At 36.8% G+C, this 288,358-nt stretch overlaps 7 protein-coding genes and 1 long non-coding RNA gene across 9 annotated transcripts; 5 read left to right on the forward strand and 3 right to left on the reverse strand.

Moving 5' to 3' along the window:
- Positions 1-60,388: 60,388 nt before the first annotated feature.
- LOC135075133 (tRNA N(3)-methylcytidine methyltransferase Mettl2) lies at positions 60,389-62,009 on the forward strand. The gene is made up of 4 exons (XM_063969480.1): positions 60,389-60,555; positions 60,791-60,943; positions 61,070-61,483; positions 61,622-62,009. The coding sequence occupies exons 1-4, from the start codon at positions 60,467-60,469 to the stop codon at positions 61,932-61,934; spliced, it is 969 nt and encodes a 322-aa protein (XP_063825550.1). The 5' UTR covers positions 60,389-60,466; the 3' UTR covers positions 61,935-62,009.
- On the reverse strand, positions 61,929-66,184 carry LOC135075134 (cytochrome P450 CYP12A2-like). Its single transcript, XM_063969481.1, has 9 exons — positions 65,998-66,184; positions 65,227-65,339; positions 64,907-65,043; positions 64,653-64,765; positions 64,156-64,272; positions 63,817-64,080; positions 63,534-63,693; positions 62,602-62,811; positions 61,929-62,437 (listed from the first exon to the last, which is right to left on the reverse strand). Exons 1-9 carry the CDS (start codon positions 66,048-66,050, stop codon positions 62,111-62,113), a joined length of 1,494 nt encoding a protein of 497 aa, XP_063825551.1. The 5' UTR covers positions 66,051-66,184; the 3' UTR covers positions 61,929-62,110.
- A 1,236-nt stretch (positions 66,185-67,420) lies between these two features.
- On the forward strand, positions 67,421-83,031 carry LOC135075148 (tripartite motif-containing protein 3-like). Its single transcript, XM_063969500.1, has 11 exons — positions 67,421-67,951; positions 69,676-69,785; positions 70,102-70,739; positions 71,506-71,746; positions 72,332-72,494; positions 73,080-73,256; positions 73,767-73,870; positions 74,065-74,150; positions 74,867-75,025; positions 81,909-82,041; positions 82,781-83,031. The coding sequence occupies exons 1-11, from the start codon at positions 67,932-67,934 to the stop codon at positions 83,029-83,031; spliced, it is 2,082 nt and encodes a 693-aa protein (XP_063825570.1). The 5' UTR covers positions 67,421-67,931.
- Positions 83,032-83,391: 360 nt separating this feature from the next.
- LOC135075153 (uncharacterized) lies at positions 83,392-118,780 on the forward strand. Its single transcript, XR_010257976.1, has 3 exons — positions 83,392-83,481; positions 83,978-86,823; positions 118,033-118,780. It is a non-coding gene; the product is annotated as an uncharacterized LOC135075153 (long non-coding RNA).
- On the reverse strand, positions 91,095-168,105 carry LOC135075141 (transducin beta-like protein 2). 2 transcript variants are annotated; one of them, XM_063969492.1, is made up of 6 exons: positions 167,824-168,105; positions 163,905-164,105; positions 122,494-122,717; positions 108,481-108,853; positions 104,506-104,691; positions 91,095-92,050 (listed from the first exon to the last, which is right to left on the reverse strand). In XM_063969492.1, the coding sequence occupies exons 1-6, from the start codon at positions 167,972-167,974 to the stop codon at positions 91,836-91,838; spliced, it is 1,350 nt and encodes a 449-aa protein (XP_063825562.1). In that variant the 5' UTR covers positions 167,975-168,105; the 3' UTR covers positions 91,095-91,835. The 2 variants fall into 2 exon arrangements, with proteins under 2 accessions (XP_063825562.1, XP_063825561.1); XM_063969491.1 differs by lacking the exons at positions 91,095-92,050; positions 104,506-104,691; positions 108,481-108,853; positions 122,494-122,717 and adding an exon at positions 131,877-133,243.
- A 3,090-nt stretch (positions 168,106-171,195) lies between these two features.
- On the forward strand, positions 171,196-175,178 carry LOC135075136 (coiled-coil-helix-coiled-coil-helix domain-containing protein 10, mitochondrial-like). The gene is made up of 4 exons (XM_063969483.1): positions 171,196-171,335; positions 173,626-173,776; positions 174,557-174,773; positions 175,069-175,178. Exons 1-4 carry the CDS (start codon positions 171,316-171,318, stop codon positions 175,077-175,079), a joined length of 399 nt encoding a protein of 132 aa, XP_063825553.1. The 5' UTR covers positions 171,196-171,315; the 3' UTR covers positions 175,080-175,178.
- LOC135075135 (coiled-coil-helix-coiled-coil-helix domain-containing protein 10, mitochondrial) lies at positions 171,715-173,192 on the forward strand. The gene is made up of 3 exons (XM_063969482.1): positions 171,715-171,848; positions 171,925-172,072; positions 172,586-173,192. The coding sequence occupies exons 1-3, from the start codon at positions 171,799-171,801 to the stop codon at positions 172,826-172,828; spliced, it is 441 nt and encodes a 146-aa protein (XP_063825552.1). The 5' UTR covers positions 171,715-171,798; the 3' UTR covers positions 172,829-173,192.
- A 1,749-nt stretch (positions 175,179-176,927) lies between the features above and the next one.
- Positions 176,928-227,984, reverse strand: LOC135075431 (uncharacterized). Its single transcript, XM_063969872.1, has 13 exons — positions 227,679-227,984; positions 226,169-226,271; positions 210,937-211,147; positions 208,537-208,713; positions 196,034-196,193; positions 194,548-194,777; positions 192,422-192,544; positions 186,762-186,911; positions 185,074-185,272; positions 183,736-183,956; positions 182,988-183,252; positions 181,141-182,450; positions 176,928-180,571 (listed from the first exon to the last, which is right to left on the reverse strand). Exons 1-13 carry the CDS (start codon positions 227,788-227,790, stop codon positions 178,940-178,942), a joined length of 4,893 nt encoding a protein of 1,630 aa, XP_063825942.1. The 5' UTR covers positions 227,791-227,984; the 3' UTR covers positions 176,928-178,939.
- Between the last annotated feature and the right edge of the window lie 60,374 nt (positions 227,985-288,358).

Consider the following 288,358-nt stretch of genomic DNA (forward strand, 5'->3'; position numbering starts at 1 on the left):
ACCAAATCTTTACGAGATAAAAATTACAGCCAACTTTTAAAATTAAGTCGGTGTGCGGACGCGTAACGGTAATTAGAGAACAGGGTTTCATGAAATTAATTTAGACACAAATACTTAAAATAAAGGCCTATGATTTAATGCACAACTGGATAGGGTTGTTAAGTAACATATAAAAATACTTGCATGTCTCTAATTTGTCATTTTTAACGATTTAACAGCCCGGACACGCAAAAACTAGCTCATCTGAGAATGGCCGAAAAGGATAAAGAAGGACAAGCTGTAGATCCTGGCTACACAGGAGTTACAGCGGTGAGAACGAGAGGTGAGAATAGTCCCGTACCTAAAAGGATGTATAACTGTATAACCCTACAATGTAGGTACGTAAATAGTATGTAATTGAAGGCTGCACTGCGCGCCAGACTCTATCTGCGCGTGTCACAACGTCCTTTGATTGTAGAGCCACAGCGTAATTTTGTCACAAAACAAACAACGGCGCACGCACAGCAGGACAAAATTTTCCGTTTAAATCAATTCGTTACTTCATCCATGGACTGCGTAACGCTGGTGACTGACCATCAGCAGAATGGTTGAACGAATGCTGTAATGAGCCACACACTCAATTAAATGTTTGGCGCTAATTAAATTTTAGTTACTGGTTTATACAAAGAAGTTGTGAAATTTTTGGTAACTATAAACTGATGACGTAAGTATTGCAATCATAGTCGTTTATGATCGATGAGTTTAGCTGTTACGAATTACGTCAACTGATAGTACCCACTCCGGCTATCCGGAACTTATTCACTAGGTATCCCTGACAATTAAATAAATTGCGAATGAAGATTCTAATTTCCATATAATTTTCAAGTCATCGCTAGCTATATGGTAACGCAAGCCAAATGCGTCAATGTAAGTAATAATACCCAATTTAATCCCATTACGCAGATTATTTATTTCCACCAAAACAGCACTGTGTAATCTCCTTTCTTTATTAATAGGTTTCCCTTTTTAGCCTCGTATCATGAAATTCTATTATTACAACAATGTACGCTCTCAGATGAGGAAAATGCGGGTAAATGTATGTTATTGTTGGGCAATTACACCTGACTGGATAAAATTTTATAGATTATCTCTATCGTTTGTGTACGTTATTTGTACCAAAATAAATGTAATAAAAAATACTAATAAATTGTACTTTGGAATAACAAATTTAATTTAGAGCACTTGAGTATTACCTAAAAATCACCTTATTTGGCATAGACTGCAGTGAACTACGTATACTCGTTACACTTAATTTTTGTGTTTTATTTTTGTCTCCAAATTGTATTACTCTGTATAAAATCTATATTTTTACCCTATTTTAATCTGTAGCGATGTTTGCAACCGATGAATATTGAATTCCGCATTTAACCCAGCTGTCACTATATTTGCGAACATTTACGCTATTTTACCGTAGTGCCGCTTTTATGAGTGCAAATATAAAAGGGAGCTCACACAAACATACTAATGTTTGAACTCTCCTTACCCGAATGGAAACGAAAATCATGTTTGCGTTATAGCTTCGCAATCAAACCCTTTGACGTTTGGCCTCGGATACTTTTAATCGCTTTAAAAGTCGTTTCATAAAATGCTGATGTGCAATTGTTTGTGTTTAGGCTGAGGGCAAGATCAGCTGAATCAGTTATAGAGAAATGAGGACCCTCCAGCTTATAGTCATGTCTCTAGTTACTGATTTAAATATGATAATTTTCAAATCTTTTTTAAATGATTAAAGGTTTTCGGAACAATTTACTCATACACCACTCTAGATTTGTTGTTCTTAAAATAAATGAAAAAGAAATCAACAACTTAATGAACAAGGTGGAATAGCTTTTCAGTGTTGAGCATATGAAATTATAAACTAGCAAGCAAGTGGAAATAGCAAACTCAAAACACTACCCTACTCAAGCGCCTGACAATGCATCATCACTCCGTTACGAAACTTCGCAACACTGCTAAGTCAGGCGCCTACACTTTACCCCATATGATTCGCGCAGGATGAAAATTCTCGCAGGCGAAATAACGGGCAAAATCAAATCGTCCTTACACAGTATTTCATAGTGGACATCAATACAGTTTTTTTTTTTCAAAATAGCCTGTATTTCAACGAGATTAGACAGCACTGTATTTAGCTTGATATGCTGTCATCATCTCTACAATAAAAGGTCAATCAAATTCGCACATTATTGTTCACCTGTTTTTTACTCGCATACGAATAAGAGGTTAAGTATGACCGATAAGTACAGTTACTACGGCTATGCTGTGGGCGCGTCGATTCGCACGTGGAAAGGTACAAAGACCCCGAGTAGGTTGACGTCTTAACTCACCGGTACAGTCCGATATATATAAACAAAAAGATAACTAATTGATTTTTGTCTGCATGTAACGGTATAGGTTTGAGTGAAAGCTGAATAAGGCAGAATTGAAGTGCACTATAATGTCTGTGTGATCAGTTGTTGACAGCTTAAACAAAAAAAACGTACATATAAGTACAAGAAATACGCGAGGAATTTTGAATGAACATTATTTTACTTGATGATAAATGTAGAGTTTTGATTGAGTAAATACTTAGTGCCTACTCAGTATCATTCACGCTTTAAAAAGAGTCATGTCATGGAAATGAGGACAGATCGACAGCAAAAAAAGAAGCAAGAGAGCTCCAATCTCAAAATAAAAGAAAAAAACATTATCAACACATAGGTAGTACCTAATATCTTTTTATAACGTAGGGTTCTTCTTTTTTTAGAGGTAGTCACTTAGTATGTAACCCTTATTGAAAAGTATATAAATAAATTATCAGGACAGCACATCAAACTAAACAGTGGCATCTTTTGTAGCTGTAATAGAGGCGATTTTGACAAAAAAAATAGCCTGTGATAGTCTGTATACTTAAACTTCGTTGTCAGACGTCACTGCTCCTCTCTGGGTGTCTTTACGTAACCCACTTTCAAGGAACTTCGTATCGGCGTTGCAGCGAACCAAGATTGATTAAAGGCTGCGCTATCACTAGTTTACATCTTAACGTCAATATACTATAAGCTGTATTGTAAGATTAGTAATAAGTTTCATGTTTGCTGACTTAGGCCCGAATCGACCAAACTTTTATCCGAGAATAATTCCTGGTGTTTATACTGTGGCACATGGCACATTGACAGTTTAAATATGTAAAAATGACAAGTTTATTCTTTTAATTAGATTAATATTTACTCTTTTTTGGTCGAATCCACCCTTATTTATTTTAACTGGTATTTTGCTATCAGAATCAATGTTTTTTTTTTAATTGGATATTAAGTTATTATTAAGTTACTTTTATTGAGTTTTGAGAGAGTAGAATAGTTTCTCGCAATTTTCTACGAGCAAACTGAAAAAGTCATTGATGCGAGACAATATTTACAAATGAGATTATGGTTATATTTGCAAATGATGATGATGGTTATATTTACAAGATGCCCCTTTTTTGTAAAGTAAACTATGCAGAACGGAAGCCCATCTTTGTAATTAATTAATTACAAAAATGGGCTTCTTGATAGTAACGTGTAAAAAAGTCAATATTTTTTTTTATCCACTGTACTGCGTACATTCATCATCCACACACATTTATAAGTAACAATTTTTTGAAATAAAGGTGGCTATGTCGTTCTCTGCACTATCTTTCTACCAAAATTCATCAAAATGGAACAGACAAATAATATATAGGTATAAGTTTATCATCTACTTATTAATACATTTACAACCCCAGAATAATTACTATAAATAGTAAAATATTTACGTAGGTTACAAAACCAAAACATCAAAAGAAAATAATAAAATTAGTTCATAAAGACGAAAAACAAACCGCATTAGCATGTTAATTAAAATCTTTAGAAAGTGCAATTTACGATAAGGGCAGCAGCTGAAGGTCAGGCTGTTGGCAAATGTCGTAGGTCTTAGAAGGGCTTACAGCATTTTAGAACTTAATATTTATTGACGATTTTGGCACTTGGCATATTGCCTGAATGTCTTAAGGTACAGCCAAACCAACGCGATCAGCCTGGCCATAAATGGCGATCAATGCGTTTAAGTCCAATCGCCATCGCCATCGCCATTGTGTACACCGGCTGTACATGTTTCTTCTTCGTATTCGTTACGCTCTTGGCAGAGCGGTCGTGGTCACGTTAAGGCGTTGTTCACAGCGGTTGTAGAGGCGGATACAACTCTCCGCACGATCTCCCGCCATCTCTCTCTGTTGGCAGACTGTCTGCTCCAGTCACATACGCGTCTCCCACTGCTGATTTCACTTGGCCAGTCCAGCGCATTGGTGACCTGCCACGCGATCGGGTTCCTTCGACTTTGCTGTACGCGTTGGTTTGGTAGAGATTTTATATACAGGGTGGAAACGTTAAGTGATCTCACTCGATTATTTCTAAGCTATACAAGACATTGAAAAACTGGTTACTGATCGTGAAAGTGCTTCAAGAGCTCTTTCAAACGGTACCAATAATAGGTTACAGAATAAACTGGATCTATCTAAAAATTCAATGTTTCCAGCTTCCATACTAAATGTATGCCAGACACACAATTTAGAAGTGTAATTTTTTTATTTAATAAAAAACTCTTAAAATAATCTCGTAAATTGTATTCTTATTTTAAATTATTCATGGAAAACATTAGTTTTAGGCTTTACTTGCTGTAATATTGTCAAGAGATGAGTGTCATGAATGTGGTAGTACAAAATGTATGGAAGAAGGAAACATTGATTTTTCGGATAGATCTCGTTTATTCTGTAACCCATTATTAATACCGTTTAATAGAGCTCATAAAGCACTTTCAGGATCAGTAACTAGTTTATTGGTATTTTGTATAGTTTAGAAATAATCGAGTGAGATCACTTATCGTTTCCACCCTGTAGACTGTACGTTTTATTATTGAAACATAGGTAATAGTTTCATTTCAATCAACATTTTAATTCCTTAATTTTAGCCAATTGCAGGCTACTGGTGTACTACTTCTGTAAGGAGAGCCAAAGAGAACTCTCCCCTACTTTTCTTAACTAGTAGGCCACACACTCCTTAGTCGTAGGTAGGGACGATAGCGCATCCTACTATGCATTTTCGTTGCAATCTCGCATCTATTACAACTGCTTAAGATCCCAGTTCTTAGCTTGACGTGCCGCATTCTGTACATTGAGATAGAGACCATCCAATACTATATTTAAAAAATTAACATAGCATTAATAAAATACTACATGCACCTAAAGCATGTTCAGCGCACAAATCACGAGTAAGCGCCTTTATGTAGAAAAAAACTTTTGCCGTCAAAAACAATGTAACACCCTCTTACACATGACGGGCACATTGTACGGTTGTATAGAACCGTCTTGAAACAACGAAGTTTACAGCCTCAAAGCGTCGCAAACCGTTTCGACAACACTCGAGTCATGTTTTTAGTCTTAATTGAGGCGGGACAGGTCGAAGTTGGCTGGCTGTGCTCATTAAGAACAACAAACAAGAGGCTAAGTACTGTCGAGAGGCTCCGAGGAACTAATCGGCTTCCGTTGCGGCCCAGACGAAACTCAGCTCTTAAAATGCAGGTTTCCATTGATTTACATACAGGCATAAATTTTCTGTTTGCAACCTTTTGAAAGTCTGTAAACCGCTCAGTCGAAGCCAATTGGCGTCTTCCAATTTACTAACGAAGTAGGCATCGCATTTTAGCTGCGGTATTATGTTATTTATTTCGCCTCGGATCTCTTTTTGCGTAAAAGCCTGTCCACAACTATAATTTGTCACCAGCAAGCATTAATTTATCATAGGCATGTGATGAGTGTGAGCGTTTTCACCAGCAGTCATGGACATCAACAAGTTAACATAGTACAAACTCGGCCTAATTTGGGGCTACTTCGTGAGTGTAACAGACTGATAAATAAATAAATCATGGCGCCGTCTCTTTTCAGGTCTTTCCCCTAATCGGCTTGCACCTGTAGTATACGTTTCGATATGAATAATGTAACGTAGAATCCTAAATCCCTTCTAGACTGTGTAGATCTAGACTTAGAAGTTTTTGTTTACCCAACACAATTCGTAGCGCACGAAAGTACCGTCTAGGTCCGCTCTACCGTAAAGTTCAACGGCTCACAATATTTTAGTACGGGCAAGGGCATACTTGTAATAAAATATAGATTTGGATTTGGATCTAGCATTCTATTGAAGTAATGCCTTTATAAAATGAATTTAGCGCAAGTTTTAGATGCTGTAGAATCTTATTTAAAACGTTAAAATGAGTCTTTTATTAGACTTGTTTTTTGCTTTTAAGGTGGCTTTCCTTCCCTAATAAATACTAAAATGAGACTATGACGAATTTACCGTCCCATTAACAAGGATATCTCAAACCATTGACAGGGCTAAACAAAAACCGGCTGGTATTCAAAAGTTATGGAAGTTGCGTGGGTATGCGAACGAATGTTATGAAAAGAAATCTTTTTCATCCTCAGTAACATTCGCAAGGAAAAGGTACGTTTGATTTATGTGTGTAGCTTTCTTTTGTTAGGGCATGCGATTGAAAAAATGCTTTACAATTTATGTCTATGGGCTTCCTCAATCTATCGCAACCTCTTTGCGGTAAGTGATGACGGCTGTCCATTAAATAATTAACGCCTGTATTCACAAACGATGCTTGCTTAAGTGAAGCAGCAAATCGAACGCACAGCGTTGAATAGAGCTCTGTGATTGGTTCGTGTGTCACCCTGTGGACGCGCACTGTGAGACCTCATAGAATATTTGTGAATAGGGGCGTAATAAGTATCTTACAGGACGTTATTATAAGTGATTATAATGTTATCCCATTTAATGCATTATTTTACGATGCACACGTCATGCGTTCCACATCAACTTATGAGTTATATAGTCATGGCAATCAGAATCCTATAAATTCTCCAAAAATACAATACACCTCTATACCTACGAAAGATCTAATAAAGTGAACGTTATTCTTAGCCTTTAAGCCAAAGGTATTTTTAAACCAAAAACACACCTATTCTTAAACCATAAGTATATACCTAAATAGGTAAAAATCCGTTGCAAATAGTAGAAACAACTCGAAAGGACCAAGACAATAAATAATGTATTTCCCCAAACATGTATTCCAGATTAGTAAGTGGCACATACTCTCAAACATGAGGACAGCCGTCGCTAATACAAGCACTGTTAGAGACCCTTCCATTTGGATTCACATGGATACCTTTACTGGGGAACCTTCAGATAAGCAATAAAACGTAATGCGTTTAAACCTGCGGCGTTCTTGTAACGAACAATATCCTATTAGAAAAGATTACGCTGTGCTCATAAGCTGAGTCAGTGACGTCAGAAAATAAAATATTATAATAATATAGTTTTTTGTTGTAAAGAACAAAGTAGGTATTGTTCTGTGTCAACAATTCGCAGTACCGATTTAATGCAAAGAAGAAGATCGATTATACCTAAGTACTGTCAACGTCGTGTCACGCGTTGTGTCTGTAGAGATGTGAGTCATCGACTGTCACTTAATGAAATGAAGCGCTAGAATCTTATTGTATTTAGGTATGTCGGACACCTAAAAATTGGTAGGAATTGCTTGACTAAATTGCTCCTTAAATTATGCTGTCAGATTATTTTATCTAAAAATGTCGAACGCTACAGTGACACTTTAAAAATTGAAAGTACTGAAATACATATTTCATGCGAACAAAAAATATTTTGCGCACACGCATGTTGTCAAACCGAAATGCCCGTAACGTGTTAGAGAGGGACGGGAGACGGGTTGTATCGCTCCTGCGCGTTTCAACGGACATGCTACGAGCATGCTACGTGCATGCTACGGGCATACTACGGCACGCTACGGCCAAATCAGGATTATGATTATGTATTTTTTACAAGTACCTATGCAAACCTACCCCTATAATATGAAACAGTATTATTTTATTCATTTAGTTTTTCTCCCCATTAAAGTAAATAAAAAATTGTATCTAGGTTTTTAATTCTTAAATGTCAAATTAGAGTATTTTAAATAGCTCACCGACTGACCTTTCGAATTTGTGTAGGAGACGAGTGAATGGGTGCACTCCGTTCCTCGCCAAAATTGAGATTTCAGTTATAAAAATATTTTTTGTATCTCAGTTATTTAATTTCAGTTTGCGATGAATAGAATTCATTTAAGTAATTTGTAAGACAAGTAACTAGTATAAAGTTCAATAATTAGATACGACAATTAATTAAAAAAATGTAATCTGAAAATTGCTCAAAAACAGGCTGAAAACTTTATGAAACAGCGTACTAAAATATCCGTAACATCAAACGAAATAGTCAAACCCTATCCCGATAAAAAGTTATTTTCGTTTTTAAAACGAAAAAGTTTGCTCAAACTTTCCGTAATCCGAAACAACGCCGGTAATTTCGCTTCAGTTTATAAACACGGGGTTATGTGTAGCTATGTACACGCGATACTTGAACGAACGTTACGAGTTATACAACCTCAGCGTAGCGTATCCTCTACAAGTGTTTATTTACCTGTTACGCGAACTTACAAACAATGCGTTAAACTTTCTTTTCTTAGTTGGTTTGTTATCAACATATCCCCAAGCGCCGTAGACGTGGTCGTAGAGTTCGCTGCGCTCGGCTCATAGGTTATATCGTGCTACACTCTCGTAGCGAAACCATATGTTCAGACCACGCGGGATGCGATCGATATAGTAGGCGGGCGGCATGCACTTACTCACCGTGGTCATCTTGAAGTTGAACTTCCGCTGCAACGCCGTCTCGAGGTGGAGCGCCATCGTAAACACGATTTATACCACGAATCTAAGTCCGGAGAAGCACCAAAAAATTACTCGGCGTGTTAACGTTAAGTAATAACTTTGCGTGACGTACGTACAGAGTTCAGCGTGCTAGATCGCGTGTTCACGCGGCCATTTTAGCGGCTGTCAAAGGCTTCCAATTTCCACCGCGCGGCGCCACCGTCGCAATCGTTACGTCTGCGCAAAAATACCCGACTGAGGGGAAGGGTGCTTTACCGTCGGTTTCCACGAGATTTTCCGCCACCAATTGATTTATAGTTTAACTTGTAATTGAGTTAAAAGTTACACTTTGGTGACATATTGGTGTTTTATTTCGAGACGATTTTGGGTAGACACTTTTTGTGGAACTATAAATTAACTTTGCCAGTAGCAACAAGTTATATCATAACTTTTACTTAATAAATTATACCTATGTTGCGAATGAAACTGCGGAAAAATGATAAGCGTAATCAAGTAATTTTAGTTGCCATAAAACACTTTTTCATAATAGATATTTAAGTAGAAATAATTTCGCAAAGCAGCTAACATAAGACAAAAAGTTAATATTCCATCAGCGCTTAATTTTACCACATCAAAACTTCAGTTCATTACAGTAATGAAAGTCGAGCATGAGTTAGCGAGTCCATCTCTGCAATTCAACACAAATGGTTGCTAATTATTCAAATTACATCTCATGTGAAGCAACTCTGAAAAGTTTGGTTTTTATGTCACATCGTCACCGACGTCCCGTCACTCGTCCTTCGTCCAAACTTCGCGGATGGAAAGCCAAAACGCGTGACATTAAATTCGTCGTTTCGGCAGAGACATTCGGCGGTGACGAATACGTCACTGTGGCACAATGGGTCTCGCAGTATAAAGGACGCAGCAATATATTTTGATTAGCGCGCCATATATTACGCGACAGACATCAAAAACGAATTACTCAGCCATTATTCGTGTGTGTCGAGTCGACTAACTCTTCACAATAAAGGACTTTTGCGGGAAGCACTCGAATTAATGACTCCATTTTTATTTCTGCAACGAGATGTCATAGTGCTTGGCGTTCGGAAAAACTCAATACGTGGTTTTAACGCGGTTTGACAATTCAATTTTCCGAACGTGTTCCGGTTTGTACGGGCGACAGTACAACGAGCTAAACTTTGACATCTTATGTGGTTGCCCTAAGTGCGCTTTTGGAACCATTATATTGCGATTTCAACTGCAACAGCCCTATTTCAGATGCTGTAGTGCGGTGCAATTTGTATACGTTCATTTTGAAACGCATCTCGATGGTGTCAGGCCCCATGCCTTTTTCAAGTGACAAAATACCATCGGAAGGCTGCATTGTTATATGTATAGGGTGATTTTGTTATCAGTATTAATTTTTTTAATAAGCTCTATAAAACAATTTAAAAATACAACTTTATCTTAATTATGATTAATCGCGGTATTTTTCGCGAAAAAAAATATTAAAAAAAAAGTTTTCTTTACGTAAATCGAATAAGTTACTACTAATTCTGAGTCGCTCCTAAAAATTTGGACAAAATCAGGGTATATATGTCGCAGTAAGATAGATAAAGCCGTAATATAGTTACATCCCTAGGGATATAATTATATAGGGGAGACTGGGGCTGGTTTTAACAGGGGTAAATACTAACAGCGTAATTACATAGAACCTATTCGACTTACCACGCTAATTCCAACGCACTTTGTGCCTCCAATTTCACAGGAAAATGAACTTTTTTACGTGTTTAATTTTTTGCATTACTCTTTAAATATGTATCGTAGAAAATTGGCTTTGGTATTGCATAAATCCGAATTTATTGTATTTTTCATTAATTTCAAAGTTTTAATCGAAAATATAACCGGTAAAAGAAAAACAATAATTTTGTGCAAAATGAGGTCGTGGGGTTGGTTTTAACAAAATGCACGGGGTAGGTTCTAACGCGTTAATATTTGCCCCGAACATTGAGTAAGACTGACTTTTATAACCAAAGTTGTATGCTGATTTATTAGAGGAGTATTTTTTTTGTTATTTTATTTGATAAAGATAGATTTAGTAAGTTTTAAGTTTATTACACATGTTTAAACGGCAAGGAGCCGAATTTCAATGATCATTTGATGATCAAAAATTATTTTTTGTTCCTTGATTTGAGTAATGCTGATTGAGTGAGTCAGTTTATTTAACTAATAAAATTTAAGTTTTCTGTTTATTTTATGAACGGTAAGGAACCGCATTTAATTTTATTAGTGTTTCTAATAAACATTGATTATTATTTTGTTGTTTATCTTAGCCAAAATCCCATTCCCAACTATAAATCATTTCTTACCCCCGCTGTTAAAACTTTCCCCAGCGATGTTAAAACCAACCCCAAACCGGGGGTAAGATCTAACAAGTGACTTGTTTGGCAAAACTCGATTTTTCTCAGATATGGTAATTATTATATACATTTTGTTGTACTTTACGTAAAGCTCATTAAATTTGACATCACGTACCAAAAAACCATGTTTCTTGCTAAAGCAGTTTAGAAAATATTACGCTCAAATCAAAATTTGTTAGGACCAGCCCCAGTCTCCCCTACCGTAACATAGTTATACGAAAGCGATTCATTACTATCTCACTAGGAATATAGTTATAAAACGGTCCAAGTTTAGTGATATACTTATATTACTAGATTAAGTTTAGTGAAATAGCTAATGAAGTCATAAAATTGTAATATCAGTTGGTATTCTGAAAGATTGATTACCCAGAAATGCAATACAGCTTTCAAACATTACTTTGAATGATCCTATACCAAATGAAAACTTGTCACTGACTAAGAGAAATATGCCAAAAATTGTCGCGCTTTGGTGGCTAAGGTTATTTAAAATGTTCATATTATGGGACTGAGACTAGATGTAACAACGATAATGATAACACATTAAAATGTTCAAAAGCCATTATGGAATACCATTTCCATATTTTAATAATTACCTTAACCAAAATCGTCTAGTCTAGAGTAAATATTATTATGATGATTGAAATCATTTGAATTGTCGAATCAAGTTACTGAATAAGCTTTCTATAAATAAAAGCAATTCTTCCAGCACACGCGAATTTGGATTAAGAGACACCAAGTGACAACCCTTGTCTATCTCACGCTGCGGGGCGGTCAAATCACTGTCATTTTCACAGCCATATATCATACCTACGAGAGAAAGTAAATCATTTACGAATATATGAATGTCATACGCGCTATGACGCACAATATGTCATTTACATTTACGTCCTTGTGTAGCAACAGCATAAAGCGTAATAGGGGCGTATTGTTGCTGAAATCAAAATTGAAATAAAATGAAAAGAGGGTCACCAATTAATAGCACAAAAGCTGAATAAAAATAAGTATTTACCAACAATAAACGAATAATAATCTCGAAAAAAAAAACAAGTAGACAAGTAATAAGTTAACGTACCGGAAACATGATCAGTTTAACAATAGATACTTATTAGGGAAAATACCATTTTTATGATATGATCAGCATTTATCAAATGTATTACAATGGCTGTATTTTCTTTCTAAAGACTCGAGTTTCGTATCCGCAATAAATGTACGGACGACGTCATATCACTTCAAGTTAAGAACTACGCACTCTATTCAGTTGTAATATGTGCTAGTTTGCAACCAAAATGTAGTGTAACTGTCAATATGTGATTCATAGAAAAGCTTATCATAGTAATCTCGTAATAATAAAACTTAAATCACGTATGATCAAATTGGATCTTATTTAGTCCATACTACAAACTAAAACTGATAATTATCACTTATTTTTAGACAACCCTTTTAACATATTAAACTCTTTCATGCTTTCTATCGTCCTAGTTATGAGAACCACGCAACTCGGAAGAAAACATCAATAATTAAATCAAAAATGTATACCCAGATTTCTTCCCAGAAACCAACAACAGCACGGCGCTGCAATAACTCTGCTAGTTTTAATTAAAACTACTGAAAGAGAAACTTGAAACGCAACGTGCAACATTAATGAACGTGTACGAGCGCACGTAAACAATTCAATCCGAACATCGAGTGTGTCATACGGATACACGTCCGACTGTGGTTTGCTCGTTAGCGTGTTTTTAAAAACACACCCATGACAACAAAATGAGAAGAGAATATACACCGCATCTATAGTACATGTCAGTAGAATCTGAAAAGTTTGCTAGCAAATAAAGCCCAATAATGTTAAAACCTCCTAACCCATCTAGCCAGCGCGAGAATACGCAAAATTCTTCATCGCTCCTGGTAAATTGGAGATGGTCTTCCAAGTGGACCTGATGAAGATTACGTTAATTAACAGCGAGCATCCCTATGACTCTATTGATGACTAAGGTGGCACTAACCAAATTAATTAATATGTGTTAAGGTACTCGTATTAGGCAGCGTCAAGCGGATTGCTCCCAAGCGCGACAGTGAGTGACTCTAGCAAGCTTCATATTTTTTGTACATTCCAAATACAAAAAATTTGCAAAATAAGCCTTTATTTTGGTTTGCACAGATATCCGTCACGTGCTAAGATTTCTACGAGGTCACTGTTTAGCAGTTAAGAAATAGAACGCTGATTACTGTCTAGACAGTGCGTCCTATTTACAGAACATTTGTTACCCTTATTCTTCCGTTTGCCTTTTATAAACTGAAGAATTGTTACTTTTCCAAATACATTAAATCTTGTTATAGCCTACTTAGTGAACATTAAGCGTTTTTGCAATTTTCAGCACAATTATGAAGATTATTGAGATCAAAGTCCTGTAATGACACTGAAGTGAAGTTGGCCAGCTGCCTGGAGCACGGAGCCTGCCAACTGACCCTCAGCCACGTGTAACAAACGGCAAATCACAACCTGAAAATTACAAACAATCGATACTAAGGACAATAAAAAGTACCTACCTACTTGCGTTACTTTTTTTTAATAATGTACCACAGATAAAAACCTCATATGGATGGATCTCCTTGATGCATAAAAGTGGTGGATTTTAATGAAAAAATATTTCATTAATTTATTCGAGTGTGAAGCTGTGGGTCGAAGCTTGATTGAATAAGGTTTGCCAACGTCGTTCTATCTAGAACTGTGTCTACAATTAAATAATTATGATTATATGAACCTGAAACAATGAAAATAATCTGAAATTAGATACGTTTCCATTCCAATATCAAAATCTAACTACTTCCTTCCATTATTTCAATCCTTATGTTTATCGCCGTACCCATGTGTCTGAGATGTAAGCACTACGTCAAGCAGTACCTAAACAAGTATAATAGACGGATTATCCAGATTTTCAGTGAAGCATCCCCCGCTGCAATACAAACCGCATGTCGATATAAACTTCGCCGCCTAGATGCGACGACAATTTCCTCCTATGTGTGTCATGTACTACATCATGTGTACAAGTTACTTCTTATCATAAAGAGGCAAGGTCGAAAATTGAATGAACACAGCCGTAAATGTGTGTTGTAGCACACTCTTGCACATGCACATGGTTTGAGGTAATGATAGGGACTCAAGTTTGCGCACTAACTAAATACGGGCAGATGTTATGTTCTACAATATTACTATGTCGACGCTAAACCTTAGGTTGGCAGCTACTTTGGGGCTTAAAACTGGTAGCGTATTCCTTGCGTTGAGCTACGTATAGTTAGGGAACTCTGAATACTCACATGAATGAAAATAATTATTATCATGAAATGAAATAATATCTTGTTGCCTGGTCTGGTGATGAATGATGAATAAGTCTCAGTTACAGATTCTTACGTTACGATCTTAAGTCTTATTACATACAACTACCCCTGGGTACTCTTCTTCTATTGAGTATACTGGTTCTATGTATGTTTCGGTTTTAAGTGTCTAAGTAATCAAATGTTCTTCTATCGAATGGGTTCAATTGAGATCGACGGCATACACCAGCTCTATGCATGTTAAATGTAGCATTTTTTTTAAACTGTATTGCACAGAAACTACAGAACAAATGGCTACTTAAATACCATCCAACATTCTCACTAAATAGGTAAAGTGGGTTTTAAGAATACTTATTGAGAAAGATCTCTAATTAAGAAGCAAATAATAACTAATTGAAAGTAAACCACGATACGTTTCTTTAAGATACCTACTCCTACGATATGTTTCTTTAAGTAATAGGTCAAGTCAATTCTGCGTAATAGGTGTTGTAAGTGTGCCAAAGAAAGTAGAGCCCACTTTAGACAGTTTTCTTGTTTTTATAAGCATTCCTTAGTTCTAATATTGTAAGGCTAATCCTATTATATGACGCTTCTAAGGGACGAGAAGGAAAATAATGTCGTCTTTAAATAAACGTGAATCTGGTGGAGGAAAATATGAAAATAAAACCTTTTACTATTTCGTTTTGGTATTTTTAAAGGGGGGTTTATTTTGCGTAACATAGAATATTGAAAATATTGTCACTTATCTAATAAAACTTCACGCACTACTCCTCCTGAAAGAGCGCGTTTCTCCTAATTTACCTTTAATTTCTCCATATTTAAGAATAAATGTAATCTACACTACACTAGTGTAAGACTACAACATGTAGGAAATAGAGCAAAACCACGGGCAAAACGTCCAATTCTCGCCATTTCACTCATAGTTAATTCGTAAATGACCGCTAAACGATGACACTAATGAGGATAGAAGAGGAAAACCTTATTCGATCCATTGCGTCATCTTGATAAGAACAATTGAAGTGCTTACCAAACGGCCTGCGAGGTAGAGACGCGGCACATCAAGCTTACCACTGCTGTATCTTATCTGGTTGGAATAAGCGCTAAATTGCAACAAAAATGTTAATTCCGATGTGGTGTTGTCTGAACAATGCACACACTCCACATCCCTTCATTCCTAAACAACAAATCTTCCCCGACTGTAGTTTGTTCATTTGGAAGAAATGAATGGGGACGCGACTTACTTGCGACTGTTCTTTTTATCACGTGACTGGAGCTGTGAATAAATTGTACTCGTGTTACAAGAATCTTAAACTTACAGGTGAATATTTTAATGCAGAGAAGTGAATACTAACCTAATTTTATTTTTATTCTTGGCTCTATAAAATCTTTTCTTATACAACTCTGTAATACCTCCTAACTTTTATATAGCTTGAAGTTGAACTTTAAATTAGACGTAGGTCCATAGATACAACATTATATCTTATCTTTCTCAAATAAGTAAGATTTAAGTAACAGTAAATAATACAAAATAATAAGTGGGATGTAAAAATACTTGCATTAATTTCATAATCTGACTGACAGTCTTCCGCACCGTATTCTCTTAAATCACGTTACAAATATCAGTTAAAAATATCATATGACGCGCGACATTTAACATCCCTACGAATGAAAGAGCCTCCGTCTCGAAGCCTCTTTTGTTGGCAATGCGTTTGTTCCCAGTGGCCATTCCACTAATTGCGACCACCTTCTATTGTGGTATAAATTTGACGCAAATCTTCAATATTCCAGATTTCATTATCTAATAGGTTCCAGGAGACTCTTTGATAATATTCCTCCCTTTAATTTTGTAAGGGGTATTGATTGCAAACTGTAATGTTTACTGCGAATGTAATGTATCATGATGACTTCGAATTTTATGGTCGTTGTTATTGGGTGGTTCAATTTAGGTCACAGGCGCAGCCCTATAAATACATAGATTATTTTGAATTTAAATGGGCCACGTAGCGAAACGATTAAAAACTATTTTATCCAAATCGATTACCTACTAGTAAAAGCGTGAAAAGCTCGCAAACAAGTAAGGCGAATAAATCTACTCGTACCTGGTTTGAGCATCTTTTTTTGAAATTTTACGTTCAAACCTTAAAAAGAAACCCTGAATACTGTTTTTTTTGCTAGCTAATTACTCAATGGCCCATCCGAACCTTCGCTCCGGAAGCCATGTTTTTATTTTACACCTAGAACATCTATTAAGTCCGCGCTATCGTGGGCAGATGATTCCTCGGGGAAGATTAAATTTAACCAACGTTCAGCGAGAAACAACTAAAAGTAATGAAAAGCCGCAAGGCTTACCCGATCTTTTAAAGCAAATATTGGCTAGGAGATTTAACCAGCCGTGCCTTTAAATAAACAAGAAATTATTAACCGTAATCTTTACGAGGTTAAAAGATTTTCCAGATAGATTTTAAATGAAAATCTGTAAATAAGAAAAGACTGTAAGTACAACATTGACAAGACATATAGTCCAGTCAATGAATGCTTTAACGACGGTGTAGAGAGAAATCCGTGGAACACAATTTCTGACCTCGGGACTTTATTTAGACTAGTCAGGAGGTGAACATAGCAAAAGTCCCCGCCCTTAGCCCTTGAGCCGGCGGGGAGAGGGGAGTTTAAAGGTACCACTTTTCGGTTTTTCGCTTAATCCTCGGAAACTATGCGTCCTAGTCTCATGACTACTATGAACCAAAAAAAGCTTATTCAATTTGCTACAGGTGAGATTGTCAAGTTTTTCTATATCTTGTATAGTTTTCGCGGCATCTGCTCTAGAAGGTCTGTAATATTGGAAATTTTATCTTTGTCTTACATGTTCCCATCAGGAGAATATCGACTAAATCAACATTGAGCTAATATTCTAGACATGCGGGAGCATGTTAAGCCCAGTTCTAGGGAGGGTACTGCAAGAAAGGATTTTTTCCTGGCGGCTTGGTGACTGGAATTGAACCGCCACCGGTGCAGACTGAGAAGATGGTGAATTGTCTGCACGTGAGAAGGGGTTGTCCGGCTTGCAGAAATTTATATAAGTTACCGTTCCTTGTGTGAAATTAGAAAATGTAAATAAAACAGCTCCCTCTCAATTGACACAATTTATTTTTATCTCGTATGCTCGTATATAGTTAACAATTACGATATTATAATAACTACTGTAATAGTGCCAATCTCAAGGGATTCAGGGTCGTTAATTAGGTTCGGTTTGGTGAATATTATTGCCACTACAAATTTCTTAAAACTCAGCCTAAATATTAAAAGACTCTAATAGTTAAGATAACTGCGCGATGTCAGGTCGGAAAGACTCCTACTTGAAGGATGGAAAAGTGGGTACCTTGGAAGCCATGCGGTTATAAGCCGTTACCCTGAACGTTCCTCTCTTCTTCCGGGGTCCAACGGGTCTCGCACACTTTTAGGTTACAAGCAGCGTCCTCCACGGCCTCAAGCGCGCAGTGCCAGATGAAGCTCTTGCATCTCTTTGACAGGTAAGCGTTCAAACTCTTGCAGAGACAGAGGTTTGATGACAAGGAGGAAATGCGAAGAGATCAGCAGTTCAGAAAGGAGTAATAATTATAGAAATCAATATGAAATATTGAAATATCTAAAATATGAAATGTAAAATCGTAGAATATGAAATATAAAATATAAAATTTGAAATTATGAAATTGTTTAAACTACAAAATATTGTAAAATTATGAAATTTGAAATCCCGCATGAAGGCTGTTCACTAATTTGAGCTTCGCTCGCAGCCCTCAGCAACCCAATACCCTCATCCGAATAGAATTTAGGGAATTTCTCATGTGTGATTATTTTAAATTATATTATGAAATTATCGTGGATGCATTCTGCAACACACGATTTAAAACACAGGGGATTACATCCCCGAAAATAATAAAATTGCGGTTGCGCAAGATCGACCAAAATTCCAAAGTGATTTGACAGCTCAACTGACAGCCTGCGAGTCATCGACATCGCAAGACGTTTCGTTTCGCCGCTTAGGTAAAAAGCAAATACTAATAAAAACCATGAATCTCCTGAACACTGAAAATATTCTATTAAAAAATAGAATAATCAAAACAAAAACATTAGGAAATGTTTCAATAAAATATATTTGAATTGACCGAGCAAAAAGCGCCATCTATTGCAAATTAATTCAAAATCACGCCAATAGATGTCGCCAGTGGTATCCTAAATCCAAATATCGAGAAGAAATATCAATTTGTGAAAACAGCCAAAACTGCAACGCTACAATACCCTCCCCCCTAGACATTCGCACGGAGAAAGAATCTGAGCTGCCCTCAGCGAACTACAAACTGAAAAAGAAAAAAAATGTGTCTAAACGCAGAAAGACCTCAAAAAGAAAACATTCCAGCAGAAACTTCAACTGAAAAAAAAATCGAGAAAACAAACAACGAGTTGTAGGGTATGCTGACATAACAGGAACAAAACAAACTGACTTTTCACTAAGCATTACAAACCAGATGAAAACCAACTACCAGGACTGATGTTCTTCAAACCTAAAACAATCTCTGCTGTCCGAGCATAAATAAAACCCAACACTAACATACAATCATCTTTCAAACCTCTCTTTCATACCTGTAAGCATCAGTTTCAAATTACACTGCTTGCCACCTGCATTCAAAATTCCCCATAGTGTCCCAACTGTGAACCAGTGGTACTCGAATCCCCAGTGACGTTGTAAGGCTATTTCGGCCATTACGAACATATTTTCTGGAATAGCCATCCAGTGGGCCCTAGGGAAAGTGTATATTTCAACACATGTCATCCCTAGAAAAAATGTCTGGGTTAAAAACCACAGAACAAAAATGTCGCTGGCCACAATATAAATTGGACGTCATCGCAACAAAACACAAAACACAGGGAATAGTGCATAAAAGCACATGATGTCATCCCTGGAAAAAACAAAACAAATGAGGCATGTATATAGGAGATACATAGCACTCACACAAAACAAAACAAAAACACAGAGATAAAATCTCTGGAAAAAAAAAATCTGAACTTTAAGTTACAGATAAAGCACCGAGGCAAAACTGTAGCAGATACCCGACAACTCGATTGTGTCCAAAAAAAAATTTTGCTAAAAGAATCTACCGTTAATATATTCCTAACAGAAAAACATTACACAATACGATTGTGTCAAAAAAAAAATTCTAAAAACTAAACTCAAGTTAGTTACCAAAGAAAAGTACCTACCTACCCAGAAAAAAAAATCCTAAGTCCTACGACTGAGAACCTTGGCATAACTATAATTTAAAAAAAACTTCCTTAAAGAAGGTAGCCTAATAAAATTATTTTTGAAAAAAAACTATGTGGCGAAAATATTTTCCAAAAGTTAGTTGAAAAAATTATTAATATTATTTATACAAATTTAAGAGAATGGCACTTTACTCGAATTAATAACTTTTAATTGTTATCGTAACCAAAATAATAATCAATTAAGTTATTCCCGTATAAAAATTAACAAGTTAGTAAGTGTACCCACAAACAACTCACTAGCCAGTAATAACATTATGTACCAAACCTTATAATACACTGCAGTATAATGCCTAAATAACTAATAGGAATATCTGCCTTAAGTTATCAAAATTTAGCCAAATTAAATTAATTAAAGGTTATAATATTATGCTAACATTATGTAATACAAAGTAATGTGTACTAAGTAACATGAAATAAAAGTTATATGTCCATGGTGACACAAAAGCAATTTGTTACCTTAGTACATAAACAACGTTAAAGTTATCAGTTAGCATTAGTAACAAAATATCCAGGTAGGTACTTTAAAATACATTATGTACTTACTTAATATTAGTACAAATGAATAAACACTAAAATTAATACTAAAACTGTGTTTGTCTTGTATGAAAAAACAAAATAATTAAAGTAAGTAACTAAAAGTTATAAGCTATAAAGCCCAAAAGCAGTGTAGGTATAAAATAAATATAACCTAACAAAAAAAAATGTTACTTACTTGTCCCAACATAATACACAAAATAAGAGTTGCAACACAAAAAATATGTAACCTAACATCATGTAAACTAACCTCATATAGAGTAGTACGCTCTGTTATAATGGTTAACATAATAGTATGTAAGTTGACAACCTAAACAAATTTATGTGGGCATCACAAATAAAATAAATTACAAATAAAACAAGACAAACAACAGCACACACATGAGAGATTCCCTAATAAAAAATTATTAAACAATAAAATAGAAGTGTATGAGCGGATAGTCAGCACACAATGTTGCTTCTATTATTGGCTTTCCACCCATAAACTTCATAAAAATAATGTGGCAATAATAAACATCAAAAGATGGGCGCCACTGCAAGAAAGGATTTTTTCCTGGCGGCTTGGTGACTGGAATTGAACCGCCACCGGTGCAGACTGAGAAGATGGTGAATTGTCTGCACGTGAGAAGGGGTTGTCCGGCTTGCAGAAATTTATATAAGTTACCGTTCCTTGTGTGAAATTAGAAAATGTAAATAAAACAGCTCCCTCTCAATTGACACAATTTATTTTTATCTCGTATGCTCGTATATAGTTAACAATTACGATATTATAATAACTACTGTAATAGTGCCAATCTCAAGGGATTCAGGGTCGTTAATTAGGTTCGGTTTGGTGAATATTATTGCCACTACAAATTTCTTAAAACTCAGCCTAAATATTAAAAGACTCTAATAGTTAAGATAACTGCGCGATGTCAGGTCGGAAAGACTCCTACTTGAAGGATGGAAAAGTGGGTACCTTGGAAGCCATGCGGTTATAAGCCGTTACCCTGAACGTTCCTCTCTTCTTCCGGGGTCCAACGGGTCTCGCACACTTTTAGGTTACAAGCAGCGTCCTCCACGGCCTCAAGCGCGCAGTGCCAGATGAAGCTCTTGCATCTCTTTGACAGGTAAGCGTTCAAACTCTTGCAGAGACAGAGGTTTGATGACAAGGAGGAAATGCGAAGAGATCAGCAGTTCAGAAAGGAGTAATAATTATAGAAATCAATATGAAATATTGAAATATCTAAAATATGAAATGTAAAATCGTAGAATATGAAATATAAAATATAAAATTTGAAATTATGAAATTGTTTAAACTACAAAATATTGTAAAATTATGAAATTTGAAATCCCGCATGAAGGCTGTTCACTAATTTGAGCTTCGCTCGCAGCCCTCAGCAACCCAATACCCTCATCCGAATAGAATTTAGGGAATTTCTCATGTGTGATTATTTTAAATTATATTATGAAATTATCGTGGATGCATTCTGCAACACACGATTTAAAACACAGGGGATTACATCCCCGAAAATAATAAAATTGCGGTTGCGCAAGATCGACCAAAATTCCAAAGTGATTTGACAGCTCAACTGACAGCCTGCGAGTCATCGACATCGCAAGACGTTTCGTTTCGCCGCTTAGGTAAAAAGCAAATACTAATAAAAACCATGAATCTCCTGAACACTGAAAATATTCTATTAAAAAATAGAATAATCAAAACAAAAACATTAGGAAATGTTTCAATAAAATATATTTGAATTGACCGAGCAAAAAGCGCCATCTATTGCAAATTAATTCAAAATCACGCCAATAGATGTCGCCAGTGGTATCCTAAATCCAAATATCGAGAAGAAATATCAATTTGTGAAAACAGCCAAAACTGCAACGCTACAGTACTGCACCGTGCGTATATTTAGACGAACCACTTGGAGCCACTTTTGACTCCTCATCACTCAAAAACTACTGTGCATTAACACTTCAAATTTGGCTCATGTGTTGAGACTTGCAAGATAAACATCAGCTTCAAATTTCATAAATATACCTCAAACGGTTATTTAGGTAATGACGTTCAAAAATCGACATTTATGACACTAAAATCTATCTATCACCTGTGAAATGTTAAAATTTACTGGTTTTTTATTTGTTCCTTTGTATTTACACAACTATCTATCTGGATGCCAAATTTGAACCTTCAAGGTCATCTGGAAGTGGCTAGAATTTGGTCTATAGGTCAGACATGTAGATTTTTGGCCGTCAATATCTAAAGCACCGTTTGAGGAATATTTATGAAATTTGAAGCTGATGTATATCTTGCAAGTCTCAACACATGAGCCAAATTTGAAGTGTTAATGCACAGTAGTTTTTGAGTGATGAGGAGTCAAAAGTGGCTCCAAGTGGTTCGTCTAAATATACGCACGGTGCAGTCCCCTCCCTGGAACTGGGCTTAACATGCTCCCGCATGTCTAGAATATTAGCTCAATGTTGATTTAGTCGATTTTATCCTGATGGGAACATGTAAGACAAAAATAAAATTTCCAATATTACAGACCTTCTAAAGCAGATGCCGTGAAAACTATACAAGATATAGAAAAACTTAATTATCTCACCTGTAGCAAATTGAATAAGCCTTTTTTGGTTCATAGTAGTCATGTCACTAGGACGCATAGTTTCCGAGGATTAAGCGAAAAACCTAAAAGTGGTACCTTTAAACCCCCCTCTCCCCGCCGGCTCAAGGGCTAAAGGCGGGGACTTTTGCTGTGTTCACCTCCTAACTAGCCTAAATAAAGTCCCGAAGTCAAAAATTGTGTTCCACGGTTTTCCATCTATAATGCTTTATTGACTGGACTAATAAGCATACAACCTTAAAACTATGCTGTTCATTTATTTAAAGACTTTTAATTACGTTTAAGTTAGAGTTCTAAGAACTGGTAGGTCTCAAGTAATAATTAAAAGACTAGATACTTAAGTAACCGGTACACAATTCCCAGAAATATTTCACAAAACATTTATTGTTATTATCTAAAATTGACACTTATTAACAGCGGCCCTTATGCTAAAGATATTTATACAACATTTGAATGTGTACCTACAATAGAACGGGGTAACACAACAAGAACAAAATGTTTTAAAGATTGAAGGTCCTAAGAAGACCTAATGGGCATCACATACGTTCAAAGGAAGATAACAACTTACAAGTAAATATTATCTCAAAGAATAAGACTGAAAATTATTTCACTTAATCAATATCTTTTGGGTGTCTTAAATCGTAATGATCTCTTAAACCTTGGAAATACCAGTAAACTTAATTTCGCATGGATGTTTTCACACCCAGTGGAATAAACCAAGTTACGACTGTACACGGGGAAACGTTAAATTTATTTGACAGCTAAATTTTGATTACCAACAATCCGAATTGGTTTCTGTTGTAAAGATTTATACGGCACCCGTTTAGAAATACCCACAGTATGAGTACGTGCGATTTACTTGCAAGATAACTGTTGAAAGCATTATTATTTTATGTTACCTTAAATCTGAGCATTTATCTTTTACTAGCTTCATTCTTATGTATGCTAGATTCTTTCTGCGGCTTCGTCCGCTTTTTATTGAAGCAAAAAACTGATATAATGTCTGCTGTACCGCAAATCTAAAATGTTCATCAAAACCATGATGAAAACATTACAGTGCACAAAAACAGATTTCCTTTTAGTAGGTCACCTAGTTTTCAAACGTGAAAATAAACGCTTTTAAATAATATTTGTCGCTGGACTAGTGACCGAGTGAAAATAAAAACATTGTAAAAACTGAATTCAATCACAAACTGCCGAACAGATGGCATCCCACCCAATTCTCTACAATTCATTTTTAAAATATCGGTTGAATCGAATGTTTACCAACTCTTCATCGATATGGTGGACTGATAAAATCAAGTATAAACCTATTACCTAATGACAGATTCAGAATCTCAACCCAGAGATCCTGGGATCGATTCTCAGAGGAAGCATACTGTATCAATTTGTTTCCAGTTTGATTGAGATAATGCAAGTTTAAAACTTTTCGGATAAAAATGTTCCAAGCACATTTTGATTCCACCGTGACTATACAAAATACAAGGAAAAAATAACCCAAGCACAATAGATCGGAAATCGGAGCACAAGTTACACCTGTACTTGTCAGTCAACTGAAATACGTTGAACTGTTTGCATAATAAAAAATATTTTTTACTATTGCTACATGTACAGACATCAGACTACATGTTTGTTGCAAAATGACACCTAGTACCACTCCATAAGATTCTACATTTTATGTTGATTTGCAGCAGTGTACATCACATCTCTTGTGGCCCATCTCGTTCGTGAAGCAAATGATGTTGTGAGCAATGTACTCGAAAATTCTTTTCCGTAAAACAGCTCCGCGGGAATGCCTCATTGCTATTTGTCTGTTTTCCCGAGCAACAAAAAAGTTTATTTGGATGAAGGGAAATCACACCCGTATTTTGTGGGTGAGGCTTTTAGATAAGCAACGATTTATTCCGCACATTTCTGAGCCGTTCTATGTCTTTGTTGATTGTTGTGCTGTCTGGGCGTAATTAGAAACAATTTTACGGCTGGTCTTCAATTGTTTTGTTTACATATTTCGATAATGAATACATTCAGATCTAAGATAGACGCTAACTAATTAGAAAATTACGCTAAAACCAAATCAATGTAATGTCTTTTGAAAGTTTTAAGTTACTATTCTATTACTATATTGCAAATTGTTACTCAAAATACTAAGATTTTAGTAAGGATGCAATGGTTACAGTACTTAGTGTCCTAGCTAGAGTACTAATAATGATAATAATTCTCAATGTAGAGAAACTAATAACATTTATTATTATTTTGTTTTAATATCGGGAAGAGAGTTTCCGGTCAAAATGCTTAGAAAGCATTTTAAAAATTAATTAATAGCCACTCCAAGCTTACCCACGCCAAAGCGTAAAACGTTGCTAAACATGGAAACAGTAAAAGAAAAGAAAAACGAAAAATGGGATCTGCTAAGGACACTCGAATACTTCCACGATAACAACTTTCTTTTTAGGATAAACGTTGGATTTGTTAATTACTCATCAATAATTACCTCTGCAGCGGGTAAGAGCAATTTAGCGATTTGGTCTCGGCTGAGTGGAGTCTTTGTTAGCTCCGATGAGCTATTACAAGCGATTCGATTATTCTTATGTCTACTGACTGATTATTTCTTAAGGCGCTGACCGACTTTCAGCTGGATTTCGTACAGTGACGTGACGTGGTGTGGCGCTGTGAGATCGTGTTTAGCCCAACACAGTGCAAATGTACGCTTTTGAAATAATTTTGATTTCATTTAAGTATTTTCTAAGACAAAATTTTATTAATATTTCAGTTAAATGGCAACAAACACTTCATTCATAGCTAAATGTAAATAGTCAAGTAAATGCAAAATTCCTTGTAAAATCGTTTTGAAACATCGCACAAAACGTGTCCGTTGATTAATAGAAGTGAATTGGCATATAACATTTACTGTGATTGAAATCAACAATAAATAAGGTACTTAAAACTCTAACTCTTAACGTAAAATTCCTTGCAAGCATTTAACGGTTTATCTCAGAAACCAGAATTAGTAAATCAAACGCAAGAAATCATCTCTTGGACACTCTTGGACATGTTTTTTGGCTACATAGTCTGTAATCTCCTTAACAATTTTATAGCACTCCACCGTTCGCTTTTTTCTCGTAATTGAGGTCACTAATGATATATGAAGCGTGATTACAACGCCGCCGCCATTGTTATACATTCGATGCTAATTTCTGTAAATGGGTGATAAAACAATTCTGAGAAGCTTCGTTTAATGCTTCTACTTGCCAAATGTTGGTCTCGAAGTACTGGTAGGGTAAAAAGAGCATGAGACCTAATCTGTATAAGGCCTATAGTGAGCTGGGAGAAATAGTGGAGGCTGAAGTAGTACGCAGAACCGACGACCGATGGGGCAGCAAGCTTATGGAGTGGAGGCCGCGTACCAAAAAACGCAGCGTGTGACGTCCACCTACAAGGTAGGTAGACCAAAATCATAAAGGTAGCAGGAGGGCGCTAGACGTAGACCGCTAACAACCGGTCAACATGGAAATCATTGAGGGAGGCCTATGTTCAGCAGTGGACGTCCTGTGCCTGAAATGATGATGATGACGATGACTGTAAAGCACTATTTAATAGTTTATACAAATAAATAAATGTTCGACTTTGACTATGGAAAACGCCGTTAAACCTCAATATAGAACTTAACTGAGATTGTAGTGTAGATTTCTTCGTTTAAATATAACAAACATCTTTAAATGTAACGTCGAAAATACAACGATATATACAACGATATGATGAACGAATGTATAAAAAAAAACAAAAGTGGGACAAACAAAAAAGAAAAACAAGTGTGAAAACTTATTATAGTCGCAAGTGTTACCCCGTTCCACTATGTACCTATATTCGCAATTTTCTTGTATGTACCTTGGTTGTGTGGAGAATGGAAATCATCACCTTCAGCGATACAGCCTTTAAAATTGTAAAACTTTGTTTTTTAACTTTGCATCAAGAAACCGGTTACCAAGAAATTAACAACCTTTTATGAGCATGAGACACAGAGAGAAAGCTATAGTTATTTGTTTTAAAATACTTTGTCAGCAAATTGACATAGTTATGTATGAAAAGCCATTATTTAATCGTTTTTATTTTGCAATGTCGACACGTATTAATTGAAATTTGATCTCCTTCCATAATAAAATGATTAGTAAAATGAGGTTACATGACATTAGATCTGCAGCTGCATAATTTCTAGACCTTGACTTCTTAAGCTCATCGCTTCAACGCGCCATCCAGCAAATTCGATAAAACATTTGTGTGTAAACAATATTGTCTAAATCCTTAAGCAATATCCATAAACCCCTGGCTGCAAATGCATGCCTTCAAGATTCAAAGGAATATCCGCACATATTCATAAAACAATGTCATCGGCTCCGAGTGGGAACTCGAGGAAAACGACGAAATGAATATTTTTACAAGCCGCGACCCTGGTATTGGAGGCAAACTTCCAGTGGGTACGCATTTAGTTGACGAGTTTTGGGACATGTGTGAAACTATAAAAATATTAAGTCTGACAAGACATTAATAGATCTTCATTTTTCTTTAACGTCTTATACCTACTACGAGTAGATGCACAAAATGTTAATTATGGAAGTATACAAAACGAAATAAAATTATCGCATTTCCAAAAAGCTAATAGGACTTCACAATCTAAGATTCTCTGAAACTTATAACCATTTCTGAGAGCAGAATTGAACATCACCAATGAAAAGATATTATTTCCGAGTACAATCACCGCTTTCAGTTCCAGGAATAAGCAAAGCTCTTGCGAAAAAAAAAGAAAAGTTTCAGTCTCATGCGTTACGATGTTAAACCTCAATACTTAGTTCTTTGTGTATCAGCTATTTGCTCTGTGCACGATTACAGCGCCAACTAGCGTCCACAACTTTGTGGGCTCTGTCACATTGACATTTAGGTCGTATATTTTTGAAAAAATATCGAAATGAAAAAATAACAAATATTTTCGACTAATAAATTGTTGTGATATCACGATTTGGGTGGAAAAAAGGTTTTATTTATTTATTTATTTATTTGAAATCATTTTGGTCATTCAAATCAAATGAGGTAAGTCCTAAAAGTGTGTTTAATTTTAATTGTGTCAGGGTTTGTTTACTTCATTTATAGTTGTAGTTTTACAGTAAAACAAAAAGAAAAAGCTACTTTAATGGTTTCATTATATAACAGTAAATATAATTAAATGTTCCTGTATCGCTAGTAATAAATTAAATATCGTTTTCAGATCGAAATGAGTATTGTTTTGAAGACCGGGTTTGTGAGTGTTACAATATCAAATTCCAACCACAAACCGTATTTAAAGGAAAGTTGTTGGTATTGGCTGGACAAGTCCGAGATGTAGAAGAATTAGGAACAAAACAAGGGCAGAGTTCAATAATTCACGCTCTCATCATAAGGCAAACATCTGTGCACAACAACTACTGTGACTCATTTTTGTACTACCACGTTGTATAGTCTAGTTATTTCCAAATTGTAAACGGCTATTAAACCAGCCCTATCGAAATACAGTCCACTCTTTTATTTTAGTTCCCAGTAGGACCCTTTTCATGCGATTAATTAATGATATTAAAATGTATTATGTAGAATCGCTTTGCCATTGACAGATACATCTGATGACAGAGCTTACATTATTTCTACTTTTGACCACCATGAGCGCTGCGATAGATTATGTTACCCCCACCTAGTACTTCGCACCCAGCGAATATGCAATAATTATTTTGATAGTTAGTACATAATTTTGCTCGCTTCGCTCATCCATGCAGCGTGGCAAAAACATCTATCGCCAATTTTGCAGATTTTTTTGTCCACATTTATCCGAGGCGTTTGCGCTCTCTAGTTTCAAGCCTCCTTCGCGCTGGCGCCCTCTCGTACCAATATTTGTTGGAGCACCTCACAAACTTTTAAAGAGGACCGAGGACTCCGTGAATTCCTCGCAAATCTATTTAAGTAAGCAAATATATTCACCTACTATGTTTTTGTAAACGTTTTATATTCAATATTTAGGAATGTATTTTTGTATTATTTACGTAGCTGTAACTATAAAATATACCTTAAGTTTTATCGTCTACGCAATACGAAGATGTCGAACTCGCGAATCAAACTGAGTGATTGAAGTTAGTTTTATATTTATTTATCAACCGACTTCAAAAAAGGAGGAGGTTCTCAATTCGACCCGTATGTTTTTTTTTTTTTTTCTATGTTTGTTACGCGATAACTCCGCCAATTATGAACCGATTTGAACAAATCTTTTTTCGGCGTATAGGTAATACCTCAAGGGTGGTCCCATTTAAATTTAATAATAGAAAAAACAACCCCCAAGGGTGGAAAATTGGGGATGAACTTTTTTATACGCAATATCTCCGCCGATTATAAATCAATTTGACTGATTATTTTTTTGTTGAATAGGTATTATCAAAAGGGTGGTTTCATGCGAATTTGAAGAAAATATTTCACCCCCAAGGGTGGAAAATTGGGGATGAACTTTTTTATACGCAATATTTTTAATTTTTAGTTTTTTTTTGTGTTCACGCATTTGAAGTCGGTTTTATTTTTTTTTAAAGTTATAAAAGTAAAACTATATTATGAAATCTCATGCATCAATTTCGAAGTGACGAGCGAAAGTAGTAAATTCATTTTGTTTACATCTCCGCGGTTGACTTGTTAACACGAAAAAAATCGCGAAAATAAAAAATGAAACACAAGTCAACACAGTCACTAATTGTACAGTCGCGGAATGAAAAGGTTCGTCACCTTAGTGTCGGTTTTCGCTTGCACTAGGTACTGTAAGAGTCAAACCTGCCAACATAACAGTGCAAGAAACAGTGCTGCTAACATTTAAATAAACATGACGTTTGCTAACGAATAAGGTTTTGCTTGTTTATTTTTCTATCCCATCATCAGTGCAATGCAATGATGACATTGACCAATTGACAATAGTTTTTTTATACTATTAAAGTTACCTATTTAAGTTAGTTCTTTATTGCATCTGCCATTGAATTGGCTTTACGACCGCCTTTATATTTCTTAGTTCGTAAACCATTCTAATCATTACTATGGTGTACATACATACGTATGTACATGTATATCCATTTACGATTTGAGATATCCCATAAAAGTTGCGATAAAAGTTTCCCTGCATTACTGTAGGCTGTACGCATGATGAAGATGGTATCTTTACGTTCTTTGAAAATGTTTGGAGAACGATTTCGAGCTTACTTTTGAAAGTAAAAACCCTGAGGCGGTATACAGACGGCCCGGTACAGTTCCTGGAGCGTACTAACATTGGTATAAACACGTTTTAAAACTTATTTATTTTTTTGCCCAAGTTTACCCTAAACCTATGTGTTAAATAAGCTAACCGCCTCAAAATTAGGTTCAGTAACTTTTGCATGAACTTTTCATCCATACATCCTTACAAACTTTTGAGTGTATTTAAAATGGTAAATTGTACTTAGGTATTTTTAAAATAGTGACTGATAAATTTTTTCGCCATGGTAATATAGGTACCTATTTTTAGCAGAGTATCACAAAACGTGATACGAGTTTAAATTTAAAAGCCGTTGGAGCAGTTTTGTTTAAAATAAAGTGCACGAAGTTGTAGAACGGATTTACCGGAAGCGAGCGCGTCGACGGCGGGCATCGCTTCACTCGCAGGTTTCATTCATCCCGCACTTACGACCTTTTCTGTCTACGACGGACTTTACACGGAAACTCTACATTAGGAACCGACCGCCAGCCGATATCTCCCTCTTCCTCACACCAGACGGTTCCCCACCAGCTAGAGAAGGACGAGCGAACAAAATCAATACTGTCTGGAACACGCCCACCGGTTCACTCGGCAACTGCGCTTCCTCACTGGAAATTCGATAAAATAAAACTGGGTAAAAATCATTAAATTTGCGTGATGGTGTTAGGAAATATCTGTGACGGGGACATAGTCTAGAGATCTCCTCTAGGATTTAATATTTATTGGGTAGTTTTGTCGGGAGCGAGCACATGTTCCCCACGTGGCGGTCACGTTACAATGTTTACCTGCCGGTCTGACGGTCAGGTGAGGCCGCTACTCCACTCCGATACTATCTATAGCCCCCTCCGTCGCCACCTCCCAATACACCCGCTGAAAGCCAAATTTTAAATGGAACATTTTCTATTCAATTGCCTGTGAACCTAAATAAAAGTAAAACGGCCGCGTTTTCACGCAAGAATCGTTTGTGTTCTATTTTTGACACGTCACTGTGTTACAGCATGTTCCTTATCATCTACGCTGTTAATTTGATTGTGGTTTAGGACCTGAATTACCCGGTATAGCCCGACCAGGAACATAAAAACCCTCGCCATGTTGCGGAAAACTAATGGTAGGTACTAATTTCTTTTAATGGCAACAGTAACTGAAAACTTCATTGACATGTCACCTTCCATGTCATTAATTAAACTGTCTATTGCTGTCAAAATGTAAACAAACTTTATTTTAAATGTGTGCAATTGATTTTGTGAATTAAATTGCTAAAAACTTTTTATAGTCGTGAAAGAAAAGTGGTTCACAATGTGTTAAAGTATTTGTCGAAGAGAAATACTAAGGTTTCGAACAATATTTTCATTGAATAACGTTTCCGACAAAGGTTGTCAAATTGACTGACATGTTTATCGTATAGTACAGTCCACTATGAAAATTAACTGTGGTTTGTTTTAACTACCTATTTTAAAGTTTTTTGTCACTTTGTAAGTATTTAATTTTATGGAATTGGGAAAGAAGTAGGTACCGAGTTTGAAGCGTTCATGAGCAGACATTGCAGTTGAATATTCAAGTTCTGAATTTGATTATTGATGAATAATAAAATAAATCCTACTAGCTCGATTGGTGGTTTCATTTAATTTATTTAAACCAGGTTAAATATAATATAATCCTTTTCATTAATTTATGAATATATCAAATTAGCCCGTAATCCTGAATCCTGATAGGTACATAAAGTTAGCCTATTAATTTAACACAGGTACGATTGTACTCAGTGTTGCACTATCAAATGCAATTGACGCGCCTCTATGCCAAGGTTTTTATGTTCCTGGTCGGGCTATACTAAACTTATTATTAAACTTTTTTGATAATAGTCTTACACTTATTTCTCACTTCACATTCTTACGATGGACTTAGGTAGTTCTCTACACAAATTCCTCTTAGAAATTTAATATAGTCAACATACCTAATAAATTCCAAAGTTAAATAAGACACATTCAATCAATACTTTAACGCCGAAAATCTTCGCGAAAAAATTTCACAAGCCTCCAATCGGTGCATTTACGCTGCTGCGATCAAGTCATTAGCGCATAATACTATTTCCATTCTCGATGCGATCTCTATCTTGAGTCGCGAACATCATTATCAATTCACGGGGTCGCCGATAAGCTTCCTTCGCTAAAAGCGATGCAAATGCGTCTAAGTCTAGGCGATATTGCACTTTAAGTGCATACATTATGTTTTAATCACATTTCGATCCAATGCGTTTAATAGTGCTAGGAGCATCGTAAAAAGACTACGCTACAGACACAATTTAAGCCGTATTTGCCAATGATGGTAGGTAGCTCTAAGATGTAAAATTACTTAGAAGAACGAATATCTTAGAAACTATTTTGGATTGTCTAGATAATGAACGTAGTCTAAGACTAAAATGTAGGTATATCAAGGTTTAACTCAAAATGCCAGGCAGCAGTTTATTCAGGACCTATACAATATTAGGATCATACAACGTTATATTGTCGTTACGCGACCCGACCGATGTTTTCCATAACACCCATACACAGCGCAGTACCTCGGCAATTTCCGATCACGTTACAGACCAGACATCAAAGTTCGAGCTAGCGAGACATTTACATAGATGTTTAGATGCGTCTCCGCTGCTCAAGGCTTCAAAGGCTTGGGTTTTCCTGCAAAATACAGCATTCTTAGGAGCTAATCTTGTCATCCTCTGATACCCATATTCAGTGGGCGTCGCACCCGCGGCCTGCGGCTATGGTTTGCATTTTTATCAAGCCCGACGACAGGCAGCCACATTTTATTTTGCGTGCCATAAATATGGAACTAGTGAAGACGAACACACGGTACAAGATACAACATTTTCATGCAAAGTTATCTGGAACTATGCATAAGTAAGCAGCGACAAAAAGGCTTCCTATTTGCTGTAAAAATAGCTCACCGATGCTTTAAATTCTACATTCTTCAAGCACATATCTGTGTCTCAAAGGCAAATTTTATGTAACTTAGAAAGTTGTCATGTTTTAAATATTCAAGCAATAAATATTAATGTGCAAGGCTAATTTTATGGCACAACTACTTATACGGTATCGGCGAACTTTGTAAAAGTGGGCTTGCATAATTTCAACAGTTTACTTTGCAAGGGTTTCTGCTCAGAATTAGTTTGCGTGTAAGAGATAACTAAAAGTCTTTATTGACCAAGTTATACTAAGATACTTATAACATTAACCATACTTAGTAAGTATGCCACATTAATAAAGGTTCGGTATTTTAATATAGAGTATTATTAGAGAGTTAATATTTTTCATTGTAAGTAAGTATTCATAATAATTCATAAGTGCCTCTCGGTAGAAGGACGTAAGGTGGAGATTTAATCCCATTTTAGGATTCAGAAAAAAATTCCTAAAGCACCTTTGCACTAAATATTAGATGCGAGGACACTACTATAGAAATGGTCTTTCAATTGCAAAGTTAAGTTTGTTTCCGAATTTTTTTAGTTGACAATATGGAACCTTAGACCTCAATAATAACTCGCACTTGTCTGCCTTTTATTCGAGCCGTCGCCATTGGTCCACACTAAGGAAGTAAATATCCATATCTATAAATTCTGGTACTTATATCTCCACTCGTAGTCTCATTTTCACGAAGTGTGGCATATGCGTGCGGAATACAAAATGAGGCGTCCTCTTATCGTATGTATTATGTAGCCCGGACTGTCTCGATTTATTCTGTTAAATTGATCCCGAAAATTATTTTCCATATTCACACTGGTAATAAAGTCCTCATTGACATGAGCGTTATTTACTTTTCAGGGAATTGAGCAGTCTTTGAATTGAATGCCAAAAGACGTGAAGTTAAACACAAATCATGCAAGTAGTAATTTGTCCACTATTACATGCATTATACATTAACGCCCGTATTCACAGTAATTACTTTGTATGTAAGGTTGTTGGTATATACCTCAATAAATAAAATAAAATAAAACATAACTATGAGGTCTCATAGTGCGCGTGGATGCACAGGGTGACATACGAACCAATCACAGAGCTCTATTCAACGCTGTGCGTTCGATTTGCTGCTTCACAAGCATCGTTTGTGAATACGGGCGTAAGGCAGCACTTAGATTAAGTTCAAATACGTTTTAAAGAGATATCTTGTTGGTTTTCCTATTAAATAAATAAAGAATTATCTTGTAGAGTTATTTTATACAATTTAATTTTTCGAGTCGATACTTTAAGTAGGTATAGCAATATTTTCAAGTTTTCTTTTTTTTTTAAGTATACAGAAGCACACTTTCCTACACACTTACATCATGTGCTTGTATAGATAAATAAAGAATAATATGCGCAGTGCACCAAACGCAGTGCATTAAAAGTGATTTGTTTATTTTGGTAGCGCATAATTGCCACATTCGTGGGACTACTTGAGAAACAATAACATAGCGAAAGAGAACAGTAAATCGTACAAGTTCTAAGCACTGGTTTCTCAATTTTTCACGTAAAAAAGACTTTCTGTAAACAGTTACTACGTCAAAAGAATCGTTTTCAAAGTCTTTTTAGTAGAGATTGACTCTAGATCCAGCAGTTATAAAATCCAAGTTGAGACATAAAATCACTGAATAACTATCCTAGAGAGGAAACTTTGAGAATGACACTTGCTAAAATAAAAGAAATAATGACTTTGCACCTCATAGAGTAGGTTAAGTTGTCCTCTCAGTCACCTAATGTAACTTACGACAGAATCAGAAGATGGGGCAGCAGACTGGCCAGTATGAGATGAAGCAATATTTTTTTTGCAATGTTTTGGCGTCAGCTCGTATAAAGATGACATTCTATTCTCTTTCACTATGGATATTAGTGCTGGCCTGACGCCTTCTTATGTCTCTATAATGCGCTAACGCTTTCAACTTTTCGAACGCAACATGCTATTTGATTTTCCATTTTGAGAAAAGGAGAAAATATCTTCAAATTTTCCTTCCTAAAAGTGGCACATAGCTAATAAATATTAACATAGGTCTAACACTATAAATTGTTGTCCTTTTAGTTTTTTAAGTAGAAAATAACATCCCAATGAACGCATCTACATATTGTATTTACTCGTATTGACCATTATTTTGTGAATAAAGTAACTGTTTAAACGAAGATCGACTGGCATTTAAAATTATTAACTACAAGTCAATATGGTCAAATCGTAGTGAACAACGACTTATTATTCCAAGGCACAACATTCTTATTATAAAACATGAATTTTATCACCATGGATTTACTTAAAATTTATGTTTAAACAATGTTTGCAATCAGAAATATAAGCAACAGATATAATAAAATAAATAAAATGATATCCAGGAAATTATACAGTTTAAAAAACCTTGTTTTATACAGTCTAGTTAGCTAGATCCATCGGTCTTGCACGCTGGATGGGAGTTTCCAAGAAATCTCAATCTGAAAGAACGCTAGAAGCAACTTTGGGAAACTTTTGGGAACTTCCACAACTTTTAGATAACGAATCTCCAGACGAATGAATATAATTCCGATTTAATCACATTTCTCGATTTGTATTTTAAATAAGAAGTGCAATATGGTAATGAGTTTGCGATCTATTCGAGTTTGCAGACTCGTTTAAAAATGATGGTGTTTGCTTTAAATATGTATGAAGATACTGCGTAAAGATATGGCCACGATGGTGTGTGTGAGGCTACAAATGCACTAAGTATAGAGACATACTTACTTACAAAAATTAGTGTTATAAGCCGAGAGAAAATCTTACTGCAGTGTACTGTCAACTTCAACTTATGATGTTTATTACGAACTACATTTAAAATCTCGTAAACCGCCAACATTTATTTATTCACGCTGATCATTCCGCAGAATGTTACAAACAATTTTAATCGGCAAGCTCCGGAAATTAGAGGTCAACAGAGCCGCGTGTTTGTACAGTGACAGCACATCAGACATACATTATCCTTGGAAAACAGGACCTATTTCAACTGACATAAGGCTTCAGTGTTTAGTTTAAATACTGTTGACTGTACGTAATCCGGCAGCTAAATATTTTGCGAGTCCGCTCCAAACGCGACACCTGACATAACGCGACAACCCCGACAGATATTCAAATATTAATTTTGTGATAACGGATGGCGCGGCACTAGTAATTGGAATGTTTTTGAGGTTTGTTAGAGCAATAATGTACCTACACTGAAACCTATGAAGTCAAATTTAAATTACTGATCGGATTACGAATATTTTTTTACCAATAGAAAATTACCCCTATCAAAACAGACTCAACTCTCTTCTTAGAAATTCATGCTTAGACCTTGAGGGCTGAGAAAACAATAACAGTAAGTGAAATCAAATCCCTTTTTTTAATAACTGAGTAAACAATTCCTAAATCCCTCTAGAAGTAAATTATAATTTGATGAATCGGCTTAGTAAAAGCCTTGCTTAATGGGGGATAAAATTATTTTTTACTTGCCAATAAAACAAAATTAATAGTGACTACAAAGTTGTGTGTGTAACTTAACACTAAGTACATTTTTGCAAAAACCACGACAAAAAAAACAGCGCGTCAGCAAAAGAATATAAAAACTTACATACATAGTTGGACTTGCCAAATGGCCTTAACACGACAGCTTGTTGCCAACCCTTGAGGGCTGCGATATAACTAGAGCACTCTTGGATTACTTGGATAAGTAATAAATGTAAGCTGTACCATCCAGAGAAAATATGACTTCCTACTTATTGTACTGTCTAGACTTGATCATAATAAAAAATACTGCTTCTGGAGGAACATCTTGTAATAAATAAGGCGGATAAGGACAACAAAATTAATAATTACAAATGCCAACTAGTAAACTAACTATTCAAGTTATAGTCCAGTCAAATTAGACATGAACCCTGCAATAATTCGCATACAGCTGAAAATTGGTACGAATGTTCGGAGCACCATTATGAATTAACTGTGAAAAGTCCCCATCGATCCGACATGTGCTAAAAAAAAAATTCTATGTCAAAGTTAAAAAATACGGGTTTTTGAGATTTTCAGCCAAACGGTAAGTTTTATCACAAAAATATGTATGACAAGGTTTAAGGCCATACAATTATCTATCAAAATTGTCTATACACTTTCTCCTAATAGTCAGCGTTTCTGAGATTCGATGATCCGAAGAGTCAAAAAAGTGTTTTCTTCATAACGGTCTTACACATAAATTTAATGTGATATCGCCTCGTGCCTCGACTCAGCATTGTATCATGATGTGTTGTCGACGTCGAATATAAAATGATCAACGTCAATGTCGTCTGTCATCTTTAATTATCGAAAAATGGGTGCAACTTTGACGAAGGACTGCACCGTGAGTTTCTAAGATACGAAGTTTTCGTGTCTATTAGGTTTAAGAGCTCTTATATGCACACGTCACTACTCTACTTGTAACTCTATGGTCACTCTTTTAGCCCGGTCAAGTCAGAAAATCCAGGTTATAATAATTCGCATAGAGCTGAAAATTTGTGTGAATGTTGAGAACACCATCCTTAATGAAATGTCAAAAGCCCCCAACGATCCGTCATTTGAAAAAAAAATTTACGAAGTCCATGTTTTTTGCATTTTTCCGCCAAACAGTAAACTTATCATAAGAAATGATAAGAAATGATAAGAAATAGTAGTAGATCATAAAATTATCTATTAAAAGTGTCTTTGCCCCTTTTTCCTAAGAGTCACCGTTTATGTGGCAACGATGCAAAAAGTTGGAGAATTCGCATTCTGTTAACTACTCCACGAGTTCACAACTTCAACTCTATTAAAATAGTTTTGAATTGAACAGGATAACAAATACATCTTAAAAAAGGCCTACTGGGGAAACCTGGTAAAAAAAATGCGCCAAATACCCATCATAGGTGTTGTGGAAACATGTGCATATAACGAGAACATCTTAACTAACTTTTTGATTCGTTCTACCTCATAATCGGTGACTCTTAGGAAAAAGGGGCAAAGATAATTTTGATAGATAATTTTATGATCTACTATTATTTTTTATCTATTTTTATGATTAGTTTACTACTTGGCCAAAAAATGCAAAAAACTTGGGACTTCGAAAACTTTTTTTTTAAATGACGGATCGTCGGGGACTTTTGACATTTCATTTAGAATGGTGTTCTCAACATTCACACAAATTTTCAGCTCTATGCGAATTATTATAACCTGGACTGTCTAACTTGGTCGGGCTAAAAGAGTGACCATAGAGTTACAAGTAGAGTAGTGACGTGTGCATATAAGAGCTCTTAAACATAATAAACCCGAAAACTTCGTATCTTAGAAACTCACGGTGCAGTCCTTCGTCAAAGTTGCAACCATTTTTCGATAATTAAAGATGACAGACGACATTAAGGTTGATTATTTTAAATTCGACGTCGACAACACATCATGATACAATGCTGAGTCGAGGCTAGAGATTGCAAATATTCGATAGTTTTCTATTTCGAATATTCGAATATTTTTTCAGTGATATTCGAATATTATTCGAATATTCGAATAATTTCAAAAAAAATAAAAAGTACTTAAATTATCAATGTTTTATTGCTGGTTTTATTGCTTTAGGAACTATGTTGTAACTATTTAACAATATAGTTTTTAAAACAGTTATAAAATTCTCATCATCATCATCATTTCAGCCATAGGAAGTCCACTGCTGAACATAGGCCTCTCCCAATGACTTCCATAATGACTGGTTGGCAGCGGCCTGTATCCAGCGCCTTCCCGCTACCTATATGAGGTCTTCAGTCCACCTTTGTGGGTGGACGTCTCACGCTGCGCTTTTTAGTACGTGGCCTCCACTTCAGAACCTTGCTGCCCCATTGGCCATCATTTCAGCGTACTATGTGATCTGCCTATTGCCACTTCAGCTTGCTAATCCGTCGGGCTATGTCAGCGACTTTAGTTCGTTTACGGATCTCCTCATTTCTGATAGAATCTCGTAAAGAAACACTGAGCATAGCCCTCCCCATAGCACGCTGTGCAATTTTGAGCTTTTTTATAAAGCCTATTGTAAGAGGCCACGTTTCCGAGCCGTGTGCCATCACTGGTAACACACTGATTGAAGAATTTCGTCTTTAGGCACTGAGGTATTTGGACGAAAAGATGTTGTATAGTTTCCCGAACGCTGCCCAGCCGAGTTGGATTCGACGATTTACCTTTTTCTCGAAATTTAATCTACCTAGCCGAATCGTTTGTCAGAGGAAGACATACTTGTCAACACAGCACAACAGTCTCGAGAATCGAGCTCCAACCGAAACATGGACGTTAGACCTAAGCTTCGTTTTGTCCATGTTCATCCGAAGGCCTGCCTGTTGAGAGACTCGATTAAGGTGTTCGAGTATTGTGCCGAGGTCTTCAAGCGATTCTGCCATGACCACAATATCATCAGCAAACCGAAGCTGAGTGATGTATTCGCTATTGAAAGGTAATTATGCCTAATCCTTTCCATTCAAAGAGCTTGAAAGCGTCTTCCAATGCAGCGGTCAATGGTTTCGGAGATATAACATCTCTCTGCCTCACGCCTCGCCGCAGAGGAATCGCCCTCGTGCTCTGCTCTTGTACTCGGCTCGACATGGTAGCGTTTCTGTACAGGCATTTCAGTATCTCGATATACCGATAGTCAATACGGCACCGCTAAAGAGACTGCAGCACTACCTAAGTATCGATCGAATCAAAGGCCTTCTCATAGTCTAAGAAAAGCATCACCACACTTCTATCCCATGCCTCTGGCGTTGTTCCTTAGAGTAAGACGGAACGAATTTCGGTGTTCCACCCGCGTTCAGAAGCTCCCAGGTTATTCTGTCATCACTCGGTGCCTTGCTGTTCTTTAGCTGTTTGAGAGCCTTCCTAATCAATCTCGTATAGGCTGATATACGGGATGTCTTTGGTATAGTGTCGCGTTAACCTAACTCTTGCATCTGTTGCGGAGTTATTAACAGGTTTGGAGGTATGTAGCTGTCCATAAATCTTTTCGATCTCACCCAGAACCTCGGCTTTTGTTGACGTTACCGTCCGCCGTCTTTAGCATCGTTAGCTGACTTTGCTCAATAGTTGTCTTTCAGGTAATTTGGAACCTAGGTTTCGCAAGACGACTTAGTGTTCACCAATGAAGTCGGAAGCATCAATGACTAGTTCTTTTAGTTGGTGATATGTATTCGATGCCTCCGACCACATTTGCAAACACTAAGTTGTCTTCGTTCTATCTTTTCTGTTTATTTTTTTAATATTCGAATATTCGAATACATGTTAATTTACTATTCGAATATTAAATTTGGAATCTAAATTCGAATATTCGAATATTCGAATATTCGATTGCAACCCCTAGTCGAGGCACGAGGTGATATCACATTGGATTTATGTGTAAGACCGTTATGAAGAAAACACTTTTTTGACTCTTCTGATCATCAAATCTCAGAAACGCTGACTCTTAGGAGAAAGTGTATAGACAATTTTGATAGATAATAGTATGATCTTAAACCTTGTCACACATATTTTTGTGATAAAACTTACCGTTTAGCTGAAAATCTCAAAAACCCGTATTTTTTAAGTTTGACCTTGAATTTTTTTTTTAGCACATGTCGGATCGATGGGGACTTTTCACAGTTAATTCATAATGGTGCTCCGAACATTCGTACCAATTTTCAGCTGTATGCGAATTATTGCAGGGTTCATGTCTAATTTGACTGGACTATTACCGTAACATAAAATCGATTTACTAGTGAAGTTTTCCTTTGGTCTTAGAAGTCGTAAATATTTTACCCAAATATCTACCCATTTTACATGAACGTGCTAAAACGTTAAAACTTATAAATCTACAATCAAATACCTAGGACGTTCGTATCATTGAAATTGATTGTGTTAAACGAATAATAAATAGTGCCAAATATAGATATTAAATTTATAGTTTTTGTAGTGTTCTACACTTCAGGTTAAAAATACAGAAAAACATGAGCATTCTCAAAGGAAAAGTTCCCTGTCCGGATCTGTCGCGTTGAAAAATCGACTGCAGCATTAAAATTCTGCTCCTAATGAAAAATCCACCTGAGTTTTTCCTAAACACGGAATCAGTTCATCATCAGTTCGGGCGTAATTAAAATTTGCCTAGAGTGACGTCGACCATTAATTACTTAGCGTAGTTTGAGTCTTTAGCGTAGCAAGCGAGCCGACGTGCAATAAATGGCCCGCAATGCCTTATATTCTGGGGACAGACCGGGCGCGTGCCCTGAATAAGTTACCGATATTGCCCAGGGTTGGAATGGGCTGAAACGCGGGGGGCATGACCCACTGGTGGGCCATCAGAAGGGACAGTAGGCTTCATTATACTGACTCTTAACAGCACTTCAAATACAAGTAATAGAAGAGGCGTTAGAACTTGCTTGGAATGGAATATATTTGGAACTCGGAAAATAGTCGTTATGCCTCTCCAGTGAACAGAGTGGGTTGGTTCAACCACTTCAAAAAAGGAGGAAATTTTCAATTTACTTGTACTTGGTTGATAACTTTTTCTCGTGAACTTAAAAAGTGGACATCCTTCTCCAGTAACCTATTTTTATTGTATTATACAATGTACCACGACCTCGATCTCTAACTCAGGTTCGAACGCACGAAAGGGGATGTTAATTGATGCACTTTAACAAAGTAAAAATAGCTGTATATATTTTAAATACGATCCTGGGCGGCGCAGGAGCGAGCGATGCCGTCTACATAAAGATTTATTCCTATCTGTAACTGAGAGGGCGACGCGACAGTTTTTCCCAATTATAAGGTGTAAGCGTCCATTTATTAACGTCTCGTCAAAGAAATCACGATCCCGGCTCTTGTTCCTTATTCTTTACTTAGTTGGACACAGCTTTTGGGTGGTACTTTTGTTTATTGAGCACCTGTTAGGATTTACCAATCTAGCTGGTGGTTAAATCTACAACCAAAATTTTTATTTCTTTCAAAGTCACATGCGTTTCGTAGAAGGCTAACATAAATCTAACTATCCCACAAAATAATATTCATATTCATATTCATTTATTGCATCCTGTTGTACAATTAGGTGTTTACAAATAATTATGTCTAGACACAAACAAGAGCCCTGTAAGGGCATTGCATGTTATTGGAAAATAACAATAATTGAGTTTAATAAATATTTAGATATCATGCTTATTTCAATAAAATTAGATTCAGTAACAATAATAATTATAAAAGGTCAGTAGTTAATTATGGTCATGGTATTAATAGAATGTCACCAACAATAAATCAACAACAATGTATGTCATAAAGGATGTGCTAATGCTCAAAGCTTACTTATTGCACCTAAGATTTTAACTGATGTAATAAAAATAATACATAAAGCAAGCAGCAAACATATTAAACTGTGTTTTTATCATAAACATTTATTGTCGTTATCAAAAACATAAGTAACTCTCTAATAAAAATAAAAGAAGAAAATATTTTATAACAAAGGTGGCCAACATAAGGACAGAATAATAAACACTCTATATAAAATACACCTGCCCAACGTATTTCATATCTACGTAGGTACAGCGAGAAATAAAGTAGAGGTGAATCAATTTTAAAGAGCTTTCTTGCGTCTAGTGCTTGGTATATTTTTATTTGTATGAGACACCGGCTAAAACCCTCCACAAACATGGTAGACTAAAACGTTTTTAAGTGCAGCATTACCGCGGAACAGCGATGTAATTGCACCCATCTGCTATTGCAACAAATATTGTTCCGTCAGGTTTTTTAAGGAAACAGGCAATTAGAAGTGAAAAATTATCCTACATTTTTTATTTCAGGAACAACGCTTCAGCTGTAGGTAGGTATATTAAAGTTGCAATGTTTTATGAGTGCACGAATAGGGTTCCGCGTCGTGGCTAAGTTTTAATTTTATTCTGAAAGTTGGTTAGACACGAGGAGTCTGCTTTTTACAAAATATGAATAATTTCCGAATCTTCTTTAAGGATACAGTTATACTTATGATGTAATATGCTTAAGACTTGCACAGACAGACAGATTTAATGAATATTGTAGTCAACAATATATACCTACACTCCACTACACTCATACGTTTGATGAGACAAGCCTCCTCTCCTATAGATTTTTAGTTACAACAATAATGTAACACCTAATGTACTATTAAGGAAGCCATAAACTTATTGAGTATGTTAGTTACGTGATGTTGGGTAATTATTTCAGGTAACCGACTTATGCTCGCACATGTCTTAATACATATGTGATTCAATTTATATTTTGAACAGCTTGTCTATTCTTAAAAACTATCATAGTAATTTAGTTTTAACGTTCAAATTAGTCTAATAGGAAAATATTAATCGTTCATAGCTCTTGGATTTTTTGTCGGTGCTCACCTTTCTGATTACGCACAGCCAATACAAACATTGTTCACTCTGCCAAATAAGTTGTAAGCGGATTTTGAAAGTTACCTACCTATTTATGTACAAAAACTTTGTAACAAAGTTGGAGTAAACTTTTCCTGCAGAGAAGTTTAAACATAACATGATAACATTATGTTGCGCCTTTCTTGTTTCGGTACTTTTAACTGTTTTCGTTTGATCATCAGTAAATCCCATTTGAAAATGTCAATTACAGAGTTAATATCGATACAATACGGTTTATGATAATGTTTTACAATTTAATAATGTGCAAATATGTATAATCTAAGTACATAGTGGGAGAGTAATGAATTTTAACTTTTAAAGCATTGGAACACAAAATAAAGACGATATTGGGACTCTACATTGAATCCGATGACGTCAAGTAAAGAAATTATGATTTCAGTTAGTAACGAAGCACAATGATTAGTTATAGCATTTTACAGGTTTTTTTAATATGCCTCTAAAAAGCAAGTTGGTACAAAAAAAACTCAAGTTTATTAAGTCCAAAGTATCGGTCGAAAAAGTGTATTTGTATCAGTTGGAAAAAGCCTTATGTGTCCCAGCTGCGGTAAGAAACTGCGAAGTGTCCGGAGGCGTGGCCTGAAGTTGGAAACTCGTCCACCGCCGACCGACAGCTTCTTGTGCAACTTGGCCAAGACGGGCGAGTTTTTTTAACCATTTTCTTTGCTTTATTGGAAAACCTTATCACTGAAATTATAATTTCAATTGATCTGAAAGACAAAAGAACACTAAATGGCATTAACTAAATTTAAAAAAATCTCATATAAGACATCGCTAAGTAGGCGCCCAACGTGTAGCTGTATTGGCACAAAAAATACTATCATTTTAGTAAAAAGGTGTTTTTGAAAGAATCATCTGTCCCAGCTGAAGCTAGAAACTGCAAAGTGCCCGGAAGCGTGGCCCGAAGCTGGAAACTGGTCCACCGCCGTACCACCGCTGGGACATCAAACTACCAAGTAAATATAATTTCAATTAGAAAAACAGACAATAGGTAAATAATGTTTTATCTGATTTTAAATTTTAATGTTTTATTTAGCTGGCATTAGCATAAAACATCTCAACTTTATTAAGTAAAGAAGTATGTATCGGCTGAAAAAAAAACCTTCCCAGCTGCGGTAAGAAACTGCGAAGTGTCCGGCCGGAGGCGTGGCCCGAAGTTGGAAACTCGTCCACCATCGACCGACAACTTCTTGTGCAACTTGGCCGGGACGGGCGAGTTTCTTTATCCATTTTCTTTGCTTTATCGGAAAACCTTATCACCGACAAATTACTATTTCAATTACTGAAAGATACAAGTAATAATAGAAAATTTGAACACAGCAAAAAAACTCTTAACTAATACATCGCTAAGTTTGCGCCCAACAGTAGCTGTCTTCAGTAAAAAATCTCAACTTTATTAAGTATCGGCTGAAAAAAAAGGAATCTATCCCAGCTGCGGTAAGAAACTGCGAAGTGTCCGGAGGCGTGGCCCGAAGTTGGAAACTCGTCCACCGACCGACAACTTCTTGTGCAACTTGGCCGGGACGGGCGAGTTTTCCTCGTGCAGAATGGTTTATTGGTGTAATAATATGTGCTCGTAACGACACTAATAGAATGAACTTTTTAATGATAACGTTATACCATAACTTTCTAATAAATTGATAATGCTTATCGCACACTTGTTATTTAATTAACTTTCTTATTTTGATTTCTAATAACATGAGAAAATTAATTACAATAGGCACTTTACGCATATCAAATTATTCTACGAAGTAATTAATGTCAACAGTTATGGCTGTTATGATTTCTCATTTAGTTTAGTGTATTTGATGTATGTTATCGTAGTGCTGCAGTGAGTGGAGAAACAACATGAAACTAAACTACTCCATGTTATTAGCAAATAGTAACAGACTAAGCAAAGTCAAGAACTATCAATAAACCAAGAAATACTGGTTTATTACCTTAATATCTTAAGGCTCCTTTTCAGGAATATACAAAGGTAGGTATTTCAGTTTCAGTCGTGAATCCAGCCAGCTTACATGCCTAACATTCACAACAGCACCTATAACCTAAGCATTTGCATACAACCATTATCATTAAGCCTCCGTAATACGAATTAATACAATGCTCCGTAACTCCGTATTCATTTTAAACTCGGCCATTGTAAAAACGGGCGGGAGACTGTAGCCTTAATATCCGCTGTTTCAACTCGTAACCGGCTAACAATATTGCGTTGCGTACGGTGCGCGCTAGTTTTGCACTTATCGCGAAACTTTCCGGGTGGTGGCGCCCCCTGCCTCCCCGTTGCAGTATCGATCGTGTCTGGTGCAGCCTGTCTTCCGCAGATCAGTCCTTATCGTCGCCGGAACAAGCCGTGAGCTAAAAAGCTTTGCGAGATTCGTACGCAGCAGTAAGTATTGAGGCGTGAGCGCACGCTTCGTCGCACTGAGCCTGTTTATTGAACAGCCGTTCGCTGTATCTATCGCTGAGCCTGGAATGTACGGCTCGATATATTGGGAGTATGGATGAGGTAGATTTATAGGAGACAATTGCTCCAACTTCACGATGATGAAATGTGCTGAGAGAATTCGAATCTCTCGAAAAGGAGTTAGGGTAATTAAGGAAAAACAGTTTTATGGTGGTCATTGCAGCCTTTAAAATTTTTCTTATCTAATTTTTTTAAAGATTATTAGCAATTTGTATTGCACAAATTACTAATAGTCCCATTAATAAATAGTACAACAAAAAAGTTGATGATGAAAAAAATAGGCATTCTAAGCCGGTAAGTATTTAATAGAAGCATGGCTTCTTGTAAAGTCTGACATCATGTTTTTCAGCCCCGTAATAGAAAGAGAAACATTTCAAAAACGACCTAAGCCTAAAAGTTTCTAAAGAAACGTTTAAACCTCATCAAGAAATCAAAATGAAGAACACTTTGTATCAGTAAAAGCAATACAACACTCGCCAATTATAATTTAGTTGCAAACTCCGAAAACTTCTTAAAAGTTCCATAACCGCACTCCTTTGACGTCTCCGGCGCTAAATTCATTAGGCAGAGTTGAAGTGGTTTATGTTAGTCACATTTACAGTGTAGCGCGCCCGCTAACTATGAAATTTATAACGAAGGCCCGAGTCGAAAGTTGCAAGCGTTGAAAATATTGTAAGCTGCACTCGTTTCGGGCAAATTAAATGAAAAACGAAGTTTCGCTCGTGGCCGACGAAGTTGTCCACTCAAGTTTCGAGCTCGCAGGAGAGGCGCGCTGTGTGCATGATGCATTGTGCCCGGTACCTACCCGAGTACACGTCTAGACGGCTTGATCCACATAATATTTCGATGTATTTTTTGATTCCAACGTGCAACACTTGAGCTCAAGAAACCGGGCAACTCTATTTCGTATTCTTTACACTTTCAAACAACTTCGGAGGGTAAACTATATCGCCTCATTGTTGTCTGCGTTTATATCCCTTATCCAAATACGACAATAATTTCATTTAAAATAAATAACGAGCGCATCTAACAATGCATGTTATTCCACGTCCCGCGACCCACTCGACCGCGCAATAAAAGCAAGAATCGTGTAAGAACAATTTCACGCTGCAATTGTACAAAGGAAACTGCATCTACTTGTAGTTCGTCGGCTAGTCGTTACCAGAAATTACAGTTTCACTCAGTCAAATCGATACAAGCGACAAACATACAGTGAATAGTTTGGAAGTGCGCCAGAGGCGGTCGACCTCTGAGCTCTGGTAGCCCACCTCGGTGTTTGACAGGAGACTTTTAGCGCCCAGATTCGGACGCTTGCTTGCTTTGTGGACGCCGTGCTTTGATCAAATATCGCTCCACGGTAAATAGCATAGCGAATAACATTCGAAATTCGTTTCTTTTGGAACAAACTTCAACGGGTGAAGTTTGCGTTTGAGAACTGCAAGACACTTTTATGCAAATAAATTACTTTTCTTGGTGGAATGTTTATGCTTCGCTGTTTGGAATTGTAATAACTACATTACGATGCAAGTGTTATTATAGTGAGTTAGTTATTATAGGGTAGCCAGAGCCGAAGTCAAAGCATAGTGGAAACTAGAGTAAATTACCAATTCCCCAGCGATTTATAGGACTGAACGAACACAAATATCACCCAGTTTTTATCCAGGCTTATTAAATAGTAAGTACCTACATAAGTTTAATTGATTGAATTAGTTAATAACAATATTATTTTTAAATAAACAATTAAAATACACGTTTAACGGTAGTGTACCTAGTCGCGATTACAGGCGTTAACTTCACCCAAACCAAACCAAGTAGACAGCAATTTCACATATGAATACGTACATGAAGGCATAAAACGGCTGCAATTGAAGGCTTGGCAATATTTGCTACGACTGGCCACGCTGGAGCGCTGCCAGATTGAATAATATAATCAAATTTACCAACAAATATTAACAACATGATTTAATGTATCCGCAAAACCAGGATTACGGTTACAATCCTGATCAATGGGAAGGAATGGCATATGAAACAAACTGATTTAATTTTGACAAGTAAAGCAATGCAATACGTTGTCGTTAAGAACGATCAAAGTCAATTAGTCTACTACACTAATATTATAAAGAGGAAAGATGTCCTTGTTTGTTTGTATTGAATACGCTCCGAAACTCTAGACCGATTTGAAAAAATATTTCACCATTATAATCCTACATAATTTCTAATGAACATGGCGCTACAAAGTTCGTCGATTCAAATAGAATACGTTGATCTCTAAATTCTATTTAATCTGCTTCAAAAGTTATTTAGAAATCTCATATAATAAGCAAATGAACAGACAACCCTATTACAGATTTAAGCTGAGCCTAATCCAAAATTCCTAAGATTTACAGCTTCAAACTTATAATTAGGTCAAATATCCTTTTTGTCACCCCGCTTGACGCACCATCTCAAAGGCGACGTCACAACGTGCCATTAAATGTCGTTATTAATTCGTATAATTGCTATAATTGTAGAAGAGTTGGTAGCAATTAGTGTCAGTCGGAGGTGGAGGGTGCTCCTTCGAAGCATCTGGCTGGAATCCAAACACGAGGGCCTTGGGAGAGGGGCATAACTGTTCCACAATGACGGCTCTACTTGAAAAATTTGGAAATACATTTGTGGCCGCTTTGAAGTGATTTCAATCCGTTTTCTAGGAGAGCTCTCTTTTCCCACACGTGCTTTAGTGTCACTTGTTACACCTGCCGATATTTTGTGGTTCGAAAAGTGTCTGCTTTATAAAATATCGACGATGTACTTACATCCAAATCAATAGGTGAGTTTATAATTGACGATGTACAGTCGCGGAATGAAAAGGTTCGTCACCTTAGTGTCGGTTTTCGCTTGCACTAGGTAATGTAAGAGTCAAACCTGCCAACATAACAGTGCAAGAAACAGTGCTGCTAACATTTAAATAAATATGACGTTTGCTAACGAATAAGGTTTTGCTTGTTTATTTTTCTATCCCATCAGTGCAATGCAATGATGACATTGACCAATTGACAATAGTTTTTTATTTAAAAGAAATAATAATGGCAGGTTGAACCAACAAGAAGGTTTTAGTTTATCAATCATAATCTTCTTGACAAGATAAATCGTCAAACAACTTTGATCTGAATAATTTTGAACTTTACTGACGAACAGTTAAAGATTATTTTCTCTAACTCGAGATTATTCTGTAACATAGTTTCAAAAGGTAATATGTGCTCGCGATTCGTTGAAGGAATCAATTTGAAAACTGACGAACCTTTTCATTCCGTGACTGTACATCCAAATCGATGTTTGTAATAGTTTATAACATTGAAATCAACATTTTACAGAAGTGACAAATCACTCAAAAGCTAACTTATAACATGCCAACATAATAAATTAATTACTACACAAAAGTAAACTCAAAATACCTACCTAGAGTTTTTACTTACGAGTACTTCAATTAATTTGGTTTGCTACGAGCTACGAATAACGACTGGTTAATGCCACAGTTTAGCATAGAGCCATTATTTTTTACTTTCTTCAGGGACCTATTAGTCAATTTAGTAGTTCTTATCTGGAAAATGGTGTTTGTTGATGTAAATGAGTGATTTATTATGAGTAAAGCTACTGTTTACCTTAAAATAAAGCGGTCAACCATATATTCAGTTTGTCAGCAATCTGAAAATGCCCTTATTTAATTATATGTAGTTTCTGAAAAATACTATATCCCGTCCTTACATATTAATAAAACTAATCACTGATGATGCTAATGATGCAAAGCACTATTAAATTAAATAATGTGTCCAGTGTTGACTGCAAATGTCTGACACTGTGCCTGGCGAGCGGCCAGCCGTCTCGATACAGCGTCCTTGCCGGATGGGGATAATGTTCTTTGAAACCCCCTAAATGGGGCAAACGGGATCTTAGCCCCTGTCTATGAAACTTGTGCGGCCCCCTCTTGATTGTCGCATGACTATTTTAGGCACCACCGTCTATTATAGCTTTGAAAACTGTCTTAAAAGTGATAAGATCAATAACTAACTCCATTGAGCTAGTCGTGGATGACGTATCACTTTTAAGGCATTTTCGGACAGGACTATTGTCTTGAAACTTTTAGTTCACGACAAAATCCTAAGATTTTCTTTCAACTTAAGAGTTAAAACTCTTAAATAAATGTCTAAGAAATAAGGAGCCTAAAGAGCTGATTTTAAAGCTTACTACTTTTTACCTAAGCTAAAATATAGTTTAATAATTATTCACTTCACATTAAAAATACAGAACTTTATCTACGCTAATATCCTTCTGCTTAATAAAATGGAAACCTTATTTTTATAGGCAAGTTTTACATTTTAATCAAGGAACTTATCAAAAGATTTTCTCAATATTCCGCAACTAAGCTTTATACTAGTGCCGCAGTTTCTTGTAGCCTTTAAAAAGATACTTATTTCCTTGCCGGTCTCGCAATTTTTCCTTTAAAATTAAATGATTATGTCCTGCTTTTATGTACCACACTGACTCTACAAAAATATTTATGTTCAGGTAAATGCCATGTAACATGCACAAGTGCCGATATTATGACTATTGTATTGTAACAAAGTAAAATACTTAAATATTTTCACCACCATTACAAAATGGTAGGTACTCATTACTATTTTCGCCTAATAACCCCCAGTACAATTGCTAAATAATTTAGTATAGGTACAATTTTACAATCATGACTTAGTTTTGTGCAATAATTAGTTTAGGTTTGTTGATTAATCATTAAGACTTAAAAACTGATTTTTAATTTATGGTATACGTCCAAAAATTTCTTTTTCCTAGATTCACGTTACACGTAAACACAAAAAGTTTGCGGAACACTGCTCTAGGGTATATCAACCTAATCTCGTCCATGTCCGACAAAATCACAGACCTCTATAAGTCCATACATATCCACAGATTAACGTACCACATAAAGCATTACGCCGGTATACGATACGAAACCCAATACTAGAATGATAACAAAAGAAATAAAAAATGGCGTGCAAGCCGAGGTCAGCCTACGTCGCGATAGGATCAGAGTCCATACAAATATATTCTGGATACAATGGCCCTAACTTGCGAAAAATATGATATTACTCCCACGAACCATTTTGCCGTCGTAATAAATAGAGCATACTTTTCCTGTAATTTTTGGTTCACGTTTTATGTGAGCAAGGAGTGGACGAACTAGGAAATGGTTAACTATGTGTTCTGCTTCGAGCTCAAACATTTGAAAATAATTGTTCAATTTATCCAAATAAACAATCGGTACGTGATTTTCATGAAAATTCTTGTCGTAAGAAGATATTGACGGTGACGATGTACCTAATGCTATCAAAACCGTCTTGATGTAGGTACCACAATAAACTACCTATATGATGGAAATAAAGTTTTATGATTATACAGCACTCTGTAACGCATCAGTTTAATAGAAGCTTTTAGTTAATTAATCAAAATAGAGCATATTCCTCTCAGTTTGAGTAGGTACAGGTAGTCTATATTTGCAAATTCCACCCTTAGTATAAAGCTAAAAGCACACATCAAGTGCTTCTACCCAACAACTTAGTGACAACTCAGAAAAGTTACTTTCAGCGCAGTTTTCCTGCAGTTGCTTATCGATCAATTTCTATCTTAAGAACGAGCGAGCTAGACAAGCTAGTGTGCCTTGATCCTTAGGCATTGTTCGCACTAGTCGAGTAATTTTGTCGAGTGGCGAGTAGTTTATTAGCTAAACGTGTCCGAACACCAAATGCTGGTCGAGTAGGTTACTAAATCGTTTATTAGTCGTGCCAATCCATTTTGTTCTACTTTGGATAGCGAGTAGCACCACCACGCGTCCTGCTCACTCGCTCACCGGTTAAATGAGTCCGAAATGGGAGGTTTAGTCGAGTTCATACAAATACACTAATTACTTGTAAACTGTACTCGACCAAAATGCGAACGTTTGCATAGTTTTTTTTGTCAGTAGCGAGTACTTTAGTTACTAAAGGCTAGCTACTCTACTTAATTACTCGACTAGTGTAAACAAGGCTTAAGAACGAGAGAGCTAATGTGTCTTGATTCTTAGGCTTCAGCCACCTTGCACTATTAGTTCAAACGTGTATAGATAGGTGGCGCGACCACCGATCTGTTGCGGTCTTGACCGCCCGGGGCCACCATCCTTCATGGGCCAAATAAAACGCGACCACTTACCAGCCATTGTAGTCTCGCTGTATTATCTTTTTAAATAATAGACGAAGGAATACCACTCTATTATTGCTGACAAGGGTTCTTATTGACCATTTATGTAATACAATACCGTTGTTAGAACATTTTTATTAATATAACAAAGCATTTATTAGCAAGAAGAATACAAGTCGTCGGGGTTTTTATTTTTGGGTGGAAGAACAGTTTGTCTAAATTAGGATATGAAATTAATATTTCGGTAATATAAATTGGATGCATAACTTAGGGTAGATGTACCTAATTAGGTACTTCAGAAATGAAAAATTATGCAGGAAAAACATACATTTTCTAGTAGGACATAGGATGTATGTAATACACTCAACATCAAATAAACCGCACCTTCCGCGACGCGAACTTTAAAGATTTTCTTCTGACACAATTATGGTACCCCAACAATATTGGTGTTATTTGAAAGCCCAATAAATATCCTTAAAGAAAAATACATTTTATTTATAAACAAATGATTAACATATACCATAAATGTGACTTGAAAATAGACCTCACTTTGGGCTCACCTCTGGGATCAATTAGACCAATTTTTATGGTTATAAAACCAAATAAAGATCTCACGTGTCCTCTTTAACAGATGGATAGCGATTAATCCCAACTTAACAGTTTTATAGTCATAAAAAATGGCTATAGCGTAACTACCTATTTTTTGAAGAAGTGACTCTGGCTCTTTGTAAAGACACGTTTTTGGGGTAAAAACCTTTCCTTTAATGAAATGAAGTTTAGAACTAGGCTTTCAAATGGTACCATTGTTGGTGGGAAGTGGGGATGCATACGTTTGAAAGTGCTTGTCGCGGGAGGTGCGATTTATTTGATGCCGAGTGTATTTCAAATGTTAAAACTTTACTCTACTACTTTATTTTAAACAATTTCCTAGCGGGTTAATGATAAGTTTGAAGTCAGTTAAAAAGTTTATTATTTGTGTATTGCATTACGAATCTAAACTCGGTGCAATAAAAGTCACTTTTGGAACACGTGTGATGAAAAATAACTTTACGGATCTGCCATCCATTAATAAAACACGTAAGCGGCATTTCCCAACCGATTCCAATATTGGAAATAATATGAGAACAAACGAGAATAGAATAAACGCATACGTTTTTCGTATGACTTAACGAACTTATTACTTGTTTAACTTATTTTATGTAGAGTCAAAAGCTTAATTGACTACGAGTAACATTGTGGTTGTAAAATAACACCTAAGTACATATTACAATATTAACATACGATAACCACAGTCAGTACAGCTTAATTTGTACTCTACGTCGTCTTTGTTTAGCACAGTCACCTACTTAATACTCAAATAGTTAGTTACTTACATAGAAAAGTAAAGGCGCTTTTTAAAAGCCTACTTGCAAACATTTTTTTAAAGTTCAATCCCTCTTGGATGCATCTTCGTCAAAAGGGGCCAACTACCCTATTAAACAAAAGTTGCATGGTAGATGGAAACATTTTGGTGTTTCAGTACGTACGATTTCACCTGTAAGTTTTGTTAGGAAAGATGCCTACCGTGCACAGTCAAAGTGTTCCACTAGTGATTTACAACTAGGACAAAGTTTTGCTAACCACAAGGAATGTATGTGGGTACGGTTTAAACTAAGATGTGTACCCTAAATGCCATTATATGTGCTATAATTAGCTCATATAAAACGCCTACATGATTTTAAGCTAAAGGAAGTTTAACGGAGGTTTCAGGTGTGATTTTTCCTAGCTTTTATTACAAGCTTGATCTTGAACTTCATCATCATCATCATCATTTCAGCCATAGGACGTCCACTGCTGAACATAAGGCTCCCCCAATGCTTTCCATGTTGATCGATTGGTAGCGGCCTGCGTCCAGCGCTTCCCTGCTACCTTTACGATGTCGTCGGTCCACCTTGTAGGTGGACGTCTCACGCTGCGATCTTGAACTTAATTGTCCGAAAATAAATAATATTCTGTGTTTTGGGGGGATGTTTCAAGTCTGACGCTGTGTGCTAGGAAAAGACTATTAATACTAAAATTAAACTTTTCGTACTTAATAAATTATGCGAATAATAGTGTGTAACTCTGATTAGTATTAAAACTGATCCAATTTTTTTAACTTTACAAAGATAAACTAGACTTGATCAAAAGTTATAAAATGAAGCTTTTAATATTAGGTACAATTCCCTTAAAGTGCTTATGATACGGGTCCACGATTATCATTTTAGAGATCTCTATGTATCTCTATGCTGGTATACCAGCTTGTCGCAATAAAGTAATTTAACTCTAAGATTATGACTATTAGGCACTAATGTATGCGGAATTCAAATTCTCTATTCGCAGGTAGTACCTACCTTTTCAGGGGACTTATTCACATTACCACCACTTCAGGACTACATAATATGTATATTATGGGCGAATTCTGAAATCTTGTAGTTTCGATTATTGTATTTTAGTTGCTTGCAGTTAAGTTACGAATGATATAAGCACCATAGGCGTCACACGTGACTCTATCAGACAGACGCACGATGTGACTTCTCAACGTGGCCTATGAATAAAGCCTGCTATATCATAAATTGTTGCTTATTAGCTGAAACTTGGCAAAGAGGAACTTGATCACGATTACCGTTAAGGCTGGGTTGCACCATGTTAGTTTAACTTTAACTAACGTCAAAAATCTGTCAAACTTCATACAAAAACACCGGTTAACGTTACAGTTACGGTCAAAATTAGGTGGTGCGACTCGCTTTTGCTTTGCGCGATTGCGCTGGCAACGGCGACGCTATGTTGTTTCATAATCTGAATAGATCTAGATTTGACGTGTTGCAATCTTTCATGATAACCTGATGATTCCGTTCGAACCGGTCTTTTTACCGACTCGAAAACTACAACGGGTTTTCAGTTTCCATATCCATAATTGCTTCGAAATACCCGACCCCGATATCGGTGCATAATCTGAATGCAAACGCGTTCGCAATGAGTGCATTCATATCTTCACACGTTGGTTGCTGCGCGATGAGACGAAACCCGCCGGACGCCGCCGGCGCTGCATTTCCGAACGCATTGCCGTTCAATATCCGCAAGGATTGTTTGCAGAGCCCCCCCTACCCCTCCCGCGGACCCCCTCCACCGTCTAATGGAGCCTGTAGAAGTATAGGGGTGTCTCGTTTAGAAATAGACTTTCCAATAGCGATAAAATGATTTTCCATTAGTTACTCGTGGCAGCGGAACTGCGGTAGCGTGCGTGCTAGTAAATAAATTCCGTTTAACAAAATGCCGGGGCTGTAGATAACTAATGCGGAACTTTTGCGGAAACTTTACTAATTTATTGGGGAGTACGAGTAAGTTATGTTTAAAAGACAGATTTCGTTAACTGAATTTAACATAAATATGTAAGTTGTTGCAGTTTGATAACCAGATAAAGTAGTCGAATACTAATTTCTACAGCAAAAGTTATCTGCTTATGAAAATGGACGGCTTAGTAGATAGTATCGGATACAAATCCAAATATGTACTCTCACATCTCTATCGTGAAAAATAATGAAAATAGGTAGATAAATAGATAAAGATCTACAATCAAGATAGAGGCATCCCTCGGCTGAAATAAAAAGCCTTCTATTGCAGCTTTGTATTGTAATAAAGCAGCCATTCCTACGCACGCAATTTATGGTCTAGTAATATTTTATTTCAGTAATACAAAATATAAAAAGTAAAAGAACGAAATGTAGGTCATAATTAAGTGTGACAAAAAAACTTTACTTATACTCCAAAATTAAAATATTACAGTTAATTCCAATAAATTAATAATTTAATTTAATTAATATTAAAAGTCCCAAATCACGCCAGGGAATAACAAGATGCACCTGAAAATAGCGCTGAAAATTTTATTTTAATATACATATTTGTGTTGGGCTGGGTTTTCAAGACAGAAAAAAGTGTTCTTTTCGAAAAGTTGTAAGTAATTACTGGTTAATGGTGTCAACTAGATAGGTACCCAATTAAGGGGTGAAAAACAACTATAACGACTATGTGGATCAAACATAACTTTATCACTTCGTTTGTTTTTACTTAGACCATGTAGAAATCTATTAGAGATAGTTACTTTCGAGTTGTTTCATTAGTATTCATCACATTAAAGTTTTATTGACAACATGTAAAATGTATGACATGTCTACTAAGTTGTACAGACGTACGTACCAATCTAAACGTTAAATGCAATTCGCAAAAGCACTAAACTCGCGGCGCAAGTTCAACTCTGTCAGTCCGGTGAGCAAGCATTGTAGGTATGTAGTTTTGAGTAGTGTGACCATGTTTAATAATATACCTACTTACTTGAGACATTATTTACTTATCCAATGTTTTAGTATGTTCTTAAATTATTTACTTATCTAATTTAACATGTAATGGCATAAACAAGATAGGATTCTAATTATGCTTACATAATTTATCTAAATGAATATCAATAGGTTTGAGTTCTAACTTTGAGTTGACTTTGGGTTTTAACTTTTCCTTCCTCCCGCTTACCTTACTTATGAAATTGAAGTAGCCAATAAAGCTACCGCCCGGAATAAAGTTGTACAACCAGCTGTTACGGAGTGCGTTGATATTATGATAATATAGGTAATACTAATAGATGTAAGCTAAGTACCGAGTACCTAGGCTACTAAAACTGCTCGGTAGCAGGCTTGCTGCAGGGATTGATAACGGAGCTTTTCTAGGACCCCAGAAATGGAGATCATAGGTCAATGATCTATTTTGACAGACAGTCTTATGAGTTAATATTAACTAAGAAACTCCGTTAGTAGGCCTCAGGCTTTCGTATAACCGTATAAAATATCCCACAACACCTAAATAGTTGGTCTCCCTACCTCCGTGTGCAAACGGCAACTTCCCTCGCGGCGAGCAACTTGCGCAGTCGATCCCAACTGTCGCGTGTACCTGCCTACAGCCTACAGCCTACAGGAACCCGCCGACACACGAGTAACTAACACTACCTGCAACTATTATTTACTCGTGCCTCAATAATAGAGACGAACTTTCAGTAATATAAGCTCAGTACCTAAGTTTGTGGCTGAACCCCGTGGATTTCCTGTCAGCATCATACTCGTAATATTTGTTACTTAGGTATTACGGTGTATGGGAAAACATACCTTAATAACCACGTGTTGGGAGTAGTAGCTTTTTAGCATGGATAAGTAGACCTATAAGCATTAACTGAACAAGATTTGAAGATCCATTTACTTAATCATTGCCTGGTGCTTCTACGCGCTTCAGCGGGATGACTACTTAATTAAATAAAAAGATTCATCCATTCTTTACGCTTTTTGCAATATAGTAAGTTTGTTTGGAAAATGTCTAACGGTTAAAATAATTTTAAGTATGGTAAAGTTTGTCATATAAAAAGCAAGTCCTGGTTCTTCTACTTCTAAATCTACATTAACTTCTTCGTTACGAACAATATGCAATGCAAACATGATGGAAAACTTTAATTTAAAGTTTTCCTGAAAAACTGAGGCTTGAAAGAGCACCTTTAAAATTTTATACGAAACGAAGAGAATATTTTAGATTTCAGTTCCATCTAGTTGCAGAGTTTCATAATGCTATAAAATTTTTGCTGGTCCTACCGTAACTTAAAACTTACCTACTCTAAGTAAGTAGGTACTCACATAATTTAAGTTATAGATTATGATAGATAGATTATATAGGTTCATAATAAATTATTATTGCTAATCAAAGGTTTAGGTACTTCATCTATCTTTAAGATGTTGCTCCCATTACGGATATGGACTCGCGAAATTCGCGAATCCATGTCCATCTGAACTTCCAAAACGCAATATAAAATTCAACATGTAGACTATTTCGTTTGTGGGAGTCGTTAATGACCCATGGAATCGTTTTTATGATGTTTACTTTGATCAGAGTACAGCATCTAACGTCTTTTATGGAGCAATAACTTGAAATTCGATAGCAAATTGGATGTTTCTTCGTGTACAGAGAGAATCTCAAATGCCATCGCACTACTTCTTAGTTACCTAGGTACGCTCTGTGTTCCATATGAAATAAACATGAACATAGTTTTAACCCTTTTACATATTTTTTTTTTAAATAAGTACCCACCCACATATTATTATGCAATTTAAGTTAATTTAATTTACCTATACCTTTAATTTAAGAAAGTGGTATTTTAAATTGGGGAATTATAAAACGAGCGACTAAAAAAAAACTTTGCGACTGATGATGGCATACTGTTTTAATACCTTGAGCGGTATGAATTTGAGTAAGCGAAAAATTTATCAAACTAACGACGAATATTGATCAATAATAAAATCCAGAACGAGCTCACAAAATGTGGGTTTTGATTATTACATTTCAGACATAAAAATACTATCCGGGCGACTAAATTACTGAGTGAGCGACTAGAAATACAGAGAGGGCAACTTTAATATGAAGATACATTAGATTTTTCTAATTGAGGTTTTACTGAACGAACTACAAAAAAGTTAATTCTAAGCAAAGTTTTGTGAGCTGCTTTATTAATGATTATTGGTTACTGATATTATATTTGAGGTCTCATATTTTTTATTTTGATACGCTTTATTAATGAAAACTACAGATTGTTACAGCGCGCGAATTCGAATGGGGGCGGGGCGACTGTCCCGAATTTTTAACAAAATATGTATGCAAACACGTTTTGGGTCTAGCAATTCGGCTCAAACTAACAACACCGCCACTGGAAGCAAAAGTGATACCTATTGGACGAAAAAGAAAACGAGGCCGGCCCGCTCTGTCCAAGCCAGCACTTATCATACAGTGACGATGAGTAGGTAGAGCTCCTCAATCATCATAGGTACCAATTAATGAACCTTATTAATAAGATAACTTTTTTTTTTTGGGTTGACAGAAGCGACTTATTTTATTTTGTTTTTTTTTTGTTGATTCGATTTAAGAAAATACAAATTTATTTCATTTTTCGTAATACATTGTTTCATTTGATTACCTAGTACCTACCCTTAAATCTTAATGATTTATTTTTTTCGCTACTAGAATAGTGTTCCGTCAAATATTTATTTCATAAGATCATTTTTTATTTAAATGTGGGCTCATAATACCCTGCTCATAACAGTATTTTTCAAAGTAGTTTTTGCATTCGAAACACTTCATTAAAGTTAAAAATACCGCTCAGTATAAAAAAAGCATTTGCCAAATATTGAAAAAAATGCAGGTCCTAACGTTGACACTCAATCAAATATTAGGTCGCTCAAATATTATGAAGCTTCTCATTTTGTATTTTAAGGAACTCATTTTTTTTTTGTAAGTTGCTATTCTTTTGATTTTTCGTCACTCGCACTCTGTCGCTCACTTAGTAATTCTTTAGCCCACATTAATTATTTTTGACACTTACAACATAAATTTACAGTCACTCGTTTAAATACTACCCTTTTAAATTGTTTTAAGGATTGACGAAATGGTAAATTCGTGTGCGATGACAAACTGCCGAGCGTGGAAATAAATCTTATAATGTATTTAATATAAGTTTAGTTAATAAAATGATTGGCAAATCGTCGAAATTTATCTGTGCAAAGGCAAATTATAGTTCCAAAATACTGAACTGTCCTATCGATGACATTGACAGTGGGGCGCCACCGTCAATACCGGATCGCTGGTTCCGATTTTTGCCATGTTGGAAACCATATAGTTGAACGATGGTGGCGCCCCCCTGTCATTGAGTTTGGTGGGACAGTTCAGCGTGGGTCATCTATACCTATCTCTTTTGGAAATTATAAAGAAAAGTTGGAAAATGTGTAAAGATACTTTTAGCGACATCTATGAAATAAATCTAAGGTTACTTTTATTTCATATCTATGGTTAACCGGAAATGATTAGTCGAACGTTAAAATAATGGAATCCATTCGAAATTTTGATTTGACTTTGACGGGACGTTTTGTGGTTACTTTTTGACAGTGACAACTGACAGCTGTTTGTTACGAACTTACGATAGAACATAACCTATAAACTTTAAAGTTTTACTTTATTTATTTATGAAAAACTTAATAATATTGAATAATTATATGTAATGGATGACTCAAGTACAAGTGAAAAAAGACCACAGTTTGGGAATCGCATCTTGGAGAATGTTGACGAGGTCTTCAAACATAACGCGTGGTATCGTATCTTCTTTACTAAGACACTGTTCTAGATCTAGTTGTGCCGATAATGCCACAATAAAACCAGATCTAGAAAAGACTAGGCACAGAAAAAAGCCTCCTGGAGGCTCCAGATTCTTAGAAGACAAAAATAATGTGTACCTTTTCAATGCTTGGTACTGGGCTTCTTCTGACATTATTATGTAGGTACTTTCAAAGAATATTTGATAAATAACTAATTTTGTTATTTTCAGGGACAATGTCCAGTGGGATGAGGATCAGGAAAAAGCGGCCAAAGAGAAAGTGGAACTGAACTCTAAAGTGACATTCTCTGAAGATCGCCTAAAAGATTTGGATGTAAATGCTGACAAACATTGGGATGCTTTCTATGATATTCATCAAAACAGGTACAAAAATAATAGGATTTATTTAATAAGAATAATGAAAATAATTTGCTATGGATGGCTAAATAAATACTTTTAACCCCATTTCCTATTAACAATTTTTAACTTAGTTTTTGTATTACATTCTAGATTCTTCAAAGACCGCCACTGGCTATTCACTGAGTTTCCTGAACTAGCCCCAGATTATACTGCAGCACCTCAAAGAGTTTATGCAAATGATAACGATAATAAAATTTCAGAGATTGATAAACCTGCTGTTCCAAATACTGATTCAAAAAGATTAATATTTGAAATTGGCTGTGGTGTAGGAAATACAATATTCCCAATTTTGCAATACAGTACTGATCCGAACTTATTCATTTATGGGTGCGATTTCTCATCAAAAGCAATTGAAATAATGCAGCAAAATGAACTATATGACACCAAGAGATGCAATGTGTTTGTATTGGATGCAACTAGTAAGGAATGGGAGGTGCCGTTTGAAGAAAACACATTGGACATTATTGTCTTGATATTTGTACTATCTGCCATAGATCCTTCAAAGTGAGTACACTATTCTAATAACTAATTATATGAAAGAGATAAAGAAAAGTGTATTAAAATAGGACACACATATTCGCAGTAATACAAATATAAATAAAACTGAATTATAAATAACTTTTAATTTGTCTCTTATTTCAGAATGCAAATTGTCATCAACAACATTTACAAATACTTGAAACCTGGTGGTTTAGTTGTGTTTCGTGACTACGGCCAGTATGACCTTGCACAGCTAAGATTTAAGAAAGGACGCTGTATATCTGACAACTTCTATGCCAGAGGAGACAACACTAAAGTGTACTTTTTTACTCAAGAGGAAGTGGCAAAATTATTTAAAGATGCTGGGTTTCTGGAAGAACAAAACTTGATTGACAGGAGACTCCAAGTGAATAGAGGGAAGATGTTGACCATGTACAGAGTTTGGATACAAGGAAAATATAGAAAACCGTTATAGTTTACACATATTTCATTATATTGGTAAGATGTACATAATTTCATTAAAACGTATACAAATTAAGAATAATTGAAATGCGAATTATTTATTTACTGATTAGCTTTATCTATTAATTCACAGTAAAAACTAAAGATATAACTGTAAAAACGCTAAGCCAGACAGGGACAACTAATTAACTAATCAATATTTTCAAATTTGAAATGATATGGAGTCCTAAATTCATTCATAAGTTTGGTAATTACTTGCAATGGTGGTCCAGTCCAAGTAACTCTGACTGTGTTCAACAACTTCTTTGTAAATATCTCTATTTCCAATTCAGCAATTCGTCGACCAATACAAGATCTCACTCCGAATCCGAATGGTAACGTTACCATAGGATGAGTGTTGCCATGATACAAAGGATCCGATTTTTCAGCCAACCACCTTTCTGGGATGAATTCCTTTGCTCGGACATAGTGTTTCTCCGATTTTGATAAATTCTCATTAGGCGTTACAGCGAATACCTAGAAAATTAAAGTTTTAATAATATCACAAACTAGAATATTTTTCTTCAAAACTGACTATACATTTTCTTGTATTAATGTAGAAGAAAGATAAGGAGCAGATCAACACCAAATTATAAGAAATTACTGAAATTCATATACTTGTTACTTTAATCCTTCCTTACCCCTTTTGGAATCAGATATCCGCCTACTACATGTTCCTTCGATGTTTGGCGTAGATTGCCAGGTAATATTGGCATCAGCCTCATGGACTCTTTCAAACAAGCTTTTAAATATCGCGCGCTTTTCTGCTCGCGTATCTCTCGACGAACTTTCTCTTGCGCTTCTTGGTTTATGGCCAGATGGTATAAAAGACCGGTAACTGTAAACGCCACCTGTATTCAAAAATTATGAGGGTATAAATGTTTAACTAGACAAGGGATCCTTCCGTGATAAGTACAATCAAAACGTGATTGCAGATCACATTTTTAAAGATTGCACCTATAGTTATCAACTAATAATGCCTCGTTTATTTTACACTAGCTGACCCGGCGAACTTTGTTCCGCCTTAATGGCAATAAATAAGCAGACTTTTTTTTTAAATTTCGAACGGGATAAAAAGTATCCTATGTCCTTCTCCTGGCTCTAAACTACCTCCCTGACAATTTTCAGCTAAATCGGTTCAGCCGTTCTTGAGTTATAAGTGGAGTAACTAACACGACTTTCTTTTATATATATACAGGGTGTTAGGTAAATGGGTATATGAGCCGACACTAGCCCATGTTAACATGGTCATATAAATGGTATGGTGAAGTCAGAAAATTGATATCTTCGTTTTAATTATTTTATTTATCATACAAATCGGATTTTATAAAATTAATTTTGTATGAAAATTAAAAAAAATAAAATGATGATATCAAATTTCTGACTTCACCATACCATTTATATGACCATGTTAACATGGGCTAGTGTCGGATCATATACCCATTTACCTAACACCCTGTAGATAAAGGCCCATTCTACTACCCTGAGCCCATGGCTGGCTACGCCCATGTAGGTACCTATCTAGCAGTTAAAGAAGTTTAAATATGCGATTGCTTAGTAGTAATACGCTTACCGTATCAATTCCAGCTAAAAGCATTTCGTTTGCCATCATAACCGCCACCCTCTCATCTATAGCAAGCAATTTCTCCAGAATGCTTTGGTCTTCGTCGGGCACGTCGTGACCTCTCTCACGAATTTGCTTTTTCGCTTGATTGATATACATTTCGCTTACACTAAAAATGTTATTCGTTTATCAATCTAAACCAAAAGTTACCACGAATATACAAGCAAACAAGATTTTTATTTCAATTTTAACTTGTATCTAAAACCTAAAGCATTATTTTGAAGGCACTTACTCCCACTGTAGGTCATACATCTCCATCATTTTCTTGAAATTTGTAGACTTTTCCTTGTTCCAATTTGGTATAAATTCCAGTTTGAACATTAGATCTGCGATGGTCTTCGAGCAATACATTAGTTTCTGGCTAGGGTGGTCTGCTGGTAAATTGTCTTGAAGACAGCCTAGTCTATTTCCTAGTCCAACTAGGGCCACTGATTCTAACGACCATTTGGTTATTTCTGAACTGAATTCTTTAGGCTCATCTTTAAATCTGAGTAACCTGAAAATTAGATCATAATTTTGATGTTGAATCTAGGTAAAACTATTAATTTCGTCCAAGTATATTTTTGTCTACCTTGCAATTGAATCTTCAGCTATCTGTTCAAGCCCTGGAGCGTATAATTTGACAAGTTTTGGTTTCAGTAACGCCGGATTTACTTTCGTACGGAAATCACGCCATTTCTCCCCTTGTCTGGGAAATAAAATAGTGGTGACATTTTTTCGCCCATTGCCAAATCTACTTTGTGTATATCGATGATATCGTTACGTTATATTATTATTTATGAAATTACTATCGGCCACAGTGTGAACTATCCATTTCCGTTTTTGCTCTCGCTTTCATCAAATGGTGATTCTTTGCGATATAATGTCGTCTCGACATGACCGGCAATGGGTAGTTAACACTGTTGCCGATAGTACTTTGTGCATATCGATTCTCCTTGTTGCTAGAGCTCTAGTGTTTGTCCAAACATCTTTCAAGATTATTACCCGATCGGTTATTAAGATTGTTCTAAGGTAAATGAGACTACCCCATTCATGCTCATGCAAGTCTTTTACACACCAATTACTTACGCAGATGTTAGGCCGTAGACTCCATCATATCTCTCTTTCCGTAGAACTTCTCTGTAATAATCCAAGGCTTGTACTCCTGGCCGAAGAGGATTTGTTTCTTCAGCCCTATAAACCTAAAAAATAAACATTTAAAAACATAACCCTCCTTCTGGCGCAGTCGGGTAAATAAATAACAGTCGGCTCAAAAAGGCAACATTGTACGAGATTCTAGGTTCACATAGAATGTTCATGAAAATAATAATTTCATAACGCACCTTCTCATAGTCCTCTGGCTCAAAAAGCACAACCATTGTACCTCTACCGAAAATACCATCAATTTTCACAATGGGCCCAAACTTTTTGTTCAAAATATCAAACATGTTGAAAAAGTTCTTTTGGAACCCAACAGTGCCTGAAATGTATTAAATAAAATAAAAGGTAGTCAAACAGCCAACTTTAGGTAATAAAAATCTCTTTCTTTGAAAATTCTCTTGAAATAAATGCACAGACACATTATACTAAAATAACCCTTATTACAACTGTGCTATAGTGTTTAGTTTGACGTGCTGTCGTCTGTGAACATACTCATACTTACCAAAAATGGGTATAAAATGATGCAGGACCCCTATAATCGGCAAAGCTTTTAAGCCAGGCACATATTCGAAAGGTTTCGGCGACTCCGTGCTCAAGTATCGAGAGAAAACTGTTCTGCGGCAGAAATTAGAAAAGTAAGTTAAATTAATAATAATAAAAGGTAAGCAAGTTAAAAACCTTATTATTGAAAGGACAAAAAGATACCCCAAGACTTGATAATCAACTACATATTTTCAACCCAATAGCGTGTTGGTGCAGTGAAAGGTGAAAGGCCGTCGCCTTTGATCAGTTTGGTCCCGGGTTCGTTTCCCACTTCGTTCAATTTATAAAGTAGAAACTCCACGGATCCGTCGTGATGAACATCCTTAATATAGATTCATTGGTATAATTTTGTTTGAACTTCCGGTTTGCCAGGAGAATATCCGCAGGGCGGCTAACCGGACAGTGCACACGAACCCTTATTTACTTGTCCATTTAAAGTAATATTTCACTGTTTTTCGAAATATCTACCTAGCTATAAGTAGTAAGTATGTACCTAAATACAAACTAGACCTTCACTGGTTGGTTTTATGTTGGCGGTAAAGCTTTAGATCCAAGAGTTGCAGCGGTGGGAATAGTCCTGTTAGTAGGTATGTAGGTACATACCGCATCATTATCTTTCTATATCACTAAACTAGGTAAGTACTTACCAAGTATTAAGTATTATTGTCTTACATAAACAAATTAATCTCCATAAAATAGCAAATAGGTAATAAAGTAGGTACTTACGTACTTGCATTTTGGGTGTGGTCGGATGCACATCCTGGCGATCGTATTCACCCTCATTGCTGATCGCCTAACAATGCTTGTTTTTATAATTGTATCAAAACAAAATGACTAGACAACCGCCGTACACGTGTAGCTAAAACACACTAACATCGTTACGAGTATTTATATCGAGCGAGCGTCCAATTTGTTTGACCCTGAAAATGCGTAATCTCGCCGCAAGAAATGATAGGATATAAACTTAGATTAATAAAACCTAGATAGATAGTCAGTGCACGAAAGGTGAGGCAATTTTTAGGAAGCCGGCACGGCTTACCCGTAAACGTCACATGAACTGTCAAAGTGAAAAATTGGTAAACACGTCCGACGAATTTTAATTAATTAAAACGGTTTGTGCTGTGAAAGGGTGTCTAAAATACATCAGAAAAATGAAAGAAAGTGACCAGTGTTACATTTCATAAGTAAGTACTACAATTCGACGCGTATTTTGCTTGAATTTGGCTTTCAAAAATTAAATACGGGAATGATACCAGTAACAAGAAAATTTATTTCCCAATTGTTCGCCGTACAAATACACTTCCTTTTTTATGAAATCGAGACTTTTAAGTCGATTTATCTTATTGTTATTAGGTCGGTACTTTGAATTCAATAAATAAGTAAGTACATGATGCGTTTTGTTTTTGTTAATTATAAAATAATTAAAAACGTATTAAAAATTTCCCTACTTTCGGGAAAATCGCCTTCACTGTCTACACTCCCCAACAAAATTGACACTAATGACATAAGTTTTTTGCCTCACTCTTGACGAAGCGTTTGTATGAAGACTATCCATCTAGGTTTTATTAATCTAAGGATATAAAATACATACTTGATAGATAAATGATTGAAATACTATGAAAACAGGTACCTACTAGGATTTGTGGTCTAAGTAAGCTATAAATCGAATGAAACTTTATAATCTTAGAACAAATATACGCTTTGATTAAGTAAAGCACTAGTTAATCAAAGGTTACTGCTACTTCGTTTACATAGGTAGGTACTGGTACATTTTAAATAATTAAGGTAGATTTACTTATTGCCGAAATTGGCTGTTGACTGTGAGCGAATCTATTCATCTCAATTGCACGCCTAGTGATGATGGACTGAACTGAAGACAAATAAAACAGCAACATCCATACTGCAAAGTCTCAGTAAAGCGCCACATCTTTACTGAAACTCAAGGAAAAGAGTAGGGAATCGTCTATCCATCATTAAGCTTTTATCTAAGATTAAATGACCAATAAAAATCTAAGAATAATAAAAATATTGAAGACTTGGCTGTATAGCACAGTGCCTGTGTCTTGCCTGGCAAAATAAAAATCGAATTAAAAAAAAATAGGTTGACTTGACAGTTGCTCTTTTCGATTTTGACGTTTTGTTGTTTTGGTGAGTGTTGGTGAGGTTAATGGACGACGAAAATAGTTTTGATAAATATTTAGAAAGTAACCATTCAAATATGTAAAATCTAACACAGAAACAGGAAAACGACCTTCTCTGTTCGATGTTATTTTAATCCTCATCTTATTATGTTACGCTGTTGTAGATATCACTGTAATGAAGTTTCTTTGTCATGGAAATAGTTTTCCTTACTATCGATCGGTTACGAAAGAGCATTTTTCTTACATTGTTTTGTAAATTGCACTAACAGTTTATTTTGGATAAGCAAATTGTTTTCAAGTTGCTTGCGTCAGTCTCTAGTTGAAGTTCCGTATTGAGATAAGACTACGTCTTTTCTAGTGTTTGTTCACAAGCGTGGTATTATGGTGTTTACATTCACTATTAGTTCCACTCACACGGTAGAACTCACTTAAAACCTCACGAAGTGACGAAACGTTTACTCCCATGCATAAGATGAAACAAGTAGACTGAGCTACTCTGCATTCTGTTCCTGATATCACGTCCATGTATTGTTGCTCCTTTCTGTGAGTATTCAGCTGATTTTTATTTTGATTACTATCATACTTTTGCATAATTATTACACTACTTTACTACGCTAATAAGCTTATTGTGACCTCTGCATGTTCACTGTAGATGGTATCAAAGTAGATTATTTTATTACTGGGTTTGTTTAGCTTGCTCTTAGTGCACTGATAACAAGGGCACTAGCACATCTTATTTACAACGAACTTTATCTGTTAATTGATACATTTGTTGTTGTGTCTGCATTCAACTTATTAATTATGCCCCAGAAGGTATCAATCCAAGTATAAATCAATAGAATTTTCAGTATTTTTATGCTACATACTTAACATTGGACAATAGAATAAGTACTTAGTAAATAAATGTATATAGCTAAGAGTGAGAAATCTGGTGTAAAAATCTTAATTTTCAATTACATTGTCTAGAAACCATCAAGTAAAGCAAGTAAGTAAATATTGATGCTAACAAATTGTTCAAAGTGATGTTCTTCTTTTAAGTTTGGTGTAAAGTGTTAGAGGCCTATTATGCTAATGAGGTCATTGAACTGTAAGCATGAAATACTCATAGTTGCATCCTAAATCTCATATCTTATCATTATCATGTTAGATAAGTTGTGTAACCTTAAATGTAGAGCAAACAAGAGTTGCTCATCTATGCAGTTTAAAACTAAGATTTCAACATATGACTTGAAATCTAAGGATTATAGCCTTGACATTTATCTTGAATGTTTTCTTCTCAAGTTAATTAACTATTTTGATTAAATGTTTAATTTGTTGATTCATTGTATTGCATTTTATTTTACTATTTTCATTGAATGACAATAATTAGTAGTTAGTAAGTAAATACATTCAGCAATGTCATGTGCTACAAAATCAACATCTATCAGTTAAATTAACAAACTATAAATCATTGTGAATTATATTCAATTAGCTGACTTCACATTCTAAACTGTAGAGTCATATTACCAGAAGTACATTTATCAGCAAAATGGTTTACAATTAAAATGTCATATTGTAGATACTAAATTAATTACCTACTTATCCAATTGGAGGCAATGGAACAAATCGAGTGCAATCTGCTTTGATTGGTGAATCACAAACGGCAGTGTACTGTGAATATTACCTAATATCAACTCGGTAACAGTTTATTTTAATTGCTGCTAACAAGTGCTGTATGTTCTCAAATTTATCCATATATTAACATTAAAATAAGTGATTTGTGGTTGTTTAATATTGCCACTAGCTAAAACTATTTTTTTATAACTGCTTCTAGTGTTTTAATGTATTGTTTCGACTTTAGATTCTAAAGCTTGTTTTTATACGTTTTTACTAATTAATGTTATTGTAACTCTTTTTCCTTGTTACTATCAACTGCCAACCAGCTAGTTTATTGCAAATTAATCATTTGTAACTAACAATGTACTGTGCTTGACTCCTACACATTCCGAGTGATATTGTTTTAATATTTCAACAGGAAATATAATATTTTGGCGCGTGTACGCTACGCGAAGAAACAAAACACATGGCTGCGAGTCACGCGTTAAATTGTGTCGACTATTACAATCAGTATAGGACAGTATTTCCTCATGAAATGCTGTTTCCAGCTCTGTTTGATAGTGATATGTCATCGAAGCCATAAGTACAAGGCAATCTGGGGCATTGTATTAAGTTGTTAAGGTTTATATTGGCGTGTTTGAGGCGTGTGTTTAATAATTTGTCTGCAACAGTTCCCGGTTGGGCGTTGGGATGGCGAGCATGAGTTCCACGCTCGTCGAGACGGTCTCCATCAACTATGAGGACTTTAACGAGAGCTTCCTCACCTGCGGCACGTGTCTGTGTTAGTACCACTTTCATTACATCCACACACACATTTATATTCACAGTTTTAATACTCACGTCTTTTGTTTTTGATGTTTTTTAAAATGAATTTCACTAGTGAATAGTGATTTATTTCGTTTAGCCGACGTTTACATTAAATTCTCAGTCGGTTGCACAATTTTAACTCACTTAATTTCAATTTGTGTGATAAACTGCATTTTTGTTAGTTAATGGTAAACAAAGTGGTTTGTTTTTGAGTGTTATGAAACAACTCTAATACATTCCAGCTTGTAGTCGAACACTATTGGAATAATTTAAAAAACTTTCTATTTCAGGCACTTACGATGGTGGAGAACACACGCCCAAGCTCCTGCCGTGCTCGCACACAGTTTGCTTACACTGCCTCACGCGTATAGCCGCCTCACAGACCCGAGATTCCGGGACATTCCGATGTCCCATCTGCCGCGAGCTCATCACCATACCGCGCGGAGGCGTACCGGCGCTCCCACCGTCATTCCTTGTCAACCAGCTGCTAGATTTAATGGCACGACAGCGCAGAGAAGTCATCCCCCAATGTAGCTCCCATCCTGGAAGAGAACTGCTCTTCTGCGAGACCTGCGATTGCGTTTTCTGCAGACACTGCGCCGACGGCCCTCACAGCGATACGCCCTGCGACCACACCGTTGTACCTTTCTCCATAGCATTGAAGAGAATGTCTGAGATTCTCTTATACAGAGCTAATGAGTGCTTGAGCAAACTTGGGTCGGCTCGAGAGGCGGTTGCTAACGAGTTGAGAAGATTGGAAGCGGCTGCGACAGCGGCTGACGAAGCTATTGATCGGCATTTCGCGGATTTAAAGGCAGCACTGGACAAACGTCACAGCGAACTGAAATCGGCGGCAGCGGCTGCTGCCACGCACAAACGAAAACTTCTAGAAGAGCAGTTGAAGTTGATTGAAGCTGAAAAAACGAAGGTAAATTAATCCTACTTAATATCATAAATGCGAAAGTTTGGATGTCTGGATGTTTGTTAATCTTTCACGCAAAAACTACTGAACTGATTTTGATGAAACTTTACGGTATTATTGTTTACAACTCAGATTAACATATAGGCTATAATTTATGACGATCTGTGACAAACTAAATTTTACGCGGGTGAAGCCGCGGGCAAAAGCTAGTACTAAATAATTTTCGTAACATCATACCCTGGGACTAGATAAGGAACTGGTCCTTCACTTATTAAAAATCTAACGATAACTTAGCTTTGCAATTGTATGAAAATGACAATACATCAATTAGATTGTTCTGGATAGTAGAAATGTTAAGATTTTATGTAAACACATCGCGTGAAATAAACCCAAAATACGTAACGTCACGCAAAACCTTGACTTTGGATGTTTGTATTTTATCCAATGCCAGACTAGGGCGAGTCCAGCAAAATAGCGCAATTTGGTATTTATCTATCTTATGATTTATGGGCAACTTGTTTGTTACTCATCTATAAATAGTTTTGTACATCTGACTACGCTTTTAATTCTGATGCTTTTCCACGAAGCTGACAAAAAAATAGTTTGCTGGAAAATATTGTCAAGTCTTCTTATAAACTCGAACTGGCGAATGCACACCTACTTTTTGTCATGACGAACTACCCTATTATAAAATAAATATACATCATTCGTCGTCATTTTAAAAAGATACATCATCTTCAAAAGTACTAAGATTCTCAACACTCCCTTATAGGTGGAGGCGGAATGCTCAGGTCTCCAGCAACAAGTTGAAGTCCGAGAAGTGAGCAGTCGCGCCGCAGCCCTAGGCGCGCGCTTAGGCGACGCGGCAGCCCTAGCGGAGCCCCGCGAGAACGCTTTCTTAGCGGTCGACTTCGCCCATAACGACGCGCAGCAGAGATTCCACGAAGCGCTGGCCGAGTTGGGAAGAGTTCGAACTAGTACTACTTTCCCTGGATTATGTACTTTGCAGTTGGGTGAGCAATATTTATTATTATTTGAAACTAATTAGGGAAGACACAGTCAAGTTCCTAGCGGTCGACTTCGCGCATAACGACGCGCAACAGAGATTCCACGAAGCGCTGGCCGAGTTGGGAAGAGTTCGAACTAGTACTACTTTCCCTGGATTATGTACTTTGCAGCTGGGTGAGCAATATTCTTTTAGATATCTTGTAATTAAAGTGGTCACTGTTGAGTCCTTGGAAAGTGCTTGATGAAAATGTAAGGGCATTCATTCAAAGAAACCTCAAAAGGTGGTCACTCACCGGGACCATTGGTGTGTAACGTAACAATGCGTAGAGCTTTAAATCTAACCTCCCATTGTTCCATCTGTTACAATCTTTTTTGTTTATTTTATTGACGGTCAGTGACTATCTTATAACATTACGACTGATCAACAGATTTTAAGTTCATTAAACGTCTTACGCTACATAAGTCAAACTGCTAACTGCCAACACGTATAAAATGTTGAAAAAATTAAAACTAAATACATTAATATGAAAAAGTAGCTTCTTTATTTTTGATTCTATATCTCATGGCCATAAAATTATTCTATCTTCCAGAATCTCAATGCGTATGTGGTTTGGAAGTGGTCGTGGTATTACGCACAGTGGATTATCACGGCGAAGCTCGCAGTACCGGCGGCGACCCCGTGACGGCGGCCGCTACGCTCGACGACGCGCCGCTACCCTGCACCGTTACCGACTTGGATTCGGGACTCTACAGGTTTGTTGACACCTTTAAGTAAAGTTTGTTTCAGCCAAATGACGGCTACTGCTGAACAAAACCCCCCAATGATTTCCACGACAATATAAAGTTTGTGTACCAAATAGAAGAGGTTTGGGTGTGGTGACTGATTTAGAAACGTTTACCACTGGCGAAGACTCGCGATAACGGCTGCGTGGTTCCGGCAGAGTAAAATAGGACCACCCGCACTCTTCCCATAAATGTCGCAAGGGACGACCTAGGAAGAAACTTTCTGGTTGTTGTGTAGGCCAAATCCCCAATTTGCCTGTGGTAAATTAGCCAGGACCGTGTTCAGAAGACCTGACCTGATGATGAAATATTTGTTCCAGAATTTTATGTACAATACTTTATTGACTTATTGTAATTCAAATAATTTATCTGTTCTTTGTTTGTAGTTAGAAAGTTCTGATTTTTTTTTAACTATGCATGGGTCAATAAAAAAAAAAGTAATAATCACACACTAGCTTGCTGGTGAGATAAGCTGAACTGTATTATAAACTATTGTAACATCTACCTTGTTGTATTACCTTGTCTCGGTGAATAAATGATCTTTTATCTTTTTAGAATCACAATGCGTCCCTGGAGCGCGGGTACCATCTGTCTCCGCGTGCTGGTATTCTCGCGAGCGGTGCGCGACTCGCCGCTACGGACTAACGTACTGCCGAGCGCCGCGCCTTTGCTTGTATGGGGAGCACGAGGAACTGGGAAGGAGCAGTTGAACCAACCTGTAGCTGTGGCTAGGTATGTGTTTAAAGATTACAGACATAGTCAGCGTCAAATACTGCGTGACACCCAAAGTTGACAACACAACCTTATTCAAATTGTAACAAAGACGTGTTGCGGACTTTTTAGCTACTTTGTGTGTTACAAACTATCTGACGCTGATTCTACCATCTCTACGCGTGCTGGTATTCTCACGAGCGGTTCTTGATTCTCCGTTAAGCCTTGTTCGCATTAATCGAGTGATTTAGTAGAACAAACTCGCCTTTTGTAACTAAACTAATCATTACTGACCAACCACCTTGTTTAGGATTTAATTCTTAATTGGAAAAAGCCATTTTATTACTTACATTTTGTTTCTTGGCCTAATAAAAAAGTCTTCATCATCAAGAAATCTCACATGTCTATTTTAACTTAAAACAATAAAAAAATGTTTGTGCTTGTGACTTTTGGATTCTCAAAAGAGTTAGTGAAAAAATAACCTCGTTATTGAACTAACAAACTTAAGCTTTCTATGTGAATATTTTACAGGTGTCCTAAACGACGAGAGATTTACGTGTTGGACGCTGGAAACTCTCGAGTGAAGGTGTTGGACGAAGATACGTTCGCTTTCAAGACGCATATTGTGAACGAAGGTATGTACTATCGGCAACAGTGTTTTTTTAACTACCCATTACCGGTCATGTCGTCTCGTTCTATCGCAAAGAATCGCCATTTGATGAGAGCGGGAGCAAAAACGGAAATTGATAGTTAACACTGTGGCTGTGTGTACTTAGTTCAAAGTTATTTTGAGTAATGTATTGTAAATATTTATTAATTAATTTTCCAGGTTTGGCGGGACGGAGTTGCACAGGGATTGCGGTGACGGCTGAGGGAGTGGTCGCTGTCAATTGGAGAACTCGAACTCTTACTGAGGTAAGTTTTTAAAGTCTGACAAAATTACAAGGGTCTAACGCTTATTTACGCCATAGTTATCTAACTCAGCCAGTATCTGGTATTGCACGTGACAGGACATATAGATGACCCACGCTGAACTGTCCCACCAAACTCAATGACAGGGGGGTGCTACCATCGTTCAACTATATGGTTTCCAACATGGCAAAAATCGGAACTAGCGATCCGGTATTGACGGTGGCGCCCCACTGTCAATGTCATGCATAGGACAGTTCAGTATTTTGGAACTATACCAATCTAAGGACTCGCTGACGTTTGACCGTTACAAAATCGCTCTCCCGTGCCGCTCTTAGGCACTGGCTGAGTTAAATAATGTCGCACCTATTAAAACTGCACACGTTACTATTTACCGTGATATGCAGACCAACTGTACATCCACTCTTCGACAGCCTTTATTTTCTGACTCAAAATTGCATTAATCATATGGCATGGAGTTACTCGTTACTCTATGTATGATATGTATGTACATATTTACAAAAAAAAAGTATTTAAGTACATATCTTTATATCCGTTGTCTAGTGACCAACCAGTTGTTTGGGACTAGAAGCGTAGTGTAGTCCAAGGATATTTATTTATTATTTATTTATTTATGTCTCAGTATGTACCTTGAAATATTTTCAAGTTATTTGTGACTATAATAGGCATTGAATTTAAAAAGTTTTTCTAATGATTTCCAGGTGAACAGCGAAGGATCTACAGTGCGCACGATTCGCTCGGACCGCTTGGTCGAGCCAGTATGCGTAGCCGCCGATATCGCGTCGCGGCGCCTGGCCGTGGCCGATAATGGAGCTAGGACCGTCTTCCTGTTCGATAGCCAGGGCAACATCGAAAGAGAGGTGAGTGGAATAGCTTTGCGAATGTTTTACTATCACTAATGTACGGTCTACATATTGACTGTAAAAAGCTGCGCAAACGTAGCTACTTTTTGCTTTCGACACGGCCTTACTATCACAGGAAACCAACTCCATTGGATCAGGTAGTGACTAGTGGCGATCGAACACTTTGTCACCGACTCATCATCACATCACAGTAGTAGTAGTCTATTGAAGACTTCGTTATCTAACACACTTTAGTCGGCGACAAGTACGTCGAGTAGAAGCAACTGAACGCTGGTTAGTCGCACGGTTACTGTTGAAGTTTATACTTAATCTGTGTAACAAAATAATAGTGGTGCCCTCTAGTGTAAGTTCTTGACTAACTGCCTTCTATTTGAATAAATGTCAGTCTATGAGAAAATCACAAGCGCGTTTCAATAGTTTATGGGCCCAGGCCACGATTTAATAGTATTTCGGTGTGAATTTTATAGTATCAGTGTTAAAAATGTCGGGAAACTACGCAGTGAACGTCCCCAAATTGAAGGGAAGAGAAAACTATGACGATTGGGCTTTTGCCGTGGAGAACTTCATGGTACTCGAAGGCGTGGACGTGAACGACGCGGCGGGTTTGTCGGAGTCGGAGAACAAGAAGGCCAGGGCAAAGATTATAATGACGATCGATCCATCATTATATGTCCACATCAAGAGCGAAGCCACAGTTCAAGCTTTGTGGAATAAATTGAAATCGTTATTCGACGATTCTGGGTTCACACGCAAGATTACTCTTCTAAGAAGCCTTATTTCAATACGATTGGAGAGTTGCGATTCGATGACCAGCTACGTGAACCAGCTCGTGGAAACTGCACAAAGATTAAGTGGAACGGGTTTCGAAATCAATGATGAGTGGGTCGGCTCGTTGCTACTGGCGGGACTTCCCGAGAGATTTAGTCCCATGATAATGGCCATCGAGCATTCTGGGCTAAAAATCAGTGCTGATGCTATAAAAACCAAGTTATTAGACATGAGTTCGGACTTTGAGGTTAAGTCGGAAGGCGCGCTTATTGCACAAGCTCCGAAGCGCCCTCTACAGGCGCAAGGGCGACACGGTAGCGGAAATAGCAATAATGGAACACTCCCATCTGTCAGTGGAAATGTCAACCAAAACGAGAAAAAGCAAATTCGTTGCTATCACTGCAAAAAGATTGGCCATTTTAAAAGCCAGTGCCGCCTATTACAGAAAGACAGACAGAAATCAAGTTCGAACGCGAATGTGTTGAGTGCAGTTTTTATTACGCGCGAGTTTAACCAAAACGACTGGTACGTCGACTCAGGCGCGAGCGCTCACATGGTGTCAGACAAAAGTTTGTTGACAAACATATCTAATGAACCGAAAATTAAGGAGATTATCGTCGCTGACCGCACGAAAGTACCAGTGTTGTGCTCAGGAGATCTTCAGTTAACCACGCGAGTCAATGGAACGACGCACAAGGTAGAAGTCAAAAATGTTTTGTGCATCCCCACGCTCACCACAAACTTATTATCAGTGAGCAGAATGATTGCAAATGGTAACAGAATATCCTTTAACAAGAGAGGATGTTACATTTACAATGCTCAGAACATATGTATTGGTGAAGCAAGCCTGGAGAATGATGTGTACAGATTAAACATTGAGAAGTCAGAGCAACTATTAGCAGCGGCAGTGCAGACCACTTGTGATACATGGCATAGAAGATTAGGTCATATAAACATGAGAGACCTTGAGAAGATGAAGAAAGGTGCAGTTGAAGGTGTATCTTACCAAGAAAAGTGTGATAAGAGCAAATCAAATTGTGTAGTATGTTGCGAGGGTAAACAAGCGAGGCTGCCCTTTCCCCTCAGCTCCAGCACAAGTAGCAAAATCCTAGAAGTGGTTCACACTGACTTGTGTGGACCAATGGAAAAGAAATCACTTGGTTCAGCAAGATATTACCTGTTATTCGTCGATGACTTCAGCCGCATGTGTTTTGTTTATTTCCTGAAGGAAAAGAATGAAGCATTCAAGTATTTTAGAGAATTTAAAGAGCAAGTTGAGAATCAACACTCAGAGAGGATAAAAATACTCAGATCAGATAATGGTGGTGAATTCTGTTCAGTAGAAATGGAAAACTACTTGAAAAGAAACGGCATTATTCACCAGAAGACAGTTGCCTACACACCTGAGCAAAATGGGTTGTGTGAAAGGTACAATAGATCAATTGTAGAAAAAGCACGCTGTCTTTTATTTGAGGCTTCATTTGATAAACATTTGTGGGCAGAAGCTGTAAATACAGCGGTGTACCTCAAAAACAGGTCACCAGCAGCTGGACTAGACAACAACAAAACACCTTATGAAGTGTGGAATGGCAGAAAGCCTAATCTCAACCATATCAGAGTCTTTGGAAGTCAAGTGATGACCCACATTCCCAAAGTGAGACGTGAAAAATGGGATAAGAAATCTGAAATGCTAAGACTTGTTGGGTATTCTGAAAATGTGAAAGGGTACAGACTATACAATGAAAAGACTCACAAAATAACTGTCGCAAGAGATGTTGTTGTGATGGAGAAACCAAGGAATGACAGAACAGAGATTATGGTTGAAGAGAGGGAGCCAGCAGGAGAAGCAGTAGAAGAGGAGAGTGAGGTGAGCACTGAGGAGACAACCACCGAACATGACCCTACGTATATCCTGAGTGAAACGTCATCATCAAGTGACCAGGATGAAGATTTCAGTGAATGCTTGACAGCAGATGACTTAATATCCACTTCATCGAGCCATGCTGACATTCAACATGGTAAACGTGTTCGTCGTGCGCCAGATAGGTACGGTTTCGCGAACATTTGTGTTGAGGACCCCTCCAGTGAACAAATATCTCTCCAGGACGCTCTTCAAGGACCTGAAAAGGTTCAGTGGTGTAGTGCTATGCAAAATGAACTAAAGTCGTTCGAGGACAATAAATCTTGGGAATTAGTGGACAGACCCAGTGAAGGCACAGTAGTTCAAAATAAATGGGTTTTCAAAAAGAAGTGTGATGACCAAGGTAATGTGCGCTACAGAGCTCGTCTTGTCGCCAAGGGCTTCACACAAATCAAAGGTACTGATTTTAATGAAACTTTTGCTCCTGTTTTACGTTACTCAACTTTAAGATTACTTTTTGCTTTGAGTGTACAATTTAATCTGAAAATGAATCATTTGGATGTACCAACAGCTTTTCTTAATGGTGATATTGATGAATGTGTATTTATGGAAATACCAGAAAATTCAAATTTTGTAAATTGTCAGAATAAAGTTTTGAAGTTAAAAAAGGCAATCTACGGGCTGAAACAGTCAGCCAGAGCCTGGTACATAAAGGTAGAATCAAGTTTGTTGAAATTGGGTTTCCAAAAGTCCAAATATGAACCCTGTTTATTTATAAAAAGTCATGAAAATGTCAAAGTTTTTGTAGCTTTATTTGTAGACGATTTTTTTGTCTTCTATAATTGTGATAAAACCTACAAAGATTTGAAAAGAGTTTTAGAGTCTGAATATAAAATTAAAGATTTAGGACAGATAAAAAATTGTCTTGGTATGAATGTAAATGTTAAAAATAACTGTGTAACTTTGGATCAAGAACAATTTGTGAACAATATTTTAAAAAGATTTAATATGCTTGATTGTAAAACTATAGATACACCAATAGAAGTGAACTTAAAATTAGAAAAAGCTACTAAAGATTGTACTGAAACTTTTCCTTATCAACAGTTAGTTGGATCACTTATGTATTTGTCAGTACTTACACGCCCTGATATTTCCTATAGTGTCAGTTTTTTGAGCCAATATAATACATGCTTTAACGAAAGTCATTGGAATCACTTAAAAAGGTTATTAAGATATTTGCAAAAGACTAAAAATTTTGGGTTAAAATTTATAAAAATTAATAAAGAATTACAAGGTTTTGTAGATGCAGACTGGGCAACTTGCAATATAGATAGAAGATCTTACACGGGTTATTGTTTTGTGTTATCAGGATGTATTGTAAGTTATGAATCTCGCAAACAGAGAACAGTGGCCCTGTCTAGTACAGAGGCTGAGTACATGGCTTTATCGGAGGCATGCAAAGAAGCGATTTACCTAAAGAATATAATGTTAGAACTACATGCTTCTGATAAAGACAGACCATTGTGCTTATATACTGACAGTCAAAGCTCTCTGAAATTAGCTTATAATCCGTTATTCCATAAACGAACAAAGCACATTGATGTGCGACACCATTTTACTAGAGAATGTGTCGCTAATAATAAAGTTAAAATTAATTATTTGCCAACTTCTTCCATGCCAGCTGACATATTTACTAAAGGTCTTTGTGCTACCAAGCATTACAAGTTTATTGATATGATGGGATTATGTAGTGTAAAATAAATTAAATACTGTTGTTTGTAAAATTTAATTCCTATCAGTAAAAGTCACTTATATGTAAGTACAGTGTTATTTTGTTAAGAGAGGGTGTTGAAGTTTATACTTAATCTGTGTAACAAAATAATAGTGGTGCCCTCTAGTGTAAGTTCTTGACTAACTGCCTTCTATTTGAATAAATGTCAGTCTATGAGAAAATCACAAGCGCGTTTCAATAGTTACCTGCCCCGCGCTCAACTTCGGTGGAAATTAGTCAAGCGAAGATGAGATGACTGTGTCGGGTTTATTTTTCTTTATAATTTGTTTCGCGAGCGAGCCAGCGGCAGCGGCGCGGCAAAGCAGATATGTGTCAAGCGGAGCGGTCGAGAAGCGTCCGCGCTCGATTATCCTGCTCCCCGCAAGATTCTCCCTGCGCACCTTATCTATAACTAGCGGCCGCCCGCGACTTCGTACGCGTGGACCTCGTTTAATTACTAATGATGTTGATAGATGGCGTTTCACGGATTCCCCCGCATGAATAATTTACGAACGTCAAAATTTTTTGTCCAGCGCTGTAGATTTTAACCTCAGATCATAGAAAGAGAATAGATATGAAGTCGCGCGTAACTACAACGAGAACCAGTGTCCCCACATTTCCCCCACCACAGCTCCCACACACACATTCAACTGTGTAAAAACAAAGCGACTGAGAGTCTACGACAACATGTGCAACCGGCTTAAAAGTGCTGTGATTGGCCAGAAGGCGTGCCTTATGGCCAATCAATGGCCGCGTAACGTGACGCACACTTTGAAAACTAGTGAGAGAACAAAGATAAAATGGAGTCGACAAAATATCGATACTTTAAATCGCTAGGGGCAAGGCTCGAAACTGGTTTCACAAAATGCTTATGTATGAAAACCTTTTTTATTATTATACGTTATTATTAACTACTATAACGCATTTACTTTTTTAATTATGGCGATCTGCGTACCGCATATGTTTATCAAAAATAATGGCTTTCAACTAGCTCTTATAGTAATTACATAGTTGACAGTTACTAATTTAAGTTAATGTATTATTATAAAATTTATTCTCTAATAAATAAAGAAAGAGGCTTCTACTGTTATTTTATTTTTTTGTAAAATCTTATAATTGCAAGTAACACATCATTTTTTTATTTAAAATTACAAAATAGAAAATTATAATTTACTTCTATTTATCGATAATAGGAAACCGCATTAGAACACGAGCACGGCACTATGTTACGACCGGCACATGCGGCCGTACTGTGTATTTTCACACGACAGTGGATATCGGAAGAAATTAGATACATTGCGCAATAGTTGAGCATGACATAAAGTGGTTGCTAACTAAATCGTCAATGTACAAGTGTGTTAGAATTTTTATCACCACTGATTTCGATATCGCAGTAACTGCTACGGCACTGAATTCGTTCGTAAAAATGTTTAGTTTTTTTTATTTATAAGCTAAATACCAATGGATTTGCAATACTTACATGTAGTAAATGACTCCATTGTTCCTGTAGTTCTTCGTTTCACTTGTTTTATTGCACGTAACGACGCATTATCCAAAATATCGGAGAACATTTCCTTAGTAGGTACGACTGAATCGCGACTAACCTAGCTACGCGGCCGATGTTCGTTTCTGGGCATATCGCGGAGACACGCGCCACGCCCCCGTTTCACATCTATTCCCTTCTATGATCTGAGATTTTAACCAATGACTATAGATGGCGCTTTTTACCCACGTCTTATTTATTTATTGATATTGATTTGGTCACATATCGTCATAAATTATAGCCTACAGTAGGCGCGCGAGTTCATGTCCATCGGGGCCTGAGGAGGCACGCGGGGTCAGCGTGCCCCGCCCCCACCCTCCACGCCGCATTCGTCCGCAGTTGAGTGTTGTCCTTGACGACGGTGACGTGTGATTGTCGACATTTTGTTTTTGTGTTGTTATATTGGGTATATTTATTTATTGAGTTGAATTGAAGTTTACTTGATCTGTATATTTTTAACGTGTGTAACACACATGTTAAAAATATACAAATCAAGTAAACTTAATATAATTATGACAACCATTCAAAGGCGGTCTTATCGCTTAAAGCAATTTCTTTGAGGCAACCCCAGTAAACCCCACATGTAGGAAAAGTGTTTCAGAAATGTATAGTTTACTTACTTATAAGTTGCAAAAAATATGGAATAGAAAGGTTGACCTACTTAATTGGTAATAATTATCGATATCGACATTAGCATAATTGGTTAGGTAACAGCACTACCGCATTCCTCAGGATGGACATGAACTCGCGCGGCTACTGTATATTATGTTAATCTGGGTTATAGACAATAATACTGTAAAGTTTCAACAAAATCCGTTCAGTAGTTTTTGCGTGAAAGAGTAACAAACATCCAGACATCATGACATCCAGACATCCAAATTTATAATATTAGTAGGATTATGTGCTGTATACGTTGTTTACATTGTTATGTTTCCAGGTGGGCGGCGGCGAGCTCGGCCTAGTCGGCGGTCTAGCGCTATCGGAGCGGCTCCTCGTGGTAGCCGATGTGTGCGTGCGCGTATACGATATATGCGGCGCGCCGCTGCACACGCTCGCGCCCGTGCCTAAAGGTGACCACCATTTTGTTTATAGCTACTTCTAGTAGAAGTCTTCTACGCGTGTTAAGTTTCATACAGAAACCCAACTCAGTTGTCACTTAATGCTCCCGCGTGTTAGGCGACTAGGCCAGGCACAATATCGTTGCCAATTAACTAGTAGTGGAACTAACGTTTGACCTACAAGCTCTTTTTTCCAAAAATCCAAGATAAACTATCTTAAATTAATCCTTGGGTTTCAAACTGTAACTATAACCATCTAAATCGATTCAATAGTTCAAGCGTCATTCTGTAACAAACATCCAACCTCATTTTTTTACATTTGAGAGGTGCCAGAAAATTAAATTATCAGGAGACACGAAAACTGTGCTTTTTATTTTTCAACTAGCTGACCCGGCGAACTTTGTTCCGCCTTAATGGCAATAAATAAGCAGACTTTTTTTTTTAATTTCGAACGGGATAAAAAGTATCCTATGTTCTTCTCCTGGCTCTAAACTACCTCCCTGACAATTTTCAGCTAAATCGGTTCAGCCGTTCTTGAGTTATAAGTGGTGTAACTAACACGTCTTTCTTTTATATATATATAGATTAAAAATATTTTGTCTCTCCTGAGTCCTTCTAATTTTCCGGGTCTTATAACGTTATGGTTTGGCACCTCTCATTTATAATACTAGTTTTTGCCCGCGCTTTGCTCAGTGAAATCCAGTTTGTCACAAAAAGACCGACTTTTTCAAAGGTTTATTTACCATTCCAGGGCGCGGCGGCTACGGCGGCGTAGCCTTAGAGGAATCCGAGAGCGGGCTCCGCATAGTCTGCGCGCGAACGGTCCGCGGCCGACCTGCATTAGTCGTGCTAGAGCCAAGCGGTACAGGCAGAGTGCTAGCAGCATGCGAGCTGGCCGATAAGAAGCCTCGCAGGGTCGCCGGGATCACCCTACTGCCTAACAAGAGGGTGCTGTTGGCCGACTTGGCCGGGGACTGCCTTCGGCTGCACACTTACTGGTGAACGGTGAGTGTTTTAAAGTCGATTTTGAACCATAAATGCAGGAGTGTATAGCCCAAAATCGCGTGGCCCGCTCTAGTCGTGCTGGAACCGAGCGGTACAGGCAGACTGCTAGCAGCTAGAGCGTTTTAAACCTCAATTTATTTTGGACCATAAGTGTAGGAGAGTATAGCTCAAATTCGTGTGACGGAGCCGCTCTAGTGGTGAACGGTGAGTGTTTTATACCTCAATCGATTATGGACCATAAATGCAGTACTTTATAGCTCAAAATCGCGTGGCCCGCCCGCTCTAGTCGTGCTAGAGCCAAGCGGTACAGGCAGAGTGCTAGCAGCCTGCGAGCTGGCCGATAAGAAGCCTCGCAGAGTCGCTGGGATCACCCTACTGCCTAACAAGAGGGTGCTGTTGGCCGACTTGGCCGGGGACTGCCTTCGGCTGCACACTTACTGGTGAACGGTGAGTGTTTTAAACCTCAATCGATTTTGGACTAAAAATGTAGGAGAGTGTAGCTCAAAATCGCGTGGCCGGCCCGCTCTGGTGCTCAAGGCAAGCGGCGCCGGGCTTATACGTTTATGAGGCAGCAGCGTGATTCCAGTGAATCTGCAAGATACTACCTGCTTACTGGAAATTGCCTCGATGAGACCACTATTTAAGACACAATGATGATGAGATGTTGATACAAAGTAGCGGAGGGTCTTTGATAAAGTCCGGTCCTCGAGTAGATAGAATTTCGTACAATGACCCCAAGCTACCTATCCTTATCGCTCGCGCGTAATTATATTGTTGTCAAGACTGTGGGACGGGCAGCTGCAGTGAGTGTGCGAGCGCGACAGCAATATAATTACGCGCGAGCAATAAGGATGGGTAGTTTGGGGTCATTGTACGAATTTCTATTGTTCGGCGACCGGACTTTAGTTGAACTATATTTTAATTCTCATATTTCTATTTTCAGAATAAAACGCGAAGATGAGGAAGAAAGAAGTTTGACGCCGCCAGGCGTATCGAAATCGAATTTGATGCTAGTCCACTTTAGTAACGGAGTATCGAAACACGGCCATAACGGACTGCGCTCGGAGGTACCGCACCAAAGTCTTTAGTCGCCCTCGGGCCGCTATATTATCATTCGATAATCATAGTACTTACAGTATTTATTTCGTATTAAGTTTAGTTTTAAGCTTTTTTTATTTTTTAGGTGCGCCAGTTTACTCGGCGTTTGTATATTTTTGACTTCGTTTGCTGACTGATTTTGTTTTTCTAAAGAACTGTTGTTGGTTTGGAATTGGTTGATCTGTGGAACGTTGTTTATGTCAGAGCAGTTTACATTTCCCAATAGGCGTGTGTCCGTCCATTTCAGACTTGGAACAAACTTTATTCTGCAATTGTCTATGGCAAAACTTAAAATCTATAGCTAGCGTAACACAAAGTTTTACAACTTGATATTCGATTAATAAATCCAGTAAATTGATAAGAAACTAACCATCGTCGAAATCCTTTGACGCCATAGTAGTATGAAAATGTATGACTGACTCAAATGATAAATCTGAGTTTAGAGTACCTACGTGATGTTGATTGCATCTGACATAAATTACATTCAAAATCTTTTTTATTAATAATGTTGATATCCAACATTACTTTTTCCGAATTATTATTGTTTATTTTTACTTGAAATTCGTACTGGTAACTTTAAATATCATTTACATTTAGACACCATAGCGTATTTTGTATTGCTATTTGAGCAAATAATACTGAGTCGGTACGGATTTTACACGGCGTTTTAAGTGATCATGCTTTACTCTTCATTATCATAATAGTCAAACGTTTAAATTACACTAAAATTGGCGGTATGTATCGCTTTACTAGTCTTTCGACAGTGGCATTTATTTATTTTGAAATTTGTTTATTATTGTATCTTTATTAAATTAATCGAGAGAATAAATTATAATCTCAATTATTGATGAATAAGACTTCACGACAATACTAAAAACTGGCCAAGAAAAACGATCTACGCATAGTTTTACCCTGTAAAATATCGCTCATACGATTTGATACGTAATGGTGTGAATCGATACAGTACTTCATATTCAGAGTTGTATTTTTCAGGGCTAAAATTTAAATTGCCTTGAACTTTAAATCCCAGTGATAATTTACTCTCTTCTTTTTATTTTTTAATCAACCCATCAAGTAGGTAGAAACATTTAATAAAATTAGTGAACGTTCTGCTTTTTGCGGTTCGGTTAAGAATCCCTAATATTAAATTTAAATGCGTACGTATCGCATCGCTTGGTCGGTTGAACGCTATTTTTCGCGTTAAGTAGTGAACTAGATATAGTCATTTTGAAGCTCTCCAGTCGGTCTGTAAGTCACCTGAATTAATTTCACAACATTATTGTACTTATACATTTGTTAGCGTTTTTTAAATCGATGCAAGCGCTCGATATTATCATCAATATTGTGCCTGTCGCAAAAGTTTAATTAATAGTCATCATATCTTTTTGTATCATGATTAGTATTTATGAAACGATTTTGTATGTCGAAGTGAAAATGTGTGCACATTCACCTTTGTCGTAATGCATTTTTGTGGCACTGGGATAGTCGTCTTCCTTTTAATATCAGTCATGCAATAAAACTTAAAAGGCCATATTAACTCCTAAAATTGACGAAAAACTACATTCGAATATGTTTTAATACAAGTTAATAAACCAAAATTTATTACTAAATACCCAGGCTCGAATACGTATGTACCTACTTGAGTTTAAACACAGTTTTGAGGGCCATACGGGTGTCAAAATCTTTTTAGATGCTGGCAATCGTGTTGCCTAAGAATTGTCGGCATTTAGTATTGACCTAACCTTACTTCCACCAGTCAAACGTTTCTGATAAGGAAACCTTTTTGCATAACCCAATTATGAAGCTCTGCTAATCGGTCGACGAAACACTTTTTTGTACCACTCGTAACAATCATTAAGTCCTTGTTCACGCTTCAATGCGTTTCAATTTATAGGAAGTTAATGAAGATCATACAATAAATCCATTTCATTATACAAAAAAAAACTTGCTTATTTACTATAACCGAAGCAAATCTCAATCACTCACTATACAGGGTGGTAAACTTTTCATCGGCAGTATTTGAAATTCATCCGCTACTTCGCAGACACAGAAGAGATGATTTGAATAAAATTATAGTATTGAGACTTATAAAGCCTTTTAAAATATCAACTTAATGGGATTTTTTTAAAATATTTTAATATGGTCTTGGATAAAAATAATTTCCACCCTGTATAACCGCGTAATCTCTGTAACGTTACTCTAACCTGTTTAATGAAGAATGGCATAACTAATAATGTTGAATATTTATTCACTGTTATCAACTCAAACGATAGTTTAATGAACAAATTAATAATAAGTCTGTCGTTTATTTTATGATAATAATTATTGTACTTATCCAAGCTAATATTTAATGCGTAAGTAACTCAGTCTGTCTATTATGTTTCTCCGCCTATGATGCTGAAACAATTTAGATACATTTTGGCATAGAAGTATAGATAGACTACCTTGTTGTCATCAGTTTCTCACAGTTTGGAATAGAAAAATATAAGAAGAATAGTTTTGAATTTATGACCGTATTTTTGCCTTATTGTTGTTTTTCAGAATGTGTTGGATGTTTTTTTTTTTCGATATCACACATAATTACTTACAATAACCCCTATTTACATTTCCCAGTGACTCCTAAAATAATTTAAACCCAGTAGCTCTAGTTAGAACTTGTATGTGACACGTTACGTGCAACAAAAAATCTAAGTACCAGAAACATTACTTATTATTATCCTCTTTAAAATATCAGTTTAGATATAATAAATAATAATAAATAAATAAATAAATATTTTATTTCCAAAAAAGATATAGGTACATATTCTTGACTTAAATAACAATGTACTTAAACTATGCACTAGATATTAACATATTTAAATATTTACCAGTGAGACCCAAACTAAGCAGTATAGCTTGTATCTTGGGTTTCAGAGAGTGCAGAATATATTTCATCGTTATTGCTCAATGGGAACTTTAACACCATATCACGTAGATGACGCTTTCACTATGCTATTTGTTATAAAAAATAAGGAAAAATATAAACTATTTCAAAAAATATTATAATAGGATATCCCAATTAAAAGAGTAGAGGTTTTATCTAATTGACAAAATAATATCAAGACTATGATGCAATACTCATATTAATTACATCAGATAGAAGTGATAGAACTATCTACTGATGCAGTTGCACCAATACAAAAGGGATCTGATAATAAAGATAAATAGAAAAGTCAGAAGACTTATTACAATTTGGCCTCTCAAGTTTCATGATAGTCCTTTTTAGATTGATTTACGTCCATAAACACTTTTCCGTCTGTTTCCTTACACCCTGTATAATGGAATAGATTATAAATTTTTATTACTGTGTTTGGGTTATAATAATGACGTGGAATCGAAGCAAAAACCTTCTTATCAATACTCATAATCAATATTATGCAATATTCGATACAAGAGTAATAAATTGGCGTAATAAATTATAGAATCTCATTATATTGTATCTTTACTACCTGTTTTATTTTTCTTTATAATAATTACTCATGATAATAGTCTGAGAGTGATATGGTTAATTTAATTAAAACTCACATCTGTAATTTTACTTATTGCAGTGAAAATAAATTGATATTTTAATTTGCTGATTGCTCAATGCATTGTCAAACATAATTTATTGTTACGTTAACAGCGTCTATACGAAATAACTAAAACGTACTGTCTTGTTTTATTATTATTGTCGTAATATGAAATGAGGCTTTTAATTTAGCTCGTACTTAGAATAAGTATACATTTGAAATAACTGTTAAAATGAACTGTGTTCAAGTAGTTTTAGTTCTAGTCTGAGAAATAATAATATCAGAAATGTTGCACTCATTGTTCTTTCAACTCTAATATTTAATTATAACTACTACTACTAACAGAGAAACAAATATTTTTATTAAACAAGACAAACGTAGTTTTCTCTTGTTGCGTAGTTTTGTTGTTAATAAATGCAGACTTGGTTCTCAAATGTATTAAGAATCTTCAAGTTTTGAGCGTATCTTATGAGATACAATTTATAATTCTCCCACCAAAGTGTATAATGATTCGCTTTAGGCTGGTATTTTGAGACAGTGCTCATGCTCAAGTTAATTCAAAGTCAAGCAAGTTTCAATCTTGTGTGTGTGTTCAAGCAATCGTCGATTCGTCCCAAATTAGATTCGTCACACTGCTGTCAATTCGATTGAAATTAAGTGATCGTGAACACGAAAAAAAGGTATCATTAATGAATTGATAAAATTCCAAAATGATCTACATCCATAAAGTGTGACGACTTTGTGGCAAATGAGTAATGCTTGAGTTAAACTTAAGTTTTGAGCGCAGTCTCAGATTACAAGCCTGAGAACTGTTTGCGAAAATTGGAATAGTGTCATGCTTATCTAGCAACTTCACGTTATAATAAGTGTAATTAACAATTTCTTTTTATGGCTGTTTTAATGGTTACCAGCCACCTACTATTGTATGTTGAATTGTTGAACTTTAATCTTAGAACGAACACAAGGAAAATAGTCTGCAGAGCGCCAAAGGGCGAAGGTTAATTAGTTGGACGAGAGTAGATTTGTAATAAGAAAACGGAAAACCGGTACTGCTATGTTCATTAAATTTGTAAATGTATGTTTAGTACTTATTTTATGAGGTCTATCGTTATTTGTAGATTTGTGATGACGTAAAATATAAGATTGGATATATTGAAGCATTGGCGACAGAAACTCGTAGATTCAAGTGGTTGAATTATAATAGTCGTTGCAAGGAAAAAACAACGTTCTATGAGACCTTTGAGCCCAACTAACTATGTAGCGAGTGGAATGTTCGCGCATGCGCTAACTGCTACTTACAATGCGTTACATTGATGCCACAATCATTTATGTAAATAAAATCTACAAATAACGAAGACTAAAGTCAACAGTCTTGTCAAACTTCCTCTGGATTATCTACACCTATTGTCATGTTTTAGGTCTAATACATTGTTGCGTAGCGTGCGTTGTGTAACTTCTTTAAATTATATTATCACAAAATCGACTGAATCCGAGATTTAACTGTCTTTGCAACAAATTTCATAAGATAGGTTTGCACAAATATTAGATGCCTAGAATTGTCTAGGCATCTAATATTTGTGCAAAAGTGAATTGTCACTTTCAATGTAAGGCCCGATTTCCAACAATGCGAAGATAGAGATGTGTATGAATAACCAATCAATTTCATTGTTCCAATCTGTCCGCTTTAGTGGAAATCGAGCCTTAATCAGCTTTGTTTGTTTGAAAAGTTGACAGTTTCTGACCCGGAATATACGTATAATATTAGCTCGCTACGTAGCATTGTAGTAAATTACACCATTGTCACTTCGAAATATATCACTTGTCGTCACAAACCCACGCGCCACTGCCTTTATCCGTCATGTGCATTTATGTGTTACACAAATCGAAGCATAATGTATCCTGGTACTTACAAACAGTACGCAGTCAAGTGGGAAGTCGGTTGTAATATGTTATAAAATTTAATAACATCATATTTTATCTTCAACCTAAATATTTTTTATAATCGTACCTGTCCATTTTGTTTTAGCTGAAATTATGTTGAATTAGTGTATTCGTTTACTCTAAGCGATACACATAAGTAACCAATTCGGCTTTCTATGTAACGTATTACAACACACTTTTACTCATTATTTCATATACCATTGTTAAAAAAACAGTTAAAACAGCAGATTGGTACAAAAATATTAGTGATTAACAAAACCATATTAGAGATATTGAATATTTTTTGCATTGTATATCTAAAAAAATTCACTATCTACGACAGTTTCTTTTTAATTGTAAATCAAATCTATTTTGGCAACACTATTTTTTGACAAAATTAATGGAATTGATTCACATTACTATGTTAAATGTATGTAATCCTAACGTTGAATTAAAATGTATTTATCAAAAGCTGTGAAACTGTACTTAAATTAACTATCACGGAGTATCTCAGTGTATTGTCGATAATGTCACTTTTGTGCAGAACACAATAAAGTTAAAACTAAAAATTATGTCTTTTCTTTTCATATTATTCCTACATCATCATCAACATTTTAGCCTATGAAAGTCCACTGTTGGGCGTAAGCATCCACCAAGGAGCGTCACTAAGCACAATAGCCTTTTTTCTCATGCTACAATCTTCATGAAGAAGTAGGTCCGTAAACCAAAACAAACCTACACGCACGCAGAAAAGTTCCATCACTGTTATGTTCGACGTAGGGTTCGGGTGTCGCAAAGGAGGTGCACTAAAAATGACACATTTTTTTTTCCACCAATAAACATGCGATAAAAAAAAGACTAAATTTGAAAAAAAAAACAAAGAGTCCGTCAGCCTAATTTTTGAGCGCATATTGTATGGAGCTGGCACTTAAAAAATTTTGCGGTATTTAGTATGGAGTTTTTGAGCTTAGAAAACTTTTCAACTTTGGAAAAATGACTTTTATTTTCTCATTTTTGGGGAAATGGAGGACTAGGAGGGGGTGGTAAATTCGTCAGATTTTTTGTTAGTCGCAACTCCATTCAAAATACCCTGCCGCGCCGAGCGTCAAGTTTAGATTTTTTCTTAAAATCGCACGTATCTCGAAAACGGTGCGTTCAAGCGCAAAAATAACGTCAATTTGCCCCCCCGTAGACCCCCATTTGTCTCAAAATTCTATCGTATGAAAAAATAAAAAATGTCATTTTTTGCATTTTTCCAAAGTTGAAAAATTTTGTGCTTTAGTGTAGGACATCTACATAGGCAGGCTCATGGCGGGCCTTGTCCTCTTCGTAAACCGACATTCTGATGAAGGTCGTGTGAAGCACCTGGATGCGGGCAGCGCAAGAACGGTTGTAAAAACAATAGGAACGATTTCCATTGCACTTAAATAAGAGCTTAACAAGAATATCTTTCAAATTATAAATTATGTAGGAACTTGAAATCAAAATACATAATATCTTTATAAATGTAAAATTTTATTGCTTCATTCAATAGTAATTACAAAGATCACAAAAGAATGCATAACTCCAATTTCATGCAATAAAGTAGATAATTGTCATGTTTTGAATTCAGATAATAAAATTTCATGTAGGAATCACGAGGTCAGAAATCAGATTTCAAGGCTCCGATCAGTAATGTAATATCTAAATTGTAGTGCCCTGGATCATGCGTACTGGAAATAGGTCGCCAATATGGAGCACGTCATAACAGCCGAGCGATAACATCGAATAAACGGTGTATTATCAAACATAAACCAGACACTCAACAAATAGGTATAGGTATCACTGAATTATCAATCACCAAGTCATAATCTCCTTGTGCTATTTCAAAGAAAATAATTGACTTTTAAATTAGTACGGCGAGCGGTAACATGGAAATTTATTTGCGTCTCGATACACATGCATGTGACCTCATCTTAATGCGAACGTCACGGGAGAATTTACATTTCATTATTTCCATACAATATACAAATCAGTGTTCGCGATGCATACCTTCTTAGAAACGACTTATCACTATTTTGTTTATCCTAAAATACAAAATTTGGACAGAGATCGAACCTTCACTGGTAATTTAGTGACCCAAAATACTGAAACATTAATATTAATATATTTTGGTAAACATGTAAAACTTTCTTAAAATATATTCGACTATAGTAAAATAAATGCAGTTGACGAGATTGGTTTTACTGTTAGGTGTTATTTGCCGAACTTCGCGAGGGTTTCTTTGCATTCTTGTATGGTTTTGTTGAGGCGTTCCACAGTGGCCGAGGTTTGCTTGGCGGCTAACAGACGCGTGCAACTGCCTATGGTGGTGAAGTATCCGCACACATTGTGGAACACCCTGACTGCTTTGTCGCCGCACACAAACAGATATTTGCCGCTCGCGTCGAATTTCATGTAGTTGACTAATCCTGGAATGGAAAAAAAGGAAGGTTAAAATCTTCATAATAAAAAATCATTAAAGAAGAAGGTTCAATTAAAGGTTCGAGGGGTGTATTCGAGATATCCAAAACATTATAAATCGGGATACTCAATCTAACTCACAATCAATAAAATTATCAAGGTACTTAGACTTTATAAAAAGCTACAAAGCTTTAATTTTATTTTTCATGTCCATACGACTCATTTTTAATAACGATAAAAAACTCTTATAATATAAAAATTAAATAAGTTTTGACCCTAACTAACTCCCGGTTTATGAATTGAAATTCAAGCTTAAAATATCAATACAGAAACCGGGAGTTAAACAAGTTTTAAGTGCAATCATAAAATACGCGCATCCTCCACCCTTCAGCGCCGTACACGTAACGCAATTACGCAACAGGTAAATCTGATGGAGCTTTCATGCATCAAAATGGCGTCGATGCACCTACCTACATACACAGGAGGCCGCGCGTGATGTAACCCAATATACAGCTTAATTTACTTTATAAAGTCGATCAGATTCTCGCATTCCCGTAGTTCATTGTGCAACACACAAATTACTTATCTATTTACTGCAAAACTATCTTATGTTGCTAAGTAATTAATAAGCTATCGGAAAAGTTTTATACAAAGAAAGATAATTTAATAGAAAATAACGATCCTTCCTTCAACCTACGCAAGAGTTGAAAATAGACTCTCATTATAAGCTCTACGAAAGCAAAAAAATGCTTTTAATGATCTTTCAGTGCCTTGTTGAATATTTGAGGATTAAACCTACACAACAGTCGAAAATAGACTATTAGGAACTCATTTTCCAATTTTCTTGTACCTTGAGGAAAGTTGTATTTGAGCAACAGAGTAAGTTGCCTCTAAAAATAGATAAGATATTGCTAGACGCAATACCAAAGGATTGAAACTGATTTGTTTACGCCCTGACCATCTAAACGTATTCCATGTGTACTCCCGGCTTAATGTGATTCCCGTGTCCATTTGCGTCGGAAATTTCCCTGCACGTGGCCTGGACTCGTGCTACATCTATAGGGCTGCCATTTCAAAGAAAATCACCTCCATTTTTCAAACTAAATCTAAAATAAGATGAAGAATGAGAAAAATCACAGCAATATAGTTTCACAACTACAGCCCTAGCAAACCTACGCGCAGGAAAATCATTGAAGGTTTCCTTCAAGAGAAATGTATTTTCATTTTATTTCGAACATAAACTCTGTAAACAAGTTTGCACGGAAACTAATAAATGTACAACATCGGCGGAAATCCGCACCTATTTTCTCCGGTAGGTAAAAATGGTAGAGAATAGGTAGGTATTTAACCTACTTATATGACCCAAGGCTTTTGTCCATCTGTGCCTAAGTTACATGAGTTAGACTAATTGCTCACGCAATTACTCTCGTTAGTCATTAAGATGAAGCGCCAAACGAAACGGAACTAAAATGCTGATAATTTACACGTGGGCGTCAAAACTTAATATAGGCTTTATTAGGTGCTCCGAAATGCAACCTAATCTGCAAACAGCATATTTATATACTCCATGGTCATCTTTCAAAAATGTAGAAAAACAAAACACGCTAACTTTCTGTAATTTTTCGAGTTTCGAATGCCCTGAGCCCCGATTACGGTAATTTTTAACGTCTCCAATCCAGACACGCTTCTCGATTCTGCGATACGATTGGTCGTTCAACAGCGTACGTCAGCTGTTTTGACCAATCGTATCGCAGAATCGATGAAGCGCGTCTGGATTGGAAACGTTAAAAGTTACCGTAATCGGGGCTCAGGTTCCCAAAAGAAATATTAACTATTCGAGACCTGGCCATAAACAAAGTAAGAAACAGAAGTATTCGAGCTCAGCTCTAATCTGTGTATTATAAAAAATGCAATCTAGAATGGCCAGTACTTATTATCAACCCTATTCCGCTGCGCCTGTTGATCGGGGGCTCCGCGGGCCCGGGCCGCGAACACATGCAGCCTCTAAATAGCGCGATCGATCGTCCTCGCGTCGCTTTGTTTCAATAATTCACAGTGCATCCGATGGCCTTGCTAATTTCATCAAAAATACACCGGGCTCTTTCCAGAACAGAGGTCTGTTGAATTCAAATATCACTGCGAGAGGGCTTACATTCGAAATTTGAATTTTGTTGCTTTGTGATGGATGGAAAAACTGTATCATGTAGGATTGCGAATTCCTTTGATAAAACCTTTGAAGTAGTTGTATCTTTCATGAAGGTCTACATTACTAGAAGTTTTCATCCCTTTTTCTGGTCTCCATTGAAGAGCCTTTTGCTCCATTAGCGGTTATCAGTTAATCGTGCCATTTTGTTACACATGTCTTACACTGTGAATTTGTTTTTAATTTTGTTAAACCATTGTAGGCTTAATTAGTCCTGATCGTTTGAAAATTAAATAATATCCCTCAAAAACTGTTCTCCATTGCACCTAAATAAACTTTACACGGCCCTCAATACAAATTGCATCAACAGCAAAGTTTATAAATAACAATTTAATTAATTGGTAAATATAAATGACACGACACGCGCTTACTCGTGCGTGGGTAAACAAAATCTCAGCGTAGGTACTTAATCACTTAAAATAAATTGCATGATGGCTCATAAATATTAAGTTTCAAGTTCTAAGGGTTCCGTGCTAACTTCAAAAGAAAAAAGTACCTTCAACGCATAAATAATTATTTTGATTATTTCAACCATTGAACTAATATTAAATGATTTCAACTAAGTATTTTACATACATGCTACTATTTAAGATAGAGAAATTGGGAGGACAGATAGATCTAAGGAAAGGGGACATGAATACAGATTTACAGAACCTTCAATGCGTGAATCCGACTCGCACTAAGCCAATTTTTGTGAATTATTCAAGCCTATCACACAATAGTGACTAGGTACTCTTTGATATATTCATAATCAAGATAAACAATTAAAGACTGCTACAAGATTATCAATTGGTGTTAAGACATACCTACTGACATTTGACCTGTATTTTTTTACGATTGACCGAAACGCCAGACTAACATTAAATTGATCACATAATAAAATGTCACCATACCAATACGAGTTAAAAACTAAAGTTAGAACTTCAAAACAAAGGAACTGTCTGTTTCTGTAACTTTGATCGATACCTGAAGAGCTGACGTGGCCTAGGGCAAGATGACCTCACTCGCGCCTGAATAATAGATGGCACCTGCCCTACATGCTTGGCAGTCGGCTAATCACCGCCCTTGTCGTTTTCTGACGTATTTCTGCATTATTATCCATACAGTCTATTACTTCGAAGCCGTATTTTTCAATGCAAGGACACGTGATGGCTTTTCAATCGAAAGTATCCATAATAGTCCAGTATAAAAGCGCGGTTTGTTTTGGTTCGAAGTAGGCAGTTCATACCTAACTATTAGGTAATCTGTGCTTATATGATTCATCATCATCAATAGGCAAGTTTTATATTTTTCGTCGGTGTAGCCAGTATTTACCAGCTCTCAGCAGTTTACACAACCGGTGGAGGGCAGAGATAACGAGCATGCGTCTTTCCGTTCTATACATGGCCAGAACGCACCCATAGGAAACTGCTCGTGTATATTTTAGAGTGTCTCTTTGTAAGTCGGTCACTACAAACTATACACGAATTTTGCGTACTGATCGTGTATAGTTTGTGTCGTGGATGGATTCCGTCTTCGCTCCAAACTATACTACACCACTTACAGTTGACTAGAGTGTGTTTAGTTTATTTGATTTAATAAAATATGGAATTATATTTAAAATTATTACATTTATTAGATATTATGGTCGTGCTTTGTCCTCGAGATTAGAAATAAGAACTACCTATGTAGATCACGTACGGTGATGCCATTTTTAAATTCATTAATTTTTACATAAAATATTATTATTTTACTGAATCTACATATTATTATAATAAATCTAGATTTATAACACTAATGTAAGTGGTTTCTGAAATTAAATTGATTAGGTAGATTTCAAATTAAATAACAATTATTTATTAGTGAGAGTGAATGAAGAAAGTTAAACGTGCATTATTAACTAAAATTGTCGACCGTTCGGTGTAGTGGTTCGAAACGGATAACTGTTCCGGAGGTAGCGGGTTCGATTCCCGCACAGTACAAACATTAATTTGTGTGCATGAACATATTTTGATATTTGTTTGTATTGGACTGGGTGTCTTCTATGTATAATAAGTATGTATTTACAAAAAAAGTATTTAAGTATGTTTATATCCGTTATCTAGTACCCATAGTACAAGCTTTGCTTAGTTTGGGACTAGAAGCGCAGTGTAAAATGTCCAGGGATATTCATTTTTATTTATAAGCTTTTATCTCAAGAACAAAAATCATTTTCACATACATTATTCTTAATTTCAGAGTTATTCAGCCCCAAAACAAATATCTTTTCTATGGCAGAATATGAAACACCAAAAAGCTCTTTATCAAAACAATGGCACGTGTCGAAATTGATTCAATGTTTAAAGTAGACACGCAGTTATGAATTAATATGCAATAGAAAGAGAGGTAAATAAGTCAAAATGACGAGCATGCAACTAAGTACTCGCGTATACATTGTAATCGCGAACTTATTACAATACATACATGATTAGTCCGTATGCGTACTGACGATGTATATTTTGGAGTAAGATAATTGACCTAAGTCACTACAAAGTATACGCGAGCAGTACGCAGCGTATGCGTACTGGTCGTGTATAGTTTGGAGGAGCTTAGTAAAAAAAGTCACATCCAAACTATACTCGATTAGTTTCACACCCTTGCGTTCTGGCTATGTATAGAATGGAAAGACGCAACGAGCATTGGGTTATAGAATGTATAGGTAGTTCAGTTTAGTTAGCATGTCAAGAAGAGGCAAGGAAGAGGTCCATAATGGAATAACAGATGATATTATAAGGATATATATAATTAATATAAGGGTGAAGATTATATTAATTTAAGAGACTCGATAAGGATTGAAAACAATAAATGGAAGAATACCCTTACATACATACATATCGATTCCAGATATCAAGAAAGGTGATAAGACCTTGCTAAAGAATTACAGACCCATCTCGCTTCTGAGTCATGTCTACAAACTGTTTTCGAGAGTCATCACGAACCGTCTCGCGCGTAGGTTCGATGACTTCCAGCCTCCCGAACAAGCCGGATTCCGAAAAGGTTATAGTACCATAGACCACATCCATACGCTGCGGCAGGTTATACAGAAGACTGAGGAGTATAACTTGCCACTATGCTTGGCGTTCGTGGACTATGAGAAGGCCTTCGATTCGATTGAGACTTGGGCAGTGTTACAATCTCTCCAGCGGTGCCGTATTGACTATCGGTATATCGAGGTGCTGAAGTGCTTGTACAAAAACGCCACCATGTCGGTCCGTGTACAGGAGCAGAGCACGAGGGCGATTCCACTGCAGCGAGGCGTTAGGCAGGGAGATGTTATATCTCCGAAACTGTTCACCGCTGCATTGGAAGACGCTTTCAAACTCCTGGAATGGAAAGGATTCGGCATAAACATTAATGGCGAGTACATCACTCACCTTCGGTTTGCCGACGATATTGTGGTCATGGCAGAATCGTTGGAAGATCTTGGCACGATGCTCGAAGACCTTAATCGAGTTTCCCAACAGGTAGGCCTGAGGATGAACATGGACAAAACGAAGCTTATGTCGAATGTCCATGTTACGCCCTACCCAGTTTCAGTTGGGAGCTCAATTCTCGAGATTGTCGACAAGTATGTCTACCTCGGACAAACGATTCAGCTAGGTAGATCCAATTTCGAGAAGGAGGTCAATCGTCGAATCCAACTCGGCTGGGCAGCGTTCGGGAAACTACGCAACATCTTTTCGTCCAAATTACCTCAATGCCTGAAGACTAGAGTGTATAACCAATGTGTGTTACCAGTGATAACTTATGGCTCGGAAACGTGGCCTCTCACTATAGGCCTTATACAGAAGCTCAAAGTTGCACAGCGTGCTATGGAGAGGGCTATGCTTGGTGTTTCTTTGCGAGATCGAATCAGAAATGAGGAGATCCGTAAACGAACCAAAGTCGCTGACATAGCCCGACGGATTAGCAAGCTGAAGTGGCAATGGGCAGGGCACATAGTACGCAGAACTGACGGCCGATGGGGCAGAAAGGTTCTGGAATGGAGGCCGCGTACCGGAAAACGCAGCGTGGGACGTCCACCTACAAGGTGGACCGACGACATCGTAAAGGTAGCAGGGAAGCGCTGGACGCAGGCCGCTACCAATCGATCAACATGGAAAGCATTGGGGGAGGCCTATGTTCAGCAGTGGACGTCCTATGGCTGAAATGATGATGATGATGATGATGATTCCAGATATATTTTTATACCTTGGAAATCAAAAAGTTAACCAAGTTTTAGTATCTAATTATGCCCTCAGAAAGGTCTCATTTGAGAAAATTTTGAAAAGTTGGAACAACATATTTAATTTTAAATCATCATAAAAAAACAATGTCCGAAAAAATTTTATAGGTAACGTTTATTCGCTGCAAATCATAGTAACAAAACAATGAATTTGGAGGCACTTAATATGTTAACAAATTTAGTATATGCGAATTGTAAAATATGTTTTGTAGGAAGGAAGTAGGCAGTTAATATTAGCTAAGATTACCAAGTTAAATCTGACAAGGTGAGAAATAAGAATGGAACCATTAGACTGCCCCGCAGACGGCGTTTGCGTCACTAAAATGACGAATTTAAACAAAAAACGCGGTAGAATACCATTTACGTAACTTACGTACCATAAACATGCCTGATATGTTGTTGTTTTGTATTATATGTAGGTATGAAATACTGGTAAATAAAGTACTGATGTAATTATTATGATTATGTTTACCAAACATCAACTAACACCAATTTACAAGCAAAATATTGAGTTGCAGATGCAGTGGCGAACGTTAGTATACAATAACTTCCTCATTTTTTGAAGTCTGTTAAAAATCAGTGACTTAATAGTATCATATGTATAGAATACAGATGTTTATATTATATAACATTACTATGTATTATGAACACCAATAAGCATTAATTAAGATCAATTTATAGCCACCTCCTATTTCCTTAGAGTGGTCGTGCGTGAGTTTACAAAAATAAATACAAATAGTTTTTCTAAATTTTATAACGAACGATTCTACAATAGCCAAGGTTGCCAGGTTGTAAAATAGCGGTAATCAATTTGTTTATTGTGGGTTTTATAGGCATATGTTTTAAAGTTAAGTGTTTACTAGCTGTTAATTGACAATGCATACAAGTTAAATTCACTATGTCAAGACCTCAGTGTCGTAAGGTAAACATTAACAAACAATAGATTTGACGATTTTATTGCGATTACGTCGCGAGTTCGTTAAATCCTACTTTTATGTGTGTGGTAACATTAAATTGTTTACTACGTCTTCATTGTCAATTCTACATAAGTACTTACTATAGACATGAAAATAAAGGAGCAAATAAGTAGGTACAGTATAATAATGATGTCATTATATTTCATCGAACAATAATGTTTCTATGAATAAATTGATATTGTCATTATTCGCCTAAACGGTAATGTTAATTTATAATTGTATTTTAATCCCATATTATAACATCAGCTGGTAGAGCCCCGAATTATTGTTATCTTTAAAAATCTTTTTCTTATTTAAGCTTTTACCTGTGGCTTTTACTTAGCTTCACCTGTCTGTTGATAAATATGTTCAATTTACCTACTTCATACCCAAGTAACATTTTACTCCATTTAAGAGTTCACATTTAGTTCCAATGTGTACTTAAAGCATTAGTACAGTTCACTCGTGATATATAAGCTGTATTATTGCAATTAATAACACCTATACCTGTCTAAGGGACTTATAGGAGTGTAGACTAGTGTAGAGTTATACTTTTATACGATTGTTGGTGTTATAATACTCTAACAACTATCCTTTAGTCAGCCATCTGACTAAGAGCATTATAGGAGGGTAGAGATACGGCAACCGCTGTTTAACGGCCTACTTGTACGATGTTATAGAGCTAGCATTTTAATAGAACACACGTGGTCATTTATAAAGCCAAAGGCTGTTATGTTTACTTGTTTTAGACTGTTATACAGCTAGTAGCTGTAGTAGGACTTGTTTGTGATAATTAAAATAACCTTTTTTACTATCTGTACAAAAGTGTTTCAATGGTTCGCATGTACACTGTAGGCTGTTAAAAGGACTATATGTGTTGTCCATTAACATCAATAGCAGTTTATTTGTCCACAAGTACTACTCTTATTTGCTTTAAGCTGAACACGAATGTGAATGTGATATTCTATTACACATTTCCCCAAGCCTGTTTTTAGTTGTTCATGGTGGTTCTGTACATGATGCAGAGGAAAATATTATGCCTGAACCTGAAATTTCCCTTCAAAATATACCAGATATCAGAGTGTGATGATTGCAGTTCTTGTGATAGTGAATACCATTTTGATTTGGACAATTATTTAACCTTTCGCAAAAAAAAATAAGAACATGGGCTATTGAAAATCGTATTCCTCATTCCGCTTTGAATAAATTGTCAAGCATAATAAACGAATTTAAACCGGGAACACTACCGTCTGATGCTTTAGGTATTCATACTTGACTATTAGTACCTGGGCTAGGCGATTTAACGGACATTAATAATTTTTATTGCGGATCTCTAAAATTTCAGTATTTGAAAGAATTAAAGATACACAATTGACCTGAACTAGGTACATCTTAAAGCTGTACATCTTAAAGCTGTACATAAGTTCACATTAGAATAAATTTATAGAAATTAGCGCTGTAGTGGTACAAATGTGGAACTTCATATAGATAACAGCATTCTAACAGAACACATGTGAACCTAATATACGCTCACCGCATTAAATTGGAGTTATAACAGTTCACATAGCCGTATTTCATTTCCACCATTTTGTTCTACATAACCTAAAATATTTACCAAATAAATCTCCAAAATTAATGCAGAGTTATCACAAAATTCGCAGATAGAGCGATTGAGTTTTGGTTTCATGTTATAATTAATTACCGTAATATAATTATAATGCCAATCTAATATCAAAAACTGAAAATTGTAGATTTCCTCTCAGCCAGTTTTAAATATTTTAAAATGAATATCGCGTTTTTACAGAGGCGCGTAAATATTTTAGCTGTAAATATGTATACATTTCACGATAAAGTTGCATTCCCAATGGCATTAACATTATTAAGTATTTAAAACCCGTGTTATTATTTGCATAAATGATTATCCGCCCGAGTTGTTTCCCTCTTGGCACTCACGTACAAATACCAAACTAATATTAAAATGTGGAAATAATTTAAGACACACGTGAACTTTAGGTAGCATTGGAGTACTTTTGTCGGACTTTATAACTTTGAAAGCTGTGCATTTAGCCACTTGTTATTCTTTATTGTCCTCACGTACGTTGTATGGTTCACACTGCGTCCCATATAGTGCCGTAAGTCAGCCTTAAGTACGATGTTACTACTTAAACTGCTATTATAATGCTATTATACTGCTAATGTACAGCCATAGTGAACTTAAAGCTGTCTAATTTGTGCCCAAACTGGTTCTATAAAAGCATTATAGCAAGCTATACAGCTCGTATACAGCTGACATACACAGCTTGTGGAGTACATGTGAACGACTATTGAACTCTTAAATGGAGTAAAATGTTACTTGGGTAGGCTTTAATTGAGCTGGAATTTTGTATTTGTTTGCATCCATACATTATGTATTATGTTAAAAATGTTGAGTTAACTTTAACCATTCAAAAGGTAATCATGCCTTAACAACTGAATCAATTTTGTTAATTTTTGGTAAAAATATACCGAGGTTACTATAAGGTATTTACTTGGTAATGAAAGCATTACGTAGAAAATGGAACTGGAGACCCTTAACTGAGGGGATTACTGTAGAAACGTCATACCTAGTAGGAAGGAACGTCATATCATTGTACAAGATTTGACCTAAATTGTAAGATAAGTAATAATATTTATCATTTATAAATAGGTGATGTATAATAACGAAGACTTATCATACACGAGTATCCGAATATGACTCGAGGTCACAGTAAAATAAGATATCAAATCTCAATACATTACCGGTCTTGCAAATTATGTAACGTCACCGTTGGATAGTCGTCTTGGAATATACGCCGATCGCTTTGAGGATAATGCTGTCTACGCGTTTGCTAAAATTCGCAAACGGATCGGTTTCGCGCCATCAAAGGATTTTCCTTTGTAATAATGAATCATGCGCACGAGACTTTCCCGCAGTAGGTCGCGTACTCGCGATGATTCATCATGTCAACTCGATGAGCGATCGAATTACATCATGATCTCATTAAAAATATTTAAAGTTATGTCGGCCGTTCAAAATCCGAGCGTTCAGGCTCCAGCGAAACAAGCGAAATATCTGGACCGAGCCTCGTGTTGCAACTTGATTGTGATACATCGAAAACCGGATCGGAAGCGATGACGAAGGAAAATCGATTGCGTAACTAAACATAGCCCGCTGCATAATTCATAAAGTTCACAGAAAACTTGGTGTTGCTTTAGTTGGCCGTGCGATATCTGGTATTTGTTGTTTTTTTAATCAGTTTAATATTTCGTTATTGGGGAACAGGATCCCACGGAATTCGCAGAATGGTAATGCCCGTACCGGTTTCGCGAACACGTGGCGTCAGAACAAGACAGTATCACGTAACGACACGCAAAATCCCAAGATCATCTCAAGACGAAGAATTCATAACTCAATATCTTTTGCTAAGACTACAAGTAGCAAATAACAAAACGATTGTTTATTACCAGTAGTTTGACATGGTAGTGATACTTTATAATGCCTAACTGAAATAAATATTTCATCATAATTGCTTCAACTGAGACGTTTTAATTATGCACAATACTCTCCAATGTTTTTCCTTGTTACAATTAAAGAGAAAAATCTTAATTGCATTTTTATGTATAACATTATTTGAATTTATCGTAAAAAAATGAAATGTGAAATTACTTCATCATCAGCACTAAGTATTGCTAACGTAACTTTCATTTTTGTGAGAAACTTTCTCATGCAAGAAACTACGATTATTATGTAGCGAAATAAAGGATATCGTATGTAATGAATTAAATTTGAACAAAACAAACTTTAAAGCTTGCGCAACATCTCTGTAAAGTTACCAAGAGTTTACTGAACTTACTTTACAAGTACCCTTGGTAACTTTTCTGAATTGTTGTGCAAGCTCTATTACCTAATTGTTTTTACTTGTGAGTATTCTATAACTTTTAAGTTAAGTTTTGATTCATTTCAGATTAAGTAGTTTTGAAAAATTCGCGGACAATTTCTTAATAATCTACAACTTAAAAAAAAAAAAAACCGACTTCAAATGCGTGAACACAAATAATACCTATTCAACAAAAAAATAATCGTTCAAATTGGTTCATAATCGGCGGAGATATTGCGTATAAAAAGTTCAACCCCAATTTTCCACCCTTGGGGGTGAAATATTTTCTTCAAATTCGCATGAAACCACCCTTTTGATAATACCTATTCAACAAAAAAATAATCGTTCAAATTGGTTTATAATCGGCGGAGATATTGCGTATAAAAAAGTTCATCCCCAATTTTCCACCCTTGGGGGTTGTTTTTTTTTTTATTATAAAATTTAATGGGACCACCCTTGAGGTATTACCTATACGCCGAAAAAAGATTTGTTCAAATCGGTTCATAATTGGCGGAGTTATCGCGTAACAAACATAGAAAAAAAAAACATACGGGTCGAATTGAGAACCTCCTCCTTTCTTTGAAGTCGGTTGAAAATACGTTACAACGATCAGTCCTATGTTGCATCCATAAACATCTTCCAAAATAAATAAATAACCCCTGAGTACGTACGTGTCTTAACATAATGATCAAGAATTTAATGAGTTGACGCCCACTTTCAGCTTTGAGCGACTACGTGATCTTTGCAGGGTTTATAGCAGTAAACGTGTACAGAAAAGTCTAAACAAATTGATCAACTTTGTCTATACTTCTATGGTTTATGAATAGAAATAACAATCACGTTTCGACAGAGACAACCAACACTTCTGCGTTGGAAGATAGCGCGATCCTCCAAAGTTTGATAGTATGTGTGGTGTAACACAGTCTCTACGAACGAATCTACTAATTATCGGAACTAGTAATCGGAATCCCATGTTTTTCTTACCTGAATAAATGTTATCGACAGTATCGTACAGCTTCCCAGTGTACGTGTCGTAAAACTCAATAGAAGAGTCGACAGACACCGCCAACACTTCTGCGTTGGGAGACAGCGCGATTCGGAGGGTTGGCAGTCTCTAGGACCAAATCTACTAATAATACTTGTAAGAACTGCACGTTTTTCTTACCTGAATAAACGTTATCGACAGTATCGTACAGCTTCCCAGTGTATGTGTCGTAGAATTCGATGGATGAGTCGACAGACACCGCCAACACTTCTGCGTTGGGAGACAGCGCGATCTTCGGAGGGTTGGCAGTCTGGGTATAAGTTCCCGTCTCTAGGACGTGGGGCGATTCGCCTTGAGCGTAGTTAACTGTGGAATAAGAAAAAGTAAATTAAGACCTAACCCTTTAATGTTATAGGTACATTAGTAATCTGTAGTTATACATTAACAGCTATAACTGCTCTGAGACACCAAAAGAAAATTGAAATATCAATAAAATTATTGAATAATTAAGAATGTTTAAATAAATGTTGATTTTAATCAACATGACTCATCGTAAGGTATTTGTTAGTTGACACCTTTATCCAATATTTAATTAACCACATTAAACACAATTTCTTCAAAAAAACACTAGGTACCCAGTAAAGTGAAACATTGAAAAATATTTAATGTAGTACCCACTTTAAATTGACTAAATTGGTTCAATTTTCAATCCAATCCACGGGAAAAATACCATATAAATTGTTATAAAATAGTACCTACTTATTAGAACTACATAAGATTCCACAGTGCTAAACTTATAGACCGTATTAATATTATTGTCTGTGAAAATACACCTGCCGTGCACACTACACGTAGTGCTATTGTACTGATGAAATCATGTTATAAAGTAGATTAAAGTAGGTATATTTCTCTTTATTGCCATCAGTATTCAAGACAATAACCTTTTTTCAAACGTACAAGTATTGTTCATTAATATAGGTAAGTCATTTCACGGTTAAGTTGAACAAACGTTTTTTATTTCAAGTAGACAATGAATCCCATTTGTTTCATTCGCATTGTAATTTTAATTTATCCAATTATTTAGAACAGTGGGAAAAGTAAATAGTTGGGTAAAATTAATAATATAAATTTATGTATTTGGAATAGAAAAGATTTAACAACAACTATGTATAGCCTAATCCGTCAGTTCAAATGAAAACCTAGATCATTAGACCGCCTACACAGGATTTTATATGTAGGCTATTTTGTGAAGGCTTTTGCCTTCAAGGTAGAGCTAGCTAGAACCAAAATACTATAACAATTTCATTCAACACACGCTTAGTTATTTATTTTCGTTCTAAATAAGACTAGCTCAGCCCGCGGCATCGCCCTCATGCAATAAATAATCTAAGTCTTCAAAGATCTATCCAATGGTTAAAATATCTTCACATAAATTACATCATAAATCATTCCAAGTTTAAATGTGGAAATGTAACACAGTCACTTGCGCATGCGACTAAATAGCACTACCCTCGAAATGTTTTCTGTCAAGCTTTCCGTACAGTCAACAACAAAAGTTCAATTTTCTCTAAAACATCTGATTTTAATTAATTTTCGACTGCTGAAATTTTAGGCACATATAAATATGTTGCAAAATTGCAATAATACAATGATATAAGTTTTAAGCTTGATGTACTATCGTCCGTTTTCTTATTCATGACTATAATAATATGTAGGATGCGACTCGATCCGCCCGCCCACACTAGACATTTTCTTCAAAGTGCTTTTAAGCTATTTATTTCCTTTGTTAAAATAAAATCTCTTTTCATATCTATTTTCACCACCTTTGTCGTCTACGAACCTGCATAGAACCTTTGTATGACATTTATTCGAGTTTTAAATTACCTTTAAAACGCGTAAGTAAATTAAGTGGGTGTGTAAGGGTGTTTTTAATATCGTATTCCACGGATTACAATAAATACTTGTATGAAAAGAACGCTTGCGGGTGTCACGCGTGGGTGATGAAAAACACCCTGTAATTATCATAGAGTAGGTATGTTTATTGAATAATCGTTCCAAAAATAGATGACAGGAAAACATAATCGCCGCGACACGTAATAATCCGAGTCTATGTTTGATAAGGAAGGAAAAAGCATTGACTCCCACCCAATGATAAAAACAATTATCCTCTAATGATAATACATTTGCAGAGCGTTGTTTTGATCTCTGAACTTGTGTTGCCGGCCGCATGCGCGCGCGCGTGGTTAACAGGAAATCAACGTCTCTTGGACTCGGAATACGGGACTGACCCACCGTAATACGTCACTGTGATGTCATACAGTATTTTCCAGTTGTCTTAAACGATATTAAATTTTGAACAATAACAAACTGTAGTATAATACCATACTGGCGAACGATTTGTCGCAATAATATTATTTGAGACTCTGTTACGCCAAAGACTTAGTGCTTTATACTCATTAATGCAAGCTTTGCATGGAGTATTATATCCAAATCCTACTCATTAAATAATTTTAAGTATTGTTGTAAGTGTATTGTCGATGATACTGAATAAACATTTTTTCTTTCTTTCTTTCAAATATTTTTTAAGATTTGAGTGTACGTGGCGTGGAGTAGGTACTCTAAAAGTCGATAGACGAAATCTTTTTTTGTCAATACCATAATGAATGATTAAAAAAGATGGAAAGAACATTAATTTAAAGTGTATAGCGACCGTCGAGTGCAATTTCTTATTCTAATTTGTATAGGTCGACCTCAGGTCAGAACCCAAGGGAGAGTCGCGCATGGCCTTTATATGAGGTCGGGTTAAGACTTTGTTTTCACATCAAATTGAGAAAACAAGTTCCAGAATATTCCATAAATTCCAGACTAAACCATGGAATCGTGGGTTAATAATTACGCATTTGACGTTTAAATTACGCAATCATTTTCATTTTGCGTGCATTTGTACGGTTTCGAATCGGAGCGAAAAGCGAAATTTCTTATGAAAGCATCGCCGAAACCTTAGAGAAGTCGAAGGAACTTTTGTATTACGTTTAACACAATTCTTGGGAAATACCTAAACAATAACGACGCGTAAGCGTATCGTAACATCTTGGGAAATATTGAAACATAAATAAATATATCACAAGTGAAGTGATTCCCCTTGTACTTTTTAAAATGCGTTTAAGATCCGTATACAAGACAGCGCTTAGAACTCGACTGACTCAATCTGAGTCAAAAATTATATTCTGTCTTACAATATTGAAAAAACTAAATCTACGTTTGAAATTGAATCTAATTTTGTGATATGCGCCTAAGACTTCGTTTGGAGACGCGTGCGCAAGTCTTTCCTCCTTTTTGGACATCAAAACAAAAACACGAGAACACTGCTTTATTGGAGAACATCAACTAACTGTATGTGACATATTAATTGCTTGTTTTTCGTCACATTAATAAATTGCGTATTGGTTTTTATAGAGTTATCGGTAACTAGATTCTTAATTGCCTTGTAGCAGAAAACTTTCCGATTCGATTGGTTTGTATAATATATTTTTCTTACACCATTTGCGTCGTTCAACTTTAATGATAACAAAAGTATAATAATTCTCACTCGTTAATAATACAGGGTGTTAGGTAAATGGGTATATGAGCCGACACTAGCCCATGTTAACATGGTCATATAAATGGTATGGTGGAGTCAGAAAATTTATATCTTAATTTTAATTATTTTAATTTTCATACAAATCGGATTTTATAAATTTTATTTTGTATGAAAATTAAAAAAAATAAAATGATGATATCAAATTTCTGACTTCACCATACCATTTATATGACCATGTTAACATGGGCTAGTGTCGGCTCATATACCCATTTATCTAACACCCTGTATAGTAGGAAACGGATAAAAAACAAGAAAATTATATTACATACCTACATATTTCAATTACTTTAAAAACATTCGATTCAATATTTCCTCATTTCCTATGGATTAGAGAACATTTGCTCAACTTAATTTAATCTTTCAACATGACTGTGAGCGTACCAGCGACATATTTCACTGGGCGATCCAAGCCGCATACAAATGCGTGTGTCGCATCGTTTAACTAATTTACGTCTACATTGAAACGTAACGTAAAGTGATAACATATTTGCGCGTCAAACAGAATAAGTACTCACTCTTTGTGTGATATAGCTTCCACGTGCCGTCCTTCGATATAGTGGCTATATGCGACGTGTCTACATCGAAGGCTGCGTCGTAGATGCCCGAGCTGTGTCCAGTCAGCTCGAAGGCTTTGGTCACTTGTTTGAACTCTCCATTCTTTGAGAACACCACCTCCATCACTTTAATATCAGGCGAAAATCCCGAGGCGACGACGAAGCGCCCGCAAGGGGATATCTTCGCAGAGTGGGTGCTCATCAGATAGGTGTCTAATCGGTCCAGTTGCTGGCCCTTGAGGTCCCAGATGACCATGTCAGTCTTTGAGGAGCAGGACATCATGAACTTGCCGTTGCTGGATATTCCGAAGCCGATAACATCATCTTCGTGCACCTGCGAAAGAATAATGAAATGACAAACGAACTTAAGAGCACGATCACATAATCATATTTACTACCTGAGGGTTTTAGATCTGTCACACAAAAAAATATTGATACAAATGGAGGCCATTTCCTTCATAGTCATCATCATTTCAGCCACAAGACGTCCACTGCTGAAAATAGGCCTCCCCCAATGATTTCCATATCGCGCGGTTGGTAGCGGCCTGCATTCAGCGCCTTCCTGCTACGTTTATGAGGTCGTCGGTCCACCTTGTGGGTGGACCAACATATCTCCTTTAAATGAAACATATTTGACATATTTCCTTCACCATAGTACTAAATATCTCTACCCCAAAAATTGTAAGAAAAGTCTTAGCGGTCTAGGCGTAAAATGTAACAAAACTATAGTTGAAGTTACTTAATCATTTATACTATACGTTCGTTAAAGAAGTACTTATCTACAATAATGTATGTTTGATACGTTACGCCATTCACTTTCCTCTGTCATTGAGAGAATTTGTAGAGCTAGGTTAAGGTTTAGGTCATTGATGATTATAAAAATAGTCATTTTATCAGGTGCGCTGACTAATTTGAAGATATCATTATTATGCGGATGTACGTAAGATAGGTATATACGGATGTATAGGTAACCTTGAGAGATAAAATGTTTCTCTCTTTTATGGCTAAAACATTTTGAAGAAGTCTTTTGAGAATTCGCAGACAAAGATATCGCCTGTGGAGTTAACAAACACAAAGGCTTAATAGAAACAGTAGCTTCGTGTGTGAAAAATTCATAAGCAAGGCCTCCTTCGACTGTTAAAGTGGACAAATTGGTAAATTTTATACTATTTTACAAAGTTAAGACTATTGACCCCAAAAGATAAGTGCGTATGTAGATACGAGCACTAATCATACTGCGTTATCTCCAAAACAAAACAGCGCTAACTACCCGAATCTTTATCTAAGTACGGTTCATATTTATCTGTAGGATAGTTTCCAGCCAGTATTGGACATAGATGTGCATCATATTTATCAAGAGGAAAACGACCGGCGAACCTTCCTGCAGCTAAAAATATTTTCGAGGTTGCGCGTACGACGATCCGAACGTGCACTTAAGTACAGTCGGAAACTGGCCGGTTATACATCAGCGTATTGTCGCCTTTAAAAAACGAGTAAACGAGCGTAGGGAAGTACAACTTGTGTTGACGTTTGTAAAACCTTTGCATAAAGAGCCATTGTTCCGGAGAAGGTCTCCGTAATCGTCTGCCCGTATTTACAAATACGCATGCAGTTTTTATGCATTTTTGTGAATTATCGCACCGGGTGTACTTGAGGCCGATTGAAAAGTCATGACCCGAATGGCGATCTTTTGAAATAAAATGCAGGTGCCCAGTAATATTCGCAAATTATTTTACGCGGAAAGAACGACCTCAACTCGACCACTTTTGGAGTAAACAGTTGTGTAGAGTAGACAGACACGTATTTGTTTACTTGAATATTTGTGTTGTTTCTTATCTATAAATGTGTCATTCAATTGACAAATCAAAAATACCTAAAGTTGAGGCATGTGTATCATCGTAGACGTCAGAACTGGTCTTGATATTGTCATAAAAAGCTGTTATACTTTTTTGCGGATCGATTTATGCCCGATCGGTCTACTTAAAACTGGTATAAGGTTACGCATCTAACATGTGAAGCTTCGACATGTTTTTGCTCATTAAGTAAACGTACAATAGATAATGCTGTTTGTACATAAAACAAGTGCATATCAAGCAATTTTCTATAACGATGGGAATGTTGCGGTACAGAGACAGCCCTGAGAGTGGGTAGATAGATACAATAAGCGAAATCTCGCATCGAAGAACAATACAACCAATGAAGTCGGTTTAAAAACGCACGCTCAGACCAAAAAAAAACGTCTCAGTAACTATACTGATATGCTTAGCGAAAAACAATAGTGTAATATAAAGTCGGCATCATAATAGGAGGTTCATTGCCAAAACTACAAGGTGAAGCTTCAAAAGGAGTTGTGAAATATACTATAATTTTAAAAGCGCTTCGATGACATTGGGTGATGTGTTTGCACAAAAAAAAACTAGAAATTGTTAATTTCAATGCAGAAGATTTATTCTTTAACACTATTTCCACTAGAAACTCAATTATTTAGGGTAAGTCCAGGATAGATGCCCCACTTTTTGAAACAGCTCTGTAACTCAGTCAGTAAGTTTTTAACAACAATTTGATCTTAGTATCTGTAAACTTTGGTCTTTCGTCTATGATGTTACCATAATTATTTTAGTTTAAGTTATACCGATTCTGAGTAAATACCATTTTAATTGACCTCTTAAAAGTGGGATAGACGCCTAATGTGGGGGATAGAAGACACACTGTATGATTTCTTCAAAGGATAGATGCCTGATGCAGGGATAGATGACTCGTTAATACAGTTTTTGAATTCTAAGGATCAAAAATGCATTTTGAAATCAAACAAGCCAAGTATTATTACTTAAGACTGTTAATTAAAAATGAAATTTAATATTTTTTATTGAAATTAATACATACATCCACCCGAAAAACATAACCCTCCTTCTAGCGCAGTCGGGTAAAAAGGTTATTCGATCAGAAGGGCACCCTATTTATTACTTTCCTAAAGTTAGCCGTACTACATTCTTTTTTTTTTCTTCTTACTTGCTACCTGAGACAAAAAGAGCAGATTAGGATAGATGCCCCTAGGTGCATGGGACATGGCCCTAAGGGCATCTATACCCAAAAAAAATTAGGCAACTATCCTTTTAGCATAGGATAGGTGCCTTTTTTAATAAAAAATATAATAACACTAAAAATCGAATTAAACTTAGCTATCCCGTATAATTTATAAGATAGTCTATCAAATTTTATAAAAATCTGCTTCATTTTGCAACTGACAAAAAAATTCTCCATTATAAGATACTTACCAATATTATTTTGACGCTCGATAAGGTCTGGCCGCGGAAGATTTTTGCTCTCACTGGCTAAACGAACCCACTCTTTGATGGTTTGCGAGGCTCAAAGTGGTACGGGGAGGTCCCTTTCTATTATACGCACTATAACTTTAGGCTAAATTGTTTGTAACATAGTGAACTTAAAATCGCGGCACCTATCCCACTGGGGCATGTATCCTGGAATTACCCTAGTTCATTAATGTTTTCTATTAACATAATTGCATATCTAGTTCTTCTCATTATGATACCGATATTATTTTACGTCGTAGTTACCCGACTAGGACATAAAGAAAATGGAAAGTTGAATTCCGATTGTTTATTATAAAGTAATTAATAAAGGCAATCAAAGTAACTAGTTAAAATGTAGCAATCATCGTATAATTATAATAGAGATATGATATCTATCTTGGCGGAAAATAATAAGAATGTTTGTATATGAAAATTAAATTACATTCCTACAATATGTTATATTACAGTGCCTATTTAATACTATGTAGTTCTATTAGTTGGTGCAAAGATGTCTTGAGGTGAGAAGAGGTCACAGCTAGATCTAGGGCGCTTGAATATTAACTCTACTACGTAAGTTCTGACATCCACATTCAGATTAGCTATTGACGTCATCGGCAAACATAATGCATCACCGATATATCACAACAAAGGCAGATCTTCGCGCCCTACGGAAGTAAATGCGATTAATACGTGATGTTCGCATTTAACATCAAAACAATACCGTTGTTTCGTTATATTTTGTAAATTTCCTAAGAAGATCAACGTAGTAAGTAATTATTATCATTGTTGTATAAGTGATATACGTGATTATGCGTTTTGTAATGTATACTTACATTATAAGCGACCAACAATTAGATAATAGAGTTTACTGACTTCAGTAATTAACAGTAAAATTAACCATTGTGCTCTTATCGCGACTAGCATAAGGATCTAGTTAATCATATAGATTGTGGTCCACTTGCAATGTGGAACATAATAGGGCTGATAAAAATAACTATGATATAAACTAATTTGTAGTGTTGAGTTTTTTAAAGGAACTATTAGTATTTATTGCGTCATGGCACTAATTACTAGTTTGCAGATTGTATCTCTGAGTAGTTCGTGTGCTAAGGATGCTAGATAACATTTAATAATCTACGTATAATAATAATTATGAATACTAAAATAACTCGTCTATCTGATAGTTTGTTCGTTACACGCTAAACCAATAGTTAATGTGACTTGATGGCGAAACGACGATGCTTTCCACCCAGGCGAAGCCGTAATTAGAAGCTAGTAGACTAAAAATAAGGACATCAATATATTTCGTAACCCAGTACGCTCGTACTGGCTGCATCATGTCATAACACTTCCTTCTCTGAGACTAGTTTCAGCATAATCGTTCTAAACTTAAGTACAGAATCATGTAAAGTTGTAAAATGGTCAAACATACGCAACGCAGTTGAAATCAAGGCAATCCGCAAGATGGGCAAAGAACATTGTATGTCTGAGGCCTTGGATAAAACCTAGTATTGACACGTGAAGTCGTAACACAATATTTAATTTTGTTAAGGCATACAGGAAAACTAGATAATACTAGTTAATATACATACAGGATGTTATGGACTTAAATATGAATTGAGATCGCCGTCGTTTTCAAAATACGTCTAATACTGGACAAAAGCCTCCCCCAAAGATTTCCACAGTCACGGTCCTGCGCTATACCCGCATCCAGATGCCTCCCGCGACCTTCACCAGATCGTCGGTCCACTAAGTGGGAGGCCTGCCTACACTACGTCTTCCGAAATCAGAACTAGCTGATACTGAATTTAGTTTAATCTTATTTTGATTTTACTGGCAATACTAATTCTGTACTGCCGCGTAGGTTTAGTAGCATAATTATTGTAGCTAATCCAGGAGCAGAAGTGACTACTGATAGTTTTCGCGTGAATTACCAACAAACACAAATCTCTATTCATAAACTCTCGCATGTATAACTTATGTAGAGTTTTGAAAATAGTACCAGTAACAGTAGTTATTGTTCAGTTTCTTTAAAAATTTAAAATCGGCGTGAAATTTTGCATGAAAGACCAACAAACATCCGTCTCACCTCTTTAACTTTCGCATGCATAATACATATTAGTATAGTCTCAAAAATAGTACCTACCCAGTAGCACAGAATAAATGCTAGTATTTTGTTTAGTTAGATCTTGCGCCGGAGCGTGATTCAGAGATGCTCTCGGGGATTGCCTTCGACCGGCCTACACGGAGAGCCGAGGTTACTCATTGCCCGAGTTCCATGTGGGTGAATGCATACGTAAGTGATTTTTTTGGATCACTTCGAACCAAGTCTGACAGAAGAACTCAAGGTCTACTAGTTTGCATAATTGCTGCTAATAGTGGCTGATACACATACAATATGATAATGGCAGTTTATGCTCAATAACAATTATGGCTAGAAATAGAGACATTTTGAGGATTTGATTCGCATACTGCACAGTGCACACTGCACAATTTATTTCGCATACGAATCTAAATTGGTGCAAATCCGAAGTTGTACTACGAAATCACTCCAATATAATCAAATAATTGTAATTTATTTATTTATCAGAGAAAACTCAAAGTTGAATCACATTCCTCATACATTAGTTTCGTTACTTTCTTAAATGTTGATTACTACAATTTGTTGTACGTATATGAATTAAACATACGCGTACGTGAATTCTGTGCGTAAAACCAAACAAAATAAATCGTATACGCCAATTCAATGTAACGTCGATTAATATCATTGATACATTAATTATTCGAGTGCTTGTTATTATTTTAATCACCTCTGCGTGTTTTGAAGACGGTCAAATTGCTAATTTACGTTAGCTTGGCCCGTCCATTAATTTCCTAACGCAGTTTTTTTGTTGATTGACAGAATAACACCCGTTTTTTTTATTTCATACTTAGTTATGGCCACTTAAACGCATAAGTCTGAGGAAATTGTAATACGACTATTGTTATAGTCGTTACAAAACCACACACTAATTACGAATAACTTTGATTGCTTTGATAATGCTATCGTCTTGCGTAACAGATAGGTACCATGCTAATTGAAAGGAAAATCGTGAGATTTGGATCGATCGTGCCGCTGTTTCTTGTAGGTCATGGCGTTTGTTGCTAAACGAGCAAATTAATTTTGCCGGCAATAACTCTGCCGGGTTTGTCATTCGGCCCGCTGTACGCCGATAAATAATGACTAATACGCGTAATGTTACAGTTTCAGGGGCACACTGCAGTAATGGTGTCGCGTTACATGCTTTTGTTTGCTTGCCATTTTACGCATGAGTAATTCCTGCCGATGGCATAGCATGACTTTATGATACGCATATGACACATCGTACAAGGTTTACACTTTACCATACTCTCTTTGTGATTATAACAGGATGTCGTTGATCGCCCAAAATAAAGACATTGGACACCATCCAACGGTCATCAAATTAATAACGTGAAAAATGTAAATACGTTTAACCCTGACTGCCGTTCAAATCTGAACTTTTTATCGAACGGTCGAAGTCATATTTTTCGACGTAATTGCATTAATATCATTTGCGTTTTGGAAACCTGATATTTCTAGTAGAGTTCGATTCAGTTCGGTTTGCTGCACGTGCATGATGCTACAAAATGTAGGATAAGTAATTAAAAACCACTAGGCCAGGCCTCCACTTTTGGCGTCAGTTTAATGACTATTTGACCGCAGTTTAATTGAGTTTCTGCTTTCGGTCCAATATCGGCAGCCATTGACGTCGCAAGGGCTGGATCATGTATTTAAATGAACCGCAGGCCAGTGTATATTAATTTTCGAGAGCTTTTAATTTTGAGGAAAACCACCAATATTACGAGTATAACCTCATTACAACACGCCTTAATGGTCAATTTTAATATCGTGCGGGTTTATCAATTATATTATCTATCGTGGGCTGTATCAAATAAGGTCACAACTCCGGTGTCTGGCTTTTTGAGCCCTCATAGAACTCTCATATGGCTGAAACAAACCGACAGCCCTCCAAAGAATCATTTATATCTTTTGGACTAATCTGGTTGATTCAAGCCAGCAATAGATTCTCATTCTACTTATTTATATTTGGGAAGAACCCAGGACATTCAGATCCAGAGTCCGCGCTCTAGCCTACGAAGGCGATTAAGCGTGACAGAATTAAAAGTTAAATCGTATGCTACTGCCGAATGAATCTTTAAACTAATGTATTACTTACACAGAATTTATACGTTACAACGTGCACTTAATTGAAATACATAATTATTTCAAATCTAATTTTAACATCAACTAATAAAATTAACATTTCAATCAATAAAAATATTATGATTTGAAAATAGTGTCGAGGAAGTCAGATCGCAATTACAAAAACTAGTTTTTGGCCCATATTCTATACATATAATCCATTTTGCAAAATTTATGTTAGTATATTAATCATTAGTACCTACTAAAAGTTGTGTAAATAAATATTGTTACGGTAAGTTATGTAGTACGAGTATGTTTCGTTTATTCGTTTTCAATACAGATTTTGCTTGTTTATCAACTCGAAATCAAAATAATTATAGCCAGTAAGTGTAATTACTACGATTAATGATATAAAAACGAAAATAACCCGTTCTGTTTATCAGTTACGTTTTCAGCCCTAAGCGGCTGAACTAATTTCGATGAATTTGGATTAGATAATGATAGGAACTTGAATTTAGTCGCAGATAGAACAAACTCAAACCCATAATTTCTCATTATTTATTACCGATATGGAATTTTTTTTTAATTCTGTAAATGAGGTTCTGGAATGGAGGCCGCGTACCGGAAAACGCAGCGTGGCACCCACAAGGTGGACCGACGACCTAATAAGGGTAGCAGGAAGGCGCTGGATGCAGGCCGCTACCAACCGTGCGATGTGGAAGTCATTGGGGGAGGCCTATGTTCAGCAGTAGACGTCCTGTGGCTGAAATGATGATGATGATGAAATGAGTTAAGTAATTCTGATGACAATCTATAGGCAAAAGTCTTACAACAGCCTATAACAAACAATTACAATTATTTCGGAATACTAGAGGCATTTATAACGAATTGTAAAGTTCATGGTAGATGGGAAATTCACATACTAGTCATTTTAATTTAAATATTTTCATAATAATTTATTGTAATTTATAGGTAATATAAAAAATAATAAATTAAATTAAATTTTATAGTTATTAAAAATTCAAATACGACGATTCAAAGACGAAACGGGACGGGGACATACGAGTAGGTATTATACTACCACCATAAATGCTGTATTCATGTTGCAGTAACATCCAAAATAAGATATAATTAGCAATGTCTAGTGATCGTCTGAAAGAGGCCGATGCTTACTAAACCGTATCTAATCACAAAATCAAATGTGGCCAGCGTTGTTATCGTGTCGGATATTTCTTTTATCAATGGATGCGTGCTATAATTGTGGCTGGTTAATTGCACACAGATTGTACGGCTTTCATAATCCATCGGCGATAACCGACGATCAAGTTTACAACACTAAACAAAGGCTGCGTGGCCAAGGTTGGCCGCCGTATTATTAGCTAACGTTGGCGACAATTAGGCATCGTTGACAGCCATGAGAAGTCTTTGTGTGTACGTCGTTGTTAGGCCATCTGCCTGCGAATCCCGTATTCAGAATCCCGCGTAAGAAGTCGAACTCTACATTTTCTCGAACGAATCTAAATTTATGTAACTCCTGATAAGTATCAAAAATAAATAAATAGCAATAATTTTAGCTAACGTTGGCGACAATTAGGCATCGTTGACAGCCATGAGAAGTCTTTGTGTGTACGTCGCTAGCGAATTTGTTGTTAGGCCATCTGCCTGCGAATCCCGTATTCAGATTCCCGCGTGAGATAACGAACTCTACATTTTCTCGAACGAATCAATATTTATCCTGATAAATATCAAAATGAAATAATAGAAATGAGTCGTTAAACAGACAAATTATTCATTTTTTTTTTCATATGTTTTAAGTTTTAACAACTGAAGTCACAATCACAACCCTGCGTACCTTTAAACGTCACCACTAACGACTAGCTAGACTCTAGCTCAAACGGAACCTCGGAAGCTTGGAATCATATAGCTTTCTATGCCTGAATCCCTGTCTGTGTCTGAATTCCAGTATCGGAATCCCGTATAAATTTCTTGTTTAGGTAGGTATAGCCTGACCAGGAACATAAAAACCCTCGCCATGTTGCGGAAAACTAATGGTACTAATTTCTTTTAATGGAAACAGTAACTGAAAACTTCATTGACATGTCACCTTGCATGTCAGTCTATTGCTGTCAAAGTGTAAACAAACTTTATTTTAAATGTGCGCAATTGGTTTTATGAATTAAATTGCTAAAATATTTTTATAGTCGTGAAAGAAAAGTGGTTCACAATGTGTTAAAGTATTTGTCGAAGAGAAATACTAAGGGTTCGGACAATATTTTCATTGAATAATGTTTCCGACAAAGGTTGTCAAATTGACTGACATGTTTATCGTATAGTACAGTCCACTATGAAAATTAGCTGGGGTTTGTTTCAACTACCTATTTTAAAAAATTTTGTCACTTTCTAAGTGTTGAATTTTATGGGATTGGGAAAGAAGTACCGAGTTTGAAGCGTTCATCAGCAGACATTGCAGTTGAATATTCAAGTTCTGAATTTGATTATTGATGAATAATAAAATAAATTCTACTAGCTCGATTGATGGTTTCATTTAATTTATTTAAATCAGGTTACCTATAATAATATTTTTTCGTTAATTTATGAAAATATCAAATTAGCCCGTAATCCTGAATCCTGATACATAAAGTTAGTTTATTAATTTAACACAGGTACGACTGTACTCAGTGTTGCACTATCAAATGCAATTGACGCGCCTCTATGCCAGGGTTTTTATGTTCCTGGTCAGGCTATACTTAAAGTACGTACCTACGGTATTCAATCAATAAGCTCAAATTATTCAGTAATTATCAATCAATGCCAAATAACTTCAATCAATTAGATCTCTCTTATAATCACTATTGACGTTGCTATTAAGCTGAGATGAAGCTGGAAATTAAAATTGAATATTTACAAACTTGCAAAGAAAATAAATAAATTTAATAATATGTGTTAAGTGAATTTTGTGAATTAACCGTTACATAATAAGCAAATATTCAATAAGGTAAAACTTGGTAAAATTATACATATTTTAAAAATTACATAAGTAAATACTTTTCATTGTCAGTGGATTGTCCTTGCCCTACGAATATCACCACAATAACAAGGATAACTTTTATATTTACAAACTTTTTTGCTCGAAGAATCACATGACGCAGATATTATTTTCACAAAAAATATGTTTATGTTCGAAATATCAACTTAAAAATATACCTATGCTGCGCAATCAAGATCAACTTATAAACAACATACCTAGACCAGACCGTCCATAGAATCAAAACATTTGGGCAATGACGTCTTATTTGTCCACTTTAATTTACCATAGAAGGTAAATGTTGAATCACCTAATTAGTGGTTTCTGAATGGTCTGTGATGAATTTGAACAAAACAAACAATATTAATTAGGCTCGTAACACTTCCGCGGATGAAATGACCCAATTTTTACTATTAGTTACTATCAAGTATCAACGTAACCCGAATTGGATGTAGAGCGTTTATTTGGGGTTTAAACTTTTAAATTGACGCTTATATGCGGTTAAAAGCCGTTGTTGTAATAAAGCTGTTTGTAGGTGCGGTTGGGCTACTCGTGTTGATCTTCGAATTATCGTCGAAATGAGGCCGTTGCTCTGTATGCGTTTACAATATCACGCCCACCTATTTTCGGCCCCGCTATATATAATTTAATACGTATTTCTCGATATTGCGTCAAGATCCATTGGTCCAGGCACCGGTTCGGATGTTGGAAGTGTAAAAACAAGTCACGGTGTTGTATAAACACAAGATTGGTACGCCAAACAAAATACGAGTGAATGTGACATTGGTGGAGTATCCAAAACAACCGAAAATATACTAAAGGACAAATATCTCAAAAATACTTGATACCGAGCATTGATCGGGATTAACCTTACAATAAAAGAGTTGTTTTGTAATTTTGGTTTTATTTATTATTGAATGAATATTAATCCAATATCTTTATTATATTCAATTATTACAGTGCCAAATTGTATGACCTACATTATTTAACGCCTTTGTTATGTATATTTAGCGCCTGACATACAGACTTTTAAACTCATTTGCAATAAAAACACTTCAATGTAACTTTGACGCTGTTGAAAACTGAATAAATACATAATTTATTCACACATACTTACTGATAGAGTATTTATGTATTCTAGGACCAAGTAACAGTCGAGATGACCTCTGCCCCGCAGTACTAGTTACTAACTTTGCCTATAAAGTTACTGCAAAGGAACATGAAGGAAGGAACTGTTTTTGTGTACGATTCGCAAACCTTGGTCCAAATCAAACAAATTGCTGCACGTTACAATAATTAAAACCTAATGCGATACCTAGTTCAAATATGCGGGCATACCACATCAAGTCCGAATAACGGTTTTAGGTAAACCCTATTAAAAAGTAATATTAAAACCGTTATTCTCTAATATTTTCATAACCGCAAATGTACAATTACAAGTCATGCAACAATCACAACGTCGGTTTCTCCGCGTTTCACCCGTCAATGATTTTATCACATGTGATACAATGCGAGTGCACAATACGTAGTTATTTTATATTTTGCTTCTTAACCTATTGGCATAGTTTCCTGCGTTTCGTGTCATAGTTAACCTGATATACTTTGTTCATTGCGCGCAGGTAATATTATATCAGTATAAGCTGTAGATGAAGCACATGATGTCGTGCCTTGAGTGCCCGAGCAACTGCACACAGGAGGATTTAATGAACGCTGCTGACAACGCCACTCTTGAACTCTGTTTGGGCTGACACTGTGTAGGTTTGTTTTCGACATGATAAGAAGAAGGAGAAGTAGGTATATTCTGTGATGCAGATGCCTAGATGCAGCTTCGGTGGTACTGGTCGTTTATCTTGTTATGCAACGAACACAATCGCGTGTCAATGATAAACGTTCTAGTATTCTATGATTATTACGATATTATTATTATGATTGAGGAAACAGCCAGTAAAAGTGTGCCAAGAAAATATTTCATTATTCTTGTGATAGAGCGATCTGCTATCAAGGTTTTTAGATCTAGTTATTCATCTTCATGTTATAAACGAATAGTTCAAATAACTGTTGTAAACAACCTACATAGGTGCCTAATCTCCGAAATGAAAGTGCAATGGCTAAAAATAACACCATACACTTGTATTTACAAAAAAGAAAATCATTCGCCAAGTTTATAGAGTCATGCGTGTGCAGCGCATTCGCAAACAATGGAATAATACGTTTAGAAAAGGGTATTTGATACCACCAATTGACATACTTATATGAGCTGTCTCTATCTTGTATGTTATCACTAGCTTGCGAATAACTGAATAAGTATTTGAAGAGTTTTCAAGAAAAAAGCAGACTGAAAACTAAGATGTATGTTATGTCACTAGTATGCGAATAACTTTTTTTATTTTTTTTATTTATTGTCTCATAAAAGTTACATCGATTTTACTTAATACTAATCTGCCAAACTGCTTAACAGTTTGTCGGCAGTCGTTCTCGTGCTAACTGAATAACTATTTGAAGATTTTTAAAGAAAAAAGCAGACTGAAAACAGATGATTTTCAGGGCTGGTAGGCAATGAAGCAGGAGGCTCGGATCCAAGTACAGTCAACTTACAACATAAAGGTGAATATTTATGAACCAATGTTTATCATAGATCTGTGATTAAACATTCCTTCTCCAAATTGCAAGTATCATAGTTCCAGCCAGAGTTTATCATTCACAAACAACCATATAACCTCTTTTTAAAAATAGTCCGAATTAAATTTAAGTGTGACGTCATATCCCGGTTGCAGCTTCATGGGCAGATGAATCAATATAAGCTCTCCAGAGCTATTTCAGTCCGTAAACTGTTATTCGAGGTAGCCAATATTAAATAGGGAGATTGATTGATTTCAGATACTGCGTGGGCAATACACAAGGTCCATTCCATATTGTAGGCACAGTCCACAGTACATCAGACTAAATTTACGTTGGAAAATCGCCTCTTTTACTCCTGAATAAGATGTCAGTGTTTTTTTTAGCTTGATATACAGTCTTCTGTAGATACATAGGTACAGTTCAGGAGCAGGACCTAAGTATATTTATACAATATCTCAGCAACAATATTGTACAAGATAATTAGTAAATACGCAAGATGCTTAGTTTGTAAATAATGACCTTTTATCTCTTCAATTAGTACAAGATAAAATTAATTTCACGTTGTTTAGTGCTCGTTAGGTAACCACTCAAAGCAACTACGCCCAACTTAACGGCGTATTACTAAACTCGAGGAAAGCTGATAGCATCAGGCACAAAGACTATTAATAACTCCATAACAAGGGTAATATTGTACAGTCAACAGCACATCAGGTATTTTTGTTGCAAAATAACTTCTATTACAATACAACTGCCAGTAAAAAATGCCAGTGTTTGGTGCTGTTGCCTGTACAATATCTTGGGTTATGTTTGCTTACCTTATCAAACGTAATGACAGGCGCAGCAGAGCCAATAGTGCCGTCCTTTTTCTTCTCTATCTTGTAGACCACTATGTGGTTCTCCCGGACGGTGTGCACGATGAACGCCTTGGAGTCAGGACTCCAAGCCACGTGCGACGCGTGATCGAAGTTGATGTTCACTCGCAGGGTCTTATGCTCCTTCTGGTTCAAGTCCCGGACGTCCCAGAGGATCACTGAACCATCTAAACAACATAACCTCATTAGTTATGCAGAATTTCTCATGCAACTACATTTTGCTGTTTACACCACTCGACCGACACTGCTCTCCGCTTTCACCTTCAAAAAGGCCATTCAAGGATTTCAAAACATAACTTAAGTTTCTAAAATGTTTTACATTTACATCACTATTGTGCTATGAAACAATGCAAAAATATTTCTTTTGGAAATCTTAACTGATGCGTTTTTAACATTCCTACCACCGAATATCTATGAAATCTTAATAAGTAATTAAGACTAGGTTTTTTAGCTTTACCTGTTGATAATCTTTTAAAATTACCACAGCATTATCGCCAGACATCTTTACAGAAAGTCTGCATTCGTGAATACAATATGGCAATTTGTCTATTGTCCACTGATGGAAGGTCCTACCTTTAAAAAGCAATTATATTTTACGAGTTCCTGCTACTTTTAAGTCCCACGTGCTTTTGGGCGACACGTTCTCTCATTGCCAGAGTGTTTTGTTTCCCTGGCAAATATAAGCGGGAACCGATCAATATTTTCATAATAAATTGGCTTCAAAATAAACTTCGGGCAATCTCTTTGGCGCAGGCGCAGGCCTTGCGAAGCCGGAGCTCCTTCGCACTTTGTTGAAACTATTTTTTATAAAAACTATCACTGAGGTGACTTTATTTTAAAATTATATTTCAGAATCGAAGATATAATTGCCTTATTAATTTTAAGTTACCGATTTTTGGACATGGCATTTAATTTAAACATCATGTTATTGAAATTAAGAAAAATGTAGAGTTCTTAAGGATCAAAGAAGGTATTATAGTTTCTCCAAGTCCGTTCGAACATGTAACTTACAGAAGTGGAAGGTAGTTGGGTACGAACGACCTAGCTACGATTCGTCATGACTTACATACATCCAATTTTGTTAGTCACATGTCAATTTTTGTAAAAAAAAATTGAATGGTGAATAATTAACCTCATTATAGGTTTTTTTTTATTTGTAGGTAATCCATCTGAATTAGTAATGTTTAAAAACCATCTGCCTCTAAAAACAAGTTGCGAAGCTGGAAAATTGGTTTTACTTAATACCTCGGCCTTCAACGATCATCACTTTCCATCAGATGAGGTGCCAATTGATGACATTTCCGTTGTGGTTAAAAAACTTGAACATCGATTGTCTTTTATTTTTGTTAAAAGTAATCCTACTATAGTCTATCCAATATAGCTTGATTAGAATGACAGCTGCCATCAAAAGTAACGACATAACTTTGTAGTAGCGATCAATGAGAGCTAAATATTGGCGGACAAGAAATAATTCACGTCTGACCTACAAACAATATTTTCGACGACAGTGCTTCCAATAAAAATGATAATTTCGTGTAAATGCAGCGTTAAATTACACCAATAAGTAGTAATTCGAAATTATAAAAATCAAGCTAGAGTATTAACGACGTCTCTACAAGGTTATCTCGAGTTACAAAAATGTTAGTGTTGGGACATATCGACAAATGTCATATTAAATAAAAACAATTTTTTTAACATATTTAACAAATTTTTTTTACATATTTAAGTCAAGTTATACGTTTTTCTAAAGGTTCACTATTAAAAACCAAAAAACATTTCATTCTTAAATAATCAAACATCGGAAATCAATCACCGGTAATTTTTTGGGTATTCATAGCACCGTTGCTCTAGAAGAGATGCCCACCGCCCTCTAGCGAGAGGAAAAAACCACTGAAGAACACTGATGATAATGACTACGACTTAGGTTGTACACCCTTGACATGAATTTTAAATTTTACTGTCTTTAAATTTAAATCATAATTGTCATTTTTATGAATAGAGATATGAAGAAAAATTAGGTGCACTTTTTTATATCATTTTTTCGAAAACTTATCGATACATCTATGTGAACCGTACGAAACATACCCATCACTAGTCACATTCGTTTGACAGCCGTCATTCTAATCAAGCTATATTGGATAGACTATAATATTATAAATGCGAAAGTTTGGATGTCTTAACGTCACCCAAAAACTGCTGAACGGATTTTGATGAAACTTTACAATATTATTGTTTATAACCTAGAATAAGATATAGGCTATAATTTATGACGATCTGTGACAAACTAAATTTCACGCGTGTGAAGCCGCGGGCAAAAGCTAGTTTGTAAATAATAAACATACCGCACATAACGTTAATGAGTAATTCAAAAGAGAGTCAGACTCAATTCATTCAACAGCAAAAGGTATGGTACGGTAAGATAACTAACTTGTGACTCATATCGAGTAACTAATTACTTTTACTAAGTACTGCGTATTTGTTACAATCTAAGCAAACGTAGTAAATAACAATGCTTACCGGTAAAAGGTCAACGGACCAGTTGGTATCGAAACTGAGTCACTGTATCAAGGCCTGCGATTTCAGGCAGCGCTCCTGCGCCCGCGCCATTTAGCGGTAACCGCCCGATTTCACGGCTCTGAGTTCCGTTTCGACCGGTCATTTTGTGATTTATGACCGCTGAAAACCAGGCTCAAGTATCGTTTTAAGCAGCCTTATACAAATTAGTTAATTTAAGCAATTTTTCACGAAATCTTTATAGTGTTGTTACTACTACGAATCATTGCTTACCCATGTCAATCAAACGTTCTAGTGAAAGTCACACGGTCAGTCACACTATTCATAATTAGGTATATACTTAGTTGACAATACATTTTCAGAAAGGTTGAATTATACTGCCTTCAACAAAGTAGGTAGTAATACAATTTTTCAAGGGAAAGGTCATCATAATATATTGTAAATTGATTTAGTTAGACCCTGAGCTAAACAATGAATCATACTACTCGTCCAATTTATACATGGCGTGGCGTTCATTTATGCAGAACTGTATTATTTTTAATATTTTTATAGTAATTCAACTATTGGTAATTTATTGTATGATCAAATATCTCAGTCTATCTACCAACTAAGTACGTTTACGCTCGATATAATGTTAATATACGAAATAAATTTCGATAACAATAGGTATAGCTCAACAAATCCCCACTTCAAAAGTGGAATGTCGTTCAACTCTCCCCTATGCGACCCCTAACGTGTTGTGAAGGATTCTCAATACAAAGTAACACGCATACCAACAGCGATCCACTTATTAACAAATGGGTCTTCATCTTGATATTTTAATTTGATGCCATTATCAGTGGCTCCATTTCAGAGGTCAAAACGCAAGTAAAAGTAGCACACACATTTTGTTTGATGAACCAAATATACTAAAGGGTGATGATTTGCTTAGCAAAACACACACTTGAGATCAATCATCACATGATTCGGTCCGGTCGTGGTCGTGTGGAGCCGTCAAAAACAAGGTCTCAAGATCCACGGTCAAACCGGAGATCATATTAATAATACGACCCCAAATATGGACGGTAAGAAAGAACGAGACAACAGATATTCTTGGAATAGGTCTTCGTTTTGTGTCTTCGTTCACCTCTGTTGTACGGTACCCTATGATTATTACCTGCGTAAGAAATTTATCTTTTGCCCCCAGATAAATCAACATACGCATGCATAATTTGTATTCCTTGGAAAAATAGACGATTTTTTATAGTTATTCTAGAAATAAATGGAAATGATAAGCTGAAACATTTCCAATACTTTTAATATGTTGCCTTTGTGATATTAAAAGCCCTCGATATTCAAAAGTTTATTGAGTTTGAGAGCTGCCAGCTTACATTAATATATTTTTCAACCGACTTCAAAAAAAGGAGGAGGTTCTCAATTCGACCCGTATGTTTTTTTTTTTTTTTTTCTTCTATGTTTGTTACGCGATAACTCCGCCAATTATGAACCGATTTGAACAAATCTTTTTTCGGCGTATAGGTAATATCTCAAGGGTGGTCCCATTTAAATTTAATAATAAAAAAAACAACCCCCAAGGGTGGAAAATTGGGGATGAACTTTTTTATACGCAATATCTCCGCCGATTATGAACCAATTTGAACGATTATTTTTTTTGTTGAATAGGTATTATCAAAAGGGTGGTTTCATGCGAATTTGAAGAAAATATTTCACCCCCAAGGGTGGAAAATTGGGGATGAACTTTTTTATAATATACATTAAGAATCAATGTACTGCCTACCTTCAGTGGTAACTGGTAACATCAAGGTAATAATTAGTTAACGAAAAAGCAAGAAATAAGTAAAATTTTATAAAAAAAAATAAAACCGACTCCAAAAAACCTACACTAAAAAGTAGAAAAATAATTACTAATTACCTACTTATTTATTAGGACGAATTATTAATATTTATGTAGGTATACCATGATTGATACTTTTGGAGTCGGTGCAGGCAAACTTTACATGTTTCATAATCTTGGCACCGACTCCAGAAGTATCAATCATGGTATACCTACATAAATATTAATAATTCGTCCTAATAAATAAGTAGGTAATTAGTAATTATTTTTCTACTTTTTAGTGTAGGTTTTTTGGAGTCGGTTTTATTTTTTTTTATAAAATTTTACTTATTAATATTCGTAACACAAAATATGTAGAGTTCGCAATTTCAGCAACATGCGGTATTTCCCCGTAATGTATGATGTTCCAAATTATTTTTATTTATTTTATTTTTATTTTATTTATTAGGACAACCAAATTAAGAAAACCATTTTTATTTACTTTTTTTATTATTAAATTTTTATAATTACACGACAGTAACTAGTGTTTCAATTAATACCACTTTTACAAATATTGAATCGGCTAGTAGAAATACAACAGAGCGTAATTAGTTAAAGGAGATAAAAACGCACAATACTCAACAAAACTAACGAATACACACATTATTTTATTTTGTTATTTGCAGCAGATCGATTTTTTTTTGTATATTGCTAATTTGCTACTATCGAAAGTTAACAATTTGTGAAAGAGGATGATTGAAGAAAATACCTATTCAATTTTCCACGCGATGAGAAGAGAAAATCTAGAAAAATCATACTCGGCATCACAAAGTTTAATACTCTGCTTGTAGATTAGTTTCCTGGTCGTTCTTGTTTATATTAAATCGCATCATCATTTCAGTCAAAGGACGTCCACTGCTGAACATAGGCCTCCGGTAATGATTTCAATGTTGATCGATTGGTAGCGGCCTGCGTCCAGCGCCTTCCTGCTACCTTTATGATGTCGTCGGTCCACCTTGTGGCTGTTAATAGTCACACCACCATTAAGTCGCCATACATCTACTGTATTGTATTTAAGTATTCTGATATTGTACTTGGAGACGTGTAGACGTAGAGCTTCGAAATTGAATCTATTACCATTATCTCTCTACAGATCTAATTGTACTCCTACATTGCCGATCAAGATAAGAAGAGACAAGCTAGACTAGTTATAGGTTAAATAAAATGAGAGCATTCTACCCGGAGTCGAGAATCAATGTTAAAGATTTGATTTTAATTATGAATAATTTTACAAGCATCATGAATTTCATAGGTAAGTAACGAAGAAAATTACACAACGTTTTTGTATTCAAAAAACTGTTACGTATCTAATTGTATTTGTCTCTAGAGACCTATTTAACCACACCGGAACGGAGACGGTATACAAGTCTGCGGGGATGATCTGTTACTTCATTCAATGTAATACCATATAAAGAACTTTAATACCAACCATACAACTAGTATATATTTAGTAACTCTTGTATGTACCAGCGCGCAATCAATCACTTAAAACCCTTTTGTTCTCGTTCATGATAGCATACTCTGGCGCGTCCGTGTCGCTACGGGGGAATTGATTACACAACACTAACCTCACCTAACAATGTCTGAACTTCTGACCTAATACGTAGACAAATGGAATTTACGCACTATAATATTACTTTATTGTGATGTATAAGTTTGGTAACCAATATTATTTATCTTTAGAAGTGACGTGTTTTTTGGTAAGATGACCGAGGTGCGCGCGTTCAAGTCTTTTCGTTCAACGGCCTCTTCAAGGGAACTAGGAAGTGGTTGCGCGAGCAGATAAAAAAATATACGAATCCACAATAGCCACAGCCCGGCTTCGGCTCACCTACACCATTTATATTTATTTATAATCACGATTGTCGATTCATACATACTTAATGAGAGGCGATTCTTATCCAACCCGTAATAAGGCAAAAAACTCGTCTCTGCTGGTGATCATACGAAATTCAAGGTCCAACAGCATTGTCGATTAACTTGAGGCCATCATCTGACTTAATCTCTCCGTAGGCAGTTTGTAGGTGTTAGGTAGTTTATTTTGACAGCTGGCACCTACCGCCTGAGGCGCCTGATAAATATGACACGGTGATGTATTGTTTACTATTCCGCAGTCTGTTCTATTAACTGAATCTTTTGAATGAGTCACAGGGACCGAGTTCATTGACTCGTTACATTGCAAATCAAATGGCTGGAATCTTGACAATATGCGTTTGGCTGCATGTGGAATATAAACTACGAGATTTTACAGAAACAAAATGCAGATATCTTCGGTAAAGGTTTGGGCAATGCTAGCTATTTGTATTTGACAAGAATATTTTGACGACACGCATAAACAAATAACGTGTTACGGTGTGGTCTCTAAAGTGGGGGCCGTAGTGGGCGTGTCGAATTTAAGGTTGTCACATAATGCGGGTCAGAATAATTTTGTGGAGGCAGTACAAAAACTGTTACAAGAAAAAGTTTTTACAATGAAATCCTCTAGAAATTGGGATCGTTCTAATAAATCGACTGAATTCGATTTCAATCGAAGCACAGAGCTGATAAATATTTTTTTTGAGCTGTAAATGATCCAAAATTATTCAGTCTGATGGCTCTACATTTGTATAAAATTTTGCATTTACGAAAAAATACATTTTAAAGTTTCGTAAACCCTATTGTAAGTGAGCACCATGACGAAACACTACCACACTTTGTGCAAGTATTATTGTGAAAGACGTATCGACGCGACGGAGGCGCAACTGGCCGAAGCATGGAGGCCAAGATGATTTCAAATACTCGTGATGTTCAGTATTATGAAGGGCCGTCACGTCAAATTAAATAATATTTGTAAACTGCGATTGACCTTACCAATATACGTTTATTTTCCATGTTTGAGTGCAGTAACCTGGGCCTGAACGTCGAACTTTGAACGCACCTTGAGAAGAGGCCTTTGCACGACAGAGGTGTCGAACCCCGACGATGACGAAAGTCATTGTAATACTCTACCCATTTATCATCAAAGGCCTAAGTGAGCAAATTTCCCTGTGAGAAGCGTTTTGGCTCGAATTCAAGAGGAAGTGTCTGTCAGAAACTAATTCATGGTTACATAGTGCACACTAACCAGTAAGACAAGATTTCCAATTACCTAATCCTTTATTTTTGCAATCGAGTGACAACATTAATCTATCAGTTACGACACGCCCATATTTCTTGTTAACTATAAACAAGCGATAAGGTTTCGAGTGACGTCACGATTAACACGTCGTTATCATTCTATCATCATCTGATCATTCAGTTATCAATATTAATCAGCTGTTTCGTGAAAATACTTACGATTGGAGCAACAAAACTAATGTTTCCTGCGGCCACCGGTGACGCTGTCTGTCGCGTCGTGTTTTCCGACTTCGTAAATGATAAACTATTTCGAATAACTTTTTAGTGCGAACAAATCATAATAAATGTAATACAAAATAATTAGGATCATTAGTGATACAATTCCTACGATTATTTACTGTTATCAACTGCTACATCTATGAGGAAGACCGTATTGTAAATGATTATGATGATAACACGTCCCTTTTAGATTATACATTGACCTTAGTGTGTTAATTATTTGTGGATTAGATTTTTAATGAGTACACAGCTTATTTTGCGGCACTAACGTAAACACCGAGTGTTATGACCGGACACGGGGGCAATACTCCTACCCATATGTATCAATAAATGTGTACATGTTTATAGGCCAATTTCGCTATTTTGCACTGACCTGTATTGATTTGGTCATAGAAAAAGCGAGAGAATATAATTAGTGCCCTTGTGCGATGTTATTGGTATAAATTTGATTCATCCTAGGAAAAATCCTTGACCAAAAAATATTTGCAATAAATTCGTCATTCGCATTAGCTGAATTTACGTCAAAAGGTTTAGCAAACGAGTCTATTAGGCCATTTCTCAGAGCCTACCGAAGTGGAAGTGGAAATCATTGAGTTAGCTCATCCACCAGGCATTTCGTCATAGGTTTATGTAATGACATTACATAAACCGGTAGGAGTGCACGGTCGTATGATAACTATCATATTAATTGAAGAAGAGCGGCCTACAAACAATTGAATAAGAGGAAATTGAATATGAAAATGGTGCCGTTCCAATAATATATTAATAACATGATATAGGACGTGTTACGTGGATATGCATGATGTGTTCTCTACCAAGAAAACCAGAAGTATTTTGGCTGAGTCAGTCACGAGAAAAAATAAATAACCGACGGCATGCGCTTAGTCATAGCACGGACGAATCAAAACAATACAGATTAATGATATTCTGTGCTGTGAATATCGAATTCTTGCTTTTCTCTATTTGATATAAGTATTATTTACTTGACAATCAATTTGTTTGTGCTGATTAATCTTATTATCATCGCTAGATTAGCTTATAAGTTATTAATTATAATTCAAGTGTTATGATGTGTTATTTTTCAGTACAGTGTCTGTCGTATTGAGATACTGTTATCTGTGTACTTTACATCTAAAAGTGTCTTTGTAGTCATAATTTTATGAATGTTGCATTGTGGTTTTCAAAGTATACGCTGTTTCGACATTTTCGTCGAATTCAGCTTATGATAAATGTTCTACGTGATAATACTGGCAATCACAGTTACGTAGAAGAGAAACCTATGTAGTGAAAGTGTTTATAAGTTTCATTCAGAGACAAATAGGCACCAGTTTTGAATTAAAGACAATATTAAAGAAAAATAAGTCATCATTTAATTCATTAATATTCATTCGATACGAATAAATCTTTTTTTATTATGGCATCAATCATAGATTCAAATGTGAAATTCATGCAATGAAACAATTCATACAATTATTCATCTAAAATCTAACTTAAAACTATCTTACAAACTAGATTTCACTTACAATTAAACACGGTGGGAAATAGGATAAATAAGTTGACAAGATTGTTTAAAAAAATATCACGTTTATTGCCATGTCGCAATTCAGAGGCACATACTGTTTGTACGCGCACTCCGTCAACGTAATGATATTATGTCATTAGCATAGTCCGTTCACGCGAATTAAACAATCAACATTATGTATGTAATCATAGTTCATGTCCATTGAACAGTCGTCATTACTTATTTATCACTCGTTAGTTAGGCGGCACTGACCAGGGGGTCGTAGGGCTGCAGCACGGGCAGCTGGTGGTGGGCGGCTCGCGGGCGGGAGCGCTCGTTCTGGACCTTTAGCAGGACCAGGTCTAGAGCCGCGCGCGCGTCCTCCAGCGGCGAGTGGCCGCTGCTCCCGCGCTGCACCGAGCGACCCAGAAGCTCCTCGGTAAGCGTGCGCAAGGAGCGACGCAGCGGGAACCCTCTAGCATGAGGATATAACGCACAAGTATCCACCACTGCGCCGTGAAGCAACTTCAACGCTCGCAAGTCATTGTCCAGTGCGTGTCCAATCAAAATCGTGTCAGTGCCCACGAAGCCCAATATGTCATTCTGCACATCTCGTAGCGTCTTAGTCGCGCGCGCCAAGTCGCGCGGCCTGATGCCCGAGAAACGAGTGTTAAGATCCACAACAGGCGAGCTCGGTTTCACTAGAGATCTGTATACAAGTCGGCCATCGGCTGCTATGACCGCGATGCTAGCCAGCTCCAGTCCGGCGGTGGTGTAACACATCTCGGCGTCGATCGCGTACACTCCGCCGCGAGGCGAGCGGGCACGCACATATCCTTCGAGGGGGCCGTTCATGCCCGGCTTGGTGCCGTTCCATACGTGACACCGGCCGACAACACAACCCGTGGAGCCGTAAGGTCCATTGCAGCACACATATCGGCTTTCACTCACGCGACCCCAATGGTAGACGCAGGGGTCCTCGAACACATATTCGCCGTCGGAAGTTATTTTAAAATTTTTATCACAACGCACACACAAATGTTCTGCACATGCAATATGATCCACTTCTTCGTCACTGTCCGAACGCGGAGTTGAACCCCACGAACCCCTACCACTGTCACTTTGAGATCCACCAGGCACAAACACGGGAGCGTTTACATCCCAAGAAGTAAACTGAGGTCTAGGTCGAGGCGGCGGATTGATATACACCACAGCTTTGGTAGAATTCGGCTCGAGTTCAAGCGGATAGCCGAGGGCCCACATGCGCTTCGGCGAGAGGATATGCGGGCGGAGTGCTTCTGCTAGTTCTTCAGGAGAGATCCTCGGCGGCGTCGACGGCGGCGGCGACGAGGCCGAGGGGCGGCGTCGATCGCGCGGCTTGCGCCGCCGTGCTGCGGAGCTGGCAGAGTCCACCGTCGTGACCGTTGAATCTTGGTAAAACCAATCGTGCATTTGAATACAGAAATGCATTTTTCTTGATCAGCTTGTATACACATAGAGTCGAGAGAGCGAGCGCGGAGCTGGAGTCAGCGGATACGTGTAATCGCGCGCGCGGGCGCTGTACTAATGGCGCGCTGGTGGGCCAGCCCACGCTTTATACGTCACGTAGGTAGCGCGCGTTCGTTAACGGGACATGCCAATCGACCGGCCTATTCTCATTTTTCTAAACAATAATAAACCTTCTTTGTTTACTAAATAAAGGGGGTCGACCCTTTTTTACATTCGGTCCCAGAAAGTGAGCAAAGTGCTGAAGTAAATAGAGAATTAGTCGCTATTACCAGGAAAGTAATAGCGACTCGCGTTTTGTTTACACGGATCAGCTGATGTCCGCGCCGCCGCCTGTAGAGCGGCAGTACGTTCAATACTCGACTATAAATAAACAGGACTTCACTGGTTTTATATCCCTACTAATGACATATTTTCACTTAGCTACGATTAAGCGTGGTCATTAGTTTATTGCAGTGATTATTGCTAAAATTGTAATTACCATTGTATAACATCTGACGACGATTTATTTAGCCTGAATAATTTTGAGTGCATGATTAGTTGATGGCCGTTTCGGTAATTCCCGAGATTTTGATAATATTTTTAGATGCGTGGTATTTTCCTCATGGGTGTTGAATTGGGCAAAATTTCAGGCTGCGCAATATGAATGAAACGGGTTTGTGTGACGTAGGTTATTTATATTCGTAGACTGAACGAGGCGGGGTGGCCGGGCCCGGGGCGAGGCGGAAGGACGGCCGTTGCCCCGACTCAAGCTTACTGCCAAAATCGTCTGACATTAACGAATTCTACAAGTTCACGAGAGTTCTTAGAATTCAATCTCAGACATTGAACTTGAGACGAGGATAAATCGATTAGGGAACATCACGAAGGATTTTATTAGGAAGTTTAGACTTTATGAAAACAACACGCAATATTTTATTATAACGCCTAAATCTACTTATATTACACGCTCAAATATTAAATGTAGCATATTAAAGTTACTTTACTCAGAAGTCTTTTCTTTGACATGGTATTTTTCCAGTGTTATTTTCTCTCAAAAAGCAATAATGCTACTTTACTTAAAAGCTAAAACTTTTTCTAAGGATAAAACATTTTACCGTGGTATTTTCCCTTCAGTATCTTTTAAATCTTTCACAGAAATGGGACTGACTACCTCAACTATTTTCGGTAAAAACGAATCTTGTAAAAGATCTTTTTCATTCTTTGACTACAAAAGGCAACTGTATTCGATGTGAAGTAAAATTAACACGTTTTGGTATACGTGAAACGACACGTCATGTGCCGGCTGCGATTGACGTGACCTACAATTTCCACGGATGGCAAAAGCTCCAATATTACCTCTGAATGGTTCCCAGGCAACCGACTACAGCTCTAAGTGCTATAACATACAACCTTTGTTAGCCATCGCAACATTCTGTTACACAAACTACGATTTTGCTCAAATAGTATCAGAGAGAAAATAGGTAATGCATAGAGGCTAGGGTGATAACCTAATCAGGCAAAAGATTGACTATCTCCCTTTGTATTATTAGAGCAAATGCAATCTAGTTTGCATGTAATTTAATGGGCAATTCTGCTATTTTTGCTTTTGAAAATAACCTTCAAAATACGTACCATTTTAAGTTTAGAGCACCAAATCGCATTGGATGGCGTGTCAATTAATAAAACTAACGATAATTTTATTCCGCGTTGGAAAAACGTTGTAGGTCAATGGCCCAAACTCCCTGAAGTATGTAAACAAAACTATCTACGCCGAGCGCGGATATGAATGAGCATTGACAGATATACCTAATAAACGATGTTTATTGTAACTAAACCAAAGACACAAGCAAAGAGCACACCAAAAACAAACCATTATGAAAAATAATTGGATTTGGCGTAGGCGAAGACAACTCCTAACACTTTATCACAAGTGTTTATTTACAACGTTATCAGTATTTATAAAAATCAGACCTAAATATTTTCGTTCGGATCAATAATCTGAAATAAACTTCACTATCGAACGCATGTACGCATGAAGGATACGCTTGTGATCATCACACGTCCATACTCCACGCGTCTGTGCAGCACGCGAGCGATCTTGTTTTGTTTCTTACTGCGCGGTTATAGGTGTCAGATTTGTTCTGATTGCGTGGTGTACGAGAATCGGTCCAAGCGTGAAACGTATCGTGGCAGCCGCGTATGTGTTTGTATACAGAGGCGCGTGTGGGCGCGCCTGGTCGCTGACACCGGCGCCGATAACCTTCGAATCGATGTCAAATGCGCATCGTCTCGTCAAACGGTATCGTAAAACTTAGATGGCCTGACACGAGAAGCTTAAGATCGCGACATAAAAAAGAATTCTACACAAGTAAGTATAAAATATAAGAGACAACAATGATAAAGCCCCACGCAAAATACCACGCATAAAACGTCTGAAAAACTAGCAAAAGTCACCTCGATATTACCCACGCATAAAAAAGTACCAGACAACCTTTGAGAAATCTTGGAAGATACTACAAAAGGAAGATTACAGAGAAAGAAATAAAGTAATTTATGATGAAATAACACAAGCGATGATGCCAGGCAAAATGCCACGCAGGGTTGAAAATAAAAAGTTGTTATGAAGTGTCTGAATTATTTAACATAATAGTGTTTACCATATTCTATAACAGCTAATACATATTAAACTGACTTCGTATTGTAATATTGCGCAAAGAGAAACAGTCAGAGCAAATGTAGCGCGTCTCAAATCAAAAGTCGAGGAGAGAAAGTGTCAAATGATCATAGTAAACTTGAGTACCAATTCTGTTAAGAAACGAAACTAGCTCATAACAATGCTAATTAAATAATCTTATAAATTGTTATTATGCATGTCACGATCGTGAGAAGATACAAATCTTATTGTTTGAAAGGTGCTCAATAAAATTTGATAGTTTCTTTCACTGACAAAGTTTTCTCTACATTAGTATTTAGTACAAATTGACATCGATCACTTACACCCTGAAATATTAAAATACCAAGAGAAAATTGTAGGTATCTACTGGTAAAATTCAAAATATTCGCATCGATGACTGTACATTTATCTTTTACAATATTTTTTCATGTTTACAACTGAAGGTTGAGTGGAGACCTTGCAAAGCACTGAGCATGTTTTATTTCAAGGAGTTTAAAAAGACGATTTTGCAAAATATGGTTATCTTAACATCCGTCGCCTGTATCTTTACTTGGTTCTTTTACTTATTTTGCTCTATTTGGTTTTCCTGTAGAGTTTTAATAATTTTCTCAGTTTCTCCCGTGAGTGAAGGACTGTGACGTTTATCAGGTGTTGTTAATGCAAATTCTCTTTGTTTCGACGACGCCTCGGAAGGCGCCCGGCACAATAATTGCGTGCAAGACCTGTTTTGCCTATAAAAGTATACGCCCACCTGTGATGTGCCCGTTCGCAATCGCGGTCAGTGTGCCAGGGCAGCGAAGAGTACTACCGGAACTTAAATTCGTTTTCAGTTACCTAATTTGAACCGGTATGCATTCGAGACCTTGGCAAAGAACAGCAACAGCGACCGATGTTGATGATCGAATTGATCGATATCGAATGTTTTGACAGCCGGCATGTTTCAATTGCTTTATGTAACAATAATAACAGCTGAAGATATTTATGACTTATATTTTGTAATAGAACCAGATAATAAGCATGACTGAAGTTAATACAAAGTTAATGTTTTAATTGAAATTAATTAGCAGTAGTTTATGGAGTTGTAATTGATAGTAATATACTGGACTTGTCGTGCAGATAATCGTTGTGTATTCTAGCGCTGATTAAGGACAAGTTCAGGTTTATATCAAAAACTTGACAAAGTGTGTCAACTTGTTGTTTGTTTTTGAGTTTTAATTAATGATCGAATTTCTAGAGTCTGGTGTTGGAATGCGTTTGGTGTAGAGAAAAGTGTAGTCAAAGCTTCGTATGCTGATATTTCGGTGAAAGTTGTTCTCGGACGATGCAGTGACCACTGTCACGACTACGGTCTGGTGGAAGGGTGGATCTAGGTCAAGGAGCTCGCCTCGTCAATGTGACTAAGCCTCCTCCAATGAATAACCTACTATTATTGTCAAATAAGCAGGCATGAATAATCATTTCATAACATTCAGCTGTATTGTCCTCACAAATATATTTATTCGATTCGAATGATTTACGCATTTCGTTGGAATGGTCACGGACACTTCTCATGTTGACGAGATAGTGTTAGCAAAATTTAATATGTATGTTTTTCTTGTATTTTGCATAAAACGTAGCAACAATAGAAATATACTTTAAATAAATCTACATGCAGGAGGAAGCAATTCATTGGAATCACAAGGACTAGTACATCAACTTTGACCCTAGTAATGAATAAGTTTTTATTTTTAACATTTAAATCAGAATTTATTTACTTCGAACTTAACTGACATTACTAATTACAAAATCAGGTAATTAGGTAGCATTGCGGAACACAGTTCCAAATGTGAAATTGAAAATGAAACCAATTACAAAGTATCTAAACCTAACGAGCAGGTGAATAATTGTTTATTACCTCGCACAACTAGTTTAAATGTTGCCAATCATTCGCAACGGTGATAAAAGCATGTATGAAATCGAATAGATCTTGTCATATTCGCACTTTTTCTCGTATTTCGTTTCTTAGGAAAAAACGCTTACGCAAAAGTGCTTAGTGTTGCAAAATGTTCTAAGCTCTGGGAAAACCTAACAGTCTGACTTCGACACGAACTGAACTGCATTCTTTTTGATTCCGATTAATAAACTAACTGCTAGATCTTTGCCTTATAGGTTAAGAGATGTTGACAAAATGTCGCTAATAGGTATAACGGTGTAACTCCGAGACAAAACTAGTCTAACAAACCGGAAAAATAACGTTTTCGGGGCACGTCCACACACGTCGTGTAGTATACACGCGAATACTACCTGCTACGAGACTAGAATACGATTAGTTTTATTATCTTTGTCTCAGCACTTTGATTTCTTTGTTACAACAAATATACAGCATGTGACTGAGGCATGTGCTTTATGTAGAGTTGTTTTTGGAGTGCGTTTTGGTAGGCAATGTTTTGGCAACGCTACTTTGTTGTTGATATTCAGAATCACAAATATAACATGTTACACAGTTGTCTGCTGGTTTGTAACGTCAGTTAATGTTAAAAGACAGTGCTCGTTTTAAGTATGACGACATTTCTGATTAAAACTGTGATTTTGGCAAGCGGAATTAGTTTTTACTAGCTATTTTAAGAAATATTTATACAGACTCTATCTGTTAGCACAAATCATCACATTTTATTTACTCTATAGCTTATCTTGAGGTATTTAGCCCACTTAAAAATTATATTGAGTGCATATTTATCTTGTTTTAGATGGCAATAGATAATCATATTTTTGTTGTTATGTTACATCAATAAAGATAGATAAAATGTTAATAATTTTTCAGACTATGTTTTTTTTACTAGAAAAGAACATTACAAGAAAAAAAAAAACATATTGTTTTAGGTACGAATTATCCCGAATACAACCGTTTATGTGTGCATCAATGTTATTTACTTGAAATTGTAACATGTGATATGGATCACGAAACAATTGACCTAATTACATCAGAACACAATTTTCGATAACCGGTAAAATGTTATTTTGCGTAACTCCATAAATGTGCTACTTTATTTTGTTATTTCAATAATAAAGAAACTTTTTGTTAGTTTGTTGTTCTCATTTATTCGTTAATTTCACATTTACGATAGGTATAGGTAACTTTTTTGTTTTATACCTATAGTTTAATCATTTCACCCTCGTTTACGACTGTAACACGACATATTATAATCAGTATATAAACAAAAGAATGCGTCAAACAAACGGCAGACTTCATATCCAGTTACAATTATTATTTGTTTACATAAACCGTATCTTCGTTTCCTACATTGACCGCTTATCTGAATGATACTGCGCAGTTAAGTAGCTCTACCCTGGATATTCCTTTATTGTATGAGTAATGTTTTTAATTAGCATCGCTAAGACAATCACCTGTCTTTAGACGATTAAAATGTACCAGCGAACTTTGTTTTGATAAAGATAAGTGTCATCCGTTGTGCATCGTGAGTATAATGACTAAAATGGATAATTATTTACTATTCGAGTTATCATCGGTGCAATTTTAGCTAAGTGAATAACAGTATAACGATAATACATTACTATCATGTATAAAAATAAAACAATGAAAATTCGATTTGATACTATGATTAGCTTGTCTTGAGTCCGTTTATTTTGAGGAGTGATCAATTGGTCAAGGTGGAGGGCAAACGTTGTCGTCTACTCGGAATCCCCGATCGGCGGGATGCCAAATTACGTCATCATGTAGGTATTTGTCTCATATACGACTTATTCGTTGTTTTTGCACCTTTATTATCCATGGACGGAAAAAACAACTTTTTTCTTATTTTTTTTTTTCAACAGAACTACCTATACAATTTCATTGTGTCAGTCACTCGGTGTTGAACTAAATGATACTTTAATAATTCTAAACTAACTATGTCGGTCAATGATTTCATGGGGCACAGTTGACCAATTTTAACTATTCCGTGTAATAAATATTTTACTAAAGAGAACCGAGTCAAAGTGACGTTTTATTAGCGGTCAACGGCCTTCTCGCCAAGTGTGACGATGTAGTAGGTTTATGTAAATTGGTTCACGCTAATTCTACGTGTTAGAGCAACAATGTCATCTGATGGCCACTCGATAGCCACTTATTATAGGGTTAGCTAGTCTTCATACGCTTTAAAACGATTCTTAGGTTAACGGCACCAAGATGCGCTGTATAATTTAGCTATTCGTCACAAATAACTGTCTTGTTCTGTTTCGAAGTTGTGGGAACAGACACCACGAGTCCGACTGGTCATTAATTTGCAAATGTCTTTCAACCCATTCTACATTATCGATTTGGAAGAAACAATAATAGAGCGTACAAACGACAACCAATTTAATTTTATGGTTGAGTTCGTAATTTTCTTGAAACTTGAAATGTTTGGGAAATTTCTTCTAGTTTTTCTATGGATATGCTCAATAACTGTATACTGTTAAATCAGTACACATTATAATAAGTAGCAAATCATTGTTCGTTTGAGTGCGATACAACTCATACAACCCACGTTTTGTCTTATTGTTTCATACAGCAATAATAAATTGCCTATCATTCTAAAATCCCACGTATTTATAGAGATATTAAATGCATTTATAACTTCATTTATGGTAATCCGAACGAAACGTGTGAGCAAAAACATGTATTTCTATTCTAGATGCTCGATATCGTTAATAGTCAGAAATGGAGCTCAATCTAGTTTTATTACAACTTTTTATTTTCAAATCAGGATAGAACAAGCTGTTGCGATATGATTTGCCCTCGATACTTTTCACATAGAGGCGGTTCGTTTTGATTCCGTGAGACTTGTAGGCTCTAGACCGATGTAGGCCTAACGGTGACAAAATGAACACGTTTATTGCTACCGACCTAATACGTTTAACTGGCGGCTGCGCAGCATCTTTTTACTTAGGTTTCTCTGCTTGATATATGAACTAAAATTTAGGGTAATCGCCTATAAAGTACACGTCACTTTTTATCTAAAAAACTAGAACCACGTCGAATCAAAACACACGTTTAAGTGGTGACAAGTGGATCAAACTGCGTCGTGGCATCTATTAACGTGATATTAACATTCAGGTCGTTAGAACATTATAACAAGGATGTGTGCCATTGATTAAAATTATTTTGTGACGTCAAAACGGTTTATACGCGTAGTGATTCTACGGAAAACTGCATGGTCAAAAGTTGAATGAGGATACACGATGGGAAATACTGAGTCATTTATATGGTATAGGATGTAAAGAATACAGTTGAAATAATGTAAACATAGAAACCAGGATCAATATCGTTTCTAAGGAAAACGTTAAATCCTAAAGCTTTCTGTTTATTTTTTTATTTACTCTAAAATGCGTCGTAGCACTCGTAGCATTGTATTTTTTCAACAACGTACAATACTTACACTGATATTCAACTCAAGTATGTAATGATAAGGCTTTAAGTGCATTGGTATTTAATTTTTACAATACAAAGCATGTAACTAATCATATTTTTTTAATCCATATATGTAGTTAAGTATCTGTAACCTACTTATTACTGTAGTAGAGTTACTAGGTAGTTTAAATATACACAACAAAGCTGCCGTGGTAACGATATTGGTACACTATTTTGGACTACATTCAGTTAAAGAATCAGCGCAATGAACTCTATCTGTATTAACTTAGTTCTAAGTATAGCTTAGCCTAACAAAGCGCCATGCCGAAGACGACAGTTGCTATTGCCCAATAACATGAATGCTTGGTTTCTAAACGGAAACACTTGGCCGTACATTTGTACGCTAGTTGGGCAACCCGTCATCCATGTAATAGTCTGAAGGTCTCGCGATGAAAACCTTCAGTGGGCGAAGCATTCGCTTTATTCCGCCAACAATTGGCCAAATGGTCAATTCGCCCGCCATTGCTTGCAATTGCAAACGAACGTTTGTTACCAACTTTTGTATCGGACGGCATTATAATAACCAATTGCGAAATGCGATTCTAATCTGGCTACTGGGTTGAGGTAGTCAGGGGCGCGCGGTGCGTATACGCAAATAGACAGTGCCTAATTTGCAAACGGAAACTGTATGAAAAACAGTGTTATTGTATTTTTAAGTAACCTAATGCCACCGAAACTAATGCTACGTTGTTGTAGGTGTGGATAACACAAGTCTAGAAAGCTTCTATGTCGTTCTAGAAAGAAAAGATGTGGTATTTATTCATGTGAGAAAATCAAACATGCGAGTCTCATTTTAATACAAGCAGCAGTCAATATTAATTTACTTAAATCGGTATAATGTTAAGTAATTTATGTAAACTGTCAGTCGAAATATAGGCCTGAAAACATCATGGCGGTAATTAATTCAGTGTTTACTGCCAAATAGATAGTTAAAACAAATTGAACTGACATTATTCACGCTCCAAAGAACAATTAGGACGTGTCACAACATGTCTAATTTTTTCACCTAGAAATAAAGAAACAGGCGCATAACTGTTATACTGAGTAGGTATGGATTTATCAACTATTGTTAGAACTGACACAGTCCGCAGTTACTCAAACCATATTTGCATATATCTGGGGGCACGGCAGTGCCCCCACCAAGTCGAGCAAAAAAGCGGCACGGCCGTACCATCCTTTTCTCGAAGCAATTCAGGCCATTTTCGACCGCCTGTAACTTCGTTGTGGATAAAACTAGAAGGCTGCATTTTCATTAGCTATGCAGGCATTGTAAAGACACGGTATATTTAAAATTTCATTCAATTTGAACCAGTAGTTTAAGAATTATAACGGGTCAAAGTTACTTAATTTTGTCACTCACTGACTGACTCACTGACTGACTCACCGATCATCAAAATTCTAAGGCACTTCTAGCAGACCTAGAAGCTTCAAATTTGGAATATAAGTAGTGTTTGGTGTATGAATCAAGGAAAAACTAAAATATTTGGGGGCACGGTAGTGCAACCGCCAAGTCGAGTAAAATTTTTCAATTTCGGTCCAGTTTTCTAGATACATAACTGCTGTCTACAAAATACAAAAAGAAATGAGATTTGGGGGCACGGTAGTGCAACCGCCAAGTCGAGTAAAATTTTTCAATTTCGGTCCAGTTTTCTAGATACATAACTGCTGTCTACAAAATACAAAAAGAAATGAGATCCCATCAAAAACAATACTTGTCAAAAAAACCAAGTCTCGCAACTCAGTTGTTCTACGGTAAAAAGTTGTGAGATCCATGTAATACCAAGTCCAGGCCAGGAAATCTTTAACGTTTTACATAAATATATTGACTTGGCCATCGCTTGAAAACACGTGTACCTAAATTAAATTATTTAGTGCGATGGCCAAGTCAATAATTTATGTAAAACGTTAAAGATTTCCTGGCCTGGACTTGGTATTACATGGATCTCACAACTTTTTACCGTAGAACAACTGAGTTGCGAGACTTGGTTTTTTTGACAAGTATTGTTTTTGATGGGATCCATTTTACTTGCTAATAAACAACATGGGAACTTAACTACGTAATATCCGCCAATAACAAACAATCAATGGCATATTAGAAGATATAATACTTATTAATAAACACTGAATAATTTGTGTTTGTAACTTATTATTCGAACGACCTCTTGCCCTACCGGATCTCGATAGCTTTCAAAAACTATTATTAAAAATTGACTTCCCATATAAAAGAAAGCAGACGTGATCTCAAATGCAGAGAGCTTGGCTTTTGGGATAATAGATTCAGAAGCAAATGCGTCAATGCAAAATTGAAAAACATCTAAAAATCACGTATTCAATCGATGCACGCTAACATTATGAAGCTAAAAGTTACTTTGTCTGTTTGTTTGTTACCTACGTCAAACCGGTAAATTAATTTCGATTAATTTTGGTACAGAAATAATCATTTTTAAGGATAATTAATTAATAGCTGGAGAACCGGCAAAAATAGTAACTGAAGAAGGTGAAAACGGGATTTAAGTTAGCATGAACTTTTTGCGCGTTTAAATCTTTAAAGAGGGCTTGAAATTCATAAAATGATTAACTGAAAGTGCTACGGGCTTTTCTGAAACAGATCGAAATCCCCACAACCGAAGTCGCGGGCAGAAGCCAGTCTAACAACAAATTATTCAATCGGCGCAAACGTGTTACATAAATCGTATTATCGTCAGCTGCATTTCAAAAACTTCGCAACATCGCAGGATGGAAGTGTTCAATGGAAGCGCAAATAGTTCGCAGTACAGCCAATGATAGTGGTATCATTAACAACTGTACCTACCAATTTAGGTATGCTAACTGTTCATCAAATGTGGACGACATTACGGAAATAACGGCACGGCTTTGTTACCGGCAATTGTTTTAACGTCACATTGTGACGTGGACTGAAATAGCGCGATTTAATTGGAATACGGCTTAACATATGGTTCATGCTGAATGAATGGCAATTACCTGAATTATAACAGAGTAACAGAATACGTTTGTAATACCGATTCGTTCTAAAACGGCCGTCTATCTGATAATATAAACTTTAAAAAAAATACCGATGCAAATAATTCAGTCAATACAGTATTATTTGATTCTTTGTACAAGAAACTCAAATGTAATTGAGACATATCAAAGAATGCTGCACCATTTAACATTTTAATCTTCCTCTTTCAAAGCAAAATAAATAAAATGTACGCTGTCACATTAAATTCAATTTATTGTATTACCATGCCCATGGCACAAAGAGTAACTAGACTCGTTATGTGCTCGTATAAGTACGAAAATGGATATATGGTTAGTAGATGACAACAACCCATAAATTAAATAAAGTATAGCTACTAGTATTTACTTCAGAAAAACGACATAGGCGTGATATTTCTATGAATAACAATAAGATCTTATTTGCGATGACCGAACTCACTTTGAAAGAAAACATATTAGTTCATCTTTAGTCAACTATGTAATATTATGTAGCATAAAGAAAGTAATGTTACAGTTTGACCGTTGCAATTAACTATTTTTTATTTATTTTAATATCTGCCCCTGAACTATTTAGATAAAAATAACAATGATTACTATCTTCAAAGGGCAGTCAGTTTTATCACAGCCTACAAAATAAATACTTTGTGGTATTATTTTCTAAAAATACCACGAGTCTAACTTCTACTCATTTAGATAAGTCATATCAAACACGCAATATTTTAGAAATACCACTGGAGTTTATGAATGAAGTTGAACAAAATGTGTTATTTATCGCGGTTTAAGATTGCGAATTAGTTCCTAGTTACCTAATAAAGTAAATAAAACGTAAAGATTCTATAAAACTAACAGTGAACGTTCGAAGGCCATGCGGGCACATTGCAAAAACCTATCAAACCTTTTTTCATCATTTCAATGACATTGATACCTAATACCTTTTTAAAACGTACTTTTTGGGACACAGTGAATGTCCTACCTGCGCAATTGCGGAGTAGGTAAGTAATAAAAAACACCAAAAAATCAAAGACCTAAGTTAACAACCTCATTATGAATACCAGTTTCGATAAGTCGTTGGCTCTCGACTCTATAGGTATACAAGCTTTGCAAAACAAACAAAAAACCTTAAATAAAACTTATTTAAAACACCACCACCATTAGTTAGTAAAGCATGTGATACGGTTAAGTATATTTAGGACTTTAATTAGTTTATCATGTGCACTTTAGATGGTCCTTGGTCGGTCTTTTGAAATATAAGAATATGATAGAGACGCCTCATTGCACAGGGGAAGAAAGATTATAATAAATATAATATACTATTTACTTTATTGGTTCGGCATGAATAATGCTAATCGTAAACGTGTACATACATAATCAGATAGGAAGTTGTTTCAATGAGAATAATAACTATCAATAATATAGTAAATACTTTGACAGATATAAAATACATAACTGTTAAACTGTAAGGTACATAATTTAGGAAACGGAAACTTTATGAAGCCGTAAGTTTTTCAGTTTAAAGATATAAGCTTTAAAACAATAGTATGTTCATAATATTTAAAACAGCTAGTAAAGAATATACGTAAGAAGTCTCAGTAATATGTATTAAGTATAGCAAAGAAACATTTGAGAAAGATCAGTTAACCAAATAATGGTCACAAACCGATGCTGACGAAACGACAAAAAATTTTCGAACAAAGAAATATGTTGGCGGAAGAAGTGAATTATCATTTGCCTAACAAGTAAAAAAACCAGACATTGATTGGAAAATCAACTTTAAGACAAACGAAGATGTCTTCATCCAAGAGGTTTAAGGAGGAGACATTCATAAAGTTATGGAAAAATATCGATAATTAATTAGATATTATACGCGTTGTCGGATTAAATGCCTTTTAAACGATCAACATCCTTTAAAGAATAAGTGAACATAAAACCGCAGACTAAACTACCAGACAGACGTGAAGATGAACAAGAATTACTACTGGTCATTAACTGAAGTCATATAGAATTAAAAATTAAATAAGGAAGACCATTAATTTATATTTTCCATGGCCGTTGCCACGTCATTTCAATGCAACAGACGAGTATTGCGCTTAACGGTTTTATTGAAGAAGCACCAAAAAAGGCATTGGAAAATCTTATTTAAGAGTAAATTTAGGATGCAAGAACACACAACAGCACAACTAATTCACATACCAGTGAATGAACTCATAAAACGTTCGTTATATGTTTCTCACACGCAACAAACATTTCTACCCAACCCTGCATCGTGTATTCAGTATTATTTTTCTGCATGAAGGCTTTAAAGCAATCTTTGTTGTGTTATCGAAACTCACAAGGCTGTAAGATAAAAAGCGCAGTACAAAACATCCCGTTACGTGATCGCATATATCAATTCCATGTTCATGATATCTGTGGGTTCATTACCACTTACATAAATCAATCTGCGCAGATACCGAGAAAAAAACGTACTTAAACAAACAATGAACTGCTTATCCATAATATTTGATATGTGAGACAGAAAGGCACAAAATAGCTTTTCCTTTGATTAGTGTTTTCGATGCCTAAATTATTCATTTGCTGAAATACGCTACGAATGCTACGACCATAAATAAAAGAAGGTTAAACGTTTATCATTACTGATTAACTTAAACGTACCTATGCGTAAACTTTAAATAAAACAAAACTATTTAGGTACCTACTAGACTAAAACAAAAATACTTTGATTACATAATAGTATTTTTAATGGTGATTATGAAGTAGGTATACTAATTAAATTATCTTATGTTACGAAATTAAAAAAAAAATCAACACGGCCGACCATGAAAAACGAAAAGAAATAGTGTGCTATTGTTGATTGAGTTTGGGATCTCTAAACTTGTTTGCCTTTAATCTAGATTTGATGTCTGATAATTGATCACTAATCATGTATGAATAATGTTCAAAAGAGTATGAATAATGTTCAAAATATGTAGATATTCTGAATGTGACATAGAAATGCCTGAAAGAGTAACTGTAGAAGTTTACCTAGCACCTAGTAGTAGCAAATAACCTAGTAGGAAACGTGTTAGAAGGTCGACATTTTCAGTACTATAGCAGATATTGTATTTGGAAGACTGCAGCTCCATTAAAGCACATAACTCCTGCCTCCAAGATTGCGATAATGCGACGTACAAATGCCTGAAGGAGTAACTGAAGAAGCTTACCTATTACCTAGTAGCAATTCTGTGCTAGTAGTAGCAAATAACCTAGTCGGAAACATCATGAAGGTCGACATTTTCAGCTCTATAGCAGATATTAAATTTGGAAGACTGCAGCTCCATTACAGCACATAACTCCTGCCAAGGTCGCGACCAAGACCCTTCCGCGGTTGGGGTGACGCTGCTCTTTGGCGACAAGACCTCGGCGTAATCTTTTCCTGGTTCTTGTGAATTCTAATGCCCTTGACTACAACAATTAACTAGCGACATTTCCAAATAATTGTAAATTCTAGCCTTCTATTCACAAGTGACGTAAAAACGAGTCCAATTATAACGACCAGAATTCCTTTTTTATCAAACTTTTTAGCAGTTTTTGTTAGTACCTATATTTTTAAACATAAATTGAAACCTGTTTATAAACACTATCGAAAATCCCTGTTTGAAATAAAAATAAAACACCTTTGTTTTGTAACTGTAGCGCCATCTGAGTACAGCGCTTAGAACTAGCGCGGCGGAAACTTAACTTGAGTTTCAATGAGTCAAAGCTAGAGGGCATTACTTACACAGAAGTTGCGTACTATGAGTAGAAATCATTTCGTAAGTAAAGAGAGCCAATTTATAATCATAATTAATTACACTAATTTCTTATTTAATAGGCTGAAATGGATAACTCGATAAATAATGATGTTGTGATTCTAACAATAACAAATGTGACGTGTTTAATATCGTGTAAACATTTGTTACAAACGTCGGACAAGTAAATAACAACGATAAGTTCATTGACAACTCTAACGAACAATATCGAACGAGTTATAGCACGTGGTCCGCGTAAATCGTATTTTAATTTAACGTATGCGCAATACTACTAGCAGAGCACGTGGTTGTTATGAGTAACGTTACTAAGACTTAGTAGGTTTAATCAACCTCAACGGCAATTTTATAATAATCGAGAGTCTATTACGGACTGCATTTTGCATGAAATTTTACTACAACCTCGTTTAGAGCCACTTTCTAAGAATGTAGAGTTAAACTTTTAACATTTTCAAGTAGCACAAGTGCAAAGTTGATATTCAATTTACATAAATGTACTTACACACTGCCGTTCTTGTCTGGTTACAAGAACTTACTAAATAATGTTATAAACATGAAGGGGAAAGTGGAATGGGCTGTTCAGTCTGGCTAGGTAGATAGGCAAATACCTACTTAACGCTTAGATCAAAGCTCCTTTCCATCGTAAAACCGCGTTATAAGGTGAAAGACAGCAATTTATGTTTATTAAACTACAGATCATTTAACACGTTCAATGCCGTGGAGTCACAGGTCAACCCCAAAACAAAAGATTTTTTTGCTAAGTTTCTTGACAGTTTTACGACTTAATGTGGCTTCTGTCAGACATAAATAGAATGACACATATTCAGTTTCATGAGTAAATTACGCGCAAATATGAATTATATCATAGATAACGCTTATCATTGTAGTACCGGTAACAAATCAATTTGATATGTCGTCATAGCCAATAAATATGTGTCTCAATAATCGTCTCATATAAATGTATTTTATTTCCTGTGTGTTAGTTTTACGCGGGGATATTTGATAATACTATAATTATTATCCATTAACTAGTTAACTAGGTAATAGAAGGCTTAATTTTACCTAGTTAACGGATAGCTAATTATCCGTTAACTAGGTAAAATTAAGCCTTCTTCCTTATCCACGAGGAAAAAGGCACGAAAACTTATTATTCCGAGTTCAACTTCCATAGAGTAAGTTGTTTCTTCTCATTTACCCAATAAATAATTCATAAACTTAAAGTTTATTATTTACGTGTATGTAACTAATAAATGGAAAATTAATGAACGAGCCGAAACCTACATGTTGGAAATAATCATTAATATGGAAGAGTATTGTAACCGCGTCAAAAACACAGACTATCAACACTAGTTACTGAAAACATAATTACGTAATCAATGAAAAATTGCGCATTTGCGCAATATTATTTTATTTAAAGATACAAAACTTAAATAGGTCAACAAATTCTACAACAGTTACCGAGATATCTCATCTGAACCAAAACTGTAGATAAAACTGAAAGTCAAAGAGATAAATGGCAATAGAACAAAATTGTGCACCAACGAAGGACTCTGCCAATGCAGTGAACTATAGAAAGTGTGCAGTGAGACAACTTTCGCGACCGAATTCAAGAGAAAGTAGTTCGGGGCGTCGCACGCATACATTATATCACTTTATCCGGCGTCTCTCGGATTATATCACAAGCCGTTTTGGTAATCAAAATCAATGTGCATTACCTTTATAAGGCCCATTTTAGTATGCGATAATCTTTACGTGGTTTGGTGTAAAGTCAATCTGCAATAACTATAGCGTAACTTTCGTAACAATATTGTCAGACGAAATGGTTCCACTTGGAGTCGAAAACGGTATTGACATGAGTAGCAGAACTTTTGTTCCAAAATATCGGCTTTCGCTTTCGATTTGCGCTTGCGCAGCATCCACGGAAACCGTGCTCGTGCGAACAAAATTAGCATGTCCGTGTGCTAAACACCACCTATTTACAGATACACAATGGAAGGTCACTATCTGGCAATACATACAAATGATGAAGCTCATGGCAACGTCACTCTTTTACAAGACATTTTCATGCTCGTTAAAGAGTTTTTGAAAACCATCATTATTATAAAAGTACCATTGAAAACAACTGTGTTTTAGAAATTTTTTCTTTGAGTTTTCATAATGATTATGTAATGTTCTATTTTGTATATTTATTTATTGAGTTTATTTCATTTTAAAGACGCAAGTACCTAACCAAGTACGTCTGTTTAAAAAAATATGTAAACAAATAACTTAATGGGATGTGCCATGAGTTCAACAACTAGTCTGTCTGCATACGTTTATTTTTTTTACAACAGTCGTCATAATTTATTCAATTCTTCGAAGTGTAAATAAAGTAAAGGCTAAATTTCTTGAGCTGCTAGTAAATAACTTGTTGTTTCGAGGCGTATAGGCGTTCCAATAATATACAAATGAAACGAAAAACACATTCATTTATAGTGTTTTGATAAAGTTATGCACAGTTTCAACCAATCAATAAGTCATTTTAAAGAAATAATCTTAAAATTGTATTTATTTCAATAAGATGTTTTAAAATGTTATGGGCAGTTAATAACTAAATATTTAATTAGTTAATTTGAGAATTTACTAAAACGCCATCCGTAGTACTTCCTCAATAATGTAACAATAGAAAACTAAAATTCAAAATAGACTTACAAAACCGTATTATCTGTCTACCCCAGCCTTCAGTGGATTAAATAGTGCGTTATTTCATACCTACTGTGACATGTGCTTAAAATAACCTAATTTTACATTGAAATTGTATGTGTGGCTAATTAACTAGCAACTTTACAAGCAAATTACCAATTACCCACTCGTGTAAAACTAGTCTTCTTTCCAGAATGTTTTAATTATTTTTTGTCTTTATGCGTGTATACTTTGTGACGTCAGCACCACAACAAATTCACTCATATTTACATCTATGTGAGGGGTCAAAGCGTTAAGATTGATGTGCGTTCTTCCGTGCATTGTCTTGCAACGGTACAGTCAGTCAAATTTGCATACATTCGTAATCGTTAGCTGAGTGAGTTGATCTAAACACAGAGTCAAAGTCAGACTACTTATTGCTCCATGTCGAATCATACACGAGTTATTGAAGTGGACTGTGTCTGCCCACATCATCATACAAGGCGTGTATTGTTACGTTGACCTTAAGGGTGCCGTCTTCGTCATTGCTGATCTCATAATGACTTCCATCGTTTGTCTGAACGTCTAGCCTTACCACCACTTAGTACATTTATTTGAGAGCATTAATTGGTAAATTTGGGTGTCAAAGTCAAGGGTATGAGTAGATTTTTGACAATATTTCACATTTTAACATCTTCATCACCAATGAAATATCTCTGACAGATACAAGACGTGTATTGTTACATTGACCTCATGGATGATCTCATAATGACTCCCATAGTATAGATAGTACTGTCCGACTACGTCTAGCATTACTACCACCATTTAGTACGATTATTTGAAAGAATTGATAAACATTGTTTTTGGATGTCAAAGCCAATGCTCAATAGTCAATTTATATTATTTTATCATCATGAATGAAAAATCTCGTGATCTCTTCTCTTCAATGTCACATATTGGAGTTATCATTGATATGATTCCGTGAGATAAAATAAAAGTTTTTTGTTCTTTAGAAAGAGTACATAAATGATAAAAAAAAATGTCTCAATACATTCAACAAAGGCGAGATAAGTCTTTTATAACGAATAAGTTGATAATATAGGTTATACTAATGCTTTTCTGTCTGACCCCCTTTGAAATTATTATTTGTTACAGGAAATCTGATTTTATGACCAGGTCATAAGTAATAATACCATGTATACGAACGGGAAATATATTAAAATATCTACTTAATTACGTTATGCTATACATACCTACGCGGTCTAGTTCCTAGATGGACCATTGCCATAAAAACTTATTTAAAAAGTTTATTTATCAATTTTTTTGTTTAAAATTAAATGTTTATTTTAATAAATAAGGATTTATTTGGAACTAGCTTTCCGTCCGCGGCTTCGCTCGGGGTTTTCCTAGAAATTATTAGATTTTTTCTCGCCGTAAAAACCGTCCTTGGTTTTCAACGAACATAAAAATGTCCAGGCGTTGTTGAGTTATGCGCTTACCAACACATTTTGCAATTAATTTTTATATTATAGATTTACTTTAAAAAATCACAACTACATACTTCATAATCATTTATCTGCTAAAACACGACTTTCACAATAACTTTAACAAAAGTATTATGTATTAGGAAACAATAACAAAGCCATGAAGGAAAGTCACATTGTGAGATGTTATCGCAATATCTATGGAGATAGCAATCAATACATGCAAGATAAAAAATATAATATGGCGAAATCTGATAAAATTACGAAAATGTTACGCATATTTAAAAATAACGTTTGCATTCATTGTAAAATATTTCTAAATTACTGTTACGAGTACCTAATAATAATAATCTAAATTATTCAATTAAATTTTAAACGTCGTACTCGTCATAATATTTAATCAATTCATATAATACAGCAAAAAATTCTTTATTTGCCTACTTGTTTCTTTGCATTTAGTCGCCATTTCTTCGCCAGGTTATTTACATTATTTCGATGATCGCATTATGCGAATGCGAGCAACCTAAAAAAAACAAAAATGCCGTTTTTCCGTTATGATGTTAAAATGGTCATTCAACCAGACTCGAAAGTCATTAATAAAACATTTATTCTTGCGTCGATATACCTAATGTAATAAATTAAACACTTCCCTGTTGCAAATTAATTAATTCGTTCAACTTATTTGTAGTATAATGAGCCTACCAACAAACAATACACAAAACAAATCAAACAAATCAAACTTATAAGTTCACCCCGTTGTTTTTTCGTCGGGGGTTAAAAATAGGTACCCATATAACGACTGATTGCAGATGACAATTTGTATGGGGACCTTTATTTTTTATATTGGTCTTGTAGGAAAAGTAGTTGTATTTGAGCAGTAGAATTCGCCCTTTATGTTTGATCAAGTATAAAACTACACCCTGTATAAGTAGGCTTCTAAGCGTTTATATCATTAGGTTTTAAGATGATACTCTAAAAGGATGCCAAGGCGATCGTCTCCTTCTGATGAGCTTGAGCATTCGATAATTACTAGAAAATGCGATTTGCAGCCATCGCATTGACTTACTAATTGAACTGATTTACACTGGATTTTTAATCCTACCAAGGTATTTTTACGGTAATTATTGGAATAGCATAAATTTTGTACAGAAACGGAGGAATTAAGGTGGTATTTGCCTTTCTAACCGATCTTTACTTCTATGTAAATGCGACTCTCTCGCATTGATTTCGAACGGTCAGTGTATGTTTTGACGTTAAAACTACTGAATTTTTTATTTTTATTTTGGTATTGAACCTTGGCGGAGGACGTAGCCTCACATTTTTGCCAAAAAATACTTGAGGAGCGTGCCTATCATATCTGAAATACACATAGATATTAAAATTCATGTTGAAACGACGCATGGTATATTCTACATAATGTACATTCTGATTTGTAGGACCTAAATCCAGGCAAAACCGCAGGGTGTACCTAGTCTAAAAGTACCTTTGCTGCAACAGCTCTGGACAACTTATTACCGTTCATGGTCAGTGATGTACAAAAGGCTGCCAAAATATCAGCAATTTGTGTCTGTGTCAGAACTTTGACACTGAACTTTGTACCAGGTTAAATCTTGTTAATCCACAGTTTACATATTAAAGTTTATATGCCACTTTCAAATTAAATTACACATTATTTTCATGCACCCAGAAGTCATCTGTAAGTATTTAAGTAAGCAAAATAGGCATGGAACATTTCATGAATAGCAGGTGAAAAATCATATGAAATGAATTTCATTAATCACACCTGCTATTTTTCTTCACATAGACTGCTATAATTTCGCAGTCAACGAAATCACGAATCACATGAATTTCATTCATTCATTCGAGCGAAGTCCGTGAGCGCTGCTCTGCTAACTGACCGAGCGAGTAAGAAGGAATGATTTGATCATGTGCGTGTTAGAAAAGGACAAGAGATGTGATGACGAACGAAACTGAGCATTTTAAATATGAACTTTAAACTCAAAGGAGTAAGGTTTATATTTCCTTGTCATGATTCGTATGATTTCATTAGATAGCAGGCAGATGAAATGAATGATTTTTCACTAGTCGCGCGGTTAGTGATTGTTTTGTTGCATACATACTGTGCTGCGGAACTGTTTGTTTTTTGTTGTGCGACATAAAATCAAACAGATATTAAGTCACATTCAATATAGGTAGCTAATTAGCAATCGTTCATCATAATTCATACTTCATTAAAAGTAGCACATTATATGTAAGAGCTATATTTTAACACTGCGAATAAAAATCATTGCCTGTGAAATTTCACATGTGAAATCACATGAATAAAAATCATCATTTCATGAAATGAAAATGAACGGAAAATAGCAATCATTTCCATGCCTAAAGCAAAATCGCGATAGCTTCAAATGGAGCCTTCAGAGGTCGAAGACGTCACCTGCCGTGACTGACGGTGCGGTCACGCAGCCCACTGTATAACTTAATGGCCCATTGTACTATTTTAAATCTAAGGGACTTTACATGGAACGATTAAATTATGAAGACCTGTTATCTGTTACAGAAGGATACAGTTCTGTATAACCCTTTGCCAGGCCCCTCTTTCCCACTGGGCACTCAGGGCACGTGCCCAGGGCCCCGCGTCGAGGAGCCCCCCCCCCCCCCCCCCCCCCTGTCATAAAAGATCCTTCTCCGGATGAGAAGGGCCTCCCTTGATCCTTATGTTCCCAGGGTCCTCAATAGGTTAAAGACAGCCCTGCCCTTTGCTGCCTTAACGTCATCAATGGTCAAGTGCCGAAAGCACTCAAGCCTCAAATTAGCGTATTTACCATCTTTGGAGCGTCTTTTCTCTTTTGAACTTCCAAGATATTTAGCATTTTTGTCTCAGGATACAGTTCTCTGACTCGTCCCAGTTGTGTTACTGTTGTAGTAAGGGCTAAATACTTGCATTGCTGTAGAAATTCATAAAATTAAATTAAATTCATAGAGTTTCAAGTCCGGTTCTATAGATTTCAAACCGTTGACAAGAGATGTCTGAAACATGTTTAGCGTTAATTTCATTTAGATGTTGAAACGTTGTTGCGCAAGTAAGCCTTTTTCATGCTAGTTCGCTTCGAGGGCGATTATACAAGTCTTCGAGTGTAAATGCTCAAATAAGTGTTTCTTATTGTTACAAGAGATGGAGCCACCGAGCAAGGTGATTTTATTAAAAAACAGGATTTTAAATAACTACAACGAACGGTACTGCAAGTTTATGTTTCTCAATTATTATATCCAATTTCGATGTGTGATATTCTATCGTTTAAATATAATCGCTGGCATTCTAGAATATTATAGAATTATTGAATGGCCTTAGTAAACCGATTTGCGTTACATCCTATCCATGGAATGTATTAGTTTATTTTTTGCCGAATTTATCTGTAGTTTGTTTTGTAAAAGACTGAATTTTCGAGTGCAAGCGTTGAAATGGCGACATTAACACTATATTTGCGTAACTGTGAATAAAAGAGATAATGTGGTGTCAAATATGCTGTTTTAGGGTTCTTTAAACGGCTAATGTAAGCTTTTAACACTCTTAAGTAGCAACAATACCAAAGACCATACAGGTTACGAAACTTGAACAACAAGGCGCATAACACGGTCACGGCTTAAGGTGTTTTTTTCGTGAAACGTTATAACCACATGAAATGAGAATGTTTGTAACGCCTTAATACGGTCGGTGATTATGCAAATGCTATTAATTAGCAAATTGCACTAAATCTAAACTTAACTACCGTATCTGATTGAACATGAGTAACGTGACAGATGACAAAGATTTATTAACTAATTTAATCAGTTTTTTCAATTTTAGTTACGCTTCATTAGCCGTATATGAGAATGCAACAATTTCCATTGTGTTTTAATAAAATTAATTAGTAACTTTTTGTATCAAAGAAATATGAATAATATAGGTTACACAAAGCTGTGTTATAATAAGTAAAAAGTAAGTTATTGACAATTCTGCCATTATTTTTCAATTAAAAAAAATGTATACCTAATAACGAATAGAACTAAAAACTTAGTTTATTGCTATTTAATGATTTGTTCTTCTCTTTCAGTTCAGTTTTAATTGTAGTGTAATCTTTAAAAATTATATTATGAGTCAGTATTGTTACTCTACTGGCTTATTTTTAAATACATTTTCTTTTCAGTCTTAAAAAAGTATTGTTTTTTACTTTTCATCTACTTAATTCAACAAAAACCTCTATGTTCGTGTTCTTATCTATTTTTTATTTATTTCGCTTCATTATTTATTCTTAGAATTAAATTGCAGTATTTAACTTTCAAACGCGTGCGTGCGACCTTTAGCTAAACCATAAAAATATACATGCATCGTAACATATCGACTGGTAATAATAACGACAATACAAATCACGACTTTTTCGTCATGTCGTCTACTTATTATTCGCAAGCTGTGCTAAAGACATCTTTTAACAAGGAAGTGGTTGCCAAGGTTAAACTTTGTGATGCGGTTGAGATAACTCTTATCATTATTTGTATTACTTGAGTTTGTTCTAAGCGAAACAGATTTTACGTCCATGTATTTTATTTCAGTTACATCTTGGGTAATTTATTATGAGCGTAATAAAATTTAATTTAAATACAATTACGTGGATGCCGGATTACTTAACTTGGTAAGGTATAATTAAGTTGTTTTTTGTTCCGGTAGTTTTTTATGCGGATTATTAATAATTTCGGGTATTGTGGAATTATATGAATAATGTATTAATTAATATGCGCCGCCATAAGATGCATGACAAAAACAGATGGGTCTCTCGATAATGCAACAGATTCGACAGAGGAAAAATCATAATTAATTAAAAAAAACATCTTAGTAGGTGTAGAATTCAGTAGAATTTCTGAATTATCCATTAAAAAGAATTATTTTAACTTTTTAGTAACTTAGATATTTTTGTTTTTAATATATGTAAAAATTTTAAATATAAAAAATTAAATGTGCTAACTTCAAACGTAAACAAACTAAAATTTTACGATTTTAACAACTTTGTTATTTAAATTACATTTCAATACAATAAAGGGTTGGTAGGAAGAAGAACCTATTATTAATTAACATCTGTCTAATGTCTGTCCGTTTACACCGAGTTGGTAAGTAACGCGTGGGTACCACGTGGGTTCAGCACGTCAGATGTTACATTTTGACGCCATCTGGTACCTCCTGGATCGCTTCTAATAACCATTTCTCTTAAGATGTACAGACAGACACATAAAGATATTTTTATGCTTGGTGTTACAGGTTGCGATTTAGCAACAGTTTTTTTTTTTAGTTTAATGTGCCCATTGTACTAGATTATCTCCTAAAAATATACAAATTACGTTACGTTGTAGAGATATTACATCATCAACCCTTTTAAGATTAAATTCACAATTAACATTCGTAATTAAAGTATAATTATCATCACATATTTATGTTAATAGGTTAGGTCAGCTGTTATTTTGTGTGTCAAATGGCAAATGTAATTTAAAAACTTCACTTAACATTACGATAAAATTCGTACTATATTAAAAAATGTTATCAATTCTTTGATTTAACCAGATAAATTATATTTTTGATAACTTTCATGCTAATTATTTCGTAATCACGATGACTAAATCGGATATCCCGGATACGAAGGAGTATAATCAAATGAAAAAATGATTCACTTCAGCACAAAACGACAAGTTTGAAAATAATTCTCTACAAACCAAAATACATATTAAACTCGAGTCAGTATGCTACTAATACATATTGTGAAAAGTTTGTGCGGATTTTTTTAGTCTTTTACACAACTGTTTTATGAAACTGAACAGTGAATAGGTCATTAAATATAAATACGAGTAACATACAGTCTAATAGCAGAAAAGAACTACGGAACTTTATAAGGGTTGCGAACTTGCGACTCAAGTTGAAAAAAGCTTACGAAAAAAAGATAAATATGATTGGAGGATCATTGCCACAGTAAATGATGTGTAGAGTTTGCCAAGTATATCTGTATAGATAATAATCCACAAATATTCAATATCACGTCTCTAGTAAGTGACGCAACGTCTCCAAGCAAATATTTTAATACTAATATCTAGATAAGACAATCAAATCAGTGGTTATGTGCGTGCAATATAAGAAATCCCCAGTACATACATTTGGCCTCGTAAATGCGAAACAGTTTTGCTAGCCCTATGGTAGGCCATTGTTCGTTGAATGAGCCATTGAGTCGGAAGCGTCCGATCATGCATGTCAATATACTCCCGTGCCTATGTGATTTGCAATCACAAGTCACCACAACACATCTTTAACACATCTATTTCTAATTTTAGTTTTCGTGACTTATCCCTTGGTACGACTGCTCATTAGATATTTTTGTTGTAAAATAACATCTATTACGACCACATAAGATGCCAGTGGTTAACTTCTGGGCTCTAAGTAGATATTCAATTAAAATAAATTGCATTAACAGACGATACGAAAACGCGATTAGTGATTTGACACAAGAATCCAATGATTGATGTAAAATTAATTATAATAGGGAAAATTTATATCAACACTCGTTATCTCTTGATTTTCCCTAATTTATTTTATCTAACGAATCGTATAAATCGGACAGTGAAAATAAATAAACAAGTGATTATACACATATCTGAGTGTAGTCATATTCGTCGTATTCGTAGTATAGGTAGAATATAGACCATCCAATCATCTAAATGTATCCTCGTACAGTTCCAATTTATTTTATTACTAGTCGACTTCATATGAAATAGGGTTACTCAATAGAGTTATGTCGTAGGCGAGGAGAAAATAAATGAAATTATAATACATACTTTTATCTAACATAGTGCCTTGTTGAAATAATCTGTTGCAAAGCTAGAGAAGATTCTTTGAGAATACGGGCAGACCTCAACAAAATGGCTATCAAGAACTGGATAAAAAAGCTGAAGGTGCTCTTTCGATGGCTCCTACGTATACTGGCGTAAGTGAAAAAAGTAAATTTTACAGGAGAGCCATTTTAGTGGCCAGAACCATATTTTTGGGTCATATCTTCTGACCTACTAAAACGAATTTAATGAAATTTCACATTTAGCCTTAACATGTAATGCTTTTGCTACTGCTGTTATCAATTTTTATATTTTTCTTATATATTTTGAGATTTTACGCATTGCCCTTTTACGTCGGCATATTTCTATAATTTCATGTATATTGTTCAACGTAAAGATACTTAAATGACAACGTAAATATAATATTTTAAGCGATTACTCTCTTTATTTATGCATGTAATTATTTTAATTGTTATCATGTGCTATATCAATAATAAATCAGTTAGAAAAAGTCGTTTAATGTACCGTTTTACGTTTTAACGCAAATACGCCCATATACTGTGCTCGAGATTTAGTTAGGTCTTTTAACATAATGTGTCATATTTTAAAAAAATATAAATAACTTGAAAAAATCGAATTGCCTAAGGCGGGAATTGAACCCACGATGCCTTAGGCAGTTCGATTTTTTCAAGTTATTTATAATTTTCAAAGTAGTTTGAGATGCGACTCTTAACGCTAAAAATTAAATAACTATATAATGTGTCATAATTTATAAATAAAACAATTTGCTAAATATTTTCATGGCTTTATTTAAGATTTGGATTATAAAAAATATATGTTTATGTAAGCAACTACTCGTATAGATTGACGAATCGTATGATTGGGCTTTATACGTGGCGTAGTTTTGCACATACGCCTATTTGCCTAAAATTTTATTTTGTATCTAATGGAAAAAAAAAATTTTTTTTCTTACTAATGTTATAGATTAGAGCAAAGTGAAATCATTGCTTAAATAATTGGAAAAAGGCGTAAGCGGCAGTTTCGCCCTTATACGTAGGAGCCATCGCTTTGGCATTTCTTGGGGAGGTTTACGTCCAAACTGTGGACTGCCATAGGCTGACATCATGGATACTTTTTACACTTTTAAATCTCTTGGAAAAGCAAAAACAAAAGTATTATTCAACACAGTCGTATCTGTTTTTAAAACGAACATGCATTATACATTTTATTATAAACCAATCCATTTATATCTGTACAGATATATCAACGCTGTTAGATGAATTTGAAGTTGAATGATGGATTATTAAATCACAATATACCATTTTAAGCTGGCATATTAGAATGGATTTATGAACTCTACGATAAACAGTTCGCGCTTGAGATAATCCAAGATTAAAATAGTACCAAGGCACAAATAAATGAATATTCTATTTTTATTTTCATGAATTGTATAAAAACAAATAAAACTATAATAAAACAATTGAATTATTAACATCTTGTTTAGGTTTGCGAATTTTACTTTACAAGAGTTTAACTGACGCGCTGACGCGCGGTTATTTTTAGCCAACTGCAGGATTTTGGCTGTGTTCCTTATCAATTAGTTGTTGCAATGTCTAAATTTAGAAAAACATAGGCTTTTGAAGCGGAACAGTGACGTTCTGTTGTTTTGCCGGTATTAAAAGTATAAAATAAATGTCGTTATGGTCGGGCAGAGTGGCAGCGAGGACGCTCGCCCTAGGTCGCTTCATGGTCACGCTTCACGCGTCATCGCACGTTGTATAAGTAAGCACTAACAGATACAAAGCATCGCTTCCAGTTACAGTCTTTTTACAACCGCACTCGATATTCTATCTACGGGCCGAGGTTATATTGTTCAAATTCCTATACATAAATACTGATTATAAACTGATCTTGTTACCAGGAGTATTACAATCGCGGAACAGGACTTCAGATTCAGTGTTTAAGTGGCATAATAATATCTAGTAAAAAACTGACTCTACATCGTCAATCGAGCGACAAATAGCAAATTCGAGAACGCTTACAGTATCTGTTACGAAACGTTACAGATTACATTTTATTTTTAAAGAAAATCTTACGTAAAACATGACGTTTCACCTACCACAACATGCAATCTACTGACAGAATGTCTGGCTTTAGATCTATCTGGCTGATGAAACACATTGGTCGTTCGCAAAACCACGTGGTCGTGCCTATATGCGGACGTTTACATTGTATGTACCACATTGGACTTAGATTGATACAATCACGTAACATGTGCCATTCCAAATCTGTAGCCAGGCGGTTTACACCGGCTTTTTGTTCGCCTCTATTCGAAATACTAATAATAACTTGCAAATCAGAATATGTAGTCACGGCTAAAGGGTAACATTACATATGCAAAGCAACCTGGAAGTTCTGAATGTCGAACAAAAGGCGTGGTCAGACGGCAGGTCGCGGCATGGCATATTAATCGAGTGTGATATAGGCATATAATTCGACCCAGTTGCGTGTAAACAAAGCCAGCGGAACAGGGTCGCAGACGTTTCGGCGAGGTGAGCGACCCCGCTATCACGGCGATCATTCCGGTTAGCGGTGGCTTATCACCGGCCGGCGCGTCAGCGGCGCAAGCGCAGCAACGCCAACTAGAGCGGGAAACTGATTTTTCACAGTGATTTACTCCAACTCGTACGGTGACAATGGCAACATGATAACGATTACGCCTTCGTGAGTTGCGATTTGTGCGTCCGCTTGTCAGACAAGTATCGGGACACGATTAAACAGTTAATCTTCTTACGACCCACTCACATACTGTTTTTGTAACCATGTAGATATAAGTGTGAATAAATTTGCCGTATTGTAATGAAAAGCGACCTCAAAATTGTTTTTGGAACGCCGGCAATAATTACCTAACTGTACTTGTTCCTCGTTATTTATTTAGATAGCGACGGCTGGGTATACTAATCATGATGTAAAATAGGAGTTGAAATCATAAAATAAATTATATACGTATTTCAATATTAATTTCCTTTATGTTATTATCATACCAATAGGTATTGCCAATTTGATGTTAAAGTGATTTGATATTCATTTAAATTGGCTAACAGATTTGATGCAATAAGTCGGCGATTGAGTATGATATCTGCTGTGAGAATTTTCTAGAATACAGGTAAAGCATGAACAGCCTTGCGGCGACTTCGACCGGACCTCCAAATTACACATAACAGTGCCGTAGCCGAGTGGGACAAAAACGCGCAAGGCCTCGGCGGATGAGACGCTTCCTCGTGCAGGCGTTAGCACGCCATTTGAAGGGCTACCAAAACCGCAGTTAATGGAGATTATAGGAGTAGGAGCTGTTAATGTTTCTGCTGCTCAAAAACAGATAGCTGTAGAAACCCACATAGACTGCAAGTTGTTTCTTCCAATCTGACATGGATGTCATAATAAAGCTGTATTTGAGCAACAGAATGGGCCCTTCAAACGCTAATACATAATTGCTTTTATATTAATTAATGCTTATTCTTTAATTAAAAGTCTAACGCCTGCACGATGGATTGCAGAATTGTATTCCACAATATAGGTTCAATTAATAAGAGCCGATTTTTGGAATACCTTTCTGAATTAAGGATTTTTGAGGATATTCATCAGAAATCGGCCCTTACTAGAAGTATTGTCGCATGAGTGAAATACTTTAGTTCCAACGTCGCTTCGATTTCAATTTTAATAAGTCAAGAAATTAAAGTATTGTCATTTTGATGAAAAAATACAGAAGAATAAGATATACACCGTAGAATTGAAATCGAAACGAAATAGCATGTAAAATAATGTTACTATAGTCTCGAATTAAATGTTAATTGCTATAACATAATAATAGAGCGGTACTATTTCATCAATCACGAAACATTTAGATTTGTAAGCATTAAAGATTTATAGTAACATTATTTTAACGACAGGTTACAAGATAACGAGTATCAATATCAATATGATATCACTATGCGCCTGCTTAATCCATTTATCGGAAAATTTGTAAAATTATCTTTATTATGATTCAAATCATTAAGGTGGGTCAAAAATGCTTGATATGATAATCGACACTCGGAATCTTATGATAATGAAAATACCGTAGTAACTATAAATCCGATTGCATAGAGACCAGTCCTGAAGATTTTTTGCGTGGCAGTGGCGTGCTCAGTTCATGCCTTTTTATAAAGGATACTATCATGTACATATAGGTATATGAATATTGTATTATACCTTTACAAGAGTGTGATCACGCGAGGCTTTTTACAGATCCATTCAGGAGCCTGTTTTACTTCAGAACAGATCGCAGTACACTTGGACTGTAGTTCTAAAAGTTAAACAACAGAATGTAAAGCAGGATAGTTATACGTAATATGACGCAACTTGTATAATCGAATAACGCGTTAAAAAAACATAAATTTCAGCGTATCTCATCGCGTGTTACAACCTTCCTGCTCTACGTTTTCATAATAGCCACGAGTTTATACATGAAAAACTCTAAAGTAGTGATTAAGAGCACTAATGTACGACGAGTTAGAGTTAGTGACGTCAAAACAAGCAATGTAACTGCTTGAAGCACCTTGAGATAGATTACAGACGAATTGAGATAGAACACGCATCTTAAACTGAATGACTTAAAATAGTTTTGTCATGATGAACGTGACTATTATCTTTTTTTTAATCAAAAGCAGATTTCAAGGGTTGGAGACTTACCATCACAGGTGGCCGCCATGAATTTGCCGTTTGGAGAAAAGTCGACCAGGAGCACGGTGCCTGGGTGTCCCTTGAGATTCTTCAGCAGCCATTGGTGGCTGTATTCCGTTTTTCCTTTCCATGGTGCGCGTTTTTTACTCTTCCCACTAGCACGGCTTTCGGTCACAGCCGTTTCTGAAGCAGCCTCTTCGTTGGGAGCATCTGGAAAATACCATTACCATACGTTTTATATCTCAATGAGAAGAATTTTATATCTCAATGAGAAGAATTTTATATCTCAATGAGAAGAACATGTGTGTTACAAAAACAGAACACAAAAATTTTAAGATTTGTATCTAATCTAAATTTAGACAAGGAAACCCACGATTAAATGAATCAATAGGGTAATTTTAAAAATACATAGGCATGCTTATGTATTTTTATTATTGAGTTTAAGTTGCTCACAGCACCTACCTACGCCATTTACATATACTTACATAGTATTATGACCAATTCAATTTACTTTGTATTGTATTACGTGTCTTATCTTACTTTGGACTATGAATACTTGTATTACGCCGTAGTATTACAAATTCAACAACATTCGAATTCAAAACACGTGTCATTCCTCATAATAAGCAAAATAAAAAGACGAGCATTCATTAATGTTGGAAAATCTTATCTCTGCTCTCGCGCAATTTGATTACTTTTCGTTTGCGGTAATGCATGGTTAATTTTGAACTTTATCTCGATCACAATAAGTCTCACAGAGATTTTGAAAGTGGGGAACCTCATCACAACAAATATTCTGCAGACAATAGCTTCCAGTGACATAGAAAGTTCCTCTACATCGAGTTTCGACTGAGAACATGGCGCTACATGTAACAGAGCAATATGTATGTATGAAGTATGAAGATACGTATACTTATACGATATGGAAGCTATGGCGATGACCGATGACTCACTGCAAGACAACTCATCTAGCGTGGGCATCCCAAGCTTTCAAGTCATGCTGTTAAATTAAGAACCGAATCATACACAACAGTCAGTTTCACTTGAAACTAATACAGAAGTTACGATTCTAGGATATAATTTTCTCACGCAAGTCTGCAATACGTCCCTGTTCTGTTCGTCTTAAAATACATTATCGCGAAGTCTGTTTTTTAATACAATTAATTAAATGTAGCCTCGCTATTGCACTTATACCAATGAAAATTCAATAGGAATACATTTATGGGTATTCGAGCGCGAAGAATACTCAACCATTTTATTAATTACCTACTTCTCAAATAAACTGCAGATACGAGAATTTATTGATGGTAATGATAATGACGATCTTATGAATGATTCAAACGGAGATTAGTCATGGCGATTCCAATGATGCAGAAAATATATTGGGAACTATGCGAGTGAATCCTTTGCAAAAACGCGAGACTTATAAAAGGAAAATATTTAATCAATTCGTCATTAAAATACTCGTAATAATGGTTAAAGGAAGGACAAATTTTTCGTGTCGTGACCGTCGTGAGATCTGGCATGCGATCAGTACAACATGAATTCTCAACTACTCATTATTCTAACCACATAACGTGATAGTTAAGTAATAAAGTTATGCGTTATTATTAGTTTATGAGTAACATTATACCGTTTACGTAAACGAATACCACTTTCATCAGATATAGAACCGGGCTACTGCCTTCTGCCGGTAATATCTAACCTAGGATATGAAACAAGAATAGAAAATGTGCGAATAGGCACTTTCTATCGGAAATTAACACTAGGTCTGTAAAAGTTACTTCAATTTTCAGACTTTTACTTTCTTCAGTATATTTTTTGTATGGATATTGTTTCAGTAATATTTAGCTCGCTATTTGAATTTGAGTAGTAAAAATTAGGACCGCCGTTTTCAGGAATAGTTTTTTTTTAAATAAATGAAAGAATTAATAAAGTAATTTGAGATTTTGTTGGAGAATAAAATGTGTGTCGGACGAAATGTCAAAATTATTTTGCAATTTGTAGGTACTAAAGTTATTGATAAATGGGGTTCTGAAGTGCAGATTTACGTGTTGCAAAAATCAAATCGAAGTTGAACCATAAATGGAAGGAATCTTTCGATGGCAATAAAACTTAAAATCGGTGTTAAATTGCATCTTGAAAGTAAGAGGACCAACGGTTATGTAAGAAAATGTTAACTTTATCTCACGAGTGAAAGTAAGCCATGCGACGCCACGCTAAATTTAACATTGTTTCTTTCGTATTCTCAAAGTTCTCAAACCATGTAAAAACACAATGGTAGGGGATGGACGAAAAAATCGGTAAGAAACTGTCACAGAGAAAAGTAGAATGCTGCAGATTATGAGCGCGCGCGCAGCAAGATGTCTGCGGGGATTTTTTTAATTATTATCTGAAAAGTAAATTTCGCGAAAATGTTGACTATCTATAAAGTTTTACTACACAATCAAAAAATCAATATAATTTTAGGAAGGAAAGAAGAATTTAAGGAATAAAATAAAAAAATATTGAAATAATTTATTGCTCCTTTCATCAACAGGCAAGAATTTTATTGATGTAGGTAAGTAGTAAATTGTGTAATGTTATGTAGTGGTGCTAATATTTTTATAATACACATATTTTTTAGCTTTTTCATATTATTTATTAGGTATTGATATAATAAATAAAACTTGCAAACATATTTTGTCATAAAATACCCATTAATTGTAGAATATTTTCCTGACAAGCAATATTGATTTGTTAATAGAATAGTCTGTGAACACTTTGAAATATGAATAATTTCACTGCTATGTTAGTAATAAACACATAAAAACAAAGGTACATGCATAAATAAAATTATTATTGCTGTTTGTATATTACACACCTCCTACAACTAGCGATGAATATGAATATGACCCCTAGAATGCATGACATGAAGGTAGTGTTTAAGTTTATTTTTTGCCATGAATCATTAAATACAACACAGCATATAGGTTTGTTTTGTTGTCAAACCTCATTCTTCAGTAACTTCTCTACAGACTGTTTGGACAAGTGTGTACTGACATCGGACGAATTAAAACATAACTGCGTTCAATTTAAGCATGAATGTCGCATTAACATGCAAAATAAACATTACGGCCGCCTGTTACTGTAAAATTTTAATATGACCAGAATGACTGACTATTCCTTTTAAAAATGTTTTCTATGCTAGTAGAAACTAATTAATTGGTCTCAATTAGGGATAATAATAAAATGTATAGTACCTACCATTGCATTTACCATTTTAATAAAATTGGAATGCAATTTAATTTTTTTAAATTAAGTTTTGAAGTGACATTCAATGATTATTAAAATGTGGTAATGTAATGTTGATCATGTTATGATGCCATTATGATTGTAATGTTAAGAGTCCAAATAAATAATCTTTAGCTTTGTTGTGTTAATTAATAAATTAATATTATTATTTGCATGGAAAATAAAAAATATAAATTTAGGAAACACCACTTGTTTCTGCATAACTGCACAACATGCACTGACATTCTGCTAGTTTTGCACAATAGCATGTCTGGATAAAATTAGGTAAGTTATAAGATAGATTTAAAAAAATCTTTGTTGAGGTAGGTTGCTAAAAAATATGTAGGTGCGTCTACCTCGCTAAGAGAGAACCCACAATGATGAATGTAACTGTAATACCTAGTAAACGGCAATAAAGTATGTCAGCTGCATTCTTCGCCAACACTGATTAACCGTAAAGCATCCGCTCGAATATCCAAGATCACACACATGGTGCGTCCGGACGCGACGACTGCGCTTCGCGGCAAAATGCGTCCCACGTGCATGCAACACTTACAAACGAAACAACTCAAAAAGTATCCATAAACGATCACCTCCTGTAGATCACCAGCACCCCTGTTCCTCATTTGGCACAGAAATATCGTAAAAAACTTACTTTGATTGCTCTCTGCTTCATGTTCGAGTGCTTCCTTTTTCTTGCTTCCGAAGATGGTCTTGATTAAAAAGTGTAGTATTACACATGAAATTACTGTTGCTGCTATCAAGACGAATACATTAGTATTCAGACCGGCTTCAATATCGCCCATTTTCACTCAGAATTCTTTACGAAACCGCTAAATATTATACAACACAAAATTCAATCTATGCAGCTGCGATCATACGGTCTCACAATTTCACGTAAACTGACTGAACGAACTGACGAACGGAACTTGACTGACTGAAGTGAGGCAATGAATTGATTGAATGAAGTGAATACCGCGCGAAATACGGTTGAAGCTTAGCCCATCCACGAACTACGCTATCTCAAACCAAATTCACATTTATCAACAAGAAAATAAGAGCTATAGCAGCTGCCTTTAAAGTTTGTTTTTTGTCCAATGAACTTTTTCCATGTGGTTACGTTCTTGCAGCGCTTACAGCGCTTTTATTCATTTAAGTACAAAACATACTTTTATGCATAATATCCAATGATATTATAGAACTATTTTTATATACTTTTTATATACTATCTTTTTATATAATATCATTGATAATATCATTTTCATTATTATTGGTAAACATTTTATGCATACATTTTTTATTAAGTAATGTGCTCTGCGCAAACTTTCTGCTGAGCTCCAGTTAATAAAGTTATAGTGTAGTAGGTATATAAGTAGGTAGGTAGGATAGCTGGGCATTAACTCGTTAATCCGTTAATCGTTAATTAACGAAGTTAACATTTCTATTAACGGATTAACTTTTAAGTTAACTTTAAAATTTTTAACGGACTCGTTAACTTCCGTTAAATTATCCTAAGTCCGTTAATCGTTAATCCAGCACCTACTATTTACCAAAAAGATACAGCAGGCACGCTGAAAAACGCGTTTTGACAAGTACGTTCCGGCTTCCAGAACTTCCAGAACCCAAAACAACAGTTTTTGGATCCAGATCACTAACGACACTTGTTAAGTAGGTAGTAGGTTTGTGAGGGACAACTCTTGCAATTGAATTTATGACCAGTTTTCCTCAACCGATTGAGCTGAAAGGATGATGGGCACAAATGTATGGAAAGTGGTACCCGCTCCAATAGCCATAACCAATATATATTTCAAAAGGCCTTTAGATGTAGGAAAATATATGCTATGGGGCCAGTTCTAATTCACGTTTTGAAAGCAGTAATTCCACTAAGTATTATAAGAAAGTATAACACAATCATCCATGTATACGAGTATGTACTATGACTACAATCTATTAATATAACTAAAAGAAGCATTGAAAAGGAAAGGATTATACCTACGACGAACTACCCAAGCTATTAGCCCTTGATTCTCTTTCATCATCATCATCATGATCATTTTAGCCATAGCACGTCCAGTTGAACATAGGCCTCCCCCAATGATTTCCACAATGGGCGGTTGGTTGCAGCCTGCATCCAGCGCCTTCCCGCTACCTTTATGAGGTCGTCGGTCCATCTTGTGGCTGGACTTATTGGGTCTTGTGGGTTTATTCGCTTTAGCAACCCATAATAAAATCCTTAAGAAGTAATAAAACTCTAACCCCTTTATTAATAAAATTAAGTTACACCCTAGTTGAACTCTGGCTTAAATTGTCATTTGGTATGGAAATGTCATTTTAATCCATGGTTCATCCCTAGGTGTAACTTTTTATTAATAAGGGGTTCTTCAAATAAAAATATTTATTTCACAATTATCCTTAAAAATTATTATAGAGTTAAGGAAGGATGCTGTAGCAGTAAACCTATCATGCCTCGCATAACCAAAGTACCATACGATGGACACGTGTGATACTTCGACTACACAAAAAGTATGTTTATCTTCGAACGCAACCAGATCTGAGGCTGGTGGCCATAGTAAATGTTGTTCGTCTTGGTAAGACCTTTCAAATGACACTACAAACATAACTATTGGAGCCGGGTACCATTCTGCAAAAAAGTATGTTTATCTTCGAACACAACCAGATCTGAGGCTGGTGGTCATAGTAAAAGTTGTTCGTCTTGGTAAGACCTTTCAAATGACACTAGAAGCATATCTATTGGAGCCGGGTACCATTTTGCCCATTGTCCTTTGGTATACTTATGTAGGTACGATGACAATACAATGTTATGGTACCATTGAGCTGGTCTGATGATGGAGTCAAGAGGTGGCCATAGGAACTCCTAAATGAATCGGCGGCATCGCATCTAATTTGGGTTCGTTGGATTTGTCTTTTCGAGCACTTTAGTACTGGATGATGTCCAGGGTCCTGATGATGGAATCAGGAGGTGGCCATAGGAATTCCTAAACGAAACGGTGGAAACTTATCGAGTTTGTGTTTGCTGGATTTGTCTTTTCGAGCACTTTGGTGCTAAATTGTATTGTAATTGAACCAAGGCTCTGAGATTGAGATACTTACTAAAAAGTGTAAAATAAAATTATAATAATTAAAAACTTTTTTAAAAACAAGCTTTTATTCTGAAATGCAGTTGTACTAAAACGAAAAAAATAATTGTTGGTACTTAAGCAAGGTTCAAATAATTTCGAAAGCTTGTAGCGCAAACATAAAAGAGGAATACAAGCATACAATACAAGCTTTCGAAATTATTTGAACCTTGCATACATTTATTTTTTTCGTTTTATTATCATGTGTTAACGGATTAACGATTAACGTTAACTTGCGTTAAATCTTGCGAAATGTAACGTTTTAACGTTTAACGAAGTTAATTTTTTTATTAACGGTTTAACGATTAACGAAGTTAACTATTTGATTAAATGTGGGTAATATTTATTTACTTTACTACAGCCCAAGTCTGCTTTTAAGGTTTTAAGGTTCCAGCTCCCAGAGCTTTCTTCTTTAGCCTTAATTTTTTTTTGGAAGGCCTTTAACCAGTGGTGGACGTCATTTGGCCAAAACAAACGAACGAACTCTGGTAAAAATAAAGATTGATTCAAGCGAGGGAGTAGGTAAGTAATGATAATGTCTAGTAGGAAAGTCTCGTATTTTGATAAATAAAAAGTAGGGCTAGGAAAAACACCTTGCCAGTAGTTGCCAGTGTTGCCAAACGGGTTGAGCTTGTTGGGGAGCTGATGTTAGTAGGTTTATCTACCTATTTATCTCTTTTTAGTCAGCTCTTAGACATCCAATCCAAGTGATGATTCTGTTCTGCCGATACGGACCACCAAAGACAGATAAATATTAAATTGGTGTGGAGTCCAGTCACTGGACTCCAGTGGATCACATACATGGAGTGAACCTTTACCAAGTAGGTACCTAGTTAAGACTGGCCAGTAATAAAATGTTCGACATAAACCTTTTTTTATTTATGACACACGTTCATAGAGAAAATTATTGGTCAATCTATCAATCAAATCAATCAGGTACAAAAGCTAATGTGATTTTATTATAGTTCACTTCAGTTCACTTTTAAATTAATTAGTCCACCTCCTAAAATATGCCTGCTCGGGGTAGAAGGTAAGTGCGTTATGATAACTGTATTATTTTGTTTGTATTTGATTCAATATTTACATTATCAATTTATTAAAATGCTAAGATCCGAAAAAATATAATTACCGCGTTCAGTTAGTTAATAGATAGTGCAACACAAGTGCGACTATTAACCAATAAGACCCATTTTTTTGTTAATTTGGCCGATTTCTATTGGACGCTAGTTTTTATTACTGATGTTGCCACTCGCTAAAATCGAGACAGTGGGCTTGTTCGTTGACTCACTCATTCGTTCACAAATGTCAAGTAAATCTATCTCGCTCTTCCAAAGAGCTTTGCTGAAAGTGTAAAAGAGATAACAACATCCGTTTTCTATATTTAAATTTTCTAGAAGGCTGAAAAGCCATTCAGTCATTTTCAGTCTGTCAAAAGAAATCGGAACTTGTGCTCGTATTTTGTGAATTTGATTTTTTTGAGAAGCTTTTCAACAATGCCTCGTCGAGGACGTTCTGCGAGTCCCCCACCAGCCCCTCAGCGAAGGTAAGGAAGGATCAATAATTACATGCAATGGATTCTGATTGTTAGAGACATGTGTTGATAACCTCGCAATTTTCAGGGCTGCTGCGCCTGCTCCGGCTCCAAGCCGTGTCCCGGCTCATGCTCCTCCATCAGCCCCCGCCCCAGCGATGGCGCAGCCTCAGCAGCCGTCGTTATTCGGCCAAATGGCAGCCACTGCTGGTGGTGTAGCTGTCGGATCAGCTGTGGTGCGTATTTCATTACGTAACGTGATGAATCTGCAGATTTTTTCCTAACCAAGAAGTTTTAGAGAAAAATGAAATTTTCTGGAAACGATCGTAACAGGTGAAATTGTGTTGCAAGTCCTGAGTGGCGAAGAGCCAACGATCGGAAGACTGTCACGTGTCCGTGACGTTTTCGTGTTCTGTATTTTGTTTTGGTGATAAAGTAAACAAGTTTTGCGCAATAGTGTTGTTTTGTTCTGATTAGAGTTCAACATGTTTAGCAGTTATTTGCACTGCAACATGAATTCATACCACTCCAGTGAAAATTTAGCATAAATAGTGAATAAAAACATAGCATAACTGGAATAGTGAATTTGAAAACATAATGAACTTGCAAGTGCAAAGGTTACTTGTGCATAATTGATCTTATTTTCTACATATCTTTGCTAGAATCCCTAGATAACTTATCAATGATTACATTTAAGACATAAACAAAGACTGATGATGACAACATTGAATTTTATTTCTTTGTTACAGGGTCACATGGCCGGTAGTGCTCTAACTGGGATGTTCAGCGGAGGTAGCAGCAGTGAGCCAGCACCACAGCAGCAGCAACCAGCGCCTGTCCAAAACTACAACCAACAACCTCAGCAGCCCACCGGACCCTGCGCCTGGGAGATCAAACAGTTCATCGAGTGCGCTCAACAACAGCACGACCTCACCCTTTGCGAGGGCTTCAATGAGGCCCTACGTCAATGCAAAATCAACAACCATATCTAAATCTCCAACTGAGGCTGTCGTGAATTCCTCCAAAATGCTTCTCTTCTCCCGGAAATCATTATCTCTGTTTTGCCAAACATTTACAAGGACAATACTATCATTCAAAGGCTACCTGAACATAAAAACTTTCAGTTTCAATCGGAAGATGCGACAGCTTCCTAGTAGCTTTTACTTCTGATTAAGTAAACGGGAGAAGGCATAGACATTTTTAGACAAATTTTTATTAGTGCTTTAATTTTGTTTTATTTTAAGACAAAATTGTAATGTAGAAAATCTATTGTTACAATTAATCCAATTGTTTACGTAATTTATAGTAACAAATTATAAATATTATTTTACAATAATAAAAAAACCAAACCAACAAGTTGTTTTATTTTTAATTGGTTCCTGTTTATGTATGGCTTGGTTTTGATGAGTCTGCAACCTTTATTCATGTACATTTTGTACCAGTGTTAAAAATAATATTAATTAAACTAAAATAACATTGCAGCCTCTACACAGCCTAGTCATACATACTCTGCTAAGTGGAAGATGTGCAACTGTGGACATAACTCCGACACTAAACGGTATACGCCTATCACTTGTATTTTTTTATCTCCATCTTGCCATTTTTTGTACAACGAGTTAACAGCGCACCTGGCAGCCATGACGTCACATTGAACCTCTGGTATAGGACGGGAAGGTAGAGGGAGAGTCTCATTCCAGCGAGGTGCACAGTTAACTCGATCCGGTTGTAACGCGTATTTCTTAGCTAATCTTGTATTCCCTCACAGTTTACAACTTACAAAATGTTATAGCACCGGCGGTGGGGGCCGATCCCGGTACTCTCCTTCGGAGAGGCATGCGCCCGCCAGCCCTCCGCCAATCGTAGTGACGCCGATGCCGCGCCGGTCTGTATTCCGTGACGCGGCAGCAGTCGCTGGAGGCGTCACTGTGGGCACAACCATGGTAAGTTAAGATTTTTAATCTCAGAACAGAAAAAACTATTTGCTCTCGTACTCTGAGGATAAAACTGACTGCGAGACTGAAAATTGAAATGAACCTTTTTTTTAACTGCTTAAAAAAAGATTGGCGAAGTTTCTTCATCACCACCAAGATTCGCAGCCTTGTGTTTGAAGTATGACGATGATAAACTACGTATTAATATTTGGCACATTGATAAAACGATGATGCGTCATTTGTGATGATAGGTCCTATCTAGAGTTAGATTTGGGCATGACGAAAGATTTGTCTTATCATCACCCTTGTCATATCATACCATTTGCTACCACTCATCGTATGAGTAAAAGGTTACAAAAATTGCGTAAGGAACTTAAATATGAAGGACGGAAAGCCACCTTTCATACCATTGACCTACTTAAATGAGCAGGGCACTACTTACTTACTAAAATTATGTCATGTTCATGATTTTCCTTTCGAGATGTGATGTCTTCTTTGTAACTAAGTAGATAAATAGGTACAAAAAAATTATACCAACCGAATTGAGACCTCCTTTTGTTGAAGTCGGTTAAATATTGACCGAAGCTTCTCCTCTTCTCTCTAGGCGGAGCATTTATTCAAGAAAACATTACTTAGCTAGCGCATGTAGGTTACCTACGCGATTCACGAGTCAGTATGATGATACACGACTTATTACCTACAGTACAAATGCTTAGGTTTTAATAGAAACAAACAATGTGATTGCTTTATTGTTTCAACGAAAATGATGAAATTAATTCTCATCACCAGGGCCATTTAGCCGGGGAGGCCATAAGCAGTATGTTCTCCGGGCGGCGCCGCGAGGAGGTGGTCCATTCCTTGCCGCAGAACTACCAGCTGGGCTCTGAGCCCACCGGCCCCTGCGCATACGAGATCGCACAGTTCCTGCAATGCGCGAGCAGTCGCGACAACCTGCAGGAGTGCGAGGCGTTCAACGAGGCGCTGAGGGAATGCAAGCGGCGTAACAGTGAGTTGGGTTGATGGCATTTTCGTTGCAGTAATAAGTTATTTCTTTGCGCTATGTGAGCCAACCCAGAATTTGCGTAAATTACTGAACTTGATCCGTGGGGGAGGCCTTCATCCAGCAGTTCCACATTATCTTCATTCGATTCCTCAATACGTTCGTCCATTCAGGAAAGGAGTTCACGACGTTTTCTGTCGCCCATCAGACAACGTAGATCCGTAAAAACTGACTACTTACTTACCTAAGTACCTACTTAAAAGGTTTTGAAAGGTTTTCAATAAAATATTTTTTGTTTCAGGGATTCCATAAACACCGTTCAGGATCTCTCCAGCCACATACAAGCCATGCACAGAACAACTCAATAGACCGAAAACTGTAAAGTAAACCTCTACAAATAAATTTTATTATATAAAACATTGTTTTATTTTGTTCAAATAGTCAGGCGTTAATATTGGTCCCGATACTGAGTCTCGCGGATTTTTTAGCGAAGGAATGAGTAAAAATATTTAAGACAGTAGGTAATTTATTGGCAAATAATGTTAATAATACACTATACGTAAAGCTCATACAACACGTACTTTTACATTATCATCAATAATACAGGGTGACTGGAACTGAACCCGCCATAGCTAATATGCGTATAGAGGAGGTCATTTGCTAATTATTGAACCTTACTTTCTGTGACTAAAGTTTTATAGTTTAGGAGATATGTCAATTTTTATACTTTTTTCAGATTTTTCCGAAATTTGACCTAAAAACTGCTTAAATTTTTTTTCTCGTGTGATTTCAACAGTTTTTTTTATTTGATATTAATATCGAATATGTCTTCATTCAAATGAAATAAATTTCTGATCCAGATAATGACTGAATAGCTAGTTACGAGCCGCCAAAGTCTAACAAAAGTACAAACCACAATAAAAAATTCTACTTTGAATTCGATTGAAACAAAAATTAATGGTGATAATGGATTGCCAATAATCTTAAAAATATCTCTAGCTTCTCTCCTTTCCAATGATATATTACACGTTGTAATTAGATATTGAAATTTGTCAAAAATTCAAAGTTTATGGAAGAAAATGGAGTAATAATACAAAAATTATCCATACAAAGTTGATTTCGAATTTTTTTAAACTCTTTTCTTCATAATGTGATTATTATTTTTAAATTCATTTTTCAAAAAACACATAAAAATAGTTATGAAAAGGAGTATAGCAGAAAATATGAGATATTTGAAGAAACTTTGTATGGATAATTTTCGTATTATTACTCCATTTTCTTCCATAAACTTTGAATTTTTAATAAATTTCAGTATCTAATTACTACGTGTGATATATCATTGGAAAGGAGAGAAGGTAGAGCTGTTTTTAAGATCAATGGCAATCCATTATCAACATTAGTTTTTTTTTAATCGATTTAATCGAATTCGAACTTGAATTGTTTATCGTGGTTTGTACTTTTATTGAACTTTGGCGGCTCGTAACTAGTTATTGAATCATTATCTAGATCTGAAATTTATTTTATTTGACTAAAGGTTTATTCGATATTAGTATCAAATAAAAAAATCGGTTAAAATCATGCAAGAAAAAAAAATTAAGCAGTTTTTAGGTCAAATTTCGGAAAAATCTGAAAAAAGTATAAAAATTTACATATCTCCTAAACTATAAAACTTTAGCCATAGAAAGTAAGGTTCAATAATTAGCAAATGACCTCCTCTATACGCGTATTAGCTATGGCGGGTTCAGTTCCAGTCACCCTGTATAATTTATGAATACCTAATAGAACTCACACCGACTCTACAATCTTAAAACAATGACATCGTTATCGTGCGCATCACTTATCAGTTAATTGGCAGGCGTTTTTATTGTTTATACCTATCTCCTGGGAAGTGCAATTTCCAATTTGATTTCATCATCATCTCTATTTACTAACGATTTTAACAGTCATTACCCCTAAAATAGATTTTCAATAGCCCTTTGATTTGTTTTATATTGCGTCGTTCGTGTCTGATGCAATATTACTTGTTTGTTACATAGCGTAATGTGCAAAGTGTACATAACTGTCTTGCACAAGAAACCACAAGGAAAACTTCAATTTAATTATCTCCCTAATTTGTTTGCAGTTTAACTGAGAAATGGAAGGATAAATAAAACCACTGAATACAGGTGTATACATATAAACTTAGAATTTATTTACACCTTAGTACATATAAGTTGTGACATTCTGTAGTATAAATAAAGACATTTTGATTTCAGTACAAAATTCAGGATATTCGAGAAAGTTAACATATTGTAATTTCATGGTTCAAACAAACAGAAAAATAATGAAAAACCTGTACGGAAGTAATATAAACAAAATAAACACAATCGTAATTAAATCTCTGTACAATATAAACAAATACATCTGATATTTTACAATTTGGCACATTGAAAGCTGTGAAACGAAAAAATAACCCGAAACACTAATTTAGCATTAGCTACACTGAAAAAAAAAATTGCCTCTTTGGATTTGTACGTAAACGTTTATTTTCATGTTTTACTGACCGAAAATAACAATCTAACGACTTAACAGTACTAAACTCAAGTATGGACTGTGAATAATTGAACCGTGAACTTTTGCAAACGTTAACAACTTTGTGACGGAAACAGACAACCTTTTCAACTATGAATATTTAACAAACAGTAAAAAACGTTATAGTAGTGGTAGTATTTTTGTCATATTAATAAGCTTGAGACATGAGGTCGAGGAGATCCATTAAATTAGAGATTTCGAAAAAGAAAATATGTTTTAGGCATCCCATGTCTCGTTGCATTAGTCGCAATTTACTATGCACCGGTATAAATACCCGTTTTATTTTTGTGAAATTCGTTCGTGTCGTAGATTCGTCTTAATCACTAAAAATTCAACTAATAGTACGTTTTAACGCTTAAGCTAAATCAGTCTAATTCTTAAAGCGACATTATAATTATGTCTAACAATAAAGCTTAAACGATTATAATCACACACACTGGAAATTTCAATGTAAAAATAAGGCCACTAGGTTTCGTATAAAATTTAAAGTATTAATTTAAATTAATTACGTACGATAAAGTAAATTAAACAGTAAATAGAGTTTAATTACATTTTTACAAATAAACATCTAGACGTTATGATAATATGGCGGGATGTAAGATCATACCACATAATTTAAATCAGAATATAAAATAAAGAAATACTCACTATTTGGTTAGTTCTTATAATAATTTAATGGTTCACTGCATGACAACCGGCGATTCATTCTATTACATTCATACAGAGACAAAAATTTAAATTGAACACGGCTTTGTGAGTCTATAGGTTTTATTTATTACTATAATCGATAACAGTTCAATATAAGATCACAAAAATAATGCACCAGCGCTTACACAATATTATACAAAAACCAATGTAAACATAGGGCCAACAACAAGCAAGCCCGCAACGTCGAAAAATAATTTAAAGCTCATCACGTAACCTTACACTCAGTGTAAATCTATTCGAATTAAATAAATCTTACTCTTTACGTGCGAAACCGCAATATAATAAGGCGTGTTAGGAATTAACAACTTACAATATTTAGCACGAGTTTAAAACTAATTACACTATAATAGCCCATTCAAGTGGAATATACAGCACGCACTGGTATTTACATTACGTAATATGACACAAAATCGGATCCTGAAAACGGACCCGTCCGATACTCTCACGTAAATAATTACGCGCGTACAAAAATCCCTAACCATTGGGTATATGACACCAGTTCAAAAAATCCAGTAGAATCGCGGTAATCCGAAAAATTCCAAATGCAGGGTGATACAGCACTGCTTACCCCTTGTAGTGAAAATTTTAAACAGATATAAATACCTACCTGTAATTTGAATTCGAATGAAGGTATAGAATCTCTATACGATATTCAATTATTATTAACGAAGCATTGTACACATATTTTACACAAATTGTCGGACTATAGAGGATTACGGTTACCAACTTTCTACGGTAGTAGATTTAAAGTGTTGTTTCAACGACCAATAGAAATAGAAACCGCCAAAAAGTAGTTTCGACGATTTCTATTCTTCCTTGAAAAAATCGTACTGAATCTGAGATATTTCATGTGGTATTGGAGGTGTCATGTACCGTTTTGTCACTGGGGCAGGTCACAAGCGCATTTCCCAGAGGATGAGGTGAGCGTCTTTGGGGTTGGGGTCAGCGGCGGGCGCTGGCCTTTCGGCTGCGTCAGCCGTCTGCCTCCAATCCACGTACCCTCGCCCTCCTACTATCGTCACTACGGACCTTCGGGCCGCACTCTCTCCTAACACATAGTCCGAGCCCCTTAAACTCCTAGCTGCACTCTTCCCGGTCGTTTTGGTTTCTTGAGCGTTCGCAGAATCGCTCCTAGATATCGAACGGTCTGATGCGGTGGATTTACTCGATGTTGAGTCTGGGGTTGAAACGGCAACCGGTGCCAGACTCGCTGCCCCAGAAGCGCCCGAACTTGTTCGAGAAACACCGCGGAGGGCCATCGATTCCTCGCTGCCTGATGAGGTGCAGAGACTCGACGCGCGGGAATCGACTGACCAGCTGGATAGATCGAGACTCCTCGGTCGGCCTGCCCGCATTCGTAGCCGGCGGTCGAGTGTGCTAACTCTGAACGGAATGGCGGCGAGTTCGGGGTCACTCCGTCTTAGGGCTTCGCCACCGGAGCCACTCACGTCGGCTTCCCCGACGCAGTCCTTCACGAACATTAAGTCCCCGAATAAGCCGTATACGTCACACGCGTTCAAGTTGGCGCACTTCGGCAGCGTTTTGCTGAGCCGCACGTCTCCCGGTTTCTTCCTGCGAACGACCGCGGATTGAACTCGCTGCGGCCGGTACGGGCTCGTCTCCTCCGATATCCGCCTTTCTAGCTTAGGTTTATCGATGTCATTCTCTTTTGCTTCCTCCTCTTTGAATTCGTGTAACGTCGCTGAGTTGGCTAGAGCGCGCGCATTTGACAGATTCCGTCGCACCGTGTTCACGTCGACTTCCCTAGTTTCCGGCACCAATGACAGTAAAAAAGTCACCGGTCCCGCGTGAGCGTGATAGGAAACTCCCATGTGTCCTCCTACGAGAGGCAGTCCTTCTAGCTTAGGAAGGGGGACGGTCACAGTGACGCCAGCGGTTGTCCCCACCCACAGTAACCCTTGTCCCGCTAGCAACGCGGAAACATGAGCGGGTTTACTTCCCTCCCTAGCACCGATGGTCTTCGCTACGTCTGCAGCGATGTCAATGTTTTGCAGATGCTCGAACGTCTCAGCGTGGTATAGACTGACGTACGTGGAATCTGAGAACGCGGTCCATAATCCGACGCCGGAATGCGCGAGATATTTCACTGATCTGTCGTCGTCACCCTTGAGTTCTAATATGCGCATGATTTCGGCTGTGAGCGCGTTGATAGCGAACACGCGTCGCGCGCACGTCGCGTAGACGATTCCGTCGACCGGTAGCACGCAGTGGACTGGTTTATCGCCAAGTTCTATTGCGAGTGGTTCGTGTAGCGCCCAGGAGTCGTCGTGGTTCCTTCTGAAGACCGACACTCGTCCGTTGGCGAGTCCCACGAACATGGAATCGCAGTGGTATCGTATCTGCGTGACGGCCGCGATGGTCTGGACTTCAGTTAATTTCTCCTGCTTCTCCGGTTCGACGCCGGAGAATATGATGATCTTCTTGTCCTCAGTGCCGAGCCACACTGTGTCGCCGCACAGCGTGGTCACTTGTCGGAGTCCTTTTGCATATTCCATGGAGGTAACCTGCATAAAACCACAAAATACATTATTTGAATTTATTTCAATGAAATAATATGTGGCAATGAAAATTATGGTCTAAGGCTGGGTTGCACCATCTTACTTTAACTTTAACAAATGTCAAAAATCTGTCAATCTCCATACAAAAAGTACCGGTTATCGTTATGGTTACCGTTAAAGTTAGGTGGTGCAACTCAGCCTAAGAAAGAGCCCGTGAACTCCAGGCTCTCCGAGTGGTCAGTTGCAGTACAACAAACTGTAACTATAAAAATCAAAGATGGCGTGGTCGAAGTGAGTCTGCACGCATAGCAGATGGTCTGCGCATAGGTGGAACATGTCGGGAAAGGCCTCGCTACACCGGCTCCCACCTGTGCTCAGCGAGACGGAGATGGTGGATTTTTAGTGGGTAGGCCCCTCCCTTCTGGAGGGGAGAGCCCCACATAACCCGCCGCCTGACCACAGTGGCGGGTATCTTGGTGTCGGGCAGGTCGAGCGTGACGAGCGTCTTGAGCTTGGCGGCGCGGTGCGCGAGCACGGCCACGTGGCTGGGGCCGCTGGGTGCTGTGTCTGTGTACCTTGGTGTCGGGCAGGTCGAGCGTGACGAGCGTCTTGAGCTTGGCGGCGCGGTGCGCGAGCACGGCCACGTGGCTGGGGCCGCTGGGTGCTGTGTCTGTGTACCTTGGTGTCGGGCAGGTCGAGCGTGACGAGCGTCTTGAGCTTGGCGGCGCGGTGCGCGAGCACGGCCACGTGGCTGGGGCCGCTGGGTGCTGTGTGTATGTACCTTGGTGTCGGGCAGGTCGAGCGTGACGAGCGTCTTGAGCTTGGCGGCGCGGTGCGCGAGCACGGCCACGTGGCTGGGGCCGCTGGGTGCTGTGTGTATGTACCTTGGTGTCGGGCAGGTCGAGCGTGACGAGCGTCTTGAGCTTGGCGGCGCGGTGCGCGAGCACGGCCACGTGGCTGGGGCCGCTGGGTGCTGTGTGTATGTACCTTGGTGTCGGGCAGGTCGAGCGTGACGAGCGTCTTGAGCTTGGCGGCGCGGTGCGCGAGCACGGCCACGTGGCTGGGGCCGCTGGGTGCTGTGTCTGTGTACCTTGGTGTCGGGCAGGTCGAGCGTGACGAGCGTCTTGAGCTTGGCGGCGCGGTGCGCGAGCACGGCCACGTGGCTGGGGCCGCTGGGTGCTGTGTGTATGTACCTTGGTGTCGGGCAGGTCGAGCGTGACGAGCGTCTTGAGCTTGGCGGCGCGGTGCGCGAGCACGGCCACGTGGCTGGGGCCGCTGGGTGCTGTGTCTATGTACCTTGGTGTCGGGCAGGTCGAGCGTGACGAGCGTCTTGAGCTTGGCGGCGCGGTGCGCGAGCACGGCCACGTGGCTGGGGCCGCTGGGTGCTGTGTGTATGTACCTTGGTGTCGGGCAGGTCGAGCGTGACGAGCGTCTTGAGCTTGGCGGCGCGGTGCGCGAGCACGGCCACGTGGCTGGGGCCGCTGGGTGCTGTGTCTGTGTACCTTGGTGTCGGGCAGGTCGAGCGTGACGAGCGTCTTGAGCTTGGCGGCGCGGTGCGCGAGCACGGCCACGTGGCTGGGGCCGCTGGGTGCTGTGTCTGTGTACCTTGGTGTCGGGCAGGTCGAGCGTGACGAGCGTCTTGAGCTTGGCGGCGCGGTGCGCGAGCACGGCCACGTGGCTGGGGCCGCTGGGTGCTGTGTCTGTGTACCTTGGTGTCGGGCAGGTCGAGCGTGACGAGCGTCTTGAGCTTGGCGGCGCGGTGCGCGAGCACGGCCACGTGGCTGGCGGCCGCGCCCGCCGCGCACACCCATAGTAAGGAGCGCGCGCGCCGCATTGACGCGCCTCGCGGGCTGCCGCTTGACGTGTAGAAACAGCCGCAGCGCACCTGGTGGAACGAAATAGTGTTTATGGTACGGTCACTTAGGGCTGATTTTTCAATGCCATTTTGACATATTTCCCATACTAAAACTGTCAATGTGCCAAACTTATTCTTCAGATAAAAGTTATCCAACGATTGAAAAAAAATTGCCCTTAAAGCTTCAGTAACCAAAGCTTTCAATCTGCGTTCGCGTCCGGGTTCCAGACGTTAGCCATGAAAAAAAATCCGCCATTTCCATTTCTACCGAAGCTGAACGGAAATGAGATGTGGAAAAACGAAATCGGATTGGATGTTCAAAACTCATCTCTTCTCCTCTCCGTTTTGGTAGAAACTACGGAGCTTATCCGAAGTTTCGACTGTTTCCATCCCTCTCATACAAATCGATATGCCAGCATGTGCGACGGTGACAGATAGACTCGAAACTACGTAAACAGCGTTTTGGAGTAGCCCCTGGCTGTATGGAGGAGATTCGAAGCCGAAAACTTGTTTAAAATATAACCCTCCTTCTGACGCAGGTAAAACGAGTAGCCCCCTGAGCCTTACTCACCTCGGTCAAATGTTTGGACGAGTATACAGGCGTAGCGGCTACAAATAACGGCATCTTATGCGCAGGCGCTTGCTGCGGCGCGGGCAATCGCCAGGCGGGCGAGTTTGCGGACGCCTGAGCTAACTGAGCTAATCGTAGCTCGGTGGCCCACGCGAGGCGAGCGCCCGGTTCGCTCGCTCGGAACGTCACCGGTTCTTCGCGCCCGCGTATCGTCAGTTGGAGGCAACATGAATCCACCCACGCCATTTCGTCGTCTTTTTTCTGAGGGAGAAAATAAAATTAGGTTTGAATGTTGTTTATTAAATTAATAGATGTTTCTCTCTATTTGCTGTTCACTAACAGCTTTTACATTATTCATTTATCATATTATGGCTGGGTATTGTAAGAACTGAGCTAAGCTAAGTATTGTAAGCTGGAGCGTTACGGGACTATTCCCACCACTGCAACTCCTGTGTAGCCAGGATCTACAGCTTGACCGCCACAAAAACCTAACCAATGAAGGTCAAGTTTGTCCCGGGAGAAAATTAAACTGTCATTGAACCCGCAACGAAATTAATCAGAAGAACATAAGAGTTCGAAATTAAGGTTCGACATCCCTCCATAGCAAAGCGGATGACATATGACAAACAAAGGTTTAGTAACCTTTATGACAAGATAAGCACCACGGACAACGGCATTTCTATCAGGGAAGATAATGGACATCTTAGAACTTAGATTGCTGTTGTCATTAGAAATAATCTGTACCTGTATATTTTTCTGTATGTTCTGCAGCAAAGCCCTGAACATTTCAGGAGCCAGCTCAGGGTACGGCGTCCTCATAGAGGCAGCGAGGTCAGCCATTCGCGACACGGTCTCGTAATCGTGCATGAGCGCTGACATTTCGTTACAGAGGGAATCGCCAGTGGCTGTGCTTTGGTGCACGTTGCCGCTTGAGTTTGAGCGGAGACTGCCGCTGCGGTTCATGCCTGGAATGAGAGCGTTATGTGATTGCGTTAAGAATGTTTCTTTACAGTGTTCTAGGCTCAGCGGCGCTGCAAGGGAAAGAGGCAGGTTGATGACGACTCAAGGACTGCATTTGAGCCCCAATCCTTGCACGTCGTTGTTCCCCACGCTACGCGACCTTATTGTCTTTTCTATACGTATCAAATTACCTTGAGTAAGCGTGATGCCCTTTTATCCAAAACGTCCACGTCTTGTATAAGTTGCGCCTACTTGAGTCCTAAACTCTGTATCATCATCACCTACGCTATACAGGGTGGAAACGATAAGTGATCTCACTCGATTATTTCTAAACTATACAAGATATTTAAAAACTGATTACTGATCCTGAAAGTGCTTCACGAGCTCTTTCAAACGATATCAGTAATAGGTTACACAATTAACTGGATCTATCCGAAAATTCAATGTTTTCAGCCTCCATACTAAATGTATGCCACTATGCCAGCCACATAATATTAGAAGTGTTAATTTTTTTATTTTAAATAATAAACACTTAAAATTAACTCGTAAATTGCATTATTATTTAAAATTATTCATGGAAAACATTGGTTTTAAGCTTTACTAGCTATAATATTATCGAGACATGAGTGCCATGACTGTGGCAGTACTAAATGTATGGAAGCTGGAAACATTGAATTTTCGGATAGATCCAGTTTATTTTAGAACTTATTATTGGTACCGTTGGATAAAGCTCGTGAAGCACTTTCAGGATCAGTAACCAGTTTTTGGATATCTTGTTTAGTTTTTAATAAACTGTGGTTTTACTAAATGTATGGAGACTGGAAACATTGAATTTTCAGATAGATCCAGTTTATTTTGTAAACTATTATTGATACCGTTGGATAGAGCTCGTGAAGCACTTTCAGGATCAGTAACCATTTATTGGATATCTTGTATAGTTTAGAAATAATCGAGTGAGATCACTTATCGTTTCCACCCTGTATACTCGACTTTATACCGCAGCCATAAGCCAAATTACCTTGAGCCAGCACCCTGCTGAGCGGTAGGCGAGGTTCCCGTGTTCAACAAAACAACGCTCACGCTATATCGGGCTTTAAAGCTCAGTAATAAGTTTCAAATTACCTTGAGCGAGCACCCTACTGAGCGTAGGCGAGGTGCCCGTGTCCAAAACGTCAACGTCTTGTACAGGGTGCGCCCACTTGAGCCCCAGTCTCTCGGCATCATCGCCACCTGCGCCCACAGAGACGCAAACCACCAGATCGTTGAGAAGGAGAAGCCGACGAGGTTTGCACTTGGATATTCCACCTGATTGGTTGAATTCCTGCGAAAAAGACATTGATAATTTTATTATGCATGTGGTTAGTCAGGGGATGTAGTTAAAAAAAACTCATTAAAACTCATTTATTTCTGTAAATAGGCTTAAAAAAAGCACTTTTACACGTCCCAGTATTAACCCTACCACTGCTTCAGGACAATAAATGGGCCAGTGCTGAGAAGAAGCAGCGCAAGAAACTCAGTCACTATTGTCAGCCTCTTTTTCAAAGGTTTACATGCTTTAAAATGTACAAAGTTATAAATATTTATGCGAGCTAGGCAGTAACGTATCCCAAACATTTTTATCTTTTAAAATCTTTTAAATAATCATCGACTTTATAGTAGCCCTTTTTCATTAAGGTACTTTTAATATGTGCTTTGAATTTATGAATGGGTAGTTCTACAACAGTTTGTGGTAATTTATTAAAGAATTTAATACATTTTCCCATAAATGAATTACCAATCTTATGCAATCTGAAATTTGGAACGGCAAGTTTATTTTTGTTTCTTGTATTAAAGTTATGCAAATCGCTCTTTTTCGTGAATTGCTCTATATTTTTGCGGACATATAAAAGGTTTTCATAAATGAACTGTGAAGCTACTGGTCAGTATGTTTATTTCCTTAAAAAAATCTTTCAAGGAAAATCGGGGTCCAAGGTTATAAATGGCCCGCACTGCTCTCTTCTGCAGAACAAACACAGTTTCAATGTCCGCGGCTGAGCCCTACAACAATATGCCGTATGACATTATACTATGAAAATAGCTAAAATATACTAGCCTTGCCGTTTCAATGTCAGTTAATTGCCTTATCTTTCTCACTGCAAAAGCAGCCGAACTGAGCCTTTTTGACAAAGTTTCAATATGAGGACCCCATTGAAGTTTAGCATCTAAAGTGATTCCCAGGAATGTTGTGGAATTTATGCTATTTAATGGTTCATTCTTCACCATTAATTGCGTGGAAACCTGCCTCACATTAGGTAAGGTAAATTTAATGCACTTAGTTTTGTTTGCATTTAACAATAAGTTGTTAACAGTGAACCAATGTAGAACCTGTGAGAGTGTGTTATTAATATCGTCAAAATTTACTTTACCTCTATCAACTTCTTTCCTCTCTCAAGTTTTTTCCTTAATTTTGGCAACCTTACCAAAAGGTGTTGTTTAAATTATCGTACCCACACTATACTGCATCTTGCAAATAATGTGACGTCCACGCCTCAGCATAATCATTACATCCATAATATGATAAGACTTCAACTGAGTAACTGAATAGCAACTCGTCTAAAATAAAGTAGCATAGAAAGATTGAGACAAGACAGACAAAAGATGGCACTGGCTGATAGATTTTACTAAATAAAAGAAGTGGTGGTTACATAGTGGAATTTAAAGCTGACCCTTTGTTGGTGCCAGAACTGTTACCACAGTATTTTGAACTGTATTGAAACGAATTCAAGTTGTAATCGTGGTTAAAACGTTGACGAAACATAAAAACTACTTACCAACTGCACCAAGTCATCCTGCCTCAACAGATGCCTCCTGTCAGCGCGTGAGGCCAGTAGCCTCGCGGCGCCGAACCGCGCCGCCCCTCCCGCACCGCCCGCCCCCGTCACACCCCCTCGAGTCAACCGCCGGAGAGCCGCGCGGAACGCCTGCGCAACGAAAGTTATGTTAGCTTAGTAATCATGATCATTACTATAGTCTGGTCTCTCAGCACGTAGAATTTTGTCCAATGACCCCAAGCTACCCATCCTTATCGCTCGCGCGTAATTATATTGCTGACGCGACTGTGCGACGGACGCCCGCAATGAGTGTGCGAACGCGAAAGCAACATAATTACGCGCGAGCGATAAGGATGGGGTAGCTTTGGGTCATTGGACAAAATTCTACGTGCTCACGGACCAGGCTTTAGTAATCATCATTATTATTATCACCATGAGGCTTAGCCGAGACGCAGACCATCGATTTTTCGTCGGCCGATAGTTTAGTCGGGCAGTTGATCAGTATGGGCATGTATGGAAGTGCGCACATTACACCGATTCGATTTAGCCGATTCTTCACACAATTTAAAATCGGGCACAACTATCGGCCAACTAAAAATCGGTGGTCTGCGCCTAGTCTTAGTGCGAGTAGACATCAAACGTCTTCGCTAGCGCCTGCGTAAAAAAATTACATTAAATGTATGACGAATTGTGCGAGCGGTCCTAGCGGATACTTTCAAGAACTAAAATCTTCATAGTTTTTTTACGCATTCGCTAGCGACGACGTTCAATGCAAACTCGCACTAAGCACACAGGTCATTTTACAAGACCAAATGGTATCGGTGTTAAATTGCCAATTAGAGATCCGAGAAAAAAGCGACAATAGAGAAACGGTGAAGACCGACTCAAGATCCGAGGAACGCTGGGATGATCCTCGCTGTTGCTGTACTATTGTGATGGACCTAACACAAGTGCATTATTTTAATTAGCTGGAGAGGTTGACGGGAAAATTATACTCAATGCGTAAACAGAAACCTCTCCAATTCACCAAACATAAATGAAGGATTTGGTCTACACTCCTCACGCGCCGGGCGCGGTTCTGGCAGAGTATGACTGGCTCCTCTCTTCCCGTGCATGTAAGAGGCGACTAAAGCTAAGCGTCCACTTGTCGGTATCGTACGCAACGGACGCATCGTACAAAACACATCGTATCGGATGTGCGATGAGTACGATGCGGACAGGTGGACGCACTTATATGAGTTTACTATATAAATAATACTACGATCCGTTGCGTGCGATACGTCCGATGCGTAAAGAACTATGTTAACATCCTAATAATACGACGTTACGACGTTTGATGTACTGTATTTTGTAGATTCATCATACAATACACAATATAACATTATCTCCGGAATGCAATTATTATGAAGAAAACTGATAGAACTATGTGTTTAAAATGTTCAGTATTATAATTCTCAGCACAACAAGAAGCCGCAGATTATTTATTACAACATTCCTTACGGTCTGATTGCTTTAACAATAATCGTAAATCATAGTCTGTAATGTAAATTATCTCGGAACGGTAAATTAGTTGCAATGTAATTGAGTTTTATTGGTGAAATAATTTAGATTAAGTATAATGGTAGCAAAAAAGATTCATGACTATTGCAACTTCTGATTGTCTGAACATCAATAAGTAAGAATTCTAAAAAATATTACGTCTATGTAGGTACTTGAATTAGGTGCTATTTTACAAGAAACAGATGCACATCACACTACTCATTTTTATCGCAAAATCGCTTATATGTATTACGACTGTGTTAGACGCCACAGTGAACAAAACAAAGATTGTATTAGTCTACGACAACATTATCACAGTGCAAATATTTGTTTGTTCATTATTTCCCGCAAAGGCTAATCAATACAGTGTGAGTCACGTTAAAGTGTACATATGAAAATAGATGAAACTAGACCTATTTTTATCGACAAAAAAGAGGTCAAAAAATTTTTGAGTTTTTTTTTAAATTTTTTATAGAATTTTTTTTCTTCCAAGTACTTATTGTAAAGAAAACGTAATAACTTTTAAACTAAGCGGTATATCCTGATAAAATAAAAACAGTAATAATGCTAAATAACAGGCGATACTAAAAAAAATACATAAAATACACAAAAAAGGCCAAAAAATAATAAAAAATGATACTTTTTGAAAAAAATCTGCTTTTAAATTCGTGTTTTTTTGGTTACTTGATAAATTTCTCCAAAAAATGCCCCTATAACAGGTGGTTTTTATTACTTTGTATTACTCTCTATCCTATTATCCTTGTAAAACCAAAAATCGCATGTCTCTATCCCTATCACAACATTTGCTATGATCGTTTAAACAAAGGCCTGCCACAATATTATTCTCCGCTACAGGTAGAGAAAATTTTAATTTTAACTAAAATGCTTATTTTACTTCGAAATCTTTTTTTTTTATTTGAAATCTAACTTGTCTTTATCAAAATTACAAATCTAGAGCCATCTTCAGTTTCGTTGTTAACGAAGCGTTGAATGGCGCGCCTGGAGAGGCTTAGTTCAAACGATCATTGCAAACGTTGTGATAGAGATAGAGACATGCGATTTTTGGTTTTACAAAGGTAATACAATAGAAAATAATACAAAGTAATAAAAACCACCGGTTATACGGGCATTTTTTGGAGAAATTTATCAAATAACCAAAAAAACACGAATTTAAAAGCAGATTTTTTTCAAAAAGTATCATTTTTTATTATTTGTTGGCCTTTTTTGTGTATTTTATGTATTTTTTTAGTATCGCCTGTTGTTTAGCATTATTACTGTTTTTATTTTATCAAGATATACCGCTTAGTTTAAAAGTTATTACGTTTTCTTTACAATAAGTAATTGGAAGAAAAAAAATTCTATAAAAGATTAAAAAAAATCTCAAAATTTTTTTGACCTCTTTTTTGTCGATAAAAATAGGTCTAGTTTTATCTATTTTCATATGTACACTTTAACGTGACTCACACTGTATATTTGTAAACAACTAATATTTACCTAAATAAACTATAAATATCAATGCATCATTTTAAATGTACAAAACTGAGTGATTAGTCTAGATAAAAATTAACTATCTAAGGGCGATTCTCTGTAAGCTCGTAATCGGCTGTCCCGGCCGATTTTTTCAGAAAGCAATTAAAATATTTAAAAAAAACACACTCGTAATGAAACTTTAACCCCAAAACTTTATAACTATTTTCAGTTTTTTTGTAGACTCGATTGAAGCCCGAAAAATACAGTCCCCTGGCTGTCCCCATCACTGCATTTCCGCCTAGAAATGAGATTTACGAAGAAGATATTGAAACTACATACATCTGGCAGCTCGTAGCGTAAAGAATAATAATGAAATTATATTATTTTCGTAAAACAAGCTCTCATTACCAATTTTATTTATTTAGTAAACTCCTGTAAACTTTGTCCCCAGAATTTTAATACAGTCCCCTGCCAAAAATTTAAATTCATAATACAAAAAAACTATAATAGCTACGATGTTTTTTTTTGAGTGAAATGAAATGCAATTGCTATAAAATAGGCAACCTTGCCGAATGCGGCGTTGAGATGCCTATTTTTTTAGTGTCAGAGCGTCATTTGTGAGGTGAACACGCGCTTGAATCGCCACCACACACAGTCCTCTGGTAAGTTATAATATGCATGTTAATTACTTAATAATCTCTAAATAAAGTATAAATTGATATAATATTTATGTCTCAATTGATCGGTAGATTCTTAAAACACTATTTAACATCATTTTCGTAAATATTATGAAATCTAGCCGAAATACACAGTCCCCTGGCAACAGTCCTCTGCCTGAAATTGCACAAATATGTGCATCAGGTCGCAAGTATTTATTCCTGGTCCATCCTTGGCTTTCCAAATAAATATAAAACACTAACAATGAGGCAGCAAGGTTCTGGAGTAGAGGCCATGTACCGGAAAACGCAGCGTGAGACAAGCGACACCGAGCCACCTTGTGGGTGGACCGACGACCTCATAAAGGTAGCAGGAAGGCGTTGGATGCAGGCCGCTCTACCAACTGTGCGATGTGGAAGTCATTGGGGGAGGGCGGGAGGCCTATGTTCAGCAGTGGACGTCCAGTGCTGAAATGATGTTGATGACTAACAATGAAAAGTGTCAGCTGCTTTTGCAACAGTGGTTCTTGTGAGCATTATAACGGAAAATCTTTAATCTGCTGAACCTGAATTGACCACAAATTCCCCTCAAAGATTTGATGATGAAATAGCAGGAATGGGTGGTACTCGGAATTCAGTGCCTCAGAGGTTAAGGTTAATTTTTGATATGAATGTTTATTAAGGAAAGTTGTTATTTCTGTTAATTTTTTATAAAGACATTTTGTTTACTATTGATTTGCTATAAAATAATAAATAATTGATCAATTTAAAATGACTTTTTCTTAAAGTATAACAGTCCTCTGTCTCAATTAACAGTCCCCTGTCATGATTTCTTGGAAAATCGCTAATAACTCGGAAAATATTAATAATTTCAGTGGGACTCCTTATCTAACTAAAATAATAGTAAATTTTCTTTGAAATGGATCACGGTTTTTTGGAAAATGTTAAAAATAATTGCCAGGACAGCATTTGTATGGGACCTGTACGAGCTTACAGAGAAATGCCCCTAAACGACTTCTTAAAATTCATTATAAGTCGCTAATTTAAACAATTTTAAGTTATTACTTCCGATACAAGAGCGTTGACACCGCATTTTATGTAAATGCTCGTTACATAATATCAAATCCACATTAAATTAACATTTATTGCATTAGATTACCATTTAATCGTTGTTTTATGTGTTATGAATACATAGACCAGTGACCTGAGGAAGATGTCATAGAACGATAAACAAAATTAGAATTCACGCTAATGTATTAATGAGAAAGTAACACTGTCTATAGTCTCGTCTGTGAACACGTAGAATTTTGTCGAATGACCCCAAGCTACCCATCCTTATCGCTCGCGCGTAATTATATTGCTGTCGCGACTGTGAGATGGGCGCCCGCAGTGAGTGTGCGAGCGCGACAGCAACATAAATACGCGCGATAAGGATGGGTAGCTTGGGGTCATTGGACAAAATTTTACGTGCTCACAGACCGGGCTATTGTAGACAGTGTCTGCCTGTCTGCAGGTTAATTGGTCAATCAATGTAGATTAAATTCGGTACACAGATAAACGGGATTTAGGATAATGATATAGGATTCTGAAAGTGATAATTATTGAAAAGGTAAGATTCTGCTGGAGTAATGCCTTTCCTACATAATACCTACTCGTCGCGTAGGTGTATAAAACAGGTTATAAAGAAAAGACCTGTGTCCCCCTTTGAAGAACCGGGATGAAACTATCCTGGTTTTACCTGGGACCTGGTTTTGGTTTATTTCTATACCAAATTTCATCTATAAATGTTCAGAGTTTTAGCGCGAAAAGTTCGTCTTAAGTCTCTTACTTGCGTCCTTTCCGCGTCGCGTTTCCTCTCGATGAGGGCCTCAATCACTTTTACACGCTCCAGTATTACTTTAAACCCTACTACTGTTTCTGGACAATAAGTGGGCAAGCGTTAAGAAGCAGCGCATCTCAGTCACCTATTGGGTATTCTTTAGGTCTAAGTCTTACCTGCGTCCTTTCCGCGTCGCGTTTCCTCTCGTTGAGGGCCTCCGCGAGTGCTTCAAGCCGTGTCAGCGCCCTCTGCAGAGCCACGCGGTCTGCGTGTCCTGGAGGCGTGTGTTTGAGGAGGTCCTGCGAAAAAGAACCGTATTTCAATCCGGGAGGTATGGTTTTACTTTGACACTGAAGATGTTGATACATACAATTTTACAGTCGACAGCACATCAGACTATACATTTTCGTTGCAAAGTCGCCCCTATCGCAACTACGTAAGATACCACAGTGTTTACGTTGACGTGCTGTCGACTGTACATCTTATTTCAAGTTAAGAAGCGTGGTTTTACATTGGTCTCGTTCTTTGAAGATGTTTATTACTGATATTGAATAATTCGACTTAATTCAACTAAGGTTTACATTGACAATGATCGGCGAACGACGCCGAACGAACATGAGCAATGACCATGAGTTCGGTTCTCAAATAAAGCTCGATGTTCGGCATTTTACTACAGTAACTATACAACATTTACTGTTATTTTATTTAACTAAATCCATAACGAATTCATACACTGACATTATTTCAAAGTTTTGTTAGAATCCTAATGAAAAATCATTAATTTTCTTCGGAGATAAATAGTGGCGTATACTTATTCACTAACAACCACTTAAATACTATCATTACAGGCTATGAACATGATCGTGCGCGATCTAATCTTCAACTTACAATAATGAGTATCCTTAATAGTTAATTTATACAATATCCTTACAGCAAATTACATAAAGTATAAGCTTAAGCAAGTTTTTCCTGTTATTTCGACCTCATCATCCCTTTGAAACATCTTCTAATACCGGATACATATTTATCTTGACTATAAGTTTATCTACAGAATTGTCTAGTAGAAAATATGTAGCATAGAAATGTAAATTTTTATTTCAAATGTTAAAAACATCATTTTCCACGATGAACTTTGGACTTCAAGTACTTAAGTTCATAAGAAAATATTAAGGCGTTTGTTTGAAGTAGCCGAGCACCTTGTGAGTCAGACTAGAGGAAGCATTTTTAATTGCCTTCGTTGTCTACTGGTTAATATCAACTCGGGAGGTCCGATTTCTATTGGACAAAACGCAGTAAAATATTACGCAGAAATGAAATTTTGTATTTATTGCAGTTTTTTTTGTAATTTGGTTAAGACAATTCTGGCTTGAATGATTCTGATTTTCCTAAAATAAGTATGACTCCGCCTCCCACATGCCACGAAACAAATATTGTTGCTCTTACATTTCTGACGTCTCGGATCACATATCTCTATACCTCGTCTGTTAGATAACAGCAAAAAAACTAATGTTTCGTCTTGTTGAAGGTAGCAATGTCATCATACCTATCACATCATCATAATTTCAGCCATAGGACGTCTACTGTTGAACATAGGCCTCCCCTAATGATTTCCATAATGACCGGTTGGTAGCGGCCTGCATCCAGTGCTTTCCTGCCTTTGTGAGGTCGTCAGTCTACCTTGTGGGTGAACGTCCTAGGTACGATGGGCTTTCCGGTACGTGGCCTCGACTCCAGTACTTTACTGCCCCATCGGCCGTCAGTTCAGTCAGTACCTATCACATGCAGTTATTTTTTTATTTTATTTTTTTTTGTCTTCGGCACTTTTTCGATTTGGTTAAAGTACCTAATAATGTGCTCACAGTTTTTATTGAACTTCGAAAGTTCTGAGCTCCAAGGGCGTTTAGTTGCAGTCTGCTAATGGATACAGTCTGCTACCAAACGTGAAAAGAGAGAGAGATCCAACACTACGTAGCTTACAAGCTATGTTTTGTTGATCTGATCCCCTTGAGTTGATGGACTATTGAGTTAATGAGGGCTATGAACGTGACGATTGGTTGGGATTTTGTTATGATTTGTTGTGGCTTATAGGGGTCAATCCGTAAATTGTTGCATGTCATCTCGTGCTCATGCCGGAGTCTGCTAAATATTGGGCAGTCTCGCATGAGATGGTCAATATCCTGTAAGCTGGAGTCATCGCAGGGGCAGTAGGGGTTGTCTATGATCTTGAAGCGGTGTAGGTAGGATTTGTGAAAACCGTGGCCAGTAAAAATTATGCACATGCAGTTATTATAATACTACTCACTTGTAAGAACATGATGAACTGTGGAAACCGTTGCACCGGCTTGACCATTAACCCAAAGAACGACAGCCTGTCATGTGCACTGATCTGCTTCACTTTGAAGAAGTCAGCCAACGCAGACTTGCGTTTGGACTCCATCTTGGCCAGTTCCATCGCCACCGAGAAGTTGTTTATGAAGTCCGAGTACACGTCCAGTACGACGGCCTTTGAAAACGCGCTGAGAAAGACCTCGCCTGGAAGAAAAGAAACGAGTTATGTTAGAGCTTAGATGACATAATATCTTAATATTATTGGATTAAGATATAAGGATATAAGGGATAAGACTGCCTAAAAGAAAAATTTGAGTTAAAATGACGGAGTATCGAAGCTAGCCGCGTAGTGAAGTCAGACAATTCGTAAAATAAGCTTAGAAAAGCTTCGGGCGCAAAACAAGCAAAAATCGGAGGTCTGGCGAGTCGATTTTTCACCATCTACCTACTTAGGTTAACTTCTTCCAACTTTGCTATAGTAGTGTAGCTGAGGTATTAAGATTGCGCTGTTTCGACTCTATTGCCATTGGCGAGCATGGTAGATACGATAGATAAAAGTAAACAAAGCAAACATCGGTAGTAGATTTGCCTCTTTTACTAATTTTTCACTATTACCACTGATATTCGTTTAATTTACAAAGCTATCCCTAAAAATTGTTATGTAAAGCTATTTAAGAGCTAGTTATTTAAAACAGCTCACAAACTTAGTTGCAGACGATACATAAAATTACTGTGTGCTGAGACGTGTTGAATTTCATTCATTTCACACGCTGCAGTTTGCCGAAATGTTTTTTGTGGCGGATCCAAAGCAAACATGTGGTTGTATACCGTGTTACCAAACTTATGTTTGTTTTTTCTGTCTGACACTTAATACGAAACAGTATTGTAAACTTGTGTTATTATTAAATAATTAAATTATTTTGTATTCGCAATCTCTTTCTCGATTGATTCTAGTGAGAGCGACAACTGCCGCGAGCAGTATTTAAATAATTCAGAAATCAGATTGTAAATGATCGGATAACTTTTACTCGATCTTAGATATCGAGCACGTTAACATGCATATTGCATAGAAAATTGTGAGTGATTTACATAACGTAGCGTCACCTTGTCTACTAAAGAATTTGACGCTAAGCTGAATGCAACAAGCCGCAGACAAGGTTTTTTTAATGGCGCTTATTAGGGAAAACCTGTTCAGCAATGCACTGCTTTATCTTGATGACGTCAAACTGAATTATTTGTCGACACCATGAACTATTTTTTTCTCACAACCGTCAACCCAATTATGCCAAAAAAATGGGTCCAACGTCGTAGTTCATCTTTGCTTTACAAAATGTGTGGGAAAACTTACGTGAGCAGTGTCGATGGACTGACGAAGGTTGCAAGAGGTGTGTCATTGTGAAAATCTTTAGGAGTCCCTTTGTCCAACAGTCTTATCTTTCTAGAACGTTCTGGAACCTCACCAATTTTTTCATCGCGGTCCCACGTGCGCGCACAGTCGGCCAGTGCGGTTCGGAAGTGCAGGTGGCATTGTAGTATGTCAGGCAGTCGGTGGAATAATGTTTGGATCTTGCAGGCGTTCAGTATCGCTGGACTGCTCTCTTCTAACGGCTTTTTGTAGTCCTGCGGAGTTGAAATTTAGGTTAGACGCTATACAAGATGGCCCATTCATGGATGATTGACAAAAAGGATTGATTCTATTGCTTAAATGCAACTTTCCTATAAGAACAATAACCAAAGGACAATGACCAAAAATGTATGGAGTGTGGTCCAAATGTCCACCACTAACGAAACCTATATATTAAAATAGTCTACTAAATACTGATTCATTATAACCAAACCGCAATCAAAAATATGCTGTCAGTAAAAAGTTATGACTGAATGAAAAGTCTGTTTTTTACCTTTTCATCCGGAAAACGTTCTTGATATCATTCTATCCATCGCACATTTTGGACTAATCTACGCATGTTATGTCATGTCGCATGTGGCGCGGGGTTATAGATGAATTTTATTAAATATTAACTAGCTGTTCTACGACTTTGTACGCGTGAAAATAGTTTAGTAGAAAATAGTTGTCTTTACTGCTCCGCCCCTATAGGTTGTAGGGTGATGTTATTTATCGTAAAACCATCCTTGATAAATGGGCTATCCATAACAAAAATAATTTTTCAAATCGGACCAGTAGTTCCTGAGATTAGCGCGTAAACTACTACAATTTTTCAAACAGTTATAACATTTTACTGACAGCTTATTTTTTTTTCGTCCCATACTGAAAGTTAATCTATATTTAATGGACTATAAGCCAATATAGGTCTCATTAGTGGTGGACATTTGGACCACTTTTGGTCATTGTCCTTTGTAGTAGTTCTGATGGGTGTGATTTTGCAATAAAATTATGTCTACTTCTGTTGACTGTACATAGAAATGTCGGCAAATTTTCTTAGCGTTTTAGCTTACTCGAGTAACTAAATATGCGGAATTTTATAATTGTACAATTTTATAGTGAAACCTATTAGTTATGTGTAATCAATACGTTCATAAAAGGAGTGAAACCCTTTTACAAACAATCCTGCATTTGTCAGCGTTATATGCAGCTGCAGTATGGGACAAGGACAAACAACTTGCGGCGCCCCAAAATGTATTAATAGACATGTCGAAGTAACGAACGACATTTAGCTGCTCACAGTATTTTAAATAAATAAACTCGTTAGATGTTATCTATTTTGACAAATAACAATTTGAGCTTTACATTAAGCAGTTTATAAAAACTTAAGTCGTTCGTCATTTCTTAAAATAGGTTCCAGCAATAAATGTAAACATTTCGACAGTGTGGCCTTAGTATGTGTATGTTAAGCGCAGTGTCCACTCACTAAGTGTCAACTTCTTGAGTCTGATTGCGAGAATTGCGAAAATCTTTTGTAAATGTGTTAATTAAGGTCGAATTTGAGAAAGACGTTGAGAGGAAACAGCAATTACATGACCGCATTCTGATGGCAGATGCACTGGGCTCAAAAGATTAAAATACAGCGCCAATTTGAATGTAGCACTTGACAATAAGCATAATGAAACAGTATGTGTACACTAGTGTACAGTATACAACACATCGGATAATTTTGTTGCAAACTAGCACCTACTACAGTGGTGTAAGATGCCACAGTGTTTGCTTTTTAAACTGTGGACTGTAGTCTGTACTGTTTGTTGCCATTCGCGATATTTAGGTCGCGAAACTATTGCCAATAAAATGCTAACATGAGAATTTTAAAAGGGTCATAAATATAATGGATGAAAGGCTTACATTTTTTTGCAAATTAATTAGGTATAATGAAGCCGTTAATGAGAACTATTTATATCATTTAACTTAGAAATGCGCGTCGCATAAACATTATACGTCTCTGAAGGTGTATAGTACAACCCGATAGAGCTAACTGCGCAACTTGCTGGAATGCTATTCTCCCTCGCACCTCAGTACACCTCCCCGCCTTCGTCGCATCCGTACCAGAGCATCGATGTGACGTCACGGCAGCCAGGTGCGCAGTCAACTCGATCGGGTTAGTACGTCATCGTCAAATGTGTATACGGCTTTAATACTGGATATACTTAGAAAACGCAAAATCACGTATTCATTCGCTATGACACAATGGATACGATGGCATAATTCTAAGTAGCCGGTAGTTGTTACCTGCGCGAGGATAAGTATGACGGCATACAGCTATAATTGAATTTTGATTTCATACGTGGTTTGTCGCTTAGCTCTTAAGCGAACTAGTAGAAAATATGACATTGATCATTCATAACGTAAATTCAAACTATTTTAGTTTATAGTAACACTACTGGACTAATTCCAGATAGGCTTGAAGAATGAGTGCATAAATGTTCAAATATATGTATGTATTTGCGTTGCTTGATGCAGCGCAGCTACTGGCATGTGATTTTACAAATAGATATCTAGGTAAAACAATAATTTTACATAGATACTCTTTACATCACATAAAACTGACAAAATTAAAATGGAACCACAATTTATATCTTTTTTAAAGATTTAGAACAAATACACCAAGCTTTAAATTAAAGCATAAAAACTTTTATAATTTAAATATGTAAGTAAGTACTTTTATTTACTTTATTTTTAACTAGCTGACCCGGCAAACTTTGTTCCGCCTTAAAATGGCAATAATAAAGCAGACTTTTTTTTATTTCGAACGGGATAAAAAGTATCCTATGTCCTTCTCCTGGCTCTAAACTACCTCCCTGACAATTTTCAGCTAAATCGGTTCAGCCGTTCTTGAGTTATAAGTGGTGTAACTAACACGACTTTCTTTTATATACAGGGTGGAAACGATAAGTGATCTCACTCGATTATTTCTAAACTATACAAGATATAAAAAAATTGGTTACTGATCCTGAAAGTGCTTCACGAGCTCTTTCAAACGGTATCAGTAATAGGTTACAGAATTAACTGGATCTATCGGAAAATTCAATGTTTTCGGCCTCCATACTAAATGTATGCCAGCCACACAATATTAGAAGTGTTAAATTTTTTTATTAAGTAATAAACACTTGTAATGTACTCGTAAATTGCATTCTTATTTAAAATTATTCATGGAAAACATTGGATTTAGGTTTTACTTGCTATAATAATATTATCAATACATGATTGCTATGTCTGTTGCAGTACTAAAAGTATGGAAGCTGGAAACGTTGAATTTTCGGATAGATACAGTTTATTTTGTAACTTATTATTGGTACCGTTGGATAGAGCTCGTGAAGCACTTTCGGGATCAGTAACCAGTTTTTGAATATCTTGTATAGTTTTTAATATTATGTGATTTAACTAAATGTATGGAAGCTGGAAACATTGAATTTTCGGATAGATCCAGTTTATTTTGTAAACTATTATTGGTACCGTTGGATAGAGCTCGTGAAGGACTTTCAGGATCAGTAACCAGTTTTTGGATATCTTGTATAGTTTAGAAATAATCGAGTGAGATCACTTATCGTTTCCACCCTGTATATAGATGACAATCATTATTTGAATCATCATTACACCATTATACTCTGTAGTTGACAGTTGACACTGTTGTCAACTGTCAATGTTAATCAGAATTCAGCATTAGCGGTGCGCGAAATGTAACAAAGAGAACAATGCATTCGACTTCGCAAATCTAATGCAACAAGGACAGAAATTATTTCCAGTACAAGTGTGTCCATTGTTAACGTATAAGGGAGTAACATAATTATATAATCTTATCCTGAATACCGTCCTCTATTGTTATCAGTTCAATCGCCTATGACTAGGTATCTAGGTGAAGGATAGAGTTTGTTACTACCTAGGCGCAATTCGATGGTATTAATTTTGCATTATAAGTTTTTGAATGGAAGATAAAACGTAGTTTCCTATTAATCAACTAGGTTTTACTTTGGTAATTATTTCGGCCATTATGTAATGGTAAAATAACAAATCAGTAAAAAATACATATTATGCCATATTTTAATACATCATTTTGATTATTAAGGCACATGACTAGCTATATTGAGTCGTGATCCGAGCATTTGCTATAAAATTGGACTGATCTTTAAACATAACTAATTAAGTTAAATCTTTTAATGACACGCAAAAAGTAACGAAGTTTTCCATAAAAAGATGAATCTAATACGGACATGTGATATTAAATTAAGGCGCTTCGCTTGTGCCAGAAACATTGTTGGCATTCAGATCAACAGCCAATCAACATCAGCAAAAACTATATTGATGATAATACCTATATACGTCTAGTTCGTGCCAACACCAATTTGTGTGGCAACAGAGCCAGAGACAAAAACTAATTCGCCACATCAAGCGCAGTCGACGCGCGGCGCCATATAATGATTGAACACGATGATGACAACATTGTCAATATTCCGTTCAAAATCAGCCTTTACGTTTCAGTAATAAGGTCGCCATCCTTTTATGTGATCTATGCTCAAGTGACCTCGTGCACTCCGCTTGCAAATACTGCCTATTCAAAGTGCCCCACTTCCTAATATGCAAATACGTGAATTGTGGGCGAAACAATGCTGAAGTAGGACAGACAGGTTTATTTACATAAGTTGAGATTTTTTGACATTACCAATACCTTGTTACACCTCAGTAAGACAATAATAAAAGATTCATGAGCCTTTGTCGCTGCAAAAACGAAAGGAAAGCCGCAAAATGCACATGATTTTAGAATATTTACTAAACTGAGTCAATGTGACAGTGAAACTTTCTTGTCTTTTGCTGAACGCGTGGACGCATTCGTTCGTAGTCGCACTGAAAGAGAAAATCTAGTGCTAGATAGACAATCTGAAATAATGCCGTGGAATTTAGACTGAAAGTGACACAAACTGGCAATGCCATTGTAACCGGCACGACATTCTCGAGTTATTATACTATGCATGTGAAAGGTAATTGTTCATTTGTATAAACACAACGTTTTCACATGTAAATTAGGCAAAGGTGACATTTACCACTTCTGCAAATAATGCCATAGAAAGTAAGGATTCCGAGGACAGGTATTGAAAATGTTATTGCATGTTACCTACTTCCGCGAAGTCATTTGCACTAGCCATTTCAATCTTTCAACCAATTAGTCACTACGATTAATTTTTCAATGATCAATGTATGAATGATAGACGTTACGCAACCCAGTAGCCGCCTAACTACATCCTCGACGGATTTCGATCAAGCAATCTCATTAATAAACACCACACATGGCCTGTTATGTCGACTTTTGCAACTGTCAGCTTACGATTTAATTAAGTATACTGTCAAGTCTGTCAATCCTGAAGAATTTAGTGCAAGAGCTTGCGGATGTACAAAATACAACTTACAAAACGCATTAAGCAGCGTCATAATATTATCAAAACTAAATGCATTTTAAGTTTTACATTATAAACAGCCCGTTACTGCAACTGAATAAACATTGCAGCAACTGGAACGGAACTGGTATTGTGATTATGCTCGTGCTGTAAACAGCATTGTTCACTGGCTCCTGGCCTAGCCGTCCATATTTAACTGAACAAAGTGGCGGGCAGCTGAGTGATTAGTGTTACGCCATAGTAACTATTTATACGCTTCAATAATAATTGGTTATTGCCATCAAACTTCCTTCTTGGGAACGAATTTCTCTTTCATGAGGAAATTAGTGTGACGTACTATTCAAATAAAGGTACCTAACAGTTTGATATTAGGTACTTAATCATTTGCCTCAGTAATATTTTATTAATGACAAGGATTCATCTATGTGTTTCAGACTTCCTGTAACCTACGACTTTTCTACGGTAGGTACAGTTCTGCTGTTAAGTCATTCAAGTATTAAAAAGTTTAACTTTTTGGTATTTACTTATGAACAACTGTAGAATATCTATAATAGAAAAAACTATATGGAATTTTTATAGGTATCATACTGCACAAAATAATATCAAGCATAAAAAGTCGTCTGAATCAGTACGAGAAAAGTTTTCATCGGACCAATTTCACTGCCACAATGCACATTAGTATCAAATACTGCAACCGAATATTCAACTTTCTGACTCGATGTTCAATTGTTAAAACAGCTTATCCAAGATACCGCAGAACCTGTTTCATCTCAAGCAAGTGGCTTGTTGACAGTGCGCTTATTTTGGACGTCCACAATTACGCAACGCAAATATTTGAATGGCCATGTGCGGGTAATCGCTTATTTGTCTGTTAACTTATGTTTATTTATCAGTAACCTTTGACCTTATAAGTAAAGTGTGAGCTCTGCAATTATTCTCGAAAAGGTTTGAACTGTATTCGGTGTTGCTTGGAAGAAATGTGTGATTGATGTTGGTGAGTGTGATTTATGTAATTCCAGGAAGTGTCAACATTTCTTTGATGGTTACTTTCTGTGGATACAGAAGATTATGTTGTTAAATCAGTTATGGGATATAATGATGAAATTGTCGAGCAGCAAAATGAAGCAGAATCATCGGTCGACAAGAAAACTGTCAGTCATTTTTCTTTTGCCACTGCATCCATACTAATATTAAATAAGTTACAGTCAGTCTATCGCGTTTTCAGTTTTAGACCGCTCAAGCAATTTTGGTGAAAATTATTACAGAGTTAAAATATGGGACCTAAGAGAAGAGCATGTCGCAAACTAAATCTTTAGGGGACAAAATTTCTTAGAGACGTCATTATTATTTTGATGTTGGGGATAAAAAAACTCATATAAAATACCTTTGGTAACAAAGCGTTTTAAATCAAGGGATTGTCACTTTAATAGCTTTCTGTCGCAGAAAATCTACACAGGCAAGTCACGGGAAAACACTTGTCTTAAAAGTTCCCGTAGCAAATACTTGCATGTTAAACAAGCAAAAGAAACCGGCCATCGTTTATTACGCCGCACAAATATGGAAAGGCACGCATCATGTAGAGAGTATGGTATGCATGACTATGACTAACGTATGGCATGGCATCTTTTATGTTAGACAATGAATTCTCTGATGTGACCACGTGAGCCAGGATAGACGGGTTCATCACTCGACTGGCATTTGTTTTGCCTTATTATAAACAGGCAAAGGTTTGCTTTAGGGCTGACAGCTCTTTCAAGGATTACTAAACAGTTGTTGCTAATTTTGGTTGACTTTGTGCATGGAAATATGTTGTCAATATTTTTTATTATTTAATATGAAAGGCAACTCAAGTACAGGCTGTTTTTTACTAGATGATCTAACAATTCGGATTGATTCTACTGCTCAAATGCAACCAACCACTTTTCTCCCAGGATAGAAATTAAATTGTAAAAAAAAACATTTTCATACAAATTTCCATCATTTGTGTATTTTTTAAGAATTTGGATATTATTACTGCAGGAAAGTAGTTGTATTTGAGTAGTAGATATAACCAACCGTTTGATCGCTTTTTAAAAAAAAAAAACTTTTTTAAAAACAAGCTTTATCCTGAAATGCAGTTGTACTAAAACGAAAAAAATAATTGTAGGTATGCTTGGTTCAAAGAATTTCAAAAGCTTGTATCGCGCATGGAATTTATTCCTCTTTTTTTCTGTTTGCGCTACAAGCTTTTGAAATTCTTTGAACCAAGCATACCTACAATTATTTTTTTCGTTTTAGTACAACTGCATTTCAGGATAAAGCTTGTTTTTAAAAAAGTTTTTTTTTATTATAATTTTATTTTACACTTTTTAGTTGTATCTCAATCTCTGGGTCATTATTAAGCACCAAAGTGCTCGAGAAGTCGAATCCAACAAACCCAAACTCGATAAGATTCCGCCGTTTCGTTTAGGAGTTCCTATGGCCACCTCTTGACTCCATCATCAGGACCCTGGACATCATCTAGCACCCATTCTTTTTTCATTGTACGTCAATGACATCCCCAAATATCCGAATACGGATTTAGCCCTCTTTGCGGACGACACCGCACTCTACAAGTCCGGACGTAATCGGAATTACGTCATCTTGGCGCTCCAACGCGCAGTCACACAATTAGGCGAATGGTTCAGGAAGTGGCGTATCGAGGTAAATCCCGAAAAAAGTGCAGCAGTGTACTTTTCTAGGGCTTTGTCTGCGAAACGTCCTCCGGTTCGCACTCGTCCTAATGTCCCCACCCATCTCACCTTATTTGACCAAACTATTCCTTGGAAGAGTGAGGCCAAGTACTTAGGTGTCACCCTCGACCAGAGATTATCGTACGCTACGCACCTCAGACGCGTCTTGAGCCGTGCGAACCACTACATCCACCGACTCTACCACCTAGTTGGAAGGAAAATTAAATTGTCACTTAGAAATAAGTTGACAATTTACAAAACCTGCATCCGTCCAGTGTTGACTTACGCCAGTCCGGTGTTTGCTCATACTTCCTGCACAGTCCTTAAGAAATTCCAGACCCTCCAAAACAAATTCTTACGCCGAGCCGCGGATGCCCCGTGGTTCGTGCGTAACACGAATCTCCATAGAGATTTCGAGATCCCATCGATTGATCACTTTATGAAAGAAGCCTCTCGCCGCTACTTTGATAAAGCGATCAACCACAAGAACCCTCGTTATCGAAATCGTTAGCGCCGCCACGTACACACCCCAGAAAGATGTCGCTGCCCAATACCGACGACCTAGGCATGTCCTAGACGACCCGGACGATCCTATTACCGAATTTCTGAACACATCAGACATCACTGCCTTAAGCACGCCAACTACTCCACAACACAGTAGCTCGTTACACCGTACTCGCTGGCGAGTACGAGGCCCTGCATTTCATTTCTGACGGTACAGACATGTACCGGGCCGGTTCTCCCCAATCCGTGCCCCGGACACGCCCTGAGCCAAGGTCCGAGCCTACCGTGGCGCCCTCAGGCCGCGTCCGTAGTCCCCCTCGATCGGGCCCACTAGAGCCTCAAGCCCACCGTAGGCTGGACTTTGGTCTAACACCGCGGTGGGCAACCCTCTAGTTGGGTTCGCCACTGATCGGGCGCCTTATGCGCTCGATACGGCCCGATTGCAAACGTCGGTCTGCGACCGACGCGGACGAGCCTAGGCTTCGCTTCGCGAAGCCCACACTCGGCCTCGTCGGCATGCGCACCGACGATCGCCAAACGGCTAGAGTACCTTCTGTACTCGCCACTCTGTCCGGTGAAGCTGGAAAAACTCTTCAAGCTACCGGCGCGCGTCCCTTAAAAAAATCATCTAGCACTAAACTGCTTGAAAAGACAAATCCAACGAACCCAAACTCGATGAGTTTCTGCCTTTTCGTTTAGGATTTCCTATGGCCACCTCCCAAATCCATCATCAGGACCCTGGATATCATCTAGCACTAAACTGCTCGAAAAGACAAATCCAACGAACCCAAACTCGATGCGATTCCGCCGTTTCGTTTAGGAGTTCCTCTGGCCACCTCCTGACTCCATCATCACTAAACTGCTCGAAAAGAAAAATCCAACGATTCCAAACTCGATGAGTTTCTGCCGTTTCGTTTAGGAGTTCCTATGGCCACCTCCCTAATCCATCATCAGGACCCTGGACATCATCTAGCACTAAACTGCTCGAAAAGACAAATCCAACGAACCCAAACCCGATGCGATTCCGCCGTTTCGTTTAGGAGTTCCTATGGCCACCTCCAGACTCCATCACCAGGACCCTGGACATCATCTAGCACTAAACTGCTCGAAAAGACAAATCCAACGAACCCAAACTCGATGAGTTTCTGCCGTTTCGTTTAGGAGTTCCTATGGCCACCTCCCGAATCCATCATCAGGACCCTGGACATCATCTAGCACTAAACTGCTCGAAAAGACAAATCCAACGAACCCAAACTCGATGCGATTACGCCGTTTCGTTTAGGAGTTCCTATGGCCACCTCCTGACTCCATCATCAGGACCCTGGACATCATCTAGCACTAAACTGCTCGAAAAGAAAAATCCAACGAACCCAAACTCGATGAGTTTCTGCCGTTTCGTTTAGGAGTTCCTATGGCCACATCCCTAATCCATCATCAGGACCCTGGACATCATCTAGCACTAAACTGCTCGAAAAGACAAATCCAACGATCCCAAACTCGATGCGATTCAGCCGTTTCGTTTAGGAGTTCCTATGGCCACCTCCTGACTCCATCATCAGACCAGCTCAATGGTACCATAACATTGCATTGTCATCGTACTTACATAAGTATACCAAATTTCAGCTCAATCGGTTGAGGAGAAGTGGTCTTAAATTCAGTTGCAAGATTTGTCCCACACATACTAACAAGTGAAGTCAATATAAAGCTTGTAATAAAAACAGCTTGTATTTAAATTTTTTATACTGCGCAAAATTAATGTAATTAACATAGAAAACAGCTTTCGGCACTATCGTAAGCCGACAATTAATTATTATTGGTAAAGTCCGTAATTGCTATTAAATTATTAATTATTCAGTCAGTTGACTACGGAAAATTAAGCATGCCTAAACCAACTTCTGAGGAGGAAAAGTTTATTGACTATTCATTAGAAATGCGTGGACTGATGATGTCTTCATCGTGAATGTTGAATTGTTGATTTTATTTCTAAATTCCGCAATATTGAATTACAATAACATTTAATATCTTTATCTATTTTTATTTATTAGTCGGAATACTTGTATAACATTAGCACGCCAGCCAGGTACATAGCAATTAAAGCTTATAGTTAATAGTAATAAAAATACGTATATTTCAGTGATTGATTCAATTTTAAGTAGTAATTCTATATTATTTAATTCTATATTATTTATTTTTTGGTTGTGACAACCCCACTACAAACTCGTAGGGTCAATGACTGCATTTCAAATGTAAAATGAATATAAACAATGTAGCAAAAATGAGAGAGTAATGTAAATAATTCTGCGGACTTTGGACTCCACAATACTGTTTTTCACAAGAATTAAAACTCATATCAGTGAAGTGTTTACAACAATAAATAAAATTATTATTATTACAATACATCATACTATAGGTCTAAAGCCTGGTCCGTGAGCACGTAGAATTTTGAACAATGACCCCATGCTACCCATCCTTATCGCTCGCGCGTAATTATATTGCTGTCGCGACTGTGCGACGGGCGCCCGCAGTGAGTGTGCGAGCGCGACAGCAACATAATTACGCGCGAGCGATAAAGATGGGTAGCTTGGGGTCATTGGACAAAATTCTACGTGCTCACGGACCAGGCTTTAGCACTTATCTCAGTGCCTGAGTTTGGAAGCGGCGCGGTAGAGTGTTTTTGAGACGTCAAACTTCAGCCAGACTTCAGATGTATGCTCTGTCTCGTCTTAATATGTCAATGTATAGAATAGAATAGAAATGGTTTATTGACACAATAAATAAAAACACAATACAGAAAAATAACAACAAAAACACATACGTAGGTATTAAAACATACAGGTAAAGGTGAGAAAAAAATGTCATCCATCCATGCGCTAGCTAGACCTATTTAAGTTTTGTGACTTACTTATTGTACGAAGAACCGAATGGCGCAAAATAGGGAATGTCCATTAAAGCCATTCCCTGTTTGCGGTTTTCAATGTGGTTAGTGCCTCTATTAGTCATTTACTTGATTATTTCTAAGCTTTTAATGTTTTATGGTTTTCCGGTTATAATGTTTTATGTACTTTATTATTAACGTCGCCTGGCTTGGCGTGCATTATACAAAGCAATTATCAATTTAAATTAATTTAATTTGTCCGTCGCAATTTTAATTTTTTTTATGTGGCAACCGGCGTTTTTTTCACTGAAAATTAATACTTAATCTACGTTACAGTTAAACCTGTTGTTAAAACCCGGCAATTGTTATAATTTTGTGATTCAGAATAATTATAATTCGTTGTAATTGCACAAGTGCTATCCTTTCCTGCTTTTGAGTTCAGTTTAATCAGCGTACAGATGAGTACGTCACTATTACGAGTTTATTCTATGTACAGTCACTAACATAATACTAAATAAGTTTACTGCAAAATAACCTCTATCACAACTACAAAAGAGACCAGTGTTTCGTGCCCGTCTACTTGTAATGAGACGTTATTCTATGCACAGTTTTCATCACATAATATTTAATAACTTTGTTGCAAAATAACCTCTATCACAACTACATAAGAAACCAGCATCGTGCCATCTCTTAATAACATAGATATTCGCTCATAGACTAGCTGGTCTTGAGCTTTTAATTTGATCTGTCAACTGACATTTGGACCATAGACAACTATCAATAGTCAATTTTATCAATAGGAATCGTGAAATGCCAGTACGACAAGTGAACTTGGATTTTAACGATAAAAGTAGGTACTATTCCGAATTGAGCTGATGTCGGTGATAATACGTATCGTTAACTATACTTTTCATGGAAATACATCAGTCACTGGCCGTACCCTGCAGTTGAAGTCTGACGCATGGTTCGGAATAGCTCCTTAAATAAAATCCAAGTTAAGTTTCTACTTACAATTCGTTTTAATAAAGATCATACTAACGTTGACGAGCCTCTGCAGCGTGGCCACATAGGAGTTCTCGCTGTGTATGATAGCGGCGACCACGTGCCGCCGGCGTAGCTGGACCGGCGTGAGGCAGTCCGGCGGCAGACCAAGAGACGGCGGCGGCACCCGCCCTCCGCGCACCTCCCCGCCGCACGAGAACAAATCCTCCTCCAACTGAAAACACCATCACTTAAGTTACACTGCACAACACTAAACAACATCGAAACGCACCACAGTAACTAATAACGGATTCACTCAACGTGTGTTGCGTCAACGGAAACCTCGCGTAAATCGTATAAATAGTTTTAACGAATCGAGCGCGCGTCATATGGCGCGGGTGAACACCAAAAACCGGAACAACGACCCAAAATTATAACACAATCATCTCACACACCGACTTACATCGTACTCCGACAGTACATAGTGTGCCTTGTCGTGAAGGAGCTTCACGCAAAACATTTTGACATTGAAATAACTTCACATTAACGAAACACACGTTTATCTCTCACACACAGTAAATGTACACTGAAACGCAAAAAAATATTACAATTGTGTACATGAACCCGCGATGGTGGATCACTGGATACCAATCTGACATCATTATCACATGTCTAAACGGATTATTTGTTTAACGACTTGAGACCTCCGAGGAGGTGTATTATAGAAACTACGTGCGACGCGTTACTGCGGTTTGTTGTTGAGTGACTGCTCAATGGCTGGACGATGATTCATCTAAAATATATTATGAATCATGTGGACTGTCCTTATTAAACTGTAGATATTATAATGGTAGTGTAGCATAAGGATAGGCCAATGAAAAGAGTCGTTTAATTCCAGAAATTGTGAGCACTGGGAGTTAATGACCAATTGTTTATGACCACAGCGTCCGCTTCATTGATATAGATTGTTATGGACTGCTGTTTCGAACAATGCGAGAATTCTACTATTTACAATGTTTGAGAATTTTCCTATTAACAGCTATTTTTTTCCTTTTAATATTATCCAAAAGGAAATAATTGCATTAAAAAAGGAATATCGTTTGCTTGTAAGGAGACACAAGTAATTTCTTTATCTATCGTACTTAAGATCCAAATACGTCGATATTTCAATCGACTGATTGTAACAGGCATAAGCAATTAACAATCTTCAACACATATGGAATCTAGACAAAGATGCATGCACTTATAAGTGTAGGAATCAATATTATGAGATCATACAAATGGAATTAATGACAAAATCACTCGTGGGAACCTTTGTTTATAACTTAGCTTGTAAAAACCTGGATAATAGAAACATTTTGCAATGTTAATAGTGTGCATTTATAAGGTCTAATTGGCTATTCTCTGGTTCAGGAATCATCATTGTTAGTCATCAAATAGCTTGTGTTTAACTCATTGACTCTAGGGCGATGTTTTGTATCTGATTGCTTAATGCATCGGGTGATGCACGCGAACCTTTGCCAGGAGACTGCTAGTCTGGCGAACACTAGACTTGTTGGCTCTAAGGGCTTTATACGTTAATTGTAACATTAGTGGCAATAAACTATAACGAACACTGCACTAGAGCTTCAGAATTTGTACCATCAGCATCATGCCTGGTAACTTCATGTTTTTGCTACCTGATTATAAGTAAAAGTTCTAAATTTTCCTTTAAATTCGTCATCGTCTATTTGTTGCCGATAATGCCTATAAGACAAGTTCAAGTAGACCAGCAGTAAATCGCCAGACCAGATCAGCCCTGATGATTAACAAGACTTACCCTTTTTCGAGCTGAATTATCTGACCAAAAAGTCGTCGTCTTTTTTGGCAATATTAAGTCAAACCAGGCCAAGTATTCTTGCTTAAAACTACCACTGGCAGCTTAAGTTTCTCCAATTTGTCTAAATTGTGTTCTTCTTAGTAACTCTATATTTATTCTTACTGCCAAAATTCAAAATAGTCTCAAACTAGACCAAAGAAGTCATGAAGAGAGAATCTGTTCTCTATTTAGCCAGCCTCCATCTTTATCAACACTTGACCAGAACTTCAACATCACGTCATCATGCTTACCTCCGGCAGTTTTGGCATTTTGTCCGACTCGTTCGTGTGCATGTCGTAGTGATGCGCCGAGCCGCGCCGAACGCTGAACCACCTGGCCAGCCGCCCTCGTCGTCGGGCGGCTGGGCGGGCGGCGTCGGCGTCGCGCATAGCATAACTTCAACATCACGTCATCATGCTTATCTCCGGCAGTTTTGGCATCTTGTCCGACTCGTGCGTGTGCATGTCGTAGTGATGCGCCGAGCCGCGCCGCACGCTGAACCACCGGGCCAGCCGCCCCCCGCCCTCGTCGTCGGGCGGCTGGGCGGGCGGCGTTGGCGTCGTCGCATAGCAAACTTCAACATCACGTCATCATGCTTACCTCCGGCAGTTTTGGCATCTTGTCCGACTCGTGCGTGTGCATGTCGTAGTGATGCGCCGAGCCGCGCCGCACGCTGAACCACCGGGCCAGCCGCCCCCCGCCCTCGTCGTCGGGCGGCTGGGCGGGCGGCGTCGGCGTCGTTCCGCCGCTGCGCCAGCGCTCGCATAACTCACGGGCGCGACTGAGCGTGTTGCGCAACTGGCCAGTGCTCCTGGAAACAAAGGTTTATTACAGATCCGAATTTTACTGTTTAAAGTCTTTAAAGTATCTGCTATCACTGACTTGTATTATTACACACCAGAGCAGCCAGCTGTCATAATATTTTGTGCCTATTTGAGTTACGCCATTTTGGCGCTGTAGGTTAAGTCCATGCCATGGAACTAAAATTAGTGATGTTCTTTCTCGCTTACTCCTATAGTTACTCTATAAAATGTACGTCAAAATGAGTTCTTAGGACAATCGTAGTAACGCTTCAAATTGGCACACAAAATTAGCTGTCAATTGTATGTGTTGTTGTGTTTAATACAGATCAGTGATCTGCTGTAGATCGTAGTTGTCCAGAAAGAAAATTACAGACATTCAAGTTGTGGGTTTAAAGCAAAATGGGGATCATCGGCGGAGGAAGGTTTTCCAGTAGCGACTATGAACTGGAAGTGTGATCTACGAATAAAATTTAAATAAGAAAAGCCGAAGATTTTTGCAGAATATCGATCTCTAGTACTATACTATCCTCTGGGAGTCTTATTTATGTCCTCGACAAAATCGACGATAGAGGAGTCGAAAACCATACAAGAGTGGAAAAGAAAATACTAAACGAAATTAAAGTATCTACTAGTGATGCTTCTTTACATCAATTTGCCCTTTAACTTGATCCAATCGATTACGTAATGGAGATAGGTTAGTTTGTATCAGTTTGTATTAATTGCCCATGATATCGGTAGGATGTCGGCAATTAAGCTAAACGCGGAAGAAGCTCAATTAAACGATAGAAAACAACGTAATAATCGGTGAAACTTAAAACTGGGGCTGTTAGATAACTATTCATTTAATAGTTTTATTATTTAACCGTGTCGATGAATTTGGACAATCAATGAAATGGAAACATATTTATTACAGTTATTCGATTAGATTTGTTTTATGGCCGTAATTACAAAATCAAATCGACCACAATCGAGCGTTGGATCAATATTAATAAAACAACAATGGAGCAATTAGATTGACAAAACGCTAAACAATATGAAGGTTGATACTGAGATGTGATTGCTGCAATGATGTTAATAAGTACACGCATGTTCTTACAGTCTCGGCATGTTGGATCTCATCTGGTATTGCGATAAATTGTAAAATATTATATGAGTGGTTGCCTCACGGCGTGAAACAATCAGCGTAATGCAATTTTATAGTCGGGTATCGGTTACGGTGCTCGGGGGATTTGCCAGTTTTTCTAGCCGTATCTTTCGCTGCTTCGTTGGAACAATCGCCTATTAATTCCAAGGCCAGTTTTTCATGGCTTATAAATAATGCAGTGCGCAGTTTACTGTCATCATCGTTCGGTAGCTCTATTTAAGACTACTTTGAGTGTTTTTATCTTCGAGAAGTTATATCGATGAAGTTTTTCAGCATATTTTATAATACATTCCATTGACAATAATATAAAACAACATGTGAATCACATTTCTATTTCTTTTTATGTGGTGTACAATAAAGAGTATTTATTATTATTATTATTATTAAAGATACATATAAAGTAAGGATCAATGCCTTGATATGCTAATGTTTTAACTATTCTGAAACAACGCTCAAACCCCGATTCGTATCTAATTGGCTGTTATTATCTGTTTGCACTTTAACACCAATACTAATGGAGTCTGTTGGTCTAGTTATTACGTAGGTAAACTAATATTTGCCTTCAGAGCTACCACTACTTATCTCTTAATCCCTGCACAGAGTCATGAACGTACGTAAAAGAAGCTACCTTTTGGATGGGATTTAGGTCCCATCTATCTCTATACCAATTGAAAATGTAATATCAGACATACGGAGATACCTACGTGTACTTTCGTTGCGTTTAACAAATGCTAAAAGAACCTTAATACAATATACAGCTTGCCTTAAAATACAACCGACTTTCGCCGCGAAATAGGCCAAAGAGAGTGTCCAATACACCCATCCATAAATAATTGCCTAATAAGAAATTTCCATATCGTTACTCCCTTGTGCAACGAGATCCACAAAGGACTTTCTGACCAAAAGGCAAATACCTAATTGGCATAATCACCATTCTTGATCGTGGAGCCAAGCTATGGTTACAAAAGTCAAGCTGGCCTGACCCGGGGATCAAATCGGAGACCTTACCATACAATACACTGATTAAAAACAGTAACTCGTGTACCAATCTTGAACAATGTGAACATGGCGTTTGCAATCATATTGTTGTTTTCGTCGTTATTCTATTGTGTTGTGTAATATGAGGCCCTATAAATATCAATCTGCAATAACCATCATTGTTGAGTATTTAGCACCAATTACTTCTGCTAATGCCTAATATGTAGTAACAATTATTTTAAGTATTTTTTATTCGTCAGAGTATTTAGAGGAATCATTATTGAAGCTCGATCTATCGACATGGAAATCATTGGGGAAGGCCTATATTCAGCTGTGGACGTCCTATGGCTGAAATGATGATGATTATTATTGAAGCTGAGATTATCCGATGATTTGGGTTATTGTATGTGCCTTCAAGTGATCACAAACACAATTAAACATATTAATTTACACTTTTAACTGTAATTGTATTTTTAAGCTAGAACTGAAAAATGTACTGAGAAATTCGATTACCGTTTCAGTTACACAATTGTTATTCATTATTAATAAATTAAGTTGTACTAAAATGAAATTGAATTCGATTTCAAATAAATTGAAATATGAAACACAAAAACATTTTCTTGTAAATTACTTGTACTTGTCAATATCAGCAGTGTTTTTCACATTTTATTCGGTACATTTAGCTGAAAGAATGTATCTAAATCACAAAAAGTGGTATATTTATTAATTCCGGAACTCAAAATGTACATTAATTTGTTGCTTAGACAGAAACTAATCACCAGAACGTTCTGGTAGTTTAGATAACTAGTGTCATAGCTTGTCACACGAGAGCGGCTACTGTTAATCACCATTGTGTCCAATTATGCAATTTGCGGTAGTAATTAAACAAAAACAAACAAAACAAAAGAATGCGATTGTCGTAACAATTGATTTTGCAACGTTACATAAAGTTCTTATACGAATGCAACTACGAGATCGCTTTTGCTTCACTGGGTAAGTAATTAGGAACATCATAAGCAACAGTTCGCTCGCGTGATAATGAATTGCTAGCTTCTGCCCGCGGCTTTTCCTGAGTGAATTTATAGTAGGTATGTTGTGTGAAACTTGATGTAGTTGCAATATATTAGATTTGTAACAAAAACGTAGTCTGATATGCTGTCGACTGTAGCTTTGAAAAAGTTAAAGAATATTTTTAGATAAGTGCAGTGCAGGTGTCCTAGAGTCCCACATACATAATAATTACAATAAAACTTCATTTCGTTGCAGCCAAATGACGTCCATTGCCGGACAAACGCCTCCCCCAAGTCAAACAATCTTACAAAATATTATGAAGATGATATGAAACAAAAAACTTCCGAGAGATTGTGCTATTCTCAACTCATGATACGGTACCAGATGTAACTTTTCGGTGCATTAGTTCGAAAACTCGTCCATAAATATGACTGTACCAAAACAGGCAAGACATTACGTGAACGTAACTTTATAGCACTGCTTCTAAAATAAGGTAGCTGTGAATATTACATTACAGTTCGAAGCGTTTGATATACCGCCGGGCGTGAATAGTTACCGAATCGAGCAATCGAAGGTCGTATTTCGAAGCTTTGTTCTGAACCATGTTCTTTAGCATACCCAAACGGCTAGAACAAATGTAGCCAATTGGAGCCAATACAAACAGAAACTGATCAATCAAGGACGTTATCTAGTTTATTGTAGTTGCCTTTAAATGAGAAAATGGGCTGAGAAATATTGATGTAGATAAGAAATCTACTGAGTCTACTTGAACATGTTGGACACTAGTATTTTGTGCTATGGATGACATCATTCGACCAAAGCAATATGAATCAAATATAACAAATTGTAAGACTATAATGTGACGTAGTAGTAAGACAATATATAAAACAATGTATCTAATATTTGAGAGATCAGTAATAAATCATATTCAATACGAGTAACATCTTTAATTAGCCTCGTCCCGTCCTTACATGGCGACCCAGCCATTTTAAGGTTCGGTGTCGGGTTCGGACTTTTTAGTACGCGCGTGATTAAGTGCAAAAATGACGGACGAACATTTTATCGCCGATAGTGGTAATTACAAGTTGCATCCTAAAAACTTTTTAAAACTTTAAAATGGGTTCTTCGTCGTCAAAAGAAGAGGTGGTTATCGCGCAAAACGCGGCAGGCGGCAGTAATAGCGCCGATATCCAACAGCTACACCAAAATGTTTCGTTGACAAACATCATATTGGGCACCATATTGGTTATGCTGATCATCGGGGCTATCGGCGGTCTATACAAATTATACAAAAAGTGCCACCGAGGGTGGATTCAACAAGAGATAGCAAGAAGTGCCTTCAGGCGGTCTAACAACAGGCGCGAAGCACGCGCTCCTAAGGACATCGTCGACGTGTAGAAGCAACAGCAGTGCAGCCAAGCAGAGGAGACCTAGGAGTGGCCCGTAACCGGAACTTATTTCGTGAATAGTGAGTGAGTTCAAGTAAAATTAAAGTGAAATAATAAGTGCTAACTTCGTGAATATTAAAATATGGACAGACAGGTTTAATTAATACGTAAACTAATTAATATTATGTCATTAGATATTTTAGGGATACATAAAGAAATTAAGAGTATAAAGACAAATTTATCCAAGTTGAGTATAGCTAGAAGAACGAAAGAATTGTTAAAACAAAAATATTTAGACACACTTGACTTGTATTCTCAATATGTACTAAGTCGTGAAAAGTTGGATTCTAGTATTAAAGAAGGAAATATAAATAGAAGAAGCTAAATTAATTTTGGATCTTTGTGAGGAGATAGAAACCTACTATAATTACATATTGAAATTTTGTTTCGAGGCTCATCCTGACTTATCACCAGTAACCATGGCTTCATTTGATGTGAAAACTGCAACTTCTCTCATCCCTGTAATGACAGGAGAGGAGGAGGTAACTAAAAATTTGATAGACACAATCGATTTTTATGGTCAAACTTTAAGTACAGAACACGAACAATTTTTTATTAATTTTGTTTTGAAAACACGTTTAACAGAGAGCGCAAAATTGCGTTTAAAAAATAAATATGAGTCTATTAAGGCATTAATTACGGATATGAGAATTAATCTTCTTACTAAACAATCTGCGACGGCTTTACAATTAGAGTTGATGAAGGCGAAACAAGGGTCACAAAACATCGATGATTTTGGTAAGAAAATTGAAGATTTATTTGTTAAATTGACGATTTCTCAAGCAGACGGTTACGATAGAGCGTATTCCGTGCTTAAACCTTTAAATGAAAAACTTGCTATACAATGTTTCACTGAAGGTTTGAGAAATAGTCGATTGAGCACCATTTTAGCGGCCCGGAATTATAGCGAATTGAAAGACGTAATAAGAGCGGCAAAGGACGAGTCATCTATGCAAGGTGAAAATAATTTCAATTCAGGTGAAATATTTTCAAGCCAGCATAAACAGCGGGGAAACAATAGAGGTCAGTATTACAGAGGTCAAGGACGAAATTTCAGAAATAACCAACAATCTCGCGGGTTTTCGCGTGGTTTTTCTCGCGGTTTTTCTCGTGGAGAATCGCGCGGCCGCGTATGGAATTCACAAGGACGAGGACGTGGACGGAGTTTTGGACATACAAATCGAGGATATTACAATAACAGGTATAAAAATAATATACATATTATGAACCAGGAACAGGACCAGCAGGAGAGACAGGAAGTTAGAACCGAAAATGTCGAGAATTCCACACATAGCTTGAATTTTTTTCGAGTCTAATTATATATTTGCTTGTGATTATAACAATTCGGTAGAACTTTCGATAAACAGCTCCAAATATAGATGGTTGGTGGATACCGGCGCCACACTGTCGGCTGTGAAATATGAAACGGTACATCAACTTAATATTCCGATACATAATGAGCGCATAAACATAAAAGGTATTGGCGGCGCATTATACACAGAAGGCTATGTTTACATTCCATTTACTATTTGTGGCAAAGAAATAAATCATAAGTTTTATGTACTTAGGAATCTTCCATGCAAACAAGACGGAATATTAGGTCAGGATTTTTTAGTCAAATATAATTGCGTCATAAATTATGAATCTAATCAATTAACTATAAACTAGTGATGGGCCGACTATGGTCTTTGCCGACTAACCGACTAGCCGACTAATCGGTTTTCAAATTGCCGATTAGTCGGCCGACTAATCGGCAATGCCGATCATTCTAATACCTACTTGTCCGAAGAATAAATTATCTAGATTTTCTCAAAGAATTATGAATATCTAGATTTCTAAAGAGATACATATTTATCTTTTTGAGAAATGAGATTTTTTTAATATGAGAAAAAATAAAAAGCAACATTACAATCTACACCTAACAGTAACTGTTAGGTGATTGTTATGTTGCTTTTTACCTAAGGTAGATGTCATAATTTTCGACGGCGGAGGGGTCAGAGGAGGTGAATATGATCGCCTCCTGCTGGGCTAGGATGCGCGCCGTGATATTATTCTTACTAATCGACGTCAAAATGTATGGACAAAATTACGCTTATCGCGGCACGCATCCTAGGCCCACTGAACCACTGATTCCTCTCCACCCTCCATGAGCTGGGGCGTGGGGGTACCTTCCCCCGGCTGCATAGCACGCACTACCACCACCGTCGGATAGGCAGGGCCCGCCATACAGGTGGGCAATTGCCGGGACGGACTGTCATAGTTGATGGCTTTGTCCGGATTCCCATAGTTCTTCACACTAAGGCGATCGCGATCTCAGGGTTATTTATGTGGGTATTCCTCATCCTTCCGAAGAGAGGAACCCCACATAATCTACCACTTCCCCGCAGGATACGTATGCAATTCCATGCATTTTTTCCCCGAAAAAAAGTGTCATAATTTTGGACAAATTACATAAACTTTACACATTTTTGATGATTTCCTGGTAATTTTAACTAATGTTAACTTTGTATGAATTTAGACTGATTGGCAAAATTTTAAATCAGGTGAAACCACTTTTTACTGATTTTTTGCAGTCAAAAGTGGTTTAGATAAGCGCCCTTGGTCTACCTCATAATCATCTTGGTGATTATGAGTTTATTTTATTCACATATTTAATTTTGTAATGCGCCGATTATAATCGGCATATTTTGCCGAATAGTCGTCACTAGTCGGCCGACTACAAATGATGCCGAATAGTCGGCTTTCCCGACTAGTCGGCGACTAGTCGGCCCATCTCTACTATAAACCATTTAGGACTTCAATTTAACCTATCCTTAAACATGGGAAAATTTGGATTCAATAATTATGTTAAAATACCTCCGAGATGTGAAAAGATATTTGAAATTAATTTTGGTATGAATGAGGATTGCGTGATTTTACCGAAAGAACTATGCGAGGGAGTATTTATAGCTGGAAGTGTCTGTCAACCCAAAAATGGTAAAGTTTTAATTCAACTTTTAAATACACGCGATACAGAAGTTGGACTCAGTTATTTTAAACCCGATTTCGAAAAATTATCAGAGTATCAAATTTGTAGTTTTGATAAACAAGAATGCGATGGCGAAAGAGTACGTAAATTATTACCACTTTTGAAACTAAATCATTTAATGAAGAGGAACACATTTCTATTCAAAATATGCAGACGTATTCTTTGTACCAGGAGACAGATTGGGCACATGTAACCTTTATGAACAAAATATTCAGTTAAAACCAAATTCAGAACCAGTTTATATTAAACAATACAGATTACCTTTTTCACAACGAGACGAGATGGAAACACAAGTTAAAAATATGCTATCTAACGATATAATTGAACCAGCAAAAAGTGAGTGGTCTAGTCCAGTGTTATTGGTTCCAAAGAAATCGGAAAATAATATCAAAAAATGGCGGTTAGTAATTGATTTTAGAAAATTAAATGATCGTATCATGGACGATAAGTTCCCGCTTCCAAATATAACAGACATACTAGACTCTCTTTCTGGCTCTATGTATTTTACTCAATTAGATTTGACCCAAGCATATTTTCAGACAAAATTAAATTCAGACAGTAGAAAGTATACAGCATTCACTACACCATCGGGTCAATATCAGATGACACGTATGCCCATGGGTTTGAAAACGAGTCCAAGTTCTTTCTCTAGAATGATGACTGTAGCGATGTCAGGATTAAATTATGAAAAATGTTTTGTTTATTTAGATAATTTGATATGTTTTGGTAGAAGTTTACAAATTCACAACAAAAACTTAATATCTATTTTAGAAAGATTGCGGAACGTAAATCTAAAATTAAATCCAGATAAATGTGACTTCCTTAGAAAAGAAATTCTGTATTTAGGACACGTCGTATCGGCTAATGGCATTCAACCTGATCCAGAAAAAATAAAAACTTTACAAGAATACCCTACGCCAAGTAATTCAGACGAAGTTAAACGTTTTGTAGCGTTTTCCAATTATTACCGAAAATTTATTCCAAATTTCGCTAAAATTTGTATTCCATTAAATAGTTTATGCCGAAAAAATGTTAATTTTGAGTGGAGCGATGAATGTCAACAATCTTTTTTAATTCTGAAAAATGCACTTACAAACCCACCAGTTTTACAGTATCCTAATTTCGATAAAGAAAACACATTTATTTTGCAAACGGACGCATCAGGGTACGCGATAGGATCGGTGTTATGTAACAGCGACCGGAGACCAGTTGCCTACGCAAGCCGCAGTCTAAATAAGGCAGAGCGTAGATACCCCACTATTGAAAAAGAATTATTGGCCATTGTGTGGTCCGTAAAATATTTTAGGCCATATCTTTACGGAAGGAAATTCATAATAGAGACAGATCATCGACCTTTAGTTTATTTATACAATTTGACAGACCCTTCCAGTAGATTGTTAAAATTTCGCTTATTATTAGACGAGTATGATTTTACAGTGATATATGTGAAAGGACGCGACAATGTAGCTGCAGATGCATTGTCACGTATAGAATTGAAAAGTGACGAATTAAAGGCTATGAACGAACACATTATATCAGTACTGACAAGGGCGCAAAGACAAAAACTTGATAGTACAACAACTTTGAGTAATACTCCGGTACCTAACATTACACAAGACCTTTGGCCTGATCACCCAAGAGTCGTGGAAATGCTTAAGTTACCGAAGGAATACACAGAGTTAATTTTTGCGAATGAAGAAGAATGGAAAAATATTAGTAAAAATGTGACACACCAGAGTGGAGATTTTGCTTATTCATCGTATGAGCGTATATTATATGTGAAACTGTTTACCCAATCGCAGCGTACACGAGCTGTCTCTGTGAGGGAAATGGAATCATTTTGTACGTCTCTGAATATCGACACCTTACATGTAATAATTAACGACAGAAATTGTCTAATAATAAAAGAGCTAGCAAAGTTAATAAATGAATTGCCTAAGTGGTCCGGACCCCGCTTATGCGTAATAAAAGGTGTCAAAAGAATAACTGACAATGATACTAAAAAAGTAATTTTAAATGACTATCATATTCTTCCCACAAGCGGACATGCTGGGATAAGACGAATGTCTAATAATATTCGTAAGAAATATTTTTGGACAGGATTAGAAAAGGACATAACTAATTTTGTGAAAAAATGCGACCAGTGTCAACGACATAAGTATTTAAAAACAATTAAAGAACCTATGGTAATCACTAACTGTGGTTCATCGGCGTTTGATCGTGTTTATTTAGATTTAGTAGGCCCGTTAATTAGAGATAATAATTATAGCTACATTTTAACGCTCCAGTGCGACTTGACCAAATACGTCGAGGCGTATCCGATAGCGAACAAGGAGGCGCTCAGCGTAGCAACGGCGTTAGTCAACAACTTTATACTCAGGTATGGAATTCCACGTGAAATCATTACAGACAGGGGCACCGAATTTGTTAATGCAACATTAGAACAGGTTTGTAAAATCTTAAATATTAATCACTTACAATCTACCGCTTTTCATCACCAAACTTTAGGTTCATTAGAAAACAGTCATAAACATTTAACTTTTTATTTAAGAATGCAAATAAATAACACTATAAATCAGGAGTGGAGCTCATGGTTACCATTTTGGTGTTTTTCATATAATACTACTGTTCATTCCGAAACAAAATTTACACCTTACGAATTGGTATTTGGCAAATTATGTAACATACCTACAAACCTAACGAATACTTTAGATCCTATTTACAATTTCAATAGTTATCCAATAGAACTTAAGTACCGAATTCAAAGGTCGCAGCTGGAAGCTAAAAATAATCTATGTACTAGTAAAATATTAAGAAAAAATAAATATGATAATTATATTAATCCTATTGTTTACAAAAGTGGCGATCTACTATTAGTAAAAAATGAAAATTGTAATAAACTAGACCCATTGTATTTAGGTCCATTTACTGTAGTAAAGGATGTATCGCCTAATGTAATTATTTTAGTTAATGGTAAAGAGAAAATTATACATAAGAATAGAACACGACTTTATACAGTATGACTATGTAATGGTAGTTAATTACTATTGACTGTCTAATACTAGGTTACTCTTCAAGGCTGCGCAGCTGTCTATTGTTATTTTTAAAGTAAAATGTGTATTAAATTTTATTTTAATGAATTTTATATGACGTATTATATATAAAAAAAAATGTGTCTATAACTCAACATTTTTTTTCCTTTTGGAAGGGCATGTGACGTAGTAGTAAGACAATATATAAAACAATGTATCTAATATTTGAGAGATCAGTAATAAATCATATTCAATACGAGTAACATCTTTAATTAGCCTCGTCCCGTCCTTACAATAAGATTGATATGAAATTGTAGTGTATAAACTATGTCATGACCTATAAGCGCCGAACTATAAAGTCTGCAAGTAACTAGGGTTGTTCACGCGATTGTATGCGAGTATGGGTAAAAATTAAAAAACAGTCTTGCAATGTTTTAGCAATGATATCGCCATTGACTTCATTTCCAAAAAAAATGACAACAGAAGAGAGTAGATTGTGGACACCATTGCACCAAATCAACAATCTTTGTCTGACTTGAACCCTCAGTTTCAAACTGTTATTTGCGTGATCCTTCCTCTGAACAAGTAATTTAATAATTTATCGAATTGATAAGCATACAATATACAAATAAAATCGTCGACTGAAACCAAATTTACTGAAAAGGCAAACACTCAAGAGGCGACAAGACGCCTCCCACGTCAAAGTCCTGCAAAGCTAAAGGCGACAATAAGAACAACATAAACATACTCGATAACAACATCGTTATTTTTGCAGTCGGATAAATATACGAAAAATAAATGGAGGTCCCGTAAGATCACCATCCCGTTGCACGGATAATGGAGACTATTAGTAAAACAATAAAACACGCGAGTGGTAAAAAGTAATTTCCTACATTCGTCCATCATACGTTGTAAAGCTAACAGGCATTTAACCCCAATTAGATAAATAAAAACTGTACTCAATGACAAAACAATCGTTGTTAATGAATCCCGTTTCAGATTGGGTATCTAGCTGTTCTATTACAAGACTGGTTTGTTGTACTATTTTTGTACGCAGAAAAATAATTGGGTCCGTTACAAGAAAGAAATAATAACATTATGTACAAGTAGTAATTAGTACGATAATGATACACGGCATTTGCTCATTAGTGACTCACGTTAATCCTAACTCGAGATCAATTTCTAAAATAAGATCATCTCCTAACTAGAGATTAACTCCTACTAATGAACTAGTATGTTCGTCTCTTGTTCCTACTTCTTTATAGCTAGGATCAACATTTAACACTAACGTAAGATCAGAGAGAATTCGTCAAATTAGTACCGATTGTAAAACTCATCGAAAGGAAATGCATGTGCAAAACATTAAACAAATACATATTATACAAATACAAGGCTAACATGAGCGAAAGTGTAAAAATACTTTTCAATTTGTTGAAGTGGAAGCGAAGGCGTTATCATCATTCATTTTACCTGAGTTGTTTTGACAACACTCCTCTTGAACATTTTCAACATTTTATTGAGACGCGTGGGAATTCAACTTTTCCCAGAAAAAGAATCCAGAATTGTTTGCCAGACTGTTTTCGACGAACGGTTTGAAATATGGATAATCCTACCACTAGCTGATAAAGTGGCCGTTTTCAAAAGAAGTTACGGCCTGTTTAAAGTATTATAAAAATGCCAGTTCACAACAATGGAATAAACATAGGGATATCTATGCAGTGCGATATAAATTTGAAGTTTTACTGGCCGTGTGTAGGCAAGTGTGTCAGTTTAAACCCACAAAATGTTCGTTTTAGTGGCAATGGGTGCCTTGCATATGACTTGTGCGAGGTAAATCCTGACAATAGGGGCTTTAATTAATATTTGAATGCAGCAGAGCCTGACCGAGGAGTTTATGCCGTGGCACACATGCAAATCACCGCTTTAGTTGAACCTTGACATTATTTTTTATCTGCACTTCGTACTCGAGTGTCGTTACTGCGCCTATTTGGATAATGATTATGTTTTTGAAATGACGTGATTACGGAAGAAAATATGCGATAAGGATTTAAGACTGAGTCAAAATCATGTTACCCAAATAATAATAAATAATAATACACTGCACAAAAATTAATTTGCATAAATTATGTAACTCCAAATCATTTAGGTACTGTACTGGATGGTAACAACATTTGAGTTGAACGTGTTTGCGTTATGTGACACGTGCACGGTGCATGCGCAGGTCTCACCTTAAACTTGCCACATAAATTAGTAACAGAAACCCAAAACAGTGGAAAGTTGACCGCAAACCGTTTGTTTGCGAGCGCAAAAGGGCGTGAAACGAAACGCAGTCATTTCTACCAGAGTTGGGTTTGTATTAGGTACGTGGGACAAATGCAACTAATCGCATACATTATTCGTGTCAATTTCTATTGATAGTGCTCTTTTCAAAAGCTTACATAGGTACTGAGACTGCCGCTCAAATCAGTGAAATGAAGAAGGAACTGAAAGGTGTACTTATTTATGCTTGAATCGTGCAGATTGTCCAAGGAAAAGTTAGAACATTTTTTACAAGAATGTTTATAGAACTTGCCTGGCCAATAGCGTACATTACACTTGAGTTACTGTCACTTTGACAGATCCCATCATTGCAATCGCTATCGCCTTACGCAATACATGACCGGAGGCAGTGCCCTCTGCCTCCGCGAGTCGGGCACAGGAAATTCGTGTTAATTGTCACGGCGGCCCTGCTAATTGTCCGGCGGACCACACCAGAGCTGCAGAGAGGAAGTCGCATATGCCAACTGTCAACTAAGCTAAGCAGTACGTTCGTGGAATCGTGGACCATGTACGGTGAAAATGATCCGAGTACAGATGATCCAAATGAAAAAGTCGGCAGAATGATTAGAGAAATTAGAAGTCATCCATGTAAATTGCCTTTTAATAAAGGTAATTGGACTATAAGCGGGTAAGAACGAAATAATTATGCTAACATTTCAGGCCTCCGCAACCAATTTGGGTGTAGAAGGGAAGGGAGTTTAGATCATGTTCATTTTGCCTCTGGTAAATTAGAAAAGGTCGTCCGTCTTCTTGCAGTGGAGGCTAAATGACGTGATGATGATGATGATAAATTAACCAAATTGCCCTATACTTGAGAATCCATAATGTGTGAAGGAGAAATAATAGATATTTTGAGTCCCTTCATCTACATAAACAAACCATTCAGCTATTCTATCCATTTGTTGCTTTCGGCTTCGACTGTCGTTTCCATAATTAACTCTGTCGTCTGCACATACGTGTCGACTCCAATTTGGACAAGTTAATTTGGTGAGTTGCTTTTTTAAAAACCCTCCCCTCTATGAGCGAGAATTGGATCTAATTTCGGTACCGCATCAATCATACTTAGCTCTGTCGTACGAACGGCTTCCTCCACAGCGGCTAGTTTAACTAAATTGGTTGTAACTTACTTGCCTAGAGTTACGATATTGCATCAATTTAAACTGCACTTGAGTGCAGTTAAAAGGATGCTTAATAAGAGTTGATGGTGATTGGGTAGAAAGATCGTAGACTAGTGGTTGTTGGGGGTGAAAAATATATCGACTGTCTTCACTCAAACACTTGTTTTAATAAAATACTATTTATTGCCAGCTGCGTTGCGAATTCGTACTAGGTAGTTTTAATGCCACTGTAATGAGAATGAACCATAGTAGTGGACTTTTTGGTAATAAGTATACAAGGTATCACTGTATGAAACAAGAATTTTCTTTTACTAAGACAAGACACTGAACGAGGGCAGAAAAGTCAACAAGAGAAACTTTTTACATAGTCAACGTTGTTAAGCCGATTCAACCTAATACGACTGAAGTAGTTGCCGGCTTCCCCACTTAACCAAAGGGGAAACAATCACTTAGTTGTTGTGCAATTTACGGAGGATAATAAAACAATCGCAGATGCGATGACAATGGTCAGTTTGAAGTCGCAATGCTGTGCAGAAACAACTTGTAAAGTTGCAAGACTTTCGAGAGATAACCATATTCAGAAATTGACTTTACATCTAAATTACTTATTACCTACTTGTTAGACAAGACTATAAATAACAGTCAACTTTTGTATGCTTTGTATTGACAGTTTAGAGAGCTAAAAGAATATCGTTTATCACGATACTTCAACAACTGTAAGGAACATTTCTTATTTTATTCTGGTAGAAGGGGTAACTATTTCGAGCCCTGATTCCTACGACGACATTAGACTGAAGACTGTCAGCAGAACTTTTTAAATTCATACGTCAGTTTTTAGATAAAGCTAGACAAAATTAGGTCTTACTGAATTTGAAATACGATTCATAGAAACTAAAAAGGGGACCATATATTGAGGGAACACGTAGAATGAACATGAAGATGTTAGCTCACCTGGAATCCAGGGTGGAGTTGAGCCTCTGTGAGCGGCGAAGAGGAGTGTTCCTCACGGCACTCACGGGCTCCTCCCAGCTGCCTCCCGCCGATCGGTGCTCATCTGTTGAAATGGTGATAACTACGATAAAACACGGAGAAACTACAGTTAGAAATCAGCGAAACTTGGCTTATGTTGCAGCATCTTAACTTCTTAACCATAAAGGGTGTTTTTGAATGGAGTTTGAACGATAGTACCAATTACACTATTCAAATAAGACGTAAAAAAGTTCAGAATAACATTTAAATATAATATATTGTTTGTTATAGTTAAAGTAAGATGGTGCAACCCAGTCTTAATTTTTTGTATAGTCAACAACACATCAGCAAGACTACTCCGAAACGTTGTTTCGGATCTATCTGTCACCACCGCTCATGCTGGTATCTCGCTTTGCGTGAGATGAATGGCCACATTTGAAACTTCGGATAAAGTTTTTCGGAGTATCCCCACATTTTTTATTGAAAAATAGCACCTATGACAGTGATTAGATGGCAGTTTTTAGCATTGTATGTTGTCGTCTGTACAAAGAATCAATTATGAAAGCAAAGGTGCATAATTATTATTTTTCTAAGATTACTAAGTATTAAAAAAAAAAGGAAGTAAGCATCGAGTATGAAAATCTAAAACCACTATTTGATCATTTACATAAGATAAGACTTTCTTTCTAGACCATTTAGCAGACGCGTTGCTCTTTGTGTGCCTACGACCTACGTATCCAAATATTTAAAAATATGAAACACGTAATTTTGGAAGATATTTTGCTCATTATTTAAGTTTAAACAACTCAGACGCACATCTGAGTAATGCTCGCAGGGTCGGATGACCACGAATTAGCCCAATTAAGAATTCATGAAATAATAATCCGAAGATATATTTCGCGTGAGAGAATCGCATACGCATCGCAAAACACGATGACGCAGTGCATAAATATTTTCGGGTATAAAGGAGTGCATGCGATGCACTCTCTCGAAACCTTTTGAAGTATTATTTTTAGCTGAAGCGCCGGCACAAGTGATCTGGGACCTTGAAGTGACGAAACAGTGTGGGCGGCTCGGCGACCACGTTTTGCGACTTATACCAACCACGTTGTTGTATTGCTACGTTTAATTAAATCGAAATTTGGTGAACACATTGCAGTTTCAAGGTTAATTTAAACATTTGTGTCTTCAGACAGCGCAAATCGAAAGATAACTAGCATTTAAATTTGGAATCAAAAGGTTCATTTCGCAGTTAAGAAGTTTTAGGCATTAGTAAGTTTAAGGAGTATTTTTGAATATTTAAATACTATAACCACAGAATAATAATGTACTTCTTATTGAAGTTCGATTCAGGGACTTTGTACACTAACTTAACATTAAAACAGTAAATAGGCATCTGAAGCATTCCGTTATCAAGCATAACACAAATTCTAACATGGTGTTAAACAATTTGAACAAACAACACATTACGAGGCTGGAAACAATTACCTACTTATTTTATGCTTTTTTATCAATTTGTTTTTAATTTTAGTAATTTTATCGGCTTTCTTGGAACGCTTCATCGTATCACTGTTCCGTTTCAGAGCACGCCACAATTCATCCATCACGCTTCCATTATAATTCCACGGTGTTACGTAACTCTGCGAGACCAAGGTTCTGTTTTCAAAACCACACACCGATGCCACCTCAATGACGTTATGTTCTTGAACATTGACACTATGTACCACGTTAATTATACGATTCCCGAATTACCACGCGAGTGATTAACAAAACAATAATCACGTGTCGACACCACCGTGTTTCGTAACACACTAACTTAGAGTTCTCAATGAAACTGCTAATGGTATTTGTAATAAGATTCCGGCTGATCGTACTCGGCAGAGGCCAGGGGCCAACTGACCAGGGTTGACGACCCTATTCATGGTTCTTTAATGGCATTCAAACTACCATTTGTACAGATGTAAAAACTATTGTTCTGTGTGCGATATTTATATTTGCTAAGATATTAAGAAAATGAAAGTGCTGATTATTGATTATCGGTTTCGTCATTAACGTATCATTTGGCAGCTGTGTCAGTCTTTCAGATCCCCTTATCGCAACTACTGGAATTAAGTTGTTACTTGTAACACATCCTGACCTCCCTTTCACTGCTCTAGATAGCGGCAAAATGAGAATGCATAAATCATTATTAATATGAGAGATAGAATTCCTGGAGACGATAACTTCATTGCTAATGAACGATCACGCAGTCTGCGGTAGTTTCTCAATTGCAGTTAGTAACAACGAGGCTTGTGGATGAAAAGGGGCCGATACCACTTTTAATGTCGCTGATAGCAATAAAGCACGTGTATCTATGGACTTATTACCGTTAAATAATGGAGCCGATAACCTCATTAGATGGAACAGTAACCTAACGTGTATAAGTAAACGTAAATAGCTAAAAGCAGGTCCATAACAAGAGTTGGTTTACGGTCGGTCAGTATCTGTAGATCTAGCTGGCGAGATCTGAGCCGCCGCCGGCCGCGCCCCGTCACTCACACGATCATTGTTTCAACCGCCTAGATACTATGATTCATGCGACTACATTACATGTTTTAGATAAGAATGCAGGCAGTGCAGCAAATAGGGCGTTGCAAGCGAACAATCGCCGCACAGTATTATAAAGCTTGACACAATTCCTGAGACGCCGTGTGCGGGATGTGGGTTTATTCATATAACATTTTCGCACGTTACTCAATTTTATTGACGTCAAAGGTTTAATAGTCACTGCAGTTTTCAGAATTGCCTATAATGTCCTGCGATTTTAATAACAAGCGAGTCGTCATCGTTTGACGAACAATGAGCAATAATCATGGAAACTTTAGGTTCCAATTTTAGTCTATGGGTTATAAATTAAATATATTACAAAAACGACCTAGTTTCTTGCATTGAATTTACAACCTCTTAACAATGATTAGCAGCTGCGGCCAATTGTAGCGTCGAATTTGTACGAGCACCGCCGAGTAGATAAGGGCAATGGGTTGATAGAAATTGTTCAATTACGTTTATTCAGATGGTTAAGAATGTCACTTACAATATTGTTCCGATGGCTCTTGCCACACACGAGACACAAGTGCTTACACCTACCTACTTGTGTACGATTTGTTTGACCTCAGATTCTGATAATAAATTCGAATTAAATCATATTGCGTGGTCGGCGTTTTATTTACTCGTGCGATAACGAACGTGCGAATTGGTCGTATCAATTTACTTTTACCAACAACATGGTTTAAATTTATAAAACTCAACTCATTATCAGTATACTGTTTATTGAGTACTGATTTTTACTTTTCTAAGCAAACATCTGAGAAAACTTTTCCGGCTCACACATTGTGCTACTGGTTTGGAAAGTCGTTGAGCATCCGGCCAGTGAAAAGTTAGGCTTGAGCCAGTTTCTTTTTAAGAAGCGCTTTTCTACTTATAATAATGTTTACGGATTTGTCCTACATGAATCACGTTCCCACTTGAGTACAGGAAATGTGAGTAAGAGTAAGAACGAACACAAATATGAACAATGTGGGTAATAGGTTGTACAGTATTAACGTTTTCCCTTTACCTATTGATTTGACCGGTTCCTCTACAACCGGACATAGCTTGACTCTGTTTACGACGATCACCAACGTAAACTGCATTGTAAAGTTGCACCGGCACAGTCACAACAATCCAAGTCGGTCACATGTCCAATGCGAATTAAGAAATGCATCGTTTGTTGCGTGCAGCTCACTGCACAGCCCGCTCAAAACTAACCCGGATTAACATAAATTGGTGACTGTGCGGCAACAATTGCTGAGCCTATCCACTTGCGGCACTGAAAAAATTAATAACCAACACTCGCTTTTGTCTGTTCATTATTATTAGCCCCAACAAAGCTAATTGTAAATGTGCGCCTGCGCCTCCCGCATCAATTGAGAGCGCAACGGGGGAACTTTCGGTGACGGAAATAAACGCAATTGTAGCTATTTCTAGAAATGGCGAGTTATAAAATGTCCTACTGCGAATAGTGTTCGTTGCAAGTACTTAGAATTCCGAAGCTGGCTAAGAAAATTTCGCTTTAAAGACGATCAGCGAGTAAATACAAAAGTTTAAGTCCGCAAAAAACTTAAGAAATTCGAATGTTTTTCATTTTTATATTCTACCAGATTAAGAACGTCCAATTTGTAGCAGCATTACTTCGTAACATTATAAATTAAAAATAAGTGGCTATAAAATGAATCATGGACAGATGCATAACAAAAACAATGATGGAACATAATATTTTGCAAACTAGCGGCCACCCGCGACTTCGTGCGCGTGGATCTCGTTTTACCCCCCCTTCATCTATCTTACGCGGTTCAGATTTTTTCATACAAATGTTTTTTCCCGCTAACTCCCGTTCCCGTGAGAATTTTGCAATATCCTGTTGTAACTAAGCTTTAAGTTTACTAAGGTACCTGCATGCCAAATTTCAAGAGTCTATCTTACGCGGTTTAGATTTTTTCATGCAAATGTTTTTTCCCGCTAACTCCCGTTCCCGTGGGAATTTTGCAATATCCTGTTGTAACTAAGCTTTAAGTTTACTAAGGTACCTGCATGCCAAATTTCAAGCGTCTAACTTAAGCGGTTTAGATTTTTCGTACAAAAGGATTTTCCCGCTAATTCCCGTTCCCGTGGGAATTCCTAAGTATCCTATAACCTGCCCAGGAGTATGAAGAATAATTGTACCAAGTTTCGTTAAAATCCGTCAAGTGGTTTTTGTTTCTATAAGGAACATACAGACAGACAGACAGACAAAAATTTTACTGATTGCATTTTTGGCATCAGTATCGATCACTAATCACCCCCTGATAGTTATTTTGAAAATATATTTCATGTACAGAATTGACCTCTCTACAGATTTATTATAAGTATAGACAAGTGCTTCACAAGCCCCAATTAGCTTTAATATCGCTCGTTTTAATATTAAAGCACGAATGCGTTGACCGACTAATCTAGTTCTAGGTTGGTGTAGAAGATGCATTAAAGAGATGGATTAAACGCAAACAAGTAACCGTGCCAGTAAACATAACGCGGGTAATGTGGACTCGTCCAAAAATAGCATAGGATTACATTAAGACTAGCGAATGGTGGATCAATTTGCTCATCACTGAATGTTTTGGTCTGTGCATGTATAATTATGTTATCATCTCTGTATAGATTGTCCCTGTTGGTAGACTTTTAGCTACAGGAATTAAAACTCTATTTGACAACAAGGTATAAATAATTTTAATTAGAGACTGAGAATATTATTTTATTTTGCAGTCAAGATATACTCAACATCAAATAAACCGCACCTTCCGCGACGCGAACTTTAACGATTTTCTTCTGACACAATCATGGTGTCCCAACAATATTGGTGTTATTTGAAAGCCCAATAAATATCCTTAAAGAAAAACACATTTAATTTCTTAATAAATTATTAACATATACCATAAATGTGACTTGAAAAAATACCTCACTTTGGGCCCACCTATGGGATCAATTAGACCAATTTTTATGGTTATAAAACCAAATAATGATTTCACGTGTCTTCTTTAACAGATGGATAGCGATTAATCACAACTTAACAGTTTTATAGCCATAAAAGTTGGCTCTAGCGTAACTACCTATTTTTTAAAGAAGTGACTCTGGATCCTTCTAAAGACACATTTTTGGGGTAAAAACCTTTCCTTTAATGAAATAAAGGTTAGAACTAGGCTTTGAAATGGTGACAATATTGGTGGGAAGTGGGGATGCATACGTTTGAAAATGCTTGTCGCGGGAGGTGCGATTTATTTGATGTCGAGTGTAGTTCACATACTATGAAGTAGGAACATAGAAAATCCTGTATTAATGTTAGTCAGAAATGTAGGTACTGAATTCTTTGTGATAATACTAGCTTCGTCCCAAGTAACATTTTACTCCATTTAAGAGTTCAATAGTCGTTCACATGTACTCCACAAGCTGTGTATGTCAGCTGTATACGAGCTGTATAGCTTGCTATAATGCTTTTATAGAACCAGTTTGGGCACAAATTAGACAGCTTTAAGTTCACTATGGCTGTACATTAGCAGTATAATAGCATTATAATAGCAGTTTAAGTAGTAACATCGTACTTAAGGCTGACTTACGGCACTATATGGGACGCAGTGTGAACCATACAACGTACGTGAGGACAATAAAGAGTAACAAGTGGCTAAATGCACAGCTTTCAAAGTTATAAAGTCCGACAAAAGTACTCCAATGCTACCTAAAGTTCACGTGTGTCTTAAATTATTTCCACATTTTAATATTAGTTTGGTATTTGTACGTGAGTGCCAAGAGGGAAACAACTCGGGCGGATAATCATTTATGCAAATAATAACACGGGTTTTAAATACTTAATAATGTTAATGCCATTGGGAATGCAACTTTATCGTGAAATGTATACATATTTACAGCTAAAATATTTACGCGCCTCTGTAAAAACGCGATATTCATTTTAAAATATTTAAAACTGGCTGAGAGGAAATCTACAATTTTCAGTTTTTGATATTGGATTGGCATTATAATTATATTACGGTAATTAATTATAACATGAAACCAAAACTCAATCGCTCTATCTGCGAATTTTGTGATAAATCTGCATTAATTTTGGAGATTTATTTGGTAAATATTTTAGGTTATGTAGAACAAAATGGTGGAAATGAAATACGGCTATGTGAACTGTTATAACTCCAATTTAATGCGGTGAGCGTATATTAGGTTCACATGTGTTCTGTTAGAATGCTGTTATCTATATGAAGTTCCACATTTGTACCATTACAGCGCTAATGTCTATGTTACGGTTAATGTGATAAATTGAAAATTATTAATAATAACCGGTTATTATGAATAATTACCGACAGTCGCAGTAAAAGTGATAAATTAATCACATTTAACAGTGATTATTTAATAATTCAACTTTAGTACTAACAAATTTCATAAAAGAGAACAACATCTTGTGTACATGCTCGTGTACAGCCAAACTTTTGAACGTTTTGATATCATATATTAATATAATTTGGCATAATGAGTTTGGAATGTTTCTTGCATAATATTACTTTTCCAGGATGCCTATAACATAATGTTTTGGTTTAAAGTGAAAAATAGGTTAAGGTGCGGCGGGGATGGCCCTTGGGCCACCCCTAAGCCGCCTATTTAGTTTTATACACACATAAATGACCTCATATTAATCACATTAACCAAATCATGCGGTAATTATTCATAATAACCGGCGATTATTCATAATTTTCACATTTATCACTTTGACCGTAACATCTATAAATTTATTCTAATGTGAACTTATGTACAGCTTTAAGATGTACCTAGTTCAGGTCAATTGTGTATCTTTAATTCTTTCAAATACTGAAATTTTAGAGATCCGCAATAAAAATTATTAATGTCCGTTAAATCGCCTAGCCCAGGTACTAATAGTCAAGTATGAATACCTAAATCATCAGACGGTAGTGTTCCCGGTTTAAATTCGTTTATTATGCTTGACAATTTATTCAAAGCGGAATGAGGAATACGATTTTCAATAGCCCATGTTCTTATTTTTTTTTGCGAAAGGTTAAATAATTGTCCAAATCAAAATGGTATTCACTATCACAAGAACTGCAATCATCACACTCTGATATCTGGTATATTTTGAAGGGAAATTTCAGGTTCAGGCATAATATTTTCCTCTGCATCATGTACAGAACCACCATGAACAACTAAAAACAGGCTTGGGGAAATGTGTAATAGAATATCACATTCACATTCGTGTTCAGCTTAAAGCAAATAAGAGTAGTACTTGTGGACAAATAAACTGCTATTGATGTTAATGGACAACACATATAGTCCTTTTAACAGCCTACAGTGTACATGCGAACCATTGAAACACTTTTGTACAGATAGTAAAAAAAGGTTATTTTAATTATCACAAACAAGTCCTACTACAGCTACTAGCTGTATAACAGTCTAAAACAAGTAAACATAACAGCCTTTGGCTTTATAAATGACCACGTGTGTTCTATTAAAATGCTAGCTCTATAACATCGTACAAGTAGGCCGTTAAACAGCGGTTGCCGTATCTCTACCCTCCTATAATGCTTTTAGTCAGATGGCTGACTAAAGGATAGTTGTTAGAGTATTATAACACCAACAATCGTATAAAAGTATAACTCTACACTAGTCTACACTCCTATAAGTCCCTTAGACAGGTATAGGTGTAATTAATTGCAATAATACAGCTTATACATCACGAGTGAACTGTACTAATGCTTTAAGTACACATTGGAACTAAATGTGAACTCTTAAATGGAGTAAAATGTTACTTGGGGTGTTTCCAGAAAACGATTAATGGGCTTTGATTCTCAGAACTTAGAATTCTAACTATTCTCGATTACATTTTAACAATCAGATCTTTAGAGAACCAGCTTTACGATTTTTGGTGCTATTCATTTTTTTGTGTTTTAAATTGTTGCGATATCAAAGTGTGTAAAATTGACCCATTATACTGAATTTGTAAGAGAGAAGAGACATCAGCTAGGAACGGAATTACTAACATAACCCAATAGGATTAAAAGGAGGGATTTAATTTTAACATGTTATTTTTTTGGAAATCTGCTGTTGCTAAGTTGAAGTCTCGTTCGCTAGTCTTGCCAACATTACAGTTTACACACATAGACACGACACGACATAATGGAACATCTGAACTTAATGTTCTTGATAGTAAAAGTTGTATGGCGGACAAACTATGACGGGTAAACTACTGCTCAACATGACTAAGGTTTAAGTGTGGTTTAAGCAAAACAGCTCTCAAACTACACGGCGTTAAATGCTTCAACTATAGAGTGCTGTGATATTGCAAAATAACCTTCGGCGCGCTTGTAAGTAATTATTATGTATGTGCTGTGTTTTATGACTACATTATGTTTTCTAATGATTATTAAAATACTTAGCGTCAAAGGTGGTTACTTACAGTGCGGGTTGTTTTGCTGTTATTACGTTTCTTGCCTACAAAATTAAAGATCTGGTGAGGTAGAGTTTACATTAAAAACAATTAATTAGGAGTATTGTTATCATCAAATAAATCATTATTAAAGGTTGTAAAGAAATCTGCTATAATGTGTTTGGAGGATGCAATTAGAGGAGTTTGTTGATTCTTAATTTATTTGCATTATTTGCATGTGTTCCAGTTAACATTGACTGAAAAGTTGCTGGATTTTATATTATACGTATAACAGTAGGTCACTAGTTTATTTAATTATTCCAACACTATAACAAGCACTGTTATCAATTCCTCGATTGCTATCATTCTTGCGTGTGACGTAGGAATTTAGTCGGTGTAAAGTAAGTACCGCGTGCATAATCTAGCAGCATTAAAGGTTCGGCCAAATCAATGCGTGCAGCCTGCGTGCACGACGGCGGGCGATCAGATACGGGACTATTCCCACCTCTCGTTTCCCACCGCTGCAACTTCTGTGTAGCCAGGATCTATAGTGTGGCCGCCAATAAAAACCCAACCAGTGAAGGTCAAGATTGTTTTGTCCCGGGGGAAAATTAAACTGGCATTGGATCCACAACGAAATTGATCAGAAGAATATAGGAGGAGTTCGAAGTAAAGGTTAAGGCGATCAGATGTCATGTATGAATTTGTAGCGATGAGTTCACATCAACGCTTTCTGTCATTGGTCGCGGCGAATTAAGCACGCGCAGTGATCTCCATCGCCATCGCCGACGCGAGCTGCACGCGTTGATTTGGCCGTAGCTTAATAACCGGTGGTATGACATAATGAGTGAGCGTTACTTACATTTAATGAGTACGACCGAGTCGTGGGGCTCGCACTGCACCTGGGTGGCGTTCATGGCCAGCAGCCCTCCGCTACCCGCCCCGCCACCCGCGCCGCTCGTCTCCCTGTAAACACCGTTATAGTTAATAGGGTTGTATGTTTTTCAGGATCAAAATCAAATTAAAATTGAATGAAAGGTATTCCCTGAAAATTACATTATTTCCTATTTTTGTTTAGGGATTTGCCAGCCTTGCGCTGTTTGTCTCTATCTATGCAAGCACCTTTGATTGTTAATTTAAGGTTGAATGTCACAATAGTTGCTGCTTAATATAATAAACTTGGAATTAGAGATTTTAGAGTTTAATATTAAAAGGTTTTCCTAGGCCCAACCAATGCTGTTTGAATCTGGCTAGCAGAACGGCCTCCTTTTAGTTTCGTATTATTTAGGCTTAGCACTTTTAACTTCATGACATACAGTTCTGATTCTAACGCTTCCAGCTATTCAGCTCTGATATCCTCATAAGTTTCAATTTTATACAGTTCACTCCGTAAATATTAATTCATATTTTCGTTTATTTCTTTTTGCTACTTTGATAAACTAACAGGAAGATGCTTTTCAAACTAGGAAAAAACTGGAGACACCGAGATGGTGACCCTAATTTAATAACATCGTTTACTGTAGGCTTATGTCGTACAGTACAGTACACGTGCCCGAATAGTAGGTAACAGTACCTTCTGAATTTATAAGTAATGGTTTTTTATAGGTCTCTCTCTGTGTCACTCGCCGCTTTGTGAGTTTATTTCTGTTTATGAGTGCATTATGTGATAAAAGGATTTTATGTTTCGTACTAATGTTTTGTATAGATTTATTTATTCTCAAAGGTAATTTTAAGGGATTTTATGCCACTTGCTGATAATCTGTCTCTCTCAATTAGAAGTTATCTGTGAGATAAACAACTTACGGTTTCACAGGTCTCAGATAGAGATATTTAGCAGACTTCAATTGCGTTATGTGTCAGATAACTATCTGAAACTTTATATGGAACAGGTGAAGTGAAATTGACCCCGAATATAGGGTAAAACTTTTTACTCGCGCTGTTTGTCTCTCTGCGAGCATCGTTATTTCAAATCAACGTTAGTTTTAGGAAAAGGTAACTAAGAACATGGTATTTCGAATAGTTCATCATTAGGATCTGAGTTCTTGTAAGTCGCTCTTATTTAGTGAAAAAGTTCTACTTTTTGGCTTTTCTCCGATTTCTTCGAAGTATTCGGTGAAAATCGCAGGAAGCACCTGGATGCAAGCAACGTAGGACCGGTTGTTGTGGAAATCCTTGGGGGGAGGCCTTTGTCCAGCAGTGGACGTCATTTGGCTGAAATGAAACGAAGAAACGAACGACCAACCCCATTTGTATAAAAAGGATAAGATGGGAATTCTCACACCTTAAATCAAAATCACGATACTAGTGGTATTTGGGACGCCAGATAAAGTGGTATCGGGCATCTAGATAATTTTGGCAATGTTGGACATGTTATGTGATTCTTTTTGGTTCATTTTGTTTTTTTTTGTTTGTTTATTTTGATTCTTTTGATGCCGTTAGTAATTTTTTAATAAACTACTGAACGGATTTTGATGAAAGTTTACAGTATCATTGTTGATACATCAGAATAACATTATGTAGGCTACTGAATTTCACGCGGGTGAAGACGCGGGCAAAAGCATATTTACAAATAATTTTGATGTTATGAACATTACTCGTAACTTCCAGAAGCAGTGCATCTGATTTATATCGAATATTACTCAATATTAACGGGATGAGGCAAGGTTATATTTGGGAGTGAGTAATTCGTTAGTGTAAACAAATTCCAACATAAGGAAAACTACCGCATCCGTAATTTCATGAGGAACATGCTTTAAAGCGATAAAATAATAAATCTTATTTTAACTTTATTGCCCAGTTATTAAGGTCGCTTTGATTTTGGTACTTTTGTTAGCACAGTAGCTGATGTCCTTTGGTTCGTTCGTTTCAGCCAAATGACGTCCACTGCTGGACAAAGGCCTCCCCCAAGGCTTCCCATAACGACCGGTCCTGCGCTGCCCGCATCCAGGTTCCCGCGACCTTCACCAGAACGTCGGTCCACCTAGTAGGAGGCCTACTGATGTCCTTTACTAAGAACAGAAGATAAAGAAAGGAATATGTAATAAAACGTTTCATGGAGGATCTTTCTTCATTAGGTACTTTGGTTTGAACATTCTGATAATAAAACCTTGTTTTTACCAACTAAAACTACATCAGTTGCGTTTATTTTGTTTTTTGCTCGACAATCGACATGCTACCTGCGTGAATTTTAGGGTAATGTATGACAGCATACAGCGTAAAAAATCCTCGTCTGCTGCAATAATAACTAAGTACTATCTATGGTAAGATAAAAATGCATACAATAATATTGCATGACAATTGTTATTATTTGCTGATGAAAATTCCCAGCTGTCGGAGGTTTTCTTTCATGTTTCAAGTTCAGACTCAATGTCAGTGTTATTCTGAACAGTGAACACAAAGAATTACTTGAGGAAACCAATTAATCAAGCCGAAAACCTATACTTACACATTTATTGCTTTTTTTCAAACGTTTTTCACGTTTACTAATGATCCCATGGACTTGGGAAAACAAACATTTGCCCCCATAGTTCATGTCAACTTGTATGCTATTCATAATGAATATTGAATAGTAAACAAAACTTTAATTACCGTGAAAATAAAGATTATAGCTTTGTACCTTGATCACGTAGGTATGCATAGAATTAAAGCGTAAGTAGGTACCTACGACCAAAAAGATTTACTGAAAAGAAAGAGCCTTTTATAAATAAATCATCATGCTTCATTGATTGATTTGCTAGCTCAGAACTGAATACTGATTTAGTTGGTAATTAGCAGCGGAAGTTTTTTACCGCTATGTTAGTGCGAATGAGGAACTCATTCATCCTAAAGTGTGAGATCTGTAGTTCACGAATTAATTAACTTTAATTACTATAATATTCCTATAAATTAGGTGTAATATTATTCTGCCCATTGCGATCGCTTTGACAAAATCTTTCGCGATTTTTTCATTCCTATTGGTGGTCAACCTGTAGTCTATCCTGGTTACACACAGTTCGCAGCGGTGGGAAAAGTCCCGTGATTTCTCTACTAAGACTGTACTTGCCGTATTTTTGTTACAAATCTGTATTTAAAACTATTGATAAACCCTTACAATACATGAGGAATGCTAAGTTTTATCTAGCCCCATAAGATAAATGTTGATGGAAATTGGTCAAGTTTTCAACAACAATTCGTCAACTGCTATTATTTACCCAGGATTTTGTAATTAAGGAAGGAGCACAGTAGAATTTAATACCTATACGTGTACTTTCTGAATTAACTTTGTTTTACTGCAGTTACCTGTAATTCTGTTATTGTAATTGCATACTTGATTATGTCATGCAGCCTCTTGGTAATGACTTAGTTGATTACAAGAGATCTTCCATTGTTAATTCAAAGATTGTGATGTCATTAGTGTGGTAATGTTTTTTTACTTTGTTTTCAGAGTAGTAACCTAATTACACACCTACATTGTATGTTGGGATACCATAACCAGTATCGGGATAATTCCACCTCTCGCCACCACTATAACTCTTTTATAGCCAGGAGGACCTACAGTTCACCATCTGTTCTACTGTAACACAATCAGTGAAGGTTGCCACTATACCAGAAACGTCCAAAATACAGTACCTATTTAGAATGATGTCTGTTTCTTTGTTTATCTGTAAACTATTGAGTGGATTTTAATGAATTTAAATGTTTTAATACCTTAATTTGACCAGACCAAAAATAGAGCAAAAATAGAATCATGTCAACATGCGATGGAGAGGAGCATTCTGAAAATAAGAAAAATTCAAAAAATCAGAAACAACAAAATTAGACAACAAACAAAACTAACAGATGCCCTCCAAAAAGCTTTAAAACTAAAATGGCAGTGGGCTGGACACCTAGCAAGGTACAAAGATAGAAGATGGACTATAACATCAACAGAATGGAAGGGACCGAAGGGGAAGAGGAATGTTGGGAGACCCAAGGAAAGGTGGGCTGATGATATAATGAGAGTAGCGGGAGAAAATTGGCTCGACCTAGCCCAGAACAGGAAGACATGGAGCGGAATGGAGGAGGCTTTTGCCCATAACAGGGGTGCCACAAGAGTGAAGACAAATGCTTCTAACTTAATATTTAAAATTGTAAACTTGTGGAAATAAAAGCTTTTTATTTATTTAATACCTTAATTTGAGCTTAAGATCATAGGCACCTTTTTTTATTCTGATTTTTGATAATGTGTGTACGTAGAGATTTATAGCTACCTGATGCAGAGGTGAAGACTGAAAAGTCAAAATCATGGTTATTAATTATGTAAACAGAATAAATATTTATTCTTTTATTATTTTTTGTTTCGTTTTAATGGAAAAAGTTGTCACCAATCACTCATATTAATAGGCCACTTGTGATGTTCTTTTGTAAGTAACTAAATAACAATTTATTCATAACTCCTATTTATTATTTATGAACAAAAACAGATGCGATCCCATTGTATGAGAGAGAACCCATTGGTAACAATGTTTGTGAGATGGCAAATTTTTAATAATCATCCTTTTAGATGGGGGGTCATTGAGAAAAGGTAACCATGAAGTAGTTCAGACGTCTGTCTGTGTCTGAAATTACAAGCAGACTTCCTTGCATATACCACATCAAAATTATAGGGAAACGATATTCTATCAAACATTGAGAAAAGATATTCCATCAAACAGAGTAATAGGCCGCTACATGGGAAAAGATAAACTGTCTGGATGAACATGGCAAATAATAGTCACCTACAATGGGATAGTTACTATAGGATTTAATCTTGAATCTTTGTATTGAAAATCAAATGAAACTCATGTAAGAGCATTTTCTGTGTTGGTGTGTTGTCAGCTAGTTAAAAAAAATGTGTAAACAAACAAATATTATAAATAATGAATAAATAATCATTATCAAGGTTTAGTAGTCCAAGTTAAAAATCAAATACAATTTGAAAGCTATCAATTATGTTAATTAATCAGTATATTATTTTGTCTGAACTCGATAAGAAATAATTACTTATAATAAACCTAAGCACAGGTTTGATTTTAATGCATTTAATTTGCATTTTATCAATCACAACTCAAAGGTCGTAGTCACGTTAGACACTCACAATCAGGTTGTGCTGTATGGTGAATAAATAATTTACATAATTATTAGTTAGTAATTACAGATTGTAGAACTTTGTGATAAAATATTATGATTTGATATTATGGTTGATTTATGGATCGATTATGGTTGATGGTGATTTGTTGACTGAATTAGTGATAACTCTTATATCGTATATGCAACATAACAATGTTATGTTTTGGTTATAGAAAAATCTAAATTGCATAATGCTAAAATAAACATTTTAAGAAAATCTTATTCTGACTTATGAAAGTAAAATTTTGAAGATTTTACACTGCTGAAGTTGAACCCAAGGGTAAAATTGTGGCTTCACTTGCTTTTTCTAAATCAATGCTTTAATAATTTACTCAACAAAGTTGAAAAATGTGGATCAATTTAAATGAATGAAATTAATAATTAGATTTAATCGAAAATTAGGTCAAGGAGATTTAACGTTGATTAATGAATAACGTGTGTAATTCAGATCAATTTACTTTGCTGTCTGGTGTCTGTTGAACAATATTTTATTAAATAATTTGTGTTATAGCCCTGTGTGCTTGCCTTCCTGTTAAGAAATAGTCTTAGTCATCAAAGAAAAGTTGTTTTGAATAAGCAGGATCACATGAAGGTACTGTTAATGTCGTAGGTCACATCACAAGATGATCTTTGAATGGAGTGTTTTTGTAAAAGTGCGACGAACTTGTGCACTGAACTTACCGTAAAATGCTTATTGGAGGCACCTTGCTTCCCTATGGAATGCGTGCAGGCAAGGCCCGCATTCGCTACGAAAGCATTACCCACTATTTTATTCACGTTTCGAAAGTTTCCTCCACGGAAACCGGCCACGACAACAATCACTGTTCACACTGCTGGGTCCACAAGCAAACTTACAGGAACGCTGAGCAACAGAACAACACCAATCTCGTCTAATCCACTGTTTTACAGACAAAAGGCACTGGGATCCATGGAAAGCACAGTTCAACGGCACTGTTTGGAAACGTCCACGCTAGCAACGGACTGTTAATATTTGTAAACACCGAAAATATTCACACGCGTAAGTACACAGTTCAGTCTATTTTTGTAAATAGGTATGACAAAAAATAAGAAAGAAACGTCAACCGCACCGCAAAATCAGAAAAACACAAGACGCGCAGCTGGTTAGCTGTCGCCTCTCGCTTGACTGCGGGTGTGTGCGCGGGTAGAGGGGCAGCCGCACCACCGCGCCCCCTATCCTTCCCGTCTCGTCTCGCAAGTCATTTCATTATTACGTTACGTTCATTTTATTTTTTTTATTTCGAAGTGAACTGCGTTCGCTATCGGGCTGCGCGTGAGTGTGAGATATCAAATGCGCATGCATTGCCCGCCCGCAGTAAAATTGCAGGTGGCTTTATTATGATCTTGTAAGTATGAGTCGTGCATAGTAGCATTAAATGAACATCACTCTAATAATCTGTGCTGTGGGAACATCCTCATTACGGAAGGGTCGGAGGAAGGCATTATGAACGTAACATCAACTTCCGTTCTTCATCATTCATCTACTTCTCTACTTCTATATTATTTTAGTTTCAATTCAAGGAACTCATCATTTAATACTTATATACGTTAGTGAAAATTCTGAAAAATATAAAAAAATAACATTTTTCATGATTTTTTCTTTGGTGTAACCCAGGGAACAATTTTAGGACCTCCTGCTTTAACTAAAATGATTAAGGAAAAGTATTGTTTTCATTTTTTAAATAATTATTGGGATAGTATTTCCATAGAGATTATTCATTTATAGTTAACAGGAATTATGTGACCGTAATAGACGAGATGTAAATTACAAAGCATTGGGATAGGACTCTACAATTTACACGGCTAGTTCATACATAAGTAAGACAGCTAGTTTCGTATTCGATCACCGAAGTGGACAAACGAGTCGCCTGGAACGCGGCATGCTCGATGGCAATACTTGTAAACTAGCATATGGTTGAATGATGAAAAGCGCGCGCACCGCGGTGGTTGGCCTTCGTCGGAAATCTGCACACTGCATATTTTCGAAAAAATCCCATTTCACACGGCACACTTTCGTTCAATTTTCGTGAAAGTGATCCTTGATCGACGATCTATCATTGGGCTCCGCAGTTTCTCCTTAACATTACACAGCCCGGATAACCACCCCCGCTGCTCTGTAATTACGAGCGGTTTGCCGGCAGATGAGTAAATGCCTTAAATTCTGGGTTGTAGGGAAAGTGAAGTGTTAATGCGACAACTTGATCATAGTGTATCGTATCTACCCGCGAACCGGGAAGACATTCAGTGAACTTTGTCTCTGACCTCGTGTTAAACAGTTTACAACGTAATTGGCCATTAAATTGGTCGTGATATCGCATTCACCTGTTGACTAGTTAGTTACGAGGATCTTCTTTGTTAGCAGGAGCATCTGGCTATGTTTTTGCCCAGTAACAATATCTTCCTACCTACTTTACCCTAACTGGTAGAGCGGAAGCAGGGTGCGGGCTGGGTGCGTCCTTGAAAACGGAACGTGAATTGGGACCGGAAATTTCTATTCCATTTTTTATTTACACTTCGACTATTCGAAACTATGGTCCGATGATTCAGTATGAGTGTTTCGATTACTAATTTATTGGTACATTAAACATTGATAGAGCTTTGAGCCAGGATACTTTTAAATTGACTGTAGGGACAACTAGAAAACTAATTATATTTGTATGTTAAGGTAACAAGTAGTGAGTTTACAATTATGCACATGGAATGATTTAAGAATAATCAATGATGAATATGTATCGGTGAAATTTTACACAAAATGATGCAAGCATACAGATCTATGCAAGTAGGTGGAAAACATCATCAACGACCAATGCAAGTTTTTTCTATTTCTCCAATCCAATCTCTTAATATCGTAAATCTATAGTTAGTTTTATTGCTGGAAATATCTCATAATGCCATGTCATTCCATAAAATCCCAAATGCAGATAGCAATTTGTCAGTTCTGTTCCAAAAGGATAACTGAGCCGATGTTGGAATTGTATTAATAAAGCATGTCCAGAAACATGGAACTTTATGTGGACCAAACGAGATGAATATATTAGCTCTACAAAATCTCTGCCAGGAATATTATTTGACCAATACATGACAGGACTACCTAGCTATTTCAAGTCGACGTGGGTAGATATTTAGGACCGTATAGAGTTCAAACGGATATCCTTTCTACTTCTGACCAAGGATAAATGCAAATGAGATACCTGTCTAAGTTTAGTTTATATTATTTCACTGCTTTGTCAGCCCGCCAGTGTCAAATGCATTCTGTTCCTAAGTAGGTAGTGATTAGTGGCATTAGTGGCAAGATTATCTATGCAAATCCCCATATTGTTGTAGTCGTTTTGCTCAAGTATTTGGTCTCACGTTCACAATTTCTCCTTGAGAAGTACTTACAAGAAATATGAATTTTTATTTGCAATGCACTTAAGAACAACCATTATCTAGTTAGATAGATAAAATATTGATCACACATTATTACATACACCTCTCCTAAAGGCAGAAGATGAAGTTTAGTCCCATTTGGGTTTAATGAGAGGTTTAACGTTAATATTATTAATATTTTCCATGAATAAAATTTTCGCTCAGTCGAAAACTTGGCAATTCTTCATTAAAAATAATTTAAGTTAAACTGTGGTTAAACTAACAATCTAGTCAGTTAAATCAAGCTGCTCTACACGTGTACATAAAGGGTAACTTTTTGTACCACTTAACAAACGTAGTCAACGACTCTACTTGTTGAGTCCTTGAGCTTAACGAGTGGGAGCTGATGTTTCTGCCTAGATAAATAAATATTTGAACACGAAATTACTTGTGTGTTACAACAGAAGATTGCGTGCAGAAATAATTTTGTTGATTCATCGTTCTTTTGAGAAACAGACGTAGATAAATTAAAGAGTTGCTGTAATGTGGCCAGCTGTTCAGACAAAAAGAAAAACGTAGCTTTATTGTTATCCAGGGTAGAGAACGATAGCTTGTCATTTCGAGCGACCCTGGGGATCTATGGATACCATCATGATGAATTGATCCTATTGCGGTGGTAACCCACATCATCGACAAACGCTACGCGATGCGACACGGCGCTACGTGATATACTACTTGTACCTAACTAATGTGTGTGTGACTATCGTAGGGTAGGCCAAAAAGTAGGGAATGACGTGTCGCATTTTTGTTGACGTAGCAGGACACAGAGTAAATCATAATTCATACTTACCGAGCTGCTGAGTTGATATTCATAATGTTAATAAAATCTAATTTATATCATTGACTATCCATACCTAGTTTCTAAGACTACGAAGGTGCGGTATGCGGCCGGTACGCGGTACGTGTCTCCAGATAGATTTATTTATACCTTACAAGTCGCATGCCCGGCACGCCTCTCGAAATATCGCGTCGTCCCGGCGACTTCCGCCGATTCAGTGCGCCCGCGCATGTGATGATCGAGACTTTTTTACAATCGATTTATCAACTAATGAGTCGGCTGACTTTTTGCGAGGTAATTTGTTGGTGCGCATCGTCGTTGGATTTTAAATACTCAACAACATTATCGAGGATATTTTCGAAGATATCTGCAATTGGTTTGAATCGTTCCACCTGGCAGCCATTGCAGTGGTTTATTTTCTCGAACTTTGTTTACTGTAATTATGCCTTGCATCTGGATCTGCAATCTTGCAGGTGCTATGTCAATTAAGTTTGTATTGGAAGGAATTTAAGATCTGAGAATATAATGTAGAGTCTTCAATAGATTTTAAACAAAGACCGCGACGGCGAACTTAGTAACTGCTGCGTGGCATGTCTGTGTTATGTCTAGTATAATTTATTGTGTACTTATAATCGGTAGCTAAGTTGGGTCCGTCATAACACTTAAAAGGAACTTAAGAACGTTTTATTCGTTCATTGTCCTGCGTCTTCCGGGCCGACATGATGTGATGTGTAATTGAAAGGTTTTGTGCCGGCTTTTGTTTTGATGAGGCACTTAGAATAAGTACCTACCTCGCATGGCTCAGATTGGTCCTGGTTCAGATTTTAATAGTTTGTTTAGATTTTCTTACAAAAGATACGTCGTTTAGGATTCTATTTTTAAGTTTTTTGGACATGGCATCAACTGGAATCAAGGTAAATAAGCATAAAGCGGTAGTTTTGTAGAGTATTCGCCGTTAACTAGGTAAGAACCTAGTTCTAATAACTGGCGGCGACTCTTCATCATCGACATCGACTTTACATCACAAAATAACGGAATAACGAATACTCTACAAAACTAACAAACAACCACTATAACAATTTATTAAACGGATACACTCGCATCAATGGAGTTCGCATTTAAATTGAATAAACGATCACTTTCAGATAAATCACTCAACCAATTAAAGGGGGCATTAGCGGACTGAATGGCCGGCACCAATGGGAGACATTGTGTGGGTAGGTACGGTCGATTTAACCTGCCTTATCAATCCGTGACGCTGCCCTAACCGAGGTCAATGCACTACCTTTGACTGTTGCACTCATTCGTAGGGCCTGCCACGCGCTGCTACGAAGTTGGAGACGAAAAAGTTAGGCAAGAAGTTTACAGGTCTTGGAGATGTATCTGAAAAAACATTTGACAATAGTAGTAAATACCTCCCACATTCACAAACATTACTATTATTAGGTCTCACATAGCGCGTGGACGCGCAGGATGTCACACGAACCAATCACAGAGCTCTATTCATCGCTGTGCGTTCGATTTGCTTATTCACTTAAGCAAGCATCGTTTGTGAATACGGGCGTGAAGATAAGTCAATTTCTTTTGCTAAAATGAGAGGCTGAAATTACTGAAAACATGTACCAATTACTTCTGAACCCTTTTTTTGTGAGTAAATAGAAGCAAAGCTTTTATTTAAGTGAAAAATAACACCATCTAGTTTAATTTACATTTTATAAATTCTCTACCTGGATGCAAGCGGCGCAGGACCGGTCTTTGTGGAAATCCTTGGGGGAGGCCTTTGTCCAGCAGTGGACGTCTTTCGGCTGAAACAACAAATTCTCGACTCTTTTGCCAGCACGATAAAGTCAAATAGGCCCATATTTTATAAGAAGATAAATACCTACTACTCTACCAATTATGTTAATAAATTAAAATAAGTTACTTACTCAAGAACCCTACGGAGGGTATCTCTTAATTATTGATGGTATCTTGTCTCAGATGGTAATGATTCTTGTATCTGCTTATCTAATCATCGTTATAAATAATGCCTCTAAGCCTAGTACTTATTTTTAATGGACTCTATCTAGAGTCCATCTAGATAAACGTTACATATTGCACATGTTAATTTTCTTTATTTTCCTTCCAGAGTATTAAGCTAATCGCCGTACCAAGTAATTTATATTCATAATCTTGTTTTCGACGTCGTAGGCGTACTTACGTAATGTTATCATAATTTTAGAAGTTCGATTACTAGTCAATGGAGGTTTTAATTTATGATTTAATAATGCACTTCAGAGAAATTTATAATGGCGGCGTCGCTTGTGAACAAGAAAAATTGTCGTAACTCACAAAAAGTGTGGACACGATAAAAATTAAATTACGTGTTTGTAAACAAGCACTAAATTATAAAATGTTGCTGTAACTATGTAGTATTCATGTGAATACACGAGTAAGGTATGTTAGATATTTTAAAGTTACAGAAAGTAAAACACGAAAAGGTTAAGTAACAAAGTGTCTGAGTGAAGAAATGATGTGATTTAACATTCAAATTATGCCACACTGGAAATAAGGAACTTCAACATAGAGATAGCCTCTATCTATAATTTTTATGCGACAACTGATCCATTTCTAGTTAACTCGCTGTTATGTTATGATTAACGTTAAACGAATATTAAGTATGTATGAAACTTGGATTCAGTTAGTTGTTCAGCGGTATTCTCTAACGGTACAATTTTAAGGCAAGAAATGCACCTAGATTGTCTCTTTGTAATAAATGATGATCAATAATAATTTATTTTGTCATTGACTTCATTGAGTGACTCGTGGTAGGTTGATTAGCCCAAACATTGAGTCAACTACAGTACGATTTCATATTTAGGAAGAGCAAAGAAACCTAGTTCATATGTAGAGTCATGGGGTTCTCGCCAAAATAGTACAAGGCTATTAAAAATAACTAAAGATGGAACTATTAATTTTATTTTAATTTTGATAGTGTGTGTGTAAACCTTGGGGGAGGCCTTTGTCCAGCAGTGGACGTCATTTGGCTGAAAAGAAAGAAAGAAAGAAAGTGTGTGTGTATTTCAACACGCAAATATTATTATCCTATACAGGGTGTTACGTAAATGGGTATAAGAGCCGACACTAGTCCATGTTAACATGGTCATATAAATGGTATGGTGAAGTCAGAAAATTGATATCTTCATTTTAATTATTTTAATTTTCATACAAATCGGATTTTATAAAATTTATTTTGTATGAAAATTTAAAAAATTTAAATGATTATATCAAATTTCTGACTTCGCCATACCATTTATATGACCATGTTAACATGGGCTAGTGTCGGCTCATATACCCATTTACCTAACACCCTGTATAAATAAGACTCATTTTGAAATGAGTGCACGCACGCACATATACCTAGCTATCAATTTTTCCTTCTCTATACTTAAACGAGTAATATGTGGGTTAAAATGTAACTTAGATCTGTTATTAAAATTTATTAATCTTTATAAATCTTGCATACTAATACAAATCTGTGCCTATCTGAATCTGATTAGTACGATTACTACATTCGCAAGAGATAAGGAAATAACTTAAGTATCTATAATTTACTGTACTGGAATGCGAACTGTAAAATTCTAGATTGGTTACGCAATGTATTTAATTTAACCGATATCTATTAGGTAACATAGATTCTTGATTAAAACTGTACTCGGCGACACTCTCACCGAAGTTAATGTCATGAAAAAAACACAATGCTTAATTGATACTACTTATTTATTTGTTTTACTATGATATTAGGCTTTGCTTGCAGCAATTTCGCGATCGCTAGCAAAGTAATTACTACGTAACAAAAGAAAAACTTATCGAAGCGATCACGAAATTGAATCTGTCAAGAATGTCACATAATTGAAATTTTTCGAGATCATAAGTAATTTTGTGTAGTCTAGATTCGGGAAAAGTTAAAGTTTCATTAAAAATTGCATGGTTACTTATTTGTATTTATTCTCAAACAATCATTATTCAGTTTTAATAGACGGTGTCATGTACACAGTTATAGCATTTCTAAAATCTTTTGTCTTACAAATCCGTTTCGATCTTTTGTACGCTCCCATGAGAATCGTGCGAATTTATAATCCTCCTCATTAGTTCCCAACAAACGTCCGCTTTCTTTGCCTCAAATATCGAAAGTTCATCTATTACAATAGTTTGGTGATGACACCAGCATAGTCTTATCGCTAATCCAGCTGACTCATTGTCCATACAATTCTCTTAATTATAATATTTTTGTAGGCAGAGCCATCCGCGCGTTAACTGGCCGAGTGAAAGTATTCTCGTTTCGTTAACTAACACACTCGCCATAGAGGCAAGTTCAATGCCTTGATTATGACTGTTATTTGAACAAATTTTATTTCAGCAAAAGCGAGCCAAGTTGGGAAAGAGGCAAATCTTTTTTGTCTTTGTCATCTTTTGCGGGACGGGTACTGGATATGGTCTCGACTTTCGGTTCCACATACTTTCATTGATCAATAAAATTGGACATTAGGTATGAGATGGGTGATTTTTAATGGAAAGTGATTTGATAGAGAGATTGAATGCTGCTGAGATCTAATAATATCAGGAGTGGTTTTTCATTCAAGTTTGGAATAGAGAAGGATGTCGGATTCGTAGGTGACGCTAAAAACGCGTCGTATTTTGCATGATGGCAAAAAGCATCCAAAATTGTATGGTAGAAACAAGGATCTCTACACTGATTTATACTTCATCTACTTTCGCTACCGAAGCTTTAAGTGTCGCGAGTTAAGCTCTAGCCGAGAGCTTTTGCGAAAAAAATATATTTATTTTTAATTACAATTTTACTTAACTAACTAACCTTATTGAATACAAGTCTTCGACTACTGTAAAACCGGGCTCGATGCTCAGGCGCAGGGCTGCTTATCGCCAACAAACGCAAGCTCAGCGTCTAGACGACATCGTCCGATCATTTCGTAGAACCGAGGTACATAGAGCTCGCATAACACCTCCCCGCCGAGATAGAGGTCCATTCTTTAGCTTATCTGCTGAAGATAGACCGAGGAACGGATTCAGTTTGTAGAATTACAGGGCGTTCCGTTTCTGTAGTTACAGCGGCTGCCCTGTTCTGTATGTATTTCCTCCATTTGATGTAGAGAACATATGAAGCTGCTATAATGAAGATTATGTAGAGCGGCGTGGTCCAGTATAGATGCGGCTGAATATCTACGTCTTCTAATTTCAAAGTTTGCTGCTCTCGTTCCAAAAATCCAATAGTATTATGAAGTTGTTTCAAATCCACATTTTCAATTTTCAGTCGCTCAAGGGGGTTCCTGATTTTCACTTCCTCTGAATTGAACGCATAGAGCTTTATAGGTTTTCCGTAAACGGTATGATGTGAATTTATGAATTTCAGCTTTTCACTGGATGCACTGCAGTTTTCCGGAAGTTGTAGTAAGTATACTCCTTTAATTTTCATGTATTCATCCTGAACACACTGTATGTGAAGCTTAGTAGAGTTTGGACTGACAAATATGTAGTATTCTTCATTTATCTTTTCAAATATTTCCTGCTCTATTTTGACTTGTTCATATTGACATTGCGACGATAGTTTCTGAGATATAATCAGGTCGTACACACAGTTACGATTTTGTTCCGGGCTCTGCAGGAGAGTGTTTTCTTGGCAGTAGTGAAATTTTCCTGTTCTTATGCAGGGTGATTCCAAGTACTGGTACGCATTTTCGTTCATAACCAGGTAGGATTTGTTAGGAATAAGGATAGTATTATTGGATGTGGGGATTGGAAACAATTGATAGTATGTAAATATATCCATATAGAATATCGGTACTTTTATAACAAATATCAACTTATTATCGCTAAAGTAAGAGCCTATGTCTAAAAAGCTACAAAAAATACGAGATTCTTTCAAATCGGTCGTTACCAATTGATCAGGCTTGTAATGTTTAGTAAGTTCTGATACAAAATATGCTACATTTGAGGACGATAGTATGTTACGATAAGCAATATGTTTCGTAGACAGTGATATGGCTGTCTCTAGATCAGTCAGGGTTTCCAAAATAATTTGTACGTTAATTTCCAATAATTTATAAGAACTGTCCAATTTTACAAAATCAATAAAAGATTGTTCAGAGTAGTTTACTTGTCTTAAAATTTCCGAAATCTTTGTTGATAATTTGTTTTGATTCTGAACAATAGACGAAATTGTTGTATTAAAATTTTTCAAAAAGAGTTTGTTCAAAGTAATTGCCTCATTAACATGGTGTGTAATTTCGTTTTGATTTTTCCGAAGTATGTTTATTGCTTTATCGTATCTTACGGCATCGTCCTGGTCTAGATTACCAGTAATACTATGAATAATCGTACCAAGTCCATCTATAAGCGCTCTTCTAAATCTAGATCGACTTAACAAATTAAACTTATCGAGGATACTAGTTAGTTTATCAGAAATAAACTGATGTAAAATAACAAATCTAAATTTATAATCCCTATTTAAATCGCTAATCAAAGCCTCTAGGGTGAGAGCCTGATTTTTGGTGATAACTATTTGGTCTCTAATGCTGTCTAAATTAATAAGATGTAAAAAGACGTGATCAGTTTGTTTAACTTTAGATAATCCTAATTTGAATGGCAATATTCCAGGGTTATCAGTCATCGGCGTTAGTTTCGCTTCCTCGGCTTGTGCCGGGTAGCTCGCCGTCGTCCTGTAACAAAGAACGTTGCATTTTAAGAGGCCTTCGTATGTTTCGCTTATGGTACTCTTGTTCTCTGACGTCTGCAACTTTAATACCCAAATCTCTCGCGGCGGTCCTAGTCAAATATCGCGGTTGGTCCTTGTGGCGGACAGCAAGTGGATTTTTTGAATAAATGGCCTTTAATAATTTCTATAGGTTTTTTTATCTGTGGCGGAATGTATTGAATTATTATATGCCAATACTGCAAACAGCATCAACTCAGTGATGGTGGACTGTTTGTGGTTTTGTTGTAAAAGTCGAATGTGTTCTAATATAGTCGAATGAAATCTCTCAATAGCTCCATTCGATTGAGGATTATTGACGCTGGTAAAATGTAAATTAATTTTGTGTAATGCGGCAAATTCTTTGAGGGGTAGGTTTTTAAATTCTGTCCCTTGGTCAGCGGTGATATTTAAAGGTAAGCCATGGTGAGTCATCCAGATCGTGAGTGAGTTAATGACACTTACTCCTGTCATGCTATCCAGGGGGTATGCTTGAGCATATTTTGAGAATGTATCTATAATTGTCAGAAACTTTTGGCCTTTAATTTGGAAAGTATCAACATGTATAATTTCGAATGGTTTTGTAGGGACCGGTGTGAATTGGAGCATTTGTTTATTGGGATGTCTTTCATATTTATTTGTTTGACAAGATGAACAGTTATTTATAATTTCGGTTACTGTTTTAGGAATATTTGGCCAATAGTAATTCCTTTTAAGTTGTTTTTCCGTTTCTACTATGCCTCTGTGATTAGATTTACCTTCGTGATAAGCTTTTGTAGTACGATACTGCTCATCTGTGTCAACAACGTCCTGCCATTTGTTTTTACAGAACACAAGATCGTATGCGGAGTTTTTAAAAGTTGTTTGCAATATTTTGGTAAGATCTGGTAAGTAATTAAAATCTGAAAGCCAAACGCCATGCTGGATATCAGGTCGAATGTAATGTTTAAATAAATCAATAATGTTTTTCGATAAATCATTGAGGCCAATTTGAGCAATTATGCGGTTTTTCCCAGGGAAAATCTCTTTAATATCTACTTTGGCTGGTGAGTGTAAAACAAATTGAATAAAAATTTGATTTTTATGGGTGTTGACGCATTTTTCAGCGATAGGAATTTCTAAAACTGGCTGTTCCTGATTAGTGTGAACTGTTTCATCCTGTAATTGGTCCAATTGTATATTATCTACGTCGGGAATTTCTGAAACGTTGCCAATAAGAGATAAGATGTCTTCTAAAACTTCTGAAGTACGTGGACTCTGTGGAACTGTGGACTCAGGTTGATCAGCACGGGATTCTGTCTCATTGTTGTTAATAACGACCCTAGATAGAGCATCCGCATTGGTGTTAGAAGTTCCTTTTTTGTATACGACCTCATAGTCGAACTCAGCCAACTTGAGCTTCCATCTCGTGAGTCGAGAGTTGGGCTCCTTTAGGGACACGAGCCATTGCAGGGGTTTGTGGTCGGTGACTATTTTAAATTTTCGGCCAAATAGGTATGGGCGGAAGTATTTTGTCGCCCAAACAATAGCGAGCAACTCTTTTTCAGTTGTGCTATAATTGACTTCGTTGTCGTTGAGCGTTCGAGAGGCGAATGCTATTGGTTTGTCTGAGCCAATAGGACCTTGCGAAAGTACTGCGCCGATGGCGAAATGAGAAGCGTCAGTTGTGACGTTAAATTCTTTTTCAAAATCTGGGTAGCTGAGAATAGGATCATTCATCAGGATTTCCTGGCAAATTTTGAATGTTTTTTCGTAAACTGGGTCGTCAATGTTTATTTTGGCACCTTTTTTTAGGCATGAAGTGAGGGGTTTTGTTAATTTTGAAAAATTGGGAATCAATTTTCGGTAATAACCGAGAAGACCAAGAAATGACTTTATTTCTTTCGGTGTTTTTGGAATGGGGAAATTTTTGATTGCATGGACCTTATCAGGATTTGGTTTGACACCTTCTGGTGTAACTATGTGTCCTAAATAAGCGGTTTCATGTTTGAGAAATTCCGATTTATCTAGCTGAATTTTGAAATTTGCTTCTCTAAGTCGCTGGAATACTTTTTCAGTGTTGGCAATACTTTCCTGAAGGGAAGTTGCAAAAATAATTATGTCATCCATATAAACAACGCAGATATCATTGATCAACCCCCGCAGAACATTTTCCATTGCTCTTTGGAAAGTTGAAGGCGCATTTTTGAGGCCAAACGGCATGCGACAATATTCGTAATGGCCGTTTTCCACTGTAAAAGCGGTTTTCTGTATATCGTCGGGGTGCATCTCAATTTGATGGAAACCACTCGCCAAATCGAGCGTGGTAAAATATTGACAACGACCTAATTTATCTAATACGTCAGATATATTTGGGATAGGATATCTATCGCAGATTGTTTTTTCATTTAGCTTTCTGTAGTCTACAACTAGGCGCCATTTTTGCCGACCAGATGCATCAGGTTTCTTTGCTACTATCCAGATTGGAGAGGACCAGGGAGACTCAGATGGTTGTATAATTTTTTGTTGAAGCATCTTATTTATTTGTGACTGAACCTCTGCTTTGTGTACGAACGGATATCTATAAGATTTTGTGTAAACAGGAATTTCGTCAGTGGTTTTTATTCGATGCTTGATGGTATTTGTGAAAGTGAGAGGGCAATCCTCATAATAAAAAATGTCACTGTAGTCTTTGCAAAGTTTAACTATTTTTTGCTTTTCCTCTTCGTTCATATGGTCAGTTCGAAGAAGGGATTCTATGTTGGATGATTTTGGCATCGGTGTCTCAATATTAAAACAATCAAAATTTTTTTCTAGGGGAACCGACTTCAAAGGTTGTGTCAAATTGACGATAATGTCATTACGACTTGGATTACTAATCTCAATGTAAGCATGTCCCTTCTGTGAATATGTAATTAATGGCGGAATAATGCACTGATTAAGGAGATTTTCTGGGATGAAAATTTCGCCAGATTCCGTATTTACGGGAATTTTAACAGTGGTAGTGCTATTAGCTTTGACTAACGCCTCAAAAAGGTTGTGAACTCCAGTATCCATCATACGGATAGGGTTTTTCGCAAATTCTGTAATCAACAATTTACTTGACAGGTTGACACTTGCTTTGAGATTTTCCAACAAATCTAAGCCAATGAGGCCGTCAAAAACGTTGTGAAATTTGTATGCATAAAATTTACACATTTGTTTTGTGTTAAATTCGTCAAAAAGTGGTATGTATATCAATTGTATATTTGTGGTGTGTAGTGCAATGCACATTTGTGACCGAAAATGGTTCGTGGTTTAATTGAAAATTTGGATAATATTTTTTTATGACCTCCGGGGACAAAAATGATTGGTTAGAACCAGTGTCAATAAGTAATTTTAGGGGAGGATTATTTATCTGTATATACGGAAGTTGTCTTTTCGAATGAACATTAACTTGTATCACGTTTCGTTGTTGTGGTCTGGGACTTCGCAAAAATTTTGTTCCTCAGGAACATTTGAAGTTTGAGAACCGGAGGCAGCCTCACAATAGTTCATGTCATCACATGGAGCGGGAATAAATTCTGGCTCGAAATTATTTTGGTCACATTCGGAATAATAATAATTTTGGTCAGCAAAATCATCATTTGTTTCGTTGTGATTTAATTCCTCAAAAAGAAATCGGGGTAGTGGCCAACATTTTTGAAATAATTTGGATTTTGTGGATTTAGTTGCTGCGGTCTATAATTCGGATTTGGAATAAATCTCGGTGTGTTATTGTTGTTATTTTGTGCATTCGGGTACGAAATTCCACTCATAGGGGTTGGTTTCGGCCTAGGAGTGCGTCTCGGGTCTTGATAAAAATAGTTTTGTCTGTTTTGCTGATTTTGGTTTGGTCTGTACTGATTAAAGTTTTGTCTGAAATTCTGTTGGTTTGGATTATTATTCCAAGGTAAACGGTTTTGGTTAAAATTCATATTATTTGGTTTTTGTTGATACCAATTAGGTGGCAATTTTTGAAAATTATTTGGTCTGAAATTTTGGTTTGTTTGTTGATTTTGCGGTCTATTATTATTATTGACGTTGTTATTATTTTGGGGCTGAAAACGTTTCTGTAAATACATGATGTTATTTTCCTCTTTAATAAATTGCAACGCTTTAGGTAAAGATTCGGGGCGCATAGCCCGAATCGTAGAGCCTAAGGGCTCTCGCAATCCAGCTAAAAAGGTCTTTAAAGCCTGGGCCGTGAAAAAATCTCGTTTACATGCAATGACGTTTGGATCGTCATTGTGAATATTTATGTAATTCATCAAAGTTGTCAATAAATTCACACATTTATCGTAAAATTGCTGGGGGCTCTCGTTACCCTGATGTAAATTTACAAGGTCGCGATTTAAGGAATTTTCGTCTCTTTGGTCCGAAAAATTTTGAATAAGCACTGCTTTAATTGCAGGCCATGTATTTGCGGCATTAACGTCAATTATTTCGAGAGCTTTTCCCTTCAATTTTCCGATAATTCCATTAATAATAATCACATTTTGAAAATTATCATTATTTGCGGCATCAAAATATTGTAAATAAATGTTATCTACTGTATTTAAAAATCTGTACAATGAGTTTGCATCTCCACTATATTCAGGCACTATTTTAAGTGCTAAATCAAAAAGTTGTAACTGTGCCATAATTGCTAAAACACACAAAAATCAATTGATAAAATATAATAATAAACACAATTATGGATTTCGATAATCCTATGTATGTTTATCTATTTACTTATTAATCAAAGTGAACTCTATATTTTTAATTAATTAATTTTACAATATTACAATATTCTTGGAATTCGGGAAAGGAGAGTTATGAACTTGTGTAAGAATAACCAAGCGTACTCACAGTATAATCACAAACACAAACACTTTCGCCATAATTAGTCCTTATGAGAGTGAAGTGAACCCCCAAGGCGTCGCAGCTTCCACAAAACGTAAAGTCACTTTTCGGGAAAATAGTTCGCACTGTAAACCGTTGAAACGGACACTGAACACGATTTTTAGTTGTCCAGTTCAGCACGTCCTACCGACTGCGCCAGTTAAGCTCTAGCCGAGAGCTTTTGCGAAAAAAATATATTTATTTTTAATTACAATTTTACTTAACTAACTAACCTTATTGAATACAAGTCTTCGACTACTGTAAAACCGGGCTCGATGCTCAGGCGCAGGGCTGCTTATCGCCAACAAACGCAAGCTCAGCGTCTAGACGACATCGTCCGATCATTTCGTAGAACCGAGGTACATAGAGCTCGCATAACACGCGTAATAACATTTGACTATTTATTTATGCAAATTTTATTTCAAACAATACGACATGTACATATGACGTGTATTTGCGAAACTAACAAAATATGGTCTTGACTGACTACTTGTTACTGCGTATGAATATTAATGTTCTGCATTGACTTGAATGTCATGTCAGAAACATGAATATTCGTGTATAGAGTTCAAGCTTAATAGGACTTTAAATTGAATTTGGTCTTTAGTGAAATTTATTTTTGATAACATAAGGTATAAGATACCTAACTAAGTAACATTAACTTAACGCTTACTTAAACGTTTGTAAATTTTCAACAGTAGATAAAGTAGGTGGACCGACGACCTCATAAAGGTAGCAGGAAGGCACTGGATGCAGGCCGCTACCAACCGGCCATTGTGAAAATCATTGGGGGAGGCATGTTCAGCAGTTGACGTCCAATGGCTGAAATGATGATGAAGTATTTGATGATAAAAAATCTTCTGAGACAGGACTTTATCTGTAATCTAAATATTTCATTTTGCAATCAAAGATACGATAATTCACATTACTAAGATGATCTGAAGTATTCTTTTTATTCGTTACGCTCTTGGCAGAGCGGTCGTGGTCACGTTGAGGTGTTGTTCACATCGGTTGTAGAGGCGGATACAACTCTCCGCACGATCTCCCTCCATCTCTCTCTATTGGCAAACTGTCTGGTGCAGTCACATAAGCCGTCTCCCACTGCTGCTTTCACTTGGTCGGTCCAGCGCATTGGTGACCTGCCACGCGATCGGGTTCCTTCGACTTTTCCCTGGACGACCAGTCGTTCTATGGAGTTGTCATCCCGCCTCGAGACATGTCCGAAGTATTGCAGTATGCGCGACTGTACTACGGTTGATAAACGCTGAGTGACACCGAGCTCCTGGAGTATGGAGTCTGAAGTATTACGAATATGTCAATACTTGTCAGTACCTAGTTAGCAAGTTTGCTAAATTGACGTGAGCATTATTGTAGTGTTCTTTGTTGAATTAGGTTTTCTAGGGTTTCGTACAATATTTGAAATAAGTAATAGGTATAGTTACACCGTTATGTATCTGTTAGCTTGTCTCAATCAATACTTTCAGGAACTATTAGTGTTGGTCTTTTAGATTAGTCAGAAATTGAAAGAACTCTATACGTGAGTTTGAACATGTACTTAAAGTGCATCAGCAACAAAAGTTACGCTATAAGTACTATAACATCGTGGAACTTGGCGTGAATTTTTCTTTCGATCGAAGAGCAATCCGTTTTCATAGTCGATGAATAACGGCGGGGTTTGCAGGCTGTTGCCGTAATACACGTAAGAGTACGCAAGTGTAATAGAACCGGCTTTCTTTCTATGCTATTAGCGCGGAGAGTACACGACAATTATAACTTGTCTATGTTTAGCTTTGCTTCCGAACCATGACTGGATGGAACGAGTTGGAACTTATACGTAACACTGAGAGTTACAATGTGTAATGAAACGACATTTTGTAGAGGCCTATGAAAATTTCTGCAACTTTTTTCGGGACTTTTGTTGCGTTTAAACGTTTATTATGTCTCTACTTTCACTTATAATCGATCTAGCTTTTAAACTGAGCTTTACATACCCGTTGTAAGTTTTTCAGGAGCTCTGCCTACAATATGTAGGGGCGGGCAATGGGCATAATCTACATTGGCATCTTTTTGAATTTGTCTCATATTTGGGGAATGTATCTACTATGTATCATGAGTAGTCTTATTTTGAAAGGATGCACCCTGTATTTATAAGGTTGTGTAAAACAAAGTGTATGGAGTCATGTTAGCTTTAAAAAAAAACAAATGAATAAATTGGTAAGCTAAGTATTTAAATATGCAAATACTCAAATGAGTGCCTATATCTGATTATTTATTACATTCCCACTTGTTTCATCAATCAGATCATCGTGCTTTTGTTGAGAGAAATGTTTCAATAGAAACATCTCGTATCGATTACTTGTTCCATGTTGAATGATTATGTTTATCGAAATTGGTATTTGATTGATTGACGGCGAAGTGTTTTATGCATTGGAATTTTAAAACGTTGTATTTGCGAAATCAGCGCTTGTACTTATCAGTTATTACTATCGTAATACGATTGTATTTGGCTGTTTTGAAATTGTAAACGATATATTTAATGTAGAGTCCGCGCATATACATTAGCAATTTTGCAAGTAATAAGATAGGCTAACGTAGACACTGCATGTGGTTAATGATATCAATTAACCAGCTTTTGATTGCAAAGTGAAATAAATTTGGGTTTGGGATCACTAGTCAGTTTTATTAGATTATTAAGCAGAATATTATTTCACAATCAAAATTGATGCTTTCTATTTCGTTCGTCCGTTTTAGCCAAATGAAGTCCACTGTTGAACAAATGCCTCAAGGATTTCCATAACGATTTCAAGGATTTCTATTAGGTACTTATACTCGTAATACTGAAAATTCGCATTGACCCTTTTTAGATAAAACTCTGAATTTTGACGCCCCCTGTCATCGCGTCTGGGAGCGAAAGCTTCTTCCACTTTACCCCACCACTGCACTTGTCGTTTCAGCCAAATGACGTCCACTGCTGGATAAAGGCCTCCCCAACACCGTCGCACTCAAATAAAGGCTATTTGGCTAACCGGGTTCAATATCTTGGGGGAGACCTTTGTCCAGCAGTGGCTGAAACGAACGAATCGTGTTAAACCACATCAAAACAACAGTATACATTTGCTTTCTTCCACTTTACCCAACATTCACGAATCTGTTACCACTATTAGGTAATTAAGCCTTCAAGACGCAACATCATTTCGCCACTTCAGCTTACAAGAACCACCGCAGGCTTTCAAACATATTGTATTCCAGTGTAGCCGTAGCAATTAACTGTGTAGCACATGGCGACAATGTTAGAAACCGCTAGACGGCACCGTATTGTTTTCCCAAGGCATTTGGAAATACAGTTAAGAAATCGAAAGGCCTCTCCATATCCGTAGTGGTGTCCCAATTGTTATTTTGGGTAACGCACGAAGCGCCTTGAGATCGGGAGTGGAGCAAAACAATTGGATAAGGCAGGCTGTATCCTTTGTTTAACTTTATTTTTAATATTATTACTTGAATGAACATGAATGACATCATCATTTCAGTCACAGGACAGTCCACTGCTGAATATAGGCCTCCCCCAATGATTTCCACATTTCCCGGTTGGTAAAGAGTAAAGACGTGCATCCAGCATTAAACATGATAGAGTATTAATTATGGAATGTTACTAAACGATTCATATTTTATCTGCACGATTTAACGATGAACCCCATTAAGATAGCTGGCTGAAGCTGGATGAAAATTGAAAACTAACTAACAAAGTAGGAAAAAGAATAGATTTACCAATAACTTTTGGTTTACCGTCAGCCTTATTTCGCCTAACCTCGAAGATCAGCACGATTTGTTTTGATGAAACATTGTATTATTTTGTACTGGAATGCATTGTTGTGGTTCTACCTGTACCTAAATAATTACCTATACAGGTAATTTCACACTCTGCCTTAACGGTTTAGATCGCGATCGTTGAAAGATACTCTAAATACGCAATAATTTAATTTACCTATTTTAAATGAGCGTAATGCAATCTACACACCAAACTCGCTGACCCGCCGCGACAGGAGTTGTTGAATATTGGCATATTCTCAAAAGTCATAGAAAGTACAAAGTCGTCGACATGATTCTTTTGAAATAAAACCACCGACAGTGAGCCACTGGATTGGTCGGCGAGCTTGGTGTGTAGAATCCTTAAAGGACGGTGCACGCATGCAGGTCATTGTGACGTCATGTGGTTTTCGACCGAAATCTCGATATGAGCATAAAAAAGAGTAGCAGGTACCTAACAAAAGATTATCAAAAGTCGATAGCAACCGCTGATCCGAATAAAGAACTGTTAACAGTTTTTACATTCTCTCATGTAACGTGAACGCAAGAGTTACGGCGTTGTTGCAGTGCAAATTGCTGCAGCAGGTGCATTCCAAGTCTGGACTTAGGATCGGGCTAGTCAGGTCTGAATGAACATTCCCATCCATTTGATTTAATATCCTAGCTAGAGCATACAGGCCCGAATGACTATGGCTTATACGGTATACGTCATTGGTGCATGTAGTTCACGTATGCCTTTGTAGTAACTTGAGTAACTATAGTAATGTCTGTATCCTGCAGTAAGAGTATTTTATTACTGTAAAACACATTAAGGCTTATTTGAGTCTAGAACCAACATAAAATATATTTGAATTTTGCTTGAAACAGTTTAATGACGTGAAGACGAAGACGAGGCAACATGGTGTAATTTGGGGAGTTCTACTATTTCCACTTTCACTGTGGCATTGTTGTGGTTATTTGACGATCGATTCCGTTTGTTTTATTAAACCGGGTATTGTACCGATGCGGTATATAAACATAAGAAACAATCGCACATGAGAATTTATTGTTTTCGACTTGAAGGGCAATTTTCCGTGAATACCGCGGCGCACCTAGAAATCACCTATTGATAGTTCCCCGTCCAATGACACGTGATAGAAGATATAAATCAAATCGCATGCCCCACTTACGTGCTTCCTCGATATGGGTGTAGAATTTCTATGAAGGTTTTCTTGGGCAGGGTTTCTTTTGCTGCTGTTCCTGTTCCGTAGCGTGGCCAAAATTGCTCTATTGACTCTAAATAGCAGTCCGCTTTTGAATGTTAGGTTCTCCCAAGGAGTGCCACAAAACACTATCTCCCGTTTTTCATCCAGACACTATTCTCTTCTTGAAGTCGTTGGTTCATCGAGCAGGGGACTCTATGTAGTCTCAGACTCTATGTACAAATATTTTGTATCCCGAAAAATTTGTACGGTAGAAGGCTTGGCCAAGATAACAGTTGCTTCTTTACAGTCAAATCATCATATTCACCAGTGTGTTTGAGAAGACTTCCATTTAATTTTATTTTGGAGTCGCGAACAACTTTACTGCGAAAAGCAAAGTTTTATACGATGCAATAGACGTCCAAAAAGTACCGTTCTAATACACAACACAAAGAATTTCATCAGACATTAGTAATGAAGTCCATATTCATTTGGGTGCAATTTGCTATGACCTTTTTTCTCGCGTTACTAAATGTACCAATTTGCAACACAGCACTAATAATGCCGAATTGGTAAAAACTGATATAAAGGAAGCAAAAAGTCTGAAGACTTAGATAAATAAGGAAGATAAAGACTTTTTGATTTAGTTAACTACAATGAAAAGAGTTACTGCCAAGTTACATAACAGTAAACCTAACTAGGCAGTAGACGATGAAAAAAGTAACTAAGTAGGTACTTACTAAGTATTATATTATTCTATAAATACATTTAGGTGTAATAATTACAAACATTGGACATCGTTTTTACACACACGTTTTTATGTTATGATGACAAACGCACAATGAACTTGAAAGTGTGGTTAAAAAATTACAACCGTCTGGCGGCATGCCAACTTGTATGACAAACATGTTTGGCGCTCCGAATATGAAGCCATAAATTACCGATTATTTTAACAAGCATAATACCAATGAAAGTTACATATTTTATATTAATCGTTAAATGTCGCAATAAAGATAAAATCAAGCTGTGAATTTGATTATTTGATATTTAAATTCATGTCTGCCAAAGACTAAGAAAAGCCGCTACGCAAATTCTGTAATCTGCAAGAACTCAAGTCCTTGTCAAACAGCGGTATCCGTACAACCACTTCAGCATCAATGGCGTCTCAAGATGTTCCCGATTGCATACAAGACATAACGGTGGCGTCCAACCACCGGCGTTCGAAGATAACAAGGTTAACGGAGCGGTCTGCGCGCGGAATACGAATGAACATGAAATGCGAAAGAATGTGAACGAAGAACGAGTAATATTACGACCGTGTTACGATCGACACGTAAGCCGGCGAACCAGTTTGCAAACCTCGAGATAAACGCCCTAATTTATGCACGTTTGACTCAATATGACAATATTTCCCGTTACAACCGCACTCGTATCAAAATGATAAAGTTAAACTGGATTTTTTTACCTTTTGATTTCATGCCAAATTCGTAACGATCATAACGCTCAATGCCCAAAACATTAATGCTCCACGCATAAAACTAAATACATTTCCTTCCTAAATACTTCCTTATTGCTAGACCGCAAATGCTTCAGTTGACCTTCCGAAGATAATTTATTAGGTCACAGTTACAAAAAAATCAGCGAAATTTTTGCGTGGCTTTGTCACAGTTACCCGCTCAACCAGATCATGCCTTTGTCTTTGGATAATTGTGACTTCTTTTGCTGCATTCTGGGAGTTTTTGCAAGGTCTACGGTCGCTCGGTTAGATATTGAAAGTTTAGATAATTACTTTGTTTCGACAGGTGAGGCATGGTGTGAAACGAGTAAAAAATGTTGTCGGGCTAGCGTCATCCTGCTCGCAGCTTGACGTTTATGTAACGGCGTGGGTTCCGTGCTCCGACTCGCTGGGCATCCGGCGGGGTCCGTGCTGATAAGCCGCAGTGAAAGTGCCGAGACCTAGGGGACCCGCCACATGTATTGTTACACGACGACCGTCACACTCCGCTAATTTGAATGCAACCACGATGGCCGTAATAGAATAATCTCGTTGATTGATAGACTTATTATATGATGATGAGGTTCCAGGAAAGTGCGCATTGTCCCAGCACGGGAGTGGACGCTGATAATTTGTCAAAGATATGCCTATTACGAGACGGTAATTGAAAAATAATGTTATGTAATGTTGAAGTCACAGAGAAATTGCTGTGCCGCCTTCGGACTGCTAAAAGGCTTTAGGCGCTATTCTCCATTCAATATACCGGGCTTCGAATTAAAATCTAAACATTTCGGTCGTCGACCTTTGAGATTTTATTGCTCAAGCAATAGATTGGATCGATAATAGTCGTAATATCTATGTGAAATCATATAACGTCGAGTGAGAAGTTAGACCACCGCTGCTCCTATGTGGAGGCAATTTGCCGATTTGTGGAACATCTGTGTAGAGCTATTAGTATTAATTGAGCGTTTATAATGAAGCCTTAGAAACTTTGCCATTCACGATATCCAAGGTGAAAATAAGACGGAGCGTGATACGGTAATTTTCTTACGAAATATAGTTTTTTTTTCTGAAACTGCAATTATGTTATAGACAAATTATTTAAGAGAGCCACAAGTGAGCTTGATGTACCTCAAATTATATTGATTAATTAAGTAGCGACTGGCTGCCAAAATCTGTAAATCTGCAGAATTTCTAATTCACTAGCTTCTTTTACCTATAATTGGCCAGTCATTAGTTCATTTATTTAGATATATTTTGCTAGTAAATTGACGACTGTCCGTCACTTATCAGGTGTGGCCGTGTAAGTGCGTAAGTGTACCTGGCAGTTAACTTTCACTGTATCAAAGTGCTCAAGATTAGCGCGCCAAAAAAGTTCGCAATGATTTCTTTTTATGTTCCAAATAGCTCAGTCACGGAGGCCTATCAGTTATTTGGTTGGCAGCATTGTATTCAAGGTCATAAACCGGTCACAATAGTACTTTCGTGCTCTACCGTCGAAAGCGAATTCGAAGTCTCCTGTTTTGGTGACAACTTTCAATGCGTCGAACCACTTTTTGTCCTTTCCAAATGGAATCTCGATAAAGCATCAATCGTATGGAGCTGGAAAAGTTCACTTTCCATTGTTATGTAAGTTTTCGGTTATTGTTACCCACTCAATGGCAGGGTGTGGACGATAAATCTACGAAAGAAAGGGTCCATAATTGGCGTGTAGGCGTTTTTATTAAACCTGTGGAATTTGTAAGCAATGCCTGTTAATGTTGGATTGCGTAGCTTCCAGTAGCAACCTACTCAACGCTATATATTATGGTCTGGGATAAAATCATTATAAATCCTCATATAAATCTCAACTATGTAACTTGCTCGACTATAATTTTGATGTAATTCTCATTTTTCGAACAATTTCGATGAAATTATATGACTTGATCGAAACGATTTTGGTGAGTAGTAGTTTTAGCGCTTACTTATTTGCATGATAATGCAGATTTAATTCGTCAGCATTACTTTTGTATGTCTAAAGATTATTATCATTAATCTCGCTCAATTTAGATACGTTAATGATTTATTAAACAATAGTCTAGTTGAAGTGTTGAATGTATCGTTAGCGGTCTCTCAAAATATATCAACATAGAATTAAAAACACAATAGAAGGCCAGCAGGCAGATATTGTTAAATTGAGTCTATTTTCAAATGGCTGCGAATGAAATAAAACTGCCGATGGCCTTGACACAATAACATTTAATTCTGTCGAAGCAATTAATTTAACTGAGCGTGTGGAAGCTCTAGTTGTGTTCCAACTGCGTCGATGACATATCGTCACCCTTTATCGCAGAGTCAATAGTTTGTTTGTCTCTTTTAATACCTATACAACTTCTGTTTGTGCAAGCCAGTAACCATTCCAATCAAAACAAATCCCAAGGTCGAATAAAGAATTCTATTATTCTCTCAATCCAAAGACCTCGATCATAACCATAACAAACGGTAACCTGATACAACAACACGGGTGGTCTTTATCACTGCTGCACCGTTATGGGAACCGTCTGCTAATTAATAAGCAAATCAGGCTGTTCTACAATAAAAATAAGTCATAAAAACAGGACGACCTTAAACTAAAACCTGTGGCTATAAAAATTAAAGGCCATCAAAATTTACATCTCTCGTGTCCCAGTTTGCAGAATCACAAATGGCACGTGTGGGTGCGTAGTAATGGTTGCACTTGGCGAATTCGCTTACTTTACAATATTTTGGTGCTTGTTCGTAAATTTGTAATCCGTGGGAGCTCGCTGGCAAGGTCGAGGTCGGCAGTTTGTCTCAGACATGTCCACCGGCTGGTTGCGCAAACGTCTGTCACAAGCAGACGCGAACAAGCACACCTTATTTAATTAGCGAGTATTACATGATCCCGTGACAAGTGACTATCGCCAAGCGCAGCGCCATCAACTAGAAATGTTCCATTGAACAACTCCACATTAATCAGCTCTGGTAATGACCCATAGTTTCACTTTTCTTTTGTATCTGGGTCGTTTAAATTGCCGAAGATCAAAGAGACCATTGTGCGTGCGTTTCCGAGTAGGTGTGCGAGGTTTTGCAGCATAGACATCAGTCAGTCAACAGCGTTTTGTGAAGGCAGCATTTTGGATCTAGGATAATAAATGGCTGCGGAAGTGACGAGGCGTAACGCTGATTTGACCAAGAAGCCAGCGACCTTACACGGTTAACATCAACTATTTACAACGTCAAATGACTGTAATTAACCATCAAAGCAGCAAGTGAGGACTTGAAGCCATTACAAAAGGTGAGACAGCCGTTTTGATTGATGGTTAGGAGAATATTTAAAGTGCTTCGGTGTGTCATAGAATAGATTGTATATTCACAGACTGAATTTGTTTATTTATACCTATTGACTTTCATATAAATAGAAGTAATTTGCTGATTTTACTTCCGATTCGCTACTTTCATCATCAACACACGTGAACAGTGCGATCTTTTATTACAAAGACTTTCTATTTCACGAATCTATACTTCTGTTCTATACCACTTTATTCTCGCTAATTGGGGAATATTTTAAATCACTGTTCACTTCCCTATATGGTTTAATGAGAAGCGCAAATATAATGCTATGTGCACAATCATATTGCGAAAAGTGTGAAGTAGTTGGCGGCAGCCACGGTGTGGTGCGAATTTATTATTTAATTTTGCTATATTTACAAGCCAGCCGTGGGTACAGAATTACAGATTACTGCTGCACCGCGCTAAATGTACAAGTCAATATTAATATAGGGCTGTCTCAAACTTGATGTAATAAGTTGCAGTTGTATTTTTTGCCTGAAACTGGTTTCTTACACGATCTAGGGTGGCTTCTATTTTTTTTTTAATGAACATGGAAATACATTTGCAAAGAGTTTGAGCTTTTTTGGGGGACAAAACTTGTAAGCCTTGACTAAAAGTAGATATTATTTAAGCATCTAAGAAGTGAGATACATAACAACCTCGTACTTCGACTTTCAGGATTTAATGTAAATACTCGTAAGTATCTCAGGATTATCAAAAGCCTTTATTTATGCAATGAAAAGTACATAGTTTTAACTTATCTGATTTATGTTTGCGAGTACACAGTAGTTACTTTGATAGGACAGTGTTTTATGACGTGGCCCACATAACAGTTTTATGACACTGATAATCTGTTATAGCACTAGTTGTGGGTGGCTATGTTAACATTTAACTGTTTGCGTATCATTAACCGTTACAAAGTATATGAAGGTATGTTACTGTTCTTCGTAATGTCGTTTGCGACCCGCATCTACTATATTTTGTAACCTACTTTTGATTGATAAAATCTGTGGATTTCCCATACATTTCACTGTAAAATGTCAACAGTACAATACCTATCTACCTTTTGGGATAACTTTCTACTTTTTATTTCTACGTTTATGTTTGATAGGAAACTCGAATCTGAAATTCTAAGTGTAGGGATATAAAATCCAAAAGCTAAAGTTTCCTATTTGCTAGACTGCCTAGATTTGTATTTTCAGAATTCAGTCGATTTGAAGATTAGGTAATTAGTTAAGTTTTCCATTTTTGATTTATAAAAAGCTATTCAAAAGTATGACAAAAAATTTCAGTCATAATGACAGCCCTAAGCGAGTGAGAGGTGCGTGTTTTGGTATGGACACTACTGATTCTGATGCAATTTTGCAATGTAGAACAAAATAATTTAAACGCATTACATTATATTATTTAAGCCCCATACTTGTCACTTGTTGCATTATTATTTTATGGGGCAATCGATTAAGGGAGCCCAGTTTATTAAGTTGTTAAAGTCCTATGTAATGGTTTTTGTGAAGCATTTTATGTATAAAATATTTCGAAAAGTCCTTGAATCGAATTTACCAAGCTTCACATCTGCATGAAAGGTAATTATTATAAACACAACATTACCTTTACACCAGGAGATAACAAAAAAGAAGTTTAAAATTAAAGCTTTACAATAATGGTAAGGGAAAAAGCCTTCTGAAAAATATTTAAAGTTAATTTGTACCACTGATTCGCTGACATAGGTACTACATATTAGTTTCAGTTGAATTGCTCTGCTTTGTACTCTATGCTCTTTACTCTTGTATTACTCTTCTTTTTAAAAAGGATTAAATTAACCATAGGTTTCAACTTTCAGCGGTAGATCACTTTATTAAAGGAAGCAAGGCCTAGACTACGCCGCATAGAGCACAAAGCATAGATAATATAGAACATCAAAGGTTGTCACTTGTCACACAGGGCTACGACCGCTCCGTACTCTGACAGGCAAACAGCGCTCGTGGATTCCGCTAGTCCGCACTCCGCCTGTGTAAATATTGCACAGCCCTCCGTAAATATTGATAGTCACTCCACAACGCCACTCCGGAACTGCATTGAATAAGATGCAATACATAATACCATAAGGCATACCTACAAAATAAATAAAAACTGGAATGTGAAATTTTTCCAGCTCGTTCGGAAGAGCTGGAAAAACCCATGCTGAACTTTAGCAGACTTTCGTTTGATAAAAGCTCTTTATTAAATATAATTTACAGTTATTAGGCTGCCATAGTTCATGCATTCGATATACAAGATAATAATTATGAAATCATATTATACACCACACAAAAACAAAAAAGGAAGAAATACACAGAGACTGTATAATTTAGGCGGTATAAAGCGATCTCTACCAGACAACCTATTTATTTATTTTATTTAAGGCACAGCTACAGAGAACAAACAATAACAATACAATTAACACAACAACATATCACAATATTAAGTCTGACAAGATATTATAACAAAAGTCAAAAATTAAATCCATTTCCAAGGATGATGGTCATGGTACTGCAATGGAGCTTTTCGGATAAAAATATCTTCTAGGAAAAGGTGCAATAGGAAAATGATAAAATTATCAACAACAAGTGGAGAAATCCTATACAAATGAAAGTGAACATTGAGATAAAATTACAGGGTAAGCAGTTGCTTTACTCGGCTGGATTTATTTAAACCGGTGTGCCACTAACCAGACAATTATCGGCAATTCTCGACATAATTATGCATGTCTTAACCACTACGAATTCCATACAATACCATGTGAAAGTACTTGGTAGGATTTCATTCAATCATGTCAATCAACTATCATTTTCCATTGTAGATCCCCGAACTGTTTCGTCAATGAGTTGGTTCTCATACTCATGAACCGGGTTGTGCGCGGGCGCAGCGCTATCGTGTTTGTTCACAAAACAGCGGCGACTTTTGAAGCGAGTGAGATAGTGTGGCGACGAAAAGGTGATAGTGATAGTAGAGTTAATGAGAACGCTAATCATTAACTTAAATCAATTTGGTGATGACACATCTGTGAATTTGAATACGTAGTCTTGATTAAGAAGTTTTAGGGTCACTACTCACTGCTTAATGACTATCTATGTCGATGTTTATTGTCGTGAGATCCCTTGTCACAGATGCAATTGTGATAGTAACTGATGCTCTTATCTCATCATCAGTTCCATCAAATTAAAAAGGGTCACTGGACGAGCTTCTTGAGAAGTATTTTGATAAGTCATTTGAATATTATAATGTTTCTTTTGAACCCCAATCCCATACAACAGAACAGAAAGCGTTAAATAAGCATGTAAATAAATGTACAATTAATGATTTTGAGCACTATAATTTCGCACGAGTATAATCATAAATAAAGACATTTCGCTGACAACCCTCGTTTACTTAAGAACATTTTCCTTATAACTTACTTTAGCAAGTGTAATATGTAATTTCGGTAATTACACAAAATATCACATGGAAGTAACAACAGAAAGTGTAGAGAAACCATTGGTACTATTACAATGCATTTAAAATATGCTCTGATGTATGACGGCCGAGAAAAGATCTAGAAAACAGCGCGATCGCATGCGTCGATTAATTAACGCGGGCACTATTTTATAATGTTGTGGTAAGGCAGAAGACTTGGGTATTGCTTATGCGCAAAAAGACGAGTCCCGACTGGCCACGCTTCGGCACGTTTCGCGTAGGGTAGTCAATTTTTGGTCTCGAAGATACGCATTACCCAAAACTTTCAACAGATTTTTGTTTAGTGTAGTGATTAAGCTATAGTGGGACAGAATGGGTGCAGGTAGAATTTTACACAATTTATGTAGGTAAATGTAGAATTAAATATGGGGAAAATACAATATTGCCAAAACTTTCGAACAGACTTAGGTAAAAACTAAATCCTTCAATGTGTTTATCAGGCATAGCAAATACTTACATTCTCGTACATAAATAGGTATCTACCTAGGTAAGGTATTCTCGTACCTACATATAGGGCTATTTAGGATTCGCAATTGTTGACTTTAGCTGTAGAGTCAATAAGTGTAAATTGCCATCCCTATAGTTGAGCATTTTAAATTGAAAGGTCATGGCCATATCACACGTTTTCTCATGCACCATTCAACAAGTAAAGTTTATAAATACCTTTTCAGTTTAAGAAATATTCCACGCTTATTACTACTATCTTCATTGTTAATTCGTTCTACAGGACTAGACACAGCTATTGCTTCAGATCCATAAATTGTAATTTATATTTAATAGACACTGAAATAAATGCTTATTACGGAAGCAAACACAATATCAAGTCAGTTTCTAAATAATAATTTAGTTTCCATATAATTTTATGGTCAGACAGAAAGCACTTGACGTGTAATAAAATAATTAAATGCTGAAATAATGCACAATTATTTAACTGAGTCGTAATTACGAATGAACGTGGTGAAGACAATGAACTACAATTTATTAGGCAGGTAGACAACACTAAGCGCATAATTAAAACAAAAGATTTATCTTATAATTATGTCATTATCTTTATCAGTAGAACGAAATCTCTGTATGCTGTAAAAGTTGAAAACGTAACAACGTTTACCGGGATAAAAGTATATTGCATAAGTGATGTAATTTTTAATTCGCCAATTTGTAAACATGACAAACTAAAACAAAGGAAAAGATTAGGCTGGCTAGAATAATCTCGTAATAAATCACTAAATTATACGTTGCTTACAAAATTAAAATTAATTAGACAATGATGACATTGACTGTAGAACTTCTCAAAAGAGACGATAATGTATTCAGCAGTAAACATTAGCTAGTATACATATTTAACCTTCACGACGAAACTGACACTCATGAAAGATGAGACAAAAGCAAAAGAAACGAGGACCACTTGATTTGTTCCGGTCAACATCAACTTTGACCTACTCCAGCTAATAGTCTCGGAAGTACTAAGTGTTGCTGTTCCACAAAATGATAGCGCCAGGTCATTACCAGAACCTGCCATTAGGCTGTGAATCATGTTCCGACCACAACACCACCGGACCGTGGACAATCGTGGTTCAACGTCCACAATTTGGCAGACGCTAGTCAAGGTTTCACCTTTGTCAGAAGTAGGAAGTGATCTTTATGTCATTTTCTGCCTACATGCTCGTTATTTCCCACGTGTTTATTATTCATTCCGTATTGCAGCTCGTTATGTGGTATTAGGGTAAACAAAGGATCATTGAAATTAAAATATTGACGCTTTGATCGTGTTTATAGAATTCCTGTAACATTCAGCGTTGAATTACCATTCCTGATTATATTTAAATTGCGTTTTGCATGCATTCTGCATAATATGTTTACTTTTTGGTGCTTAAGTGGTATCTGTATTATTACTTTTTTAGACTTTGTATCTTGCTTCTTTTTTCTGTGAATAACCTTCCTTCGAGGCATAATTTATTAATACCCTGATAACGGGGGAACCGACATAGCTCGCAGAATTGCTAAAATCAAGTGGCAGTGGGCGGGGCACATAGCTCGTAGAGACGATGGCCGTTGGGGCAGGAAAGTTCTCGAGTGGCGACCACGGGCTGGAAAACGTAGCGTGGGCAGGCCTCCTACTAGGTGGACCGACGATCTGGTAAAGGTCGCGGGAAGAGCCTGGATGCGGGCAGCGCAGGACCGTTCATTGTGGAAAACCTTGGGGGAGGCCTTTGTCCAGCAGTGGACGTCATTTGGCTGAAACGAACGAACGGGGGAACCCAAATGAACTGCCCGACATCAAAGTAACACCGTTCTCAAAACTCGAATACTCGATTACTGCAAAAAATTGAGTCGTCACGGTCTACATCGTGTGTCACAGCCAAGTGGTCATTACGGAGATAAGATTATAGGAAATACAAGAACGGATGGGCACTGCCTGGGTGGTCCGTCGCATTATTGCATATTGCCAGCATTGTTGACCCCCCTGGCTGTTCTAATGCCAGCATTGTACGAGATAATTGTAAGACGAACAGAGCTCTCTCTTAATTGGGCATCGAAATTAGAGATGGCCATTTTGCAACTTTTGAATGGAATGGAACTTTAATTTAGTATTAAGTGTCAGATTTTAATGACAAGGAGTAGAGCTTATTGCAGGGAGCTGGAGAGGAGGTTTTTCATTAGAATGGTTATTAAGATTTATTACTAGTGTTAAGTTACTGCTGCAGTAGTTAAGAAAAATAGCAACTTAGCTAGTGAACTAGTGATACCAGTTGTTGAATTACGATGTGTATTTCACAGGATGTGAAAAAAAACCGGATATGTAACTCTAGCATTTACGCATGGTAACAGCGAGTTTCCTAGTTCCAGACTAAAATAAAGGAATTGATTTAGGTAACAAGTAAAGTATCTTAATCATACTCGAGAACAGAATAGGCGCATCTCTACTCAGCACGTGAGACGGCAAATGACTCCAAACTGTTTCAGCGAAAGTGTGCGAACGAGGAACGAGCGTGCGTTTTGCATATTTCCTTGTAAATCTGCGACCATCATGGGCGTTCCGCAATATTTGACAAGTTTGCAAGAACCTGTCACGAGAGTTCGTGAGAATTTCGTTTTAACTGCATAATGAGACTAAAGCCTTCGAAATAGAACGCGTTCCTAGAGCGAGTTAGAACACTATAGAGTTTGGCTTTACATCTTCTCTGAACAAAATGTATCTATAACATGGCAAAAGCACTGCGACCTTCTGGAATCTATAGCAAGCAAGAAAACTATAAACACATCGACATTAGAAGATTTTGTAAAATAAAAAGCATTTTTAGCACGCGTCAAACGCAAAATAGCGTCAGACCAGAGCGCTGGGTATCTCGTGCTCTGGCAGTAGAATATCTACCGTACAAGAACACTTCTGTTTGAACGCGAACTTGAAGTGCTAGTCTGTATAAACGTGACAAAAGAGTTGCTAGAGTCCACACGATGGAAGATCATGAACAGCTGGATAGTGACGTGGTGGTAATAGGTTACCTCTTAGAACTTGTACCACTACAAAAGCTTGTATCCTCAATTATTATGAATGTAGCCTTGTCGAATCGTCCATCAGATTACCGATGTGTGGTAAGACCGCGGGTGGCGTGACTCTACAAATAAATTCTTTGCATACATTTTGAGAAAATGAAACTGCTTTCATGTACTTTCTCATGGTAAGTATTGTATTGATTACGATCATGCCTGGCTCTACTTGCTCACTTGTTAGAGCTAATGATTTAGATCTTTTGTTACAATTTTCTATTTCATGTTATGCTGAAGACATGCAGCATACAGAGAAAATGATGAGGTATAATGGAGAAAAAGTATTAACATGAAACATACGAATGTATTTTCAGAGTAAAGCAAAACACCTAGGTATTTATGTTATTAACAGCTTGTTTCATCACGTGCTGATAAAGTCACTGATTTTAGAACTAATCTGTCAGAAAAATTTTGGTTTCACAGGTCCCAGATTGTCATTAGTAATCAGCAACACTTATTTCTGAGATAACGTACTTTGTCCGATAACCATTGAAGTCTAAATAAAGCTCTTTTTCTCGGTAGGTAGTTCATAAAAACACAGTTCATATTCATAACAAATACTAATGGTGTGCAAATTGTCTGTTCTTCAACTTATTGAAATCATTATCAGATCGTTTGAGGGACCGTGAGTAAGTTTTTATCTTATCACTGAAAGGCTAATCGCTTCATGGTAAAAAATTACGCAAACTTTTTATGTTTATGCACTTAACTGCACACCTTTTCAAAGGATTTAAAGTTGTGGCAAGACTATTATCGCTTTTAAGCCTCAAACGTCCTAGTTTCGGCCAAAATAATGGCTTATCTTTTGCTATCGGATAACCTACGTCTATTGTGTTGATATTACCTAGTTTTTAACGAAAAAATCATGATAGTGACAACTTAACCTATTTTAAGGGATCTCCTATATTTTAGACAAAGATCTACAAAATCGTTGAAGAGCATTTCTAGTATCCAGTAGCTTAAGTTGTCAAAATTAAAACAGTAATTAGCAATGCTAACTACTTATGAGTCAAAATTAACTACTCAAGTAATGTTCTGTCCGTTTGAATTAGTCAATTCAAAAAAACAAAAGCGTTATTACAACATACACAAAAGAAGCATAATCTGTTTACTCATAACCGCATTGAAGTTAACTTGCTTGTTCAAACTCAAATGATTTGTTTACAGAGTAAAGTCATTAGGCTAAAGATAGTCCCTTTACACAGTACCACTTTTATCCGAGCAATAAACGCGAAGAACATGGAGCGAATACATGTGTTAAAATGTTATTCCAATGTCTTCAAAGCGGAGTATGAAGTTTGTAGCACGTAAGGCATTTTTTCCCAAACTGCATACACAAGCCCCTGGAAAGTTTACAGTTCAGTTCATTTATGAAAACAAAACGAATAAAGAAAGATTTTTGGTCACATAGGAATAGAGATAAGTAGATACAGAGTAGAGTCTATCATAGAGAAACAAGCGAAAACTTGAAACTTGGACTCCATTGAATTCACATGTGGATGATGAGACAAATGACAAATCAGAATCTCTGATCCATATTCGAAATGATATGAAGGACAAGGTCCCAAAATTTCGCGCTCCATATGTTGAGAAACAATGGTGTAGGATAAGGTGTGTGGCCGCCCCGCGCAAACAGGTTTCCCCACAGCACTGGCCGTCGTAAAAAAACCATTGAAGCTTTAACGACTAACGCTAACGACCCAGCCCACGAGCTGAAGGCACCTTTTCATAGAACCCCCAATACAAACTTTCGGCGGCCGATACAATCGGAACGCTACGTTACGTATTGTGGCGCAAGTATGAACATTAAACAATCTGCAGCGACATTTATTTTGTTACAAGTTGCATAAAACAGATGTTCTCGTGCAGATAGTCGCCCGAAGATCAGAACTGTTTGTTACGTTTCGTAAAACGATGTTAGCCCACGTCTATTTTCTTTTGTCTTTGGTGTATTCAAATTATCATAAGTTTGTGACTGCAGTTCGGATAACTGTTTTTAATCTTACGGAGTGACGTTTAGTGAGAATTGCGCAGTTTAAGGGCATCAGCCTCTATTTAAATGAGCCTTATCCCCGAGGCTTTTAGATGCAGTTAAAAATGTATTGTAATGTATCGTTCCTGACGTCAAAATTGTAGCATTAAGAATTTCACATCCATCGTCATCGACTCTATGATTGCGACTAATGACTCTCTTCAGAACTTTGTAGCTTCAATAAATCCCATTCACAGTAATTGTAGACCATTGAGGCTTACACATAAGACTGATGGGAGTGACAGCAATGCAAATCTTCACCGATGCTTCACCCATCAAACATTCCAATGGCTGCGAATGGCATAGCACTCGATCCTAGTGGTCATGCAGAGTTAGTAATTTGAAATTTGAACCTTAGCTGATGGGGATAAGGTGTAGGGATAGGTGGGTGTGTTGTCCATAATAAGTAAAGAATGGAGGTGGTCACGTGTGTTCGCGGGCCCGAAATGAAAGTGGAAGCGTGGGCGGTAAGCATCCACGTTGATGCGGGGTCCACTTGACCACCGTGAGAAAGACTTGACGAACTTATCCTTCCACCTACGGGCTTAGACGATAACGTAATAATACACATAGTTAAAGGTGACAGTGGGATTTACTAAATCTAATCTACCCACAAGCTTCTTTGAACAGGATGTGTTATAATCCTCAAGCATATTTCTAAAAATGCAATGTTAAATAAAGATAACGATAGTTCCTTAGACAAAAACATTGTAAGGATCGTCAAGGTTAAACAATGTAATGCTGAAAATAAATTCACGTTTTTGTTCATATTTTGACCGGATTGACTACGGACTTTTTGCGAGTTATTCTAGTATCATTAATTTTGTTTTAATTGGTGTTACATTATCAAATGTGTAAGTACTTATTATAATTACTGCGTTCGACTTTAATAATAAATGTCTCACATTAACTCTTTGCACGAGTTTAATGTCTATGATTAAGATAATCTTGCGTGTTAATTAAGCTTTACGCAATACAAATTAAGTGTAAGGATTAAACTTGTACTTAAAGCAGCAATGACACCACCGGCTTACTATGGTTCTCTGTTGGACTTACTTAGACATAGGCCTATCCAAAAAAAATGTATTTACATTTTAAAACATGAGCTACAAAGCAGTTTCTTAATCCTCATTAACTCAATCCTCTGCTTCTCACTGGTTGTGATCGCCTGATTCGTGAGAATCCTTTAACAATGAATGATTGATATTACAACTTAATAATAGAAATCATAATTTTGCTATTTCACAAACCACTCTACAATCAACCAGATACAATTAGTGCAAGAGTTTCTACTTCATAAATGTTATTTAACTTACATAGCCGGTCCTTTTCTACAAGCAACATCTCTTGTCGTCGAAATACATACCTAAGTACCTACACTTGGTACATTTATGACAATATTGCGATTCAAAAAGTCTACAACGGTCATTACAACAATTTCCTGTCTACCCAGTCTTTATCAAACTGTTGTAGATTTAAGTATATTTATTTAGTGGCGGTTTGAGGCAAGCGCCAAGCTCATCAGGTAGTCAGGCGGCGCGCGTGCTCTTGACCCCGAGCGGTGTGAGTCATCGTGTACGGTGTCCAGCGTCTGCCGAAATCAGGTCTAAAACTCATATAAATTCTGGCGTGGTAGTATTAGAAGTCACGAAGACTGGATAAATCTTTTCAGGACTTTTTAGTGGCGGTTTGAGGCAAGCGCCAAATTCATCAAGTCTAAAATGATAAAACAGCTGGTGTGGTAGTATTAAACTTACGAAGGCTCTAACTGGAAGATACTTTTCAGGGCTTAAGTAAATATGAGATGTGCTAGATCAAAATTTTTTTTAAATTATTATTCATATTGGGGGAGCAGTGGACGTCTTGTGGCTGAAATGATGATCATGATTCGAATAACTTTTTGGCTGAAACGTAATCTACTCTTTTTTCTCTTCTCTCTCTCTTTATCTCTTTTGAAGATGTTCCTATTAGAGAAAGAGGTGAATAAAGTCAGTATTGAAATGAGCTAGAATAGACCTAATATTGTTATTTTTGCAAAATGCAGAATCTTGAACGCATCGACGAGGTAATAAAGGTGTGCTGTGGTATGGCAAGGCTGTGCACAACATCGATAAATGCAGACAGACTCCACTGTCCGTTAAATTCATACATGTAATTTTTGGTTATGCTTGTACAGGGGGTCAATCTGACCCTCAGTGCAATAGGTAGTTTGGCAGACTCAAAAATAACTTCTCTCACGTGGTCACCCTACACCGGCGGAACGGCGAGCCGATGCGTTATGTGGGAACTGTTCTAGGAAGTATGGGATCCTGCAGGAATAAATCTGGGCCTGATAATTTTGGTAGCACCTCCTTTGGCTCGTGACTCGTTCGTTTGTTTGTGTATCTTGTAAATAAACTTATGTGAGGCGTGAATTCCTTGAGGTAGGACTCAGGAAGTTTGTACTGGGTCTGGTTATGAATAAATTTAGTTGCTTATTTAGTTGTAAAAAGCTGATTGAAGAAAATAAAGAAGTACCTAACTGAAAAGCAAGCAAAACGTTTTAAAAACTTGTCACTGAAATTGCCGTTAAAGTAAAAAAAAGTGTTGCTTATATTGCTCAAACAAAAGCCCTTATGCTATTTGCAAGTGTATTAATTTTAATGTTTTCTCGTTTATATACATTTCTTTTGAAACATAGCCTCTATTACAAGAACATAATAACGTTCTATTGTTTAGCTTGGTCAGCCTCTTCTATTACAAGAACATAAGGTGCCATAGAGTTTAGCTTTAGCTTGATGTGCCGTCGTCTGTATGTATGCATCTAATTGACATGCACTTCATTGCATCGACGAAAATAGGTCCGACATGGATCACCCACATCTATATTTGATATTCAGGAAGGAACCCAACTAATCTGTAGTCGTGGTAGTTTTGGTGGTCGTGACAAGAGTGTCATGACCATTGCGTGTAGTCACGACCAGCGACAGTTGGAGGTGTGAATGTGGTGATTAACGCGTGAATGTTATGACCATGTTAATTATTCTAAGGCCGATTTTAACGTGACAAAACTTTTCCTATTTTTGTGGAATTAGTTCCACTTCCGATAAAAGGAGGAACTGCAAGATATACACGCGAGTGTTTGGTTAATAATTATTATGGTTTATTTATTCGCAATTTTTTTTCGGAACAGTACTTAGTGAGTCAGCCTGTGTTCATGCAGTGACAACAAAATGTATTTTAAAACTAGGCACTAGGATCAAGAATTATGACTGCTAACGATATGACTCAATCGAAGCTTATCCTTAGAAGTACAGAATTAGGTTAGGTAATACAATCCTGCTAAGTTCCAACCAAAAAAAGAAATTGATTTCCAATTTGTGGTTTCTAACATCGTAGGTACTACATACATATTTCCAGAATTGTCTTTCTCCAACTAATTCTAACTCTCCAACCTTAGCCGTATGTTTTCTGCAGAGCAATCCATTATTCCTACTCTTTCCGTGATGGATACCGTAAGAAATAAGGGTAAACAGGACATCAAGCCTTCCCAACCAGTGTTACATATCAAATGACTAGATGATGACGATGATGAATTCCCCTACCACTTGACCTAGATAGACTAGATGCTACAAATACTCTCTTTTCCAATATCAATACCACACATTCTATCTATCATATAATTACAGACACAATGACATTACAGAATCACGACTATTATTACAGTTCCATAAATATATTCCAAACCGTACCTTCGGGTGACCACTCCCACAAATAACTTTGACTCAGAGCTGACTGTGGGATGACTAACAACCGTCTGAAGAGCAGGTAAAAATACTAAAGATTTTCTTAAAGCACTCTACAATGATGTGTTGTTTATTTTGAAGCTTTTATTTCGCTTTACATGTCCAAGTAACTGTCTGTAAGCTGAACGATGTTATGCTTATTTTGTAAATAAAGAATTGTAACTAAGATCCTAATCACAAACCAAGATTCAGTCAATGACATGTTTTAACCTGGCACTGGGATTACATAAGCGCATTTCAATCTAATCATCTAAACGGAAAAAGAAAACATAAACTGAGATGAAGCAATTTCAGAAGCAGTAAAATAGGGAAAGGACAATATTAGCGAAACACGGTACAGGATTCCTTTGATAAAATAGCAGTTCAATTAGTTAGTTATTTATTTTGATCACATGATAATGCAATACCTACTGGTATCATAAAACAGTGGTGATTTTAGGACTGGTTTAATTAAAAAAGGGAACAAGAAGTTTCTTTAATTGATTCTAATTATCAATGCTCATGCAAACACCGTTTTCTACATAGGTACACCAACGGAAGAGGAAATGTAATAAACGAAAAGAAAAGTCACAATTAACGACCGAAATGAATTATCTGTATTATCAGCCCATCGTTTTCGTTAATTAATAAGAAATTAAACTTCAAATCTCTCTTCGATGCAATGAATAATTAATACAAATGCAAGTTTAGAAATAGTCATGGAAAAAGAAAGTTAAAATCGACAGCTTTTTTAATTTATATGCCCTTAAATCAACTTTACGGCTTGCAATGATTCCCTTAAATGACTCCGACGTTTTATAATGTGCCACTAGTTTTTATTACACCTGGTTATAAATATTTCACTTTCGCTTGGTATAGTTTTGGTTGATGTTACTACATTGTTATTATGGGTTTATGATTTGGAAACATGATACATTACCGAATTAAAAAGGCCGTTATGTTTTTATTAGTATGGTACTTAAATTATTTGGCAATCAATAAGTTTCGTAATCGTTGTAAAGGTTTATGGTAACATGGCAATTGTGTGATAGATGTATGTTTTATTTATGATGGTGATTTAGAATGTGGAGTTTTCTAATCTATACGTTTGGAAATCGAAAGTACAGTCAATCGTACATCCGATTTTACAGTTTTGATGCAACCTATTACAACACCTTAGATGCCGTATTGTTTAGCTTTAATATGCTGTTGTCCTTTCCTTCATGGGAGAATTCATAATATATCTCTCAGTAGGGGAATAAACAACATTCATTTCAAGCTATTTCAGAAAAAGAGAGCGTAGGGTAGATACTAGACAGGGACGTAAAAAATTGCAGCTGATGGGTTCCATCTTTGCCCAAAAAAATTTGGGTCAAAACATTTCTTGAATAGAAATTTTGTCCAGTAACTTGACTCGTGATTGGCTGTCTTTAATTTTCTCTGAACAAAAGGCTACGTCAAAATTATTTCTTTAATGCTCAGCAAACGTGATCGTAACAAGTAAGATTCTAAAAAAGAATGAACGCAAGACAAGGTCGCATAGGATCGTTGAATCTATAATTAGCTTCAAGTTTTATTTTACCAAAAATACTAAGTATAGGTATAAACCGGAACATTAATAATACCAATATGTAGGTAGTCCTACAAGGATTCTAGAAAGGCAAGTAGTTACTTTATAAGAGAATGCACTGCAGGATTTGCGGTTCAAAATAATCATGACTAACTTTGCACAAATGATAAACGATAAATCCTAGGTTAATGATCTAAGGTAAATCGGCTGACATCACATTAGAATGCGGCCATTGACTACCGATGATGTCATTGTCAACGGTCTTGCATTATGAAACGATGGGGATATATTGGCGGATTTGATTTTGCACTTAGTCGAAGTCATAATCTATTATTTTATACTTTAACTAGCTTTTGCTCACGGCTTCTTACGCGCTAATTTCGTTTTGTCACAGGATGTCTTTGTCCATCCATATAGATGGACATTATATCCATCTATGTTCATCAGAGATAACGTAGAATCCTAATGGTGAAAGAATTTTTCAAATTGGTCCAGTATCGGTACCTATTCAATACAAATAATCAATTGAATCTTTTCTCTTTATAATATTGGTGTAGATGTAGATGAAAAAAATACATCAGACAATGGCTTGTAATGAAACAAGATCTGGAATAATCACGTTATTTTCGTGTCTGGTATCCTAATTAAACTGTAATCTGAGGCCACATTTTGGGCCTTACTTTTTGTTGCGATGTCACCAATCCTCGTGTAACGGTAAAGTTAACCCACGTAGTGTCTGCAGATATTTTTTGGAGTCATGTTTAAAATATATTCAACTAACGCCCGTCCAAGGATTTGTATTCGAGCGTCCCATTTGAAGAAAGAGCCAAATAATTTTACTCTCCGCTTTCTATTACAAACTGGGATTCTCTGGAGTTTCATAAAATGTTATCCACAATAAATTGGTGGAATAAGTCGCTTGACCATTAGTATTGAGCATAAGTGAATATTAATATCGAATAAGTAGTTAAGATTTGAAGTTGATCCACCACAACACGGTTTCGAAACACCGAAGGTGCATTATCTAGTTTTCTAATTTATGATGATCGCTTGCTGATAAGATGAAACAAGAACATTTTAATGGTTATTCTAACTTTTGCTTACAAGTATCTTGTTAAATTTTCATTATATTGCTTCCAGAGACAAATATCCTCAGCCGTTATTTCGTCAAACAAAACAGAATCCTCGCGCTCATCAGTATGCGTGTCGGACAGTTGTATGGCTGACAAATGGACTCGTGAGCACCTTTGTGGGCTCCGACACATCCCTCATTGTTCCGGGGATGCCTTTGACGTACAAGTACGGGGACAGCACATCAGACTACACATTAAAGTTACAAAATAGAACTTACAACAACTGCATAAGGTGCCAGAGTTAGCTGGATATGCCCTTCTCCGTGCTTAAGGAGTGAAGCAGCGGCGGTTTCTATAGGAACAATTTCCTGCTAGGAAATGTTGCGATCATTGACTTTCTGTAAAATCTATTCATACGACAAATTGTAACTACGAGTATAGGTGCATAATTTTATTATTAGCTTTATCTAACCTAAGTGACAGAGCTTCAAATTATGTATTTACCAGTTATAGTCATTTTGGCATTTTTATTTCAGTCTCTAGCTAGAAGATGTTTTATCCTTCCAACCCACCCACAAGGGTACACGCATTCGTCAATACCATACCATGGTCCTTCTAAAAATAAATATTATTGAACCTTCGATGCAAACAACACTTCGAAAGCTTCCCTCGCCCTTCACTGATATCTAATCTAGGCTGTCAATCTCGTCTAACCCATCCACTTCACTAGTCTGGGCCCTGCAATTAATAAACGTCAATAAATCTTATCGAAATATACTGACCAATAACAATGTGAATTATTTCGCACATAAAATAGGGAAGTTTCATAAGTAGTACTTCTGTGAAATAATTCCATTATTTTAGTTCCTTTTGACGTAGACCTTCGTGGATTTGTATTATGGCATAATAACAGATACCTACATGTTTACAACTAAATTAAATAAGTACCTATGTAATAATAGTTGATATGTAGGCACTAGGCGTGTTTTATAGTTTCTTACATAAAGCTCAATGTTGACGATTGATGTCTAATTAATACTGTTAATTACATTCTTGGAATCTACTTTCATCTGATAGACACAGAATATTAGATATCCGATCAACAAATTTAAATTCCAACGACTGCTTAAAAGATTTATCCTCCGAAACTCAACACCTTTATAAATTTACCGACAGGAACAAACATGGAGTTAAAATTAAGCGACAAAGTGTGTTCTTTTGAACCGTTAAGCCCACTGGTCCAGTGGGGACTCATTTGCTGTCCTAGATTCGTTACTTAGTCGGTGCTTTGGATGTTACTTCACGCACAGTTAGGAAATCACTCTAGTATTCTACTGACAAACAGGTATTTAAAGTAAGTGCCTAATTTTGTAAACCAGTTTGAAAACAAAGAGTACGGAGCAATACCCTTGTTATATAATAGAAGTGTGTCCAATTTGTTGGCTAATAGTACGAGGAATTCAAAATTATGTCGTTTTATGTAATTTGTAAAGTAACAAGAACGAATTAAATTAAAAGGGTCAGGATAGGAGGATAACTTTACCATTGAAAGCTCCTCATCGCTCATTTTGGTTATAAAATTTGAATAGGCTTATTCAGAGGTCGTAAACTTTTTGTGATAATAGAGCCAAAATTTAATTTAATTATTTTCAAAATTTACCAGTTTTTAAAGAGCCACCATGTGCAAAATCCTAGTAGATCGGTAGTGTTTTTGTTGTGTTTAATCACCTTTTACGAATTTGAAACGCTATGTAGACCAAACGAATTTCGCGTTTTTACAAAAATCGCCTCTATTCCACTAGTCTTTAATTAAAAAAGCCGTTGAAAACGTTAATCAAACCATAAATTCTGTGTAAAAGCGTCGGCTCCACCACCGTTTTTGAGTTGAGTTATTGACGTACGGATTACACTTAGGGAGCTCACAGACGAGCGACAGTATATCGGCGACTGCTTGCGACTTAAGTCGGCGACGATCGGCGACTGTCGCCGACGACAGATATTCAAATTAGACGACCGTCCTCCCACGCATCGCTAATACCGAAGACGGGCAGTCACTAACGTATAGTCAGACAACATGTCATGAGAGCAAAAAGGTGCAAGTCAGGGATTGTCGCCGACAGTCGCCTGAAGTAGCTAACCGTTGCCTACCACTATCGCAAGCAGTCGTCGACTTAATGTCGCTCGTCTGTGAGCTCTCTTACTTACCCAATCTCGAGGTGCAAATCGTCCAATGATGCATTTATGAATCACAATTTTGACACTGCATGAATATGGAATGCAATATTTCTGCGGCTTCATTCAGTCATGTAACGGGACGGGGGTTTTGATGTTGAGACGAACAAAAAATTGGCAATTCTACATTTTGCATCGTTTTATTTTAAGTGTGCATGTGGTTTGGTGTTTTTTGGGATATGGCCTTTTAGGTACTTTCCTGATTTAAATTACATTACTTCGTGGTGTATCTACGTCTGATGAATACTTTTTAATTCATCTGTCTCTGGTTTTTCTAGTTTCATTGGCTGCTAAGTTTTTTTAGGTGTAATAGACTTAAAGTACCTACTTACCTACGTACAAAAAAGGAAACAATACTTACAATTAATGTTACCGCTGCTTGTCCGTCTATTACATAGTGTATACTGTATATTTTACCGTGAGTAAAACGATTTATCTTTGTACAAGATTTTAATACTCGTAAAAAACCGTATAACATTTTTATTGCATCAATTTATGAATCACATCTTCAATGAACCTGACAACATGATCATTGAGAGAAGAAGATGTGGCAATGCAATTAAACAACATTTAAATAGCGAAGTGCGTGTAGCGACAAGCAATGTACTTATTAATTCGATTAATTACACAGCCAGCCTTAAATTGGCTTTAACAACAATTTAATTAGCACTGGCGGTTGTCGAGATTGCGACATTATTTGTGCCTATTTTGGCGCAAACATGCGGGGAATTTGTCCGCGAGTGCCCGAGTGTGTGGCGGTCCTACGCGGCTTGCATTTTGGGACGGTATTAAGCAACACGTAAATGTTGACATTTGGTCTTTATGACCAACACGTGAAGAAAATGTTTGGTTTTCATTTGGTATCCGGAAAATGGGTCCCGGGTTTTCTTATTTAAATAGCACAGAACCTTACTACAGCCTGGGGGGTCGCGACCCACAGGTTGAAAAACACTGACCTATACGTCGTAGTTGAAAAGTTAGAATAACTCATAAATTGTTTTAAAGTTCCGAATTATCTAAAACATACCGAATTATCAAAAATACCGGTCTCTTCCACCTGCACTCTACGTGAAGGGTTAGGCGCATGCGCCGGCTTTCAGCCCAATAATGTTTACACGTGCGGCTAGGGTTGCCAGGTCCAAAAACACAAAATCCGGACATTTTACCCTAAAAGCCGGACACGCCTTTTTAGGGTAAAATGTCCGGCTTTCGTATCGGAATCGGTAGCCGAACATTCTGATACGCGCATGTGTGCTTTTGGCTGGGCGCGGCAGCCACAGAAAGCATAACAAAAGCCGGACAGGCCGGACAGGATAATTTTTGGCCGGACAAGTCCCTAAAAAGCCGCCGGACACCTGGCAACCCTACGCGCGGCGCTTCTGCGAACGCGCGGTTTCCGCTCTTGCGCGGGCGTCGCGCCATACCATAGAGCACATGTGTAGAGACCATTCAAGCTTTAGCAAACACAATAATAAGATGGTCCTTTGAAGATTGAATCACTAATGCAAGTTGATTAAATAAGCTTTCCTGCCTAGCTATGGACCTGTGACCTCAATCTCACTAACCACATCAACGAACAAGTGGATAAGATGGAACTAACTCAGTAATAATACTTATTCACCTTTATTAATAAACTATTTCCACCTCTCGTTTCTATCGCTGCAACTCCTATAATTAAGGCACCCGCAAATATTTTTCTAGTAAGTCCATGCCCTTAATGCAATCCACATTAAACGTAGAAGCCATGTAAATGACAGTTTACTTCAATAGTGGAGTTATGCGGTAGATCACAGATTATTGCATAGATTGTAGTGGTTGTTGGTGGAAATATGACGAAGGGGAAGTAGAGAAGGGGATTGCGTAATATTATTGAACACTATTAGCTAGTTCCTGAAAATCCAGTCAATGTTAAAGTTAGTTGCACAGGTTACGAGAGGAAATTAAAATGCTGTTAGCACGGCAATTCCGACAAAATGATAAGTTTTCTAATCGCCATATTATTATGTAGGACATAATAGGGCATAATTAGAAATAGTTAATAAACTTAATTGCATAGTATTAAAAGATATTTTGCATTGCGAGATACTTACCCTTAGGTAAAATTTTCGTTAGCAAAAGTTTACCTAATCTACTCGTATAGTCTCTTATTACTTAAACGCTATCGTCAAATTTTACTATCACAGATCACAGAAACTAAAGGGAGATGTGACAAGGGGGCGGGGGGCCGTGTCGCAGCAATATGCCCAAAAACAGAACACATTGCTCGTGAAAGCAATGATGACAGCAGCGAGATCATAACGTAAAAAGCTTACATTGCTTGCGTAGTACTAAAGATTATTCGAACGTTGAGTACTGATACCGCAGTGGATAATGAGCACATATTTTGATTTCTTTGTGTGTGTGAATTTCTAACGCGATACTGAGTTTCGAACTCAGCGCATTAGTTGGCATCTCTCTATATCTCTATGGTTACTATCGACGTCCAATGTCCATACGCCGACGTCAACGTCTGAAGGAGACCACAATACATTTTTGTAGTCAACATTGTAACGTAGCCTATGCGTGACGTGTACGGTCTTTCAGGCCAGAAGAAGAAAAATGGGCTGAAAAGATACAATAACACTATCTGTTTACATTTCATATGCCATGTAAACTAAATTAAGCCACAAAATACCTACCTGTGATATAAACAACTCAAGAATTAATTTATTACGTTGGCACTGGTCCAGCCGACTTTGCGCATTGACCGATAAAGATGTTTGCTGCAAATATTTAGTATGACTAAATGGGACGAGAATACACGCTTTGTGTGTTATTTAAGAAAATTAATCCACACGTTTATTGTTAAATGTTTCATAATAAGTTTTTGCATGAAACTAAACCGGTAATAAGAGATTTATTGAAGAGAAGTGGGCGCACTTTGTTACTTTTGGCAATAAAACCAAAAAGTGATAAGCAAATAAAAAAGAAAGCATACCATACGAATCACATGACTCAACAAATGAATCATTTACGAAGGAAAGGGTTAAATGGCAAGAATTTAAGAATATCAATAATTGAGAATAAGGATGGATTGCACATAATTAAATTCTAATACCTTACATTTTTAAACGTTTTCAGTTAACTATAAAAACGCTAAGGCTGGGTTGCACCATCTTACTTTAACTCTGTCAAACTCCATACAAAAACACCGGTTATCGTTATAGTTACAGTCAAACTTAGGTGGAGCAACTCAGCCTAAGTATAAAAAGTTTCAAGTTAACTTAATCCTTTTCTGTTTCTACGTCACGAGATAGATACTCTTCGTCAACGGACAGGATAGTGTACAAACCTCAAAAATAATAAAATGAATACTTAAACATATTTATAAATTCGCATTCGCCTCACGTCCCAAGGGTTGCTATTACGAAACCGATGATATAACTTTCCAACAGGGTGGACGAGAAAGGATATCCAAAGCAACCGGTTGGTCCAAAATAGCCACCGTCTCCGCAATTTTGGTTCCAGTTTTTAATTAAATACAATCCGCACGAGGCGTGTAGAAAAAGCGGTCTTGAGTCTCAACTGCTGAGCAAACAATATTGCCTGTCATTACATACGTCACAGCCTGGGTAGTGTAGCCAGTTCATACTCTACGACGCGTCGGACGTCTACTGCTGAACATAGGCATCCACCAATGCTTTCCAGTGACATCATACTTAG

Source organism: Ostrinia nubilalis, chromosome 10, assembly GCF_963855985.1.
Source record: "Ostrinia nubilalis chromosome 10, ilOstNubi1.1, whole genome shotgun sequence".
In the NCBI taxonomy this organism is placed as follows: domain Eukaryota; kingdom Metazoa; phylum Arthropoda; class Insecta; order Lepidoptera; family Crambidae; genus Ostrinia; species Ostrinia nubilalis.

Excerpts from the sequence above, each read along its gene's own strand:
- LOC135075133 (XM_063969480.1), top strand. The coding sequence starts at position 60,467 with ATGGATGACTCAAGTACAAGTGAAAAAAGACCACAGTTTGGGAATCGC. Across the intron at positions 60,944-61,069 it reads TATGATATTCATCAAAACAG|ATTCTTCAAAGACCGCCACT; the intron begins GTACAAAAATAA and ends ATTACATTCTAG. Across the intron at positions 61,484-61,621 it reads TCTGCCATAGATCCTTCAAA|AATGCAAATTGTCATCAACA; the intron begins GTGAGTACACTA and ends CTCTTATTTCAG.
- LOC135075134 (XM_063969481.1), bottom strand. The coding sequence starts at position 66,050 with ATGAGGGTGAATACGATCGCCAGGATGTGCATCCGACCACACCCAAAA. Across the intron at positions 64,766-64,906 it reads AGCCAGAGGACTATGAGAAG|GTTTATAGGGCTGAAGAAAC; the intron begins GTGCGTTATGAA and ends TTTATTTTTTAG. Across the intron at positions 62,812-63,533 it reads TTTTAGCTGGAATTGATACG|GTGGCGTTTACAGTTACCGG; the intron begins GTAAGCGTATTA and ends TTTTGAATACAG.
- LOC135075148 (XM_063969500.1), top strand. The coding sequence starts at position 67,932 with ATGTATTGTTGCTCCTTTCT. Across the intron at positions 67,952-69,675 it reads ATGTATTGTTGCTCCTTTCT|TTCCCGGTTGGGCGTTGGGA; the intron begins GTGAGTATTCAG and ends TGTCTGCAACAG. Across the intron at positions 73,871-74,064 it reads GACGCATATTGTGAACGAAG|GTTTGGCGGGACGGAGTTGC; the intron begins GTATGTACTATC and ends TTAATTTTCCAG.
- LOC135075141 (XM_063969491.1), bottom strand. The coding sequence starts at position 167,974 with ATGGGCGATATTGAAGCCGGTCTGAATACTAATGTATTCGTCTTGATA. Across the intron at positions 164,106-167,823 it reads TGAAGCAGAGAGCAATCAAA|ATGCTCCCAACGAAGAGGCT; the intron begins GTAAGTTTTTTA and ends GGTATTTTCCAG. Across the intron at positions 133,244-163,904 it reads CATGGCGGCCACCTGTGATG|ATTCAACGGTCACGACGGTG; the intron begins GTAAGTCTCCAA and ends GGTTTTACCAAG.
- LOC135075136 (XM_063969483.1), top strand. The coding sequence starts at position 171,316 with ATGCCTGCTCGGGGTAGAAG. Across the intron at positions 171,336-173,625 it reads ATGCCTGCTCGGGGTAGAAG|CACCGGCGGTGGGGGCCGAT; the intron begins GTAAGTGCGTTA and ends AAAATGTTATAG. Across the intron at positions 173,777-174,556 it reads TCACTGTGGGCACAACCATG|GGCCATTTAGCCGGGGAGGC; the intron begins GTAAGTTAAGAT and ends TCTCATCACCAG.
- LOC135075135 (XM_063969482.1), top strand. The coding sequence starts at position 171,799 with ATGCCTCGTCGAGGACGTTCTGCGAGTCCCCCACCAGCCCCTCAGCGA. Across the intron at positions 171,849-171,924 it reads CCACCAGCCCCTCAGCGAAG|GGCTGCTGCGCCTGCTCCGG; the intron begins GTAAGGAAGGAT and ends CGCAATTTTCAG. Across the intron at positions 172,073-172,585 it reads TAGCTGTCGGATCAGCTGTG|GGTCACATGGCCGGTAGTGC; the intron begins GTGCGTATTTCA and ends TCTTTGTTACAG.
- LOC135075431 (XM_063969872.1), bottom strand. The coding sequence starts at position 227,790 with ATGGATGAATTGTGGCGTGCTCTGAAACGGAACAGTGATACGATGAAG. Across the intron at positions 208,714-210,936 it reads AGATGCCAAAACTGCCGGAG|TTGGAGGAGGATTTGTTCTC; the intron begins GTAAGCATGATG and ends TGGTGTTTTCAG. Across the intron at positions 183,957-185,073 it reads CAGTAGGGTGCTCGCTCAAG|GCATGAACCGCAGCGGCAGT; the intron begins GTAATTTGAAAC and ends CTCTCATTCCAG.